The 284,436-nt window shown below is 42.6% G+C and overlaps 2 protein-coding genes across 3 annotated transcripts; both read right to left on the bottom strand.

Annotated features, from left to right (window-relative positions):
• Positions 1 to 45,276: 45,276 nt before the first annotated feature.
• Positions 45,277 to 162,327, bottom strand: ttc17 (tetratricopeptide repeat domain 17). 2 transcript variants are annotated; one of them, XM_041198127.1, is made up of 25 exons: positions 162,175 to 162,327; positions 144,968 to 145,057; positions 143,402 to 143,571; positions 141,578 to 141,689; positions 138,921 to 139,052; positions 136,447 to 136,556; positions 134,069 to 134,216; positions 130,537 to 130,676; positions 129,835 to 129,995; positions 129,188 to 129,300; positions 119,578 to 119,730; positions 118,391 to 118,497; positions 116,231 to 116,405; positions 114,373 to 114,441; positions 107,288 to 107,512; positions 105,214 to 105,400; positions 81,729 to 81,893; positions 70,605 to 70,876; positions 64,716 to 64,893; positions 63,507 to 63,627; positions 57,878 to 58,037; positions 55,586 to 55,669; positions 53,809 to 53,928; positions 48,291 to 48,434; positions 45,277 to 45,784 (listed from the first exon to the last, which is right to left on the bottom strand). In XM_041198127.1, the coding sequence occupies exons 1-25, from the start codon at positions 162,310 to 162,312 to the stop codon at positions 45,653 to 45,655; spliced, it is 3,606 nt and encodes a 1,201-aa protein (XP_041054061.1). In that variant the 5' UTR covers positions 162,313 to 162,327; the 3' UTR covers positions 45,277 to 45,652. The 2 variants fall into 2 exon arrangements, with proteins under 2 accessions (XP_041054061.1, XP_041054062.1); XM_041198128.1 differs by having other exon boundaries at positions 81,729 to 81,890; positions 162,175 to 162,318.
• Positions 162,328 to 201,769: 39,442 nt separating this feature from the next.
• Positions 201,770 to 231,189, bottom strand: api5 (apoptosis inhibitor 5). The gene is made up of 14 exons (XM_041197028.1): positions 231,042 to 231,189; positions 224,183 to 224,344; positions 223,762 to 223,855; positions 220,382 to 220,447; positions 219,477 to 219,628; positions 217,125 to 217,331; positions 215,606 to 215,710; positions 211,469 to 211,558; positions 210,302 to 210,483; positions 208,258 to 208,351; positions 208,009 to 208,065; positions 207,574 to 207,650; positions 205,206 to 205,339; positions 201,770 to 204,602 (listed from the first exon to the last, which is right to left on the bottom strand). Exons 1-14 carry the CDS (start codon positions 231,108 to 231,110, stop codon positions 204,523 to 204,525), a joined length of 1,569 nt encoding a protein of 522 aa, XP_041052962.1. The 5' UTR covers positions 231,111 to 231,189; the 3' UTR covers positions 201,770 to 204,522.
• Between the last annotated feature and the right edge of the window lie 53,247 nt (positions 231,190 to 284,436).

The following is a 284,436-nucleotide window of genomic DNA, read 5'->3' as shown; positions in this document are numbered from 1 at the left end:
ATTCAAGGCATGCATCTCGAAATAAAATACAAATTGCAAAATAGTTGTGACCACGTGATCAAGTTTGCCTCGTGGATTTGATCCGACTGGTGTTTCTCACACGTTGGTGCAGACTCGATGGGCCGAAGGGCCTCTTCTGCATTGTGTGATTCTGTGACTGGTACATATCTTCTGCCACATCATGACAGTGTTCCCATGTGTCTGCTGCCCTTGTCCTTCTAGATGGTAGTTGTTGTGGGTTTGGAAGGTGCTGTCTAAGGAGCCTTGATGAGTTCTTGCAATGCATCTTGTAGATGATAGACACTGCTACTACTATGCGTCAATGGTGGAGGGAATGAATGTTTGTGAATGGGGTGCCAATCAAGCGGGTTGCTTTGTCCTGGATGGTGTCTACCTTTTTGAGAGTTGGTGGAGATACACTCATATCTAGGCAAGTGGGGAGTATTCTATCACACTCCTGACCTGTGCCTTGTAGATGGTGGACAGGCTTTGGGGAGTCAAGAGGTGAGTTACTTACTGCAAGATTCCTAGCCTCTGACCTGCTCTTGTAGCCACAGTTTTTATGTGGCGAGTCCAGTTCAGTTTCTGGTCAATGGTAACCCCCCAGGATGTTGATAGTGGGGGATTCAATGATGGTAATGTCATTGAACATCAAGGGGAGATGGTTAGATTCTCTCTTGTTAGAGATGGTAATCGCCTGGCACTTGTGTGGCGTGAAGTTACTTGCCACTTCTCAGCCCAAGCCTGGATATTGTTCAGGTCTTGCTGCATTTGGACATGGACTGCTTCAGTATCTGAGGAGTCGCAGATGGCGCTGAACATTGTGCAATCATCAGCGAACATCCCCACTTCTGACTTTATGATGGAAGGAAGGTCATTGATGAAGCAGCTGAAGAGGCCTAGGACACTGCCTAGCTAGCGAGGATGATTGTCTTCTATGAGTTCAAAGCTAGCTGATGAGGTTGATTTGGGATCCACAGACTTTATGGAACCTAGGACATTTATTGTCATGTGGGATGTCTGGTCGTGTGTTATTAATTCTGGTCACAGCGTGTCCTTTTCGCCACTCTCATTTTTCCTCTTCATTTTGTCGTTATTGGGTCTCAAGAAGCTGGGATCCTTCCCACAGACTCTGCTGCATCTGGTTCAGTCCACGGTGATGATCTCCCAGGAGTTGATGTCATTGTTGCATTTCTTTATATTGGCTTTCAGCACATCCTTCAAATGTTTCTTCTATCCTCCTCTGGTGCCTCTGTCCTGACTGAACTTGGAAAAGAAGAACTGCTATGGGGGCCTGGTATCTGACTTTCAAACCATGTAACCAACCCAATGAAGCTGATGGGGTTGATCATAGCCTCAATGCTTGTGGCGCCTGCTTGTGAGAGGACACTGATGTTAGTGTGTCTGTCCTCACACTTAATGTGTAAGATTTTCTGCAGGCAGGATTGATATTATGACTCCAGTGCCTTGAGTTGCCTCCTGTATGTTGTCCGTGTTCCAGGCCCATACAATAAGGAAGGGATCATGCCCGCATGGTAGACTAAGACCTTGGTTTCAGCTTTGATGTCACAATCTTCAAACACTCGCTTCCTCAGGTGGTCAAAGTCTGGCCCCGGCAGATTTCAGGCGATGCTGGATTTCTTCATCAATGTCAGCCTTCTGTGAGAGACAAATTCCAAGGTACATGGACGTGTTCCACATTTTCCAGGCACACCTCATGAATCCTAATCAATGGGGCCGGGGCGTGTGCGTTTGGAGCCTGCTGCTGAAGGACTTTGGCTTTCTGAAGGTTGAGTGTAAATCCCGCCTTCTGGCATGCCTCAGTAAATATGTCAACGTTTCTCTGGAGATTAGTTTCCAACACAGCACTTACTGCGGCATCATCATTGTCTTGGAGCTCAATGACTGAGGTCTGGATGGTCTTAGTTTTTGACTGGAGTCGTCTGAGATTAAATAGTTTCTCATCCATTTGATAAATAAGCCGTACTCCAGCAGGGAGCTTGTCTCTAACCAGACCGAGCAGGGCAGCAAGGAAAATCAAAATGAGTTGGAGTGATGACACAACGTTGTTTGACTCATGTCTTAACCTCAAAAGGGTCTATAAGGGATCTGTTGTTGAGGATCACCGCTTGCATATCATGATGAAGCAGGCAAAGAATGGTAACAAATTTTGGGTGGCATCCATACTTCAGCAGAATCTTCCAGAGTGCCTCACGATTTATAAAGTTAAAGGCATTTGTCATGTCAAAGAACATTATGTAGAGAGGCTAATGTTGTTCACAACATTTTTCTTGTCGTTGGCAGGCTGTAAAAATCATGTTGGCCGTGCCTCTTATTGGCCTAAACCAACATTGAGATTCAAAGAGTATCTCTTCTGCAAGTGTACTAAGTCGGTTCAGAAGGGTTCTTGTAATGAGCTTTCCTGCTGTGGAAAGCAGGGAGATGCCTCTGTAATTTCCACAGTTGGATTTATCCCCTTTCTTGAACATTGTCACAATTAAGGCGACCTTGAGATCAATTGGGACTTGCTCTTCTTTCCAGATCTGTAGGGTAAGGGCATGGAGCTGTCATGTTAGTTCCTCTTCTCTGTGCTTAAATATTTCAGCGAGGATTCCATCACCTCCTGCTGCTTTGTTGTCCTTCATTTGTGTGATGGTTTTCATTATTTCCATCAGCATTGGGGCAGAGTTCCGAGCTCACCTTTAACTGACTGTTGCGAGATTGAGTGGAAAATACTCTTGTCAACAATGGATTGTAGATTGCAAAGGTAATCAAAATACTCCCTTCAATGGGCATTGACAGCTTTCTTTTTTTTGGTCAGGTCTCCCCTGTCCTTAGGCCTCAGGGGAGCGGCTCCTTGATACTTGGGCCACAAATGGTTTTTGTGGCAGTGAAGAAGCCACGGATGTCAATCATGCCAATGAGATGTTGAATTTTCTTTGCTTTGTCTGCCCACCATATGTTCCACATGTCATGGATGGACTTTTGTACCTCGGCCTTTACTTGTTGGCAAGCCACTTTCTTTTGCTTTGAATTTGGGTCATTCCACCAGGTGCAGAAAGTCTTGCGCTTACAATCAGTTTGTTGATATTTTGATCATTTTCATCAAACCAATCTAATGTTTCCTGCCAGAAAATCCAAGGGTCTCTTTTCAGGCATGGATGATATTGGCCTTAAGGACATCCCAAGAACTGTGGACACTCTCCTGTTCTTGACTGAAGTTTGAAAGATTTTCGCTGAGGCATTGTTGGAATCAGAGCTTCAGTGTTGGTCTTTCGTGGACATCTCTTTTGTTGCACTCATCGTATGGGAACCAATTTGATTGACATAATTGAACAAATAAGTCAGTGATCGGTCCAGCAATCATCAGCTCCCGTCATTTCTCTGGTGCTGTAGACATCTTTACAATTACGGGCATGGACAATAATGTAATTGACCAAGAGCCAGCACTTGGACTGTGGGTGTTGCCATGACATTTTGCATTTGTTCTTCAGGGTATTGGTGATGATAAGCCCATGTTCTGTGCATTTGCTAAGGAGAAGAATGTCATTGGAGTTGACATTCCCAACTCCTTCCCTGCCAATAGTCCCATTCCAGAGATTGGAATCGCTTCCAATGCTGGTATTGAAGTCTCTGAGAAGAATAAGCCTGTCCTCCTTTGGAACCCCACAGAGAGCCTGGTCAAGTTTGGCATAGAAATCTTCCTTGGTTTCGTCATCAGTGTCCAGAGTTGGGGCGTAGGCACTGATCACGGTGGTGAATTGGCTCCTTGCCAGTTTGAGATGACGAGCCATGAGACACTCATTTCTTCCAAGAGGGAGCTCATGAAGCTGGTTCACGGGTTCATTCTTCATTTCAAATCCAACTCCGTGTGGTCCCCATTCTTTTGATTTCCCTTTCCCGATGAAAAGGTAGCCACCTCGGAGTTCCTTGAGCTGCCCCTCTCCAGCTGGCTGGGTCTCACTCAGAGCGGCAATGTTGATATTATTTCACTGGGGTTCTCAGGTGACAAACACAGGGCGATGCTCTGGGAGTTCACTCGCGAGTGTGTCCATGAGGGTCCTGATTTTCCAGATTCCAAACTTTACTACTCGTGTCTTTTGTGTGTTTCTGTTTCAGAAAGTGATCCGCCCGGACGCAGCTATCCATTCGGGAAAGGTGAGGCGGACTACATTTGGGGCCCCTTTTCTAACTCCCTCTCCAATAAGGGATGAGCAGAGTGGATCCTAAAGAGAGATGTTCAGTCGCAGTTACAGCTGCTGAAAGGCACCCACCTCATCCGAGTGCTAGATGACCATTTTGTAATTGCCGCCTCCACGCCAGGTCATGACTAGAAGCTTCCAGACAACACAGTCCTGCTCACATCACCATTTCCTGGTCCCTGAAGGGCTTGGGAGATGTCCTCAGAAAGAAAGAGGCCTGTGTGAGTGACAGCTTTTAACATGGAGAAACTGTTGCACATCAACCTCCACATGTGTCTTGTCAAAATGAAACCTTGATCCAATAGCAAGGAAACCAAGACAATTGGAGGTCTTGTTCTGTAGCCGTCCGCCAGAACAGCCATTGAGATATTCCAGATGGCAGCTCTTCCTCAGCATTGAGGACTTGTTTTCCAGAGCCCCCCACTTGCTGAGCATTTATAGGGCCTCTAACAGGCCTTCACAGTAACCGGAGCGGCCCAGGGCATAAGGAATCCCACCTAACTTCACCCTGTTTTGATCAGCTCTTTCTTAGTCATTGCCCAGGTTCTGTGGCGAGGACAAGGGATTGGAATTTGGAACCCTAATCTATCCATGTATCTCTTTGCAGACACTCTACTTCCTCCTGACTATTTACTTTTCAACCACGGTGTCATCGGCAAATTCAGCTACCGTACATTCAGTCCGCTCATCCAAGTCATTGATATGGATTGTAAATAGTTGAGATCCCGGCACTGATCCCTGTGGAACTCCACGAGTAACTTGGCAACCCAATAAAGGGTGGCGTATCCCTACTCGCTGCTTCCTGCATATTAACCAATCCTTTATCTATGCGAATATGTTACCTCCTACACCATGTGCTCTTATCTTGTGAGGTAATCTTTGATGTGGCACCTTATCAAATCCAAGGGTTACACTAAGTGTGGGAGTGGGCAGGAAAAAAGTCAATTTACTCGCTGGCCGCTATAGCGGGTTTTTGTGCTGTATCGCCCCCTTCCCCCCTCATTCACTCATGGGGAGCATGCCATTTACCTGGTGGGCAGCCTCCAATTTGCCCGCCACACCATCACCTCCCCACTTCCTCATACCAGGCATCATGTTTAAAGTGCAGCCGCGCGTGCACCTCTCAGCGCTCCCAGCCCAGGACCGCTGCATGGAAGACATGGCCCTGAAAGGCAAGAAGACTGCAGCCCCCCCCCGATTCAGTGACGCATCCACGAAATGCTTTTTGGACACCCACTGTGTTGTCCTCTGCCCCCTCTCTGGCCACAGGAGAGGCAGCAACCTCACCAATCCGGCTTGGGAGGTGAGGACAGCAGTGGTCAATGCCAACACAGCCCACAAGAGGTTGGCCATCCGGTGCAGAAAGAGGATGAATGATCTCATCCACGCCGCCAGATAAAGTCAACCATCTCATCACTCTAAACTCACATGCTCATGAGCCACCACACATTCACTGGCATCTCACTTATTGCCAACTCAAGGGACATCACCACTCACTCTTTCACACACACCCTCACATCTCCATCTGGCTTCATCTCCTCCGGAGACTGCCTCATCTGGACAGGCACGCGTCTTCTCACACTCTCTATTTGTCATTATGCCGGACAAGATCACACATAGTAAAAGGGAGAAGCCTCAGACTGGGGGTGGAGTGCCCGACGTCAAGGTCCTCATTTCCTTCGAAGGCTGAGAGTTAGAGCTGGCCGGAGAGTACATGGACCATCCCCGCGGTGATGGCGAGGTTGGCGTCAAGCATCCAAGTGAGGATCATGTACCAGACCATCCTTCTGGCAACTCAACTGCGAGCTCACTGTTCTGTGTACTGTGGAGGCCATGCATCGATAAACTCCACTTTCTCCCCCTAGGCACATTTGCCACACTGGCCTCAACCCCGGTCGGGACTACAGCACTGAGAGCACCTCAGATGAGAACCCTGAGGACTGCACCCTTGAAGACCTGTCACAGCGCTCGCCCACACCCTCCACCAGCGCAGAGACATGCACCTCGGTGGGACCGACATGTACAGCACAACACATAATCCGTCCCACAGCAGGTGGAAGGCAGGGACAACCAAGGTCACCAGCACTGCTGGAGGCAAGAGATCTGCTGAGTCCGAGTCAGATGATAAGCCTCTAGACTCGGTCCTCAATCAGTTGCTGGAACTGCAGTGACAATCACGGGAACAGCAGGAAGGGGACGTCCGCTTCACTCCTCAGATTGTAAGGCAAGATGGAGGAGTCCGTCCACCTTCACTCTGAGGTGATAGCGCCGGCATGCCAACACACTGAGGTCAACATTGGTAGGATGGCAGCCACCATGCAGACCTTGGTCCAGGATGTTGCTCCTGCATTCCTGCAAGGGCTGAACTCCACCGCCGTTGCCATAGTTGGCCTCCAACAGTATGCACTCGAAAGGGGTGCAGGGCAACTCAATCTCACTCCAGCTACTCCTTCTCTTCAAGTATTCAGCCAGGAGCTGTCGGTGACCCGTAGGGAGGAGGACCAGCAGCTTGACATCCACCCAGGTGACTCCGGGAATGTCCGGGCTGATCAAACATTCCTCTTCCTGCGACCCCGTCAGCTCCAGCTCCACAGGCCGAGGAGGGTGCCACTGCCACACAGTAGGACCCTGAAAGCAGGCCGGGGGCCCTCCAGGTCTTGGCCCTCCAGAGGACGCCCGCCAAGGTCATCACAGACAGGGCGTAGCAGTCAGCAGGCTGCCTCCACCTCCGCTGTAGATGTCGGGCAGATGTAGTGGCAGGGTTAGGAAGGTTAAGAAAATGTAGTTCCACCGTGTGGGCGGGCTCCTGCATTGCTGCACAGGCTGAACTCCATCGCTGTTGCCATAGTTGGCCTCCAACAGTATGTACTCGAAAGGGTTGCAGGGCAACTCAATCTCATTCAATCTCAATCTCAATCTCACATTTGTATTTGTATCACTTGTACGTAATGTTGACGATTGTAAATAAACTCCCAAAAACGCCTCCTTGTCTATGACTCCTTGTTCTGTTGAGCAGTGTTCATGTCAGTCTGAAGTGAAACCTTGGTTCCTGCACAAGATAAAGGCAGGTGTCTCAGTCCAGGGCCTCCTCCTTGTGCTTAGTGCAGCCTTCCCAGCACACTGATGGTGCGCCTCACAGTCACTGGTCACATCAGTCATGCCTGCACCTCAATGGGGCTTATCATTGCTGCCAGAATGTCCTGGGCCGGTGACACAGAGTTCCGTCATTCTCTCTGTGTGCTCCCAGCAGCTTTGAGGTGCGGCTGGCTCCCCATCCCATCAGTATCTGCGTCCGGTGACAGTGTGGTCCAGTGTGAAGGATTCAGCTCACAAAGGATGCCATAGGATTAGGAGAAGTTAAGGTTTCCCTGTTCCATTTCCATGATATGACCTTGTTTGCAGTGCACAAGCGAGGTGCCATCAGCCAGACAGGAGTCAGACATTCACATAAGCTATGAGGGGATCTATGGAGCGTCCCCACTGAATGTCATCATCATCCTCCTTAAATGTAGGGGCTATGGGCATCCACTGTGTCTCCACGACAGGAGCCTTATCCACACTGTCATCAGCCAGACAGAAGTCAAATGTTCACAGGTGCAATGTGAGGATCTATGGAGAGCCCTCACAGCATTCGTCATCATCCTCCATGAATCTATGAGGATCTCCTGAGCGTATTTGCCTCACCTGGACAACGCAATGGCCTCATCACCGTCATCCTCAGCTTCAAGGGTCTCCTCACCCTCACCCTGTCGATATCCTCCTCATCGGAGGAGGCGTGCAACTCCTCCATGTCCTCCTCAGCCAGCTCCTCTCCCCATTACAGCGCCAGGTTGTGAAGGGTGCAGTAGGTGACAATGGTGTGTGACACCCTCTGTGGACCGTATTGCAGGGCTCCGCCAGGCCGGTCCAGGGACTGGAACCTCATTTTCAGCGTCCCAATGGTTCACTCCACCAAAGTGCGAGGTGCAGCATGAGGCTTGTTTGCCTTCACTCTGCTGCAGTCTGAGGCCGCCACATGGGTGTCATCAGCCACGTCTTCTGCGGGTGGCCCTTGTCCCCGAGGAGCCAACCCTGCAGCCTCTGTGGAACCTGGATGATGTCAGGGATCTGAGGCCGGCTGAGAATGTAGGAGTCGTGGACACTCCCTGGGAATCGTGCGCAGACCTGCAGGATGCGTTTGTGGCAGTCGTACACCAGCTGCACATTCAGCGAGTGGATGCCCTTGTGATACTGCTTGTTGCCATGGAGATCTAAGCCCCATATGAGTGCACTTGGCGGCACCCTGCTCGAAAATCAGAGACCTTCCCAAATCCCAGCACTCTTGCTTCCTGGCTTTACTGATCCCAGGCGAAATGCATAAAGTTGTTTCCCTTTGTGAATATGGCGTCGGTGAAGTCCTGGATACACTTGTGTGTAAAGGCTTGCGGGATCCTGCAGAGGTCACCTGTGGAACCCTGGAAGGAGCTGCTGGCGTAAAAATTGAGCGCCACAGTCATTTTCACGGCCACTGGCAGTGGATGCCCTCCAATTGGCGGTGGCGCCAAATCCTGCAGCAGGTGACATACGCGACTGATACACACATGCACAGTCTTCAGCGACACTGGTTCTTGGTCGTCTGCAGGAATGACAAGCACCATCTAAATGCTCTATGTCTAGCTTGGGGCTGATCTGCAATGGCTCACTGCAGCTCTTCACTGGCAGCCCCAGCCGCCCCTTCTTCTTGAGAGTGTTGGTCCTCTCTCTGCCCAACCAGGTGCCTCCATCGCTCTCTTCTCCTTTGTCTCCGCTCCCTGTAAGCCATGAGACATACAGTTAGGTCATCAGGCTCCATGCTCCTGATGTACTCCTCCTGCAGGATGAAAGAGAGAGATGGTCTCCTAAGGACCTCTCATGGTTACATGTGCATCTCTGGCTCTGTCTCAAGGCTCTTTAACGCATCTCGGAGAGTGCTGGCCACCACTTCGATGGCCAGAGTTTAGTGCGCTGTATGGCTGCCCGAAACCCCACCCACCTCCACCTGACCAATTGGAGGCAGCTTTGCCCATTAGACTGCAGGCTGTGCTCTCAGCTCAGGCACAGGCATAGGCATTCTCCTAACCCACACTGCAAGGCTGCACTGTTAGCTTGAACCATGGGGGAGACTGGTCCAAACCAGGATGATGACATTGCAAGGGGCTGTGAGCATCTCCACCAGTGACTGCTCCGTCACCAACTTTAGCGAGGATGTTGTACAACTTGCCTGGTCATCCAACTGTTTTGCAGGCCCCTAAAATGCTCCTTAATTTGCAGTCTGTGCCCAAGGGATGAAAAATTCGGGAGCATTTGGTGACGCTTTAGAGCCTCTGTGTTGCCTGATGGGCAGGTAAGCGAGAGGCCAACTCCAAGCACTGTCTCAGCTGCGGAAGAATGTTCACTTTATGAAAGGTTTCCCTAATGTGTGGCCTTACGTGCAACCCCCCCGCCCCCAACCACCCCTCCATTGCCCCAGCTGCAGTGCAGCCCTTGCCCCAGCACCACATTGCCAGCCGGCTGGGAAAAAGCAATTTGCCTTTGCCCTCGTCTGAGTACTTGGAGCCTCTTCCTTGAAGTCGAATGGGAACCATCGCAAGCGCTGTGCAACGCTGGTGTTCACTCACCTCCGAGTTCCCCTTGAAGGTCAGCTCGCCAGGTGCACACCTTTTGAACGCTTGGTTGTGAATCACATCGTTCTGAAGTTGCGCTGACGTGGGAGGTAAATTCGACGCGGGGGGATGATTCTGGTGGCCAGACAAGGTGATGAGAAGCAAGTGCGTTGAAATTACGTTCCCGATGTTGGATGGCGGGAAAGGGGCCCTGCCATCGATGGTCAGGGTGGACGATGGCTAACTGGAAGACGTGAAATTGATTTTTGGCCTTCCCGCCACATTGCTCCCCCCCCGCCCGCCATGATGCCCGCCGCCAATGGGGACGGACAATTCCACCCCACATCTATCAGTTCCCCTTTATCCGACTTGTTTTTTACTTCCTCAAAAAACTCTAATAAATTAGTTAAACATGATTTCCTTTCACAAATTCACGTTGACTCTGCCTGATCCCATTAAGATTTTCTAAGTATCCTGCTATAACCTCCTTAATAATAGATTCTAGTGATTTTCCTATGACAGATGTTAGGTTAACTGGCCTATAATTTCCTGTTTTCTGTTTCTCTCCTTTCTTGAATTAAGGTATTATATTTGCCATTTTCCAATCTGCCAGGACCCTTCCAGATTCTAAGGAATTTTGGAAGACTAAGAACATAAGAACATACAAGGAACATAAAAGTGGATTGTAAAAGCTCCTATAAGTAAGTAAAAAGAAAAAGATTAGTGAAGACAAATGTAGGTCCCTTACAGTCTGAAACAGGAGAATTTACATAGAGAACAAGGAAATGGCAGAGCAATTAAACAATTACTAGCTCTGTCTTCATGCAGGAAGACACAATTAACTTCCCTGAAATGCCAGAGAACCAAGGATCAGGTCTGAAGGAGGAATTGAAGGAAATTAGTATCACTAAAACAATAGCGCTGGAGAAATTAATGGGACTGAAAGCCAATAAATCCCCCGGGCCCAATAATTTACATCCCAGGGTATCAAAGGAGGTGACCATTGAAATAGTTAGCCTAACATCAGTAGTAGGAAAAATGCTAGAGTGTATTATAAAGGATATGATAACAGGATACTTAGAAAATATCAATGGGATTAGACAAAGTCAACATGGATTTTTGAAAGGGGAAATCATGTTTGACAAACCTACTGGAGTTTTTGAGGATGTAACTAGCAGAATAGATAAGGGAGAACCAACAGATGCGGTGTATTTAGATTTTCAGAAAGCTTTTGATAAAGTCGCACATAAGAAGTTAGTGTGTAAAATTAAAGCAAACGGGATTGAGAGTAATATATTGGCATGGATTGAGAATTGGTTAGCAGACAAGAAACAGAGAGTAGGAATAAATGTGTCTTTTTTGGAGTGGCAGGCGGTGACCAGTGGGATACCGCAGGGACCAGTGCTTAGGCCCCAGCCATTCACAATATATATCAATGATTTAGATAGGTGAACCAAATGTAATATTTACAAGTTTGCTGACGACACAAAACTTGGTGGGAATGTGAGCAGTGAGGGGGGGTGTTAAGAACCTTCAAGGCGATTTAGACAGGTTGAGTGAGTGGGCAAATACATGGCAGATCCTGTGTAACATGGATAAGTGTGAATTTATTCACTTCAGTAGGGGAACCAGAATGGCAGAGTATTATTTAAATGGTGATAGATTGGGAAATGTTGATGTGCAAAGGGACCACCAATCACTAAAAGCAAGCATGCAAGTGAAGCAAGCAGTTAAGAAGGTAAATGATATGTTGGCCTTCATTGCGAGAGGACTTGAGTACCGGAGCGAGGAAGTCTTACTGCAGTTGTACAGGGCCTTGGTGAGAGCACACCTGGAATATTGTGTGCAGTTTTGGTCTCCTTACCTAAGAAAGAATATACTTGCCATAGAGGGATTACAGTGAAGGTTCACCAGACTAATTCCTGGGATGACAGGATTGTCGTATGCAGAGAGATTGGGCTGATTAGCCCGTGTTCACTGGGGTTTAGAAGAAAGAGAGGAGATCTCATTGAAACATATAAAGTTCTGGCAGGGATGGACAGACTGGATGCAGGGAGGATGTTTCCTCTGGCCGGGGTGGGGGGGTCTAGAACAAGGGGTCACAGTCTCAGGACATGGGGTAGACCATTTAGGACTGAAATGAGGGGAAGCTTCTTCGCTCAGAGGGTGGTGAACCTATGGAATTCTCTACCACAGAAGGCTGTGGAGACCAAGTCACTGAATATATTTAAGAAGGAAATAGATAGATTTCTGGACTCTAAAGGCATTAAGGGGTATGAGGAGAGTGCGGGAGTATGGTGTTGAGATAGAGGATCAGCCATGATGATGTTGAATGGTGGAGTAGGCTCGAAGGGCTGAATGACCTACTCCTGCTCCTATTTTCTATGTTTCTATACGAAGTAGGAGCAGGAGTAGACCACACAGCCCATCGAGCCTGCTCCACCATTCAAAATGATCATGGCTGATCTTGGCCTTCAAACCCATTTTCCCACCTGCTCCCCATTCCCTGACAGACCAAAACGTGGATTATCCCAGCCTTAAATGTATTCAACAATGGAGCATCCACAACCCTCTGGGGTAGAGAATTCCAAAGCTTCGCAACCCTTTGAGTGAAGGAATTTCTCCTCATCTCAGTTGTAAATAATTGGCCTTTAACCTGAGACTGAGCCCCGTGTTTTAGATTCTCCAACCAGTGGAAACAATCCCCCAGCATCCACCCTATCAAGTCCCGTCAATTGCCTCACAATAAAGGCCAACATGCCATTTGCCTTCCTAATTACTTGCTGCACTTGCATACTAACTTTCTGCGTTCCTTGTATGAGCACACCCAAATCTCTTGAACATCAATATTTTTAAGTTTCTTACTTTCTCTGCTTTTTCATTCATACAATCAAAGTGAATAACTTCACATTTGCCTATTTTATACTCCATCTGCCACCTTGTTGTGCTCTTACCTAACCTGCCAAATCTCTTTGCAGCCTCTCTGTGACCTCCCCAAAGCTTACCTTTCCACCGAGCTTTGTATCATCAGCAAACATAGATACATTACCTTCTGTCTCTTCATCTAAGTCATTAATATCGATTGTAAATAGCTGAGGCCCCAGCACTGATCCTGAGCCACTCCACTATTCACTGCCTGACAACTTGAAAATGCCCCATTTATGCCCACTCCCTCTTTTCTATTTGTTAACCAATCCTCTATCCATGCTAATATATTACCCCCAACTTGATGGACCCTTACCTTGCCTATTAACCTTTTAAGTGGCACCTTATCAAATGCCTTTTGGAAATCCAGGTATACCATATCTACTGGTTCCCTTTTATCTTCCCTAATAGTTACACCCTCAAAAAACTCTAATAAATTTGTCAAACATGATTTCCCTTTAGTAAAATCATGTTGACTTGTTCTAATCATTCTATGGTTTCCTAAGTGTATCATCAAGACTACCCTAATAAAAGATCCCAGCATTTTCCCAACAATTGATGTTAGGCTAACTGGTCTGTAGTTCATTGTTTCCTCTCTCCCTCCTTTCTTGAAAAGTGGTGAAACATTTGCCAATTTCCAATCTGATGGGACCTTCTCGAATCTAAGGAATTTTGGAAGATCATAGCTAGCAGATCTACTTTCTCTATAGCTGTCTCTTTTAGAGTTCTGGGGTGCAGGCCATCAGGTCTCAAGGAAATTGTAGGATTTTTGTCCCTTAAGTTTCCCCAGTGCTTTATCTCTTCTGATACTAATTTCCTTAATTTCCTCAGTCTTTTTAGCCCCTAGGTTACCATCTATTTCTGTATGAAACTTGTGTCTTTTACTGTGAAGAGAGACACAAAATATTTGTCCAATGCCTCCGCCAGTTCCTCATTCCCCATGATACTTTCTCCTGTCTCTGCTTCTAAGGGACCAGCTTTTACTTTAGCTACTCTCTTCCTTTTTATGGACTTACAAAAGCACTTACAATCTGTTTTTATATTTCTGGCTAGTTTGCTCTCATATTGTTTCTTCCCTTTTTTTTATCATCTCTTTGGTGGCCCTTTGCTGGTTTCTAAAACACTCCCAATCCTCAGGCTTGCTACTGTTCTTTTGCAACATTGTAAGCCTCTTCTTTTGATCTAATATTATCCTTAACTTACTGAGTAAGCTATGGTGGGTCCTCCTCACTGTGTTTTTGTTTTTCAATGGTATGTTTTTTTTTTGTTGAACATTTTGAACGGTTTATTTAAATGTTTCCCAATGTTCATTTACCTCCATACCTTTTAGTCTGTTTACCCAATTAACCTTAGCCAGTTCCCCCATCATACCTATGTAATTGGCTTTGCTTAAATTTATGATTTTTATTTGAGATTGGAATATGTCACTTTCAAAATTAACATGGAATTGCATGGTATTATGATCACTATTTCCCAGTGGATCTTTTGCTATGACATTATGAATTAACCCTGTTTCATTCCACAATACTGGATCAAAGACAGCTTTATCCCTAACTGGTTACACTACATACTGATCCAAGAAACATTCTACAAACTCATCTTCTGGACCATTCTTGTCAATTTGATTGTCCCAGTTATATGAAAATTAAAAGCCCCACAATTACTACATTGCCTTTGTTACAAGCTATAATAATTTCTTGTTTAATGCTCTATCCAATGGTATAACTACTGTTACGGGGCCTATCCCACAAATGTTTTCTGACTCTTGCTATTGCTAATTTCCACCCATACCGCATTTACTTCATGATCTTCAGAGGCCAGATCCTTTCTCACTAATGTCCTTATGTCATCCTTTACTACCAGGGTTACCCCACCTCATTTGCCATTCTGCCTTTCTTTCCAAAATATCGTGTACCCTGGAATATTTATTTCCCAACCTTGATCACCTTGTAACCATGTTTCTTTAATGGAGATTAGATCAAAATCATTTACCTCTATTTGTTTTTGTCCAAGGAAAGGCACTTCAGTATCATGGATATCATCTACTTCATGGATCTGGCCACCTTTTGAAGGCTTCCCATTGTGTGTATTCCGTACAGGCTTCATGCTATGGCCTATTTTTCTACATAAATGGCATTCAGCCTCTTTGGCAGGGCAGTTTTCACACCTGTGTTTTTCCTGATACCCCAATTACAGCTATTTGGGACTGTTGATGGATGCTCTTACTGTCTCCCCTGCTCTTTTACAACAGTTCTTTCTTTTCTATATTTGACATTACTAAGTCAGCTGCTTTTGAAACAGGGCTCTCACTGTGACCTCAAATCACAGATTGATTCTGTTTCCTGACCTCAGCTTGTCCATTCAGTTGGATTGCCTTTGCTCAACCGCAAGTGGTCAGACAAGGCATCATCCAACACTCCCACAATGATTCTGTCTCTGATCAGTTCGCATTTCAAGCTGCCATTCATAGTCCTCTGCAAGTCTATACAGGTCATTTATGAATGCATCAACACCTTCCCCTTGATTTTGGGTACATTTGTTAAATTTAGCATGTTCAACAATGGTACTCTTTCTCAGATTGAAGTATGCATCAAGTGCTTTGATCAATTCATCGTAAGTGGCTTTCTCCTCATCGATACCCTGTGTATGAGGATATTATCCACACAGTCATCCATCGCATCTAACAGCATACTGACCTACTCACTGCTTGCCTCTGCAGTGAAGCCTGACCATGTTGCAGTAATTGGCAAATCTCTGATACCAGTTTAGCCATGTTTCTGCTTGGTTCAGGCCTGCCACCTTCTCAAAGCTTTCAGGCAATGCCAGAGATTTCTCCATAACTGTTCTTTCAAATTTTGCCACCATATAATATTCTTGGAATTGTTAGACTAGTACAAAATCCTTAATGAGTCTGTAGAGGTAAATGAAACAAGCTTTATTGGAACATATTTTACTGCTTTAGCTTACATCTTCCACAAGGCTGTGCGAGAGGCCAAATCATGTGAAGTTGCCTCACTTGCTGTGATAATGTACACAGTATATGATTAGCATATTGTAAGGAACATATAATTTTAATTTCTGTTGAACTATTGGAAAGAACATATCTTTTTATTTTACTACTACTGTGTAGTCTACTGCATTTACTACTGCAGTAGTCTACTGCATTCACTGCTCCCAATGTGGTCTCCTCTACATTGGAGAGACCAAATGCAGACTGGGTAACTGCTTTGCGGAACACCTTCGCTCAGTCAACAAGCATGACCCAGACCTCCCTGTCACTTGCCATTTCAACACTCCACCCTGCTCTCATGCCCACATGTCTGTCCTTGGCCTGCTGCATTGTTCCAGTGAAGCCCAACGCAAACTGGAGGAACAACACCTCATCTTCCGACTAGGCACTTTACAGCCTTCTGAACTGAATATTGAGTTCAACAATTTTAGATCATGAACTCTCTCCTCCTTCCCCACCCCCTTTTTTTCAATAATTTATACATATTTTTCTTTTCCCACCTATCTCCATTATTTTTAAATGTATTTCCATCCATTGTTTTATCTCTACCTTTTAGCCTATTTCGATTCCTCCCACCCCACCCTCACTAGGGCTATCTGTTCCTTGCTCATCCTGCTTTCCACCCTTAATGTCACCATTAGCCCATTTCTCAGCTAATATCACCACCGTCAACACCTCTTTATCCTTTTGTCTATGACATCTTTTGGCAATCTCCACCTATCACTGGCCCTCTATCCAGCTCTACCTGTCCCACGCCCCCCCCCCCCCCACAATGTTATATTTCACCTCTTTTCTATTTTTCCTTAGTTCTGATGAAGAGTCATTTGGACTCAAAACGTTAATTGTATTCCTATCTGCAGATGCTGTCAGACCTGCTGAGTTTTTCCAGGTATTTTTGTTTTTGTTCTAGATTTCCAGCATCCGCAGTATTTTGCTTTTATCTTTTTACTTTCTGTTGGACTGTGGAAAAATTACAATGGCTGCAGTTTGAAATACATGTCCAATGGAACAGGATGAGATATATATATATATATATATATATATATAATACACACACACGATGTTGCAATCCTGGAACAGTGTATGCCATGAAAGACAGGATGGTGCCAGAAAGGAGTCCTGGACCAAGAGAGTTGTCTGACAACAGCATTTTAATTGGCTCCTGACCAGGTGACCAAGGTTTTGTGTTGTAGCAGCACAGAGCAGAAAGCTCCTCGCCCTCAAAACGAAAACATCTAAAATCTCTCTTCCTCATACCTCTACAACCTGCTCTCACTCTCAGGAAACCCCTGTAAAAAGGAAAAGCAGAAAATCACTGTTAGAGACATTGAAAAGCAAATTCTCTGAAAGCGCTGGAAGACTGCCTCGTGTCATCAACAAGAACTGAAAGGAATTTCTAAGATATCGATCAAAGTCAACCTATCGAATCCTGTACTCCAGGTTGGTGCTATTGAATTGTTTTATCCCACCCTTAAAATCCACAGCTGGATTTTCAGCTGGAAAGAACAGATTTTGGCCAGAAAGAGCAATAAGAGTATCACTCAGCTCATTAACCAGGCAATGTGAGACACTTTATTTTCTTTGTGAGGTGTAATCTGATGCAACTAATACCCTATACATTCACTTTTTAAATATAAAGCAAAGTGGCAACCTGACTTATACCTTGCCTGTTTTGTGTATTTTATGTGTCTTGTGTGTGTGTGTGTGTGTGTGTGTATAGGGATTTAAGAACGAGGTAGAGCTTAAGTTATACTGTTAGAAGTTAGCAGTTCATATTTCATTCTTTTGCCACTAGTTAAAGACAATTTGCTCAATAAACAGTTAATTACTTATTAAGTTTATAACCCTGGTTCTCATAGTCTGTTAACCTAAATTAAACAGTTAGGTAGAATTGAGGCAATCTGGTGGTTTGGCCAAACTTCTCACACGTCGTGGCTCGGGAAACAATGGGGCTGGATATTACAGCGCACTATCTCCAGTGAGTCTTGACCCTATTAAACAGCTAGAATTAACCCATTAACAATCCAATTTCCAATATAACACATTACACTACAAGAAATATCAAGACTTTTTTTGCGTGCTTTTGCATTTCAGGATTGCCTTACAATGGAAGATGTTTGTTTAATGTAATGTGAATTAAAATTTGTTGCCAAGTTAGAATTATAGGATTGTCCATGCACATCAACGTCTCAAGGTATCTGCTGAGCTGGCTTTTGACAGCGATAGTTTGTTGAAGAAACACCCCAGCCAAAATTTACACTTTAAGGGCTAGAATGATGCATCCTCAGCTTTGCAAGAGCTGACTTCAGCAGGCACACATCCAGCTTTCTCAATTCTAATGACCAACGCCTGGACAGTGAAAGGGTGATGGACGGAGTTTTAAACTTCCTGCATATCAAGAGACCATGAGAAGGCCATAAACATGCATATGTTTGAGGTCAGTTAGGAACAGCTATTATGAAGAGCAAGTCAGGGTATCAGCTGAAAATTAAGAATAACTTTGGGCAGATTTCAGCTGGAAAGAACAGATTTTGGCCAGAAAGAGCAATAAGAGTATCACTCAGCTCATTAACCAGGCAATGTGAGACACTTTATTTTCTTTGTGAGGTGTAATCTGATGCAACTAATACCCTATACATTCACTTTTTAAATATAAAGCAAAGTGGCAACCTGACTTATACCTTGCCTGTTCTCAGCACAGTGCAAACCAATCAGTCTTTCAGAAGGCTGGAGAAGTGCACCTGCCGGCATATGCCAGGATCATAATATCCAGTTTATATAATGAGGAGGTCTCATTGTTACATGTCCAGACTATTCTTTATATGCCCAAATTTCCAGTTGTTATGGTAAACTCCAGAATATGAGGCTCCACGTATGACAGATACAAATGACATTAACTGGAGGGAATATCTAAAGCAGTAATTTGTAATAATTACTGGACGCTGCTTTAGATAGCAATTTATTCTGGCATGAAGACAAGGTAAAACATTTAAAATTTAAACAATGATACCGTTCAGTTCCTCATCCAAGTAGTCATGTGATCTATTACTTATGTGCAAGCCGGCAAGGTGATCTTTGGCAGGCTGGCTTTAGAAGACATTACAGCTGAGCCTTATCAGGTTCTCACCCAGTGTGCATATGTTGGCATTTCTGGCGACAACCACTGGCAAACGATCCAGGGAATCCTTGCTGATGCTTCCTTATCTTAACTAATTTCAAATGCTCCATGGTCATCCTGGCAGAAATCAAAATAGACTGAGGGTCAAATTTGGGACCTCCCTCATCTCTTTTTTCATTCAGTCATGGGACGTGGGTGTCGCTGGCTAGGCCAGCATTTATTGCCCATCCCTAATTGCCCTTGTTCAGGGGGCATTTAAAAGAGTCAACTGCATTGCCGTGGGTCTGGAGTCACATGTAGGCCAGACCGGGTAAGGACGGCAGATTTCCTTTCAGTTGGTGAACCAGATGCTGATGCGTTTTTACAACGATCAGAAATGGTTTTGTGGTCATTATCAAACTCTTAATTGCAGATTTTTATTGAATACAAATTTCACCATCTGCTGTGGTGGGATTCGAACCCAGCTCCCCAGAGCATTACCCCTGGGTCTCTGGAATACTAGTCCAGTGACAATGTCACCGTCTCCCCTCTATGACACGGAGGCAATAATCCTACTTCTGAGCTACTGAGGAGGAACGATTTCTGATATATTTTCCAAGTGTTGCCAACCACCCCCCAGCCCCACCCCAAACATAGCAACATACATGCTACGAATATAAGCTGAGAAAATTGTGGGCATAATGCTCACAATTTTTAACCATTGAAGTGAATGATGGAAAACCTCGGATCCTATGGCCAGGTACATGCCATGACTTGGAGAGTTTAAGAAAACAATTGTCAGAAAATACTGTAAGTACAGACGCACAGGAAAAACAGTTAACTTTAGATTTGGAAAATTAAAAGGCTGAGTTGCCATCAAAGCCAGCGACACCCTAGGCAGCCGTCTGCATCAAAGATGGTGCAGGTCTAGGGCAAATAATCCCTTTCTTTCAGGAGTGTGTGCTCATCTCTTGTAGCAGAAATGCACATGGTGTGTTTACATTTTGGACGGCAAAATATCACAAGTCTAGGTGGTTTTAACCAGTAGATATGTTTTGCGTCCAGGCAATGTTAAACCCAGTGCATGTGCTGAGGAAAATATTTTTACTGCACATCCTTTCTGGTTTGCAACACAGAGAGAGAGAGAGAGACAAAGGGAAAGGGCTTGTTTTCTGGATTGGAGAGTGAGGTGCTGAGTCCCCACTGGGAGCGACACAAAGTCCAATAGACAGCACTCGCAATGGGAGACTGGTAACATGGCAAGGCCTCAGGAGAGGGGCTAGCAAGGATGGGGGAGAGGGGCAGGTGGGGACTGGGGAAAGGAGGTGGCAAGGACGGGGGAAAAGGGGCCGGCGAGGATTGGGGAGAGGGGCAAGCCAAGGGTGGGGAGAGAGTCCAGCAAGGGCTGGGGAGAAGGGCTAGATGAGTACTTGGGGCAGCAGAGGGTACAGCCCAATGGTGGACCTCACATGCCAGAGAGCATGGCTGAGCAAGCAATGTCACACTCGGGCAGGCATAAACCAATACCAATACCGGCTGACGAACACACACTAATGACGTTAGTGGTGGGAGATCCCACCCATGTACCAGTGAACACAGTGTGAGCAAAGGGCATAATTGTTCTTGGTATCTGACCAATCACTGTCAGGAATGCCAGTGAAATTATAATTGATCATTGGGTAACTAAACAAAACAGCTTATGTTATCGCTTGATATCCATCCACTGAGAATTCGTTGGTATATTTTGTTAAGGTCCCAATCCATCCCATTTGTTTGGCTGGATGCTTGAACCCAAGTTCAAGACTTGTGTGGCTTGGAGGGGAACTTCCAGGAGGTGGTGTTCCCATGCATCTGCTGCCCTTGTCCTTCTAGGTGGTAGAGGTCACTGGTTAGGAAGGTGCTGTTGAAGGAGTTTTGGTGAGTTGCTGCTGTGCATCTTGTAGATGGTTCACATGCTGCCATTGTGCTTCAGTGGTGGAGGGAGTGAATGTTTAAGGTAGTGGATGGGGTGCCAGTCAATGGACTGCTTTGTCCTGGATGGTGTCACGCTTCTTGAGTGTTGTTGGGGCTGCACTAATCCAAGCTCCTGACTTGTGCCTTGTAGATGGTGGACAGGCTTCAGGGAGTCAGAGGGCAAGTTAATTTCTGCAGAATTCCCAGCTTCTGACCTGCTCTTGTAGCCACAGTATTTATATGACTGGCTCTGCCCTGTTCAGTTTCTGGTCAATGATAACCTCCAGAATATTGATAGTGGGGATTCAGCAATGATAATGCCATTGAATGTCAAAGGGAGATGGTTAGATTCTCTTTTGTTGGAGATAGTCTTTGCCTGACACTTGTATGGCATGAATGTTACTTGCTACTTATCAGCCCAAGCATGAATGTTGTCCAGGTCTGGCTGCATATGGACATGGGCTGCTTCAGTATCAATCCAATGATTAAATGGTATCTTACCTATCAGGTGCATGGTAACTCAAAGCACAAAGAGAACAATAATAGAAATACCTTAGCTGATGAGTACAGTAACTGGTGTCAATTATACTTTGGGTACTGTGTTACAAGAGTCTGTCACTGCCTGTGTTAATGGGCTGAGTAAATGAGGGAGGGATTAACTTGTGTACTTTTCTCATGAAAATCACTGGCCATCCAACAAGGGTGCTTAGCTATGGGGATATGGCAGGAGAAAGATCCGAAGAGGCAGCTGCATCTCTTGGTGTTTAAACATCATCCCACCCCACCACGTTCACCTAAAGATTGATGTAGGACTGAAGAGGGTACAGGCTCTGGTAGCAAATGTGACACTCAGTTAGCTCCAGCTGTTGCAGGAGGCAACTGATCCATAGTTTTGAGACCACAAAGTTGCAGAACCCAGCAGCAATTGCCACCACAGGAAGCTCCCCCTTTTTGGGAAGCAGTTTGACACAGACTCAGCGTATGGTCTTGGACAGGTACATATTGTGGGACAATTGAAAAAGGTAGAGCTTAATACACATCTTCATGTAAATAGCACAGAACAGACATTGGTCTGCTTTATTTTGCCTTAGCATGGGGAGTGTTGGTTATGTTGGGATGCGGAAATATTTGGAAGAGGGGCCGCTGTAAGATGGCAGTTCAGCTTCAGTAGAAGACAATGTAATGTGTCCTAAGGGAACAAAAGTGAGTTGTCATAAAGAAATCAAAGTTAGTGGCAGGATATGTCCATGACTGGAAATGGATCTTGACCATTGAGTTCTGTAGCAGTCTCCTTATCTTGTCATCGTCTCCCTCGATGGCATCTTCTTTTCATCACTGGTATTTTCACAGGCCCGTAGCCCCGCCATTGAGCTAAGTCCACTCTCTTCAACTGTATGGCATTGACGGGCTTGGAGGCCTTGGCTAACTGTAAAACAGCATCCATCTGGCTGGTCCAAACAATCAGGTATTTTTCTTTTCGCATCCCAGTGGCGTGCCCAACAGTAAACCATACGTGTGCTGTGTGGGAATTTCTAATTGGAGTAATGAACCATGGCTGTAAAGGATAACTAAAATCTCCCTGCAGCAATGCATTCATTCTCAGGACCTACAAAAAAATGCACTGTGGACTGCTGAATGTAACATGTGTTCCCTGCAAACATACAGCATAAGGTTTCTGCAGGAAGAAGGCAACTGAGCACTATTCCTTCTTGTTCATGTGTACATTAGAGTTTACATGTGAAAGTCTGATGATCACATGGGTTCCTATAGTGCTCGGCCATCAGAAGAATAAATTTCTGTGCTCTATACTGTTCCGGTCCCAGACCAGAAGATCATGGACAAGACCATCAAATTTCACTACTATCCAGGTAGGGACCAGTAACCTTTATTTTGTTAAAGTGGACAAAATTTGTAGTTCCAAATACTCAGTAAGAGAATAAAACCACAAAATTCCACAGTTTTATACAATTAGAAGAAATTTTGCTATATCAAACTGAGCAAAGCAAACAAGCAACATTATCTATCTTATTAAAGCAAAAAGCTGCGGATGCTGGAAATCCAAAACAAAAACACCTGGAAAAACTCAGCAGGTCTGGCAGCATCTGCAGAGAAGAGCACAGTTAATGTTTTGAGTCCGAATGACCCTTCAACAGAACTAAGTAAAAATAGAAGAGAGGTGAAATATAAGCTGGTTTAAGGGGGAGTGGGGGAGGGGTGGGTGGGTTAGAGCACTCTATCCAGCTCTACCACCACCACCCCCCTTAAACCAGCTTATATTTCACCTCTTTGCTATTTTTACTTAGTTCTGTTGAAAGGTCATTCGGACTCGAAACGTTAACTGTATTCCTCTCCGCAGATGCTGCCAGACCTGCTGAGTTTTTCCAGGTATTTTTGTTTTATCTATCTTATACTCCAACATTCAGAATTAATGTAAGGTTAACATGTATTAACAGACAAACTGTGGTTAGACACACCAAAAACTGCACATTAAATGGCAAATCCAACCAAGACAGATTCCCCCAAATTTTCTCAGCAGACCACACAAACGTCCCAGAGTCACAAAAATTCTTTAGATCTCTGTTGTCTTTGCTAGGAATTTTAGCTCCTCTCCTTCAAAGAGTTGATCGCCAGCTGGCAGCAGCTCTACTTTCCTTGAGTTCCACAGGTACAATCTTAACCCAAAAGAGCACGTTATTCCCGGTTTCTCTCAAATCTGCTCAGAGTTCCAGCTTTCTTGGTCTTCTATTCCAGCTGAGCTGACCACCTACTGAGACCACGTTCCCCACTGTGTTGGCCAGGCTACACTTCCGCACCTAAACACAGGTACGGTCCCAGCTCCTCAACCAACAACTACCTCTGGGCTTCTCTGAGCCTCAATTCTTAGCAACATGGGGCTAGCAAATGGTTCCTAGCACTTCTCTGAGCCCCAGCCCCCTCATCAGCACAGCTGAGGGTAGGACTTCAGCTGCATGGAGCTGACTCTCCTCTCCATCTGCTCCCTGTGGGCTGCTGTTCACTCTGCCCCTCAAATTCAGCTGCGTGACCTGTTAATATCTCCCAACAGGGTTCTGCGCCTGCTGCTAGGCAGAATGGAGTGTATCAACTCTTGGTACCTTCTGTACCATACCTTGGTATATTCTGTATTGACTGTATCCAGCCAACCAAGGGTCACTCCCCAAAGGTGCAAAATTACCATGGCTCCACCCCTAAAACAAACACACACAAAAATCCAAAAAATATAGATTTCATCACACTACAACTGTATTTTCAAGTGGGAATGTTGTTTCCTCTATAAAGCATGGTGGTCAGTTGCTTGGTGTATACAATAACACATTGTAGACTAGTTTACCGAACAGATAACCTACAGTAGTCTGGAAGGATGTTGTTGCGTGGAAGTTTAATGATCTTGTTTCCCTTGCAGCAATGGAATGAGTCATCCCAATCTTTGAAGCTGCTTATAATCAGCCTATGGAAGAAGTCAGCTCCGTCACTACCTGTGGAGTGAAGTGGAGGTAGTCAAGTCAGGTCTTTGATGTGCCCGGGTAGGGATATTATGGTCTGTGAATGTGTATTGACAGGAATGAACATACTGCCTGAACATGTCCCCACATCTGTGTGCCCTTAACAAATACACACAGCACAGTGTGATTAGCATCCTCCTTATATGCTACGACTTGCAGTGCAACAAAAGTACTGCAGGGAAGTATCGACGAGCAAACTGAGGGCTTGAGCATAAAGTCAGAAATGGCCAGGCCTGCGTATTTAATATTACATGATGCAGTGCAATTCAAAATACATGTTACCACTAATTCAAAGAACAAAAATCTTGCTTTACAGATCTGAGCTGTCACCTATTCTATGTTTTGTAAGATATGGAAGCTTTATGTCAGACAAACAATACATGGGACGAGATACCTGATCCATCCCAACATAATGGATGTGAAGTATTTTTGATTGCAAAAGTCAACCCAATAAGTATTAATTAGCAATCAGTGACAAAGCAAATACATGTTGCACAGTGGTGCTCCCCGTTGATCTTAAGGAAAGCTATTCTCAAAGATCTAGTGATCTCAGTGGTGTAGATTTCCCCTTTTCTGATGGCAATTTAAATCTGGCACCAAGTCAAAGGCATCTCCAGGTGACCAGCAGCTGTGATGTCAGTAAACAGGGTAAGCAGCCAATCACATGGAAATATTCTCACAGGCAGCAAACCAGGAAGTTGAAAGCACTGAATCCAGTCTTCTTTAATTTAAATTTTCAGGTAGTGAAATAAATGAGTATGATTGAGATAGAAGCTAAAATAAAGATGTTCAAACTTTAAATAAATGTCCTCTTAAAAATGTGGATTTTTTAATATCAGAATGAAAAATATTGATATTCCATAAATATATTAGCTTTCTGGGGCCAGAAAAGGTGTTTAGCAACAATTATGAACTTAGTACACAGTTAATAATCCAGTTACATCTCATTCGACAAGGTGTAACTTTTTCAAGAGTTTTTACAAGGAGTATAATAATGTAAAAGTGGAAGTTTTCATTAACTCACTGATTACTGAGGGATTGCACTCTTGGGGGCACCTCAACAGAACACCCTCTGGAGAAACAGTGTATCACCGACTACAACTTCTGCATATTTTCATAACTACGCATTCCTGAAGTTACTGTCAATTTCAGTGAAGCACTGACACTGAATACTGACAGTTTCACTGTATTACTACTCCAAAGTCTGGGCCACTATTTATAGGGAGTCAGTTTCAATGGTAGTTCATGATTATGTTGACCCCCTTTTATGTAAGTGTTTTTTTTTGCCAAACTTGTGTGAATACACGGCCTTAAAAACCCAACATTTCAATGCAACTCTTTTCCAAGCCCATTCTGTGGTAAAATTTCCAAAATTCCTGAAACACAACAGTCATGAAATTCAGCATAGAGCCTTATTTTAATTAATCAATTTAAATTAGGGTTCTACCTACCAGAAATGCGAATTCCTTTGGCCAATAAAAACCTGCCTCATAAAGATTGGTATGCTTTGAACTGGCCTGTGCGATCATTAAGATTGCCTATATCCACCTTTGAGCATTGCCCGACTCCACTCCTGGTTCAGCTCATCTGCAGGGTTTGACATTCTGTTATAGATAGAGAGATACCAGAAAGGGGGAGAAAGCAATGCTCAAGGTGGTGTTGAATGCAAATAGTGGGTTTGGGTGTAGCAGTGAATGGACCTCTACCTTACCATGTGAAGGTGGAAGGCCAAGTCATATGGAGACATGTGGATCATTTGAGGAAGATAGAAACTAATCACCAAGAAATGATCCCACCAGTGTTCACGACCAGATTGTTTCCTGTTGAGAGCCCTCAGCCTAGTACTGATGTGTCTGTTGTACCTGCAAGAGTTGAGGAAACAGATTTGCAGGTGCCCACCGAGGAACCTGATGTTCAGACAATTACAGAAAAGGAGGTTCCTAACAAAGCATCTAAAGTTGTAAAGCTGAGACGTTCTACACACATAAGGAAACCCCCAGAAAGACTGAATTTGTAAATTACTTGTGTGTGTAAATAATTTGCTATTTGAAAAAATTGTACTTGTAAATGTAAAATGTGTTTCCAAGTAAAGGAGGAGGGATGTGGTAATTATGGTTTTATGTAATGTGTAGTATCCCTTTAAGACAGATGTTATAAAGGATGATCACATGTTCTTGTGTAACCAATAGAGGATTAGTGCGGGCTCCCTCTGTAGTATAGAGATAAAGGGTTTGATGTGAAAGCTGCTGAGTACCTTTGTAAATAAACAGAATGTGTTCCACCTAAGAAGCGTTTGCTGATCAACTCTGTCTATTGTACCAACTTGGCCATCCCACAACAAGCGTGCTACTGGGATTCACAAGTCCCAACAAATGGCTTTTGAAACATCTTCATTAACTGTTAAAAATGATTTGTCACCCAGAAAATCAGGTGGGACCACCAATAACCTTAGCCCTTCTTAAGTCCACATCATCTCAGGCCACTGAAAGTTCACCCCATGGGTTCATGACCGGCAGAGTTATATAAATACCAGAACACCACCTACATATTGATTTTTTTTCAGAGTCCTGGTCCCAGGCCCTGACGTAGGAAGCCAATGTGAAACAGCTGCTTGATCTGCTGAGATAAAACAGCTCTAGGGAACAAACATCCTTTCCTCAAAAAGAGCACATAACGTGTACTTTGATGCGCGAGTACGGTCTATGGAATACGACTTTGGTCAATTGGTTATGGTCAAAACCGATGACCAAACTAACACAGGGGGCAAGGCCATCCTGTTTTGTTATGGATTTACCTTGGCTTCTGCCACCATGCTTTGATGGCTTTTGGTGCAGTAGTTGAGGTGTAGTGGTGTTTCACTAATACAATGTTTTCTTGGCTACCTTGATGAGTCTTTAATTCCCTTTGGGCAGACTTGAATTAGCCAATATGGTTTAACTTCAAACCTTTTAATAAGAACTATTTACAAAGACCTCAGCGTAAGCACATGAGTATCTGAGACAGACTGTTCTACTCCCAGCTCTCTTGCAGTCTTTTGGTCATCTTACTACTGATGCCACAGTTACATCACTAATACCATCATAGAAGAATTAACGTATTCATTATTCGATTACTCTACCTCTTCCCCCTCATTTTCCAACTTCTGTAAACCTTCTGTACTGTTGACAGTTTCCATCAAACTCCTACCTTGCCCCCCTCCAAGTCACTGTCACTAAGGGTTTCAATCTCCAACATTGTCCTCAGCTTGCTTGGAGGGTGTTGTGAACACACGTGGTCGCTTGTCATTTTCCTGGAAGACAAACACATCGGCGAGAGGGATAGCAGCATTCCACAACTGCTGATATCTCGGCTATGAACACTACAATAACTAGACTGTAAAGGTTGTGAAACCTTTACAATGGAAGGCTGATTTGAGAGAGAAGACTTGAGGACATGGACGATTGCACTCTCTTGAATAGGAAGAGGGCAAACTAACATTCTTTCTGGAAACTTCTGCTCCCTCTTAGTACACTGGAGAAAGGCCTGAGATGAAGCATCTTCAACCTCAATGAAGAATTTCACCAGCTGTATCGACAATGAAAAAGGTATTCAACATCTGTAATCTGAATAAATCTGGAAGACAAAAAGAATTACGAAAATCCTGTAGACATTGCAGGAGATGAAGAAAATATGGCTTCCCTAATAAGGATACCACATGCAGGTAGTGGTAACGTTGCTATGCTTGCTTCAGTGTGAGACTGCTCGTCTGTAGGCTATGGGATGACAGTGTCAAATAAGAAGGTAAGAATATACCATTGTTATGAAGCTACTGATGTATATAATATGATTGGAAAATATTTTTCTTTTAAAAGAGGTTTATTCCGTGGGTGTGTTTTAATTGAATTAAAGCCAGCTAGTCTGAGTACTTTGATGTGTACTAGTTTTGATATGCAAGAGAGATAGTGTTTTTTTGCATTTTTTGAATACAGCATTGAAGAAATGGGGTGAAAACTACCACCTAGCTAGTAGATATCAAGCAATATGTTTATATTAATAATAAAATTGGTACTATGAAAGGGGTTTTATTGTTAAAGAATGGAGTTCAAAGAGGTTGATGATATAATGAGAATTTACATTCAACGAACGGTGCTAGGTATAACTTCAGCAGTTTTGTGTGTGTAGAGCAGAGGCAATGTGAGATCAAAGTCAGCTCTAAGCCTCCAGCTGTCTCCACAGGAATCAAAGTGAAAAGAACCTCATTTTGAATTTGTAAGGTGAAAATGCTTTGCTTGTTGTCTGGTTAATTCTATGGGTTGCTATTGCCTTAATGGAGATTAGTTTGGGAATTTGTTAAAAGTTATGATAGTAGTAATTTGAAGCCATGTGTATGCATATTTTAACTATGTAAAATAATAAAAATGTTTCATTTAGTTTAATGTAAAACCTTGAGAACTGGTGGTCTGATTCCTGAATTTAGAGTTGCATCTCAAACATAACACTTAAAAATATAGGTTATGACAGTTTAAAGTTTCCCTCTGGGATTTTTAAATAACTCAGCTGTACCAACTGCATCAGTCATAACAACCATATTCAACAAAGGAATACATCTCCAGAACTGGATCTGGGTGAAATTCCTGGATAGGACTCTTCAGCCGGAGAAGCTCTGCCGTTTTGGCTTCTGTTTCCGCGCTGAAGGCCGACTTAAGTGTAAGGATGACTTGCTGATGAAATTGAAGTGTGGGCATCAAATTACTTTCACACAAACTATTAGGCTCTGCATTTTCTCTAGCAGATTGATCCAGCTTGGAATCAAGCATTTTGTTCTCCCTGGACAGCTCAGTATGGGTCAGCCAGAGATATCCAATGCATCTCATTGGTGTGTTCAGTGGTACAAATATACAAAATCAGCTCTTCGACAGCTGACTCCTCAAAAAAGACAACAGGAACTTCATATGCTTTGTCCAGGACCTCATCTTCCAATAGATCACCCATTGCTGCAACGGCATCTTTCTCATAACCTTCTTCAAGAAAAATCCACCCTAAGTCTAAAAGCTTCTCGAGCAAACGGTCACATCCTCTTTAGTGCCTTCTATTTCTGTGCCTTCTAGCCTATGAAAGGAACTGACAGATCTGCAACCTCCTCCTACTTCCAGGGGATGGTGCTCCGATAACAAAGAATGACCACTGCATAACGAATGAACTTCACCAGCAGCTGCTGCTGCTGCTTCGAAATCTGCTGGTCCTTCAGCCAAAATTTAATGGTACCTCACTGTCCCGTACCCAAGGCCTCATCAAGCTTCTTTATAAGACCAAGTCTTAGACTCGCTGACCTGGTGCACAGAGAAATTGGCTGATTCTATAAAATTTAGAGCATTTCATTAACTTCCTTTTCTTCATGACAAATGGTGTTTTTTTTTCATTCACGGGATGTGGGCTTCTTTGGCTGGGCCAGCACTTATTCCCCATCCTTAATTGCCCTTGAGAAGGTGGTGGTGAGCTGCCTTCTTGAACTGCTGCAGTCCATGTGGTGTAGGTACACACATAGTGCTGCTAGGGAAGGAGCTCCAGGATTTTGACCCTGCAACAGTGAAGGAACGGTGATATATTTCCAAGTTAGGATGGTGAGTGCTTGGAGGGGAACTTCCAGTTGGTGGTGTTCCCATCTGTCTGCTGCTCTTGTCCTTCTAGATGGTTGTGGTTGTGGGTTTGGAAGGTGCTGTCTAAGAAGCTTTGGTGAATTCCTACAGTGCATCTTGTAGATGGTACACACTGCTGCTACTGTGCGTCAGTGGTGGAGGGAGTGAATGTTTGTGGATCGGGTGCCAATCAAGTGGGCCGCTTTGTCCTGGGAAGAATCAAGCTTCTTGAGTGTTGTGGGAGCTGCACTCATCCAGGTAAGTGGGGAGTATTCCATCACACTCCTGACTTGTGCCTTGTAGATGGTGTACAGGCTTTGGGGAGCCAGGAGGTGAGTTACTCGTCACAGGATTCCTAGCCTTGGACCTGTTCTTGCAGCCACAGTATTTTTGTGGGGAGTCCAGTTCAGTTTCTGGTTAATGGTAACCCCCAGGATGTTGATTGTGGAGAATTCACCAAGGGTAATGCCATTTAATGTCAAGGGGTGATGGTTAGATTCTCTCTTTTTGGAGATGGTTATTGCCTGGCACTTATGTGGCACGAATGTTACTTGCCACTTGTCAAGTGATGCCTGGATATTGTCCAGGTCTTGCTGCATCTGGACATGGACTGTTTCAGAATTTGAGTCATGAATGGTGCTGGACATTGTGCGATCATCAGCGAACATCCCCACTTCTGACCTTATGGCGGAGGGAAGGTCATTGATGAGGCAGCTGAAGGTGGTTGGGCCAAGGACACTACCCTGGGGAACTCCTGCAGTGATGTCTGGTGCTGAGATGGCCTCCAACAACTATAACTGTCTTCCTTTGTGCTAGGTATGACTCCAACCAGTGGAGAGTTTTCCCCGATTCCCATTGACTCCAGTTTTGCTAGGGCTCCTTGATGCCACACTCGGTCAAATGCGGCCTTGAGGTCAAGAGCAGTCAATCTCACCTCACCCCAGGCGTTGAGCTCTTTTGTCCATGTTTGAATCAAGACTGTAATGAGGTCAGGAGCTGACTGGCCATGGCAGAGCCCAAACTGGGCGTCAGTGAGCAGGTTATTGCGAAGCAAGTACCATCTGATAGCACTGTTGATGACCCCTTCCATTACTTTCCTGATGATTGAGAGTGGACTGATGGGGCGGTAATTAACCGGGTTGGATTTGTCCTGCTTTTTGTGTACAGGACATACATGGGCAATTTTCCACATAGCCAGGTAGATGCCAGTATTGTAGCTGTACTGGAACTGTACTTGGCTAGGCGTGGAGCACAAGTCTTCAGTACTTTTGCCGTAATATTGTCAGGGCCCATAACCTTTGCACTATCCTGTGCCTTCAGCTATTTCTTGATATCACGTGGAATGAATCAAATTGACTGAAGGCTGGCATCTGTGATGCTCAAGACACTGGAGGAGGCTGAGATGGGTCATCGACCCAACACTTCTGGCTGAAGATTGTAGCAAACTTGGCCTTATATTTTGCATTGATGTGCTGGGCTCCCCCATCATTGAGGCTGGAGATATTTGTGGAGCCTCCTCCTCCAGTGAGTTGTTTAGTTGTCCACCAACATTCACAACTGGATTTGCCAGGAATGCAGAGCTTCAATCTGATCCGTAGGTTGTGGGATCATTTAGTTCTGTCTATCACTTGCTGCTTATGCTATTTGGCACTCAAGTAATCCTGTGTTATAGCTTCACCAGGTTGACATCTTAATTTTAGGTATGCCTGGTGCTGCTCCTGGCATGCCCTCCTGCACTCTTCACTGAACCAGGCTTGATGGTGATGGTAGAGAGGGGGATATGCCAGGCCATGAGGTTACAGATTGTGTTCGAGTACAATTCTGCTGCTCCAGCTGATGGCCCACAGCGCTTCATGCATGCAGTCTTGAGTTGCTAGATCTGTTCAAAATCTATCCCATTTAGCATGGTGGTAGTAGCCACACTGCACGACGTGAAGGTGGAACTTTGTCTCCAGAATGACTGCACGATGGTCACTCCTGCTGATACTGTAAAGGACAGATGAATCTACGGCAGACATGTTGGTGAGGATGAGGTCAGGTATGTTTTTCCCTCTTGTTGGTTCCCTCACCACCTGCCGCAGGCGCAGTCTAGCAGCTATGTCCTTTAGGACTCGGCCAACTTGGCCAGTAGTGGTGTTATGTTGATGTACCACACTCAAAGTACATTCTGCATCCATGCCACCAAATGCTTCCTCCAAATAGTCTCCAACGTGGAGGAGCGCCGATTCCTCAGCTGAGGGAGGGCGGTACGTGTAATCAGCAGGGTTTCCTTGCCCATGATGGACCTGATGCCATGAGACTTCATGGGGTCCAGAGTCGATGTTGAGGACAATTCCCTCCGAACTGTATACCACTGTGCTGCTGACCTCTGCTGGATCTGTCCTGCCCTGCTAGTGGGTGATGGTGATGGTGATGTCTGGGACATTACCTGTAAGATATATGATACGATATGATCTTGACTAGTCTGTGAGACAGCTCTCCCAATCTGGCACTAGTCCCCAGAGGACTAGTAATGAAGACCTAGCAGGGTCAACAGAGCTGAGTTTGCTGTTTTTGTTTCTGGTGCCTACATCAATGCCACGTGGTCCGTAATGGTTTGATACAACTGAGTGGCTTGCTAGGCCATTTCAGAGGGCATTGAAGAGTCAATCACATGTAGGCCAGGCCAGGCAAGGATGACAGGTTTCCTTCCCTAAAGGACATTACAACAATTTGCCGCAAAAGATCATCAGCAGATAAAAGTGTGATCTGGTGTTCCTGAGGTCTCCTCTGTAACCCCCTTTTTTACAACAATTGACAATGTTCATCATTAGACTTTTAATTCCAGATTCTTACTGGGTTCAAATTCCGCCATCTGCTGCGGCTGAATTTGAACCTGGGTCTCCCCGGAGCATTACCCTGGGTCGCTAGGTGATTAGCCCAGCAACAATACCACTACGCTATTGTCTCCCCACTGAACTGACCCTTCACTTGGAGGTTTATACCTCCAGTCCCTGTAGCTTTCAACCAAATGGTTGAATTTTGGCATCTTTAAACCTTTAAACTTGGAAGCCAGTCCAATCTGTCCGATAAGACAGGGACTCCGGCTGTGGTGTCGAATTTAAATCCCGTTCTGTAGCCTTGAGCTTCCATTTCCACAGACCAGAACTGTTTATCGGGTTTTTTGATCTCTCCCAGCAAATTATCTGGTTGGAAAGATATACCTCCTATTTCTTGGACTTCAGACTGGCAGGTAACACGTTCTAATTTTTTTCTCCTGAAAGTTGCTCTTAATTTACAAAAAACTGTTTAAAATGACCAGAGATAAAAACAAAAAACTGCGGATGCTGGAAATCCAAAAAAACAACAGAATTACCTGGAAAAACTCAGCGGGTCTGGCAGCATCGGTGGAGAAGAAAAGAGTTGACATTTCGACTCATGAGGACTCGAAACATCAACTCTTTTCTTCTCCGCCGATGCTGCCAGACCTGCTGAGTTTTTCCAGGTAATTCTGTTTTTGTTCTAAAATGACCAGTCCTGCCGCAGAGAAAGTGTTTAACCCCCACCCCCGCTGGGCAGTCTTCACAGCCGTGCTGTCTGTTTGTGCCACATCTCGAGCACTTGACTGTTGATGGAAGACTTCGCCCTGACCCCTCACTGGTTTTGGTGAGCTTTTTAGTGGGTGGAGCCCCTGGCCTTTGGCCCACAAACTAGGCTGACCCCTCCTGAGCCTTGACGTCGCCTTGAATTACACATCGCTTTTGGCATCTCAACTCGGCACACCTGACGATCTGCTTGGCCTTTTCTAAGGACAGAGTCTCTCTTGATTGTAACAAGTTGGACATTGCGTGGTCTCTATTCGATTTATGTTTTAAAGCTCCATAACCACAAGCAGTTGCTAACTGATAGAGATTGCTAATGGAGGAACTGATGGACTCCCCTGGCCTTTGGGTTCTCTGATTAAATTTTGCTTTTTCTATTAGAAAATTCTTTTTGGGGCTGAAGTATTTATCAAAAGCCTTCCTTCACCACCTCTGTTTGATGCTGAGTTTTCTTGAGTGCCTTGCCGCACAAGAACATCGTCAGCTATGGCTCCCACAACACATAAAAATGTACAGACCCAGGGTTTCTGAGGTCTCCCCTGTAACCCCAAGCTGTTCAGTACCTTTCAAACTGTCTCTTCCAGAGGTCCCATCTGTGTCCCTGCTGTGCACCCTTTTTGAGGTGGAAAGGCGGTGGAAGGGGTAGTGGCTGAAGATAGTGCGTGTCTTTCCCTGTCCCCTCACCACGGTACTTTTTGATTACTGTCTCTGCGAAGTTGATTTTCTTCCTCCACCAGTCATCTCCTGTGGGTCATTGATCTGTGACTACAGTTTGCTAGACTGTGGCCTTCAGCGCTGTCACCATGTTTTGTTATGCATTTACCTAGGCTTCTGCCAGCATGTTTTGATGGCTTTTGGTGATGTAGCTGAGCTTCAGTGAGCTTTCACTCATAGCATGCTTTCTTGGCTACCTTGATGAGTCTTTATTTCTCTTTGGACAGACTTGAGATAGCAGTGTGGTTTAACTTCAACCCTTTTATTAAGAACTATTTACAAAGACCTCAGAGTAAGCACATGGATATCAGAGACAGGCTGTTCTGCTCCCAGTTCTCTTGGAGCCTCTCGGTCATCTGATGACTGATGTCACAGTTACATCACTAATATCATCATGGTCTCATTAACATATTCATTAACCCATTACTTTACAATCTGGTCATAGACCTTTCTCTTTTTTCTTCCAGTATCCCATAGCCTGTTACATTTATATTTTCCTTCAGTTTTGAAGAAAGGTCCTTGACTTGGAATGTTAACTCTTATTTCTCTCTCCACAGATGTTGCCAGGTCTTGAGTATTTCCAGCACCTTGTTTTTATTCCAGACTTCCAGCAACTGCAGTATTTCGTTTTTGTCCTTTCAGAATATTATATGTTTCAACGAGGTCATCTCTCATTCTTCTGTTATGATCCAGTTAGGGACCAGTAACTTTTTGTTTAAAGTAGACAAAGTTTGAAATCCCAGTTACCCACTAGGGGAACCAGGAGATTCCACGGTTTTAAACAACCAAAATAAACTTTACTGTACAAACTCAGAAAAGTAAAACAATCTACAATATCTATCTTCTACTGTAACATTCAGAATTAACATGAGGTAAATATGAATTAACAGGCAAACTGTGGTCAAACACACCACATACCACATCAAATGGCAGATGCGACCAAGACAGATCCCATGGATTTCTCGGCAAACCATCCAGACATTAGTGATCATCGAGTCACAAAATTTGTTTAGACTTTTTTCCCTCACGAGGAATTTCAGCTCTTAATTTTTGAAAATCTATCTCTGAATTCCCTCAAATTCTGCTCCAACTCAGGCTGCCCGAATGATTGCTCACTTCCCAAAGGTTCAATCTATTCTCCTGAGACTGCATTCCACAGGGTTCACAAAGCTGCATTCCCACCTCTAATTACCAATACAATTCCAATACTTTTGCAAGCTAGCACTGCCCCTGGGTTTCTGTGAACACCAGTCTCCCAGCTGCACTGAGCTATAAATGGCTTACAGGGCTTCTGATTCCTAACCCTCTCCGGCACAGAACCAGTAACCTTTTGCCACCTTCTCAGCTCCTTAGGGCTTTGCTGAGCTCTAACCATCTGAAGCCTAACAGTTCCCAGGGCTTCTCAGTGAGCTGCAAACCACGAGGTCCAAACTGCAACTAACCCTCTCTCCCAGCAAACACAGAGATAAAATGAAACCAGAAAATTGTATTAAGCTCTACTCATCTCATGATGTAGCCTTTCAGGGTTCACTGAATGCTTATAAACTAATATAAACTAACGCCCAAAACAAAACATCTCTCCGGAGTGCACTTCTTTGCAAGCAATGTAGACATCAACCTCCAGCTCTTCAGCTAAGTAAGCCCACCTTCGAGCTGTTAACCCATTAAATCAATACTACCCTATCCTTTTAAGTGTAACAGCCTATAAGATAATTTAGTTGCATTTATCCTATTTTCTACAGTTAAACTTTAATCTTCCTAGAATTAAACATCATCTCTACAAAAGAACTAGATATTCAGCACACTGCTAAACTCCAGAAAGTATAAAGCCAATTTACTCAGCCCCTCATCATAGGATTAACCCCTTCATCCTCAGGACCAATTTAGTGCACCTCTCCAGTTCATGTATATCCTACCCTGAACATGGAGACCAAAACTGCACACAGTATTCCAGGTGTTCTCTCACCAAGGCTTATATAATTGTAGCAAGGATTCTTTATTCCTGTACTCCAATCCCCTAGCAATGAAGGCCGAAATGCCATTTGCCTTCCCAATCATTGGCTGCACCTGCATGCTAACTTCCGAGTTCCTTAAACGAGCACACCCAAGTTTCTTGAACATCACCATTTAGAAGTGCCATGCTCTTTAAAAAATCATTCTGCTTTTCTATTCTTACGACCAAAGTGATAACCTCACATTTCCTTTCATTATACTCTGCCATCTTGTTGCCCACTTACTTAAACTAAGTATATCTCTTTGCAGACTCTTTGTGTCCCCCTCATAGCTTGCATTTCCAACTATCTTTGTATCATCAGAGAACTTAGACAAAGATTCAGAATAATGTGTCTAAGTCATTAATATAGATTGTAAACAGCTGAGGCCCTACACTGATCCTTGCAGCACTCCGCTAGTCACAGCCGTCCAACTTGAAAATGTCCCATTTATGCCTACTCTTTGCTTCCTGTCTATTAACCAAACCTCTATCCATGCTAATATATTAGCCTCAACTCCACGAACCTGATCTCACCTTTTGCGTGGTATCTTATTGAATGCCTTTTGGAAATCCAGGTATAAAGTATCAACTGGTTCCCCTTTAACTAAACTACTAGTTATATCCTCAATAAAAACACTAATAAATTTGCCAAACAGGATTTTCCCTTTTGTAAAACCATATTGACTTTGTCTGATCATTTTATGATTTTCTAAGTGCACTGTTTAATACCTCGCTTTTCTCCTTTAAGGTGCTCCTTAAAATCTACCTCTTTGGCCAAATGTTGTCTTCTGGTCTATTGTTGGTGTTGTATTTTGTTTGATAACATTTGAAAAGCCCTTTGGGGCATTTTATAACATTAAAGGTGTTATATATATATTCAAGCTGTTATTACTTTTGATTCTGAGCGCAGTACAATCTAAAGTTTTGTCTTTGGCTACTGAATTTTGTAGTAATTGTAGTTAAGTTTTGTTAACCTGCAGTAAAAATTGGGATTTTGTAGCGAGCATTCATCTTTTTAAGAAATCTGAAAAGGGGAACTATTCTGTGTGTCTTTGGCAAGGTTTCTCACTCCACTTAGTAACTTGCTTAGGCCAAGTTTCACTGAGTTAACAAAAAAACCCTACAAAAACATATTTTATTTTTGGCACAGGGCATAAAAGAATTGAAGGAACATGAGAGAAAAGACAGACTTACATTTATATATTGATTTTCACAACTTTAGGATATTTCAAAGCACTTTACAACCAATGGAGTACTTTGGTGACATTTCACGGTGAGAATGTAAATAACATGGCAGCCAATTTGCACAGTAGAAGCTCCCACAAACTGCAATGAGAAAATGACCAAATCATTGGGTTTAGAGATGCTGTATTAGGAATAAGTATTTGCTAGGACACTGCGGAGACCTTCCGCAAATAGTACCCTGGGAATTTTTACGTCCACTTGAGGGGGCAGATAAGGACCATGTTTTAACTCAGAGGGTCAGTTCTACAAAGACTCTGAGAACCAGGCCGTGTCCTGGACTGAAAAGTAAGATCAGAGTTGATCGATTTTCTCACCTAGAGACTGACTGGAAAGGAACAAAAACTAAAAAGTCAACTTCCAGACGGCCACAGAATTATACGAGTGTTTTGTTTCACCTGAAGCATTACAAAAAGTTCAACAAGTCTGGAAGTACTACTCTATTCAGTCACATTTGTTCTGCAAAATAAAACAAGCTTCCTGATTTTATTTGAAACTCTTCTCCCTGGAATGTGCATTAGTTCAGTCTACTGGAAGGTTGGAAAAATGCACGCGACTGTGCTTATGAAATATTTAGTATTCCCCTTCGTGTGACAAGGGGACTCATTGTAAGATCCCTTGGGTTATGCTATCTTACACGCAATTATTGGTCAGTATGAGCCAACTCCACAGATGTGAGACACGGGAGTACCCAGTCCCAACAAATCCAAGAGAATTTCGATTGCAAACATGGACTGTAGGCCATGAGCTCAAGCTTACAAGGAAGGGAGGTGCACAAACACTTTAGATTTACAGGGCAAAAGATTCACATCAGAGATGATTGTCAGTTGGGGTGGGCGGGGGGGGTTTAACCCCACCCACTCCAGGAATCTTACCAGATCTTCTGATTGCTCAACCTACATCAGCTGACAGCAGACTTGGATTCCATTCTTAGCTGCATTTAGGCCCCAAAGTTAAAAGCAAACTGTGGTCTTGCATCATTGGAAAGTATTTCCATGTCAGCAAAAGTGCTTTCCAATTCTTGGCCTGACTGGAACAATGGAGCGCAATGAGATCATGCTACCTGTACAGAGTGGGTGTTAACCATTAGTTAAATGATCCAGTCCTTAGGATTTGAGACATAACAGCATGAAGATGGCATGTGCACATTCTATCCCACTGCACTTTCAATGACAACTGTTTACTAGAATATCTAGGCTGCTTTACACAGGTTGTGATTCTGTAAAATGAACTACCCAGGGGGGTAGTGGAGACAAATGGTGCAGGAAAATTTAAGGGAGTATTAGACAGATATTCAAGAGATGGATGACTGATAGAAATTAGTTTGAAACCAGTCAAATAGTCGCCGTACTTTTCTGGTCCTCTGTTTTCCATTGTTCCTACTAATGTCACTGAAGTAGGATCACTAGTTACCATGTGCTAGACTGAGGGATGTGTCACCTTGAACTGAGTAGCTTGCCACACCATTAAAGGGCGGTGAAGAGTCAACCACATTGCTGTGGATCTGATGTCACATGTACACCAGACCAGGTAAGGATGGCAGATTTCCTTCCCTAAAAGGACATTAATGAACCAGATGGGTTTTTACAACAACCTGCAATGGTCACCATTCCTGAGAGTAGCTTTTCAATTCCAGGTTATTACCTGGATTTTGCTCTTGAGGCAAAGGAACAGCACTCACGGTCCATCGCTGACAATTGCCTACAGAGTTTTTGCAGACTTTGTCAGCAGAGATATCCCCTGATTCGACTACCATGGTGTCCTCTACAGGTGATTTGTAGCATCCTTGAACAGAGGAAGCAACAATGAGACGCTTTAACCAATCAGACTGAAGAATTGTCACTGAGACATGCAGACATCAAACCTGGTTCATTCATCTCCTTTTAGAGACGGAAATTTGCTATCCTTACCAGGCCTGGCCTACATGTGACACCAGACCCACAGCAATGTGGTTGACTCATAACCACCTTCTAAAATGGTGTGGCAAGCTACTCAGTTAAAGGGCAATTAGGGATGGGCAACAAATGCTGGCCTTGCCAGCAGCATCCATATCCTATGAAAGAATAAAAAAAAAGATTCAACACTTTTAACGTTATTTTTTCAGGGCCAGAGAATTGTTCAATAAGTGATTATCACTTATGCCACTAAAAACAAACAAGCGCTAACTTCTCCAGTCATTTTTAACACAGAATTAGTGGGCAGGAAGATCAAGTTCTCAAGGTTGCAGTCATTTCAATGCCTAGTCTTGTCACCAAAGACTATAGCAGCACATGGCTTGAAGAGCATGGCATCTCTGACAGCAACTTGTGGAGTTTCATACTTAACTGCGCCAGAAGATGCTGTCAGATTTTCCTGGTAATTGAAGGCGAGCCTCACCCTTATTATTATTACAGAAAATTCTGGGTACCTCATGTTCTTATCCAAGTTTACTGCATCTTCGCCAGTTACAATATATTGGATTAGTGGGAACTGCTAAATTGAGCGTACCGACCTAATATTTTTCCAAAATAATTAATTTATAAGCAAATAATTAAAGAAGAAGGCTCATATCAAAACCCATGATTTCAGGCTGAAGACTTTCATCAGCAAAGCCTCTTCTGATTGGCTGCACTTGCTGCCAAGGCAGTGCACGCGCAGTTGTAAGGCTTCACTCCGTTGCAAGTGGTTGGGATTGGAACTCTACTCATTTCCCCAACCTCAGTGTGATACTAATTTGGCAGCTCACTCATCAATATCTGAAATATTTTGCTATTCCCTGCACTGTTTTTTTTTAAATATAAAGTCAAATACAATTTGCTCTTCACTCTTAAAACCTGTACAATACATAGCTTTGTTAAAAATAACCATGGAAATGTATGCCGTTACTTTCCAATGTTTTTAACCGGGCTACATTTGCTGCCGGTGTCCAGCCAATGGCGTCAATGGTTTTCTGTGGATGAGAGGGTAATTGCACATACGCAGATGGGTGTCGGTGAGCATCTTGCTTTGGCAGGAGGCCCAGTGCTTCTGGATTGGCAAGTCTGTGCAAACAGGAGGCTAGCCACCCAAAGCCTTGTGATCTGGGTTTTGGGATTTGTAATAATTAAGTGTTTATCGTTAATGAAAGCACAATGCTCCTTCAAGTATCAGTACAACAAGAGAATATTAGGTTAATACATCTTTATTTATGGCACCTTACGGCTTTAAATATATTAAGCAGCAGTTTATAGTAGAGACTTAAAATTAAGAACTAGACACCTGAATACAGAATCCTTTCTGAACGCTTTCCTCATTGCTTGACATGTCTGAGGACATGGTCCCCATATACTCTTCCGACAGTCTGTTTCCTTAAACCTGTATTTTGTGGGGAATCCTTATGCTCATCAAGCTAAGGTGTGTTTGGAAGAACAGTTTCCCATCTTGGGCACAATGACGGATTTTCCCCATCTCGCTTCAGGAAGGTGGCTTCGGCGTTGGGAATGCATCTTGGGTAACTGTGGGCCTTACCCCCACAATTCCCCACTCATTAGTATTGATAGATGATGCAATTTAATAGCTAGTGCGATTTTTGTCCCTCATTTTTGCACCAGGTTTTCTATGGTCTCTTTCACTATGCTAGCCAAAATTGTGGGCAATTTTATTCTATAGCCCGACATCCATTTGGAATTGAGCTTGCTTGGAGAAAAGACTTTCATCCCATAAATTTTGCCTGGATTTAAAACCAAAAGGTTAAGGGACTGTGATGGCAGCAGAGGGTCAAATGATTAAAGCAGCTTTGTTTTTGCAACTTAAGCTATAAATGAAGAATAAAAGTGGTGAGGGCTGAGTTTTTTTTTCTTTCAACAGAAAAAAAGGAATGCACCAGAGGACTGGCAAAGAGCAAAACGCAGTTCCTATTTTCAAAAAGGGATCTTGACCAAATCCAGGGAATTATCGAACTGTTGGCTTATCAAGAGGTAGAAAACATATTGGAATCTTTGGTAAAAGGTCAGAGCCTGGAGCTTCTGCTCAACATCACTGGTTTTTGACGTCACAATATCCCTGATAATGGCGTAAACTGATACAAAAGCTTACGGAATTTTAAGCACAAATCATATTCGGCATAACTTGAGTTTCAACGATCTTTTGTGCTAGTTTGGAAAAACACCGTGTTTGAAGCAGTCCCCGTCCGCTGTATGAATTAATCACCACTGGGAGTTTCCACTAATTGTGCTCATTTGCAGACCAACAGGGACGTTATAAAAATTAAGCTAGGACCACACTCATAGGAACATTTTTAACAGTTTTGATTTTTATAAAGCATACTTATGGAACTGACCAATGTCCCCCCAGTTTGACTATAAAAAAAATTAAAATATTTTTTAGTAATTTTCAGTTCATTTAAAATTGGGTTACTCACAGGTGGTGGATTGACATCGATTTAAAATGCTTATTTTTTCTGAGACTGATAAACCTATTTTTAGCTGTATTTATCAACCTTCCCGCTCAAAACAAAATGCAAATATTTTTAAAAATCACATTTTCCAGATATGCCAATCCCACTGGGGAGACTCTTAAAAATTAAGAGATTTTGAAAAAAAAATCATGAGTCACTTTTTCTCGAAATATAAACTAATATAGATTGAAGTTGGTTCATAAACCCCATTAGTGGCTCATTCATGCTCTACCAGGTCAGAGCTCTTTACAAAAATCTATCTTACTGCATCTGAAAATGCATTATGTAAAAAAAAATTAGAATCCTACCTGTTATCAGTTGCACATTCCTTCTCAACAGAGTCAAGCTTGCCAGCCGAGTAGCTGCGTTTGCGAATGAGACAGATTCCTGGGGGACATTTTATTTTGATTGAAAGTTCTGTAGTCAAAATAATTCCTCAAATTGGGAGTGACTAGTTACGTTAACTCATATAAAGTGGGCAGCTCAGTTTCTTTTCCTTCTCTTTGATCCCGTGTTTTTTTTTCTCTCTCGGCCCCTCAAGAGGGGTTATTTTGCAGCCCCCTAAAAAGTTTCTCCGAGCTAGAGGGGTCAGTGGACCCAATTTGCGAACCACTGCACTAGCACAGCAGTTCTCAATTTTTCTGATTGAAGAATCCCTTTTCAGATGGATTAATTGCTTACCCCTCATCTAAACTACACTAATTATGAATTTCAATCTATTCATATTGGATTTCTTAAATATTTAGTGGAAAAACATTTAAAACCTTGAATTACCACTTTATTCTTGACCTGCCGCAGAGTTAAAGGGTTCTGAAAAGTAACAGTGTTATATTACTATAAACTCTAATGCCTTCCCGTTACTAACCTAGAATTTACGAGAGCAGGACATCTCACAGCTTGCCCAATTAGTTAGATTATTTTCCCTCATTCTTCAGGTAAGGGCAAGTAAGATTGGAGAGAAAGAGAGAGAGAGAGAGAGAGAAAGGAAAATAAAGGTTTTTTTTTTAAATCTTAAAGAACAATTGTACTTCCTGCAGGAATGAGACTTCACAGTATTAGTTGCTCCCCTTCTGGGCTGGAAAGGTTGAGTGACATGGCAGAAACAGAACTAAAAGGAGTCACTACATCATTAAGTCCCAGCCCTAACTTTCTGCAGTGACTTTAATTTGTGTTAACAGCGTACGTAACTGCAACAACTTCTTGAAACTTACAGGGAGGCCGATGACAAGCTTCCATCTTTGAGGCGCCAATAGTGGACTGGCGCAAATCGCCCAGCAATTTGCAACTCTCGGTGTTCCTCTTCCTCACCACAATTGCTGAGTCACTTGTACATTACTAATGACATGCGCATTAAACTCACTGCTATTTCCACAGCAAATCCTGGGCCATTATATTTTAAAAGTCTAGATATCGTTGAATAATCTAGAAACCTAGGCAAAATAATGACAGAAGGAGGAGAATCACCAGCAGTCGAGAAAGTGGTACTGGAAGTCACTTTTCTTTCCTGCTAATCTCAATTCTCTGTGCAACATACAGCCACACGTGGGTTGGTCTGCATGTGTGTGAGAAGAGGCAGCAGCTGCTCTTTGCTGTTATTAAGGTATCAAGAACAAAGGGTATTTTGGAAAGGTTAAGAGCTTTGTTTGATTGTTCCCCTTTTCTGAGAAAGTAAGAGAGGGAATTTAGCATCCCTTAAATTATCACAGAATCACAAAATCGTTGAAGCACGGAAGGAGACCATTCGGCCCATTGTGTCTGTACTGGCTCTCAGTAGGACCAATTTACCTAGTGCCACTCCCACCCCTTGTTCCCGTAGCCCTGCACATTCTTTTTTTTCAGGCAGAAGTCTAATTCCCTCTTGAATGCCTCGATTGAACCTGCCAATTGAGCCCAATTTTGCCATCAATGCTCTGGGAAATAAGCTGAGAAAACACTATTTGACTAAGTACATTATGGCAAAGCAATCCCTTTTCTGTTGTTCATTATGTGGAATAAGAAAGCATCTTCTCCGGTGAGCACTGCCACAGCACATCAACTATGGAGTTGCCTATAAATATAAAAGATCTATGATAATTAAAATCTGACAGATCAACAGGTACATTGGAGAGGTGGAAGTCAACAAAAGAATGATATTGCTGAAAGAGCTGAAGCTTTTCATGTTGCACTCATCAGGATAAACCCAAGAATGTTCAATTTCAAATGATCAAAACAATTTATGCTGCAGGAGAACATGTTGCGATTGTTTGAAATTTGGCATTCTTGCATTTGTCCTAATGAATGCAAGATGAAAAGCTTGGGTAACGTGTTTCCCTTTTCAGCAACGGAGTAATTATCCAGTCTCTAGATGGGGCAGATTGTACGACCTGAACTGCTCTTCCTGTTCTGGATCTTATGTCTCAACCAGCTCCCTCTACCTGCAGTTAACAACATCACAGCCATGAAATACAGAAAATACTTCCATGTGTTCCTTCCTACATAACTACGTGGATATTAAGAAAAAAGTGATTTCATGCTAACTTGACAGATTTTTAAAAAAATTTTAAAGTTGCTTTATTGTAAAATCCAAGTGAATAGAAAAATATGTGAATTTGTTTATTCCTAAGTAAACCTTGATAAAATACCATGTAACCTTTAATAATAGATTAAGAGCATCACCTGCAGGAAAGACAATTTGGAGAGAAGTTAATAAAGAAAAATTAAACATTGCACTGCCAATTAAGTGTCATCAATAATAATATTTGTTAACTCAACTTAACAGGATTTACTCTTCAGGCAGCTACAGGAAGAAAAAAGGATTATGAACTAAAAATACTATTCAAAGTATATTATGCATGTAACTCAAATATATTGCGAGTACCTTCTGGTTAGATTGGTTCTATTCAATTAACGATTACCAGCTCACAAGTTGCTAAATAAAAAACCTCCACAAATACAGTGTAATGAAGAAATTGGGAACATTACTTGATTTTGAAACTAAGTTATTGTATGCTTTTGAGCAGATTATAGCATTTCAAAAGCAGCCAAGATATATTATATCTGATCAGTGAATTATCTATAGATATCTATTTGGGCTTTGTACGAAACACCAACAATTTACGCAGAAACCAATGACGCTTTCAATTTCGCATTTTCATTTTGTGTGCACCAACTCATTGTGAAAATTAAAGTGCTTATAAAATTGCTTGCAGTGAGACTGCAAAATCTATTTCTGAATTTTAAATGGGTTTTGAAGTGAATAATATAATTTGCCTTTTTTTCTACTGAATGGGGTCTATGTCCATTAAAAATATGAACCAGGTTTTTTTTGTGTCATGAGCAGCACCTACTGGATTTTACAAGTATTACACAACAGAGGTACATAAGAATACAAAATAAATAAAAACTTCAGTCATTAAGAAATTATTTATTGTTCCACCTTCACACAGGTCCCCATTATTGCCCACAAGGATTTAAAATTGCAGTTTCCTGACTTGATCTGCATACACAAAACATTCTGAAAACCATTTTAAAGTTTTGTACATCATTTGTAATACAAAATCAATACCACTGTAATTCGTTTTTAATGTAATTTATTTTTCTTTCCTGTAATTATATTAAGGTGATAGTTACAATACTCTTTTAAAGCTTTGTTCCATAGCTCATTTCATGTTCCATCTACTAAATTCTCACAAATGAAACCCCCCTCAATTAATCTAGGTGTGTGCCATTTTAAATGGTCTGAAGCAGGAATTGGATAATTGTGTCTGATGCTCAGGGCGTTACCCTTATGGAGAATGCCTCTCCTTTTTCATTAACAAGTGGCACTGGATTGTGCGAAGACGATCTTTAGCTGGTGCAAACTCCGGTTGTAGCTTCAAAGTAGACTCGTACCATCGCATTGCTTTCTCGTAATCTTCCTGTGAGGAAAATCAGACAATTTTTTTTAACACCTTGAGAACACAATCATCTATTCACACTATTAAGGCGACTATTTTTGAATGTGTCTGTGACTGTGCTGCTTTCTGATGATTCAGTTAATTCAGATTCTTTAGCCTTATCGTCTTTTTCACCATGGAAGCATAGTCTCTTTAATCTGCCATGCTTCACCAGGTCTGCTCCCAGGCCCTCTGTTAAATCCCTGAACACTGGCCCAATAATACAACGACAATTTGTATTTATATAGCACCTTTAATGTAATAAAGTATCCCAAGGCCCGTCACAGGTGCCTTATAAAACAAAATTTGACACTGAGCCACATAAGGCGACATTAGGTTAGATGATCGAAAGAGGTAGGCTTTAAGGAGCATCTTAAAAGAGAGGTAGAGAAGTGGACAACTTTAGGGAACTTGCAGCTGAAGTCATGGCCACCAATGAATTGCAAATATTACGGAGGATTGTGGGGCTGGAGCAGATTAGAGATAGGGAGGGCAGGTTAATGGAGGGATTTGAAAACAAGGATGAGAATTTTAAAATCAAGTCGTTGCTTAACCAGGGGCCAATGTATGTCAATGAGCACAGGGATGATAGATAAGTGGAATTTGTTGAGAGTGGGCAGCAGAGTTTACAGAGGATAGAAAGTGGGAGGTTGGCCAGAAGTGCATTGGAATAATCAAGCCTAGAGCTAACAAAGGCACAGATGAGCTGAAGTGGGGCAGAGTCAGGTGATGAGGTAGAAATAGGTGGTTTTAGTAATGGCATGTTTGGAAGGTCATCTCAATTAAGGCTGCCAACAGTCTGCTTCATCCTCAGTTACCAGAAAGAGGGCTAAAGTTTGTACCTCGGGAATGGAGTTTGTAGAGGGTCCTGAAGACAATGGCTTTGATCTTCCCAAAATTTAACTGGGAGAAAAAGTTTTACTCATCCAATGCTGGATGTTGGACAAGCTGTTTGATAATTTATAGGTTGTGGAGGAGTCAAGAGAAAGGCAGTGATGGGGTAGAGTCGAGTGTCATCAGCATACTTGTGAAAACCAATGCTTTTTTGAATGACATCATCGAAGAGCATGTAGACAAGAAATAGGATGGATCGTTGGGGGACACCAGAGGGAATGGTTCAGGAACTGGAAGAGAAGCCATCGAAGGTGATTCTCTGGCTTTGATTCCAAGCAAGTCTAGTCTCACCCAGCTGGATGACAGTGGAAAAGTGCTGGAAGTGGATGGTATGGTCAATCGTGTCATAAAGGCTGCAGGACGAGAAGATAAGGAGGGATAATTTACATTTGTTACAGTCACATGGAACCTCATTTTCCATTTCATAACCAATCTCAAGCGCATTCTTATGACATCATTTACTGTCTCAGCATGAGTGCCCCCTCTCTCACCAACCTGGGAAATGTAATTTACTATGCTCTGCTTTCAGCTTTCATTTATCTCTCAACTTTATACGGTCCCCTCCTCTGTCTATTCCCTTCCTGGATGCACTCTCCTTATTTCTGGCAACGGGCTTTCCAGACATCAGGCAACAACCTAAGTTATGTTTCTCACCATCCCATTTCCTTCAAGAGCTTCTTTTCTCCCAATTTCACCAACATACTGCTCTGTGACTCCACTTTCCTTCCCGTACAACCACCTGGATGTCAATGAGGAAATGTTATTCTCCCCAAAACTGCAAACATTTTTTTTTGTTTGAAACAGCAATTTATGCACATTTCCTATCTGCTGCTCACAGTATGGTCTCCTTCTATACTGGAGAGACAGAGTTGGTGACTGCTTTGTGAATATCACTGTTCTACGTATTACCTCATCCTTTCAATAGCTCAGTAGTCGTTCCCCACCCACCACCACCCCCCCCACACACACACACACACACACACACACACACACACCTCCTACATGGCCCCAACCAGGTTCAATGCAAGGTGCAGAAGCAGCATCCCATCTTAGACAGTCTCGTTTCCATGATAATGCTATTAACTTCAGACATTTACTATACTCTCCATTTACTTTGTGGGGCAAAGGCTGTCAGTTTCTGGCAGGAGGGGAATGGATTAGTATTTCATGCTGCAGTTTGCTTGGAAGTTATACATTGAGACACATCCTTCAAGGTTTTTGATATTATTTTTAAAAATCGGACTGCATTTACATTGATGACCTTAAACTAGAGCTATACTGTGGATTTCACTAAAGTGCAACATGAAAACCATGTTACATCAAAGCAGAAATTGCAGCATAATGGCACCATTATTAAATAAATCTCCAAGTTTCCCAATGCAAAATTTAAAACCATAGATATAATGGGGTAAATCAACTACATACAAAAAGATTCCCTTACATGCCAGTTCTTCAAACATTTGCATGCTTTGAAAGAGAGATTCCATTTCAACATATCACATTATAACTTGAAGCCCTTTTAAAACAACATAAATAGAAATTCAGCCAAATGAATTGGCCATGAAAGGTGCTTGAACCAATTGGGGTTACTTGCCATTGCTACGTAGACATTAGCCAGGGTAAAGTGATTGACGACAAAGTGTGGAGCGATTTCTACTGCCATAGTAGCAACGATGATTGCATCATCCCATAGTTTAGCGTTGTGAAAAATATTTGCCAAACTAATGAGAGGCACATCCTGCTCAAAAAAAAATACAAGTTAGTGAAGGGATTGATCAGAAGTTTGAGCTCAGTTTACTGCTTCTCAATGTTAGATTATCTCCTGGAAATGTGGCATCACCAAACAACCTGCAAATTTGTATATCAATGACACAGTCTTCAAAAATAAGGGAAAGACCAACACAAAAGCAAAATACTGCAGACGTTGGAAATCTGGAATAAAAACAGGAAATACTGGAAATACTCAGTGGGTCAGACAGAGAGAAACAGGTTTCAGGTTGAGGACCTTTCATTTGAACATACTATGAATATTGAAATAATTGTACCAAAAATCAAAAGTTATGTGCTTCAATTGAGTTCCTTACAATGTTGTGTCCAATATTTTCAGGTTTCTATCTTTTTAATTTGGTTTTTCCTACTTCTTAAAAGTCTGAACATCTGATGAATACTGTGCAGTCAGTTTGGTGACTGACAATAAGGTTGCATAGCTTCCGAAGTTCAACAGCAGTGTGATAGAGCCTGAAAAAGGAATGATGCCTAGCATGATGGTTGGGGCAGCAATTTTGCTGTTCCAAATGATGGCGAAACAAAGTCTTAAATCAAGAATATCCAGCCCCTTGGAGCTAGGAGTTGCATACCTTAATTAAAATCGCAAGTGAACAATACAAGCTCCATACACACAAAAGCAACGAACCTCCCAGTGCACAAAATAGCAAGATCCTCAAAAAGTGCAAGTATATGAAGCACCCATCATTCTTTCCCCTTGTTCCCACCATCTCCACACCCCCCCCTCCAAACCCATTTTCTCGATTCCTTTGCCCTCCACTCTTCTCTGTCTTTGCAATCCTTTTTCTAGCTTTGTCTCCCCGTTAGGTCTCCCTCTCGCCTTCCTTATTATTATTAGTCACCTCTTCTCCGGTAACTCTGCTTCCCTGTCCTCTTTCTTTAGGTCATGAAAAACTTTTTAGAAAGAGAGTCCACTGTTTCAAGCACACAACCTCAGTTACAAAAGATGCATCTGTGATAAACATGGGTGCCAGCAATGATCAAGTTGGGACCATGAAAAAGCACAAGGAGAGCAAGGGAATTCTTCAGGTCTTTAAATTTGCTTAGCTTGAAAGACGATTAAACATTTCTCCCCCCCTTATTGGTTAAAATGCACCAGCAAAAAAGTCTTTTGCAGCCCTCCCTGCTTAGGAATGCTAAATAGTTTGAAGATGAAGTTGGCTTTGCACATATTGCAAAGGAGAAGCTTACAGGAGTACTTTTTTTTTAAGATTGGATCAAATAAGCCTGTGCACAGCTTTTGGCTCTGGGCTGCATCTTGTTTAGCTGTTAAACTATGCAGCGTCAAAATATAGCGAAGTGCTAACCCTTTGTTGAAAAAAAATGTAGCAAAAACAAATTCAACATTCACGTTATCCCCTCGTTTCTGTAACTCCAAAGTCACCTTATGTTCTGGCTTGGAAGACATTTTAAAATTTGGGAACGTTGCTTTGAAATTAGTACAAATTTAAAAATTCACTTGCAAAAATCAGGCCAGCTGAAAAATTGGGGAGGCTAAATGCAGGCTGGGTGGCTGCTTTGTGGAAAACATCTGTTCGGTCTGCATGACCCTGAGCTTGCCATTTTAATTCTCCATCTTGCTCCCACTGTGATCTTTCTATCCTTGATCAACACAAGCGCAATCTTTAGATTTGGGACTTTATAGCTTCCTGGACTAAACAGAGAGTCCAACAGTTTTTGATTGCAACCTTTGCCCCCAACTGGTTGTGTGTGTATTTTTTGCTGGCTCGGTTTTTGTCTCGTTTCTTTCTTAATCCCTTTACTTTGCATTTAGACGGCCATTCACACCGCTTCTGGACACATCTTTTGTTTCTTTATCCTATCTGTTACCACTCACTTTGGTCTTCTATCATTTAATCTCTCCTTCCCTACAACATAAAGACCTCCCCTTTTATTGTTCACCTTCCCCTACTCCCCTTGCCCCCCTTCACTTGCTCAAAATCTATAAAATTTCTAAGTTTCCTCAGTTTTGATGAAAGGTCACAAGACTGAAAACTTAACTCTGTTTTTCTCTCCACAGATGCTGCCTAACCTGCTGAGTATTTCCACCATTTGCTCTTTTAATTTTCAAGCATATGAGAAAAATTGGGAATCCAGGTTTCTTCAGTCTTTGGAGCAAGTTCAACCTTCAAAAGGTGAAATCAACCAGGAACGCTATCCTTTGAAGAAATGTGCCCCTGCATCTTTTTGGACAGCTGATTATTTCTCATATCTTTCTTGTTAGCTGCAGCCTTGTCCATTGACTGTAGGAGACAGTAAAAAATCTTGAGCGAATAAGTCAACAATACAAGATAAAGTAGCATTGAATAGTAGCAGGCCAAGCGAGGTCAGAGATTCAGGTTGCAAGGAAGCCTTGCATATAAACGGTTGTGCACTTATCTATTGAAACGCCTATCACTGTTCTTTTACATACATTATAAATAGAAAAGCATATTGGCATTTTTCCTTTTATTCCACATCCTGAAAACTTTGGTAAAAAGCATGATAGAATGAAATAATCATGCAATTAAAAATGATTTCAGCTATGACAGTCAGGCCCTGTGCTAAATGGGTTGAAATAATTTAACCATATGAAATCAAGAAAATATTGGGAGTGAGGGAGAGAAGAGAACATTGTAACTCACTGCAACAGGTACACTCAATACGTTCACCTCACATTTATTATTTTACCAAATTTTTTGTCACCCTTGAAGGGAATATGCCAAACAAGGTACCATCTCATTTTGTCTTGTAACATTTATAAAAAGCTAATCCAGACATTTAGAGATACTGTTGCACAACCATTTGTTGATCTGACAAACTGTAAATTACTGTTACATGAACCTTTGCTAACAATTATTGGGAATATGTTTCAAAGAACATTATTTTTATATTGCCTGCGATATCGGATGTTACTTGTCTGCACGAAGGTTCATTGAATGGTAGGTGGGAATTAAGCTGCACGCTGGAAAATAAATCTAACATTTTAAGTTCATACAAGACCACCTTCAACAATTTTACAAATAGAAACAAGCTTGCAAACCTTATAAATTCATGAACCTATTGAGTATCAAAGTCAACCTCGGGCTTCTTTTGAGAAGCAGATGTTTCAAATTGACTTTCAAAGGAACGTTGGATAAAACACTGTACAACAGATTCCTTCACAAACTAAAATTAGTAGGTACCCAGGATAAAATGTGAATGTAGATTAGCAGTGGCTAAATCTATGTGCTCTGATTACCAGCTATCAAAACTCTTCATAATTTTGAACACCTCTATTAAATTTCCCCTTGACCTTCTCGACTCTAAGGAAAATAACCACAGCTTCTCTAATCTCTCCATGCAACTGAAGTCCTGTATCCCTGGTGCCATTTTAGTATATCTCTTCTGCATCTTTTAAAGTGTGGCGCCCAGAAGCTAAGGCATAACCAGTGATTTAGACAGCGTAACTTCCTCACCTTATAATGTATTCCTCTGCTCGTAAAACAAAGGATCCTGTATATTTTTTGTTTGAAACATCTTTCCCATGTTATCCTGCCACATTCAATATGATCGCAGCTGATCCTCTATCTTAACGCCACACTCCTGCTCTCTCCTCATATCCCTTGACACCTTTAGTGTCAAGAAATCTATTCCCTTCCTAAATATATTCAGTGGCTTGGCCTCCATGGCCTTCTGTGGCAGAGAATTCCACAGATTCACCAACCTCTGGGTGAAGTAGTTTCTCAGGGGACTCCTGCACTGCCTGCCTAGTGCTTTTACTCTGTCTGGTGGTCACCTATTCCCTTTCTGCCTGTGCACTCTTTATCTGTGGTGTGATCACTTCATTGTATGTGCTATCCATGAAGATCGCAAACTTGCGGATACTCCACAGTGACTCCAGCCGCAGCTCAGGCTCCGAAATGCAGCATTTGAGTAGATGCAGCTAGAGACACTTCCTGCATGTGGTTGTCCTGGACGTTGGGAATGGCCCCGACTTCCCGCATCACACAGGAGGAGCATTCGACTTGGCTGAGCTGCCCTGCCATGACTTACCCTTAAATTACTCCAGGGCCAGTGCAAAATGAATACCAACTGGATGTTGGAATTAACTGAAGGAATAAAAAGGAAAATTTGAGACACCAAGTTATCTTTAGTTTACTTGTTGGACACTATATTTAAAAAGTGTGAGGTGGTAATAAACAAAGCAAATTGTGTAAGAACACACATGAATGATGAACATTAAAACACCAGCTCATCAATCAAGCCTGCGCCACACAGTCACTATCCTGCCCCCACCTCCAACCCATCCCACAACCATTTATGCTGTTATCCTGTCAAATCAGTTGCATTTAAATCCCATAGATCATCTACAGTGTTCTAGTAAAGCTGCAGTTGCAATGTGGAACACATTCTGCTTGGAACAACAGAAGGGGTCAGGATCAAGAGGCAGTGCAGAGAACAGAGAAGAGGATGACTAATAATATCAGAGGAACCACGAGGAATGAGTCGATGAGGATAGGGCTTTTACATTTCAAGAGATAACTCAGAAGACAATTTTTTTTCAGATACATAGCATGTAACAGAAATTTTAAAATATACCATTTTCATATTTGTCAGGGCAGCAGGTTGAGATGATACAGGTTCAACATTACGAAAGGCAGATTTGGGACCGATGATGGATATTTCTTTGCATATAAAATGAACAAAGATATTAAGCAACATGGGGCAAAGGCACATTTATGGAGTTAGGTTACGGATCAGCCACGATTGCTCTGAAAAACTGAACAGGCTCAAGGGCTAAATGGCCTCATTTTGTTCTTATGTTCCTATGATCAATAATTGCAATGAGGTGTGGTGCAGATCAGAAATATGATTATGCGACAGTCATACTGCATCTGATACAAATTCCAAGTACCATGAAACTACTTACTTAACCTGTTTTTCTTTTGGTTTCAGTGAATCCAAAGTCAAAATCCCTAGTTATGAATAAGGCTGACCTGAGAGAATGGACTACATTTGCAACGAAGCCTTATCCCGATAGCTAATCACATTAAGGGAACTCAGTTGTATGTGGTGCTCAAATAAGTGACATGATTTTTATTTGCCAAGTCAGCATAAAGTAGAACAAAAGAGAAGTCAAATGCACATCTCCAAACCTACCTGCCAAAGAAAGGTATAAATCATATATTTTTCTAGCATCAGTGTAAAAGAGGAGTGGCTCTGAAATCTTACATATACTGAACTGTTGAATACAGGTTCACCAAAAAAGAATAGGAGATGCATTATCTACTCGACTGTCCAAGGTTATGCTCATTTCAAACTAAATGATGCTTGACAATGTTTCACTGAATCATGGCAGTTCTCACCTTCATGTGGTGAGGTGCATAGTGCAATGCTTGACGTAGACAGTCAATAGCTTTCTTTCCTTGACCTCTAACCCTCCAATACAGTGCAGCCATACTTGAAATCACCCAGGATGTTTGATTCTATTGAAATACAAATCATAAAAGTGAGCTGACCAAACAATTTGAAAGGTTTTTGAATTCAGATAAGATAAATACTCAAAAGCCTTTGTTTTCATTCTATAGCTCAAAAATTCAATTTTAGACATTTGTTTCTATAAATAGCTCTCTGAACACTGGAGACATTTGTTTCTATAAATAGCTCTCTGAACACTGGAGACATTTGTTTCTATAAATAGCTCGCTGAACACTAATGGATTTACACTGGTCTGTTGTGCTGTATTCAGACAAAAACATTATGCTACTGGCCTGTAAAGAAATATGAAAATAAGTATTCGAAGTTATTAAAAAGTACTCTAATCAAGAGAATGAGTGACTGCTGTTCTGTAATGAGCCACAAGGAAGAATGCAAGAATGGCCAAGATGGCTCGCTTTAAGTTCCACATAGCCTACAACTGGTACAATGCTCTGATCTCCCAGCAAAGATCAGAAATTGCCATGAAAAAACTGTAGATTCTGTATTATTCTGTAACATAATTATGCATTTTGGCAGAAGGGATGAGGAGTGGCAAAACAGGTTTAATGGCACAATTCTAAAATGTGCGCAAGAATGAAGGGATGTGGAGATGAAGGTGAACCGATCTTTGAAGGTGGCAGGACGCACAAAGAGTGGTTAGCAAAGCATATGAGACCCTGGGCTTCATAAATAGAGGCATTGAGCACAAAAGCAGGGAAGTTATGCTGAACCTTTATAAAACTCTGGCTAGGCCAAAACAAGAGTATTATTTCCAGTTCTGGTCAACACAAAGAAAGATGTGAAGGTCCTTGAGGGGGGTAAAAAGAGATTCACCAGAATGCTTCTAAGGATTGAGGGGGTGGTTGGGGGGAGGGTTTGTTATAAGGCTATGTTGGAAAGGCTGGGATTGTTTTCCTTAGAGCAAAGGAAGTTGAGGGGAGATTTGATAGAGGTGTATTGGCTTAGATAAGGTAGAGAAGGAAAAAATGCTCCCATTAGCTGATTGTACAATGACTACAGAACACAGATTTTAGATTTTGATCAGATCAAGACATGCAAGGGGAATGTGAGGAAGAATTTATTTTACGTAGTGAGTGGTAATGACCTGGAGCTTGCTGCCCTGGAGGGTGGTGGATGTAGAAACAATGATTTCAAAAGGAAAGGACGGGCACTTGAAGGGAATAAACTTACAGTGCTAATCTCTACCAGGGTTAGAGCAGGAAAGAGGCACTGACTGGATTGGTCCATAGGGAGCTGACATGGGCTCGATGGACCAAATGACGTTCTTCTGTGCCATAGATGAACCTGTGACTCTACATACGCTGACATTGAATCATTCTACCGCCTTGTAGCCAAAGGTCTGTGTGTCCAATTAGAAGGTATTTGTTTGGCAATAGTGGTGGGGTACTTTGCAACCTAACAGTGAACTGTTGTAACAGGGTCAAGAGAATACTGGCCAACAAGAGCTGATTTAAAAAAAAATCTTTGTGATAAGCTGAAGGGACACAGTCTGCATTTCCTGTACTTTACCTTTTGGATAGTAAATTGGTTCCACAATTTACTAGGTACCCAATAGAATTTATTTGGGTAAATGGTAACCGAAACTTGGATGACATAATTTGACTTAGAACTGCAATTCAAATTAAATCACTTTGAGTAACTTACTTTTTCTAACACTTTGGCTATTCGTGTTCCAACCTGCTCAAAAGACTGGGGTGGATACTTCTCTTTGCCTAGATTTTGTAAAACCTATGAGAAAACAAAGAGAGGCATTAATACAGTTTAAATTAGTGTAAGGTGTCACTTAATACTCTTCACCTTTTTGGGGTTCTTTTTGCCTCTGTGTCCTTTGGTTTTCGATATTCTCGTCAGTATAAACAAGTTTTCTTCATTTATTCGATCAAAACCATTCATAGTTTTGAACACCTATTAATCACCCTTTAACCTTCTCTGCTCTAAGGAGAACATTGCCAGCTACTCTCTCTCCACATAACTTAAGTTTTGCAAATTGAGCACCTAATGCCTGATGGGGAGGTAACAAACAAAATGACAACATACAATTCAGAGCTTAAAGTTTAGATAAACTTTCCAAATTTCATGTCAAATAGCTAACAACATTTACTGCTACATAGTTACATGAAAGTGCCTGGTTTACGGTACTTGATCAGAAAACTTTTACATAGGATAGGATTACCTACGACATACAGCACAGAAACAGGCCTTTGGCACGACCAGTCCATGCCAGTGTTTCTGCTCCACTCGAATCTCCACCCATCTTTTCTCATCTAAATCCATCATTGTAACCATCAATTCCCTTCTGCCTCATATGCTTGACTAGTTTCCCCTTAAATGCATCTGTACTATTCGCTTCAACCACTCCCTGTGGTAGTGAGTTCCACATTCTTACCACTCTTTGGGTGAAGACCTTTCTTCATTCATATTTGTTAATCTCATATCATTGGCCTCTCTCTACCCCTTCCTAAAGTTTCCAAACTATGAACGTTTCCACACAATACATCTGCAACACGGATTAAACTTAAATTTATGTTCTGCACACCCACATTTATTGAGATAATCAGTCCAATTTAAAATATAAGAAGTGCACAAAGATCAGGAAAGTATAAAACACTGTAAAACTTCTTCTGAATGCAAACTTTGAACATGGCTGAACATAAAAGTACCCTTCACTGTTGGAACATTTAAGCATTAATGATGTATGGTAATGAAGATAAATGAGAGCTATACTAAAATGACACACATACATAAGGGAGCATGCAACAATTTGTCACAGGTCAAAAATCTGTACAATGGACAATTAAATAATATTCTGATAAAAATATTTTATACTTTGGCCAAACAGTTTTGTCTATGACTAACTACTCCCAGAGCTCTATTTGCTGTTGTGGTGAAACAGTAAAGGCAAAAACGCAGCCCACTACATACCACAGGTTGGACATCCAAATTCCGGCTGCCCGAAAACCATTCATTTTTGAAAACGTTTCATTTGGTATTCAGTTAACTGTCAGCTTCGCTTACACCACACCAATCTACTTCCTGCGTTCCAAGGCCGGCCTCATTGAAATCTACAGATATGTGCTGCCCTCTGCAGCTGAGGTGGTAGTATTATATTTGTTGATGTTCCCCTTAACAACGTGACGATGGGTGTCTGTGCTTGAATGCTTCCTTCTCTGGTGTTACGCATCCGATTCACTCTGGAGATGGCTCGTTCGAAAGGGCGGAGCCTCCCGCGTATCATATTGGTGCGCCAACCCTGAATGAGCAGGGCTTTGCAAAACCCGGCTCTGAACATGACCCCAGGTACCCTTCAGTCATCTGACCATAAATGCAGGATGGAAGGTCAGATTCACTTCACTGTCAATTGCACATGAAAGCACTCGGCGAGCTGAAAAACCGGAAACCAACTTTCAGCTTATAATTCCGCTGTTCTGCCACCGTTGGGCATTAATCGGTTTTGAGGGGCGATGACAACACTTGAAGCAACTTGACTGGACTTCAGGGAGCCGTTCAGGGGAAGTCTAATTCGATCGTGTAGAATGTGCAAAGCCCGCTGGAAATGATGTCGCATTTTGCTGGTAAAAACGGTATCTTGCCTCGGTGATCGACTTCTCATTGTATTTGGCCAAGGATCGGCTAACTGATTTTATTGTCCAAAATCTGGGAAAATCCGAAATCGGTTAAGGCCTTGGTCCCGGGGGTGTTGGAGTTTGGACTTCCAAACTGTACAGCATCCCCCTCAATCAGTCATATAATTGGAACTAACTTGATTGCTTTGTTGCATAGTATATGGTCATAAGATGGCTTGGGATTTTGTATATTAATCACTTTGGTTGATCAATGTAGCACTTTTTAAGCATTAAGTTTGACTTCACACATTTAATAAATAAGAAAACATCAAGTTTCATGACAGAGGTGATTTCTTACTGCAGTTCGACTTACCTCCTTCAATTGGCTTTCTCCAGTATAATGTATACTGAGTCGGCTTGCCACACCATGCAAATGGTCTAAGGTGTGCATACTGGCAGGAAGGTTGGCATTACAAACAGGTTCTACTGCTGGTTCTTGGAGAGAGGTGGCAAAGTCAATATGTTCTGTAATACTAGAATAAAAATGCAAAATATATGATAGACTTCTAAAAATGGAGAATCATTGGAATTTAGCTTCAAAGGTGACTGGGGTGACACGGAGACCCATTTCCTTAATAGTAAATGCGATGAGATTCTGAGAGACACCTTTGACATATTAATTTTATATCCTTACACTTTTTGAATAGGCTTTTTTTGCTTCTGTTTTAATGTTGTGATTTATTGCATTTATAACTTTATCAATGGGTCCTGTTTTGAATACAGCCAAGTCCATTTATTTTGTGTAAAGGTAAATGAATATATTTTACAGCACCAGAGATGGCTGTTTAGTCTACTCTGTCTGTCCTGACTCTGAGCTATCCACTTAGTCCCATTTCCTCTGACATTTCTATGTTACCTGCTTGATTTTTTTCTTTTACAATTAATTATCCTTTTCTCTTTAAAAAGATAATATGGATTCCACATTAACCATTCTTTCTGGTAGGACATTCCATAATAATGAAAAATCAACTAACTTTTCATAGAATTATAGAATAGCACAGCATAGAAGTAAGCCATTTGGCCCATCGAGTCTGTGCTGGCTGTTTTTCGCTCTTCCTCATATCCCTGTAATGTTTTCTCTTTCAAGTGTTCACCCGATTTACTTTGAAAGGTTATTAGTGAATCTGCATCCACCACCCTACAATCAGAGCATTCCAAATCCTCACCACTTGTTGCCTAAAATAGTTATTTTTCTCCCCCTCATTTCATCTCTGGTTCTTTTTCCAATCACCCTAAATCTGTAAAGCCTTTGGTTATTAACACTTCAGCCACTGGAAACAGTTTCTCTTTATTTATTCCATCTAAGCCCTTCACTATTTTAAACACCTCTATTAAGTCTCCTCTTGGCATTCTCGGCTATAAGGAGAACAATTCCAGCTTTGCCAATCTATACAGGTAACTGTAGTCCATCAACCAGGGAACCATTCTAGAATATCTGCTCTGTTCTTTCTCCAATGCCTTTAAATCCTTCCTAAAGTGCTCAGATTTCATGTTTCGAATAACTTCCTGGCTTTTGTAGTCTATGCCTCTATAAAGCCCAGGATGCCATAAGCTTTATTAACCACTTTGTTAACCTGCCCTGCCACCTTCAATGATTTGTATATGAACGCTCCTTCTCTTCTTGCACCAATTCACGTGTTCTGCCCCTCCTCATTCTTCCCACCAAATTGTTCACCTCACATTTTCTACACTGCACTTTATCTGCCCATCTATATTCTTGTGAAGTATAACACCATCACTATTTACCACACTTCCAAATTTGGGTCATGTGCAAATTTTGAAATTGTGCCCTATACTCCCAAGTCTAAATCATTCAGAAACACCAAAAAAGCAGTGAATCTTCTGCTAACTCTTGGGGAACTCCACTGTATACCTCTCTCCAGTCCAAAAAACAGCTATACAGAAACTCTGTTTTCTATCCCATATTCAATTTTGCATCCAAATTCCATCTCTTTTATCCCATGGGCTTCAATTTTGCTGACAAACTTGATTTGTGATGCCTTAACAAATACCCTTTGAAAGTCCATATACATAACAACTGCACTGCCTTTATCCATCTTTGCTGTCAGCTTATTGAAAAACTCAGTTTAAACAATTTTCCAAACATTTGCTTCCGTTCTTTTGGCCTTTAGTTACTAATTCACCAGCAGTGAAAACTGTTTTTCCCTAATTCCTTGATAAAACCCTTCATAATTCTGAACATCTCCATCAGGTTTCTTAACCTCCTCTACTCCAATGAAAAAGCCCTTGTATATCAGGATCTCTTTACACCTAAAGCCTCTTATCCCTGGTGTTATCTTAGTTGAAACTCTTTTGCATCCTCTCTAAGGCCTTAATTTCCTTCTGAAGAGGTTGCTCAAAATAGGACACACTATTCTAACTGCAACCTAACCAATAAAGGGGAACCAATATATGATCTGTGCATCCCAACTGATGTTTCAACACTTCCAACATAAAAGATATCTAGTTGTGCAATGTGTCATAGATTTAGATTTGCATGGGATTAGAGGGAAGTCGAGGAGGAACCTATTCATTCAGAGGGTGGTGCGGATGTGGAACTCGGTCTGAAAAGCCGGTGGAGGCAGAAACTCTGATTGCATGTAAAAAGTACTTGGATATGCACATATTGCCCTCTCAGGCAAAATCCAGCCAGAAATGAGGAAAATCGAATAACTTTATTTGAAGTGAAAAAAATGTGGCTAAATAGAAAAAACACTGAAGGTATAAGACAATGAATGAGCTGGATAACTTCCATATTACACCATTCCACATTCATAACTTTAGAAGATGGTCAGGTCAGCATAGAAAAGTACTGAGGGTGCAATACAAATGGCATTGCAAAAATCTCTGATAAAGCAGAAACAAAAGCTAATAGTAAACAAAAAAAACATTTCCAAATACAAATAACTTGATTAGGGTCTGAATGACAAAGTGGGTTAAGCAAATTTCATATCTGAGCCCAGAGTCTTCAATATCCCTTTACCCCCCAAAAAATCAATTTTTTTTCCATCACAGGAAAAACTGAGTAGTTTATTATTTTGGGTGCTTGTTATTTATATCTAAATTGTCCAATTCACATTCATTGATTCATACAGTAACTACATGTCTTAAAATAAGATGGGGTTAAAAATGAGAATGACAGTCTGGCAACTGTACAGACAAATATTCTCCTTAACAAGTGATGCCTATTTGTATATAGTCAAATAGGTTCAAAAATTCATGAATTTCACGAGTTTTATTTTTGTAACTTCATCATTTTGGAAACCAGATAATGTTGCAGTTTAAACATTTTAACCTTGAACAGCAATTAATAGCGTCTGAAATCCTATCCTTAAGATTATAGGTACTTTAAAATTTAGTTAATTTTAAACTCTCCTTTCAAGATGAAATTTGTGATCATGTCCATTGAAACTCAAGTCTTTTTTAAAGCATATAGCTCAGGCAGAAACGGATTTGTAATCTGGGTAGGCTTTATACAGAATCATAGAATTTTAACGGCACAGGAGGAGGCCACAAGTCCCTTCCTGTCTGCACCAGATCCACAAATGAGCATTACAACCTAGTGCCATTGCCCTGTCTTTTCCCCGCACTTTGCACATTATTTCCAATCAAATCATCATCTAATGCCCTCTTGAATGCCTTGATTGAACTTGCCTCCACCACACTTCCAGGCAGTGCATTCCAAACCCGAACCACTCGCTGTGTGATAAAGTTTTTTCTCACGTCACATTTGCTTCTTTTGCAAATCACTTGAAATTTGTGCCTTCTCGTTCTTGATCCTTTTATAAGTGGGAACTTATTCTGTCCAGCTCCCTCATGATCTTGAACATTATCAAACCTCCTCTTAGCCTTCTTCTGTCTAAAGAGAACAGTCCCAAGCTCTCTAATCTATCCTCATAGCTGAATTTTCTCATCCCTGGAACAATTCTTGTAAATCTCTTCTGCACTCTCTCCAATGTGTTCACATCCTTCCTTTACTGTGGTGCCCAGAACTGTGCACAATACTCCAGCTGAGTTCTAACAAATGTCTTATATAAATGCACCATAACCTCCTGGCTCTTGTACTCTATGCCCCTATTAATAAAGCCCAGAATGCTATATGCTTTATTAACTGCTCTCTCCACCTGTCCTGCCACCTTCAACGCACACATACACCCAGGTCTTTCTGCTCCTGTACTCCCTTCAAAATTTCAGCCCTTATCTTATACTGTCTGTCCATGTTCTTCCTACCAAAATGCATCACCTCACACTTCTCCACATTGAACTTCATCTGCCACCTATCTGCCCACTCCACCAATTTGTCTATATCTTTTTGAAGTTCTACACTGTCCTCCTCGCAGTTCACAATACTCCCAAGCTTCATATTATCCGCAAAGTTTGAAACTGTTCCCTGCACACCAAGATCTGGTAGTGAATTGAAGAGCGTGCATAACGAGGTAGTCTATGCACATCCAACATTAAAGTAAATTATTTTATTTCAGCATTTAACTAGTAAAATTCCAATGCAGAGGACCAAAACTGCTTGAGGTGTCACTCTGTTATGGGGATCTGTGGATGCAATTTACAGAATCATACTACCCTACAAAAAGTTACATAACTTTTCACACCAATGTGGCAGGTCCATGACTTAACATTGATATCGGCATATTTGTTAGAGGTGTGCAAAATCAGGAGGGGGCTGGACAGAGTAGATAGGGAGAAACTGTTCCCATTGTAAAAAGATCGAGAATGAGAGGGCACAGATTTAAAGTGATTTGCAAAAGAAGTGAATGCGATGAGAGGAAAAGCTTTTTCGCACAGCAAGTGGTTCGGGTTTGGAATGCACTGCCTGGAGGTGCAGTGGAGACTGGTTCAAGAGGGCATGAGATGATTATTTAAAGAGAAACCATGTGCAAGGTTACGGGGAAAAGGCAGGAGAATGGCACTAGGTCATAATGCTCATTTGGAGAGCTGGTAAAGACACGATGGGCCAAATGGCCTCCTTCTGCACCATAACCATTTTGTGATATGTCGGCCTTTGAAACTTCGAAAAATCCCTCCAAAAGCAGGGGCTGACTTACATGCCAAGTGTAAAAGTGAAGTGCTGGAGCGGGTGTGGTGGTTGCTATCTGTTGTTGTTTGCCGCACACAGTCTGCTCTGCGTGGGCGTGTCTTAAACTCCCATTCATCTTCGCAACACAGCCATATTACCTGCTCGATCCATTATGCCCAGTTATAAGGTACCAGTATGTAAAACATTCATTTGTGAGGTGAAAAATTGAGACTGACTGCTAATATGAATTCAGCATGTCATGGGTAAAAAGGGGGTTTGACGTGTATGTTGGGTTTCTGCAAAAACATGATTTTTGGGACCGATAAAATGGGGTTGTCTTATATGCCAGATCGATTTATACAGAATCACAGGATTATTACAGTACAGAAGGAGGCCATTCAGTCAACCATGTCTGTGTTGGCTCGCTGAATGAGCAATTCACCTAGTGCGGGTGCCACCAGCTTTTCCCCATTACCCTGCACATTCTTCCTTTTCAGAGAGTAACACAATTCCCTCTTGAATGCCTCAATTTAATTGCCTCCACCACACTCGCAGGCAGCGCATTCTAGGTGTTGATCACTCGCTGCGTGAAAAAGTTTTTCCTCACGTCTCCATTGCTTCTTTTGCCAATTATCTTAAATCTGTGCACTCTTGTTCTCGATCCTCCCGCCAATGGGAACAGTTGCTCCCTACCTACTCTGTCCAGATCCTTCATGATTTTGAATACATCTATCAAATCTCCTCAGCAGAAAATAGTTCCAACTTCTCCAATCTATTCGCGTAACTGAAGTTCCTCTTGCTTGGAACTATTCTCGTGAATGTGCCGCAATCTATGGTATTTAAGGGTACATAATGCAACATTATAGGTCTGGGTTATCTGTGTCTGAGAAAAGAAAGGAATATAGCTTACTCTATATTTTTGGCTGAAACTGCTAGCCATGTGCTTGCAACGGTTGTAAGCTCCACTCTTCGGATCTTCAGACATTCATCAGGGCTGGGCCATCCAAGACTGATATAATCTCTCTTCTTTCCTGAAGGATATAGAAATTAAGCCAACTAAACCACAGCAGGACATCTTATAAATTTTCTGGCTCCTTGTAATGTACCATTCTTAAATTTTAGTATACCTGCACAATTCAAGGTACTAGCATGTGCTTACAATTTTCTAATAAACAAACAAGAGATAGGACGATGAAATACTACTTTTCAAATTTTATGGCTAATCTGTTTCCGACAACTGAATTGAGTTTCAGCATTGCTTCATTGAGCTGCTAGATGGAGCACTCTGCAATAGTGTAGCTTTTAATCTCAGGGACCGAACTTCTAGGATATAAGCTCCTCTCATGACTAGCTCCAACGTTCCATGGGCACAGACTTGCAAGCAATTTTGCAAAGATAAGGTCCCCAAACTATGCGTTAGCAAAAACGTGAAAGTTTATATCAAAGGCAACGGTGATACTATTATTTTCACTAATTCTCTGTGAAACATAAAATTAGGTTGGAGAAAACAATAACTGAAACCCGCCACATTAACGTTCCCAACAGCAAATGTAGAAGCAGCAGTATGGATTTCAGAGAGTTTTGATCACGCAATTTAACAGATATACAAAGCTTCATGAGTACGACTGAAATGCACATCCATCACAAAAAATAAACTGGCTTTCAAATGTTATGGCAATATACTAATCTTTTCATTTAGGTGATGAGGAGAAAATCTTTCCCTCAAAGGTTATGAATTTTTAGAATTTTCCACCCCAGAAGGTTCTAGATGCTCCTTCATTGAATCCATTTAAGGCTGAGAGAGACAGATTTTTGGTCTCTCAGGGGATCAAGGGGTATGGGAAGCAGGCAAGAAAATGGGGTTGTAGCCAAAGATCAGCGCCAATCGCATTGAATGGCGAGCAGGATCGACAGGCCACGTGGTCTAATCCTGCTCTTATCTCTTATGTTTTCACAATCCTACAATCAGTGGCCACTATTTTACTCTGCAGAAAAATTTTCAACTCTCCATTCTGATTACACCCACGTGAATAACACTGATCTAAAGGGAAAAAAAGGCTGAAGCAGGCACAAAACAAATGATGAACCAATTCCACACATACATTTTGTAACCATTTACCTTGTGGTCCTGGAGAGGGTACTTTAGGCCCAGTTATTTCAAACGCAGAGCGATAATGATCATCATCTTCCTCATTTATTAGATAATTGTCACTTTTCTCACCGCTTCGACCATCGTAGTCCTGGTTCTCTGCACTGTCTGTTTTTGACTTTTTTATACGTTTAACTTGAACAGTGATCTTTTGCAATAAAAGATGAAGAGTTGGAAGATTTAAAAACATAAGCAACAAGCATATTTATCTTAATTGCAAAGCAATCTTTGCCAGAGCAGCAAAAGCAGTCTTTGTCAGAGTTAATATGCATCTTGCCTATGACTGCACTTTCTGTCCACATGTGTTACTTGCTGTGAAAAATGCACGTAAACCGTTCTCAGCCATGGCTTTTTTTGCCTTTCAACTGTAACCTCAAGTTCAAAATAAAGTTTTAAACAAAAATCAAAAATTCAAATATTACATATTCCACAATGACATGACTAAATTTATGCAATTAAATGCCTTTCAATAGCTTCATTAAAGTTTTTACTTCAAGGTGTTAGCCTACCTCAATAGCCTGGGCTCTGACGGGAATTTATACCTCAACAACTGAATAGAATTCGAACCACATACGGTAACAGAGTTCACAATTTTCCAGCTTTCAGTTAATCAACTAATGCATAATGACATGCACATAAGAAATAGGAGCAGAAGTAGACCATTCAGTTTGCCAAGCGATGCGATCATAGCTGATGCTCGGCTTCAACTACACTCACTTGCCCCTCCCCATGTCCCTCAATTCCAAGGCACCAAAAGTCTATCTCAGCTTTAAACATCTTCAATAATGGAGCACTCAAAACCCACTGGGGTAGAGGGTTCCAAAGATTCACAACCCTTTACAACCTCTCGGTGTCTACCGTCAAATCCCTTCAGAGTCTTGCATGTTCCAACAGGCCATAAGACCATAAGATTCTAAGATGTAGGAGAAGTAGGCCATTCGGCCCATTGAGTCTGCTCAGCCATTCAATGAGATCATGACTGATCTGATAATCCTCAACTTAACTTTCCTGCCTTTTCCCCATAACCCTTGATTGACTTACTGATTAAAAATCTGTCTATCTCAGCCTTGAATATACTTAACAACCCAGCATCTACAGGCTGGTAAAGAATTCCACAGATTCACTACCCTCAGAGAAGAAATTCCTCATCTCTGTCTTAAATGAATTTAAATGAACCCCTTACTCTGAGATTATGCCCACTGGTCCTAGAGTCTCCCACAAGGGGAAACAACCTCTCAGCATCTACCCTGTCAAGTCCCCTAAGAATTTATATGTTTCAATAAGGTCACCTTTCATTCTTCTAAACTCCAACGTGTACGGGCCTAACCTACTGAACCTCTCCTCATAAGAAAATCCCTCCATACCCAATATCAACCCAGCGAACCTTCTCTGGACTGCCTCCAATGCCAGTATATCTTTCCTTAGATAAGGGGATCAAAACTGTTCTCCGTATTCTAGGTGTGGTCTAACTAATGCCTTGTATAGTTTTAGCAAGACTTCCCTATTTTTATACGCCATTCTCCTTGAAATAAAGGCCAACTTTCCATTTACCTTCCCCATTACCTGAACTTGTATGCACAAGGACCCCCAAACCCCTCTGTGCTGCAATTTTCTTCAGTCTTTCCCATTTAAATAATATTCAGCTCCTCTATTCTTCCTGCCAAGATGGATAACCTCACGTTTTCTCACAGTATATTCCATCTGCCAAGTTTTTGCCCACTCACTTAACTTGTCTATATCCCTCTGTACTCTGTGTCACCCTCACCACTTGCCTTCCCACCTATTTTTGTGTCATCCACAAACTTGGCGATAGATATTTACTTTTCTCATCTAAGTCATAAATATATATTGTAAATAATTGTGGCCCCAGCACTGATGCCTATGGCACTCCACTAGTTACAGGTTGCCATCCTGAAAATGACCTCTTATCCCAACTCTCTGTCTTCTATTAGTTAGTCAATCCTCTATCCATGCTAATAAACTACTCCCAACTTCATGGGCTCTTATCTTAAGTAGCTTTATGTCCAGTACCTTATTGAACATCTTTTGGAAATCCAAATATATTACATCTACTGGTTCCCCTTTATCTATCCTGCTTGTTACCTCCTCAAAGAATTCTAATACATTTGTCAGGCATGATTTCCCCATCATGATGCCTGCTGATTCTGCTTGATTATATTATGCACTTCTAAATGCTCTGCTATTACATCTTTTATAATAGGCTCTAACATTTTCCCAATGACGGATGTTAAGCTAACTGGGCTAAAGTTACCTGTTTTTTGTCTCCCTCCCTTTTTGAATAAAGATGTTACATTGGCAGTTTTCCAATCCTCTGGACTTTTTCAGAATCGAAGGGTTCTTGGAAGAGTACTACCAGTGCATCCATTATCTCTGTGGCTACTTCCTTTAATATCCTAGGATGCAACCCATCAAGTCCAGGGAACTTATTGATCTATAGCCTCATTAGCTTCCCTAGTACTTTTCCTCTAGTGATAGTTATTGCATTTATTCCTCCCCACCCCCACACATACTTTGCCCCTTGATTATTTAGTATTTATGGAATGCTACTAGTGTCTTCTACCGTGAAGACTGATGTAAAGTATTTATTCAACTCCTCTGCCATTTCCTGGTTCCCCATTATTATTTCCTCAGCCCCATTCTCTAAAAGGCCTATGTTCACTTGAGCATCTCTCTTCCTTTTTATATATTTAAATAAGCTCTTACTTTCCGCTTTTATATTACTTGCTCGTTTACCCTCAAAGCTTATTTTCTCCTTCATTATTATTTTTGGTTATCTTTTGTTGGGTTTTAACTTTCCCAGTCCTCTGGCTTACCACTAATCTTTGCTGCATTGTATGTTTTTTTCTTTCAACTTGATACTATCCTTAACTTCCTTGGTTAACCATGGTTGGTTTATCCCCTTCCTAGAATCCTTTGTCCTCACTGGGATATATCTTTGTTGTGAGCTATTTTCTTAAACGCCTGCTATTACACAAACTACTTTCCCAGTCCACTCCAGCCAACTCTGCCCATATTCCTTTGTAATTACCCCTATTTAAGTTTAGCACAGTTATTTCCAACCCAAGTTTCTCACTCTCAAACTGAATGTTAAATTTTACCACGTCGTGGTCACTGTTTCCTAAGAGATCATTTATTAAACCTGCCTCTTTACACATTACCAGATCCAAAATAGTCTGATCTCTGGCTGGATCCATAACACATTGTTCTAGGAAACTGTCCCGAGTATACTCTATGAATTCTTGTTGTGGCTACCTCTGCCAATTTAATTTTCCCAATCGACATGAAGATTAAAGTCACCCATGATTAATGTACTGCCTTTTTTTTTACATGCCCTCATTATCTCCTGATTTATTCTCTGTCCTACAGTATAGCTACTGTTAGGGGGCCTATAGAATACTCCCATCAGTGTCTTCCTCCCCTTGTTATTTCTTACCTCCACCCATATGGATTCTACATCTTCTGATCCAAGATAATTTCTTGCTTTCACCCTATTCCATCTTGTACTAACAAAGCTATCCCACCACCTTTTCCTTCCTGCCTGCCCTTTCGAGAAGTCAAATCCCCTGAATATTTAGTTCCCAGCTTTGATCTCCCTGTTAACTACATCTCTGTAATGGCTATAAGATCATACTCATTAACTTCTATTTGTGTTGTTAATTCATTCACTTTGTTCTGAATACCCAGTGCATTTAAGTAAAGAGCCATTAATTTTGCCTTTTTACCATTTTTTCCCCCTTTGACCCTATTTGTTGCTTTTTTTTTTACTGTTTGTACAGCCTGTCCCTTCCTGTCACATGCTGGCTATCATTACCTAAATAGCTGCCCTGCAATGCTGCCATATCCTTTTACTTTGTAAGCCTACGTATCCCCCTCTCCAGAACCCTCCTCCCATCTATTTATTCAGCCTCTCAGTAATTTATATTAAAAACCAGGGGGGGGGGTCTCAGTGGCTCTGCGATTGCATCCCATGGAGTGTTCTAGGTTTGATTCTCCGCCATTTGATCTCATCAGCACAAAAGGTCTCAGTGTCCCAATCTGAGGAAGGTTTTGGGGAGGGACAAAAAAACTAGCTACTGCCGGAATCTTGTCCTAAGCTTAACTCAATACTGATGTTTCAAGTTTAGTTAGTCATCTCCAAAGTTTGAAGAAGGAATCAGCTGATTTTGAACAAACATGGACAACGGGATTTATTCACTTATACGTATGACAGTCAGCTGTTTTCAAATCTAATTGACAATTCTTCAAATTCAGAAATTCTTGGTAAATGTTTCAAGGATATTTAAAGAGCTGTAAGCTTTAAAATTGGAGGTATCTGTTTGAAACTTCCAATAGATATAATTCATTTCTGCTGTGATCAGAAATACAAGAAATTATTCATCTATGTATAATGTGAGAAAACGTGAAATTGTCCATTTTGGCAGGAAAAATAAAAAAACATATTATCTAAATGGCAAGAGATTGCAGAGCTCTGAGATACACAGGGATATGGGTGTCCTATTGCATGAATCGCGAAAGATTAGCATGCCAGATACAGGCAAGTAATTAGGAAAGGTAATAGAATGTTATCCTTAATTATTAAGGAATTGAATACAAAAGTAGGGAGAGCTCAGCAGGTCTGACAGCATCTGTAGAGTTTCAAGTCCGAATGACTCTTCATCAGAAGTCTGATGAAAGTTCTGATGAAGTGTCATTCGCACTTGAAACGTTAACTGTATTCTTCTCTGCAGATGCTGTCAGACCTGCTGAGTTTTTCCAGGTATTTTTGTTTTTGTTCTAGATTTCCAGCATCTGCAGTATTTGGCTTTTACAAAAGTAGGGAGGTTATGTTTCAGTTATATAGGGCATTGATGAGACCTAATCTGGATACTGTATACAGTATTGGTTTCCTTATTTAAGGAAGGATGTAAATGCATTGGAAGCAGCTCAAAGAAGGTTTATTAGAATAATACCAGGTATGGCCAGGTTGTCTTCTGAGGAAAAGTTAGACAGGCTAGGCTTGTACCCGCTGGAGTTGGGAAGAGTAAGAGGTGACTTAATTGAAACGTATAAAATCCTGAGGGGTCTTGATTGGTGGATGTGGAGAGGATGTTTCCTCTTGTGGGAGAATCTAGAACCAGGGGTCACTGTTTAAAAATAAGGGGTCACCCATTTAAGACAGATGAGAGAATCTTTTTCTCCAAGGATCGTGAGTCTTTGGAACTCTTTCCCTCAGAAGATAGTGGAAGCAGATTCTTTGAATATTTTTTGAAGTACAGGCAGAAAGATTCTGTATAAGCAAGGGAGTGGAAGGTTATTGGCAGTGGGTGGGAGGTTACAATCAGATCAGCCATGATCTTATTGAATGGCAGAGCAGGCTCGAGGGGCCAAGTGGCCTACTCTTGCTACTAATTTGTTTGTTTGTGTGTATGCATGTATTTGAAAATAGCTCAATTTAAACAGCAACCCTTTGTTTACTTCAAGAATCTGGATAGTATGAATTTCAAAAAGAAAGACTTTCATTTATCTAGCGCTTTCCATGACTTCAGGGTGCCCCAAAGTGCTTTGCAGTCAATGAAGTACTTTTAAAGTGTAGTCACAAAAACAGGAAGTGAAGTAGGATTCTGGACAGAGGTACAAAACTCCTGCAAAAACTACAGTGACCAATGGACTGTATTAATCTATAAATATATATCAATAATCAATGGATCAGTCTATAGATAACAAAATATCTCATGGATATGGAAAATATGACCAAGTGACATCAACAGGCCTTCTCTGTCTATCCTACTAAACACATTAGCTGCACAAACAGCATAACGACAGAAAGAAAAGTCCCTTCATTATTGAACCAACACTTACCCATTCAGCATCATCATCATCATCACCCTCGCAATCTCCAAAACAAGATCCAGGCACTCCGTCCTGGATACCTTTCTTCAAAACCCGAATACCCTGTAGATCCACTCGATGTCCTTTAACCTCAAATGCACCTTCGAATGCTCCCAGAAGGTCTTTTTCTGAGGGCCAAGTATTTTCAAAAACTTCTGCTGTGGCAGATGGATTTTCATCAGGCTCCAAATTTTTGGGAATTTCCCTTTCATCAGTGCTGTTACTTTCTGCCACAATTACAGCTATAAGCAAACAGTGAGCATAGATTAGCAATAGAAAAGGAGCACAGAAAGGAGAGATAATGGTTGCTGCAGGATGCAAAAAAAAAGCAGCTGCATACCTTGAAAAGCTCATGAACTACATGATCTTGTATTGCCTGGAACTGAGACAACAGAACATATTTACTATTATATTGTAGATATTAAGCTGACTTAGATATCAGAGTGTTAGCAGTCTCTGTTCTGGTAAATACACGAAAATGTGTTAATGCCTTGTCCAGCCACAGATGGATTATCATAGTATTGTCTATCCAGGTGTGCATGAATTTGGTTTGTATTAGCAGTGATATTGCTGCAACATAAGACTAACTATGCTCGATTTCAAATGACTGCCCTGTTATGTGGACGATTTCCATAATCCATTTTACTGATATGTTCACTTGTATTAAGGATGTGTTCTTCAATTTGGAGGAATGCAGCTATTACAACTTTCAGCGGTGGGAAAGGCAGGAAACTTGTAGGATCTTTTATGATATTGTTTTCTTAAGCTCATCGGAAATACCTCACTTCCAAGCTGTGCAAAACTGTATCCCAGAAACAGAAGGCTTAAGTGGGATTCAAGGGAGATTTCTGAGATTAACTATTTCCAGAGGTTATGCTACACCACACAGACTGCAAATGTTCACAATGGCGGCTCACCATCACCTTCTCAAGGGCAACTGTCCACTAAAAGCAGAACAAATCCAACCCAGCCAATTACCATACCATCAGTCTACTCTCGATCATCAGCAATGTGATGGAAAGTGTCATCAAGTGACAATCAGCAATAACCTGTTCACTGACATTCTGTTTCGGTTCTGCCAGGGCCACTCAGCTCCTGACATCATTACAGCCTAGTCCAAATCTGGACAAAAGAGCTGAATTCAAGAGAGGAGGTGAGAGTGACTGCCCTTGACATCAAGGGAGCATTTGACTGGGCGTGGCATCAAGGAGCCCTAACAAAACTGAAGTGAATGGGGATCTGTGAAAAACTGTTCACTGGTTGGAGTCATACCTAGTGCAAAAGAAGATGGCTGTGACTGTTGGAAGTCAATCATTTCAGTCCCAGGATATGAGTGCAGGAGTTCCTCAGGGTAGTTGTCTTAAGCCCAACCATCTTTCATCAATGACCTTCCATCCATCAAAAAGTCAGAAGTGGGGATGCTCACTGATGATTGCTCAATGTTCAACACCATTCGCAACTCCTCAGTTACTGAAGCAGTCCATGTCTATATGCAGCAAGATCTGGATAATGTTCAGACTTGGGCTGTTAAGTGGCAAGTAACATTTGTGCCACACAAGTGCCAGGCAATGGCCATGTCCAAAAAGATAGAATCTAACAATATCCCCTTTAAATTCAATGGCATTACCATTGCTGAATCTTCCACTATCAGCATCCTGGTGGTTACCATTGACCAGAAACTAAATTGGACCAGCCATTTAAACACTGTGGCTACAAGAGCAGGTCAGAGGCTGGGAATTCTGTGCAGTGTAACTCATCTCCTGACTCCCCAGAGCCTGTCCACCATGGTTCAGGTCAGGAGTGTGATGGAATATTCTCCACTTGCCTGGATGAGTGCAGCTCCAACAATACAAGTAGCTAGACACCATCCAGGACAAAGCAGCCTGCCTGACTGGCACCCCATCCACCACCTTCAACATTCACTCCCAGCATCACCAACACACTGGCACAGTGTGTACCATCTACAAGATGTACTACAGGAACTCACCGAAGCTCCTTCGACAGCACCTTCCAAACTCATGATCTTTACCAACTAGAAGGACAAAGGAACACTACCACCTGCAAATTTCCTCCAAGTCACACAGCATCCTGACTTGGAACTATAATCATCGTTCCTTCACTGTCGCTAGGTCAAAATCCTGGAACTCACTTCCTAACAGCACTGTGGAGGTTCCTACAACACAGATTGTAGTTCACCACTACCGTCTCAAGGGCAATTAGGGCGGGGCAATAAATGCTGGCCAATCCAATGACACCCAAATCCCATAAGCAAATTTTTAAAAAGTCAAATGCCACCTTGATATCAAGCACAGTCACACTCCCATTTCATCTCTAGAATCCAGTTCTTTCATCCATGTTTGGACCACGGCTGTTCTGAGGTCTGGAGCTGAGTGCCCCTCTGGAACCCAAACTGAGCAGTCAGCAGGATATTCCTCTGTAAGAGTTACATGACAGCACTGTCGATGACATCTTCCATCACATTGCTGAAGATTGAGATTATGATAACGGGATGATAATTGGCTGGATTGGATTTTCCCTGCTTTTTGTGGACAGGACATAAAATGATAAATTTTCCACTTTGCCAGGAAGATGTCAATTTTGTACAAGAACAGCATGTACAGAGGTGCGGCTCATTCTGGAGCACAAAGCTTCAGCACTACAGCCCAGATTGTGTCAGGGCCCATATGTATCAAGTGTGCTTAATTGTTTCTTGATAGCATATGGATTGAATCAAACTGGTTTAAGACTGGCAGCTTTGATGGTAGGGACCTCAGGAAAAGGTCGAGATGGATCACCCACTCTGCAGCTGCAAACGCAACAGCCTTGTCTTTCCCATGCGCTGAGCACCATCATCATTATATTCATGAATCCTCCTCCTCCTGTTAGTTGTTTAATTCTCCACCACCATTCATGACTGGATGTGGCAGGACTGCAGAAGTTTGATCTGATCCATTGGTTGTGGAATCGCTCAACTCTGATAACAGCATGCTGCTTCCACTGTTTAGCATACACACATGTTGTAGCTTCACCAGGTTGGCATCTCATGTCTAGGTATGCCTGGTGTTGCTTCATCAATGACCTTCCCTCATTACAAGGTAAGAAGCGGAGATGTTCGCTGATGATTGCAGAGTGTTCAGTTTCAATTGCAACTTAGATGAAGCAGTCCAGGTCTGCATGCTGCTTTGGCCGATAAGTGGCAACTAACATTTCTGCCACAGAAGTGGCACAAGAGAGCGTCTAAGCACCTTCCCTTGACATTCAACAACATTACCCTCACTGCAAACCTTACCATCAACATTCTAGTGGTTACAATTGATTAGAAAATTAAATGGAGCAACCACATGAAAACTGTGACTGCAAGAGCAGGTTAGAGGGTCTCCTTACTCGCGAAGTCTTTCCACCATCAACAAGGCAGAAGTGAGAAGTGCAATGAAATATTATCGACTTTCCTGTCCGGGTTCAGCTTCAACAACCTACAAGAAGCTCAACACCATCCAAGACAAGTAGCCTGCTTATTTGGCACCCTAAGTACCACATTAAACATTCACTCCTTCCACCATTGGTGCACCATGGCTGCAGTGCATTGCAGCAACTCACCAAGGCTTCTTTGACAGCACTTTCAAAACCTTTGACTACTACTGCCCATCAAGGCAGCAGGCACATGGGAAAACCGCGATCTGCAAGTTCCCCTGCAAATTGCACACCATCCTGCCTTGGAAATATATCGCCATCCCTTCATTGTTGCTGGGTCAAAATTCTGAAACAAGACTGTGGATGTACTTACACCACAAGACAGCGATGGTTCAAGAATATGGCAATTAGAAATGGCAATGAGTGTTTGCAATGCCCACACTCCATGAATGAATAATTAAAATAAATCCTGGCTCAAATTCTAACTTCTCACTTATATTCATAACTGATAGACCGTATAGGAACTATGCACTGATCTTCTTTTGGGAAATAAGATGCTCAGATGTATTGGCTCAGTGAGTCACTGTTCGGTTAAGGCCATCTTGAAGATTCTAGGGCATCAAGTCATATTTAGAAACTTGGCCAAGGTAGCTTGGATCCCATTTCCTGTAGGAACTTATTTTAGGTTTGTCTAACCCCAAGGGAACTGTACTGGGATACACAAACTTGCAAAGCACGCCAGGTTTAAGTCCAACTGTGTCTTCTTTCATTTTCATTGAAAAGAGGAGCCACAAGCATCTTTTGGTATCTTCATTCTTGTTGGTGCAAACCAAGTTGTTATCAGGATTTGTGCATCTATGCTCTCAGAATCCATACCTTAATCTAGAACGATACTTGCAGTTACTTGGCAAATATTTTTAAAGCCAGGGATGAATTTAACTTATTTAGCAGCTGCTGAATATGAAAGCTGTTTTAATATTTAACTTACCCGCTGCCCTGAAATTCATTAAAATTTGTTGACAGTAGGGAACATGCTAGAAATACATTTGGCAAAGTCCTCCACATAAAGAAGTACGCCATCTGCAAATTTGTTCCTTGTGGCACCAATCAATATAATAATGAGAACTTTAAACCATGAATTTTTCTTCTATTACTTAGGAAGTAAAACAACTCTTTGCTGATTCTCACCACTAAAGTGTAAACTCTGATCATTCCAGACACATTACAAAATTTCCAGTTAATGTTACCGGTCAAAAGTAGGTAAATATGGTCTCATGCAGTTTCCTATTAGTGTCTGTGCAGTGTCCACATTTTGAGTATCACAATAAGTAGTGATTATCAGAAGATATTTGGGCAGTAGAAAGCATTTAGGGAATAAGTACAAAGGTTACTCTGGATTTGAAACAACTGAGCGACTGTGTAAGGCAGAGATTGACAGCGACACTGCATTAAGATATTTTAATTGAACAAATTAGTAAGAAAGGCTGGTATAACAAGTTTTGAAAGTAATTTAAAGAATCAAAGAAATTTATGGCACAGAAGGAAGCATTTGGTCCATTGTCTCTCTGACAGCTAAAAAAGAGCGATCTCGCCAAATCCCACTTTCTAGCTCTTGGTCTGTAGTCTTGTAGGTTGTGACATTTCAAGTGTATATCCAAGCACTTCTTAAATGCAATGAGGGTTTCTGCCTCTACCACCTTTCAGGCAGTAAGTTCCAGAACCTTGCCACTCTGGGTGAAAAAAATCTTCTCAACTCCCCTCTAATCCTTCTACTTTAAAATCTATCCCCCTTGGTTATTGACCTCTTTGCTAAGGGGAATACTGTAGCTCCTTCCTATGCACATTTCTAGGCTCCTCAAAATCTTATACATCTCAATTAAGTTGCTGTTTCAAAGAAAATAACTCCAGGCTATCCAATCTTTCCTCATAGCTGAAATTCTTCAGTCCTGGCAACATCATCATCAATCTTCTCCAAACCCTCTCTAATCACGTCCTACTAGTAAAGTGGCTGGAAATTTACATAATATTTTATCTGGCCTAAATAGTTCATTGTAAAGTTCTGACATAATCGCCTTGTTCTTATATTCTGTGCCTCAGAAATAAAGGAATGAATCCCATATGGCTTCTTAATCACCTTATCTACCTAACCTGCCACCTTCAGGGATCTCTGGACATCTAGTCCAAGATTCCCAAGGGAATCAAAAATGCAAATATCAGAAGATACATGGAGGAATTTAATGTCCTTCCCCTGGGTGGCGGGCTGTGGGCATTTAATTAGATGGGAGGTTGGCCAGTGGGAATCCCGCCGCCTTCCCATCATTACCCTGATTAAGTCCGAGGTGAGAAGGTCTGTGGACGGCCTTCTCTTCCACCGCCAATTGAGGCCCTTAAAGCGGCAATTAATTCCCAATTAGGGGCCTTAGCCCCAAGCAACAGACACAGGGCTTGCAGGACGGAGGGGGATCTCTCCAAGCGGGGAGCACAACAAGCAAACCCTGTTGGGGTTGCTTCCAGTCTCCCAGGGGGGGTTCAGTGTCTGATTGAAGGACCTGGCATCAGGAAGCAGATGGCCCACAGAGAATCACCCCACCTACTTTTTCAAATGACAAGAAGAAACCTGATATAACTTTTTTAAAAATTTGAAATAGGCACCCTTTATGGGAGGAAGAACTGACAGCAAATGTAAGCAGTTATCTAAAGTCCAATTTTTAGGATTTCTCTAGGCTATGATCAATCTCATGGTGAAACAGAGTACTATCTGAAAGTGGAATTACCTGGAAAAACTCAGCAGGTCTGGCAGCATCGGCGGAGAAGAAAAGAGTTGACGTTTCGAGTCCTCATGACCCTTCGACAGAACTTGAGTTCGAGTCCAGGAAAGAGCTGAAATATAAGCTGGTTTAAGGTGTGTGTGTGGGGGGCGGAGAGATAGAGAGACAGAGAGGTGGAGGGATAAAAACAAAAAAACTGCGGATGCTGGAAATCCAAAACAAAAACAGAATTACCTGGAAAAACTCAGCAGGTCTGGCAGCATCGGCGGAGAAGAAAAGAGTTGACGTTTCGAGTCCTCATGACCCTTCGACAGAACTTGAGTTCGAGTCCAGGAAAGAGCTGAAATATAAGCTGGTTTAAGGTGTGTGTGTGGGGGGCGGAGAGATAGAGAGACAGAGAGGTGGAGGGGGTTGGTGTGGTTGTAGCGACAAACAAGCAGTGATAGAAGCAGAATATCAAAAGATGTCAACAACAATAGTACAATAGAACACATAGGTGTTAAAGATAAAGTTGGTGATATTATCTAAACGAATGTGCTAATTAAGAATGGATGGTAGGGCACTCAAGGTATAGTTCTAGTGGGTTTTTTTTTTTTTTTATTTTATATAATGGAAATAGGTGGGAAAAGGAAAATCTTTATAATTTATTGGGAAAAAAAAAAAGAGAAGGGGGAAACAGAAAGGGGGTGAGGATGGGGGAGGGGACTCACGACCTAAAGTTGTTGAATTCAATATTCAGTCCGGAAGGCTGTAAAGTCCCTAGTCGGAAGATGAGGTGTTGTTCCTCCAGTTTGCGTTGGGCTTCACTGGAACAATGCAGCAAGCCAAGGACAGACATGTGGGCAAGAGAGCAGGGTGGAGTGTTAAAATGGCAAGCGACAGGGAGGTTTGGGTCATTCTTGCGGACAGACCGCAGGTGTTCTGCAAAGCGGTCGCCCAGTTTACGTTTGGTCTCTCCAATGTAGAGGAGACCACATTGGGAGCAACGAATGCAGTAGACTAAGTTGGGGGAAATGCAAGTGAAATGCTGCTTCACTTGAAAGGAGTGTTTGGGTCCTTGGACGGTGAGGAGAGAGGAAGTGAAGGGGCAGGTGTTGCATCTTTTGCGTGGGCAAGGGGTTGTGCCATAGGAGGGGGTTGAGGAGTAGGGGGTGATGGAGGAGTGGACCAGGGTGTCCCGGAGGGAGCGATCCCTACGGAATGCCGATAAGGGGGGTGAAGGGAAGATGTGTTTGGTAGTGGCATCATGCTGGAGTTGGCGGAAATGGCGGAGGATGATCCTTTGAATGCGGAGGCTGGTGGGGTGATAAGTGAGGACAAGGGGGACCCTATCATGTTTCTGGGAGGGAGGAGAAGGAGTGAGGGCGGATGCGCGGGAGATGGGCCGGACACGGTTGAGGGCCCTGTCAACGACCGTGGGTGGAAAACCTCGGTTAAGGAAGAAGGAGGACATGTCAGAGGAACTGTTTTTGAATGTAGCATCATCGGAACAGATGCGACGGAGGCGAAGGAACTGAGAGAATGGGATGGAGTCCTTACAGGAAGTGGGGTGTGAGGAGCTGTAGTCGAGATAGCTGTGGGTGTCGGTGGGTTTGTAATGGATATTGGTGGACAGTCTATCACCAGAGATTGAGACAGAGAGGTCAAGGAAGGGAAGGGAAGTGTCAGAGATGGACCACGTGAAAATGATGGAGGGGTGGAGATTGGAAGCAAAATTAATAAATTTTTCCAAGTCCTGACGAGAGCATGAAGCAGCACCGAAATAATCATCGATGTACCGGAGAAAGAGTTGCACAACTCTTTCTCCGGTACATCGATGATTATTTCGGTGCTGCTTCATGCTCTCGTCAGGACTTGGAAAAATTTATTAATTTTGCTTCCAATCTCCACCCCTCCATCATTTTCACGTGGTCCATCTCTGACACTTCCCTTCCCTTCCTTGACCTCTCTGTCTCAATCTCTGGTGATAGACTGTCCACCAATATCCATTACAAACCCACCGACACCCACAGCTATCTCGACTACAGCTCCTCACACCCCACTTCCTGTAAGGACTCCATCCCATTCTCTCAGTTCCTTCGCCTCCGTCGCATCTGTTCCGATGATGCTACATTCAAAAACAGTTCCTCTGACATGTCCTCCTTCTTCCTTAACCGAGGTTTTCCACCCACGGTCGTTGACAGGGCCCTCAACCGTGTCCGGCCCATCTCCCGCGCATCCGCCCTCACTCCTTCTCCTCCCTCCCAGAAACATGATAGGGTCCCCCTTGTCCTCACTTATCACCCCACCAGCCTCCGCATTCAAAGGATCATCCTCCGCCATTTCCGCCAACTCCAGCATGATGCCACTACCAAACACATCTTCCCTTCACCCCCCTTATCGGCATTCCGTAGGGATCGCTCCCTCCGGGACACCCTGGTCCACTCCTCCATCACCCCCTACTCCTCAACCCCCTCCTATGGCACAACCCCTTGCCCACGCAAAAGATGCAACACCTGCCCCTTCACTTCCTCTCTCCTCACCGTCCAAGGACCCAAACACTCCTTTCAAGTGAAGCAGCATTTCACTTGCATTTCCCCCAACTTAGTCTACTGCATTCGTTGCTCCCAATGTGGTCTCCTCTACATTGGAGAGACCAAACGTAAACTGGGCGACCGCTTTGCAGAACACCTGCGGTCTGTCCGCAAGAATGACCCAAACCTCCCTGTCGCTTGCCATTTTAACACTCCACCCTGCTCTCTTGCCCACATGTCTGTCCTTGGCTTGCTGCATTGTTCCAGTGAAGCCCAACGCAAACTGGAGGAACAACACCTCATCTTCCGACTAGGGACTTTACAGCCTTCCGGACTGAATATTGAATTCAACAACTTTAGGTCGTGAGTCCCCTCCCCCATCCTCACCCCCTTTCTGTTTCCCCCTTCTCTTTTTTTTTTTTCCCAATAAATTATAAAGATTTTCCTTTTCCCACCTATTTCCATTATATAAAATAAAAAAAAAAAAAAAAACCCACTAGAACTATACCTTGAGTGCCCTACCATCCATTCTTAATTAGCACATTCGTTTAGATAATATCACCAACTTTATCTTTAACACCTATGTGTTCTATTGTACTATTGTTGTTGACATCTTTTGATATTCTGCTTCTATCACTGCTTGTTTGTCGCTACAACCACACCAACCCCCTCCACCTCTCTGTCTCTCTATCTCTCCGCCCCCCACACACACACCTTAAACCAGCTTATATTTCAGCTCTTTCCTGGACTCGAACTCAAGTTCTGTCGAAGGGTCATGAGGACTCGAAACGTCAACTCTTTTCTTCTCCGCCGATGCTGCCAGACCTGCTGAGTTTTTCCAGGTAATTCTGTTTTTGTTTTGGATTTCCAGCATCCGCAGTTTTTTTGTTTTTATCCCTCCACCTCTCTGTCTCTCTATCTCTCCGCCCCCCACACACACACCTTAAACCAGCTTATATTTCAGCTCTTTCCTGGACTCGAACTCAAGTTCTGTCGAAGGGTCATGAGGACTCGAAACGTCAACTCTTTTCTTCTCCGCCGATGCTGCCAGACCTGCTGAGTTTTTCCAGGTAATTCTGTTTTTGTTTTGGATTTCCAGCATCCGCAGTTTTTTTGTTACTATCTGAAAGTCATGGGTCAGCCATGTAGTAACAATCTTTACTACAATGTAGGGATTACAATATGGATTTTATCACCAAGAGATGATAACATGGAAAGGAAAGGTTATTTGGCCCAATAAGCCTGCCTGATCAGCCATAATCTCAGTAAACAGTGACAGGCAGGCTCGAGCGATTAAATGGCCACCTCCTGTTCTTATTTTTCAGACCAACTAGTAAGCGAGAAACAAATACTGCCATCACTAATAAATGCATCCCAATCATCATTTTAACTCAGATAGGTGGAACTCTCTTCCTCAAAAGGTGGTGGAACAAGAGTCTTTAAATATTTTTAGGGCAGAGGCAGATAGATTCTTGATAAGCAAGGGGATGAAAGGTTATCAGGGGGTAGGCAGGATGTTACAATCACGTCAGCCATGATCTTATTGAATGGCAGAACAGTCTTAAGGGGGCGAGTGACCTACTCCTGCTCTTAATTTGTATGTTCAGTAGCTCCTTCTTTTATGATTGCTGCTGACAGTATTAAAGAAATAATAATCCTCTTCTCCCCAGTAGACACCAGTCTGCCATACAAAATTCCCTCAACTAGACATAGTACAATGAGTAAGGAAATTAAGTAGAAGTGAGAATTTTGTAGGCACAAATCTACACAGGCTTGGCAAGAGTCAAATGCAAAGTGGAGGAGGCCTGGTGTTGCCAATGGGTGTAAAATCAAAGACTCCTTATTGGCATAATCTGTAATTTCTGCATCTTTCACAACATTTTTTCACCTAATCTATTGATTGTTATTATAATTCTGTTGTTTTAATTATTTCAACTCTTGAAAAATACTGTTGGAAAATACTGTTTTCAGTCAATTTTTTTCTAGTCTATATTACAATTTTAATTACTACATAAATGTGTCTTTTGGGATCAATATGCCAACACAAATAGGCAGACAAGTGTTCAATATAAATATTGACAAGTTAATCAAGTTCATTACAAAGTCCTTTAGGTGGTGAAGGGGTAATGTCACTGGGCTGGTAATCCAGAAGACCAGGCTAATAATGATCTGGGGACATGGGTTCAAATCTGGAATATAAAGTTAGTTGTAGTAAGTGACCTCGAAACTGTTGATTGTTGCAAAAACCCATCTGGTTTACAAACGCCAACAGCAATGTGGTTGATTCTTAGCTGCCCTCTGAAATTGCTTGTTAAAAAGGGCCATTGGGGATGGGCAAATGCTGGCCTTGCTAGTGATGCCCACATCCCTTGAAAAAATAAAAAACTAAGAAAGGGACTGACTTTTAAGATCAGATGGTGAAGAATCCACTGTTGAATGTCTGGACGGTTGAGAGGGTTCTTCTATAATGGCTTCCTCTGAGGACTCAATTATCTTTTCTGGATCAGCAAAATACTTCTGGTGCTCATGAGCTGATAAATCCTTCTGACTGCTGTAACAATGATCTTCTAGGAATAAGAACAAGAAATGACATGTATGTTTTAGATATGTTGGATTTGCAAAACTTGCACAACATTTATATAAAAGATTGAAGAATAGTAAATAGTTTAACACCATTTATTTTAAAAAAGCCATAAGGTTGCTTGGTGAGAAATTTCATTTTCAATTTATAATAGGAACAAAAATGCTGGAGATACTTAGCAGTTCAGGCAGCATCTGAGAAGAGAGAAAGATTGTTAATGTTTCAGGTCAATGACCATTCCTTTCCAATTTTCCAGCCATGTTTAAATGCAAGTTGTAATGGTCATTTCAATATTTGCATTTAGAAAATTAGGGTAATGAGCATTACTACTGGTCACAGGCATGAAAGTTAAGATTTCCTCTGCCCATTATTTGTACTGAAATCATAAATACAGAAGTTAAATTGTGACTGAATTTACTACAAATAGCCCAATTATGCCAACAAGTTATATACAATTATGCTGTGAAGTCTGAACCTGTGTTTTGTTTTCCAAGTGAATGAGAAAAGAGAACTGTTTTGATTTGGAATAGTAGTTTCCTACACCATTGACGAATACCTCATATTCCATATACATTATTCCCTCTGCCTCCCATAAAGAGTAGCTTTTGGCAATTCTCCTAGTCAACCATTCCCTCAAACCCCAGTTAAAATACAATGGACAGGCGCGGGGACAAAACAGCAAGCCGACCAAATACACACAACCTTCTGTGGTGTGGCACACGGAGTCAAAGCCAAATGCAATCTTCAGGCTAAGCAAGGTTAGAGATGATAGGAGATAATTTGACCATGGCACTCAGGCATAATTAATTCCCCATTTTAAAATCGTTATTTTTATAGAATACTTTTTCCATATTATAGCTTACAGTCGATTCCCAATTACTTTTAAATTTAGCTAAAGAAGAGAAGTACAGTTAGTTGGAACCCTAGAAGTTTCCCTCCAAATACGGGTTTGCAAGCTGGGAGGTGTAAAACAGAGGTACCATAGCACCAGGCGATAGAGTTTGTAATTACAGCATGGCAGTTATAAGCAGTTTCCATTGTAGTCATGGAAGGGGAATTTATAACGCAATACACAAAAGGCTCAAATTTTTAATGCTCATTTTTAATTAAAAAGGCAACTAATAGTCACTGACATGATTCTGATGCTATCCTGTCCTCCCCTGCCTGAAAGCTTAACTCCCTGTGCCAATAAGTATGGGAGCAAAAATAAGTTAATTAGCATTTGCGTCACTTGACGCTCAAATACCAAGCAGGCTCTACTGGAAGTGAAGTGGCTAAGGTTGCTGAAACATCTGGGCTCAACAAAGGAATCAAGTAATATAATGGTTGTTCAAGCTGTCAGCCACGAAGTGGTTGTGCACAAAGAGGTATAAGTTTGTGTAATAATGGTGTCTGATCAAAGAGTTGCAGGGTCTACTCAGCCTTCTGCAGTGTGCAAACCTTGCTATATTGCAAAGTGTGGAGGGAGTGCCTACTATCTCTGGCAGCATAATATGAATGTTTAATCATATGATGAAAGAGTTAACTTCCATGGTACCTGGTAATAACATGTAAAACACCTCAAGTTGTTATCACTAACTATCAGCTCATTCATTATCATTTATGAGGTTCTCAACATTTGGAAATTGTTATTGAACAGTCTTGTTCCCAGAGTCCCGGCTGTTGATACACGGTCATCTGATTTAGATTGGGAAGCCATGTCAAGAAATGCATGGAGAGCATTCCAACATAAAAAAAAAGAACTAAGTCCTTCTCCAGGATTACTGCCAATTTCAACCTAACAGCCAGTTCCTGCTTGGATTCCCTTCCGATTCTGACATTTGAGAGAGACAGAGATTTTACAGCAGCATCTAATTAAGACGAATGAGTCACCTGAATTACAAAAGTCATAGACTTAAGTTAATTATTGATCATGGCGGATACTAAATTATAACATATACCTCATTGCCGTGTTACTGCTCCATCTTTAGTTGTCATAGCCCTAAGCTCTGGAATCCCTACCTAAAACTCTTCACCTCTCTTTTCTCCTTTAAGATTTTCCTTAATACCTAGCTTTTTGACCAAGCTTTCTACATCTCTCCTAATAACCCCCAATGTGGCTTGGTGTCAATTTTTTTTTGATAACGCACCTTGGGACATTTACTATATTAAAGGCGCTGCATAAATATAAGTTATTGTTGTAGTGTGATGCAGAATAAAGTAGTTATGGTGACCTACATTGTATGTAAGTGATATTTTAAGAGCCTCATCAAGCACTGACTGGTACGCAAAATGTGTCCCATTAAAAGAAAATAAAACTTCCCACAACCATTTCAATTTTGTGTCAAAAACAGCAATATTAGTTGAAAATAACATTAGGGAATATTTATTAGAGTTTACTGAAACATTTTAAATCATCTTTCTATTTTTTTTTCAGTTTCCTCTTCACTTCAGATTCTGCACAAAAAGATGAACCTTAAACCAGGCTCACTGCTTAAGACATTCCATCTGAAATTTAAACACTAAACACACAGTTTAAAACCATACAAATGAAAGACCAAATGTTGAAAACGAATTCTCTGAACTCATCTAATGCCTTACAAAGCCCTTCGGGTAACATGTTTTGCATTCATTCAGGATGACAATTTAGACTTCAGCAGATTTCAGAGCTAGCTCTTGGTCCAGCAGAAAATACAGTTAAAGTATAGCCCTACAGTACCTTCTAGTAATAATGCTCAATTGTCTGAAACACTAAGCAATCATTTGGCTTCTCATTACTCTTACAGTCCCAACCCATTTAACTTAATATGGTTCTCTGAAGGAAACTGATACGCACTGATATATTTGTGATGTGTCCTTGGGTCTGAAGAGTTTACCAATCAGATTCCTAGCTGTGATATGACTTGTATGATAGTCAACCAACATTAACTGCTGTGTTATAAAAACAGCAAGTGCTAGAAACACTCAGCATGTCTGGCAGCATCTGTGGAGACCGAAACAGTTAACGTTTCAGGTCACTGACCTCTCATCAGAAGATCCGACTTGGACTCAACCAACTTGGGATTCCGAGGGTTATCATCTTTGCCCTTCTATTCTTGCTCACATTAATGATCAACTCGAATCATATTTTTATCCATCGCTTCGTTCACTTCAAGCCATACATCCTCAGTGTACACAACCTCCAACCTCCTCTCAGTGTAATGGCTCAGATAAATCAGAAAATAGGTGTATAACATGTAGTTTGGATTTTTGATCGTGGGAGGATGGAAATCTAAGAAAAGCAAGAAATCTGACAGCATGAAAAGTCCTGGGGAAGAATGACTAGGAGATTTCAACACAGTGAAAAGGTAAGGACGAGGAACAATATGCAAGGTTGCTTTATTTGCAGTGTAAGGGAGAGAACTTTGGAGCAGCAATGTCTTAGTAAAACTGATTTGAAAAGAAAATAAAAATCCACAACAGACAGAGAGGCTGAAGGCAAGAGAAACACCACCTGTCAAGAAAGTTGTTTTTCTTGAATACTTCTCCAGAAATGAGTGAGAGAGATGTTAGAAGGACCTTGTCAAATATGGAAGCAGGTGAGCTTTATATGCGTTTGCAAGGTTTTTTTTCTGCTTGTGATAAAAGGCAATTATAAATATTTTGGAAGTAGTTAACACAATGGAGGGGATGTGGAGTTCCATTTGAATTCAGAGGAAATCAGAACAATAAAGAATGCCAATGTATGAAAATGCTAAAGGTGCAGCCAAATGTATATGGCGGAATTTGTGCCTGTCGTTGCGAGGGACATGAAAAAAACGACATGTTGGCAGAATGTGTTTTGAATGCCGCAAGATCATAAGCATTGACCAAGTCACCCCGGCATATATAATGCTACAATGATGGTGTGAGAGACTATGCTGAACCTTTTCTTTCCTGAGCAATCATGTTTGTTTTTACAGACCGGGTAACCTGTGGGTACTGGCAAAAAAGCAACTTTCTTGAATCACATCTGTGCAGCAAGGAGGTTTGCCTGCCAAGACGTGAGATCCAATGCATCAGACTTAACCTAGGAATTTCCAGAAGGCATTCAATAAAGTGCCATATCAAAGGTTATTGAGGAAAATAAAAGTTCAGTGGTACGGGGTGGGGGGGTGGGGGGGGGGGTAGAACCAGGACGGGACGGGACATATTGGAATGGATAGAAGATTGGCTGGCTAACAGGAAACAGAGAGTAGGCATAAAGGAGTCTTTTTCAGGTTGGAAAGATGTAACGAGCGGTGTGCCACAGGGATCAGTACTGGGACCTCAACTGTTTACAATCTATATAAATGACTTGGATGAAGGGATTGAAGGGATGGTTGCCAAATTTGCTGATAACACAAAGATAGGTTGTAAAGAGGAAATAAGGAGGCTACAGATATAGATAAGTTAAGTGAATGAGCAAAGGTCTGGCAGATAGAGTTTAATGTGGGAAAATGTGAAATTGTCAATTTTGGCAGGAAGAATAAAAGGGAAGCATATTATCTAAATGGTGAGAGATTGCAAAGCTCTGAGGTGCAGAGGGATCTGGGTGTCCTAGCAGATGAGTCAGAAAAATCTAGTGTGCAAGGCACAGCAGGTAATGAGGAAAGCTAATAGAATGGTATAATTTACTGAGGGGAATTGAATACAAAAGTAGGGAGGTTATGCTTCAGTTATGACACAGCAGTTGGTAAAGGCTGTTATTTAAAATCCCAGAGGAAAACTTTAAACAACAACTGTCATAACCTATATTTTCAAGTGGTATGTTTGAGGTGCAGCTCTAAATTCAGGAATAAGACCACCAGTTCACGAGAGGTTTTTATATCAAACTACATGAGCCATTTATTAATTTACACAAGTTAAACATATACACATGGCTACAAATTACTATCATAACTTTTTAATAAATTCTTAAACTAATTTCCACTTAAGGCAACAACAATCCATAGACTTTAAGCAGACACCAGGCAAAGCATTTTCATCTGACAAATTCAAAATGAGGTGCTTTTCATTTTGGTTCCTTTGCAGACAATTGTAGGCTTACAGCTGCTTTGATGTTACATGCCTCTACCCTGCACACACAAAACTTCTTTCCGTTATAGGCAGCAATTCTCTTTGAATGTAAATTCTCATTGTATCATCAGGCCCTTTGAACTCCACCTTGAACAAGTTTCATAGTACCCTTTCATAGTACCAATGTTATTAGTAATAGAAACATTGATTGGTGTCTCCTAGCTAGGTGCAAGATTTCACTCCCCTTGAATGCTTGACTCAACAAAATGCAAATGTACTCTTTACCTCTCTGTTTACATCTCAAAACTACTATACATCAAAGCAGCCAGACCAGCTGGCTTTAATCCAATTAAAACACACACCCACAGACTAAACTTCTTTCTAAAAAAATAATTTCCAATAATATTATATACATTAATAGCTCATGACAGTTGTACAGGGCATTGGAAGGCAACAACTGGAATACTGTGTACAGTATTGGTCACTTTATTTAAGGCAGGATGTAAACACATTGGAAGCAGCTCAGAGAAGGTTTACCAGACTAATACCAGGAATGGGTGATTGTCTTATGAGCAAAGGTTGGACAGACTAGGCTTGTATCCACTGCAGTTTAGAAGGGTAAGGGGTGACTTGATTGAAACATAAAAGATCCTGAGGGGTCTTGACAGGGTGGATGTGGAGAGGATGTTTTCTCTTGTAGAAGAATCTAGAACTAGAGGTCACTGTTTAAAAATAAGAAGTCGCCCATTTAAAATGGAGATGAAGCGAAAAATTTTCATTCGGAAGGGTCGTGGGTCTTTGGAACTTTCTTCGTGAAAGGTAGTGGAAGTAGAGTCTTTGAATATTTTTAAGGCAGAGGTCAATAAGATTCTTGGTAAGCAAGAGGGTGTTCATGGGATGTGGGCTTCACTGGCTGTGCATCTTGTAGATGGTACACATCGCTGCCACTGTGCGCTGGTCATTGAGCAAATGAATGTTTGTAATGTGGTGGTGCCAATCAAGCGGGTTGCTTTGTCCTAGATGGTGTCAAGCTTCTCGAGTGTTGAGGGAGTGCAATCCAGGCCAAGTGGGCAGTATTCCATCATACTCTTGACTTGTGCCTAGTAGATGGTGGACAGGCTTTAGGGAGGCAGGAGGTGGGTTACTCGTTGCAGGATTCCTAGCCTCTGATGACTTGCTCTTGTAGCCACAGTACTTATTTGGCTAGTCCAGTTCAGTTTCTGGTCAATGGTAACTACCATGAAGTTGCTAGTGGGGGATTCAGCGATGGTAATGCCATTGAACATCAAGAGGCGATGGTTGGATTCTCTCTTGTTGGAGATAGTCATTGCCTGACACTAGTGTAGTACGAATATTACTTGCCACTTGTCAGCCAAGCCTGGATATTGTCCAGATCTTGCTGCATTTAGACATAGACAGCTTCAGTGTCTGAGTTGTCGTGAATAGTGCTGAACATCATGCAATCATCAGCGAACCTCCCCACTTCTAACCTTATGATGGAAGGAAGGTCATTGATGAAGCAGCTGAAGATAGTTGGGCCAAAGACACTACCCTGAGGAACTCCTGCAGTGATGCCCTGGAGTTGAGATGACTGACCTCCAACAACCACAACCATCTTCCTTTGTGCTAGGTATGACTCCAACCAGCAGAGAGTTTTCCCCGATTCCCATTGACTCCAGTTTTGCTAGGGCTCCTTGATGCCACACCCGGTCAAATGTGGCTTTGATGTCAAGGGCAGTCACTCTTACCTCACCTCGGGAGTTCAGCTCCTTTGTCCACGTTTGAACCAAGGCTGTAACGGGGTCAGGAGCTGAGTGGCCCTGGCGGAACCCAAACTGGGCGTCAATGAGCAGGTTATTGCTAAGCAAGTGCCGCTTGATAACACTGTTGATGACCTCTTCCTTTACTTTACTGATGATGGAAAGTAGACTGATGGAGTGGTAATTGGCCGGGTTGGATTTGTCCTGCTTTTTGTGTACAGGGCAATACCTGGGCAATTTTCCACATAGCTGGGTAGATGCCAGTGTTGTAGCTGTACTGGAACAGCTTGGCTAGGAGCACAGCAAGTTCTAGAGCGCAAGTCTTCAGTACTATTGCTGGAATGTTGTCAGGGTCCATAGCCTTTGCAGTATCCAGTGCCTTCAGCCATTTCTTGATATTGCTTGGAATGAATTGAATTGGCTGAGGACTGCCATCTGTGATGCTGGGGACCTCTGGAGGAGGCCGAGATGGATCATCCACTCGGCACTTCTGGCTGAAGATTGTAGCAAATGCCTTATCTTTTGCACTATTGTGCTGGGCTTCTCCATCATTGAAGATGGGGATATTTGTGGAGCCACCTCCAGTGAGTTGTTTAATTGTCCACAATCATTCATGACTGGATGTGGCAGGACTGCGGAGCTTAGATCTGATCCATTGGTTGTGGGATCACTTAGCCCTATCACTTGCTGCTTATGGTGCTTGGCACGCAAGTAGTCCTCCTGCATTATAGCTTCATTAGATTGACACCTCATCATTAGATATGCCTGGTGCTGCTCCTAGCATGCCCTCCTGTACTCTTCATTGAACCAGAGTTGATCCCCTGGCTTGATGGCAATGGAAGAGTGGGGGATATGCCGGGCCATGAGGTTCCAGATTGTGTTCGTACAATTCTGCTGCTGCTGCTGATGGCCCACAGCGCCTCATGGATGTGCAGTATTGAGTTGCTAGATCTGTTCGAAATCTATCCTATTTAGCATGGTGGTCGTGCCACACAACACGATGGAGGGTTTCTTCAATGTGAAAGCTAGGACTTTGTCTCCACAATGACTGTGCGGTGGTCACTCCTACTGATACTGTCATGGACAGATGCATCTGCAGCAGGCAGGTTGGTGAGTATGAGACCAAGTATGTTTTTCCCTCTTGTTGGTTCCCTCACCATCTGCCGCAGACCCAGTCCAGCTGCTATGTCTTTTCGGGCTTGACCACCTCAGTCAGTATTGGTGTTACCGAGCCACTCTTGGTGGTGGACATTGAAGTCCCCCACCCAGAGCAAATTCTGTGCCCTTGCCGCCCTCAGTGCTTCCACCATGGAGGAGCACTGATTCATCAGCTGAGGGAGAGCGGTACATGCTAATCAGCAGGAGGTTTCCTTGCCCATGTTTTACCTGATGCCATGAGACTTCAGTGGTAGGTGGGATGCAGATTTTAGGTTATCAGATCAGCCATGATCTTATTAAATGGTGGAACAGGCGCTAGGGGCTGAATGGCCTACTCCTGCTCCTTGTTCGTATGCACCAATGATCAGAAACAACTAAAAAAGCATTGAGTTATAGGTTTGTCGTATTGCTATTTGACTGTATTCTTTCCCCAAAACTGTATCCAATGGATCCCTAGGGGGTACTTAATAATGGAGTGCGTGTAAAAGGGAAGTCTAATGAAGGAACTAGTGTTTCATATACTTAGCTACCAAGCAAAAAGCCATTTGACCAATTTTAGATTGGATTATTATTGTAGACCATAGGTTCCATTTAATTTTCCTTCCTTAGAAAAGCTGGCAACTCACAGGAAGCCACTCATGGTCTAATGAAAATACAGATTCACAATCATGAGTTACAAGAAAGTTTCACACAGACCTCCAGCTATCGTTATTGATGGGCAGACTTTAGAAGTCATTGAAAGCTTCCTAGATCTCAGCAGCTATCTTTCTCAAAATGTCAACACTGAAGAAGAGATCCAGCATAAAATAATGTGTGCCAGTGCAGCTTTCCAAAAACCGCACAATTAGATCATCAACAACACAGATCGCCATAAACAGATTAAGGAGTTAGTCTACAATGTTGTTTTGTTGTCTCCATCCTTCCATATATAAATGAGACTTGGATCACCTACCAAAGGCAACTTTGGGCACTGGTGTCTGTGCAGAGTATTCAAAGGCAAGCAGCAAGACAGGCGAATAAACTCCAGCATTCGCAACGAAGCCAATTTCTCCAGCGTCACAACCATGATCATACAAACTCAGTTCCACCTGTCTGGACACTGCATTCCCATTCCAAACACTCAGCTTCCGAAGCAGATCCTCTTTTTACAAATTAGGGATGGTACCCGCTTTCAAGGAGGACAGAGAAAATGTTTTAAGGACACTCTGACGGCCTCATTGAAAATGGAACAAAAGGGAGGAAATTGCCACACATCATAATATGTGGCAGTGTTTCTTCCAACAAGTCACAACAAAGTCAGAAACTGGTGCAGAGAAGCGACGAAAGTGGAAGGGGAGAGAGCAGAATCTGGACTGAGAGCCCCCTATCCTTAGGATAATTGCAATGGTTCAAGTAGGCAATTCACCACCACCTTCTCAAAGGCAAAAAGGGATGGGCATTAAATGCTGGCCTAGCCAGTGATGCCCACATCCCATGAATAGACAAAAAAAAACCTCAAAGGCCTGTTCTTCCAGGATTGGCTTACTGAGTCACTTGTGAGAGGACACCCAAATCATGAGGCCTGGCAGACGTTATCCTTGTTTCAAGGGACTGAGGGCAACGACATTAAGTCTAGTAAATTTTTGAAGCTGGGAATTTTTCAACAGAAAATAGATCTGCCAAAATACAAGTAAACGCAAAGCTCAAAATCAGCTTTAAAACCCACAAAACCAACAAGCTCAACAAAAGATACAGCACCCATCTCAGATACTATGTTCTCCACTTAACCATTGTGAGCTTTGACAGTCCTTTAAATGATCCTGTTCCAGTGCCACTCCGTTGTTCAGTTATGTGGAGCTGTCCTTCCTTAGCTCCGCTCTTACCCATCTAATCTAATCGTAATCAGAGCACTTCAAGCAAATATTACACAAGATATTTATCTCAGAGCTCTCTGTCAGATTTATGTTCTTGGGCGAATGAAGCGAGAGCGAAAAATTGCAGGGGCACTGGCCATAATTTTCCTGTCTTCCTTAGACTCGGGTGGTGCCAGAGGACTGAAGATCCTCAAATGTTATACGTTTGTTCAGAAAAGGATGTACTGATAAGTCCACAGTACACGGACATGCTACACAACAGATTTATGAGCAAAAGTTATAGCTCATGGAATAAAAGGGACTTGAATAAGAAATTGGCTGAGTAACGGGAAACAGAGTAGTGGTCAATGTTGCTTTTCAGATTGGAGGAAGATTTATAGTGGAGTTCTCCAGGGGTCACTGCTGGGACCCTTGCTCTTCCTGATATATAATAATGAATTAGACCTTGTTTAACAGGGCACAACTTCAAAATTTACAGATGATACAAAACTAGGAAGTAATGCGCACTGTGAGGGGGCTAGTAGAACTTCAAAAGGACAGTTTGGCGGAATGGACGGACAAGTGGCAGAACAAATTTATCATGGAGAAGCGTGAAGTGATTCATTTTGGTAGGAAGAATGTGGACAGACAATATAAAATAATGGGGTACAAATCTAAAGAGGGTGCAGGAGCAGAGGAACCTGGGCGCATATGGACATAAATTGTTGAAGGCGGCAGGACAGATCAAGTAAGTGGTTAATAAAGCGTATGGCATTCTGGGCTTTATCAATAGGGGCATAGAGTAAAAAAGCAAGGAAGTTATGTTAAACCTGCATAAAACAATGATTCAGCCTCAAATAGCATCTACTTCTGGGCACATTTTAGGAAGGGTGTGAAGCCATTAGAGAGGATGCAGAAAAGGTTCACAAAAATGTTCCAGGGATGAGGAACTTCAGTTACATAGATAGATTGGAAAATTTGGGACTATTTTCTTTGGAGAAGGTAAGGTTGAGGGGAGATTTGATAGAGGCATTCAAAATCATTAGGGGTCTGGACAGAGGAGATAGGGAGAAACTATTCCCATTGGTGGAAGGATCGAGAACAAGAGGGCACAGATTTAATGTAACTGATGAAAGAAGCAATGGCAACATGAGGAAAAGCATTTTTACACGAGTGCTTAGGATCTGGAATGCACTGTTTGAGCATGTGTTGGCAGGAGGTTCAATTGAGGCATTTGAGAGGGAATTGGATTGTCACCTAAAAAGGAAGAATGTGCAGGGTTTCGGGGAGAAGACGGGGAAATGACATTAGGTGAATTGCTCCTTTGAAATGCCAGCACAGACACGATGGGCCAAATGGTTTCCTTCCATGCTGTAACCTCTGATACCACGATTAAATAAAGCAGGAAGAAGGGGAACAACTGGCATGGGAAACAATAAAAAATGAACTCTCACCAGTAGCAAATTAAACAGATTGGATAATGGTACCGCGTTTGTGATGTAGCCTGATACTAACTATAGCTTTGAGTGAGCAGAACTAATACCCGGATTTTAATTATAGCCCCAAGGTGGCTTTTTCAAAGGTACAACAGGAGCACAATGTTCTTAGATAAAAGATACACAAAAACAGATCAGTTAAGCCCAGGGACATTTCCAGCACTGTAACTTGAAAACTGTGTCAAGTCCATCTTGTTATAATTCAACTAGTCAGCTATTATTTATCACTCAGAATTACAACAAAAAAAAATCCAATTTCCATGGCAGGTGCAGGTCTATATCTAATCTCCAATTTTTAATCTTGTTGATATGTTCATTTAGGAAAAAAACTAAATTTGAAACATTATTAAAATTCTAACAGATTTTGAATCGAATTTCGACTGAATGCTAGTGACACAAAATTGTAATAAAATAGTAGATTGTTTTGTGTGCGTTGATAAAGTTAGACAAGCACAGCAAAATGGAAAAGACAAAAATATCATGAAAATAGAATTCAGAAATATAAAACGTCAAAATACAGAAATCCTGTCCAAGTGAACTGTTCAAGGGCAAGATTTCAGAACTCAACATTTCTACATCATTGATGCAGTAATTTATCATCTCAGTTGTCAGCTTTGGCTCACCGGTAGTGCTCTCATCAGAGTCAGTAGATCATGGGGTCAAGTCGCGTTCCAGGTTAACACTTCTGTGCAGTACTGAGGTGCTGCTGCACAGTCACAGAGTTGCCATCTTTTGGATAAGGTATTTTTTTTATTCTTTCATGGGGTGAGTGCGTTGCTGGCCAGGCCTGCATTTATTGCCCATCCCAAATTGTCTTTGGTAAGGCGGTCATTCGCCACACTCTTCAACTGCTGTAGTAGTACCATGTACGGCTGGTGCACCCACAGTGCTGTTAGGAAAGGAGTTACAGGATTTTGACCCAGCGACAGAGAAGGAACGATGATATAGTTCCAATTCAGGATGGTATGACTCTTGGAGGGGAATTTGCAGGCTCTGGTGTTCCCATGTGTCTGTTTCCCTTGTTCTTCTAGGTTGTAAATGTTGTGGGTTTGGAAAGTGCTGTCGAAGGAGCCTTGGTGAATTGCTGCAGTGCATCTTATAGATGGTACACACTGCTGCCACTGTACGTCGGTTGTTGGAGGTAGCGAATGTTTAAGGTGGCGGATGGGGTGCCAATAAAGGCGATTGCTTTGCCCTGGATGATATCGAGCTTCAGAGTTGTTGGAGCTGCATTCATCCAGGCAAGTGGAAAGTATTCCACTGTACTCCCAGCTTGGGCCTTGTAGATGGTGAACAGGATTTGGGGAGTCAGGAAGTGAGTTACTTGTTGCAGAACTCCCAGCCTCTGACGTGCTCTTGTAACCACATTATTTATATGGCTGGTCCAGTTCAGTTTCTGGTCAATGCCAATCCCCAAGGATTTGGGGGGATTCAGCGATGGTAATGCCATTGAATGTCTCATTGGAAATTTTAATTGCCTGGCACTTGTGTGGTGCGAATGTTACTTTCACTTATCAGCCCAGGTCTTGCTGCATATGGACATGGACTGTTTCAGTATCTGAGTCATTGCAAATGGTGAACATTGTGCAATTATTAGTGAGCATCCTCATTCTGACCTTATGATGGAAGGAAGGTCATTGATGAAGCTGAAGACGATTGGGCCTAGGACACTACCCTGAGGAACTCCTGCAGTGATGTCCCGGGACTGAAATGATTGACATCCAACAACCAGACTGTCTTCCTTTATGTAAGATATGATTTCAACTAGTGAAGAGTTTTCCCCCCCAATTCCCACTGACGCCAGTTTTGCTAGGGCCCCTTGATGCTACATTCGGTCAAATGCGGCCTTGATGTCAAGGGCAGTTACTCTCACTCCACTTCTTGAGTTCAGCTCATTTGTCCATGTTTGGATCAAGGCTGTAATGGGGTCAGGAGCTGAGTGGCCCTGGCAGAACCCAAACTGAACATCAGTGAGCAGGTCAAAAACAGAATTACCTGGAAAAACTCAGCAGGTCTGGCAGCATCGGCGGAGAAGAAAAGAGTTGACGTTTCGAGTCCTCATGACCCTTCGACAGAACCCGTCGAAGGGTCATGAGGACTCGAAACGTCAACTCTTTTCTTCTCCGCCGATGCTGCCAGACCTGCTGAGTTTTTCCAGGTAATTCTGTTTTTGTTTTGGATTTCCAGCATCCGCAGTTTTTTTGTTTTTATCAGTGAGCAGGTTATTGCTATCCACGTGCTGCTTGATAACATTGTCAACAACAATTCCGTCTCACTGCCGATGAGTGAGAATTTGGGGCGGTAATTGGCCAGACTGGATTTGACCTACTTTTTGCAGACAGGACATACCTGGGCAATATGCCACGTTGCCTGTGGTGTAACTGTATTGGAACAGCTAGGTTAGGGATGCAACTATTTCTGGAGCAAAAGTCTTTAGTACTGTTGCTGGAATATTGTCACAACCCACAACCTTTCCATTATCTGGTTATTAAACTGAATATTAAACTCTAGCCTCTCAGGTGGCTGCAAAACAATCCCAAGGTACTTTACAAGTACAGCATGGTATTTCTCCTGATGTCCCAAACCAAAACATAATCTGACCATTTAGGAATAGAAGTAGACGATTAAACCCCTACAAGCCTATTCCTCCACTTAATTAGATCATGGATAATTTGCACCTCCACTCCATATAATGTCTTTACTCAGGACCCTTCATTAACAAAAAGTCTACCTCAACCTTTCAAATTTTAATTAACCCAATATCTACAGTTATTTGGAGTTCCAAATTTTCACTGCCCTTGTCTAGTGTATGCATGTTTTGTTCAAGAGACTTCCTAATTTCACTCCTAAATTCTTTGTTTACTATTTATATCTGTGCACTACCTTTTAACTGTACTTGGACATCTAAATTTCTTTGCTCCGCCACAGCTTCTCACCATTAAGAAAATATTCCAATTTATCTTTTTTCAGATCCAAAGTGCATGACATGTACTTACATTGAACTCCATATATCCTAGCTCTGCCCATTCACTTAGTCTATACACCTTTGAAACTTATTGCTCCCATCAACATACCTTACAAGTCTGTAATTACCTGGTTTCTCCCTCCTCACCCTAAATAACAGACTGCCCATTTGCAATTTTCCAATCTAAAGGCCTAATTCCTGAATTTTGCTGTGTGGAACAGTGTTGTTTGCAGTTTGGCTGCCCTATTGGTCTATATTGCCAAAGCTTCCCTGACGAATTCACGTTTATCTTTGGGTCACTTCGCATATACATTTGGTCAAAGTTTCTAAGGGATTAATTTGGACAAAGACATAAGTTACCAACTGACAAATATAATTCACAGGGCTACCGATTTAAGTTTAATTAAGTTTTATACTAGGTGTAGAAGAATAAATTGAGACTTGAGATCATAGATATAAGATAAGGCCATTTAGCCCCAAGATTCTGTTCCACCATTCAATCAGATCATTGACGGCCCATCTTTGTCCTATATCCCTTAACGTCTTTGATTAACAAATACCTATCCATCAAAGATTTAAAATTAATTGATCTAGCACCAATTGCCATTTGTGGAAGAGAGTTCAAAATTTCTACAACCTGTTGAATAAAGAATTGTTTCCTAATTTCATTCCTGTAAGGTCTGGCTCTAATTCTTGCCCCCTAGGCCAAGCTCTCCAATTAGAAGAAATAGTTCATCACTATCTAAAAGCTCTATCTACCATTCGTTTCTAGTTAATATCTTGATGGCCCAAAACTGCTCATAGTCTTCCAGGTGTGGTCAAACCAGGGCTTTGTATAGCTGCACCATAACTTGTATGCCCTTGAATTCTAGTCCTCTAAAAATAAAGGCCAGTGTTCCTCTCATTTTTTTTTTAATTTCCTGCACCCCTTCATAACATTTTAAAAATCTATGAAAATGCCCCAAAATTTCTTTGGAACTTCACTGTTTCTAGTTTTTCACCATTCAGACAGTATGCTGTTCCATCCTTTCCAAGTCCATGACATATGATAGGGATAGGGAACAAATCATTTTGAACCCACGGGTCCCAAGACTTTTCAGCATGCCATGGCTGGGTTTGTTGTAGATTCATTGTTAGAGATCGGTTGCTACAATTATTCAACAGCTCCATTATCATTATGTTGTGTCAGGCCTTGTTAATACTGCGACTTTCTAAAATCGCCTAGCAATTCTAATGTTATGAATTTAAACTATTGTTTTGGGAATCATGTTCATGACATGAAAATGATCAGGCTACTGGTTTAAAATCAACTGCATCAACCAAATTCTGTTTTATACGTAGGAATGCAGGATAAAGACTCGAGTTTTGAGTGTTCGAACAACACAACTAAACCGATCATTGGGCATACATTTATAGATTCATGCATGGCATTTAAAACTGAAAACCTGAAACCAAAAATAAGGCAAAAAGAAACAACTTTTATGACAAGCCCAGCTGCATGTACAAAAGGGACAAGAACTAAGCATTCCAAATGTTTTATTAAAGAAATGAACTTTCAATTATTAATAAGCTGCATTACTGAAACAAATTTTCAAGCTGGAATTGGTAGGGGGGGGGGGGGGTAAATAAACAGGCTACAGTGAATTTTGTACATTGGTCCAACAAGCATGTCACACAATGTGCTTCCAGCATGTTTGAGAAAAAGGGCCCACACCAAGAGTAAGAAATCTAAAATTACCTTTCCCCATTAGGAGATAAAATAGACTAGATAAGAATCAATGCCTCTCATTCAGATGACTGCTAATTATACTACACTAGGGCGATGGCTAAACTGAGCCCGAATCTTAATTACCAATTACCTCAAAACAGTTTTTCCATCATGGAGTCAAAGGCTTGGCAAAATTGTACCATGTTCTGTGTGCCTCACATTTGAAATAAGATACATAAAGGATATATAACATCTGCTCATTTGGAAATATATAAAAAAGATATTTTAAATCACAGTTTCATTCGGCAGAAATCCAGCATCAGCAATTGAATTTACTACTTGAGAGAAATGAAAATTTCAAAAGTAGCGTTCATTGTATTATAGCTCACAGCATCACCCTATACCTTGTGGAATAAATATCAAAAGCAATACATCTAGAAAATTAAATATTCTAAAATAAATAAAATAAAATCTAAAATAATTGTACTTCAGCAAAACAAAAGCATCATTTCCGTGACATCTATTAGCAATGTGGAATAAGTCTGTCACTGCAGCCCTGTTGGAATTTCCACGGTAAAATTATATTTCTGATATTATTTCAATGGGAGGTTGAAGAACTGTTAGAAGTTCCTACCACTCCTCATCAATCTTTCTTCCTCCCCCCCTTTACTCGAGCACAGTACACCAAGGGTGCCACCAAGTGGACATTATTCACAAGTGGGTTTCAACAGTGAGTGCTGAGTGTTAATAGCGTCACAAAACTATAATAATTTTCATAATATTATTGTGGGTGATCGTAATGTAGGTTTATAGGGATGAGTATGGATGGTTCTGTCTGTGTGAGATTTAATGAATTGGAGTCAGCTAGACTGCAAGCTTGAAATTATCAAAAGGAGTTAGATGTAGAAGGGTAATTGAAATGTTAAGCAGTAAACGTGGATGAGGTCTTAGCGTATAAGGTGTGAAGGAAATTTGCATTTTTAGATAAATGAAGGAATTGTTTGGATTTCAAAGGGATGATAGGATGTTTAAAACTAGTAAGATAAGCAAGGTCAAGCAGTGTATTTATTTTTACCAAAAGAGGTCACATTGGCAACATGAAATAATTTTACAGCATGGAAAAAGAGCATTCCCAAAAACATATGGAACAATGGAATTTACAGATTAAAGGTAGAGAAACATATCTAAAGAAGGGTGAAAGACCATGTCGGGGGGGTGGGCATGTAAGATCTAACAGGAGTGTGTGAAACAGCCTTGAAGAAACCTCCAGCCATTTTTGCAAAAGTCTGCTGTGTCCAGTAGCTAAAGCTGGAGAAGAGCCTTTGGAATTCCACTGTCGAGTGTGTGCTGTGGTAACTTGTTGGCTTGTTTTTTAAATTTTAAATCTATTTTGGATTGTCACCTTAAAGTGGGTGTGTAGTTGGGAGTTAGGTTAATAAAGAATTTTAGGATTTGTTATAGTATTAAGTAACTGTAATCTTATGCATCTATAACTGTCTTAGTGGACTCATTACTTCGGAATTCAATGCACACAACTTCTTGTAATAAATACAAATTGTAAAACCGTTGTGATAGCTTGGTCAAGTTTCCCTCGTGGATTTGGTCTGCCTGGCATACATCACCTGCCATGTCATAACAATAGGCTTTTTAACTTTTTGTTTTGGGGAGAGAGGGGAAGAGATAGGTAAGAGAGAGAGGAAGATAACCCTGTTTCTAGCTAACAGTGAACACTTCCCAAAAGAATCTCTAATCACGTGTCAGAATCTGGTCTGCCTTTCCCTGCTGCTTAATTTGCTGCAATCAATTAGTACAGACCAAAGATAAAATCTTCAACATTTCTGATTACTGTATCTTATTTACAGGTTGAACAAAATTGCTGAGAAATCAGGGAGCAATTTTATTGGGCAGGAATCTAAAGCAGTCAATAACTTTCAAAGCTCAACCTCCACAATATTCTCACCATGGGTAGGTTTGGTTTCAATGACAAGTGCCTCAGTCAGTAAAAATCTCCCTAAATTATGCCCCGAATCATTCCAAGAACTAAATGCGTGGTTCTCACATCTCTCAGCATGACTATTTCACTGGCTAAAGTTCTTCCTTACCTCATTGGCAGTATAACTCCCAATGTCAAATTGTAAAAATAATTTAAGTATTAACAATATGAATCATTCAACCCAATATGCATTTTTTGCAAATTATTGCAAAAGTCCTATTGCAAATAAATTGTTGACACATACTTCAAAAATAGAATAAAAAAAATTGAGGTAACTTAATCCCAGTAATATAGACACTTCCCGTATCATTGTGTGTACATTTGAGCTAATATTGTAATTCTACTATTAATGGCCTACATGCAGAAACTCAGTATAAATCAAACTGGCAGATGATGCTAACTTTTTTGCATTCATTCAAGAGATTAGGGCATTGCAGGCTAGACCAACACTTATTGCCCATCCCTAATTGTTCTTGATAAAGAAGATGGTGGTGAGCTACCTTCTTGAACTGCTGCAATCCATACACACACACACACACACACACACACACAACACACAACACACAACACACAACACACAACACACAACACACAACACACAACACACAACACACAACACACAACACACAACACACAACACACAACACACAACACACAACACACAACACACAACACACACACAGTGCTGTTAGGGAGTTCCAGGATTTTGGCCCAGTGACAATGAAGGAACAGTGATATAGTTCCAAGTCAGGATGGTATGTGGCTTCAAAGGGAGCTTGAAGGTGGTGGTGTTCTCATGCATCTGCTGTCCTTATGGTAGAAGTCACAGGTTTCGATGGTGCTGTTGAAGGGACCCTGAGTTGCTGCAGTGCATCTTGTAGATGGTACACACTCTGCCACTGTGCGTCAGTGGCAGAGGTAGTGAATGTTTAAGGTGGTTTATGGGGTGCCAGTCAAGTGGCCTGCTTTATCCTGGATGGTGTCGAGCTTCTTGTATGTTGTTGGCACTCATCCAGGCAAGTGGAAAGTATTCCATCACACTCTTGACTTGTGCCTTGTAGATGCTTAACAAACTTTGGGGAGTCAGGATGTGAGATATTCGCCACAGAATTCCCAGCTCTGACCTGTTCTTGAAAACACAGTATTTATATGGCCGGTCCAGTTCAGTTTCTGGTCAATGGTAACCCCCGGGATGTTGATAGTGGAGGATTCAGCGATGGTAATGCCATTGAATGTCAAGGGGAGATGGCTTCATTCTCTCTTGCTGGAGATGGTCATTGCCTGGCACTGGCACCTATGTGGCGTAAATGTTGCTTGCCACTTATCAGCCCAAGCCTGACCTTGCTGCATATGGACACGGGCTACTTCAGTATCTGAGTCGTCGCGAATGGTGCTGAACATTGTGCAATCATTTGCAAACATTCCCACTTCTGACCTTATGATGGAAGGAAGGTCATTGATGAAGCAGCTGGTTGGGCATAGGACATTACCCTGAGGAACTGCTGCATCAATGCCCTGGAACTGAGATGACTGACCTCCAATATCTACAACCATCTTCCATGGCGCTAGGTATGACTCCAACCAGTGGAGCGTTTTCCCCCGGTTCCCATTGATTTCAGTTTTGCTCGGGCTCCTTGATGCCACACTTGGTCAAATGCTGCCTTGATGTCAAGGGCAGTCACTCTCACCTCACCTCGGAAGTTCAGCTCATTTGTTCATATTTGAACCAAGGCTGTGATGAGGTCAAGAGCAGAGTGGTCCTAGCGGAACCCAAACTGAGCGTCAGTGAGCCGGTTATTTCTGACTAAGTGCTGCTTGATAGCACTGTCGACAACACCTTCCATCACTTTGCTGATGATCGAGGGTAGACTGATGGGGCGGTAAATGGCTGGGTTGGATTTGTCCTGCTTTTTGTGTACAAGACACACCTGGGCAATTTTCCACATAGCCAGGTAGGTCCAGTGTTGCAGCTGTAATGAACAGCTTGGCTAGGGGCATGGCTAGTTCTGGAGCACAAATGTTCAGTACTATTGCCGGAATGTTGTTAGGGTCTACGGCCTTCTGTATCCAGTTCCTTCAGCCATTTCTTGATATCATTTGGGAGCGAATCGAATTAGTTGAAGATTGGCATCTGTGATGCTGGGGACTTCAGGAAGAGGCAGAGATGGATCATCCCCTCGGCACTTCTGACTGAAGATTGTAGCAAGTGCTTCAGCCTGGTCTTTTGCACTGACATGCTGGGCTCCCCATCATTAAGGATGGGGATATTTGTGGTGCCTCCACCTCCAGTTAGCTGTTTTAGTAGGCTTGACACCAAACATGCCCAATCAATGCAAGGTGTAAGCTACAAAATTAACAGAATGTACAACTTTGCAACCAAAAATTAGGAAGTTAGAGGATGACATGATCAAACTAGGCTGCAGTTCAAGTGCTATGACATTTGCTGGTCACAGAGAAACATTCAGACACTGGAAACAGTGCAAAGAGCCATAAAGTTGAAACCCAGACTCAAAAGTCTGGGGAATTATGCCAATCATGGTGACACCAATGTGGCAAACAAAAACAAAAAATACAAAACTGTTTATGAGAAACAGGTAGGGGAAATATCTATTCTGAGTTACTGCTGGAGTGAGGGATGCTGACCCCTGAGGGAATTGGGAGTTGCAAAGAACTGAAGTTGCTATCAACTGAACAGCCATCTGGGTATAAATTGAATGGGAAAATTGCACCAGTAGTAGTATGATGAGTAAAGCATGCAGGAACTAAAATACTTACAAAAGTGCAAACAATGTGCAAAAACTTAAACATAATTATACGAGACAAAAATGAAAGTTTTGCCTGTGTTAGCTTATCCAATTTTAAAAATTAACTTTAACTTTTAACACAGGCTGAATTTTGGTTTCTGTATACTGTTCAATGCAAATTCTGATTGGCAGGATGAAAAGCCAATAATGTATAGAGGTGCTTTTGAAATTTCTTTCCTAATCATTCAGATTGGTTGTATGTAGGTAATAATTAGCATTTTTGCCCCATAATCTTTCAAAGCAAATTTCTTTTATTTTGATAATGTTCCAATAGCTTCTGCAGCCACCCAGAAGTATACATTACAGAAAGTAAGCGGTCTATGAATCTGTGCCCGTGACTTTTAAATAGCCCTCAGGGGAAAATATGGCTTTCGTGGAGCCCTTATAGTTAGCTATTTCGGCATTTGGATATCTTATTATTGTACCACGTGGAGTTAAGTGCACTCATCTTTTCTAACCTTTATCAACAGGTCTCCAAGGAAAGGGCTGCTGCAGTGATGCTTGGTGTTCACAGTTCAGAAATACACTAACGTTTTAGAGGTGGTTTATAATCATCTGATGGTCACATAATGCTTAGAGATGAGTTAACAAGTCACATAACGTTACACCTTCAAAAATCTGCAACCACACATTTCTCTCAAATTTCTTGCTGAAAAGAGTGTGTTATTTTCCTTTATTCTTTCTTGGGATGTGGGCATCACTGGCAAGGCCAGTATTTATTGCCCATCCCTAATTGCTCTTGAACTAAGTGACTTGCCAGGCCATTTCAGAGGGTAGTTAAGAGTCAACTACATTGTTGTGGGGTCTGCAGTCATATGTAGGCTGGATCAGGTAAGGATGGCAGATTTCCTTCCCTAAAGGAATTTAGTGAACCAGATGGGTTTTACAATAATCAATGATAATAATCAATAAACATGGTCACCAATACTGATTTATTAACTGAATTTAAATTCCACCAGTTGCCAAAGTGGGATTTGAACCTAATCCCCAGAGCTTCAGCTTGAGCCTCTGGGTTACTAGTTCAGTGACATTAGCATTTATGCCACTGTCTCCCAAAGCTTTTCAGCTTGTATACATCAGGACAAATGCAAGAATGTCAAATTTCAAAAGATCATAACAATTCATACCACAGGGGAAAAGCATGCCGATTGATTGGCAAGACAACTCTGATTGGTTGAGATGTTGTCATGGACAAAGCAACATGGAACTATAGGCCCTACAAGCTCCCGGGCAATCCAAAAACGGTGGAAAGCTTGAACATATTTCTTTTGTTTGTAGGGATTGGGTCCCTACATATGAATGTATGCAGCTTCTAGCCAAGTGTAAATGAATGATGTTACGAACTCAACTAAATATTTTATATTGGCTGTCAGTGTAGCTGTTCGTGCACTATGGATTGTTCAGAAAGTGCTGTCCAATTGTGGAATCACATCTAACAGTAGATGTTTTGTTTTGGATTTTGCAAGTGCAAGGTGGTTGCGTGCTGTACTCTAACTATTATGAACAACCAAAGGAACATGTTGTTTGATTTGATCAGCCATTCCTTGGGATGTACTTTGTGATCATTTGAAATTTGGCATTTTTGCGGTTGTCCCGATGAGTACAAACAGGAAGAGCTTTGGGCACATGTCTCTTGTTTCAGTAATATTCAAGTTCTGTACTACCAAGCAACTATTTGTAAACAGATTTTTAACATGGTTTCCAATGTCACAACAGTGACTCCACTTCAAAAGTACTCCATTAGCTGTGAAGCACTGTAGGATCTCCAAAAAGTTGCGTAGGCACTACATAACTGCAAACTGTTCCTTTCTTTCCACCTATGTACATCAATGTTTGACATGTGATCTTTCCATAGAGTATTATGGATAAAAATGTGGGCAGAGCTGTAATTTGTTAAATAATTAAACTGCAAGAGGAAATTCATCTGAAGTTCTGAGACAATGCTGCTGGTAAATACACATGTATATTTAAGGTTCCGGCTACATTAAGCCTTTCCAGATATTTGCTTTCAAAGTGATGAAAGGATCTTACGATATTGTCAAGAGGAAGAAGAGAATGCATTGATGTAAGGTTTCATATCATTCTAGTTATTGTATTTGTGACTCCCTCATATAGTATATTTATATAACATGTGGATCAAATATAATAAATAGACATCAAACTATCTAAAGGTGCATTGGCCTTGTGATTTTTTCCTCCCTGCATATCAAGAATTTTCCCAACAGTATATGTATGAAAAATAATTGTGGTTTTAAGTATAATGCAGAGGTACCTTTAAATTTAAAAATATACCTTGCCTTACACTCAACAACTTTTCTACACCTGTACTTAAGACACCGTTTTCCCTAAGTGCAGTGTATACAATTTGAAACCATGTACAATTAATGAAAATTAAATTTCCATACGATATAATAGAATTTTAAAATGTTCCAAATGGCAACATTTTCTCACTTGCTCTCATATGGAATTTGAGTCCAGACTTGTATGTGAGAGCATACACCTGGAAACTAATCTTTCAATAAAAGTCCATTTGAAAGTTATAATGGTTTTGCGGTTTTTCTTCTTGCTTCCTTCGAGGTCTATTCCCTTGCTTACCTGCACATTTGGAAGATGTAAGGTTGTATAAAAAAGGGTAGAACTGTAGACAGCGGATTAATTTCAGGTTGCTGTCACATTCAGGACATCTAGTTGTTCTGTCCAACGCTGTTCTGAAGACTTGAAGAGCGGCGCTAACATTCCTCAAAGCCAGATAGGCATTTCCTAAGCTGAGAAGTGTCAGTGGCTGGAAGAAGAAATACTTTGTGGTTAATTCAGTACTGAGACAAACTAAAAAGATGCAAATTTTGTCAGTTATTGCGGTTTAGAAATAAAGCAGAACAACTTTGGGATGTTTGTCACCTTTTGGCTACATTAAGTTTGCATCTGAAGTATTTAAACTTCAAAAGGGAAAACTTAAACCGTGTTCACCTCAAATGGAAATATCAGTACAGGCTTGAATAAATAAATTAACAGAGATACATCATCATACTGCAATGTGAGTAAATTAAGAAAAATTGAATGACATTACAACAGCCAATGCTTCCGATTTGTCTGCTTCCATTTTCAGATACTTCACAATTGTGGCACTCAACTGGGGTGAATTGGGGTGGCTCATTGTTTAGAACCAAAGAGATGAAGATGAATAACAATGGCCCAAGTGCAACCAATGGAAAATGGCAACATTTTCTCACTCCCTCTCATATGGAGTTTGCGTTCACAGACTTGCATTAACTCTAGGGTCCGCAGGTGAAAATTACCTCTCATTATTTCTTGGTCACTATAGGCTTTTTAACATGCATCGTATTATACATACCAGGACTTAGCTTTGATTTTTAGTCTGTGTTGAGTCAATTAATCTTCACCAGAGTTCCAGTTTAAAAAGTAAAACTATGCATTAGTGCCTTAGGCAATTTTTGGTGGGGGGTGGCTGGTATATATGTGTGTGTATGTGTGTCTGTGTGTGTGTGCTTGTGCGCAGGCGTGTGCATTTTAAAATTCTTTTTCAGATGTGGACATTGCTGGCAAGACTGGTATTTGTTTTAATCCCTATTTCTTCCTGTAGGTTGTGGTATGCCATCTGCTTGAACTGCTGTAGTCTATCTACTGAAGGTGCTCCCACAACATCTGTGGCTACTTGCTACAAGAGCCCGAGTCTTCTAAGGGAGCTGACCCTGGACCCTTAGACCCTGTAGTGGGGATATCCGCCCCTTTTGAACCGCAGCCGTGTCTATTCCCTCTGTTCTGTGCAGCTGCATGTGGCTGTGGAAAAGGCAGGTTGCTGGAGTTGCTGCCCCTGATAATGTGGCTGCCTCCTAAGAACAGCAAACAAGTGCAAAATTTGTAGCACGTCCCAGATTGCAGGGAAGTCTTACAGGTGAGATAAGGAAGCCACAGCACTTGATAATAGCTGGATAAAGTTGTTGAACACAAACAAATCAGTGAATTCAGGCTGAATGAACTTCTTTGGTCAGTGCTAGTCCTTCACTGTGCTAACCATAGGCTTGCTGATTTCAGCCTTTATACAGTTGCTATTAGGTCAGTTTCACTCACCAATGAGTTCTCTCTGGGCACTTACCTTTTCCAACCTGGCAAGGTGCATTGATAGCATGGAACCTGTGCACTGGGTGAATCCAGGGTTGAAAAGACTTAATTGCCCTTTTAACATGGACTGCAGTGGTTCAAGAAGGCAGCTCACCACCACCTTCTCAAGGGCAATGAGGGATGGGCATTAAACGCTGGCCCAGCCAGCGATACCCTTATCCCATGAATGAATAAAAAAATTGGCTCAATTACATTCCTGCCAGACTCAAACTTCCCAACATGCACTGAAACCCATCTCCAGTTAGCTGGAAAAATTCCCCTGCTCCTCATATTTGTAAAATTTCAAACCCAAGAAAGCCAACTGCATAGTACTATCATAGTTTAAGTTACTTCAGATGTAGTGTGCAAAGTTAACTTGTACTGTAGAATATAGGTTAGATGATGTAACTTAAGGTTAACCTTTTATAGAGCAACCATTTCCTGATCACTTTTTGAAGTACAAGCAGGTCCTCTGCAATAACAATGTATTTAAATTTTGGCTGTTTATTGGTTTGATGCATGCCAATAATGTATTTCCTGGTTAACTTACCTCTGTGCTGTTAATAGCAAGAGCTTTCTGTAAAAGAGCTGCAGCATCCTGATGTAGCCCAATGTGAATTAGTAGGTTAGCCAGATTGACTAGTGGAATGTCCATATAATCTTCTGGAACCAGATTCAGTGCTTGTCTCAAACAGTCAAGAGCAGAGGTTGTGTTCCCAATAGCTCTCCAGTACAAACCTGCTTCATTCAATAGTAACCACATTGGAGCAGTTTGCTGGAAAAGAAACAAATCCGCTGCTTTTTCAAATGAAAACAGTGCACTTCACCATCAAAATCAATGAGTACATCAAGGAAGAAATAACATTAACTAAGGCACAGTTAACAGTTACATGAATTCAAAACATTTCCCTCCAGTCATGTACACATTACAAACTTCTGTTGAAAGATAGTTATAGTGAGAATAATGTGTTCTGTCTTGTATGAGAATGATGAGCGAGGTAGGAGTATGATGAGTCAGAATAACTTGTTTTGTCTTGTAAGAGAATACTATGGGTATAACGAAGCTCAATATCAACAGGACTTATTGCACAACCATTGAAAATATTTACATCTCTTTCACAATTGGTGTATGACTATAATAAACAAATGATCATAAACTACATTGTGTAGTTAATCTTCAGGTTAGCCAATGAATAATGGCATTTGGGCAGTAATTCAGAACTTTACATATTGCTAGGAAGACTAAGGAGAGGCAATATGAACTAACTGGTACAATTTTGAAGGTGTGCAGGAACAGAGAAGCCTGGGATGTAAGGATGCAAATCTTTGAAAGTGGCAGGACAAATTTCAGAATGCTGTTAAAGCACAAGAGGTCCTTGGCTTTATTAATGGAAGAATAGAATACAAAGGTAAGTTATGCTAAGCCCTTATAAATCACTGGTTAGGCCTCGATTGGAGCAGTGCGTTTAAATATGGACACCACATTTGAGAAAAGGTTGCTAAGGTCTTGAGAGGGTGTGAAAGGGGTTAACTAGAATGAACAAAGTTACAAGGATAAGTAGGAAAGCAAATTGTGAGCAGGATACAGAGTCTGCAAAGGGACTTAGATAGGTAAGTGAGTGGGCAAATATTTAGCAGATGAAGTGTAATCTGAGAACCTATGAGGTTGTCCACCTTGGCAAGAAGAATAGAAAAGCAGAGTATTTTTTAAAAGGGACGAGACTGCAGAATTCTGGAGTACAGAGGGATCTGAACACAAGAAATAAGAGTAGACTACACGGCCCATCGAGTCTGCTCTGCCATTCAATACGATTGTGGCAGATCTTGGGTTTCAACTCCATTTCTCACCCGCTCCCCGATCCCTTAATTCCTTGACAGACCTGGTACATGAATCACAAAAGTTAGCATGCAAGTACAGCAAGTAATTAGAAAGGCAAAATCAATGTTGGCCTTTATTGAAAGGGGAATGGAGTATAAAAGTAGGGGAGTCTTGCTACAACCACACAGGATATTAGTGAGACCGCACTTGGAGTACTGTGTACCGTTTTTGTCTCCTTACTTAAGTAGGGATATACTTGCATTGGAAATAGTTCAGAGAAGGTTTACTGGGCTCATTCCTGGAATGAAGGGGTTGTCTTATAAGGAAAGGTCGAGCCTATACGCATTGGAGTTTAGAAGAATCGGAGGTGATCTTGTTGAAACATGCAAGATTTGGGACAATCTGGAACTAGGGGGCACAGTTTCAAAATAAGGGGCCTCAATTTAAGACAGAGATGAGGAGAAATTTTTTCTCTCAGAGGGCCACAATCAGATCAGCCATCATCTTATTGAACATCGGTGCAGACTTGAAGGGTTGAATGGCCTACTCTTGTTCCTATTTACTATGATTTTATTGCTTCCATTATGTGGAGAGACTGGAGAAATGGGGCCTTATTCTTAGAGCAGAATAGGTTAAGAGGAGATTTAATAGGCGTTCGAAATTATGAAAGGTTTTGGTAGAGTATATACGGAGAAACTGTTTGCAGTGGCAGAACAGTTGGTAACCAGAGATGACAGATTTACCGTAATTGGGAGAAACCAAAGGTGGCACGAGGAAACATTTTTATATCATTGTGATCTGGAATACACTGCCGAAAGGCTGGTAGATTGAATAGCAACATCCAAAACAGAAATTGTATAAATACTGGAAGGAAAAAAACCACAAGGCTAAGGGAAGGAGTAGCTGTATGAGGCTAATTGGACATCTAAGATCTGGTGCAGGCATGATGAGCCGAATGGCTTCCGTCTATGCTGTATTATTTTAAGGTTAGGCTTCCAAGAGTTAGCAGTAACAATCCGACAGAATAAATGGCAAAAAAAACATAACATTTCAATCTTAATTGGCTCTATTTAAATGAGGTAGCATAAATCAGCTGCAGTACTGACTAATCAGAGATTTTGCTTCTCTGGATTAAATGGAAATTGTTGATCTGTTTGTGGGTAGGGGGCACAAATGTGACAGGTTAATATTAAATACAGGATAACACATTTTGTAAGAGAAGTTATTCCCTAAGTGTTAAAAATTCATCATTCACACACTGCTAATCAGCTATAAAAGTATGGGATAGACAGAATGAAATAGTGAAGCAAATGCTTAGCAATTCAGAATTAGATAGGAATATAATTGTTTCAACAATCGAGCAACAGGATTGTTATTGGATAGAGACTACTCGGCAGGTCAGTTAGCAGTGGAAATCAGAAGTTAGCCAATGTTACTAGCCTTCCATGGGACTAAGAGTCATTGGATATGGACCGAATTTAAAAAGGAACACAACAGGGAGTATAAGGGAAAAAAAGGGGCACTGGAAAACATGGGAAAATATAAATATATGAAATAGCTAAGAGTAGAACAAGATATAAAATGGTGGCAGTGATATTACCAGGCAGAGTGGTGTCTATTCCAAGAACCAACCCTGTTCCATCCCATACTCCACCCTCCAAAACATCATGACCTCATTCTACATTTCCAGCACAAAATGCCAGAGGAAAAAGGTCCAAAGTCAGGGTCACAAAGTGCTTAGTAAAAAGATGAGGTCCTCTGACTTCTGGCATGTACAGCAGGTCATGATTTTCTTGGACTCGAACTCAAGTTCTGTTGAAGGGTCATGAGGACTCGAAACGTCAACTCTTTTCTTCTCCGCCGATGCTGCCAGACCTGCTGAGTTTTTCCAGGTAATTCTGTTTTTGTTTTGGATTTCCAGTATCCGCAGTTTTTTTGTTTTTATCTCTGTGTTTAATTGACTGCCACTGCTCTTCAAGAAATGCCTACCTCCTTGAAGAAGTTCTGTTCTTTTCTGCGACAAGATTTCCGTTCCTCTCTTTTGCCTTGCTCACCTTCATTGCTTTCCATTTCCCTCCTGGTGTTTGACAAGGTGTTTACTAAAACCCGCTTTCACAGCCATATCTCCTTTCTCAGTGACTGTCTCCGTCTCCGACTTACCCCATGTGGATTTCAACTGAAATTCCACCCCTCATGTTTTGAATCCACCCAGGATTACTGGTATCTCCGGGACATAAAACATTTCTCGGACTGCTGTTCCCGTCACATTCTGAAATCCACACTCAGTGCCATGCGCCGCCATATGAACACACTCGACCTCTCCCTCCAGCAGCACCGCCGCACCCTTTTTCAAAGCTGCGCGTGCCCCCAGTTTCATTTTATTCTTCGGCTCATCCGACGCCTCAACAAGAAACTTTATCTCTTTCTCTCAAGTGCTAAGGAACGCAAGCTCCAACAACTCATCGACACCAACACCCATCTAGGACCCTCCACCCCTGCCCGTCCCTCCGTCCCCACCCCATCTTCCAATCCCAACCCCAGCCGTGTATTCACTATACCCCCTGACCTTCCCCTCTCCGATGCTGAACATTCAGTGCTCAGCAAAGGACTTAGTTTCATACCCTTACGCCCTCACCTCAATGAATTTCGGGCTCGGCATGATGCTGAACTCTTCTTCCGCCGTCTTCGTCTCCGGGCTCACTTCTTTGGGCAGGAGGCCTCTCCCAGTTCAACGGATCCTTTTACCCATCTCCAATATTCTCCCTCCACCTGGACCCCTCCCTCTGGATTCTTACCTTCTCTTGATCTTTTCACTGAGAACTGTTGGTGCGACGTTAGTCGTCTCAATTTCTCTGCTCCTCTCACCCATTCTAACCTGTCTCTCTCTGAACTTACTGCACTCCATTTTCTCAGGTCCAACCCTGACATTGTCATCAAACCTGCTGACAAGGTGCTGTTATTGTCTGGCGCACTGACCTCTACCTCGCGGAGGCTGAGCGTCAACTCACAGACACTTCCTCCTACCTCTCCCTGGACCATGACCCCACCACTGAACATCAAGCCATTGTTTCCAGGACTGTCACTGACCTCATCTCCTCTGGGGATCTTCCTCCCACAGCTTCCAACCTGATAGTCGCCCAACCTCGGACGGCCCACTTCTATCTCCTACCCAAAATCCACAAACAGAACTGCCCCGGTAGTCCGATCGTCTCAGCTTGCTCCTGCCCCACAGAACTCATTTCTCGTTATCTTGACTCCCTCCTCTCTCCCCTTGTCCAGTCCCTTCCCACCTACATCCGTGATTCCTCTGACATCTTACGTCACATCAACAATTTCCAGTTCCCTGGCCCCAACCGCTTCCTCTTCATCATGGACGTCCAATCCCTCTACACCTCCATCCCCCACCAGGATGGTCTGAGGACCCTTAGCTTCTTCCTCGAACAGAGGCCCGAACAATCCCCATCCACCACTACTCTCCTCCGTCTGGCTGAACTTGATCTCACTCTGAACAATTTCTCCTTCAACTCCTGTCACCTCCTCCAAATAAAAGGTGTAGCTATGGGTACCCTCATAGGCCCCAGCTATGCCTGTCTCTTTATGGGGTATGTGGAACATTCCTTGTTCCAGTCCTACTCCGGCCCCCTTCCACAACTCTTTCTCCGGTACATCGATGATTACTTCGGTGCCGCTTCACGCTCTCGTCGGGACTTGGAAAAATTTATTAATTTTGCTTCCAATCTCCACCCCTCCATCATTTTCACGTGGTCCATCTCTGACACTTCCCTTCCCTTCCTTGACCTCTCTGTCTCAATCTCTGGTGATAGACTGTCCACCAATATCCATTACAAACCCACCGACTCCCACAGCTACCTCGACTACAGCTCCTCACACCCCGCTTCCTGTAAGGACTCCATCCCATTCTCTCAGTTCCTTCGCCTCCGTCGCATCTGTTCTGATGATGCCACCTTCAAAAACAGTTCCTCTGACATGTCCTCCTTCTTCCTTAACCGAGGTTTTCCACCCACGGTCGTTGACAGGGCCCTCAACCGTGTCCGGCCCATCTCCCGCGCATCCGCCCTCACGCCTTCTCCTCCCTCCCAGAAACATGATAGGGTCCCCCTTGTCCTCACTTATCACCCCACCAGCCTCCGCATTCAAAGGATCATCCTCCGCCATTTCCGCCAACTCCAGCATGGTGCCACCACCAAACACATCTTCCCTTCACCCCCCTATTGGCATTCCGTAGGGATTGCTCCCTCCGGGACACCCTGGTCCACTCCTCCATCACCCCCTACTCCTCAACCCCCTCCTATGGCACCACCCCATGCCCACGCAAAAGATGCAACACCTGCCCCTTCACTTCCTCTCTCCTCACCGTCCAAGGGCCCAAACACTCCTTTCAAGTGAAGCAGCATTTCACTTGCATTTCCCCCAACTTAGTCTACTGCATTCGTTGCTCCCAATGTGGTCTCCTCTACATTGGAGAGACCAAACGTAAACTGGGTGACCGCTTTGCAGAACACCTGCGGTCTGTCCGCAAGAATGACCCAAACCTCCCTGTCGCTTGCCATCTTAACACTCCACCCTGCTCTCTTGCCCACATGTCTGTCCTTGGCTTGCTGCATTGTTCCAGTGAAGCCCAACGCAAACTGGAGGAACAACACCTCATCTTCCGACTAGGCACTTTACAACCTTCCGGACTGAATATTGAATTCAACAACTTTAGGTCGTGAGCTCCCTCCCCCGTCCCCACCCCCTTTCTGTTTCCCCCTTCCTTTTTTTTCCAATAAGTTATATAGATTTTTCTTTTCCCACCTATTTCCATTATTTTTAAATATCTTAAAATCTTTTATGCTCTCCCCACCCCCACTAGAGCTATACCTTGAGTGCCCTACCATCCATTCTTAATTAGCACATTCGTTTAGATAATATCACCAACTTTAACACCTATGTGTTCTTTTGTTCTATTGTTGTTGACATCTTTTGATGATCTGCTTCTATCACTGCTTGTTTGTCCCAACAACCACACCCCCCCCTCCACTTCTCTCTCTCTCTCCGCAACCCCCCACACACCTTAAACCAGCTTATATTTCAACTCTTTCTTGGACTCGAACTCAAGTTCTGTCGAAGGGTCATGAGGACTCGAAACGTCAACTCTTTTCTTCTCCGCCGATGCTGCCAGACCTGCTGAGTTTTTCCAGGTAATTCTATTTTTGTTCATGATTATATCATGCTTGGTTCACAGCAGCTTATGGGAAAGAAGATTCTAGGAAAACTCGTCACCCATTATGTAGAGTAAAACACATCAGTGTTTTAAATGGCTTTTCAGCCATGCATCTAGTAGGGGCTGCCCAGCAGGGTGGATTCAGTATGGTTAGGAAAATTTTCCATAGGGAGTCAAACAAAATTTTGGTGACTACTATTTTCTTCCACATAAAGAGAGCACTTTTATCAAAAACTACTTTCCAAAAACTTCCCTTCTCCTTCAAATTCAGTGATAACTAATATAAAAGAACACAAAGAACAATAATTGTTGAAAAAAAACTTGCAAGGAAGACATGTAGACTGGTTAGAATATGAAGAATATAAAATATGCAGAATATAGGATAATGTTAAGTAGGTATTCTGATATTTGCAAATGTATTTTTGGGAAGCAACGAACAGTTTTTGAAGGAAGCTGATGCAGTTCATATCAATGACCATGCCATACACATTTATTATATGTACAAAAATAGAGTCATAAGGAAGAGGCCTAAAGTGCTGGAGCCTCAACTTTATATCACCTCTAGTCTGACATACAAAAATTATTTGCTCACCTTTTCAATAGCTTGTGAGATGACCTCTCCAACTTGTTCCTCAATAATACTCAAGTGAGAAAACAGAGCCTATTCAAAAACAAGCAAATTATAGTTGTAATTCGGAGATACAAAGAGCATCCTGCACGGTGTATTGCATGTCCTCTTTGCAGTGCAGGTCTCTTGGTAGCAAACAAGCAAAAAATAAATTGTAGTCATCTCCAATGCATAGGCAAAACAGTCACAACACTTCAGAGTACTTCCCTATAATTCACTTGCTTTCAAATATTTGAAATAGATATACAAACTGGTGTGTTTATTTCAATAGTTGGAAGCACATTTGATCAATGTGAACCCATTTGTTTTATATTTAATAAAATGGGAAATATGGAATATTTTGCAACTTAAAGTGTTTCCACTATATCAGTACAGTTCATCCAGCCAATAAGCTGCAAAATTACTTGAATGCACTGGCTTAACATGGTGAGGCATGTACTAACCTTTGCACTCCTGTTTTAATTGAAATCATAAGTGCCCTTTGTGGTATTTTCACCACTTGTAAATCAGTTTCTAATCATTGTGCTGTACAAGTAGAAAATGCTATTTCCTCAACCATACCTCTGGGGCTGGGAATGGCGTTTTATTAATTTGGAAACAGAGGGTGTAAACAAATGACTTGTCAACGGGTGAGATAATAACGTAATTTCCTAAGAAACTGGACAGTTTTAGGGTAAAAAGTAATGATAAAATAACATAAGAATTAGGAGCAAGAGTAGGCAATTCAGCCCCTTGAGCCTGCCCTGCCATTCATTACGATCATGGCTGATCTCATTTCGGTCTCAGCTCCAATTTCCTGCCCTCTCCCTATAACCTTTCAACCAAAACGTTGGGCTCTATCATGTGTTTGGAACCAGATGAGAAGATATGCAAGGAACACAGAGACAACAATTCTAAAATGTGAAAACTAGATAGGGGAAAGCAGGGTAGCGACTGTAAATTAAGACTAACAATAAAAGGGATGATACCCAACAAACTTGAATGAATTTACCAATTTAGGAAGAAATACTGGATCTAGTTTTCAGCAAGTTAGGCACCAAAGGCCTTCATTGCAAGGAGGCTGGAGTACAAGTACAATAAAGCCTTGCAACAATTGTACGGCTTTTGGTGAGACCACATCTGAAGTATTGCGAGCAGTTTTGGTTCCCATATTTAAGGAAGGATATACTTGCCTAGGAGGCTGTATAGCAAAGATTCACTAGATTAGTTCCTGGGATGACAGGTTTATCCAATAATGAAAGGATGAGTGAACTGGGCCTATGCTCTCTGGAGTTTAGAAGAATGAGAGGTGATCTCACTAAAACATGTAAGATTCTGAAGGGGCTTAACAGGGTAGATGCTGAGAGGTTGTTTCCACTGGCTGGGGAATCTAGAACATGGGCACAGCCTCAGGATAAGGGATTGATTATTTAGAACTGAGATGAAGATAATTTCTTCACTCAAAGGGTTATGAATCTTTGGAATTCTCTACAAAAAAAGAGTTGCGGATGTTCCATTGTTCAGCACACTTAAGGCTGAGAAAGACAGCTTTTTGGCATCAGGGAAGCGAGGGATAGAAGGAGTGGGCTGAAAAGTGGAGTTGAGGCAGAAAATCAGCTATGATTGTTTTCAATAGCAGAAGAAGCTCGAGGGGCCTTATGGTCTACTCTTGCTCTCCTATTTCTTCTGTTCTGGCTCACGGGCTTGTAACTCTTTTGCAGGCTCTATCACCAGTTTCTCTTTTATCGAACCATGCTCAACCATGCCTAGATACTGCACTGCCAGTGGTTTAGGATTCAACAAGACCTGTACAACGTGGCTTTCAGTCAAGAAAAATAATTACCTGCTTGGCATAGTAGTCTGGCATTCCAGATTTCAAATCCGGCCTGTTTTCCAGTTCTTTCACTAGGTGGTACAGCTTTTCATTATTGCGGAAATCTAACATGGAAGAACAGTCAGGAAGGCGGCCAGCCACATCTCTATCTTGCTTTTCTGAAGATGTCAGGAGTGATCGGACACTGGCAAAAAGAAAAAAAAATCTCAATTGTTTACTGATTTGCAAAATTAACAGAACTGATAAAATTTACCCAAAATTGAAAGCAAATACTTTTCATACAGGTTATATATTGATGATAAAGTATTAAATTGCAGAATCTGATTAATGTGTTTAATCTTCATAGTTTTCCTAGGTTGTTAAATATAAGCTGATAGTAGTACATGACACACAGTGGCAAAGGGACATCTGTCATAGGAAAAATGTTAGAAGCTATTACTAAAGATGTTATAGCAGGGCACTTAGAAAAATTCAAGGCAATCAGGTGAGCCAACATGTTTTTGTAAAAGGGAAATCATGTTGAACCAATTTATTATAGCTCTTTGAAGGAGTCACATGTGCTGTGGATAAAGGGGAACTGGTGGATGTACTATACTTAGATTTCCAGAAGGCATTTGATAAAGTGCCATGTCAAAGGTTATTGCAGAAAATAAAAGTTCATGGTGTAGGGGGTAACATATTAGCATAGATAGAAGATTGGCTAGCTAAACGGAAGCAGAGAGTTGGCATAAATGGGTCTTTTTCTGTTTGGCAGGATGCGACGAGTGGTGTGTTCCACTCGGATCAGTGCTGGAACCACAACTTTTTACAATTCATATAAATGACTTGGATGAAGGGGCCAAAGGAACAGTGGCTAAATTTGCTGATGACACAAAGATAGGTAGGAAAGTAAATTGTGAAGAGGACGTAAGGAGGCTGCAAAGTGACATAGACAGGTTAAGCGAGTGGGCAAAGACCTGGCAAATGGAACATAATGTGGGCAAATGTGAAACTGTTCATTTCGGCAAGAAGATCATTTGAATGGTGAGAGATTGCAGAGCTCAGATTCAGAGGGATCTGGGTGTCCTCGTGCATGAATCACAAAAGATTAGTAGGTACTGCAGATAATTAGGAACACTAATAGAATGTTATAATTTGTGAGGAAAATTGATTACAAAAATAGGGAGGTTATGCTTCAGTTATACAGGGCACTGGTGAGACCACATCTGGTGTATTGTGTACAGTATTGGTCTCCTTATTTAAAGATGTTAATATGCTAGCAGATCAGAGAAGGTTTACGAGACTTAAACCAGGAATGGGTGGGTTGTCTTATGAGGAAAGGCTGGACAGGTTAGGCTTGTATTCACTGGAATTTATAAGAGTAAGAGGCGACTTAACTGAAACCTTTAAGATCCAGAGGGGTCTCGACAGGGGGGATGTAGAGAGGATGTTTTTCTCTTGTGGGAGAATCTAGAACTAGGGGTAACTATTTAAAAATAAGGGGTTGCTCATTTAAGACAGAGATGAGGAGAAATTTTTTCTCTGAGGGTCATGAGTCTTTGGAACTCTCTTCTTCAAAAGGCAGTGGAAGCAGAATCTTTGAATAGTTTTAAGGATAAGCTAGATAGATTATTGATCAACAAGGGGGCGGGTGGTGAAAGGTTATCAGGGTTGGCAGAAGTGTGGGGTTGAGGTGACATTCAGATCAGCCATGATCTTATTGAATGATGGGGCAGGCTCGAGGGGCCGAATGGCCTACTCCTGCTCCTAATTCGTATGTTCATTAAGTGTCATTATTTGAGATATATGGCTGATATCACATTGCTCCATTTTGGACAGCCAAGAACACATTTCCTCCAACAGTGAGTATTTCTTTACAAGAACATAGACAGGTCATGGTAAACACATTTCCGGATTGAAATAACTGACAACTATCCAAGTTTCATTATTGCTGTTATTTATTAATTCTGAACCATTTCTACTTCTAGCTTTATAACATAGTCCAACCATACACATTTCCTGGAAACAACAGAAGTTTGATTGCAGAAAAAAAATCTTTAAGCATTATTGTTCTGTGGCTATGGTATTACTACAGCTTAGGAAAACACTTTCTTGTACTTGGTTGCCAACATGTCATCCCAGTACCATATAAAATACCTCAATTTTCAACAGCAATATCCAAATTCTTACCCAAAACCTTTGTACTCTGGAGGTAGAAAGTATGTTGGAAGATCAGATGCAGTGGGGAGAGTGGGATAGGTGTGCATACAGTCCAACCTTTTGGGCCATAATATATCCTGACAACATAAAAAGCACACAAATAAATATTACATATCTTAGTACTGCACTTGTAATCCCAACTAAATATATTTTTCTTGAACACTTACCAATTTTTTTCCAGTAAATTTCTAAGGAATCAAAGTAGAAGACAAATACCTGAACTTGTGGTAATTTACGAAGAAAATAATACTCCAAACTACCTTATATAAAATAAGTATTTTTTGTCACTTCTCCCAATTCCTAGAGAACAAGGTTAGGTAGGCAACCTGCTATCGCAAGCCTGACTACTCCACTTTGCAACTGGTTGCATTGATTTATGCCAGTGCAAGTTGGGGTGACCCTCCTTCGAATTTTTCTTTCTTACTTCCCTGTTTACGGCTAGGGGAATAGAAAGGCATAACCTTCTGCACAACTGGCTAATCAGAGATGCCGTACCACTCTGGGGAGCAGTGCGCATGATTGCCAGTGCTCTGCCTCGGAGTTCATAAGAGCCCTGTGTCATTAGTGCAGAATATTATATCAAAGCAGAGTGGCCCAGTAAAAACATCCCAAAATGTCTTTTAGCACAGCATTTATAACAAAGTCAGACAGACTTACTGCCAGTGTATGTCGATCCTACACGAACATGGAGCTGAAACAATTGATAAAACTACAATTTAAAGCAATCTGTCATTGTCACAAAGGACAGCTTCAACAACTTGTTCAAACAATGCAAAATAAAAAAATTACATTAGATCAAAAAAATCAATTAAGATGTCATTAGGAAGTAATGACAAGTAAAAACGGAAAGTGCATGAATAGATTCAAACTAAAACCAAAGCCTTGATTGGATTATCATTGAGTGATACCTTGAAGGAAACAAACTGTACTGCAAATGTTATATATATTGTTGGCTTGCAGGAATAACGTCCTGGTTCAAGAATTTTGCTCCTATAAGGATTCAGAATATATTTATTAAATTCCCCATTAAAACAAATAACTGAAGTGGGATGAGGGAAGTGGGGGGGGGGGGGGGGGGGGGGGGGGTGTTGGGGTGGTGGAGAAAGAAGTAAAACAAGACCCTAAATATATCTCATCTTTCCTTCCCTATGGCTTACATTGTAGCTTGAGAAATCCTTTCCCCATATATTCAACACAGATCGACCTGCTGGTGATGATGGAAATTGCTGTTGTATGTTGCTCCAAGTCATATTCATCACCAACTTCATCTCAACGGGCATCATACTGGAGGTAGAACTGTCCTCGCCAAACTGAAAGAGAAAATGTGCACTTGCATGTCTTTAACCGTTCCTTTTGAAAACAATGAAATATCAGCCACATGCACTATTCCAATAATGTAAGATATACTGAGTACCCACAGAGTGATCCAATTAAGCTCCTTCCATGATAACCCAGTTAAGCCTTCTGGAGCAAGTACCAAGTCTTACAGATTTCCAAAAATGGAAGAATAAGGGGAAGCTTGATGGAGGTTCAATTTATAGCAATCTGAAGGAGGACTAAAAAACATAGGAAAACAATTGGAATGAGTGACCTATCTGGCTTGACTGGAGAATACAAAAGCTTCAAGTGACAAAAGCAGGAGGAACTATCTTACAAACTCTTTTTTAAAAAGCCTAGGGTATTCTGAAAATGTCATTGCTTGCATGAAGTGCTGGCCAATTCTGCATGAAATGAGAGATTTGAAAACAAATCAATTACTACAGATTTTAAAGAATGTTTTTCAAGTATTTAAAGTCATAATTGATATTGACGTCCATAAACCGTAAACCAAATTTAAAAGGAAAGATTTCCAGGAAAAAACGGCTCAGATTTTGCAGTTGCAACAAGAGTGAAACTGCCAGCATTCACCTTTATTACTCCATGGAACTGACAACTTCCGGTGCCCGGAAATGTACAGTTAAATGTAGAAATTGCTGTCAGTGATTCCCTCAACAGTGCGCGGTGTTCAAGTCCCCGCAGATGGTAATGTTTAAAAAATAATGGAACTGATAAGAAATTCCACGATTATGCAATAACATTCTTGTTAAATACTCCCCAAGTTCTTCATGGCGAACCAAGTCAGAACTACAGCTAAGCAACTTCTCTGTGCTTGGAGTATTAACTTCACATTCATGTAATGGCAATATTTTTCCATTATGATAAAAATTACAGCTTAATTTTTTTTTAAGGTTTGTGATATTTCAGCTTCTAAACATGTACACACCAATCTTTGTTTCGTTCCCTGTAAAATTTGTAAAACATGAGGATAATGAGTGTACTTTATTTCCTGGATTGTTGTCTGAGAATACTTCAATGTAATTGGTTACTTCTCCTGCTTGATTACATCATTATTGCTGAATTGCCAGATATCCCCTTGACTTGGTGCTCATTCAGATTACTGATGGGAAAGGCAAACTCCATGTCAGAGATCGCTAGATCTTTGGGGGGCAGTTTTCTTTGAGGTCAGGAGCGAGTGCTATAATGCAAAATTTGGGCAATATCTTAAAGAAATTATACAATCTTTAAATTCCATCGAGCAATGCCTCTGCTTTCTGGAAAGGTAACCTTTACACGACTATACCTGCCAAAAAATTTTGTCATTCATATGTTAGGCACTTATTTCAATCCGCAGTCAATTTTCTTAAGACAAGTTTAACGTAAATAGTGGAGTTGAAATAGTACTTCTGTGGGCCAAATCCAGTGTAGCTTCGGTGAACCAAATCTCAACCACAAATGTCATCACAATCTCAAGCAGCAACTATTGAAATTATGTATTTTTGAAGGCATGGCCTTTTGTCAAAGTTCATTACTAACAACTTGTAGATCTCTTGTAGCATTGCCTAGGGGTAGCCCAGGATCTGGCCTCGCCTATGACATTTACACAGTCCTGCTACAACTTAAAAGCAACAACATTTAGACCATAAGACATAGGAGCAGAAATTAGGCCGTTCGGCCCATTGAGTCTGCTCCGCCATTCAATCATGGCTGATAAGTTTATCAACCCCATTCTCCCCGTAACCTTTGATCCCCTTACCAATCAAGAACAAATCTATAAAAACAAAAAACTGCGAATGCTGAAAATCCAAAACAAAAACAGAATTACCTGGAAAAACTCAGCAGGTCTGGCAGCATCGGCGGAGAAGAAAAGAGTTGACGTTTCGAGTCCTCATGACCCTTCAACAGAACTGCTGTTGAAGGGTCATGAGGACGCAAAATGTCAACTCTTCAAGAACAAATCTATCTCGGTCTTAAAGACACTCAATGACCTGGCCTCCACAGCCTTCTGTGGCAATGAATTCCATAGATTCACCACTCTCTGGCTGAAGAAGTTTCTCCTCATCTTTGTTCTAAAAGGTTCTTCCCTTTACTCTGAGGCTGTGCCCTCGGGTCCTAGTCTCTCCTACTAATGGAAACATCTTCCCCACGTCCACTCTATCCAGGCCTTTCAGTATTCTGTAAGTTGCAATCAGATCCCCCCTCATCCTTCTAAACTCCATCGAGTATAGACCCAGAGCCCCCAAACATTCCTCATATGTTAAGCCTTTCATTCCTGGGGTCATTCTCGTGAACCTCCTCTGGACCCTCTCCAGGGCCAGCACATCCTTCCTGAGATACAGGGCCCAAAATTGCTCACAATATTCTAAATGTGGTCTGATCAGAGCCTTATAAAGCCTCAGCAGCACATCCCTGCTTTTATATTCTAGTCCTCTCGAAATAAATGCCAACATTGCATTTGCCTTCCTAACTACTGACTCAACCTACAAATTAACCTTAAGAGAATCCTGGACTAGGACTCCCAAGTCCCTTTGCACTCCAGATTTTTGAATTCTCTCCCCATTTAGAAAATAGTCTATGCCTCTATTCTTCCTACCAAAGTGCACGACCTCACACTTCCCCACATTGTATTCCATCTGCCGCTTCTTTGCTCATTCTCCTAACCTGTCTAAATCCTTCTGCAGCCTCCCCGCCTCCTCAATACTACCTGTCCCTCCACCTATCTTTGTATCATCTGCAAACTTAGCCAGGATGCTCTCAGTTCCTTCATCTAAATCATTAATGTATAAAGTGAAAAGTTGTGGTCCCAACACTGACCCTTGCGGAACTCCACTAGCCACCGGCCGTCATCCTGAGAAGGACCCCCTTATCCCCACTCTCTGCCTCCTGCCAGCTATTACTGAAGAAATTAACATTAATGACTCAAGAAAAAATAATGCAATCCTGGTGTTAAAAGATAATGGTTACAAATTTTTGTAATACCATATCTAGGGGAGAAAATTGATTAAAACAGGGAATACAAAGGCTGGTGAGGGATAGAGACACATGGCAAGGGGTCACTAGCAGTGTGCCAAATGAATCAGTGCTGGTGACATTACTGTTGTGGCTATATATAAATAATTTGGAAATTGGAACAGAAATAAAGCTATACAAGTTTGCAGGTGACAACAAACTATGTTGGGGGAGGCGGGGGGAAGGTGGTTAAATAACAGGCAACAGAAGGATCAAGACAGAACTAAAAGCTGACTAGACCCCAGGCCCTGATGGACTTCATCGTAGAGTCTTAAAAGAATTGGCTGCTGAGATAGTAAATGCATTTGTTTTAATTTTTCAAAATCCCCTAGATTCTGGAAAGGTTCCATCAGATTGAAAAATAGCGACTGTGACACCTCTACTCAAGAAAGAAGGGAGAGAGAAAGCAGGAAACAACAGGCCAGTTAGCTTAAAGCAAAGAACTCCGGATGCTAGAAATCCAAAACAAAAACAGAAACACCAGAAATACCCGGAAAAACTCAGCAGGTCTGGCAGCATCAGTGGAGAAGAGCACAGTTGACGTTTCAAGTCCTCATGACCCTTCAACAGAACTAAGTAAAAATAGGAAAGGGGTGAAATATAAGCTGGTTTGGGGTGGTGGGGTTGGGACAAGAAGTCAGTAATAGATGGAGATAACCAAAAGATGGCACAAACCAAAGGACAAAGAAGTATTGAAGGTGGTGATATTATCTAAAGGGATGTGCTAATTAAGGATAGCAAGCAGGACAAACAAGGTACAGATAGCTCTAGTGGGGGTGGGGTGGGGTGAAGGAATACTAAAAAGGCTAAAAGGTAGAGATAAAACAATGGGTGGAAATACATTTAAAAATAATGGAAATAGGTGGGAAAAGAAAAATCTATATAAATTATTGGAAAAAACAAAAAGGAGGGGGAAGAAACGGAAAGGGGGTAGGGATGGAGGAGAGAGTTCATGATCTAAAATTGTTGAACTCAATATTCAGTCCGGAAGGCTGTAAAGTGCCTAGTCGGAAAATGAGGTGCTGTTTCTCCAGTTTGCGTTGAGCTTCACTGGAGCAGACATGTGGGCATAAGAGCAGGGTGCAGTGTTGAAATGGCAAGCGTCAAGAAGGTTTGGGTAATGCTTGCGGACAGACCGAAGGTGTTCTGCAAAGCGGTCACCCAGTCTGCGTTTGGTCTCTCCAATGTAGAGGAAACCGCATTGGGAGCAACGAGGGAAGTGCAAGTGAAATGCTGCTTCACTTGAAAGGAATGTTTGGGCCCTTGGACGGTGAGGAGAGAGGAAGTGAAGGGGCAGGTGTTGCATCTTCTGCGGTTGCATGAGAAGGTGCCGTGGGAGGGGGTTGAGGAGTAGGGGGTGATGGAGGAGTGGACCAGGTTGTCACGGAGGGAACGATCCCTATGGAATGCCGCCGGGGGGTGAAGGCAAGATGTGTTTGGTGGTGGCATCATGCTGGAGTTGGAGGAAATGGCAGAGGATGATCCTTTGAATGCAGAGGCTGATAAGTGAGGACAAGGGGGACCCTATCATGTTTCTGGGAGGGAGGGAGAAGGCGTGAGGGCGGATGCGCAGGAGATGGGCCGGACACGGTTGAGGGCCCTGTCAACCACCGTGGGTGGAAAACCTCGGTTAAGGAAGGAGGAGGACATGTCAGAGGAACTGTTTTTGAAAGTGGCATCATCAGAACAGATGCGACGGAGGCGAAGGAACTGAGAGAATGGAATGGAGTCCTTACAGGAAGCGGGATGTGAGGAGCTGTAGTCAAGGTAGCTGTGGGAGTCGGGAGGCCAGTTAGCTTAACATCTGTCAAAGGGAAATGCTGAATCTTTTATTAAAGAAGTCATGGCGGGGTACTTAGAAAATCTCAAAGCAATCAGGCCGAATCAACATGGTTTTGTGAAAGGGAATTTCATAGAATGGAGGCTTTGCTGGCTGGGCCAGCATTTATTGCCCATCCCCAGTTGCTCTTGAGGTGGTGTTGGTGGGCTGCTTTCTTGAACCTCTGCACTCCATGTGGTGTAGGTACGCCCACAGTGCTGTTAGGGAGGGAGTCCCAGCGTTTTGACCCAGTGACAGTAAAGGAACTATATTTATAAATATATTTCCAAGTCATGATGGTGAGTGGCTTGGAGGGAACTTGCAGGTGGTGATGTTCCCACCATTGGCTAATTTATTGGAGGTCTTTGAAGAAGTAACAAGCAACATGGATAGAGGGGAACCTGTAGATGTGCTGTACTTAGATTTCCAGAAGGCATTTGACAAGATGCCACATCAAAGGTTGCTATGCAAGATAAGTGCTCATGGTGTAGAGAGTAACATATTGGCATGGACTGAGGATTGGTTATCTAACAGGAAGCACAGAGTACGTATAAATAGCTCATTTTTGGGTTGGCAAGATGTGGTGAGTGGAGTGCCACAGGAATTAGTGCTGGGGCCTCAACTATTTACAATTTATATCAATGACTTCGATGAAGGAACCGAATGAAATGCTAAACTTGATGATACAAAGATACTTAGGAAAGTAGGCTGTGAAGGTGACATAAGGAATCTGCAAAGGTATATAGATAGGTTAGGTAAGTCGGCAAAATTTGACAGATGGAGAATAATGTGGGAAAATGTCCAATTTGGCAGGAAAAATAGAAAAGCAGCATATTATTTAAATGGAGAGAAGTTGCAGAACTTTAGGGTACAGAGGGATCTGGGTGTCCTGGTACATGAATCAGGAAAGGTTAGTATACAGGTACAGCAAGTGATTAGGAAGGCAAATGAAATGCTGGCATTTATTGCAAGGGGAATGGAATATGGGAATGAAATATAAAAGTAGACAAGTTTTGCTACATTTATACAGGGTGTTGGTGAGACCACATCTGCAGTATTGTGTAGAGTTTTGGTCTCCTTATTTAAGAAAGGATATAAATGTGTTAGAAGCAGTTCAGAGGAGGCTCATTCAACTGATACATGGAATGTGGGTGTTATCTTATGAGGAAAGGTTGGAAATGCTGGGCACGTATCCGTTGGAATTTAGAAGAATGAGAGGTGATCTTATTGAAACATATAAGATCCTGAGGAGACTTGACAGGGTGGATGCTGAAATGATGTTTCCCTTTGTGAGAGAGGCTAGGGACAGAGTTAAAATTAAGGGTTCTCCCATTTAAAATGGAGATGAGTGGACATTTTATCTCTCAGAGGATCTTGTGTTTTTGGAAATGTCCTCCCCAGAGAGCAGTGGAGACAGGGACATTGAATATTTTTAGGGTAGAGGCACCCTGCAGATAGATTCATGACTAACAAGGGAGCCAAAGGTTATCAGGGATAAGCAGGAATATGTAATTGGGGCCACAGTCAAATCAGCCATGATCTTGTTGAATGGCTTCAACCAATGGAGAGTTTTCCCCCTGATGCCCACTGACTCCAGTTTTGCTAAGCTCCCTGGTGCCACACTCGCTTAAATGCAGCCTTGATGTCAAGGGCATCTCTCACCTCACCTCGAGTGTTCAGCTCTTTTGTCCATGTTTGAACCAAGGTTATAATGAGGTCAGGAGCTGAGTGGCCCTGGCGGAACCCAAACTGAGCGTCAGTGAGCAGGTTATTGCTAAGCAAGTGCCACTTGATACCACTGCTGATGACTCCTTCCATTACTTTACCCATGATTGAGAGTAGGCCGATGGGGTGGTAAGTGGCCAGGTTGGATTTGTCCTGCCCACAGTACATACCTCGGCAATTTTCCACATAGCTAGGTAGATGCCAGTCTTGTAGCTGTAATGGAACAGCTTGGCTAGGGGCGCGGCAAGTTCTGGAGCACAAGTCTTCAATGCTATTGCCGGAATGTTATCAGCGCCCGTAGCCTTTGCAGTATCCAGTGCCTTCAGCCGTTTCTTGATATCACGTGGTGTAAATTGAATTGGCTGAAGACTGGCATCTGTGATCTGGGGACCTCCAGAGGAGGTGGAGATGGATCATCCACTTGGCACTTCTGGCTGAAGATTGTAGCAACTACTTCAGCCTTATCTTTTCCACTGACGTGCTGGGTTCCCCCATCATTGAGGATGGGATATTTGTGGAGCCGCCTCCTCCAGTGAGTTGCTTAACTGTCCACCACCGTTCACGACTGGATGTAGCAGGACTGCAGAGCTTAGATCTGATCCGTCGGTTGTGGGATCGCTTAGCTCTGTCTGTCACTTGCTGCTTTTGCTGCTTGGCATGTAAGTAGTCCTGTGATACAGCTTCAACAGGTTGACACCTCATTTTGCCTGCTGCTGCTCCTGGCATGCCCTTCTGCAATCTTCATTGAACCAGGGTTGATCCCCTGGCTTGATGGTAATGGTAGAGTGGGGGATATGCCAGGCTACGATGTTACAGACTGCGTTAGAGTACAATTCTGCTGCTGCTATTGGCCCACAACGCCTCATAGATGCCCAGTCTTGAGTTGTTAGATCTGTTCGAAATCTATCCCATTTAGCACAGTGGTAGTGCCACACAACATGATAGAGGGCATCCTCAATGTGAAGGCAGGACTTTGTCTCCACAACGACTGTACGGTGGTCACTCCTACCGATACTGTCATGGACAGGTTGCGGCAGGCAGGTTGGTGAGGATGAAGTACATTTTTCCCTCTTGTTGGTTCCCTCACCATCTGCCGCAGACCCTGTCTAGCAGCTATGTCCTTTAGGACTTGGCAAACTTGGTCAGTAGTGGTGCTATCAAGCCACTCTTGGTGAGGGACATTGAAGTTCCCTGCCTAGAGTACAATCTGTGCCCTTGCCACCCTCAGTGTTTCTTCCAAGTGGTGCTCAACATGGAGAAGCATTGATTCATCAGCTGAAGGGACGCAGTACGTGGTAATCAGCAGGAGGTTTCCTTGCCCATATTTTACCTGAAGCAGTCCATGTCCAAATGCAGCAAAACCTGAACAATATCCAGTCTTGGGCTGACAAGTAGCAAGTAACATTCGCACCACACAAGTGCCCGGCAACAGCCATCTTCAACAAGAGAGAATCTAACCATTTCCCCTTGACATCAAATGGTATTATCATCACTGAATCCCCACTATCAAAGGATTATTATTGACCAGAAACTGAACTGGACTAGTCATATAAATACTGTGGCTACGAAAGGAGGTCAGGGGCTAGGAATCCTACAGCATGTAACTCACCTCCTGACTCCCCAAAGCCTGTCCACCAACTACAAGGCACAAGTCAGGAGTGTGATGGAATACTCCCCACTTGCCTGCACAAATGCAGTTTCCACAACATTTAAGGAGTTTGACACCATCCAGGATAAAGCAGCCTGCTTGACTAGCACCACATCCACAAACATTCATTCCCTCCACCACCGACGCACAACAGCAGTTTGCACCATCTACAAAATGCACTACAGGATTTCACTAAGGCTTCTTAGATAGCACCTTCCAAACCCATGACCACTACCATCTAGAAGGACAAGGGCAGCAGGTACATGGGAACACCACCACCTGCAAGTTCCCCTCCAAGTCACTCACAATCCTGACTTGGAAATATATCGCTGTTCCTTCACTGTCGCTGAGTTAAAATCCTGGAACTTCCTTCCTAACAGCACTGTGGGTGTGCCCACACAACACGGACTGCAACAGTTCGAGAAGGCAGCTCACCACCACCTTCTCAAGAGCAACTAGGGACAGGCAATAAATGCTGGCCCAGCCAGCAAAGTCCTCATCCCCGAACGCATTAAAAAAAAGCAGGCTCAAGGGCCAAAAGGCCCCACTCCTGCTCCTAATTCCAAGGTACGTATTAATATTTGTAGGTTAAGGAGTTGGGCTGATAATTTGTTCACATTAGCCACCATCCTGGAACTCCCTCCCTAACAGCACTGTTGGTGTATCTCCACCACGTGGCTGCAGCGGCAGATCACCACCACCACCTTCTCAAGGGCAATTATGGACGGGCGATAATTGCTGGCCTAGCCAGCGACGCCCCACAACCCATAAAACGAATTTTAAAAAAGCCAGTGAAAGGGTTAGAGACTAGGGAAGAGAAATAAACAGCAGGAATACAGATTAAATGGTTCTAACCTACGGGATATAGCACAACTAAATGAACGGCGAGCACTGATGGTTAGCTCACCATGGTAGCATAATGGTTGTTACCAGAAGAGTCATCCACAGGTCTGGATTAATAATCTGGGGACATGAGTTCAAACTTCACATGGCAGCTAGGGAGGTTAAAGATAATTAATTAAATAAACCGGAAATGAAAAAGCTTGTAGCTTTTTAATGGTGACCATAACTACTGGATTGTTGTAAAGAGAGCCCTAGGACCCTGGAATTTTCTAGTCTTACAATGGGCTGCAGTGGGAGTGAACTGAAAATGAACTTATACATCAAAGCATTCTAAGATGTGCCAAAATTGCCTTCATCTTGTACCAAACATGAATTGTTTAAATTGCGAGTTTTCTTTATTTTATACCTGTACATGCTCTACTGTATCAAATAGGTCTCCTCTGGTATAGCGCACAGGACGATCCCACTGGCAGTGTAAAATTTGCTGTTTGTTAACCCAGCGACAAAGCTGGTGGTTTCCTAAAAACAAAACACAAATTTAACCTAAATATCCGTTTTTTGTACTATTGAGTAATTGCTAACCAATTGCAATTTTGAAGTATCACAGGTTAAAGACTGTTTTGCACATTTTGTGACCTACACTGCTCATCTGGCCATTTCTAGAAAGGAGTGCTATGAACAATAAGTTACTTACATTAAAAGTTGGATAATTTGTTGGCTAATATGACAAGGAAATAGAACAATTACATGCAGAACTGTTCTCAATAAGGATTTACAGATTAAATATGTTGGCTCATAGATTATAGTACTTCATAAAATAATCATCTTTGCTATCAATGACCTTGAACAAAACTGACAATATTGAAGTTAGTCAAAAAGGCGATGTAAGAATTCAAAATTATTGTAAAAAAATTGTTTTAAACTGACTACTTCTCTTATGCCTACATGTTTACCCGCAAAATAACCATGTAACTACAGGCAGTGGCTAAAACGGTCAGCTGAGTACAATGAAGTTTCCAACATTGCTGTTTTACATCTTGCATCAAAATTTACCTAGCTGAGTCTCTTTAGCCATTTGTGTTTCATGGATTATATTTCTCAGCAGCTGCTCATCTTGCATAACTTTGTGCTTCTCCAGCAATTCTTGCTGCCTCAGGTAATTATCATGCTGCTTCTGGTACTCCTTCAGCTCATTTAACGTTCGCTGCAGAGATCTAAATACATGAAACATCACAATAGGTCCCAATAATGCAAAGGTTAAAAAAAAATTTAAAATGGGATGAAGTTAGGAGTCAAACATGTAAATTTAGTTCCACTGCAACTCAACATTATCCCTGAGTTGTATCTGTAAAATAACTTTGCATAAGACTATTTTAGTAAATCTGAAATGACTCACTAATAATGCTTCAGCACTACATTTTTCACATAACTGTCCTTGGGATACATTTTTTAGTTAAAATGTAAAGGAAGGTTATTATTCAACTAGAGTTACTTGCATGGATTATGAAAAGCAGCATTAAATTTTATAGTGTTAAGCAGGTTTAATTGTTGACTTCAAAAGAAAATTGGATAAATACTTGAAGGAGAAAAAAACTGCAGGAATATGTGGAAAAAGGAGCAAGTGGAACTAACTGGATTGCTCTTTGTGAGGTTTGGCACAGACTCTGGGCCCACCGGCCTCCTTCTGGCCTACTAATCTATGGTTCCATGTTAAAAACAAAACTATAACTGTGTTTCTCCTACATCCAATCATACCTGTGCTGTGCCTCCAGTTTTTGCTCCAGTTTCTGCTGGCACAGGACAGCATGCTTCCGTCTCATTGCATGTTCAAAACCTGGCCTTATAAGCAATGCCTGATCATAGCATAGTACTGAATGGTTATACTCCCCCAACATCTGGAAAAGAAAGGTACAAATTGCAAATTTCTATCTAAAATTAAGATAGCTTTTAATTTGAGAAACCATCCAATGCTGTGTGTCGTACTTGGGCACGTGGCGCTTGACGCTGCTGATGGTACCAGATAACGCAAAAAATCCTCCACTTTTGGGCACTGATTCCCTACTTAATAAGATGGTTGTTGGAATCATTTGGAATTTTTTTTTTAAAAACAATTCTGTTATGTCACCTGCTGGTTCTACGCTGGTAGATTTGCTAGATTTGCTATCTACGCAGTTGTATTGCAGACAAGTAACATTGTTCAAATAATAATGTCTGGTGGTTTTACTTATGACATCCAAATCAGGATTTCTTGGCCCTTTGGCATTCTCTCCGCATGACAGATACTTCACCAGTGTGATGGAGCGCAACACTGAATGCTAATTGTGTTTGAGAGACACATGGCTTTGAATTACACTGATACAGCATGAGGCGTAATGTAATTTATAAATATACATGCTGTATGACAATTATTCCACTCAGCTGTAAATAATTTAGATCTTTGAAAAGTATTCCGCATTACTGAGATTTTTTTCAGTACTTTCTAAAATCTAACTTGCCACAACAGATCAATTTCTTTTCTGGTTTTAAAACAAATAAAGCACCTTAACCAAGCTTAAATGCAGCAGATAACATTTTCTCCAGTCTACGGTCAGGATTTTCCATGCCCGCCGGTGCAGGGTATTTTGGGTGGCGCAAACGGACAATATGGCGAGAAGGCCAAAAATCAGCTTCACAACGTTGTGAAACCACTTTGTGATTGTCCAATCCACCCACCGATGGCAGGCTGTGTTCCCTGCCATCAGCTGTCAGGAACCTCATTGTAATACGTCAGCAAATCATTTTAAGGCCAGTCCATCGGACTATTCCCCCCAGCTCAACTGTCCGCCCACATTGGTGGGAAAACACGTCATGTTTCACAACAGCATATATAAGGTGTGCATTTGGCAGGCTGCACTTCACTTGGGACTTCAAGATTTGTTTGCCGACCTTGCTTCGGGCAGCACTCGCAGTCATCAGCGCCAGGCTTCACAGACAGCACCACATCACTTTTAGCCATATGTGAGGGGCTTTTCAACGGCTGCAAGGCAAGGGATTGCTTGGGAAAGGGGGAGAGGTGGCCACAGGCAAGGGAAGAGGTTGCAGGTCTAGGGCTGTGCTGGGGAAGGAGGGGTGTGTGTGGGGGCACATGTCAATCCATGCAAGCGGCCTCAAGATGGTGAGGGCTGAGGAGGCAGTCTTCAGAGGAGGTGAAGCCAGATAGGCATGTGAGGATGTGAGAGAGAGAATGGGTGGTGATGTCTCTTGAGCTGACAGTGAGTAAGATGCCAGTGAATGTGTGATGGGCTTGAGTGTGAGAGTTTAGAGTGATGAGATGGTTGCCTTACCCTGGCTGCATGGATGAGATCATTCATCCTCTATCTGCATTGGATGGCCAACCTCTTCTGTGCAATATTGGCACTGATCACCACTGCCATCGCCTCCCAAGGCAGAGCGGTAATGTAGCTGCTCCTCCTGCAGCCAGAGCGGGGGGTCCAAAAGGCACTCAAGGGCTGCAGTCCATAGCCTTCTGGGGGTATGGCTTCTTTGCTGCAGTCCTGGGCTGGAAGCACTGAGCGTGGCTTTACTTTAAATGCGATGCCTGGCGTGATGAAGCGGCGAGGTGATGGCGTCGCAAGCAAATTGGAGCCTGCTCGCCATCGAAATGGCGTGTATCCTGGGATGCATAATTAACGCAACGGATTTGGGACAATCTGGCCATTGCGGCCGGTGGGTAAAGCATCGTTTTACCCGCCCACTACCGCACTTAGTGCGAATCTGGGACAATTTCACCCTATATGTAAAAACCAACAAAGGTTGATCTGGTAGCACTGCAAACAATTAGATGGCCAGAATCTGAATCCTAGTTTTGGGGAGGGTGGGGAGAGAGACAGGTGCGATGGGAAGAAACAAAAGTTCCAAACATTTTCAAATGTTTAGTCACAGGAACCAAAGAGCCATTAAAAAGTGAAGGTGACCCAGTGGGATAAAGGGGAGAAGAGGGAGGGAAGAACCTGACAAGTTAAGTTCCCATTCTCAGATGCCTAAAATGCAAAATGTGAAGGGCAATACATCAGATGTCATGAAGTTCATACTTGAAATTTTTACTTTTATCTGGACAAGCAGAATCACCCTGTCCATTTCCACAAGCATGCTGGGAAATTTAGAAAAATACAACCCTGGTTAGATCATAATGCTCGAGTTGCATTATCTCTCCCTGCTCCCTCAAATCGTGCATCTTAACCAACACCCAGCCAGATCTCTGCATATAGATCAATAAATCCCTCTTTTTATTTGGCCTTATGCATTTTCTTTTAATCAACCTTTCTTCAACTTTTATCTCTGCCATCTGTAGTAGAAGACAATCCCCTTGAAGGTATACACATTATTTAACATGGTTAAGTTTGCACTGTTTGACACATTCCAAATTCTTACTGCAGCTGAAAAATGTCATGGTTCATACAATGACTACACCAACACCAAGAAAGCGATTAGGATTTCTAATGATGGAGCAAAAAAAAAGTACAGATATTCCTGTAGCAACTCTGTAAATAATCTAAAAATTCACCAGTTACCAGTTATTAACAAGATTTTTGAATTGTGTACGCAAGATAGGAAATGTTCAAAACACATTTACACAATCCATTCAAAATACAAACGACAAACCTATGTCACAAATGTACATCGGAACATACATAAGAACATAAGACTTGAGAGTAAGCCGTTTGGCCTGCTCCGCTATTTAATGAGATCATGGCTGATCTTGTTGTGGTCTCAACTCAATTTTCCTGTCTGCCCTCCATAACCTTTGACCCCTGGTTTATCAAAAATCTGTCTAACTCAGCCTTGAATAAATTCAATGACCCAGCCTCCACTGCTTTCTGGGGAAGAGAATTCCACAGACGAATGACCCTCAGAAAATAAATTCTCTTCACCTCCCTCTTAAAAGGAAGATCTCTTGTTCTTAAACTGTGTCCTCTCGTTTCAGTCTCCCCCCACAAGAGCAAACATCCTCCCTATTAGCTCTAATATGACTGTTGCTTGGTATTACAGAAGTTGAATATTGCTGAAAAGAGAGACATAAAGATCAAGCTTTTCAGTTTGCACTCATCAGGACAATCACAAGAAATTTTGTTTGTCCTGATGATTAAGACACGAAAAGCTTTAGTGGCATGCCTCTCTTTTCAGCAATATTCCAATATGACTGTTACATATACAGAAATGTTAGACAATAATGTAAAGAAAAAAAATGTTGCACACACTAACAAGAATGGAAACAAAATTGACCAGAGAAAAGATTCAGCATACTTACTGCATAAATGTTTCCAAGAGTATAATGACTGGTGAGGAAGTCAGTGGATACATCCAGTGCTGCATGAACCAATATGGCTGCATCTGCTGAGAAATGGGCTCGGTGCAAGACATTGGCCAAATTCATCAATGCTATATCTTTATGTTGCCTGTTTAAAAAAATACACACACACTGTAATATAAGGGTTTTCAACTTTGCTGTTTCTGGGAACCCCTTCCCTGCATCATAAAAATTTCCTGGAACAAGTTGTTTTTCAGTATAAAAATTATACAATTAAACATATATTTACTATTATTTCTGTTTTGCTGGCTTAATACAAAATTAGTTGCTGGTACAGAGTGGCTTCTATTTTGTGCTAAAAATCAGCACACCAAGAGAAACTCAGATGGATCACCAGGTACAACATGCATTTACGCTCCAGATTCACTTCCCAATCCAAAATGGTGTATTTTTTTTTTAAGTACAAAAAAGATCAACTTTCATGATTATTGCACCTTGCATGAGTGATACACCTGGGACTAGACCTTGAGCTCCTGTTGGTTGCAGGTGACTGTTCCATATTTGCTGATGACACAAAACTAGGTGGGAATGTAAGTTGTGAGGAGGATCTTGCATCCTCAAGCGGACGTACAGGCTAAGCGAATGAGCAAGAACATGAAAGATGGGATATAATGTAAGTGTTAAGTTATCCACTTTGGGAGGAAAAAACAGAAAATCTCTCAAATGGTGAGAGGTTGGGAAGCGTTGTGTTCAAAAGGGCCTTGTTCATGAGTCACCAAAAGCTAGCATTGCAACAATCAATAAAGAAGGCAAATGGTATGTTGGCCTTCATGGCAAAGGGATTTGAGTACAGAAGTAAAGTTGTCTTACTGCATTGTATAGAGCCTTGGTGAGGCCATACCTGGAGTCCTGTGTGCAGTTTTGGTCTCATCTAAGGAAGGACATACTTCACAGGAGTGCAATGAATGTTCACCTGACTAACCCCTTTGATGGCGAGATTGTCTTATGAGGAACGATTGAGGAAACTGGGCTTATAGTCTCTAGGGTTTCGAAGATTGAGTGGTGATCTCAATGAGACTTACAAAATTCTTACAGGGTGTGACAGGGTGGCTATAGATAGGATGTTTCCCCTGAGTGGTGAGTCTAGAATCAGGGGACATAATCTCAGAATAAGGGGTCGGCCATTTAAGACTGAGATGAGAAGTAATTTCTTCACTCAGAGGGTGGTGAATCTTTGGAATTCTCTATCCCAGATGGCTGTGGAAGCTTAATCATTGAGCATGTTCATGACAGAAATTGATAGATTCCTGGAGACTAATGACATTAAGGGATATGAAGATAGCATTGGAAAGTGGTGTTAAGATAGATGATCAGCCATGACCTAAATGAATGGCAGAGCAGGCCCAATGGCCTAATCCTGTTCCGATTTCCTAGTTTCATCAGCCACTGGGTCATGTTCAACTCTATAAACAGGTGCCACAGATAAGCAGCGATGAGCCACAAAGAGCGGGAGGTGAAGTCTGTCAAACATTCAACACTTTTTGGTTAATTGCTGACCCATTACTCCAAAAAAAAACATCGAATCTCAACAATTTGTTGTTCTGCTTATCTAATTTAAACATGACAGACAGGAGAGTATATACCCTCCCAGGAAATGAACCCACTGCCAACTGTCACAAATAGATCTGGGGGGGGGAGAAGGGTTTCCCACTGCTCGAATACAGTGGTAGCAGTTCCAACACATTTCTTTTTACTTTTCTGTCATCCTATGCTTCTCCCTATGCAGGGAGCGTGCAGATTTGACAAACGTACTCCTTATGCATGCTTAGGAATGGTGCAGCAGAATTTTTACTGCACAATGGGACTTTTTTTTAAAAAAAGATTCTTGAAAGTTGCTGATTTGACTCTTAAAATCTTCTCACAGATCCCTAAAAGGCTGCAGACCTCCAGTTGAGAACTTCTGATGCAATTAATTTTTACAAGAAATGTCACAAGCACTTGCGATCATTTACCAAGTTTATACCGTCAGTAAAGAAACAGAAACTTGTATAATTAAGTTGTTTGCCTGCGTTCTCCCAAACTATTAACAGGTTTTATTCAACAATGAACGAATGGATACAAAATTAATGACTTTGCTGCTGCTTCCAATACTCTTGATTGAATATCTTTCTAAAATGTAAAAGTTCTAGGTTATGCTTTATGTATTGATATTACATGCAAGCAGGCTTTATTGGGCAGCCTTCTTACAAAAGACAAATCAGACAAAAAACAAAACTTTGATTGAGAGTGAAATATTGGCCAGGATGCCAAGAGAAACACTGTAGATGCTAGGTTTCTCGTATCACAAATGCTTTCTCACTTGGTTCCTGAGAGCTTACCGTGGAGAAAAATGCAGTGCTCGAATGACACATTCTACCACCTGGTATGGCTCATTCTTCATCCTCCAGTAAAAGGAAGCCATGTTATACAGCACCCACGATGATGTATTCTAAAATCAATGAAAATTTGTAATAATATAAGTAATAGATTAACAGTGGTTGATAGGACTTCTGCTTTGTATAGATGTGGACACCTGAAAGCTGCCATTTTAACCCATTAACGATTTTATGCTCACTGAAACCTTCAGAGGATGGCATTAAAATCCTATTGACTGGTGTGAACCTTGCAATTACTGCACTTAACTATTAATGGCTGAACAATTCAGTTCCATTATTCATGCAAAGATACACTGGTCTAATAATTCTTACTTAGGTTTGCGAACAATATAAATTTAAAAGGAATATTGATCAAATTCTTTGAGATCAATAAAATGCCTACATGTTTTACAGACCTCAAACCCAAGTAGAAATAATTGGAGCTTTATTTGGATAGCAGATTTAGAACTGATGTGACAATTTGGTGATGTAAGCACATAGCAGATTTCAAAATGTTTTTAAGGCACAAAGTTACATTCTATTCAATACAATTTATATGCACGTAAACAAGGCAAATTAATTTGTTTTTCCATGGAAGCTTAAATTTTCTTTTCAATATAATTTTGCACAACTTATTATGTGACTGAAGAGAAACTGTTGATTAAATTGATATTCAACTTACAAATACAGTTAGTGAAAACGGGTTTCGAAAACTCCATTAAAATTACAGAGACTAATTTAAAAATCACAAATATTCATTGCACTTTTCCTTCAAGAATGCCATCAAAAATATCAATTAATTATTTTGCTTCACATATTACTTCAAGCAAAACCTCTCCTTTGAGTTTAGCTACTGAAAATGATCAGCACTGGAAGTTGCTAAGACCAAAGCTTTTTTTCAACTCTCCCTCTTAGAACAGGTGAATGGAGGGATAACAACATACAATTAGGTATGAAGTAATACGATCAAAATGACTGCAGTTGTGCATGCGATCCCAATTCACAATTGGATCTCATTCCAATGAACGTTTTGGATATACTATATAACCAAGTACTTTAGTGCGTCCCCAATTCATAAATGGATAGCAACTAACTGGTACCAGATATTTTATTTCTGATACACTGCAATGGCTTTGTCACATCTTACCCAAAGGCACCTGCTTGAGGTTCAATGTGGTAGAAAAATAATCTACACACACTGCACAAGACATTGCAATTTAAAGATTTATTCATTTTATAAGGTACCAAGAAGGCATATTGTTAATTGTCACATTTATGTAGTAATAAATAACTTGATTGAGTTATTTGATGAAGTAACAAAGTGGGCTATAAAAGCATATGGGATCCTTGGCTTTAAAAATAGAAGCAATGAGTACAAAATTAAGCAAATTACCTAATTCCCTTTAAAAATTAGCATTGAATCTGCTTCTCCACCACCTTTTTAGGCAGCACATTCCAGATCATGTATCACATTTAAAAAAGTGATTACCCCCCCCCCCAGTGGTTCTTTTACTTCATGAATCATTAGGTTGGCATCAGCTGGATGAATGTGCCCAATTCTGGGCACCACACTTTAGAGAGAATGTCAAAACCTCAGGGAGGGTACTGAGGAGGTCCACTAGAACGATAGCAGGGATACGGCTCTAACGTGGAGAAACTAGAGGAGCTTAAGTTGTTCTCCTTAGCACAGAGAAGGTTCAGGGGAGATATAACAGAGATGTCTAAAATCATGCAGGGTTTTATTAGATAAATAATGAGAAACTACTTCCAGTAGCCGAAGGATCAGTAGCCAGATGACACATGTTTAAAGTGACTGTCAAAAGAACCGTCGGGGAGATGGTTACAAGTTATAACCTGCAATGCACTGCCTGAAAGAGTAGTGGAAGCTGATTCAATGCTAACTTTCAAAAGGAATTAGATAAAAACCTTGACTGGGGAAAAATTTGCAATATAGATACAGTGTCTCAAAACTGGCAGCCATGGAACCAAGTATAGGCCGGGTTTCAGATCCTGCCAGTTTTCAGGTCGGGTGGTCTGTGCCAAGGATCACTCGGAGTGCAGGAAAAGACAGGCACACAAAGTCAATAAATAGTTGGCGCCACACTACAGCACCTCACCAAACAAGCTGGTAAATGATTTTATTCATCTAATAATAGTGAAAATTTGTGAATGGCAGCTTTAAAAAAAATGAAAGTTTTATGACATTGTCAGTTTTCAGATAGCGAGATTTGAGATATTGTACCTGTACTATGGGGAAAATGCAGGAGAATAGGAATAACTGGATAGCCCTTTCAAAGAGCTGGCAAGATAGGCCAAACTGCTTTGTCATAACAGGTGCATTGCAAGGAACACATGTAAACCTTACAGTAACTGTGTTTACACACTTACAGCCAATAAAAAGCAGGTAGCTAAATAAGAATAAAAAATGTAAACTGTACCTTCAACAAGGCCGCATTAATTCTATGCCCTATTTCTTCAATACTTCGACCTAATCTTCTTGATAAGCTGATAAAGATAGGATCCTCTTTTGATAATACTGGTGCTGTAAGATTAATTCGTTCTTGGATACCCTAGAAACAAAGTTTAATTTATTGTTAGTCATTTCAATTTTCAAATCCCAAAACTTTGAAGCATAAAAAGTGTAAATTGCACATTTTCTACTAAAACCAATTTGTTCTGTTGTGATATTTTGAAGTCTAAATTGGTTTGCACCATGTACAGTAAGCGATAGGACATTAATGGCTTTCCTTGTTCATTTGTGCAGTGTACAATGCTCTAGATTGGTAATTGTTGGTTTAAGACTACCTATTAACATAGAAACTAGGAGCAGGAGTAGGCCATTCGGCCTTTCGATCCTGCTCCGCCATTCATTATGATCATGGCTGATCATCCAAATCAATAGCCTGCTCCCACTTTCTCCCCATACCCTTTGATCCCTTTCACCCCAAGAGCTATATCTAACTCCTTCTTGAAAACATACAATGTTTTGGTCTCAACTACTTTCTGTGATAACAAAGTCCACAGGCTCACCACTCTCTGGGTGAAGAAATTTCTTCTCATCTCAGTCCTAAATGGTCTACCCCGTATCCTCAGACTGTGACCCCTGGTTCTGGACTCCCCCAGCTTCGGGAACAACCTTCCTGCATCTACCCTGTCTAGTCTTGTTAGAATTTTATAGGTTTCTATGAGATTCCACCCCCACCCCCATCATTCTTCTGAACTCCAGTGAATATCCATCCAAATTGACTCAATCTCTCTTCATATGTCAGTCCCACCATCCCAGGAATCAGTCGGGTAAACCTTTGCTGCACATCCTTCCTCAGATAAGGTGACCAAAACTGCACACAATAATCCAGGTGTGGTCTCACCAAGGCCCTGTACAACTGCAGCAAGACATCCCTGTTCCTGTACTCAAATCCTCTGGCTATGAAGGCCAACATACCATTTGCCTTCTTTACCACCTGCTGCACCTGCATGCTTACCTTCAGCGACTAGTGTACAAGGACACCCAGGTCTCGTTACACATTCCCCTCTCTCAATTTATAGCCATTCAGATAATAATCTGCCTTCCATTTTGGCAGCAAAAACAGGATAACCTCATATTTATCCACATTATACTGCATCTGTCATCTCACTCAGCTTGTCCAAATCACACTGAAGCATTTCTGCATCCTCCTCACAGCTCACCCTCCCATCCAGCTTTGTGTCATCTGCAAATTTGGAGATATCACAACTAATTCCCTCATCTAAATCATTAATATATACTGTGAGTAAATGGGGTCCCAGCACCGATTCCTGCAGCACCCCACTAGTCACTGCCTGCCATTTGGAAAAAGACCCGTTTGTTCCTTCTCTTTGTTTCCTGTCACCCAACCAGTTTTCTGTCCATCTCAGTACACTACCCCCAATCCCATGCGCTTTAATTTTACACACCAATTTCTTATGTGGAACTTTGTCGAAAGCCTTCTGAAAGTCCAAATAAACCACATCCACTGGCTCCCCCTCATCAACTCTACTAGCTACATCCTTGAAAAATTCCAGTAGATTTGTCAAGCATGATTTCCCCCTCATAAATCCATGTTGACGCTGTCCGATTCTGCCACTGTTTTCCACGTGCTCAGCTATTAAATCTTTTATAACAGACTCATATCGGCAACGAACCCTGATACATAAAGTTGATTGCTTTTTAATTAGATTAAAATGAAATGTTAACATTGTTTCACTCTGATTATTAGCATCCAGAACTCCCATACAAGATGCAGGTTTAAACTCTCACTACTTTGTCAACAGTTTAACACTAAACAATTCAGAACACAGTGAATTTACATTTTGCTTATTGTCACTCAGAGTGAAATCGGTAACAAGTATAAAACATTAACTGTAAATATGGGGCTGCTTAAACTTAATTTATTCAGAACCCTTGTAACAAGCACAAGATAATTTTTAAGCTCCTCAGATGGGGCTGGATTTGAATGCAAATCGAAAGAGTTAAAGGAATGCCATACAGAGTACTCTTGCACATAAATTTTTGATCAGAGGCAGAAAGACATTTTAAAATGTCCTCAGTAAAATGACATCAAAACTGATGTTGTTTCACATTTACTGGTACATTCCAGAAATAAAATTAAATTGCCAGTTAGAGGTATGCACCTCCTTCATAGGAACTCCAGGGCTGCCATTGTGCATACAATTAATTATAGCTTGAAAGGCAGAATTTTGAGGTAGCTATGGATCAGCAGAACTTTGATCCAGTACAGTTCTAGGCTTAGCTTCAAAGTGTCACTTTGTCCTGCTACATCCTTTCATACTTTACTAAAACACTTCTCAACTGTTCTCTTCATCCTTTCCATAAACTCCTTACTGCCTGCTCAGTTTCTATTTCCCTCGTGCAAATAAATTAGTTTTTTTTTTCATGAACCGTACTAAATAAATGTAAATTACTGTTGCCTTTTATTTACTTTGGAACAATTAAAATTTTAAAAAGGCCACCTCCAAAGTAACCTATCAGAAGTTAGGGCTTTAACCAATTAAGAAAGAGTGTTATTTTAAGTACAATTCCTATCCTGATCAAATGAATCTTCAACAAAGCATTTACCCTCAAGTGCTGAAAGGCATGAATACTAAATGGAAGCTCCATCGTTTTTGTACAGTCTGGTGTTTCTAGGTCTGGAGGTAATGGGGCTTTTGCATCAATGTATTCTTCAGGACTACAAAAAAGAACAATGTGTCAATCTCTGCAATTTACAATAAGCTGTAGCAATGATTAAAAAAAACTACTGGAAGGTAAATTGGTTTGAAAATACAGATACCCATAATATACACACATATATACCCACAGACAAATTATGCATACATGTGTGGGGGCAAAAAGACGAGAAACATTTGTTTAAAAATCAAGTTGCAAGCTTATAAATTAATATCCACAAAGAATTAGAGCCCTCACATAAATTAGTCATTTCTTTTCGTGAAGTATTGATTTCACAATTCAGTGAGTGCAGATTTAAGTTCAAAGTCTGCAGTACCTATCAATCCCTGTCATATATAATTCAGTCAACTCTTGGGGTGTGCCTTTACAGTCCCAAAGTAGTGGAATTCCACCTCAAAAGAGGAATAATTACTTTTTTATGTTCTAGAGTACCTACTGGATAATCAAAAACAAAAACAGAATTACCTGGAAGAACTCAGCAGGTCTGGCAGCATCGGCGGAGAAGGAAAGAGTTGACGTTTCGAGTCCTCATGACCCTTCGACAGAACTGTCAGTTCTGTTGAAGGGTCATGAGGACTCGAAACTTCAACTCTTTTCTTCTCCGCCGATGCTGCCAGACCTGCTGAGTTTTTCCAGGTAATTCTGTTTTTGTTTTGGATTTCCAGCATCCGCAGTTTTTTTGTTTTTATCTACTGGATAATCAAGTTGATTGGTTAACAACTGTAAATAGGTTCTGGCTTTTACTCACATTTAATGCTAATTGAAGAACAGTATTTTCATAAATTAATGCCAACTGCATAGGACCAGGAAAAAAATGGTGGGATTTACTGTAACTTGCATTACCAGTTCACCTCTGATGCAAGGCATAACTATTCAGATGTTCTTCTGCATCAAGCGACAACTCTAATGTCATCATGAACACAATAGGTTTTAATTGTGTGTTAATTATGCTGTTAAGATACAAAGGTAAAGGCCACTGTTTAATTAAATACCTAGAGCACTTATAAAGATAATCTTGCCCCTTTAAGAGGCTATCAATATGTTTAATTGGTTTATTTGATTAATCAGTATTTTATTTTATTGTTACTCAGAAGAGGATAAAGAGAAACTGCTGGGTCACTGGGTTAGGAGGTGGGAGAGGCAGAGGCAGATATGTTATGCTGCAAGCTGTGAATAAATATCAAGAAAAGCATTCATGTCTTGCTTCATTCTTCACCAACTGGCTTGGGATTGGTTTAACAAAAGGGATCATTTCCCTAAGAAATGCTAGAAAATCAAAGCCAAGGATGGAGCTGGATACCAGTTAGGAAATGATAGTCCTAGCTGAATGGCACTATGCAAACTATTTCCTTCTGCAAGTGCCTCCCACATATCATTAATGCATGACCCAGATATTGATCTTCAGAGCTCCCTTTGGAGTTACTCCTGTACTCATATTCATGATGGACATGGACATCACTACATCTCTGGTGTGATGAGAGCAGAAATGGCAAATACAGGGCACTAGTCAGTGCAAACTATTCTCTGAACTGTTTGTGATGGTCAGTACCTTGGAGGTGGATTGCTACCTTGAACTTCACCACCAAGTGAATTAAAGCAGGTATTAAAGAACTACACCTTGCCACGGACAGCACTATTCCTTGGCTCTGACTATGCAGACGCTAAATAAAAAATAATCTGGTGAATGGTACACAACATAGCAAGGGAGATAACCTGATATCCTTGCTCTCGAGAGAAATGTATGTTCCATCATATAGATCGAGGTCCCCGAGGGGCACTTTGGCTTTAATGCAGTCAGAGTCCTCTTTGTAGTGTCTCTGTTCCAAACCTGTGTCTCGATCTTCATTTTCTTCTATATGAATTTTCTGAGCTACTAAATGTTTCTGCGTACAGAGAAGATGAATTAATATTTTTAGTGGTCAAAGATAAGGCTTTAAGACTACTTTTTCTATCTGAACATGACATTACCGAGGATAAATTGTTCCACAATAAAGACACACTACCTCAATAAATGTCATTGTTTTAAGATAGAACAAGTTGTATCATAATTCCTAAATAACGCATAACTGGAATCAATAAGACTTGATAATAATCTTTGGCTGCAACTTAAATAGTAGCCAAGTTTAAGTTTTTCTGGAACCTGCATTGTTCTTTTACTAATCAAATGAGTGCAAACACTCATGTTCCCCAAACAGCTTTTGTCACAATTTGCTTAGTGAGTGTTTTGCCAACTTGGTGTCAAAAATGGAAGGTTGCAATTAATAAAGAATTAAACAAAAATGATGAAGATACTTCTGTTAGATTATTTTTCCTTTTGATTTAGTAGCAATCTTCCTCTTCCTTTTCATTCAAATACTCTGTTCACATACGTCAATTCAGCAAGTCTTAAAGGAAGATGAAATGAACTGATATTCTGCTCCCAACATTACACACTGAAACTGGTTTGCTGGGAAGGAGTGTGTATAATCACACAACCAGGGCTGCTCAATGGACCTTTTCTTCTATTTGCGAGACATGTCATCCCACTTTCAACCTTGGTTACAATCATTTTACCCATGTTAACATATCACCAGGTTCCATCCTGATGATTTTAATAGCCAGTGGCTTCACCAAAAATGTCTCAATCTCCTGTGAAGTGATGCATTTGACAACTGATGCACCAAATTTGGCATTCCTTCATGTCACACAGTGGGATCTCAAATTTGTTACCTGGACGGATTTGATATGCTCAAGATTATAATTTGATATAGATTTTCCTCCTTTTCATGAGATCTCCACAGCAATTTTGTTCAGGTTATATATCTCCTACCCCTGAATTCTCATGAAGCTCAGTCTGTCTGGATTTGGATTCAGTCCACAAAAATCCAAATCTCCAGAACAAATAAATCTAAAGGTTGAGTACTTAATAATAAATCTTTTGCCTGTTGTATTAGTCAAATTGAAAATTTTCAGTGATTCAAAATCCAAATGGAAAGAAGTAAAAATTCAGTAACAAGTTTTTGATAAAAAACGTGAGATGTCAGAAGAACAATAACTTCCATAACGATTCTTAAGTAAACTGAAATGGGAAGTTTACAAGAAAGAATAATCAGCTTGGTAGTCAGATTGTCTTTCAAGTTACTACCAGTATTCTTTAGTCTATATTACAAAACAAAATGTTATATTAACCTTTTCTAATAATGATCTCATAACATCTGAAAGATTCCAGCTGTTTCATTAAAATTCCTCCTTCCTCAAGTTTTATGCAACTTAGTCAAATAAAAGGATTTCTCAACCTACTTCCAACTCTTTGAGGTAGTTGACTGTCGCTTCCTGTCTCATGAACACCACCAAATCATGGGGATGTTTCAAATTAAGAGGGGAATCCACCTGCCAAAAACAGAAACATGATAGTATTTCCTTCCAGTCATCTCAAATTACATTTTTACAGCTGCACAGCCACATTGTCACAACTTGCACACATTTTAAGATAGCATTTTAGATAGTATTTCACCATTTCTCTCAAACATCTCAACGCATTCGGCATACAACTAATCAAGAGATGTGCTTGATGAAGTCAATGAGGCTAGCTGTACTCAGATATTCCAAGTCTCATTTTCCCTAAAGCCTGGAAATACCAATCAGCCTTTACTCGTTCTAGGAGCTTTAAAGGCTGAAGTCAAATGCTGTTGAAAGCAGAAAGGAAAAAAAAGGACCTGACAACAGCTTCATGAGTAGGATCAACAAATCTTCTAAGCCACATAATAGACATGTGTCAGAGTAGGGGGTGTTCTTAATTTGGAGTGAGAAGGCACTGTTGGAGCAAAGTTCAGAAAGCTTCACTTTGCATCTTGACCACACATGCAACTCTCCATTTCCCAGCACAAATATTTTTCATTTTGATAAGCACTAGGATTCAAGATTTTGCAGTAGGGAGGTCACCTTCAGAAGTGTATGTTTGCATGCTTGGGCTGCTGACCTCTATCCTGTATCTGTGGATTTTGGTTTGACGGTTAGAATCCAAACGTGATGTGAAGCTCTGTGTAGTATGTACACAAACAAGATGTTGTTCAAAGTGATCTCAGTTAGAAATATTTGGCAACTAGCTGACCAGGCCAACAGAAAAACACATGTACATTTACAGGGCACTTGCAGCTGTCAAAACTCAGTCCAAGCTCCACGGCCGACATTGCTGGCTCGGAGCTCACAACCCCAAAATCTCATCCTGCGGCCTCACTGGGGTTTGAGGCCCACAGTTTGGTAACCCCTGCACTAGAGCAGAGGTGGAGGTGAAGATGTGGTTGAACAAATGAAGGACTGCAGAAATGTAACGGCAAATGAAAGGACAAGCACCCAACAGTTGGGAACAATCTGAAATTATCCTGTGTCAGTCAGGTGGAACCACCTGATATGTGGGAATGTGTCATATTTTTTGTTATGCATTATAAATTAAAGTGAGTGCACTCAAAAAATAAAGTAGCTCATCAATTCATATGAAGCCTTTTCTCATCAAGTGTTTGTTCAGTTTGCATTTAGAATTCCACCATTATGAATACTGTGGCTACAAGAGCAGGTCAGAGGCTAGGATTCCTGTGGCAAGTCACTCAGCTGACTTGATTGGCATCCCTTCCACAAACATTCACTCCCTCCACCACCGACGCGCAGTGGCAGCAGTATGTACCATCCACAGGGTGCACTGCAGGAACTCACCAAGCCTCCTTAGACAGCACCTTTCAAACTCACGACCACTACCATCTAGAAGGACAAGGGCAGCAGACACATGGGAATGCCACCACCTGGAAGTTCCCCTCCAAGCCACTCACCTTCCTGACTTGGAAATATACTGCCATCCCTTCACTGTCGCTGGGTCAAAATCCTGAAACTCCCTCCCTAACATAACAATGGGTGTGTCTATGCCACATGGACTGCAGCAGTTCAGGAAGGCAACTCACCACCACCTTCTCCAGGGCAATTAGGGATGGGCAATAAATGCTGGCCTGGCAGCAAAGCCCACATCCCATGAATGAATAAAAAAAGTGAAACAGTCAGTGCAAAAGGAACAAATTCCTATCTTGCATCACAAGGTGAGGCTTGTCACATTCCTGGGTATGCTATTGAACATGCAGATGTACAGCAGCAACAGTCAACTGCATTTAAGAGCAACTGACACCACTGAACCCAAGATACCTACGGCAGACCAAAATTCATAACGCCCCCTCAAATCTGTCTGCGTCTACTACCTGCAACTTTAGAAACTTACTCTAAAACATATTTCTGTAGCCAAACTTTCAGAAAGTCCTCTTAATTGCTCTCTCCCTCCTTGGTTCAGCAACCATTTCTTTACACCTAACAGTGAAGTAATATCTAAAGACAGATAATCACTGCCCTCATGAACTCAGATTCATTTGAATGGCTAATTTAGTGTACTGGAGCCCGAAAATACTTGAGCATTAAAAAATACTGTGGATAATGGAAGCCTAAAATATAAACTGATACTCAGCAAGTCAAGTAGCATTTCTTCTATTCATTCATGGGATGTGGGCATTACTGGCTGGTCAACATTACCCAAGCCTAAAAGATGTTGTTGCGCCAGCTTCTTGAACCACTGCAATACAGGTGGTGTAGGTACACTCACAGTGCTATTAGGACGAAGTTCCAGATTTTTGACCCAGCGACAATGAAGGAGAGAGAGGCTGTGTTCCACGGGATTCACAAAACTGCACTCCCACCTCTAATTATCAGCACAATTCCAGGTTGTTTGCAGACTGGTAGCTTCACTAAACTCGCAATGCCTCTGGGTTTCTCTGAACTCCACCCTGCTGCACTGAGCTATAAATGGCTCCTGGGGCTTCTCCAAGCCCTAACAGCCTAGCATGGAACCAATTATCTTGCACCACATTCTCAGCTCCCCAGGACATCTCTGAGTCCGAACTGCCTGGAGCCTGTGAACAGCAGTACCCTTTTGGTTTTTCCACTTCCCCAGCTGTCGAATACTCTGATAAATCAAAATCAGAGAATCTGAAGCTCCATCCATCTCCATGATGAATTAAACAAATTTAGTTCTGATTACCCAAAAAACTCTCTAGGCTACAGTGTAGAAACCATGTCTCCAGTTCTCCAGCTGAGTAAGCCCACTTGCTGTTTTAGGAACTTTCCTTTTGAGTTATTTACCTCTCAAGTCAACATGGCCTCAACCTTTTAAGTGTAATAGGCTCCAAGCTGCTTTCGTTCCATTAATCCCATTTTCTACAATTAAACATTATTCTTCCCAGAACTAAATATTACCTCTAAAATATTAACATCGACCATGAACTAGGTATTCATCATGGGTGATTGGACAAGCTGAGTGAGTGGGCAAATGCATGGCAGATGCAATATAATGTGGATAAATATGAGGTTATCCATTTTGGCAGCAAAAACTGGAAGGCAGATTATCTGAATGGCTATAAATTGAGAGAGGGGAATGTGTAACGAGACCTGGGTGTCTTCATGCACCAGTTGCTGAAGGTAAGCATGCAGGTGCAGCAGGCGGTAAAGAAGGCAAATGGTATTCATAACCAGACGATTCAAGTACAGGAACAGGGATGTCTTGCTGCAATTGTACAGGGCCTTGGTGAGAGCACACTTGGAATATTGTGTGCAGTTTTGGTCTCTTTATCTGAGGAAGGATGTTCTTGCTATAGAGGGAGTGCAGCAAAGGTTTATCAGACTGATTCCTGGGATGGCAGGACTGACATATGAGGAGAAATTGAGTCGGTTAGGATTATATTTGCTGGAGTTCAGAAGAATAAGGGGTATCTCATAGAAACCTATAAAGTTCTAACAGGGCTAGACAGGGTAGATGCAGGGAGGATGTTCCTGATGGTGGGGGAGTCCAGGACCAGGGGTCGCAGTCTGGGGATACCGGGTAGACTATTTAGGACTGAGATGAGGAGAAATTTCTTCACCCAGAGACTGGTGAGCCTGTGGACTTCATTACCACAGAAAGTAGTTGTGGCCAAAATATTTTATGCTTTCAAGAAGGAGTTAGATATAGCTCTTGGGGTGAAAGAGATCAAAGGATATGGGGAGAAAGCGGGAGCAGGCTATTGATTTGGATGATCAGCCATAATCATAATGAATGGTGGAGCCGGCTCGAAGGGCCGAATGGCCTACTCCTGCTCCTATTTTCTATATTTCTATCACAGATTACACAGAAAGGAATTTAAAAACTGAATGATTTTACAGTTCATTGGTCAGACAAACCTGCAGTGCTGTGTTTAGTTCTGCTAATATAAAAAATGATACACATGGATTGAAAAAAAAAGTAATGGGACTGTAATCAAATGTAAAAGGGATGAGTTACTAATCTTAACATAAAAACAAAATACTGCAAATGCTGAAGGCCTGAAGTGAAAAGAAAGTGCTGGAAAAACTCAGGTCTGGCAGCATATGCGGAGAGGGAAACAGAGTTAACAATGAGTTCAATATGACTCTTCTTCGGAACTGTTCCAAAGAGTATTGGACTCAAAACATTAACTCCGTCTCTCTCTACACAGATGCTGCCGGACCTAAGTGTTTCTACTGCTTTCTGTTTTTATATCAATCTTAACAGGCTGGAAAGATGGCAATTAAGTGAGGACTGCATTACAATGTGTCAAATATGAAATGGTATAGTTAAGGCAAACCTGGAATATTACCTCAAAGTAAATAGAACAAAACGTGGACAAAATCATCGGGGAAATTCAAATACAGTTGAAGTTTAACAGAATCAAAAGGTTGTGGTTTCAAACCCCACTCCAGAGACTTGAGCACAAAAATCTAGGCTCACGCTCCAGTGCAGCACTGAGAGAATGCTGTGTCAGTGGTGCTGTCTTTCAAATGAGGTGTTAAACCCGAGGCCCCATCTGCTCTTAGGTGTATGTAAAATATCCCATGACACTATTTTGAAGGGGAACAGGGAAGGTATTACTGGTCTGTTGGCCTATATTTATCCCTTAAAAACCAATATCACAAAAACAAACAGGTTACCTGGTCATTGCTATTTGTGAGAGCTCGCCGTGCGTGAATAGGCTGCTGCCTTTCCTACATTCCAACAGTAACAACACTTCAGAAGTGCTTCTTTGCTGTAAAGTGCTTTGGGCTATCCAGAGGCTGAGGTCAATGAAGGCACTATATAAATGCAAGTCTTTCTGTTTTCAGAGCTAAGTTGTGAATGTAGGAAGCTTCAATAAGTCAAGTCAAATAGCATTTTCTTCTCCTACCTTTTACGTTGCTGTATTTAGCTGCTAGGAGCTCTGCGTGAGTAATCATTGTCACTGATCCAACCATAGGGATGTGCAGATTTCCAGTGGGCAGCTTCCCAGAGCAGCATGTCCAAATTCAGTAGCTCACCCCATCAGGAAATGGCATAATACAAACTGTTAGGGTGCCTGAAAATAGCCCTCGAATAATAACTGTCCATTAAATTGGGATCCTTGTCAAATGTTCATGAACCTTTATAGTATATATAGTACCAAAATATTTGAGCGGGTTTTACTTAATTTTAAATGGCATTGCAAATCCAGATTAAGAAAAACTTGCACTCATATAGTGCCTTTCATGACTCAGGATGGCCCAAAGCATTGAGAAGCAATTACCACATAGATTCGTGCAAATGCTGAATTTGAGACCAATTCTTTAAGCCAAAAGTCGAGGGGTCAACTTTTACATGAAATTGCCTTCTACATGAATATATACAGTACTTTCATTTGAAGTGTAGTCACTGCTGTAATGTAGGGAAGCACAACCACCAATTAGTGTATAGCATGGTCCCACAAACAATGATTAGTTAAATGACAAGTGTTGTTTTTGATGTTGCAGGTTGAGAGGTAAGAAAAGACTTGGTCTTAAATAGCACCTTGCACGACTGCTGAACATCTCAAAGCGTTTTACAGCCAAAGTACTGTTCTAATGTAGGAAATGTGACAACCTATGATTACCAGTAAGGGGCACGCGAGGAGCCAGGCGACTATGCTAGAGTAAGACGGAGACTAAGTGAGTCGCAAATTAGGTTCACATGGTAAATTCTGGTAAGTCCTTTTCAGGTTTAACTATAGATTAAGAATCAAGATCTGACATAGCACTAACCTTCAAGTAAGTTAGGCTAGCTTGTTAAATTGAGAACTGCCTGGAGTGGCAATTATCTGTCAATCACCTGAAAATTGGTTCAAGTGGTTTTAATTACTGTAGCAGGAAGCTAAACTAGCTAGTGACTCATCAGAGGGTCTATAACAGAGACAGGCATTTCAAGCCGCACAGTTAGGGGCGCGCAAGGAAACTGGCAACTATGCCAAGTGAGACTGAGACCGAGTGAGTAGCGAATTAGGTTCATGTGGGAATTCGGTGCACAGGGAAAGAGATGTGGTATACATGGGAATTATTCTAAGTTAATTAAGAAGATAGTTAAATTAAGTTAACTAAATAACATAAGTAACAATGGCAGGACAGGTGTTATGCTGCAGCTGTGGAGCTTTAGGACACCAAGGCGATCCAAGACAAACACGTCCATCGAAAGTGCAAGCAGCTAGAGGAGTTCCAGATCAGGATTATTGATCTGGAGGCTGAACGGCAGATACTGTGCAACATAAAGGAGGGAGAGAAATGCATGGGCAATTTGTTCTAGAGGACAGTCACACCTCTTAGAATAGGGTGGTCTTCTTAGTCAGCGATGAGGGGCAGGAGGACGTGACCGTGAGTGAGGCAGGCAAAGTGGACAGCAGTGGAGAAATCTCAGATGTTGCAATTGTCAAACTGGTTTGAGGTGCTCACAAGCTGTGTGACGAAACCAAGATGAGCAGGCTGGCTATGGCACAGGAAACCATTCAAATGGGGTGGGGAGCAAACAGGGATGTAGTGGCAGTAGGGGTCTGCATACTGAGGTCGATTAACACTGTTCTCTGCAGCAAAGAGTGAGTGTCCAGGAGCTGTGTTGTCTGCCTGATGCCAGGGTTCAGGGGACATCTGCTCAGGGCTGGAAAGGAATTTGCAATGGAAGAGGGAAGATCTAGCGACATACATAGGATAAGGAAAGAGGTTCTGCATAGTCAGTATGAGAAGCGAGGTATCAAATTAAGAAGCAGAATCTCAAAGATAATGTCTTGATTATTACCTGAGCGATATGCAAATTGGCATAGCACATGTAAGATTGGAGAGATGAATTTGTGGCTCAAAGACTGGTTCATGGGGCACTGGCACCAGTACTTGGGAAAGTGAGGGCTGTACTCTTGGGACGGGCTATACCTGAACCGTGCTTGGACGAGTGTCCTTGCAAATCACATAACTAGGGAAGTAGGGAGGGCTTTAAACTAAACAAGGGCGGGCTGGGGGATCAAGCTTGGGTAGATGTGGCAAATCAAGGAGCAGATTCAATAGTAATGTAGGAAGTAAGGGTCATGGAATAGCAGGAAGGGATGGAGAGATAAAACTTGAGGATATGCCAAAAGACAAGACTAGTTGTTATCTGTGTAACAAAGGCAAAACTAAATGCTCTGTATCTGAATTTGCATAGCATTCATAACAAAGTAAATGAATTGATCTCGCACAGTGAAGTAAATAAATATGATCTGATAGTGATTACAGAGGCATGGCTGCAGGATGACAAGGATTGGGTCCTGAATATATGACATTCAAGAAGAATAAGAAGCTAGGTAAAGGTGGAGGGGTGGCACTGTTGATTAAGGATGGCATTGGTGTAATAGGTTGAGGTGATCTTGCTTCAGGAGATCAGGATGTAGAATCGGTTTGGGTGGAGATGAGGAATAGTAGGGAAAAAAAGTCACGAGTAGGAGTGGTCTTCAGGCCCCCTAATAGTAGCCATGATGTAGGACAAAGTATGCAAGAAGAAATATTGGGTGCGTGTGATAAAGGGACAACAATAACCATGGGTGATTTTAAAAAACAGATTGGCAGTAGTAGCCTGGAAGAGGAGTTCATAGAATGCTTAGAAGGTAGAGCAACATGTTCTGGAACCAACCAGAGAGCAGATTATATTAGACTTGGTATTGCGTAATGTGACAGGATTAGTTAATGAGTGTTGTGATATGGCAGGTGGTATTTGCCAGGCTGACCAAATCCACAAGGGAAACTTGGCCAGGCTATCACAACGATTTTGCAATTTATATTTAATACGAGAAGGTTTGTACACTGAAATCAGAAAAATGAATCCGCTATCACCATTAGAAATTTTAAAGATTAATTTAAAACATTTATTAAGAAAAAACTAAAATGCGCACACAAAATTACAATTACACAGTTGTAAAAGTTCCCAAAATTTCTACTAAACCAGGCTTCCAAAGGCTTTTAACAAAACTTTGATTACTGGAACAGCAAACTTCTGCAGGGTGGTTCGAGGCTTTTTCCCCACCAATCTGTTTCACAGTCAGCTTTCAAGATCTCACATTGTCACACCTCACAAAGCCCTCCATCCTTCTTTAGAGAAACTCCAGGTAATCAGGAAGAGTGGGCATGGTTTTGTGAAAGGGAAATCATGTTTAACCAATTTATTGGAGTTCTTTGAAGGAGTAACATGCACCATGGATAAAAGAAAGCCTAAAGAAGTGCTGTATTAGGATTTCCAGAAGGCATATGATAAGGTGCCATATCAAAGGTTACTGCAGAAAATAAAAGCACATGGTGTAGGGGGTAACATATTAGCATGTACAGCATATTGGCTGGCTGGCTGACAAAAAACAGTATGCATAAATGGGTCTTTTTCTGATTGACAGTATATGACGAGTGGAGTCCCACTGAGGCCTGTGCTGGGGGCCTCAACTTTTTTCAAATTATATCAATAACTTAGATGAGGGGAGCGAAAGCATGATAGCTAAATTTGCAGGCGGCACAAAGATAGGTAGCAAAGTATGGTGCGAAGAGGACATAAGGAGGCTGCAGACAGATATAGATAGGTTGAGTGAGCGGGCAAAAATCTTACAAATGGAGTTTAATGTGGGAAAATGTGAAGTTGTTCACTTTGGTAGGGAGAATAAAAAAGCAGAGTATTACTTAAACAGCGAACAGCTGCAGAATTCCAAACTGCAGGGGGATCTAAATGTTCTGGTGCATGAGACACAAAAAGTTAGTATGCAAGTACAGAAGGTAATTAAGGCGGCTAATGGAATGCTATCCTTTATCATGAGAGGAATTGGACAGTGAGGATGTTATGTTTCAGTTGTACAGGGCATTGGTGAGACCGCATCATGAGTAGTGTGTGCAGTTTTGGTCTTCTTATTTAAGGAAGGGCGTAAGTGCATTGGAGATGTTTCAGAGGAGGTTTACTAGATTGATATGTGAGATGAGCAAGTTGTCTTATGAGGGTAGGTTAGACAGATTAGGCTTGTTTCCACTGGAGTTTAGAAGATTGAGGGATAACTTGATTGAAGTATATGACAAGGTGGATGTGGAAAGGATATTTCCTCTTGCGGGTGAATCCAGAACAAAGGGGTACTCTTTTAATGTGATTTTTTTTTCTCTAAGGGTTGGGAGATTTTGGAACTCTCTGCCTCAGAAGGTAGTGGAGGTGGGGGTCACTGAATATTTTTAAGGCGGAGGTAGATTGATTCCCTTGCCTGACAAAAATCTAAAGTTATCGGAGGTAGATAGAAATTTGGAATTCTAAACAAACAGATCAGCCACGATTTTATTGAAATACGGAGCAGGCTTGAGGGGCTGAATGGCCTAGTTCTGCTCCTATTTCATATGTGTGCACAGCAAGCTCCAACAAACAGCAATGTAATAAGGGCCAGATAATCTGTTTTTTTTTGTGATGTTGGTTAGGGGATAAATATTGCCCAGGGCACTGGGGCTAACTTAGGTCCTTTTCTTTGAATGAGTGCCATGTAATCTTTTACAAACAGTTGTTTGGTAGTACAGAACTTAAATATTGCTGAAAAGAGAGGCATGTTGCTAAAGCTTTTTATCTTGCATTCATCAGGATAAACACAAGAATGCCAAATTTCAATCAATCAAAACAAATTAATTATACTACAGGAGAAAAGGGTGCGGTTGGGTTGGCAAATTGACTCTGATTGGCCGAGGCATTTTGTTTTTGGCTTTGCAAGCGTGGGCTAGTTGAGTATAGTCTGTACTCTGAATCCATTAGCAGGTTGCTCATAATGGCAATCAGCCAATCATTGGGATGTATGGTCTATGTACCTGGCATCACACTAGCACAAATTCAAATACCACATTGCTCAATTGTGGGGTAGGCAGAATGTCAAAACCAAGTGCAATGCTATTGGTTATTTGCGGCTATTGTGGTATCCGAAAGACTTAATCTTTGTGGAAGTTTAGATGTGTTAAGCACATTATTTTGCCTTTTCAAGTACTAGAATTTTATCTCACACATCCTTTACAACATGATTTCTTTAGAAAAATAACAATTGTCTGAATACTTTGGTAAAACGAAGTCTACATTACAAAAGGCTTTTCTTATATTAATTTTATAATGCAAAGTAAAATAATTACTTTGTAATGTTAAGAGTGCACTTCAATGTACTCTCCAGTTTGAGAGGACATTTGCTTCAGCCTACACTTTATAGAGTCATGGAGGTCTACAGCACAGAAAAAGGCCCTTCGGCTCCTCCCCTTAACAAACCTTTCTCAGCTATGACATAACAATCTCAGCTATTGAGTCAGAGGAATGTGATAATTTGAAGCCAGTTTGATCTGAAGCCCAACAGGTTTGGAAACAACACTCATAAGTCAAGTCATCTCAACATACTCTTATTACTAAGCAGCTGCCTGAACTGACACACTGACATAATCCCAATGGTGCACTGGACAAATAGAGAAGGAGACCTGATATATTCTCTCAAAAATAATTTTGACTCATGTGAAGATACTAAGCCAAATATATTCATATTCAATCATATCTTGGCTAACATCTTCCAGCATCCACTTCTGTTCTTATAGAATTAAGGATTTCAGTACAGGAAAGCCCTTGTGGCCATTTTTTTTACTTCAAAAGACACAGAATAACCTCAAACAGGGGGACTTGAACAGTACAAAGGACAATGGCTTGGAGTTTTGGATAGTAATAAAGGTGAGGCTGCCACCCTTGCTTTTGTTATTACATGATGCTGACAGCAACTTCAGATTTCCGCATTTCACTGTGCACGTGTGAATGCCAGAAGCTGCTGTCAGCAATCGCCTGTTCCTCCACAGGATGCGCTCTAACAGTTTTCACAGGTGGAATGTTTAGAAATCACTGGTTCATTGTGAACCTCAGATAATGACCCATTATTCTCACTGCAGAAACCAATAAAAATACTAAGGCTTGTTCAATTGACAATTTTTAAAACAGTAAAGTCATCATTGCTGAACAACCTCTATGGCCCTGTCAAACTTACATTTTACAAGCTGTACTCTCATTCCCTCAGAATGTGTAGAAATTAATTAAAATTTTTAAAATTAATGTTCTGCTATTTGTGTTTCTCTCATAATCCCATGTATGTTCACATATTTATTTTTCTTTCTGTAGAAGTTTTAAAAATCATTTACGGGATGTGGGCATCGCTGGCTGGGCCAGCATTTATTGCCCACCCCTAATTGCCCTTGAGAAGGTGGTGGTGAGCTGTCTTCTTGAACCGCTGCAGTGGTGTAAGTACATCCACAGTGCTGGTAGGTAGGGAGTTCCAGGATTTTGTTCCAGCAACATATTTCCAAGTCAGGATGGTGAGTGGCTTGGAAGGGAACTTGCAGGTGGTGGTGTTCCCATGTATCTGCTGCCCTTGTCCTTCTAGATGGTAGCGGTCATGGGTTTGGAAGGTGCTGCCTAAGGAGCCTTGGTGAGTTCCTGCGGTGCATCATGTGGATGGCACACACTGCAGCTACTGTGCCTCAGTAATGGAGGAAGTGAATGTTTGTGGAAAGGATGCCAACCAAGTGGGCTGCTTTACATTGGTTATATTGTTGTTCTTGCTCCAAATTGAGATGATCTTAATACTGGGTGCCCTAGAATATATTGAAGGAAGCAGTGTAATCACAGATGGCTTATATTGCCTGCATTTTACATCCTGCTTCGCTACTGGTGAGAATGATTCAAACTGCCTGTTTCCGGCTCTAGTTTCTAGATGTCATTGATCTACAGTAGAAGGTGCTAACTGGAAAAAATGAAACCTATGCTTTGAAGCCTGCTAAATCTCTATGGACAGCTTTACCCGACATCAGCAACCAACATCGTCCGTTCATTGCTGATTGCAAAATTGGGCCCATTACCCGTCATCGTGTTCTCTGCTCTAATGAGTAATACCGTACCTAATCCTCTGTTATCACACTGCTTCATTCAATATACTCTAGGGCTGCCAGTATTAAGATCATCTCAATTTGGCTTCCACTAAAAGCAGTGCAAGAACACCAACATAACCATGTTCTGCAAACAGATGACTTTTCAAATAAAATCTAGTGGTGTTTTCTCCTCTCTCCTGATTTGGATCCTCAATGGATGGTTACATGAAGGCTGCATCAATTTTTACTTTTCATGGTAGTAAAAATCCCAACAAATTCCATGAAACTGAAATCCTGCTTAAAGTTAAATTCAGTGCTAGTTGATATATTTCAAATTACCAATGCTTTATCAAAACTATTAAAAATCATAAATACTACTATAGTCTCTAAAAACAACTGATAGCGCTGCACTTAGATTTTCAAAGAACATTTCGCAAGGTGCCACTGTTTTCATTCTCTCCCATCAAAATTCTTAAGTGCAGTTTGGATACGGAAGAGTGGCATGGCAATATTGACAATATTCATAATTTGCCAGATTAAGGAATGAAGTTAGTCTGCTATGCTAAGAAAATCTAGGTAGTTCAGTCGGACAAACTAAAACATTCGCTTTACAAACTTTTAAAAAGGTATAAGCTAATCCGCTTTTGCCTTTCCTGTATACAGGCAGCGAGAAATTAAGTTATATGACATACTCTGACAGAAAGCGCATGCCACTGATCTTGCAGATAGATATTGTTTTAGCCACTTTCATGCACTTAATCATATTTATTTCAGATTTCACAGTGATTTAAAAAAATCAACAGTCATTACATTGAAATCAGGACAGGATTCTTGAGAAGCCCATTTAATAGGATGGGATCTGGAGACTGCAGATGCCATCAGAGGCTATAACATTTAATGCACAACTCTGTCACAAAGCTTTATTTTTATCTCACTTGATCCTTATATCTTTTCTGACTCAAGGATACACTTTTAAAAAATGTAGCTCATACACTTCTGAACTATTAAATTAATATAAATCAGCTGTTTATCAGGACTGCGCAGTGCCATGCCTGAACTTTAAACAATCATGCTTTTTGCGGGGGGGGGGGGGTTGGGAAGGAGGAGGACGAAATGGTGGCAGAGTGGTATTGTCACTGGGTTAGTAATCCAGAGGCCCAGGATAATGCTCTGGGGACATGGGTTCAAATCCCACCACGGCAGCTGGTGGAATTTAAGTTCAATTAATAAATCTGGAATTGAGAGCTAGTATCAGCAAAGAGACCATCTCGATCATCATCAGTTGTTGTAAAAACCCATCTGGTTCACTGTCCTTACCTGGTCTAGTCTACATCTAACTCCAGACCCACAGTAATGTGGTTGACTTTTAACTGCCTTCTGAAATGGCCAAACAAGCACCTCAGCTCAAAAGGCAATTAGGGATGGGCAACAGATGGGTTTTGCCTGCGATGCCTACATCCCAAAGAACTTTTTAAAAAAATCACTGCCTGGATGCAAAACAGATACATCACCAATTTTTGAATCCACTTGATTTTGATTTCACTATGGAATGACAAGTAGGTGGATTCCACGACGCACAGTGATTCACCGTGTTGGGTTACCGCCCAAACAATCAAGGTGAAAATTACCCCTGTAGAGTTTAAGTTATACCTAAAGCGCCAAATTTCAAGTTTGTGAGGTCAATCACAGAACATGAAGCTACTAGCTTACAGACAATATTACAAAGGGGACCAACTACAAGATGCTCCCTTTCATGCCATCACTTCCAATAAAAGGAGAACCTATTAGATTTTTAATTGATGAAATTTTCTCATGACAATAACAGGCTTCATTTCTCAGCATGCAGAAATCTGGGAATTTATCACCAACCCTAGATATTTTTTACATGAACAGGGACAACAATGTCTGAAAATGCTCTATATCGATCAAAACGGAGTAGCTTTACATGTCCAAAATCACTATTCGTCAGCTGCAACTCAACAGTTTATAAAAATGCTTAAGAAATGTACTTTGTTCATTTAAGAAACTGACAATTGATATTGAAATGTGGAACAAAATCATGTTAATTTTATACTGCTCCTTGATCAGTACTGTACAAAAACAACCACCCAACTGAACCATTCTTTTGTTCTACATCACCTCTTCATAGAAAAGCATTGAGAAATAAACTGAAACTGTCCATCGCGCTTTTCTGCTATTGAATCTCTATTTATAACTCTGAGGTCAGCTCGTCACAGTAAACCCAAATACCACAGATTTAAAGCATCAAATGACTTGTTAAACATCTACACGTGACATATCAATAGCTCCTGGTGTTGCAATGTAATCACTACAAGCCCCAACACAAAAACAACTTGTGGGCACGTATCTGATTTACACACAAAAACAATCATTTTAACAAAACAACCATCGATCAGATTAAGATTAGTCCACAGCTTTAATGTTTTAGCGAGAATACATAAAATGTACAAGATGTAAATATTGAAATAAAAGTGGAATTTTACTTTGAGACACATTTATTCGGCGTATGGTGTAGATATTTGTAAAGTTAATTTAATATAGCATACTCTTCTGACTACCATATATTATGCATATTTAGGCCAGATAAATGCATGGATAAATCTCTAATCCAGATTTTATATTCACATACATTAGCTGATAAGTTTGGTAAACAAGCTACACACAAATGCAGCATTTTATTTTCTTTTTGAAAGAATTCTGCAGGAGATAAAAACAAAATACTGTGGATGCTGGAAATCTGAAATAAGAACAGAAAATGTGGAAAAATCCAGCAAATCTGGCAGCATCTGCGGAGAGAGAAACAGAGTTAACATTGCGAGTCTGTGTGACTTTTTCATACAGGCTCGAAACGTTAACTCTTTCTCTCTCCACAGATGATGCCAGACCTGCTGGTTTTTCCAGCAATTTCTGTTTTGAGTTTGGAGTACTGGCAATTGTTATATAGTGTATGAATAATGATAGTTGAGAGCTATAATTTCATCATGGCTTTCTGAAACCACAAGAGCCAACACAAACATTTCTGATCAGCAATATCCAAAGATTCAACCACTGTCTAGGAGGCAATTTTCTATGGTTTTAACTCAAATCAAAAAATTAGTGCTCTTTTCACCCATCCAGTACAGGCGTGAATTGCTGATTTTAATGTGAACCATTGAAAACTAAGAAAATGGGGATTGCAGCATTTCAAACAAATAGTCATTAGGTAGTTCAGACCTTGAGCTTCAAACAATTAAATTCCAAACTCCAATATAACAAGTCAATTTGACATAGAATACCCACAGTTATACCAGTTTGTTACGTTGCTCGCTTCAGTACTGCCCTAAAGAACGAGTGTGTGCACCGAAAAAGATTATTGGAGAGGTGAAACATGTTAGTCCTCACCAGTTATATCCACTTTTAAGACTTACCAAAACACAAAGACAAACCAACGGATCTGAAGCATATATAAATAAATCACTCAAAGCAAGGACAGTTTTTCAAATATAGCCAAACTCCCGCCAGAGGAACATGAAGTGTAATCTCTCAGTCTTGGACTGGGATAACCTTACAAAACCTGAAAAGAGTGGTCCAGCAGCGATAACACTCCTCCTGTCACAACCTTAAAACAGGAAGAGATAAGACACTTGTCTCCACATACCCCCTCCCCTTCTCCCACCACTCACACCTACTCCCCATCCCTAGCCCCCTCCCCTCTCCTTTTCTTCCCCACATTCTTCTTCCTTTTCTTCCCCCCTCCCTTCCTCTCTGCCTCCACACCCTGTTCTTTCCTCTTGCCCCCTCCCTCTCGTTCCTCTTCCTCCCTCCCCCTCTCCTCTCCCCTCCCCACTCCTCTCCCTCTTCCCTCCCTCCCCCTTTTCTCCCTCCTCCACACCCCCTCTTCCCTACCTCCCCCTCTCCTCCTCCTCATCCCTCCCCTCTCCTCTCCCTCTTCCCTCTCTCCCACCTCTCCTCACCCCCTCTTCCCTCCTCATCCCTCCCCTCTCCTCTCCCTCTTCCCTCTCTCCCACCTCTCCTCTCCCTCTTCCCTCTCTCCCACCTCTCCTCATCCCCTCTTCCCTCTCTCCCACCTCTCCTCATCCCCTCTTCCCTACCTCCCCCTCCACTCCCCTTCCCTCCCCCTCGTCCCTCCTCCTCCCCTCCGGTCCTCTTCCCTCCCCCTCTCCTCTCCCTCTTCCCTCCCCCTCTCTCCTCTCCTTCCCACCCTCCCCCACTCTCCTCTCCCTCTTCCCACCCTCCCCCTCTCTCCTCTCCCTCTTCCCACCCTCCCCCTCTCTCCTCTCCCTCTTCCCACCCTCCCCCTCTCTCCTCTCCCTCTTCCCACCCTCCCCCTCTCTCCTCTCCCTCTTCCCACCCTCCCCCTCTCTCCTCTCCCTCTTCCCACCCTCCCCCTCTCTCCTCTCCCTCTTCCCACCCTCCCCCTCTCTCCTCTCCCTCTTCCCACCCTCCCCCTCTCTCCTCTCCCTCTTCCCACCCTCCCCCTCTCTCCTCTCCCTCTTCCCGCCCTCCCCCTCTCTCCTCTTCCTCTTCCTGCCCTCCCCTCTCTCCTCTTCCTCTTCCCGCCCTCCCCTCTCTCCCTCTTCCCGCCCTCCCCTCTCTCCCTCTTCCCGCCCTCCCCCTCTTCCCTCCCCTTCCCTCCATCCCCCCTCCTTCCTCCTTCCCTCCATTCCTTCTCCTCTCCCTCCACTCTCCTCCCTCCTCACCCTCTTCCCTACTTCCCCCGCTCACCTCCCCCTCTCCCCGTCCCTCCCCCTCCCCGTTCCTCCCCTCCCCCTCCTCATCCCTCCCCCCTCCTCCTCGTCCCTCCATTCCCCCCCTCTCCTCGTCCCTCCATTCCCCCCTCTCTCCTGTTCTTCTCTCCATTCCCCCTTCTCCTCCTCTTCCCACCCCCCTCTCCTCTTCCCTCCCCACCCCCCTCTCCTCCTCTTCCCTCCCCACCCCCCTCTCCTCCTCTTCCCTCCCCACCCCCCTCTCCTCCTCTTCCCTCCCCACCCCCCTCTCCTCCTCTTCCCTCCCCACCCCCCTCTCCTCCTCTTCCCTCCCCACCCCCCTCTCCTCCTCTTCCCTCCCCACCCCCCTCTCCTCCTCTTCCCTCCCCACCCCCCTCTCCTCCTCTTCCCTCCCCACCCCCCTCTCCTCCTCTTCCCTCCCCCTCTCCTCCTCTTCCCTCCCCCTCTCCTCCTCTTCCCTCCCCCCTCCCCCCCGCCTCTCCCCTCCCTCACTCCTCACTGTTCCTCCGGTCCTACCTGCTGCTGAATCTTCCCGTCCTCGGTCACAATCCAGTGTGTCGTGCCCAGCGAGCTCCTCAGGGCGCTTAGGAGGACGGCCAGCAGGAGCCGGGAGTGACCCTGACCGGCAGCTTCGCCCTGGCTCCGCGCCGCCATCTTTAATCCCACCTCCCTGCCAACAGACCGGAAGCACGTGACTGCACCGGAAACGGCGCCATGATTGTGCGGGGCACACTCAATTTCCCGCTCCAAGCAGGCCACACGGAGTGGTCACTGTGACTCGCTGACCCTCCCAATCACGGTCACTGTGGTCACTGCCCCTCACAATCATGGTCACTACCGCCACTGACCATCACAATCACGGTCACTGGTCACTGACCATCACAATCACGGTCACTGCGACTCACTGACCATCACAATCACGGTCACTGCGACTCACTGACCCTCACAATCACGGTCACTGCGACTCACTGACCATCACAATCACGGTCACTGCGACTCACTGACCATCACAATCACGGTCACTGTGACTCTCTGACCATCACAATCACGGTCACTGTGACTCACTGACCCTCACAATCACGGTCACTGCGACTCACTGACCATCACAATCACGGTCACTGCGACTCACTGACCATCACAATCACGGTCACTGTGACTCACTGACCCTCACAATCACGGTCACTGTGACTCACTGACCCTCACAATCACGGTCACTGTGACTCTCTGACCATCACAATCACGGTCACTGTGACTCTCTGACCATCACAATCACGGTCACTGTGACTCTCTGACCCTCACAATCACAGTCACTGCAACTCACTGACCCTCACAATCACGGTCACTGTGACTCTCTGACCATCACAATCACGGTCACTGCGACTCACTGACCATCACAATCACGGTCACTGCGACTCACTGACCATCACAATCACGGTCACTGTGACTCTCTGACCATCACAATCACGGTCACTGCGACTCACTGACCATCACAATCACGGTCACTGCGACTCACTGACCATCACAATCACGGTCACTGCGACTCACTGACCATCACAATCACGGTCACTGCGACTCTCTGACCATCACAATCACGGTCACTGCGACTCACTGACCATCACAATCACGGTCACTGTGACTCTCTGACCATCACAATCACGGTCACTGCGACTCACTGACCCTCACAATCACGGTCACTGCGACTCACTGACCCTCACAATCACGGTCACTGCGACTCTCTGACCATCACAATCACGGTCACTGCGACTCACTGACCCTCACAATCACGGTCACTGCGACTCACTGACCCTCACAATCACGGTCACTGCGACTCACTGACCCTCACAATCACGGTCACTGTGACTCTCTGACCATCACAATCACGGTCACTGCGACTCACTGACCCTCACAATCACGGTCACTGCGACTCACTGACCCTCACAATCACGGTCACTGCGACTCACTGACCCTCACAATCACGGTCACTGCGACTCACTGACCCTCACAATCACGGTCACTGCGACTCACTGACCCTCACAATCACGGTCACTGTGACTCACTGACCCTCACAATCACGGTCACTGTGACTCTCTGACCATCACAATCACGGTCACTGTGACTCTCTGACCCTCACAATCACGGTCACTGCGACTCACTGACCCTCACAGTCACGGTCACTGTGACTCTCTGACCCTCACAATCACGGTCACTGCGACTCACTGACCCTCACAATCACGGTCACTGGTCACTGACCATCACAATCACGGTCACTGCGACTCACTGACCCTCACAATCACGGTCACTGTGACTCACTGACCCTCACAATCACGGTCACTGTGACTCTCTGACCATCACAATCACGGTCACTGTGACTCTCTGACCCTCACAATCACGGTCACTGCGACTCACTGACCCTCACAGTCACGGTCACTGCGACTCACTGACCCTCACAATCACGGTCACTGCGACTCACTGACCCTCACAATCACGGTCACTGCGACTCTCTGACCATCACAATCACGGTCACTGCGACTCACTGACCCTCACAATCACGGTCACTGCGACTCACTGACCCTCACAATCACGGTCACTGCGACTCACTGACCCTCACAATCACGGTCACTGCGACTCACTGACCCTCACAATCACGGTCACTGCGACTCACTGACCATCACAATCACGGTCACTGTGACTCACTGACCCTCACAATCACGGTCACTGTGACTCTCTGACCCTCACAATCACGGTCACTGTGACTCTCTGACCATCACAATCACGGTCACTGCGACTCACTGACCCTCACAATCACGGTCACTGCGACTCACTGACCCTCACAATCACGGTCACTGCGACTCACTGACCATCACAATCACGGTCACTGCGACTCACTGACCATCACAATCACGGTCACTGCGACTCACTGACCATCACAATCACGGTCACTGGTCACTGACCCTCACAATCACGGTCACTGCGACTCACTGACCATCACAATCACAGTCACTGCGACTCACTGACCATCACAATCACGGTCACTGCGACTCACTGACCATCACAATCACTGCGACTCACTGACCATCACAATCACGGTCACTGCGACTCACTGACCCTCACAATCACGGTCACTGTGACTCTCTGACCATCACAATCACAGTCACTGCGACTCTCTGACCATCACAATCACGGTCACTGCGACTCACTGACCATCACAATCACGGTCACTGTGACTCTCTGACCCTCACAATCACGGTCACTGTGACTCTCTGACCATCACAATCACGGTCACTGCGACTCACTGACCCTCACAATCACGGTCACTGTGACTCTCTGACCATCACAATCACGGTCACTGCGACTCACTGACCCTCACAATCACGGTCACTGCGACTCACTGACCCTCACAATCACGGTCACTGCGACTCACTGACCCTCACAATCACGGTCACTGCGACTCACTGACCCTCACAATCACGGTCACTGCGACTCACTGACCCTCACAATCACGGTCACTGTGACTCACTGACCCTCACAATCACGGTCACTGTGACTCTCTGACCATCACAATCACGGTCACTGTGACTCTCTGACCCTCACAATCACGGTCACTGCGACTCACTGACCCTCACAGTCACGGTCACTGTGACTCTCTGACCCTCACAATCACGGTCACTGCGACTCACTGACCCTCACAATCACGGTCACTGGTCACTGACCATCACAATCACGGTCACTGCGACTCACTGACCCTCACAATCACGGTCACTGTGACTCACTGACCCTCACAATCACGGTCACTGTGACTCTCTGACCATCACAATCACGGTCACTGTGACTCTCTGACCCTCACAATCACGGTCACTGCGACTCACTGACCCTCACAGTCACGGTCACTGCGACTCACTGACCCTCACAATCACGGTCACTGCGACTCACTGACCCTCACAATCACGGTCACTGCGACTCTCTGACCATCACAATCACGGTCACTGCGACTCACTGACCCTCACAATCACGGTCACTGCGACTCACTGACCCTCACAATCACGGTCACTGCGACTCACTGACCCTCACAATCACGGTCACTGCGACTCACTGACCCTCACAATCACGGTCACTGCGACTCACTGACCCTCACAATCACGGTCACTGTGACTCACTGACCCTCACAATCACGGTCACTGTGACTCTCTGACCCTCACAATCACGGTCACTGTGACTCTCTGACCATCACAATCACGGTCACTGCGACTCACTGACCCTCACAATCACGGTCACTGCGACTCACTGACCATCACAATCACGGTCACTGCGACTCACTGACCATCACAATCACGGTCACTGCGACTCACTGACCATCACAATCACGGTCACTGCGACTCACTGACCATCACAATCACGGTCACTGGTCACTGACCCTCACAATCACGGTCACTGCGACTCACTGACCATCACAATCACAGTCACTGCGACTCACTGACCATCACAATCACGGTCACTGCGACTCACTGACCATCACAATCACTGCGACTCACTGACCATCACAATCACGGTCACTGCGACTCACTGACCCTCACAATCACGGTCACTGTGACTCTCTGACCATCACAATCACGGTCACTGCGACTCACTGACCCTCACAATCACGGTCACTGGTCGCTGACCCTCACAATCACGGTCACTGTGACTCTCTGACCATCACAATCACGGTCACTGCGACTCACTGACCATCACAATCATGGTCACTACCGCCACTGACCATCACAATCATGGTCACTACAGCCACTGACCCTCACAATCACGGTCACTGCGACTCACTGACCATCACAATCATGGTCACTACCGCCACTGACCATCACAATCACGGTCACTGTGACTCTCTGACCCTCACAATCACGGTCACTGCGACTCACTGACCCTCACAATCATGGTCACTGCGACTCACTGACCCTCACAATCATGGTCACTGCGACTCATTGACCATCACAATCACGGTCACTGCGACTCACTGACCCTCACAATCAGGGTCACTGCGACTCACTGACCCTCACAATCACGGTCACTGCCATTAACTGACCATCACAATCACGGTCACTGTGTCTCACTGACCATCACAATCATGGTCACTGACCATCACAATCACGGTCACTGTGACTCACTGACCCTCACAATCACGGTCACTGCGATTCACTGACCCTCACAATCACGGTCACTGCGACTCACTGACCCTCACAATCACGGTCACTGTGACTCACTGACCATCACAATCACAGTCACTGTGACTCTCTGACCCTCACAATCACTGTCCCTGTGACTCTCTGACCCTCACAATCACGGTCACTGGTCACTGACCATCACAATCACAGTCACTGCGACTCACTGACCCTCACAATCACGGTCACTGCGACTCACTGACCCTCACAATCACGGTCACTGCGACTCACTGACCCTCACAATCACAGTCACTGCGACTCACTGATTGCAATCATTGTCACTCACTGACCCTCACAATCACGGTCACTGCGACTCACTGACCCTCACAATCACGGTCACTGCGACTCACTGATTGCAATCATTGTCACTCACTGACCCTCACGATCATGGTCACTGCGACTCACTGACTGCAATCATTGTTACTCACTGTCCCTCACAGTCACTCTGGCTCACTGACCCTCACAATCATGGTCACTGTGGCTCACTGACCATCACAATCATGGTCACTGTGGCTCACTGACCATCACAATCTAGATCACTCACTTCCCCTCACAACCACATTCACTGTGGTTCACTGCCCCTCACAATCATGGTCATTTTGGCCCAGTGACCATTACAATTATGGTCACTCATTGCCCCTCACAATCATGGTCATCGTGACTCAGTGAACCTCCCAGTCATGGTCACTTTGTCTCACTGCCCCTCACAGCCATGGCCACCGCCCCTCAGTTCCAGAGGAAAATTTGCCTATGGGCCACACCCCTTTTGTTTGCGTTCTAAAACAAGAAGATGACGCACCGATCTCAGCAAGGATTTTTAAAATTAAAAGTAAAAGTTTTATTAACAGGAATAAAAGAAAACTTAAGCACACAAGATTACAGTTGCACAATTAAACCAGTCTTACAAAACATTCCACCAAAAAGACACTCTACTTGGTCAGACCCACAAGTAAACACCTTCCAGGCAACACTTTCATAGATGTTTAACTATAAAACTCCAGGAATACTATTGGACGATGTCACCGTCTTCTGCTCGGATCCGCTGTCGGTGCGCAGACTGATCCACATCTGTGGCCAATTTGAACTGGTCTCGGGAGCCAAGGTAAACCGTGGGAAGAGTGAGGCCATTTTCTTTGGGAACTGGGCTGACCGATCCTTTGTCCCCTTCACTGTCAGGGCTGATGGCCTGAAGGTGCTGGGGATATGGTTCAGGAGGGACCGGGACATGCGTTAGAAACTGGAAGGAGCGAGTGTATATGATGCAAGGAAAACTTGGCATTTGGGAGCCTGTTCATCAGGTGTGAGGCACTCTCGCTGTTGCTGTACGTGGCGCAGGTCTGGCCCATTCCAGACTCCTGCGTGATGATGATCACCCGAGCCATCTTTCGCTTTATCTGGAGGTCGAAAATTGATCGTGTCCGCAGGGACGCGATGTACAAACCTCTAGATAAGGGGGGAATAAAGTGCCCAACATCGCCCTCATACTGATGGCCACCTTTGTGTGCGGCTGCATCAATCTGTGCATAGACCATCGGTAAGCAAACACCAAGTGTCACTACGTGCTGAGGTTCTACCTGTCCCCGGTGTTGCGAAGGATGGGTCTGGCCACGCTGCCATGGAACGCTCCAAGTAGTTAGACCGTGCCGTACCACCTGTCCCTCGTGGAAAAATTTATGCAGAGAAACACCTTTGACCACAAGTCCATCAGGCAGTGGTCGGCACGTAATGTCTTAGAAGCCCTGCAGGAAAAGGAGAGGGTGGATTCTGTCAGATGATTCCCCGAGTAGACTGTCAAAGTCATTTGGCAGAATGCCTCATCGCCAGAACTTTCCAACAAGCACCAAGATGTAGCTGGGCTGTTGGTGAGAAAGGCCCTCCTGGTCAGATCCTTCCAACGCATCAGGAGTCTCACCCCCTCTGCACGTTGCCCTCGAGGTGGCTGTGGTGGAGACGAGACCGTTGTTCACCTCCTTGTGGATTGTGCCTTTGCAAAGAAGGTCTGGAGAGAGATGCAGTAGTTTCTGTTGAGGTTCTTCCCGAGCAGTGGTGTGACACAGGACTCTATGCTCTATGGGCTGTTCCCAGGGACACACACCGAGACAAACATCAACTGCAGCTGGAGGATCATCAACTCGGTGAAGGACGCTCTTTGGTCTGCCCGATACTTGTTGGTCTTCCAGTGCAAAGAGTTGTCCCCGACCAAGTGTTGCAGACTGGCACATTCCAAGTTCCTGGACTACGTGCTGAGGGACGCACTAAAGCTTGGGGCAGCAACTGCAAAGGCGCAATGAGGAAAGGTCGCTGTCTAAGACCTTTCTGCCATAATGAACCGAGGGGCTGGGAATTGTATAGACCCCTCGGGCTGTATGGCTCACAATAAATGTATGCATTGAATACTAACTGTGTAAATAATTGTATTGAAGGACCTCAGAGTGCAAAATGATGTATGTTGATAACTGCAATATCATTGCACTGTCTGATTGCCTGTAATGACCATATTGAAATGACTGTAATATCCACTGATTGTATTGAAGCACCTTAGGATCCACGTGTAAAAGTTGAATCTGGATGCACTTTTTGTGATGGTGATTTAGAAATGTTTTGTAATGTTCTTTCAGATATTTTATGACTAAAGTATATTTTTCCAAAAAAAAATTATTGAATGCAAACTGTTGTAGCTTTAATAGAGGCAAACCACATGACCTCAACTCTCTCCCACACTGTTGTGGCATCCAAACTTCAGAATAAAATTGCTTGTTGCAGCCCAAGACTTTTCTGGCTTGACTGGATAGATGGTTCAAACTGTATCTCTTTCCAGCCCAGAGCAAACAGTTCCCAACTCAGCTCCAGCTGCTACCCCAACAGCTCAAACAGTTATATCCATAGCTCCCCTACGCTCCCCAAAGTAACTCTCGAATACTTTTTTGCCCCTTGTATGTCAGGTTCCATAGTTCTCACACCTCTTTGAAACTCAATCCCATCCAAATAGACAACATTCCACGTCTCTATCGTGTCTTTGCTTTCAGATCAATAAAATATAATATCCCCCTTCTATTTATCTATGGAACTCCTGCAAGATGCAAACATGTTTCTTGATATCTCTGACTCCCCTTTGATATTCAAACAAGCCCTAAACTTATTTCAAAATCCACATGTAAGATCCAACCAATTTACTTGTATTTCAAACCTAACACCTCTATCCTTTTCATATTTCAGCCTCCCCAGATGTGTCTCCTATTAATCTCTGCCCAGCTTAATTCGATTTCACACACACACACTTTTCCACAGAATAACACAATATTCCCCAAATTTCTTACACAATCAAAGCAACTGAGGTTCATTGACCATCACCATCGTGGTCACTCACTGCCCCTCACAAGCATAGTCACTGAGGCTCACTGACCCTCACAATCACAGTCACTGTGGCTGACTGACCCTGAATAATAGTCACTGGTCACTGCGGCTGATCAACCATTACAACAATGGTCACCAAGAGTGGCTTGGTAGCACCACGACAGACCGAGCTGGCTGAGTCCTAAAGGTCATAGCTGCTAGAGTGGGTCTGAGGCAAGTGGTGAGAGAACCAACAAGAGGGAAAAACATACATGACTTCATCCTCACGAGCCTGCCTGCTGCAGATGCACCTGTCCATGACAGTATCGGTAGGACTAAGCACCACACAGTCCTTATCAAGGCAGCATTTGACTGAAGGTGGCATCAAGGAGCCCTAGCAAAATTGGAGTCAATGGGAATCAGGGGGAAAATTCTCTGCGGGTTGGAGTCATACCTAGCACAAAGGAAGATGGTTGTGGTTGTTGGAGATCAGTCATCTCAGCTCCAGGACATCACTGCAGGAGTTCCTCAGGGTAGTGTCCTCAGCCCAACCAACTTCAGCTGCTTCATCAATGACCTTCCTTTCATCATAAGATCAGAAGTGGGGATATTCGCTGATGATTACACAATGTTCAGCACCGTTCACGATTCCTCAGATACTGAAGCAGTCCATGTCCAAATGCATCAAGACCTGGACAATATCCAGGCTTGGGCTGATAAGTGGCGAGTAACATTCACGTCACACAAGTGCCTGGCAATGACCATCTCCAGCAAGAGAGAATCTAACCATTGCCCCTTGACATTCAATGGCATTATCATTGCTGAATCCCCGCTACCAACATCCTGGGGGTTACCATTGACCGGAAACTGAACTGGACCAGCCATATAAATACTATGGCTGTAAAAGCAGGTCAGAGGCTAAGACCCTGCAGCAAGTAACTCACCTCCTGACTCCCTAAAGCCTGTCCACCATCTACAAGGCACAAGTCAGGAGTGTGATGGAATACTCTCCACTTGCCTGGATGAGTTCAGCTCCAACAACACTCAAGAAGCTTGACACCATCCAGGACAAAGCAGCCCGCTTGATTGGCAATCCATCCACAAACATTTACTCCCTTCACCACTGACGCACACTGGCAGTAGGGTGTACCATCTACAAGTCGCACTGCAGGAACTCATCAAGGCTCCTTAGGCAGCATCTTCCAAACACACAACCACTGCTATCTAGAAGGGCAAGGGCAGCAGACACATGGGAACACCCCTACAAGCCACTTGCCATCCTGAATTGGAAATATGTCACCTTTCTTTCACTGTCGCTGGATCAAAATCCTGGAACTCCCTCCCTATCATCACTGTGGGTGTACCTACACCACATGGACTGCATTGGCTCAAGATGGTAGCTCACCACCATCTTCTCAAGTACAATTAGGGGTGGACAATAAATGTTGGCCTAGCCAGCGACACCCACATCCCATGAATGGATAAAAAAAAGTCACTGTGGCTGACTGACCCTCACAGTAATATTCACCAGTCACTGTGGCTCACTGACCATCCGAATAATGGCAATCTGTGGCAATAGCTCATTGACCACAGTGCTAGTCATCGGTAGCTGTGGCGCACTGCTCCTCACAGGAAGTGGGTATGGCTGAGTGACCATCACAGTCACCAGCCAACAATAATCAGACGCTGGGGCAACTGTTACTATTGAGAGGGTGCAACTATCAGGAAAGATTGAGCTTTTTTGTGCACCCCTCCCCACTCTGTAAAAGAGAAGACCTGTGGGAAGGCTTAATAAAATTGCCCAAATGTTTTGATGGGTTGGCCAAACCCTATGGAATGGTCTGGAAACTGTTGCCAACCAGGGAAACTGCACAGGTCCAAAATCATGCAGACAAATGCAATAAGTTCCACAGGCTTACACCAATCCACCTCACATAGCAGTGGTCCAGTACCAGCTGCTGGTTTTGCCTCAACAAATGCCACAGAAAGCAATTCTTTTGGATACCTTGTGGCTTCCCTTGTATGAATACAATGTTAATACCTTCGCTGACAGCACAAAATGGAGGATCAGAAAAATTCACTATGAGAACGTGACAGCTTAATACAATGTGCAAACAACCTCAACCCCCACCTATGGCACCTCTCCATGCCCATGCAAAAGATGCAACACCTGCCCCTTCACTTCCTCTCTCCTCACCGTCCAAGGGCCCAAACACTCCTTTCAAGTGAAGCAGCATTTCACTTGCATTTCCCCCAACTTAGTCGACTGCATTCGTTGCTCCCAATGCGGTTTCCTCTACACTGGAGAGCCAAACGTAAACTGGGTGACCGCTTTGCAGAACACCTGCGGTCTGTCCGCAAGAATGACCCAAACCTTCCTGTCGCTTGCCATCTTAACACTCCACCCTGCTCTCTTGCCCACATGTCTGTCCTTAGCTTGCTGCATTGTTCCAGTGAAGCCCAACGCAAACTGAAGGAACAGCACCTCAACTTCCGACTAGGCACTTTACAGCCTTCCGGACTAAATATTGAGTTCAACAACTTTAGATCTTGACCTCCCTCCTTCATCCCCACCTCCTTTGTTTCTTCCCCCTTCCTTTTGTTTTTTCCAATAATTTATATAGATTTTTCTTTTCCCACATATTTCCATTATTTTTAAATCTTTTATGCCCCCCCACCCCCACTAGAGCTATACCTTGAGTGCCCTACCATCCATTCTTTATTAGCACATTCGTTTAGATAATATCACCAACTTCAACACCTCTGTGTTCTTTTGTCTGTGACATCTTTTGATGATCTGCTCCTATCACTGCTTGCTTGTCCCCACACAACCACACCACCCCCCTCCACTTCTCTCCCCCCCCCCCACAACACCCCCCCCTCTCTCTCTCCCCCCCCTCTCTCTCTCTCCCGTCCTCCCCCCCCCCCCCACCCCCCCACCTTAAACCAGCTTATATTTCACCCCTCTCCTTGGATTCACCCAGTTCTGCTGAAGGGTCATGAGGACTCGAAACGTCAACTCTTTTCTTCTCCGCCGATGCTGCCAGACCTGCTGAGTTTTTCCAGGTAATTCTGTTTTTGTTTTCAACTTCCTCAACACCCACCTAAATACTAAGGTTTACGTTATAAAATCAATGTTTTCATACTTTTAGTTGGTTTGTAATGAAATCGTTGAATTGCGCAATGTTTCTGTGCATAATACAGTACAGAAAATGCAACTAAATAACACAAGGTTATATATTTAAATCATAAAGGAATACATAGCTAATGGATGGTTTTGGCAGTGTTATTTTCTTGAGAGACTTGGCAGAAATCAGTAAGGCCTTGCAGGATCATCTGATCTCTTCATATTGAAATAGATATCAAGTTCAGCTAACCAGTTGACAGAAAAAGTTCCCAAGCAAAAGAAAGAAAGCACAGTTGAAATGATGGTTTCCTGTTTGGAATTAAATATAATAACTGGCTATTGTTGACCTGGCTGAGGGGGGTAATGACCTCACAATCAGCTATCACTGGTTCAAACCTTCAAGGATCTGCCCAGTGGAAATTGGCAATCTGCTTCAAAGATAAAAATACCTGGAAAAACTCAGCAGGTCTGGCAGCATCTGCGGAGAGGAACACAGTTAATGTTTTGAGTCCGTATGACTCTTCAATAGAACTGAGGAAAAATAGAAAAGCGGTGAAATATAAGCTGGTTTAGGGGGGTTGGTGGGGCGGGGGGGGGCGGGTGAGACAGGTAGAGCTGGATAGAGGGCCAGTGATAGGTGGAGATAGCCAAAAGATGTCATAGACAAAAGGACAAAGAGGTGTTGAAGGTGGTGATATTAAGTAAGGAATGTGCTAATTAAGGGTAGAAAGCAGGACAAGCAAGGTACAGGTAGCCCTAGTGGGGGAGGGGTGGGGTGAAGGGAAGGGATTGAAATAGGCTAAAAGATAGAGATAAAACAATGGATGGAAATACATTTGAAAATAATGGAAATACGTGGGAAAAGAAAAATCTATATAAATTATTGGAAAAAAAGGGGGGAACGGAAAGGGGGTGGGGATGGAGGAGAGAGTTCATGATCTAAAATTGTTGTACTCAATATTCAGTCCGGAAGGCTGTAAAGTGCCTAGTCGGAAGATGAGGTGCTGTTCCTCTAGTTTGCGTTGAGTTTCACTGGAACAATGCAGCAGGCCAAGGACGGACATGTGGGCAAGAGAGCAGGTTGGAGTGTTAAAATGGCAAGCGACAGGGAGGTCTGGGTAATGCTTGTGGACAGACCGAAGGTGTTCTGCAAAGTGGTCACCCAGTCTGAGTTTGGTCTCTCCAATGTAGAGGAAACCACATTGGGAGCAACGAATACAGTAGACTAAATTGAGGGAAGTGCAAGTGAAATGCTGCTTCACTTGAAAGGAGTGTTTGGGCCCTTGGACGGTGAGGAGGGGAGAAGTAAAGGGGCAGGTGTTGCACCTTCTGCGGTTGCAGGGGAAGGTGCCGTGGGAGGGGGTTGAGGTGTAGGGGGTGATGGAGGAGTGGACCAGGGTGTCCCGGAGGGAATGATCCCTACGGAATGCTGCCGGGGGGGTGAAGGGAAGATGTGTTTGGTGGTGGCATCATGCTGGAGTTGGCGGAAATGGTGGAGGATGATCCTTTGAATGCGGAGGCTGGTGGGGTGATAAGTGAGGACGGGGGACCCTATCATAGTTCTGGGAGGGAGAGGAATGTGTGAGGGCAGATGCACGGGAGATGGGCTGGACACGGTTGAGGGCCCGATCAACCATCGAGGAAAACCTCTGTTAAGGAAGAAGGAAGACATGTCAGAGGAACTGTTTTTGAAAGTGACATCATCAGTACAGATGTGACGGAGGCGAAGGAACTGAGAGAATGGGATGGAGTCCAACCCCTTTCCGATCCCCCCCCTTTTTTTTCAAATAATTTATATAGATTTTTCTTTTCCCACCTATTTCCATTATTTTTAAATGTATTTCCATCCATTGTTTTATCTCTACCTTTTAGCCTATTTTGATCCCTTCCCTTCACCTCACCCCACTAGGGCTATCTGTACCTTGCTCGTCCTGCTTTCTACCCTTAATTAGCACATTCCTTGGATAATATCACCACCCTCAACACCTTTTTGTCCTTTTGTCTCTGACATCTTTTGGCTATCTCCACCTATCACTGGCCCTCTATCCAGCTCTACTTGTCCCATCCCACCCCCCACCCCCCACTCCCCCTTAAACCAGCTTATATTTCACTTCTTTTCTATTTTTCCTTAGTTCTGTTGAAGAGTCATACGGACTCAAAACGTTAACTGTGTTCCGCTCCGCAGATGCTGTCAGACCTGCTGAGTTTTTCCAGGTATTTTTATTTTTGTTTTGGATTTCCAGCATCCGCAGTTTTTTGCTTTTATCTTGGCAATCTGCTTGTTAGGGTGGAGGAAAAGAACATGTTCTCACTTGTGGATGGTCCCAAGAACAAGGGGACATAAATGTTAGAAAGCCACTAGCAAACCAAATTAAGAATTTGAGGGTTCCCACCACCCACCCCCCCACCCCCCCTCCCCCCACCACTCCAGAGAGTGGTGACAATGTGGAGGAACTCACTGCAAAGTGTTGCTGCATCGAAAACTTGATGTGCAAGTGGGGACTTCGTGGCAGTATAGGGATAGGTAATTAGAGTGGGTGAAGGCTTATGTTTTAACACTAGTATAGGTCAGATGGGAGAAATCGCCTGTTTTTGTGCTGTAAGTGGTACGTAATCGCTGTCCACAGCTGCAAATCTAAAATAAGCTGCTTAACTTTCCTCGGGTGTGGAAAAATATGAACAAAATATGTAGGAAGGAGTGCAGCACAAGAAAAGATGGGATAAGAAAAGACTGTTTATTTCAGAGTGGATACTTGCCAAGGCCCATTGAGATCGACAAGTTGAATTTTATCTTTGATCACGGACAGTAATCCGGCCAAATTTTCATTCCATTCAAATATTCAACTCAACAAAAACAACTGGCATTCGTACAGCATCTTTAAGATGGGAACATTTTAGAGAGTCATAAACATATGTACATACATATGAACATACAAATTAAAAGCAGGAATAGGGCATTCAGCCCCTTGATCCTGTTCCACCATTCAATAAAATCATGGCTGATCTGATTGGAACCCCCATTACACATTCCCACCTACCCCCAATAGCCTTCGACTCCCTTGTTAGTCAAAAATCTATCTACCTCTGCCTTAAAAATATTCACTGACCCTGCCTCCACTGGTCTCTGGGCAAGGCAGTTCCAAAGGTCAATGGCCCTCAGAGAAAACAATTTCTCCTTGTCTCCATCTTAAAATGGGAGACTCCTTATTTTTAAATTTGACCTCCAGTTCTAGTTCCTCCCACAAGTAAAAACATCCTTTCATATCCACCCCGTCAGGACCTTTATATGTTTTTATATGATCACCTCTCAGTCTTCTAAACTCCAATAGATACTGGTGCAGCCTGTCTAATCTCTTCCTTAAAAGATAACCACCACCTTCCCAGGTATCGGTTGAGTGAAGCTTCTCTGAGCTGCTTCTAATGCAATTATATCCTTTCTTAAATAAGGAGACTGAGGCTGTATACATTACTGCAGATGTGATCTCACCAATTACCCTGTGCAACTGTAGCAAAACATCCCTACTTTTATATTCCATTCTCCTTGCAACAAACAACAACTTTCCATTTGCCTTCCTAATCACTTGCTGTACCTGATACTAACTTTTCCTGACTCATGTAGCAGGACAACCAGATCCCTCTGTACTGCAGAATTCCGTAATCTCTTCCCATTTAAAAAAAATGCTGCTTTTCTATTCTTCCTGCCAAAGTGGACATGTTCATATTTTTCCACATTATACATCATCTTCCAAATTTTTACTCACTCTCTTAACCTATCTATATCCCTTTGCAGACCCCTTATGTCATCTTCACAACTTACTTTCCTACCTATCTTTGTGACATCAGTAAATTTAGCAACTGTACATTCGGTCCCTTCATCCAAGTCATTGATATAAATTGTAAATAGTTGAGGCCAGCACTGATCCCAGTTGAACTTTACTCGTTACACATTGCCAAATTGAAAAGGACCCAGTTATCCTTACTCTCTTCTTCCTGTTAGCTCACCAATCCTCTATCCACACTAATATATTATCCTCTGCACCATGAGCTCTTATCTTGCAAAGTAACCTTTGATGTGGTATCTTATCAAATGCCTTCTGGAAACCTAGTACAGCACATCCACAGGTTCCCCTTTATCCAAGTTGCTTGTTGCTTCCTCAAAGAACTCCAATACATTAGTCAAAAGTGATTTCCCTTTCACAAAACCATGTTGATTCTGCCTTATTGCTTTGAGATTTTCTAAGTGTCCCGCCATAACTCAATAATAGATTCCAGCACTTTCCTTATGACAGATGTTAAGTTAACTGGCCTATAGTTTCCTACTTTCTGTCTCCTTCCTTGCTTGAATAGAGGGGTCACATTTGCTATTTTTCAGTCTGATGGGACTTTCCCAGAATCTGAGGAAGTTTGGAAATTTAAAACCAATCCTTCTACAATCTCAGCAGCCACTTCTTTTAAGGTCCAAGGATCAAGTGCATCAGGACCCCAGGACTTGTCAGCTTTTAGCTCAAATAATACTCTCAGTACCCTTTCCCTGGTGATTGTAATTGTTTTAATTTCCTCCCTCCTTTTCACCTCCTGATTCACAATTATTCCTGGGTGTTATTTGTATCCTCCACAGTGAAGACAGCTGCAAAATATAGGAAGGTAGGAACAGGAATAGGTCATTCAGCCCATCAAGCCTGCTCCACTATCAATTAGATCATGGCTGATCATCTACCTCAACCTCCTTCCCATTCTATCTCTATATCCCTTGATGCCATTAGTTTCCAGGATTCTATCAATTTCTGTTTTGAACATGCTCAATGATTGAGCTTCCACATCCCTTTGGGGTAGAGAATTCCAAAGATTCATCACCCTCTGAATGAAGAAATTAATCCTCATTTCTGTATCAAATGGCCTACCCCTTATTCTGAGATTGTGTCTCCTGGTTCTAGACTCACCAGGCAGGGGAAACATTCCATCTACACCTACTCTGTTATGTCCTGTAAAAATTTCCTAAGTTACAATGAGGTCACCTCTCATTCTTCAAAACGCTAGAAAATACAGGCCAGTTCCCTCAATCTCTCTTCATAGACAATCCCACCACTAATCCCAGGGATTAGTCTGGTGAACCCCTGTTGCACACTTTCCTTGGCTAGTACATTCTTCCTTAGATAAGGAGACCAAACTGTACACAATATCCCAGGTGTGGTCTCACCAAGGCTCCATACAATTGCAGCAAGACATCTTTATTCCTGCATCAAATCCCCTTGCAATGAAGGCAAACATACCATCTGCCTTCTTTATTGATTGTTGCACCAGCATGCTGGCTTTTAGTGACTCATGAACAAGGACACTCAGGTCCTTTTTGGCACCAACACTTCCCAACTTCTCTCCATTTAAGAAATATCCTGTGTTTCTATTTTCCCTATCAAAGTGGATAACTTCACTCTTATTCACATTATATTCCATCTGCCATGTTCTAGCCCATTCACAGCCTGTCCATATCCTCTTGAAGCCTCCTTACAATATACACTCTCACCTAGTTTTGTGTCTTTAGCAAATTTGGAAATATTATAATTTGCCCCCACATCCAAATTATTTATTTAGATTTTGAACAGCTGTGGACCTAGCACTGATCCTTGTGGTACCCCACTATTAACAGCCTGCCATCCTGAGAATGCTCTGTTTATTCCTACTCTCTGCTTTCTGTTCATTAACCAATTCTCAAACCATACTAGTATATTTCCCCTAATCCCATGCCCTCTAATATTGTTTACTAACCTCCTGTGTGGGACTTTATCAAAAGCTTTCTGAAAATTCAAATACACCACATCCACTGGTTCTCCTTTATCAATGCTACAAGTAGTATCTTCAAAAAACTCCAAGAGGTTTGTCAAACATAATTTCCCTTTCATAAATCCACATTAACTCAGCCCAATTTTACCATTCTTTTCGTAATGTCCACTTATCACATCCTTTGGAATATAGTCTAATATTTTCCCTACCATTGACATCAAACTAACAGGTCTGTAGGTCTCCATTATCTCTCTCCCTCCCTTCTTAAATAATGGGACTACATTTGCTACTTTCCAATCTGTAGGAACCTTTTCAGAATCTATAGAATTTTGAAAGATAACACCAATGCTATCTCTACTGTCACCTCTTTCAACACTGAGATGAAGCTCATCTGGTCCAGGGGATGTTACAGCCTTCAATCCAGTTAACTTTTCAAGTTCTATCTCTTTACTAATACTAATTTCTTTCAGTGCCTCAGCTTCAAAAGTCCATTGGTTGCTTAGTATTTCTGGGAGATTTTCTGTAACTTCTTCCGTGAAGATAGACATAACTCAATTGTTTAGTTCCTCTGCCATTTCCCTATTCTCCACTATAAATTCTCCTGTCCCGACCTGTAATGGACCCACATTTGTCCTAGTTAATCTTTTCCTTTTCACATACCTAAAGAAGCTTTTACAGTCCACCTTTATGTTCCTTGCTAGTTTGCATTCATATTCTCTTTTCCCTTTATTCATTAGCTTCTTGGTCCTCATTTACTGGATTCTAAATTGCTCCCAATCATCAGGTTTACCATTTTTTCTGGCAACCTTATAAGCCCACTTTCTTTGATCTAATGCAATCTTTAACTTTTTTGCTATCCATAGCTAATGCACCTTTCCTGTTGGGTTTTTGTGTCTTAGAGGAATGCATATTTGTTGTAGACTGTCATGGAGCTATTAATGTATATAAGGCTTCGTAAAATATTTTTCTTTTAGAATAGAGTCTGCGGGTATGTCTTAACTGGATTAAAGCCAGCTAGTCTGGATGCTTTGATATATACTAGCTTTGATATGTAAGAGAGATAGCGTGCATTTGCATTTTTTGAATAGAGAATTCAAGAAGGTGGGGGGGTGAAAACTTGATACCTTTCTAACAGCTGCCAAACAATATATTTATATTACTAATAAAATTGGTACAATGAAAGGGGTTTCATTGTTAAAAGGTTATGTTCAAAGAGACTGGTAAGACAATGAGAATTTGAATTCAATCAGTGGTGGTAGGTATAACTTCTGTAGTTTTTGGGTGTGCAGAGCAGAGACAATGTGAGATCCAAAGGCAGCTGCAAGCCTCCAACTGGCTCCACAGTGAAAAGAACCCTCATTGAATTGGTAAGCAAATGCTTTGCCTGGTGTCTTGGTTAAGTCTATGGGTTGCTGTTGCCTTAATGGAGATTAACTTGGGAATTTGTTAAAAGTTATGATAGTTGTAACATGTAGCCATGTGTACATATATTTTAACCTGTGTAAATTAATTAAAATGTTTCATTTAGTTTAATGTAAAACCTTGAGAACTAGTGGTCTGATTCCTGAGTTTAGAGTTGCATCTCAAACACAACACTTAAAATTATTGGTTATGACAGTTGTTTAAAATTTCCCTCTGGGATTCTTAAAGTAACTCCGCTTTATCAACTACGTCGGTCATAACATAAACCATGTAATACTTATTTAAATACTAGACAAATCCTGTCTGCCATCAAATCTTTTAATGTGTTTTCCCAACCCACCAGCGCCAACTTGCCCCTCATATACCTTTGTAGTTTTACTTGTTCAGATCTAAGACCCTAGTTTCAGAATGAACTATATTACATTCAAACATAATGTGAAATTCTATCATTTTATGGTCACTTTTACCCAAAGGCTCCTTTACAGCAAGGTTATTAATTAGCCCTTTCTCATTAAATAATACTAAATCTAAAATAGCCTGATCCCTAGTTGGTTCCTCAACTTACTGCTCCAGAAGTCCATCATATACACACTCCAGGAAGTGATCCTCCATAGCATTAGTGCTGATTAGGTTTACCCAGTCTATATGTGAATTGAAGTCGCCCATTACTGTATCACCTAAGTTACATGCATCTTTAACTTACCGATTTATACTGTGCCCAACATTATCACTACTGTTTGGTAGCCCATAAACAACTCTCACCAATGTTTGCCCTTGCTGTTTCTTAGCTCCACCCAAACTGATTGGTCATCTTGATCCTTTGATGCAAGATCCTGTCTCTCACTATTGTCCCTTATTAAGGCTGCTACTGCACTTCCTTTTCCTTTTTGCCTATCCTTTCTCAATGGCGAATATCCAGTTCCTAATCTTGGGCGTGCTCTAGCCACATCTCTGTAATCATACCCATTTACCTCTATTTGCGCCTTCAAATCATCAGTCTTGTTGTGAATGCTGTGTGCATTCAGATAAAAAGGTAGAATTAACATGATTAGACATTCTGATTCGACTTGATGTTTGCCTCTGCTTTGTCCATCATCTAATTTTGCTCGTCATTTCTCTACTTCCTCTTACCAGTTTTGCTTCCCTCAAATCTGAGTTCCCTCTGAGGTTCCCATCCCTATCCTCCTATTCCTACGCTCACTAGAACATAGCACTGGGAGTAACCAGATTACTACTTTTAAGGTCCTGCTTTTTCATCTCCTTCCTAGGTCCCTAAAATCTGCTTTCAGAACCTCATCTCTCTTCCTACCTATGTCGTTGGTATCAACATCACCTCTGCCTGTTCGCCCTCCCTCAGGAGAATGTCCTACAGCTGCTTTGTGACATCCTTGACCCTGTCACCAGGGAGGCAACATACCATCCTGGAGTCACTTTACAGCTGCAGAAATACCTGTCTGTTCCATTAACTAACCAATCCCCTATCACTACTTCTCTTCTACTCTTCTTCCTCCCAACATGTGAAGCTAAGCCATCTGTGACGCCACTGACTTGGCTCTGACTGCATTCCTCTGAGGAACCATTGCCTTCATCCGTATCCAAAATGGAAAACCGATTAGTGAGTGAGATTGCCTCAGGGAATACTTGCATTACCTGCCTGGCGGTCACCCATTCCCTAACTGCCTGCATGCTCCTAAACTGTGGTGTGGCCATCTCCCTAAACGTATCACAGAATTCTCTGCCTCAAGCATGTGCCACAGTGTCTCCAGCCACCACCTGAGTTCGGAAACTCAGAACTAAAGCTTGTGCAGCAGATGTGTTTGACTGGGACACGACTTCTCACATGCCACAGGCTGTACATCCCACTTGAGCTGCCCTGCCATAACTTAACTTTACAGACTGTTCGCTATAAGTAGAATAGCTTTACCAGTTACTAACTAACCAGCTACTTCCACTGCACCAAAGTAAGAAAAAGGTAGAAAAAAGGAGCATCTCCTCCCCCCTTCACCAATTCTCCACTCACCAAACTCATATCTGCTCACTCTGCTTGCAAGCTGCACCCAGACCTCTTTGAAGCTGAAACTACAGCAACTAGATTGGACTAGTTAGCTAATTAACTAATCAGTTGCTCTTCCAGCCTAAAGTTGGAAGAAACTTGCTTTATTAACTTACTTTACTTTATTATTATTTTATTCATTCACGGGATGTGGACTTTGTTGGCTGGGCCAGCATTTATTGCCCATCCTTAGTTGCCCTTGAGAAGGTGATGGTGAGCTGCCTTCTTGAAGCGCTGCAGCACAGCAAATACCAATTAAATGCGAACAGCAGACCAAATTTTTAGAAAGATAGTGACACTTAAAAATCACCACCAACCTCATATCTGTTCACTCTGCTTGCAAGCTGCACTTCATATCTGTTCGATTCATCTGCCATTTCCTTATTTTCCATTAATAATTCCCCATTCTCACTCTAGCGGAAGAACATTAATTTTACTTCCTCTTTCCCTTTTTAAATACCCGTAGAAACTCTTGCTCTGTTTTCACAATTTTAGATAACTTTCTCTCGTACTCTAATTTCTCCCTCCTTATTAATCTTTTATTCATTCTTTGCTGTTCTTTATGTATTCTGTCAAATATTCTAACCTGCCACTCTTTTTGGAATTATATGCTTTTTCTTTCAATTTGATATGATCTTTAGCTTCTTTAGTCAGCCACGGATGGCGTGTTCTTTCCTTGGAGTGTTTCTTTCTCACTGGAATGCATCTTTTCTGAGTGTTCTTAAATATCTCCTTAAATGTCTGCCACTGCACCTCCATGGGCTTATTCCCTAACTTTATTTCCCAGTTCACTTTAACCGGCTCTGTCTTCAAGCCCTTATAATTGCCCTCATTTAAGTTTAAAACACTGGTCTGAGATCCACTCCTTTCTCCCTCAAACTGAATGCGAAATTCAATCATCACATGATCACTCCTACCTAGAGGGCCACTTCATTATGAGATCCTTTATTAATCCTGCTTCATTGCACATTACCAGCTCTGGTATAGCTTGCTCTCTGGACAGTGCTAAAACATGCTGTTCTAAGAAACCGTCCCAAAAACACTTTGAACTCATCATCCAGGCTACCTTTGCCAATCTGATTTGTCTAATCTATATGTAGATTAAAATAACCCGCGCTGAATCATTGAGGTCTACGGCACAGAAAAAGGCCCTCCGGCCCATCGAATCTGCGCCAGTCAAACAAGTACCTAACTATTCTAATCCCATTTCCCAGCACTAGGCCCATAGCCTTGTATGCCCTGGCATCGCAAGTGCACATCCAAATACTTCTTAAATGTTATGAGGGTTTCTGCCTCTACCACCCTTTCAGGCAATGAGTTACAGATTCCCACCACCCTCTGGGTGAAAAAATTCTTCCTCACATCCCCTTTAAATCTCCTGCCCCTTACCTTAAATCCATGCCCCCTGGCTATTGATCCCTCCACCAAGGGGAAAAGTTCCTTCCTGTCTACCCTATCTATGCCCCTCATAATTTTCTACACCTCAATCATGTCCCCCCTCAATCTCCTCTGCTCCAGGGAAAATAACCCCTGTCTATCCAATCTCTCCTCATAACTAAAACTCTCCAGACCAGGCAACATCCTGGTAAATCTCCTCTGCACTCTCTCTAGTGCAATTACATCCTTCCTGTAATACGGACTCCAGAACTGCATGCAATATTCTAGCTGTGCCCTAACCAGCATTTTATACAGTTCTGGCAAAACCTCCCTGTTCTTATATTCTATGCCTCGGCTAATAAAGACAAGTATCCCATATGCCTTCTGAACCACCTTATCTACCTGTCTGGCTACCTTAAGGTACCGGTGGACATGCACACCAAGGTCCCTCTGATCCTCGCTACTTCCCAGGGTCCTACCACTCATCGTGTATTCCCATGTCTTGTTTGTCCTGCCCAAGTGCATCATCTCACACTTATCCGGATTAAATTTCATTCGTCACTGATCAGCCTATCTGACCAGCCTGTCTATATCCTCCTGTAATCTAAGGATATCCTCCTATTTGCAACCCCCCAGTTTTCGTGTCATCCGCGAACTTACTGATCAACCCTCCTATATTCAAGTCTAAATCATTTATATATACCACAAACAGCAAGGGACCCAACACCGATCCCTGTGGAACTCCACTGGGCACAGACATCCAGTCAAAAAAACACCCCTTGACCATCACCCTGTGCTTCCTGCCACTCAGCCAATTCTGGATCTAATTTGCCAAATTGCCTTGGACCCCATGGGCTCTTACCTTCATTATCAGGCTCCCAAGTGGGTCCTTATCAAAAGCCTTGTTGAAGTCCAAGTAGACCACGTCAAATGCATTGCCCTCATCTACATGCCTGGTCACCTCTTCGAAAAATTCAATCAAATTGTTCAGACATGACCTCCCCTTAACAAAACCATGCTGACTGTCCTTGATTATTCCCTGCCTCTCCAAGTGTAGATTAATTTTGTCTCTCAGAATTGCTTCCAATAGTTTCCCCACCATTGAGGTTAGACTGACTGGCCTGTAGTTCCCTGGTTTATCCCTTCCTCCCTTCTTGAATAATGGTACCACATTGGCTGTCCTCCAGTAGTCTGGCACCTGTCCTGTGGCCAGAGAGGTATTAAAAATTATTGCCAGCGCCCCTGCTATCTCCTCCCTTGCCTCACTCAACAGCCTGGGATACATTTCATCTGGGCCTGGAGACTTATCTACTATTAAACCTGCCAGACCACCGAAAACCTCCTCCCTTTCTATGTTAATTTCTTTAATTATATCACAGTCCTTCTGCCTGATTTCCGTATCCATGTCATCTCTCTCACTTGTGAACAGCGACACAAAGTATTCAGTTAGAACTCTACCTACGTCTTCTGGCTCCACACACAAATTACCACTATGGTCCTTAATGCGCCATACTCTTTCCCTAGTTATTTTCTTACTCTTAATGGTCTTGTAAAATAACTTTGGATTTTCCTCTATTTTACCTGCCAATGCTTTTTCATGCCTCATTTTTGCTCTCCTAATTTCCTTTTTAAGTTCCCTCCTATACATTTGATACTCCTCCAGGGCTTCCGCTGTTTTGGGCCCTCAGTATCCAACATAAGCCTCCCTTCTCCTCTTTATCCAATCCTGTATATCCCTTGACATCCAGGGTTCCCTGGATTTGTTGGTCCTACCTTTTGTTTTTACTGGAATATGTTGGCTCTGTACTTTCCCTATTTCCTTTTTGAATGAGTCCCATTGCTCTGATGCAGATTTACCTAAAAGTAACTGCTCCCAGTCCACTCTGACCAAATCATATCTCATCTTATTAAAATCGGCCTTCCCCCAATTTAGGACTCTGATTTCTGGCCCATCCTTGTCCTTTTCCATAAGGACCTTGAATTTAAGTTATGATCACTATCTGCAAAATGCTCCTCCACTGATACCTCTACCACTTGCAAAGCTTCATTCCCTAAAATTAAGTTCAGGGACGCCCACTTCTCTTGTAAGACCTTCTAGGTACTGGCTTAAAAAGCTCTCCTGGATGCATTTTAAGAATTCCGCTCCCTCTAAATCTATCACACTATGACTAACACAGTTAATGTTGGGGAAGTTGAAATCCTCTACTACAAGATTATTTTTACACTTCTCTGAAATTTGCCTACATATCTGCTGTTGTATTTCTGACTGTTTGGGGGCCTATAGTACACTCCTAGCAATGTTTTTTTGTTTTTCAGTTCTACCCATATGGCTTCATTTGAGGAGCCTTCTAGGATGTCATCCCTCCTTGCTGCTGTAATTGATTCCTTGATCAACGCTGCGATACCCCCTCCTCTTTTACCTCCTTTCCTGTCTCGCCTGAAAACCTACATCCTGGAATATTGAGATGCCAATCCTGCCCCTCTCTCAACTATGTCTCTGTGACAGCAATGACACCATACTTCCACGCGTTAATTTGTGCCCTCAGCTCATTTGCTTTATTTGTCAGACTCCTTGCATTAAAATAAATACCATCCAACCTTGCCAAACTCCCTTGTGCCTTAACTGGCCTATAATTTCTATGCCTTCCACTCTCAGTTGCTCTCTCTTCTAATTTTGGCCGTGAATCTCCCCCTGCTGAACCTCCTCTCAGGATCCCATCCCCCTGCCAAGTTAGTTTAAACCCTCCCCAACAGCACAAGCAAACCTCCCCGCAAAGATGTTGGTCCCATTCCAGTTCAGGTGCAACCCATCTGCCTTGTACAGGTCCCTCCGCCCCCAGAAACGGTCCCAATGTCCCAGAAATCTAAAACCCTCCCTCCAGCCACGCACTCATCTGGACTAACTTCCTATTTCTATACTCATTAGCACGTAGCACCCGAAGTAATCCAGGGATGATAGCCGTACCTTTCTCACAAACCTCCATTATTTTTCTCCAAGTGTTGTGCGATTTTGGACCTCTCTGCCTCAGAATGTGGTGGAAGCAGGGGCATTGAATATCTTTAAGGCGGACATAGATAGATTCTTGTTAGGCAAGGGAATCAAATGTTATTGGGAGTAGATGGGAATGTGGAATTAAAAATACAAACAGATCAGCCATGATCTTATTGAATGGCAGAGCAGACTCCTCATCTCTATTCTAAAAGGGCAACCCCTAATTTTAAATCATTGCCCCCTAGTTCTGGACTCACCCACAAGAGGAAACATAATTTCCACACCCATCTTGTCAAGACCATTCAGGATCTTATCTACTTCAGTCAAGTCACCCCTCACTCTTCTAAACTCCAGTAGAAAGAAGCCCAGCCTGTCCAACCTATCCTCATAAGACAACCTGCTCATTCCAGGTATCAATCTAGTAAGCCTCCTCTGAACCACCTCCAGTGCATTTCTATCCTTTCTTAAATAAGGAGACCAAAACTGCACACACTACTCAAGATGTAGTCTCACAAACACCTTGTATAACAGAAGCATAATATCCTTGTTTTTATGTTCAATTCCTCTTGTAATAAAGGATAGCATTCCATTAGCCTTCTTAATTACTTGTACCTGCCTATTTTTTTTTGAGATTCTGGAACACCTAGATTCCTTTGCACCTCAGAATTCTACAGTTGTTCTGTTTAAGTAATACTCTGCTTTTTTATTTGTGCCAAAGTGAACAACTTCACATTTTCCCACATTATGCTCCATCTACCAAACTTTCACCCACTCATTCAACCTATCTATATCCATCTGCAGCCTCGTTATGTCCTCTTCAAGCATATTTTCCTATCTATTTTTGTGTCACCTGCATAGTTAGCCATCAAGCCTTTGCTCCTCTCATCTAAGTCATTGATATAAGTTGTAACAGCACAGACCCCTGCGGGACTCCATTTGTCACATCCTGCCAATCAGAAAATGACCATTTATCTCTTTGCTTTCTGCTAGCCAGCCAATCTTCTATCCATGATATGTTACCCCTACATCATGAGCTTTTATTTTCTGCAATAAATTACAAGGGTTTGAAGATGAATAGTAAGATATTCACCAACCAATTACATAACTGTTTTCCTTTGACGTTACACTTGGATTTCGTTCAAGAGACACAGGCCAGACTGGATTGGATAGCTCTTCTAGGTGCTGCTGACTGTGTCCTCACACAGACACGATGGGCCAAATCAAAAACAGAAATACCTGGAAAAACTCAGCAGGTCTGGCAGCATCAGCGGAGAAGAGTACTGTTGACGTTTCAAGTCCTCATGGGGGGAGAAGGTTGGGGGGGGGGGGGGGTGGTGGGGGTGGTTGTAGGGACAAGCAAGCAGTGATAGGAGCAAATAACCAAAAGATGTCACAGACAAAAGAACAAAGAGGTGTTGAAGGTGGTGATATTATCTAAAAGAATGTGCTAATTAAGAATGGATAGCAGGACAAGCAAGGTGCAGATAGCTCTAGTGGGGGTGGGGTGAAATAAGACTGAAAGGCCATTAAAGGTATAGATTTAAAAATAATGGAAATAGGTGGAAAAAGAAAAATCTATATAAATTATTGGAAAAAACAAAAAGGAGGGGGAAGAAACAGAAAGGGGGTGGGGGTGGAGGAGGGAGTTCAAGATCTAAAGTTGTTGTACTCAATATTCAGTCCGGAAGGCTGTAAAGTGCCTAGTCGGAAGATGAGGTGCTGTTCTTCCAGTTTGCGTTGAGCTTCACTGGATCAATGCAGCAAGCCAAGGACAGACATGTGGGCAAGAGAGCAGGGTGGAGTGTTAAAATGGCAAGCGACAGGGAGGTTTGGGTCATTCTTGAGGACAGACCGAAGGTGTTCTGCAAAGTGGTCACCCAGTCTGCGTTTGGTCTCTCCAATGTAGAGGAAACCGCATTGGGAGCAGCGAATGCAGTAGACTAAGTTGGGGGAAGTGCAAGTGAAATGCTGCTTCACTTGAAAGGTGTGTTTGGGCCCTTGGACGGTGATGAGAGAGGAAGTGAAGCAGCAGGTGTTGCATATTCTGTGTTCGCATGGGGAGGTGCCGCAGGAGGGGGTTGAGGAGTAGGGGGTGATGGAGGAGTGGACCAGGGTGTCCTGGAGGGAACGATCCCTACGGAATGCCACCGGGGTGGGGGGGTGAAGGAAAGATGTGATTGGTGGTGGCATCATGCTGGAGTTGGCGGAAATGGCGGAGGATGATCCTTTGAATGCGGAGGCTGGTGGGGTGATAAGGGCCCATGATGGGCCAAATGGCCTTCCGTGCTGTAAACGTCTCTGAGTCTCTTTTCATCCCACTGGATGCCAACAAGGAAATATCGAGAGCTGTAACCAAAAGCTTGGTCAAGGGATTGGGTTTTAAATAACACCCTAGGAGGAGGATAGGAGGTCTCGTGGCTCCATGTCCCGCCTCTGAGGCAGAAGCTCCCTGTACAAATCTCACTTCAGGACTTGTTGGCCACAGAAAGAGTATTCATGACATGGATCACCAGGGTGATAACCAGCCTGCTCATCCTTCCAACACTTCCCCACTATATTCCCCAAAGGGGAATATAGTATGAGAAGACATGAAACAGACAAACGAGGAGGTAGAGACTTGAAGGTACAGAAAGAAGTGGAAAGATGAGGTGTGGGAATGGCAAAACCTCATTTTGCATCCAAGGCTAGAACACAGTTTTTATCACCTGCATTCCTTTTCTATTTTGCCCTACGTGTAAGATGTATTTCTTTAAAAAGGCTATTGTAATATTTATTAAAAGTTGCAGAAAACAAGTGAATAAACCTCATCTTTATTATTGATATAAGGAGTTATCCATTCAGCCCATTGAACCTGTTGCAGAATTTTGACAGCCATGGCCAATTTATCTTTTGAATCTCAATTTCCAGCCTTTTCTCCATATTCCTTACTTCCCGACTAAGTCATTCTTCTAGCACTTCAATTGAATTTCTGTATATGACTTTGACCAAGTGTTTCAAAGCCTGTCAATACTGCATGAAGATTATTTCAGATTTCCAGCATTCACAGTATTTTGCCTTGATCTGCATGAAGGTGTGCTTTGTAGATCCATTTTTTAAACATTTTAGCTCAAATATTAGTATCAAAGTATAGAGAAGCCATTTGACAAAACTAGATAATCCATCATAAAAACAATTTCCCCCACCCTTCCAGTCTTGTTATTTGATTGCATCTTAAATAATAAAACAATTAGTCTCAGTTATAGTTGACCCAAAACAGATTATTCCAGGGTTTAATAAACATCAAACTTGCTGTTTGCCCGTTTTAGGCTATTTTTTTTACTTACATTTCAGTTTTGTTTAACTTGAAATAGCATTTAAGATTAATTCTTGGTCTTCCACTTGGCACCTAATTATAGACCTACAATGTTCCCCCTCATTTTCCTCTTTAAGGTTGAAATTTTAACAACATTGTGCTTACAGGGGAATTGAAACTTGAGAAGATAGGAGCAGTGAAGTCCAGGAATCCAAGGGAGGGTGAAAGGTATCAGAATGCTATCAGTGCAGATGAGGGAAGTGGTCTGATGTGGAGAGATGAGCAGCATGCTGGATTGGGAGTAGCAGCAGTTGGAGGAGCTGGTCCAACCCAACCCAGTGAATAGTGATGGAGGAGTTCTGAAGGTTGAGTGGTGTAGAGATAACTCTGAAGCCACCAGAAGCCAGGTTTCAACATAGCGGAAATCATTCAGCACATATGACCGGAGAATCCAGAGCAGGACAGGAACCAGAAGTGGAATTTGGTTAACTGTGAAAAAGTTAGCAGAATGAATAAGTATCAGCACAGTAGAAAACTGAGCTTCTAAACCAAGCCAGATACTGCTAGGGGAAGCAAGATAATTACACAGGGAGAAAGGTATAGAACATTATGTTGATAGGGCTACTTGAAGTTGGGTGGGGTAAATTCATATGGAGCATAAACACAGGCAACAATCCACCAGGCTGAATTTCTTCTGCACTGTAAACTCTGTCATTGGAGCAGTCCAGAGAATAATTTCAGTTGAAAATGGTGGTGAATTTTCTTGATACAGTAAAGGCCAAGAGCCAGCGAAGAAATGGAACCCAGGAGCAAGTGGATTTCTGGGCCAGACCTAATAAGCAACAGAGTAAAGTCAAGGAGCCAACAGAAATACAGTCCTGAAGCTCAGCAGCTGACAGCAGGGGGAGGTGGTGGCGTAGTGTTCCAGCAACCCAGGGTAAAGCTCTGAGGACCCAGGTTCAAATCCCACCATGGCAGATGGTGAAAATAAAAATCTGAAATTTAAGGACTGATGATGACCACCAAGCCATTGCTGATTGTTGTAAACACCCATCTGGTTCACTAATGTCCTTCAGGGAAGGAAGTCTGCCATCCTTACCTGATCTGGCCTACATGTGACTACAGGCCCACAGCAATGTGGTTGACATACCCTCTGAACAAGGGTAATTAGGGATGGGCAATAAATGCTGGCCTAGCCACTGACGCCCACATCCCATGAACAAATTTTAAAAAAGCAGGTAGGTGAACTGAAACAGGTTACCTTAACTGTGAAGAGGATTAAGTGGCAGAGCAGAGTCCTAGCCGTGATCTAGCAGAACAGTGGGCTCCTAGGCTACGAACTTTGGCCCAGTAGCACCCTTGATGCCAACATTACAGAAGCCAAAAACTCAAAATGTTGGAACATTTCCTTCAGCTGGAACGCTTTGGTTGGCACATCCTGAGTGTAAGGGCACTAGTGCAGGTATGCTGTGCATGTGCCAAAAGGATGAAGATGGACAGATCAAGAGATCTAACAGCATCTATCACTGGCTTTGCGCACAGTCTTTCTCCTGTTAATTCCCTCTCTTAGGCCAGAACAACTTAAAATTACCACCATTTTCAGGTGAGGCGTATTTGAGTTTCTATTACACGCAGAGTTAGTGGAAATACTACGTTGAATGTTACTTGGGGAGTTGACAGAGGTATTTGCATTCACAATCCCAAGGGAGTAATGCTGGAATGCCAGTCAGGAGAAAAGTTGCTTTGATGAGGTCTTTAGTTTCAGTCCCCCTTGGACTGCAACATGACATGAGGTGAGATGAAGCACAGGTAGCAGAGAGAGGAATCCATAAACAGAGGGGTAGGGGGATATCTCTCAATAGAATGCCCTACCTGTCAAGGGTCTTCAGAGAGCACTTTGACCTCCATCCCAGCCAGGAGCAATGTCTGAAGCACCTGCAGTTCACCAGATCAGCCATGGTCCTATTGAATAGTGGTGCAGGCTCAAGGGGCTGAATGGCCTACTCCTGCTCCCGGGAATTCGAGGACTTATCTTCCTATGACTGACATATAACTGGACCTACAGCTCACAGCTGGGTGAGGACAGCAGTGAAGATAATCTTGCTTCTCAATTTCTACACCACTGTATCCTTCCAGGCAGGAGCAGTGACGTTTCCAAAACTTCACAGTTGCAGGACATTGCTGCATCAGGGAGTTAACAGAGGCCCTGAAGGAGAAGGAACTTTATGACTTTCTCTTTTTCAAAGGAGGAGGAGGAGCAAGCACATGGCTTTTCCAGATTGGCAGGACATCCAAAGGTATGCATGTATGTGGTTCCGCAGGCCCCACATATCAATGGAGCATTCAAACTCAACCACAGGGGCTACCACTCCATGAATGAGCTGCTGGTATACAACTATGCCCAGAAGATCCTGTCAGTGAATGCCCACAATCTTGGCAGCAATCATGATGGAGCTGTAAGCTGTGCCTGTCATCTTTGAGCTACCACAGTGAACCAGATGCTAGCTGCCGGGTGACAAGAGACACTTGATCAAAACTTGGTTCACTACTCCTCTCCACCACTCAACCATACATAGGCAGTTCTACTGCAATCAAACTATCGGTGTCCTGAAACTATTTCACTGCCTGGACCTCTCCAGGGTGGTAAACCTTCCAGTGCTTTCCAAGATTGTGGTAGTCTGCTATGTCCTTCACAACCTCACTCTCATAAGGCCGCCACCATTGCCACCAGGCCTCTGGAGGGCACCTTAGGAGGAAGGGAGGAGACATCCAGCACTCGTTCACTCCAGATGACACCCAGCACTCCTTCACTCCAGATGACACCCAGCACTCCTTCACTCCAGATGACACCCAGCACTCCTTCACTCCAGATGACACCCAGCACTCCTTCACTCCAGATGACACCCAGCACTCCTTCACTCCAGATGACACCCAGCACTCCTTCACTCCAGATGACACCCAGCACTCCTTCACTCCAGATGACACCCAGCACTCCTTCACTCCAGATGACACCCAGCACTCCTTCACTCCAGATGACACCCAGCACTCCTTCACTCCAGATGACACCCAGCACTCCTTCACTCCAGATGACACCCAGCACTCCTTCACTCCAGATGACACCCAGCACTCCTTCACTCCAGATGACACCCAGCACTCCTTCACTCCAGATGACACCCAGCACTCCTTCACTCCAGATGACACCCAGCACTCCTTCACTCCAGATGACACCCAGCACTCCTTCACTCCAGATGACACCCAGCACTCCTTCACTCCAGATGACACCCAGCACTCCTTCACTCCAGATGACACCCAGCACTCCTTCACTCCAGATGACACCCAGCACTCCTTCACTCCAGATGACACCCAGCACTCCTTCACTCCAGATGACACCCAGCACTCCTTCACTCCAGATGACACCCAGCACTCCTTCACTCCAGATGACACCCAGCACTCCTTCACTCCAGATGACACCCAGCACTCCTTCACTCCAGATGACACCCAGCACTCCTTCACTCCAGATGACACCCAGCACTCCTTCACTCCAGACGACACCCAGCACTCCTTCACTCCAGACGACACCCAGCACTCCTTCACTCCAGACGACACCCAGCACTCCTTCACTCCTGATGACACCCAGCACTCCTTCACTCCTGATGACACCCAGCACTCCTTCACTCCTGATGACACCCAGCACTCCTTCACTCCAGATAAGCTGTCCATGAGCGGACACTCAGATTCCAGTCTCCTCAATCATTTCATTCCCATATTATTGTCACGCCATAATTCCCCATGTTTCAATTAATTCGCTATGGACTTTTGCAGCATCCTATTGGCCCAAATTCTGAAATAAAAGCCACTGCCACAACTTTACCCAACACTTAGAATAATACACACAAAACTGCATCACTCAGACCCTTGTGAATTCCATGTCTTTGCCTGGTAAAGCGGTCTTATACAGTGCTAGCCCAGTGGCTGGAGCACGAATGGTGGAATATTGCTGACTTTCAGTGGCTGAGGGTGGGGAAGAGAGAGAGGGAGAGACTGCAGGTGGGCAGCTGAGGGCTGGGTTTTGGATTGCACCTCCTCAGCATGGGCCACAGCTGAGTCTAAGCTGGCGAAAAGGCATCAGCAAGGGCTGAACAAGTGGCAGTGCTGGGAGCATGAATATTACGATCCTGGGAGAGGACCACAGGTTCATGCACCATCAAGCACTGCCATTTCCCCAAGGTGGACCCCCTCCTCAGCAATCTTAGTGATCTCCTGGAGCACAGATCACTAGACTGCTCCAAATGCCTGCACGCTGCTTTGAGCACTGGCGTCCACACCTATGACGGCAATAGTCTCAGCCAGTCTAGAAACTCTCTCCACCAATAATTTCCATTATGAATTCCTCTGTCTATATTTATAATAGAAATTGCAGAACCTCTATCAGGAATCTTTATTTGCAGAATTATAAACTTCAGTATTGCTGAAAAAAAAACATGCTGCTGAAGCTTTTTGTCTTGAATTATAAACTTATATTGGCAGCTTCATGTGTAAACATAGATATGCGAAAAAAGGGAAAAAGCTGAGGCGCACACAAAACGTGCAGGACTGACAGGGAAGGAAGACCAGCTAGCTGCTGCATTAAATCTGACCCACACCCGGGATGCCAGGAATGACTAGATAACATACCTAAAAAGGAAAAAGCTCCAATAAAATAGGGTCAAAATCTAGAAAATTTCTCTTCAACTCCAAAGTTCAACAGGCGATTAAAATCAGTTGTCCATGTTAGTTAACTGGTAAATCGCTTACCTTTCGTCAGGTGGTTTCTTTGCAGCAGCTAATAACTGGTCTTATCCCTTTTGTTGGTGTGCCAAGAGTCAGTACATATCCTTCAAGAGTTAATTTATCCCAAAAGTCCACTAGTTTCTGGAGAAGGAACCAACATCTAGCCTATTCCTACTTGTGTAGGTTAAATACACAACTTCATGTCCTCTCTAATCTGCTAAACTGAAATAATTTCTCACTGGATACAAAACTTAGCCCTTTTATTATTTACTGGGTGATTCTTGGGATTTGTCAGCAGTTTCAGGAAGGTCCTATTGTATACCAACTATGACTGCACAGGTGCAGTTAGAAGAATTGCATGTGGTGGCAGGCTGTCAGCAGAGAAGGTCCCAGGTCTGGAGCACTCTCAAATAGCTGTACTGTCTGGAGATCAGAGTCTGGAAGCACCCGGGAGCATGGTTGCATGATTTAGGAGTTTTGGGGAGAAGTAGTGGAAGATATCATTGTCTACAAATGATAAGGAGAGGGGGTTTTGAGGTATGGTTGAACTAGGGAGGGAAAGGATCCCTGGATCTAGGAGAATTGAGGTTGGTACAACAGTATGGTAACATTACGACTAACGGAGATTTGGGAGAATGTAACTCAATCTGAAACCAAATATTTAAGTGCAAAATATGCAGTTTCTGCATTCAACTGCTACTAGCACACCAGATTCTAAGTTCTCTGTGTTTAAAATCAGTTTCCGATTGGTTCCAAGTGGATTGCCCAGGATTTAACGTTTATACCTGATGGTCTGAAACTGTGAATGTATGGGGGTGGAAAAAGGGACATGAGTAAGCAGAAGAGGGCTGGGATGGCAGGTTGGGGAAGGTTGACAGCTGGAAATGGATCACACAACACAGTCTCTGGGAACCTGTCTAAGGTTTGATAGAGGAATCAATGTCGGACTCGCTCTGTTACATTGTCAATCTTTCAAATTCACCCACAGGCCAGTCTACTCATATTTCTCTCAATTTCTCCTTCCTTTTCTGTTTTTCACATTCCCTGTTTTTTTTTCTGCTTTTCTCTCTCCCTTCCCCCTCCTTTGGCTCTCAGCTAGGGCTGCAGCACAGTATAGAGGAAATGCCTGCTGGCTACTTTTTGGATAGTTATCAAAATATCTAAGTACTTTTTTTTTTAAAAAAAGCAAACTGGACTGGGATATTGCTAGAAAGTTAGGAGAGCAGGTTGACTTCACTAAATTGAGTAGCCCCAGAGAGTAAAGTGCCACCTTCATTGGGCATACAAAGCGTGATGGAATTAAGTTCAGAAGTGTTACAGGGCAAGTATTGCACATGACATACTAAAGTTCTTGATATTAGCATGACATCAGTGCTGTACATTAAGCAACTTTGAGTGGCACCCAAAGTCTGGGAGAATTCAACAGTGCAAAAGGGCTTTTGCCCCTGATATGAAATCCCCAGCTGCTGTTTCACTTTTCATTCCAAACTGCAATGAGAATTATCTGGAATATAAATATATCCACAGTATCCTTGAAGAGCTGAAGTTATTTGGGCAGGAAATTTCAAGTGAATCACAAAACAACAGCATTTCATGAATTGCACAGCAATAATTAGCTACTTTGAATGTTATGAAACTTAGAAATTTCCAAGTTATACACCAACCTGATCAGAACAATACCTCAATAATCACTAGTCCATCACCTGTGCTGTTGCACAGAAATCAAAAACATGTTTAATCTTCAGCTGAAGTAGGGTACAATTGGACCATGTATTTACATATAATTCAGTTTCCAGTTTTAAAGTCCGGCACTCTATTCTTACTTTATATATTTTGATTTTTATACTTGGTTAAATAAAATGGACAGCAATTTAGAACAGATGCTTTTCTCTGCAGTAGCAGCTGTGATCCAAAATGTTGTACTATGTCAGCACAGCTATCAAGATGGTACAAGTTCAGTGGGTCATATTTGCATAGACAGTTTCTAATCTAAGGGTGGACCTGGGAAACTATAATAGCAAAAATTATGTGAAAAGTAGCATTTTGCAGACAGGAAGTGTGTGCAGACACATGGTTAATATATTAAAGATATATGGATAGTTTATTTTTGTACATCGATATTCAATCGCACATTGCATAGAAGATTAAACTCCACACAATATGAAACTCTGCGCAGTCATGGAAACAATGTTTTACGTTCTCCTTGTAATTCTGACAAAGTTTTCTTCCTACTGGCTTTAAAACTGCAGAAATTGAAAAACTTTTCATTCAAGAGAGCAAACTATAGATAATTTATTTGTTTGATATCCTATTCTCATTTGGCTCAATGGAATGAACTTCTGAAGTCTTAAAACTAAAAGCACTTTGTGCAAATTAATTTTTTTAAATAAACATACCTTCACTGATCTTCTGAGTGTACTTCAGGCAATTATTTTGCACTTGCTAGCTCTTTCTGAGCAACTGCTTATTTTGGGGAATAACATACTTTGGTGGGTTAATTGGGGTAGGCATTGACTTTGTATGGGTGCAAAACAGATGACACTGAGTTGGCAGCCTTTTACCTGCTGCCATCCATTTTATACTTGCAAATTCAAGATTCATCCCACTAAGTCGAGTACTAAACACATCCTCAAATATCCCCTCACTTTTATCTATCTACTCAAGGATGTTTTGTACTTTCCTCGCTAGTTATAATCTTCCTTTAAACTTTTTGATATTTTCACCTTCATTATGCCATGTTCTTTCAATTGTAAATATCTTATGGCAAACAAACCTTGTAGCTTCCATCTTAATTCTGAATCATTTGATTATTTCCTTAAATTTCATAGACAATTCCTTTCAGGCCCTTAAGTTTCACCTCTTTTTAATTATAATTCATTTCTGATTCCTTTCATTTTACTTCTTTCCGCTGTTTTCCATTGCTTCAGAATTTGTAAATGTAATGCATGATTGCTTGTGTGTCAGAAGTTATTCAATCTTGACCTGATGTATATAAATGACCCAAAGTACTAAAAATTGTCAGCATGGCATTGAATAGGTTTTGAAATTCAGAAATTCCACAGATAAGGGACCAGGTGTACAATCTTGAAAGGGCTAACTTTAGTTAAAAGGAAATTCATTGGGTGTGGTTGTTTCACAATCTTTAAGGAACAAGAACATGATAGAAGTAGATGACCATGGCCCATCAAGCCTGCTCCGCCATTCAATATGATCATGGCTAATCTTGGGCTTCAACACTATTTTCCCGCCTGTTCCCCATATCCCTTAATTCCCAGAGGCATCAAACATCTGTCTACCCCAGCCTTAAATGTCTTCAACGATGGAGCATCCACATCCCTCTGGGATAGGGAATTCTAAAGATTCACAGTGCTATGAGCGAAGTAATTTCTCTTCATCTCAGTCCCAAATGATTGGCCTCTTATGCTGAGACTGTGCCCCTGTGTTTTAGATTCCCCGACCAGTGGGAACAATCTCTCAGTGGCCACCCTATCAAGCTTCTTCAGAATTTTGTAAATCTCAATGACATCGCCTATGTGGGACAAATAGATGCCTAGAATCAACAAGCACAAAATAGACAAGCTTAAAATTAAATGGACCAATGAAGAGAAAATGAAAGAGGAAAAATGGCCACAAAACCTGCAAGGAGAAAATGAAAGGTGTTTACTGGGATTAATACATGAACATGCAGCAATACATGAAAAGGTGACCAGAAGGCAAAGGGAAGCCTAGAAAAGAAATAAAGCTGCAGGGGCAAAATGTAACTGCAAAAGATTATTTCAGAATGCCACCAACAAGCGTGTAAGCAGTGAAAATATTAGAGCCATAAGGTATGCTAACAGGCTGGAAAAGAATAAGCATAGGGTAATAAACAAACATTCTGAATGATCATTTTCTCCAATTATTCACTTTACCAATATTCTACACTGAAATACTCTCAGCAAAATTAATGATTCTGATATATAGGAAATGGAAGTACAGAACAAGCTAAAAGTGCGTCAACAGCAGTAAATCTCCAATCATAGCTCTCTAGGGTAAATGCCATCCAAGAGAAAACGGAGATTTTTGAGGTATTGCTAATTATCACGGATTCACTAGATGGTGAAAAGATGGCAGTAGATCGCAAACAGGCCAAATTCAAAAAAGGTGACAAGACAGACAAGGACAACCACAGGTACATTAGTCATACTTCAATTTCGTTAAACTGAAGACCAGCTTTGCAATAATAGAGTAAAACAGCAGTCAACATGTGCTCAGATTGAGTGTTTTGGCCTGATCCGTAATATCTTTGAGGAAGTGGCATTCCAAGAAAGACTTGAAATCACTAAAATGTGTCATACATAGACTTCTAAAAGGCATTTGATAAAATGTCTCATTTGAAAGGCTATTTGTCCAGCTCAAAACTGGGGATTCAGGGAAAATTGCATAAGGGTAGAAAACAATGTGAATATGTTGAGGTGGGGGAAATTAAGCAGAGTGCTTTTGACATTTGAGTTGGGCTGGGACCACTAGCTTTTCCAATTTACACAAATTTTGATTCAGGAGCTCAAAGTAAACTGGTGAAATTTGAGATGAAACCAAGCTTGTGGGGCTTTGAAATCAAGGAGGCAGCTTAGCATTTCATTCAATTCTGTAATTCTGATTGGGCAGAAAAATTATGTATGAAATTTAAAGCAGACAAGTGTAAGATGTGGTTTACAGGAAGGGCATTAATTCATGAATGGTGTTGAGAGAAACCAAGGATGATGCTGAAAGAGTTATTGGAGTCTTAATATTCAACACGTCCAACAAGTACAGAGTAATCAATAAAGCCAACAGAACATTGAACTAAATAGCCACAACATTAGAACTCGAGTCATAGAAAATCAAACTGTTGTTCCCTGGTCTGATTACAGCTTGAATACAATGTTCAGTTCTGGTTACCGAGAAACAAGGCGATATTCAAATATTTTCATTAGTCTTCTGAGTTACTGCCCTCTGCTGTTCCAGAAACAAGTCTGCTTTTTTCCCCACATGCACCAGGAACTCAACATTTAGAGAAATCACATGCACGAGCATATCCTAATCTTGTTTGGAACATGAGTTACATCATCAATGTGTGCCATTACTATCATGCTAGGATATTTAGATACTGCTTTCAATAGTAGACATGTAGTAGTCTGGTGACAGTTATAACTTACCCAAGTGACAAAGAACACGAATCTTTTCAGAAATCATGAAGATTCACTTACCAGCTCTGTCTACGTAAGAGAAAGATGTGTAGTTTCTGCTTCCACAGTAAAGGTGCAGCCAGTAGGCACTACTTTGTTCTACTAATCTATGATCCTCTTCTTTGCCACCTCTCTAATGATTATCAGGTACTGAGAGTACAGATCAAGGTTTAATACAAGGCAGTGTAGGAGTGTAATATGGATATGTAGCTGTGATTGGAATGAAGCTTTTAAAAGGAACACTTTCTACAAGCAATTCTGCTTCCATTAGACGTAGATTGCCATTCCATGATTAAAATTTTAACTTAACTAGTTTTGTGAATGACCAGATTTGACATCAAATTGCAGACAGGAAAAATGTATGCAGTATGCATCTAAACGAACTTGATATTTTAGTATTTTCAGGATGTTGCTGAAGCCACATTGAAGTACTACAGCAAGGCACTAGAGTTTCATGTAGCTTTAATGCTAAGAAAAAATGGAATAGTTTTTCAGATATGTTCAATTTCCTTCATACAATTACTGTACTTTTCGCATATTAAGATATTCTAATTAATTATTCATGGCCAAGGGGTGAGCTCATTGTCTTATACTATCAAAATGGCAATAATGTTGGATTTAATTTTGCAATTGCACAAATGAGATTAAGACTTCATAAACCTACTCTTAAATACCACAGATTTTGATACTTCACTCATGTAAATGTTGGAATGACTAAGCAGCTTAACAGACAATGCCCTTTATATGAGAATAGATGCCAGTCCACAAAAAGAACTACAGCAATTTTGCCTTGCACTTTTTAAAAAAGTGATTTACAGTAGATTTCTGGTCTACTTTGATATTTCCTCACATGGTTTCTTATATAATTTGCCAGATCAAGATATTTCCAAATAAGTGGAAGTAATTAAAGTAGAAGGGGGAAAAAACATTTAATGTAAGGCAACAAAACAAGTCAGAATGAGACACATACTAATTCCTGATGAGATTTACCATCAATATATTTTGGGACACTACAAAGGTAGCCATTTGCTCTTCAAATTTCTGATACAAGTCCAAATATGCATCACTGCCTTTTGACAACACACTTTGGCACACAGATCCTCATTACTGGAAATATTTGCCCACCCTACGTACAATGTACATAATTTGAAATCCTATATCTGGTAGGCAGATGAACATCTGATTTTCTTTATCTTTCACCTAATGTCAATGTCTAAATTTTGACTGAACATTTCAGTATTCAGCAACAATTTGTTGGGAAGCTGCATTAAATACTCAAATTTTCAAGATTTGCCAGATCACAAATTCTTGTCACTCATTGTCAAAGGTGACCTCAATATCCCTGCACAGTTAAAAATTGTTTTGAAAAACCATTTATCTATATAACCAGATCAAAAATAATAAGCCTATAAAAATACTTAAATCTTTTCAATAGTTATTGTTTAAGTTAAATTATTGAAAACCTGATAAGTTGACAATGTAGCTTCTATTGTTCATCACAGTTTACTAATTGATTATAGGTGCACAATACAAAAATACTCAGTATGCACCACTACTGTACAAAACGTTTTATTCCAAAAGGATGGGGCACGCTTACATTTCCTTCCACTGAAAGAAAATGAGGCGGCGAACAATTAACTTTGTTGCATTTCTAAACAGAAGCTGCAATGGCATTGATGAACTAGCAACCACCTGCAAAAAGCGTTCTCTAAATATGTAAGGACAGCCCTATAAAAAGGTCACATGCAATTACAGCTTTTCTAAATAAACAGCGTGCTTCACCTACAGCCTTAGAGATAGCATGTATTACTACTTCCAACTTTTGCATTTGCACTTATTTAATCCAAGTGTTGAAATAAATCTTTCTGCACAATAAGAAAGACAACTGGAACCTTTCACATGCTACTAAAAATGGTCTGGCACTGTTATATTGCAAACCAAAGACTAAATGAAGAAAAAGGTTCCATTGTGTAATTTACAAAAGGAAAAGGTATCTTTCCCCCAAATACCTTCTTTATAGGTATTGTATTAGGTAGCTTCCACACAAAGAAAAGCTGTACAATGACTGGATTTTAAAAAATGAATACGAAAATATTATTCATGCAGATATCCAAATAAAGTATTCATTCACCTCCAACAGCAAGTTTCCAAAATACAGCTTATAGTACGTCTGCACTATGGTAAATTAAAAATCTCGGTAGTTAAGCAACAATAATTAAATGGTTCGGCATTACTCATTCTGAAACATTTGTAACATTGGCAATTGGTATTGAAGAACCAACATACATATATGTGAACATGACTTCAGGGCCATTTTGTTTCCCCACTTAGATTTTTGTCCATCATTCAAATCTTGACACTTAACATTTTAACAATTCCACTGTGGCCTTCAACATCACAATGTGCACAATGAAGGCACTTTGCCAAATTTTCTTGCAGCTGTTTCACCAATTCACAAGAACGATTGCTTTGAATTGATGGTTGTTCCCCCAATTTAGATACAGAATGTTTAATGCTGGACTCACCAATAACACAAATGAAAGTTTGACAGGTTTTCTGCAAGACCATGATACAGTAACACATGACAACTTGCAGTTTATTCACTATCATACTGGTGTTTCTGGTATCCCTGTAACAATCACTGGAGCCATAATGTAATATCTTGCGTAAGTATACAGTAATTCCCACAGCCTAAACCTAATCCAGAACTGAAGTGAGATATCATTACTCAATGCATTTGAAGGCTACAGTGGAAATACATCAGGGTCAACCTACTGCTGGATGTAGCTTTGTTCACATGACTGCAAACAGCATATAATTTCTTTAGACAGATATAGTGTTTATCCCAACAGCGCAATGATCTTCATGCTCAATTTAAAATGTAGATAATGATCAACTAAAACATTAACATATGGATGTTGTTAGTTATTGGTTTCTTCGGGCAGAGGGATAAAAAACTGAGGAACTGAGGTAAAGCTTAGAAAACTTACCTCATGACTGTTGGCTTCTGACATCAAAATGAAGCCCATTGTAAAATGCAGAGGCAACATTACAATGAGGTAATATTTGATATCACAAGATTATTGGCCATGCAGATAGGCAATGAAGTGGGGATCAAAGCACAAATGCAGACAAAGCTTTGGAATTAAGCAAATCATTTTTTTAAGCTACAAGTACTCTTTGAATACAGTACTTCAGTACTATAGCACTCAACAGTTAATCTACATAGATCATAAAAATGCAACAGGTTACATAAATACTGCACAGCACTAAGAAATGTTATCACAGCATATAGCTTTATAATCATCAATAGGGATAGTGCCATCAGTTTGTTGAAGGACATATGTTGAATTGAGATTGGTTCGCATTTGCCTAGCTTCAGAAAGGAGGGACTTATGGCCCGAGTCACACACTGCACATTAATACACCACTACATAAGTGTATTTCTAGCCACAATTTCCACACAATTAAATCTACCAATCTCAATTGGGAAGCTGTGCACTCTTAGGAAAAGGCAAAATATTATCCAGTGAGGGAAATGGAGGAAAAAAGTTGAGGTCCCTGTCAGTTGTTAATCCAGATGCCATCCCTTGAAAGACATTGCTTATCTGCTATTCAATCTAGGAACCTATTGAAGGGAATTAAACGGTTACGCATTTCAATAAGGGAAGAATGAAACCCAAAATTTGGAAGTGTCAGCGCTGCAAGAATCCATCATGAACAGTGATGTTACTTCTTCTGGTGGCACATTTTCATTTGAAATGATGCACTGGCACTAGGGGGAACCCAGAGTGGCTTGAAACTTCCCATTCTGGCCGTAGATCCCAAAAAGACCAGTTTTAAATGTTGCCCTGAATGCAGGTTTTACTTCACATTTGTGGGAAACAGTCAATTGGAGAATGCGCAGGGACTGGGAGCTACTCTCAAACTTCTCTACCGTGTTCTAATTTTACCCTGGTGCTAAGATGGATTTTGGAATGTCAATTGTTGCTGTGCTTTTTGTTTTTGAAAATTTTTCCCAGCCTATAATTATTATAAAATGTTGGATCAGCAGTATAAAACAAAGAAAAGGAAATAAAAAGCACATTTTGGAACAGGTGTGTGGGTTTGGAAAACAGCTTCACATTCCCACATATAAACACAAGTTGAAATGTACAAAGGTATCTTCTAGAAATTAGGTTTGCTTAAATACAGAATTCTCCTTTGAAGGCTCCTAGCGGTTCTTGCAGATGCTCTGTAGCGATCTCAAGATTATAATACACAGTAACTACTGCACAATGGACAATGGTGAAGGAGCCTTTTAGGTTTAATAAAGGCGTCCCCTGCTACGATTTCCTCGTCCGCCCCAGCCTCGACCTCTGCCTCCACGGAAACCTCCTCGCTGTTCTGTAAAGAAAGAAAGTGATGCTTTGACGTGTTTTCTTACATACTTGTTATTTTAAGGGCATTGTTACGTTTCGGACATTGAAGATTATGCTGAATTATGTAGGCGTCCACTCGTAATGAGTGTGCAGTTTAAAATTCTACACTACAAAACTTGGCCGTGCAACCAAAAAATTCATCATAGATCCTATCAAGGTCTTCCTTTCCCAAATGACCTTGCCATGGTAGTCAAAATTCAAAATGACAGTGCGACTCCCTGCTTCTCCCTCCTCCCAGGGTATGGATTCTCTTCCCAAGTTACTTTCGCCCTTCAGCTGGTACATGAACCAAGTGAGGATATATGAGTGGGCACCAAACCCGATCATTGCCGCTTTGACCCAGTTACTAAGTAGCGGGTGAGCACAAGGCAGTGCTGTCTTTCCTTGCCACGCTGACGGAACACCGAATAGTCTTGTGGGTGGCATTTTCTCCACAGCAGCACTGCTGAGATGAGAAACTTAGTAGCTTACAGGCAAAACCATATTCCACCATTGTGCTGTTCAACCAGTTACATCACCGTAGAAAAATTAAATGACCATGATCTCCAAGTTGCTTTACATGGCTTACCATATGAGAAGTTACCAAGGTTACTGCTGTATTTGCCACTGGGTGGGTTGTAAATTTGCCTGGTGTCCCGTTTTTGTGCTGGAGATTGTTTCTTAGGAGGGGATGAAGTGTTTTCCTCAGCCATTCGTTTTTGCCTATTAACATCAACCAGATTAATTATCCTTCAAGTTTTCACTAAATAAAAATTACTCAATTACACAAAGAAATACTAAAGTAAGGCAGAAATGAAGAAGCGCCTTATGAGCACGGCCACAGGCCTTTTACTTTTGGGCAATAATCACAAACCTATTCAAAATTACTCAAAAGAGTTACTAAAGCACGCAACAAATTCTCTTGCTAAGGTCTGTCCTCTTTTTTGAGACTAGGCCTTGAATCCATGCCCTTTTTGCCATGTTTTGAGTGCAAGAACGGCAATAACTGAGGCAGGGGCTTTTTGGGGGATGAGAGAGAACGCAAGACTTGGCAGGAGGAGGCCATTCAGCCCTCTCAAGCCTGCTCCGCTATTCAGTTAGATCGTGGCTGATCTGATTGTGGCCTCAACGCCACTTTGCTGTCTGCCCCCCCCCCCCCACCCCTCCCCATTACTCAGCTCTCTGGGAAAGAGAATTCCACAGGCTAACAACCCTCAGAGAAAAAACAATATTACTCGCACCTTCAGCAAGCTGTAGCCATGTATCTGGTTGATTTATACCAGAAGTAGCTCTGTTAGCAGTCGGATGATATAAGCTCGGTAAAATTGCAATTTTAAGCATGAGCTGCAGTTCACTTAATAGCACTCTTGTCTCCAAGTCAGAAGGTTGTGGGTTCAAGTCTCACTCTGGGACTTGAGCACAAAGATCAAGGTTGACACTCTGATGCAGTACTGAAGGTATGCTGCACTGATGGAAGTGCCGGCTTTCAAATGAGACATTAAACCAAGGTTCCAACTGCCCTCCAGGTAGACATAAAGCATTCTATGGCACTGTTTAAAGGGGAGCAGGGGTGTTAGTTCTGGTGTGCCAGTCCAGATTTCTGACTCAGTCGACATCACAAAAACAGATTGTTTGGTCATTATTACATTGCTGTTTGCGGTAACTTGCTATGCATGTCATTGTTTCCTACATTACAATGGCGACTACACTGCGAAGGTACTTCAAAGTGCTGAAAAGCAGTTTGGGGCATCCTGAGGCCAAGGATATACAAATGCAAGATTTTCTTTTCATTTTGCAATGACGATGAAAGCCGTGTTCACATTTCGGATGTAGCAAGGCCTGGTCAGCATCACAGACTCCACATCAGTTCCAAGCTGCCCACAAGCCTTGCCAAAGGAGATAAAATTAAAGACCAATTTGGCTTGTGCAGTTCTTTCCTTCCCATGTGCTCTCTGCACTCATACCTTTAGTTTTCCTGCTAGTTAGGCTTCCCAGTTCTGAGTTAACCACATAAAACCACATCAAAACTGAAATTTTGAAGCCAGTGTTGGTGTCGAAAATAGATCAAATGACAAATTAAAAAAGATTCCAAAATATTTTAAAAGCCCCACCAGCTAGGCCATGGAAATCCTCCAAAGCTCCAACTCCCCAAGTCAACATACCCCATTTTTACTAGATTGGCTTTTTATTCAAAACGCTAAACATTAAAAGCTCTGAATGTTGAGCAATGAAATGACAGATGTCAGCAGGAAAAAACAGAATATATTTCACTACTCAAAATGTTATTCCCCATCCTTTGAATTTTTTGTAAACTTGTGTCTTCAACCAAGTTTGCAAACTAGAATCATAAAATTTGACAGAATCAGTGGCTGTACTTGGCTCATTGCATCTGGGTTGGTCTTCTCCATTTATTCTGCTTCTGATACCTTTTCCCTATGTCCTTTGAAGCTGTAGTTTTCCTACATAAATTGGAGCAGCTCCCTTGTTCTTTTGGTAATAACGTATGCCTTTAGTTACCAATTAGCCAACCAGTGGAAAGAAGCTTTTTTAAGTTTATAAAACCTTTTAATCCTGAATACCTGCATTATCTGCTCATATCCTCTACGTTCCAGAGAAAAAGTCCCAGGATCTCTACTCTTGTCCTCATAAACAAGTCTCTTCCCTTCCCTTGCACCCCTCTCCACGGTGTTCAAATCCTTTCCAGCAGGATGCCCTAAACTACTGAACCATTGATTTATCATTTATAGTCTAGATCCCATTTATAAAATCTAGGATCCCATATGTTTTCTTTTAAAATAGTAATAACTACAGTGCAGCATTCAAGTTATAAGGATCAGGACTTCAGCAGCAGTAAGATTTTTTAAAATTCTGGGTTATCGCCACAGTTTCTTAGCATTAGCTTATTCGGGAGAAATGAAAACAGTGTACAACATTAGAAGATACAAGAATAACTTTACCCTCCTTCAACCTTCTGTACAGGCTTCCAAGAAAGGGTGACTGTGCTTTTATAAGAGGGAGGATTGTGGAACAGATCCTAACAAAACAAAAAAAAATGTGCAGGTTATACAATGCTGTTTTCAGCCCAAGTTACAGCACCCAAGTCTCTGTCATCCAGATATCTAGGTCATAACCTATTTGGCTAACTGTACAAAGATATATATTTCAAGGTATTAAATAACAGTATTTAAAGAGCTCCATCTATACCAGACAGGTTTTGCACATGCCAGTGTAATACTGTAGCTTCTCTTTGCCAGATTTTTGTCACTTATGGGAATTGCATGATATGACAGCATTGTAAACAGTACCAAGCTTTGTAGGTAACTATTATAGCATATAGTTTTGGCTGCACAAAATCCCAAAATAACACGAACAGCACTAAAAAAAATGATTACCTTGATGAGAACATTAATGTTATTGGTTATCTTCAATGCAACAACTTTAATTTTGTTCTGTGGAAAAGAAAGAGCATCATGTGTAAAATATAAATTTTCATCTGACATATATTCCAAAATACTTGGTTAAAAGCTTCACAATTGTATCCCAAGAGACACTTTTAGTAATTATGCTGTATTAAATTATCTAACTTGTTCCCAGCTGTCTCATTATTTAAGTCTGAAAGGCCAATGGCCTAGAATACATACCTCTTCTGTTTTCAAAGCTTCACCTGTTTTTCCTTGTAGAGCAAGACGAAGCTGTCTGATGTAAACTTGCAAACCTCTTGCAAAATACTGCAATCTGAACATAAAATTACACAATTAATTTCGGAGGGCTGGGTAGCACAATATATTCCAGATGGTTCTTTTAGCTTTAAGACCAAAATTCAAACCCACTCCTTTTTCTGTGTAATGTTATGGTCAACACTTAAGAGGATTTCAACAATTACACGATGATATAAATAAACTTGCAAAATGGGCCTATGACCTTCAACAGAGATTAGTGCGAGGTCTTACATTTTGGTGAAAAAAGAAAGTCACACGTTATTTGGAAAGTAAGAATCTAAATGGGATCTGGAACTACAAATCATTACAAGTTGCTAGACAAAAGGCCACAACAGAAAACAAACCAAGCACCAGGGTTTACTTCTAGAGGGATGCAACTGAAAGTAGACAAGTTATGCTAAACCCGTATCGAACCTTGGTTAGGCTACACTCGGGACCATGTAGAATTCTGGTCGCCATATTAAAAAAAATACCAGAAATGCGAGGTTGTCCCTATCTGAGATGGATGAAGAGATTGAGACTGTTCTCTGGATGGCTGAGTGGTGACCTATTAGTGTCTTTAAAATTATGAAAGTCTTTGATAGACACCATCAATATAAAAAAAGTCACACAGAAAAAAATCAAATACGAAATTCAGCAGAAAATCTTTTCCCCAGAGGGTGATGAGGATGTGAAACTCGTTCCGTCATGTAGAGGTCGAGGTGAAATAGCATAGATACATTTAAAGGGAGGCTGGACAAACACATGCAGGAGACGAAAAGAGGGTTATGCTGATGCTGAAAGAGTTAGGTAAGGAAAGACAAGAGAAGGCTCAAGTGAAGCGTAAACGCTGGTACGGACTGGTTGGTTCGAATGGCCTGTTTCTGTGCTGTACATTCTATGTAATTAGCTGGAATAATCCACCTAGCTGATCGGTTGCCTTCAGAGATAGCGCATCAATGCCACAAACTCAAGCTGGAGCATAAACTGCCGTGAGTGATGTGCACATGTATACACAGTAAAAATTTCTGTAATCCAGCACTCTACCAACTGGAACTCTCGGGTCTGATCTGGTTTTGAATTGGAGATGTCAAACTGCCTGGTAGTTGTTATTGGCGGCTTGTCCTCACTCTGCTCTGCAGCACCATCGCCCCTCAGCGCCTCTCACTCGATTTGCGTGTTCCCGCAACTTTCACAAGACCTCGATGCCTGTGCAATCACCCTGGAGCTCATTGGATGAAAACGCAGAACTCGTCTTACAACTCAGTTAACTGGCATACCTGATTAACCGGCACCTCTCATTCCCAGAGCATGCCAGATAACAGAGATTTTATTGCATTAGAATCATAGAATAATACAGCATGGGAAGGCATTCAGCACCATGCATCTTTGCCAACTCTTTGGCAGAACCATCTAACTAGTCCTACTCACCCATTCTTTCTTGATAGCCCTGCAAGCTTTTCCTATTCAAGTATTTATCCAATCTCCTTTTGCAAGTTATTATTGAAACTGCCTCTAACACCCTGTTGGGCAGTGCACTCCAGATAACCAACTTCATGTGGAACAAAATATTTCCTCATGCCATCTCTGGTTCTTTCAGTAATTAACTTAAGTCTGTGTCATGTGGGCTACTGGTCCTTCTGCCAATTTTTCCTTATTAACTCCATCAAACCCTTCATAATTCTGAACTATCAAATCGCTTATGCTTGTCTACTCTAACTCCAGCTTCTCGTCTCTCCACATATACAAATGCAGTTATAATCACCTGTAATTACTTCTAGGCTTACTATTGGCTATCTAGAACTTGAACTACCCTTGCTCATTAGATCTTACTAGGAAAAGTAGAAATGGTTTATGCAAATAATTCCAGTCAAATCAAAAATTTTGAAGTGACTCGACACGAAGAGGAACACAAGTTTGTGTACTATTACAGATTAGAAGAGAAACAGTTTTTTGTAGAAGGTTGTAAACAAAACATTTGTTCCACCTGATTTTGAAGTCCTTCAGTCGATCTGCATTGAGTTTTGCTGTAAGGAAATCAGGAAGCTTCTTTCCAAGTTGATGGAAGCCAAATAACAGACATTCGACATAACTAAACTGTAGTTTGGGTTCCTCATTGCCGGCGTTTTCACCATTTTCTGCTTCTTCTGGGGGCAATGGCATATATTCCTAGGTTTATCAGAAATTCTAGGTTAATTACAAGACATACTTTTACATGTCTTTGCTGATCTTCATTTGTAAGAACTGCGCATTCCCAAAAATTTCTTCCATGGGATGCGGGTGTCGCTGGCAAGGCCAGCATTTGTTGACAATCCCTAATAGCCCTTGAATTGAGTGGCTTGCTAGGCCATTTCAGAGGGCAGTTAAGAGTCAACCACATTGTTGTGGGTCTGGAGTCACATGTAGGGCAGAACAGATAAAGATGGCAGGTTTCCTTCCCTAAAGGACATTAGTGAGCCAGATGGGTTATGACAATGTATGATAGCTTCATGGCCACCACTACGAAGACTAGCTTTTAATTCCAAATTTTATTAATTGAATTTAAATTAAAACCCATGTTCCCCAGAGCTTTAGCCTGGGCTTCTGGATTACTAGTCCAGTGACATTACCATTTTGCCACTATCTCCCACTGTACAACATTCCTGATGCTGTAATTCATATACAACAAATCTGACCCATGCTTACAAAGCTCTTAACCAGATAAATATGTCAGTAAATTTCTCATAATCTAATCCCACCTTCCAACATCTGGTCCGCAGTCTTCCAGGTTACAGCACTTCAGGTGCAGATCCAGGTGCCTTTTAAACCAGTTGGGGGTTTCTGCCTCCACCACCAAAGCAGGCAGTGAATTCCAAACATTTACTGTCCTCTGGGTGAAGAAGTTTTTCCTCATCTCCCCTCTAATCCTTCTAACAGTCAACTTAAATCTGTGCCCCCCGGTAATTGACCTCTCCACTAGGGTCTTTCCTGTCTACTCTCTCTAGGCCCCTCATAATTTTGAACACCTCAATTAAGTCACCCCTCAGCTTCCTCTGTTCTAAGTAAAACAACCCTAGCCTATCCAATCTTTCCTGTGTGTAAATATATGTGGCTTCTAGCATGCATAAGTGAGCCACACTGCGATTATATATTCCTGAGAAAGTTGCATGCTTACCAGTAACTTTTCGAATAACTGTTTCAAGTTACTTTCTAACTTTTCCATGTCACCACAGAAAGGTGTCATTTCTCCCAGTAACTTTAAAACCTGTAAAGGTAAAACATAGAACTTTCTCTCAAACATTATAACAAAAAAAAAATCAACACACTAACACTGAAGTACAGTTAAACAATCATACCTTTAAGTACAAATCTACAAGGAATTCTGTAGTGGTCCGAGCTTTGAAACTAATTTGTGAATTTATTTCATTTTGAGGAACTATCCAAAGATCTTCCTGGATGCACTTTAAAGCAGTGATAAATTATACAAGTCCACTTTTGCCCAGTAGTTCTCAAATCAGGGGTTTGTAGCAAGGATGACACCTTACTCATAAGAGTCAGATTCCTAAAAAGCCTTGCTATTTTTGCAGTGCACTGGTACAGTCACTGATATTTCCATTATTAAAATTATTAAAAAATTGCATTCTTATCTGAGTGATTACTCAAATTAAGGCAGCCAGTGTTTAAGGATTAAGGAATCAAGTGGTGTAATCAAAGAGCCATTACTTGTGCATCATGACGCAAACAGCAACGCAGCTGGAAGATCAGCCAGAGTTAAAAGCAATTGAACAAATACAGGAATTCCCCATTTTAAGTAGCAGATATTTTCATGGCAATTGCTACTTAAATTGAAGCTACTTATACTGAAGCAAGTTTTTCCATCTAAATGTATGTAATATCAGGAAATGTGTTCCCAACCCAAGGTTTCCAGCCCCAATACATAATTTAAAGATGACACAAACAAAACCCAATGGAAATAAACCTTCAACATTCCCAGTGAAGCGGTAAAGACTCAAGGAGAACAGGTTTTATTTTTGCTGGTTGCTCTGAACTAAAGGTACAAAATACATTCCCAAGATAACAGTGCTGAAGACTTGTACTCCAAAACTTGCCGCACCTCTAGCCAAGCTGTGCCAGTACAGCTACAACACTGGCATCTACCCGGCAATGTGGAAAATTGCTCAGGTATGTCCTGTAACAAAAAGCAGGGTAATTCCAACCCAGCCAATTACCGCCCCATCAGTCTACTCTCCATCATCGTAAAGTAACGAAAGGGGTCATCAACAGTGTTCTCAAGCAGCACTTGCTTAGCAATAACCTGCTCATTGATGCTCTGTTCGAGTTCCGCCAGTGGCACTCAGCTTCTGACCTCATTACAGCCTTGGTTCAAACGTGGGCAAAAGAGCTTAACTCCAGAGGTAAAGTTAGAGTGATTGCCCTTGATATCAAGGCAATGTTTGACTGAGTGTGGCATCAAGGAGCCCGAGCAAAACTGGAGTCAACAGGAATCATGGGGAAAACTCTCCTCGGGTTGGAGTCATGCCTGGCACAAAGGAAGCTGGTTGTGGTTGTTGGAGGTCAGTCATCTCAGGTCCAGGGCATCACTGCAGGAGCTTCTCAGGGTACTGTCCTGGGCCCAACCACCTTCATCAATTACCTTCTTTCCATCATAAGATCAGAAGTGGGGATGTTTGCTGATGATTGCACAATATTCGGCACCATTCGTGACTCCTCAGGTACTGAAGCAGTCCATGTCCAAATGCAGCAAGACCTGGACAATAACCAAGTGGCAAGTAACATTTGCATCACACAAGTGTCAGGCAAAGACCATCTCCAGCAAGAGAATCTAACCATAATTCCATTACATTCAAAGGTATTACCATCGCTGAATCCCCCACTGTCAACATTAAGAGCTACAAGAGCAGGTCAGGGGTTAGGAATCCTGTGGTGAGTAACTCGCCCCCTAACTCCCCCTACCGCAGAGTTTGTCCATCATCTACACGGCAGGAGTCAGGAGTGTGATGGAATGCTCTCCACTTGCTTGGATGAGTCCAGGTTCCACAACACTCAAGAAGTTTGACATCATCCAGGACAAAGCAGCCCGCTTGATTAGCACCCCATCCACAAACATTCACATCCGCCAGCACCAATGTACAGTAGCAGCAGTGCGTACCATCTACAAGATACACTGCAGGAACTCACCAAGGCTCCTTTGACAACACCTCTCAAACCCACGATTGGACAAGAGCAGTGGGTACGTGAGAACACCACCACCTGGAAGTTCCTCTCCAAGCCACTCACCATCCTGACTTGGAAATATATCACTGTTGCTGGGTCAAAATCCTGGAACTCCTTCCCTAACAGCACTGTAGATGTACCTGCCCCACATGACTGCAGCAGTTCATGAAGGCAGCTCATTACCACCTTCTCAAGGGCAATTAGGGATTGGCAATAAATGCTGGCCTAGCCAGCAACGCCCACATCCCATCAGTGAATTAAAAAAATATTTTCAGAGATTGATTTCCCCTATGCTCATGTATGTTAATTTGCTTGTTAAAATTACCTATATTCCCCCGGCAGTGGACAGGTGTCTCATTACCAGACAGCTTCTTGGCTTCAGCCCTCTTCTTCCTGTGTGGCGGGGCATTGGTAGGTGCCGTCTTCCTCTCAGTGCCTTCTTCGCCGTTGTGCTTGTGGTTGCCGGGAGGGGATCTGGGCATGGCGGTGGCGTTAGAGCTCAGAGTCGCCAGCCTCCTGGGGCAAGTGAAAGTGACTGTGGACCTCAGCTGCTGCTCTGGAACTAAAGGTCTCAGTGTGGATCCAGAAGAACATGTTTTGGCCATCAGTAGGAACAACATGTTCCAAGGTGTCTGTGTGTGTGCGTGTGTGTGTGGGGGGATGGGGGAGGAGTGGTGGTGTGGAAGACCAAAACCTGAGCTGTAATTTCTGGAGAATGGGGAAACTGCCCTTTCATTGATTCACCCAGCCGGTATCTATACAGACAGTTGCAAAAAACTTTTCACCCAATTCCTAACTGCTTTATAATGGACTAGGTAGCACTTGAAACAAATAAATGGGTAGTCATTTTTTTTTTACTCTACTTAGTAGTGAAACTACTCTCTTTGGGATTACTTAAAACAGGATATAGTTGTATTTAACAACAGATATTACATTAATAATGCAGTCAATTGTTTGCAAGAGCTTTCCCATGTCTATTGCCTCAGATGACATATATAGAGATAACTTAAAATAGTTTTATCCTTAATAAATATAACAAAATTTGACATGCAAACTTGTATTTTGTTGGAACAAGTCAAATTATCAAAGCTACTTTGTGGTGTACATAAATGATTTGGACTTAAATGTAGGGGTAAGATCAAGAAGTTCGCGAATGACACGAGAATTGGGAGAATAGCCGTAAACTGCAGGAGGATATCAATGGACTGGTCAGGAGGACAGAGCAGTGGCAAATGAAATTCAACTCGGAAAAGTGTGAGGTAATGCACTTGAGGAGGACTAACAAGGATAGGGATTACACTATGAATGGTAGGACCCTGGAAAGTACCGAAGATCAGAGGGACCTTGGTGTGCATATCCCTGAAGGCAGCAAGGCAGGTAGATAAGGTGGTTAAGAAGGCATATGGGATACTTGCCTCTATTAACCGAGGATAGAATACAAGAGCAGGGAGGTTATGCTAGAACCATATAAAACGCTGGTTAGGCCATAACTGGGGTACTGCATGCAGTTCTGGAATCAGCATTACAGGAAGGATGTGATTGCACTGGAGAGGGTGCAGAGGAGATTTAGCAGGATGCTGCCTGGGCTGGAGGGTCTGAGCTATGAGGAAAGATTGGATAGGCTGGGGTTGTTTTCCTTGGAGCAGTGAAGGTTGAGAGGGGACCTGATAGAGGTATATAAGATTATGAGGGGCATAGATAGGGTGGATAGGAAGGCACTTTTTCCATTAGTAGAGGGGCCAATAACCAGGGGGCACAGATTTAAGGTAAAAGGTAGAAGGCTAAGAGGGGAGTTGAGGAAAATTTTTTTTGCCCAGAGGGTGGTGGGAGTCTGGGACACTCTGCTTGAAAGGGTGATTGGGTCAGAGATTCTTGAAACATTTAAGAAGTATTTAGATATTCACTTGCGTTGCCATAGCCTCCAGGGCTATGGGTCAAGCGCTGGAAAATAGGATTAGTGTAGTCAGAACTTTATTGACTGGCGTGGGCACAATGGGCTGAATGGCCTCCTTATGTGCTGTAAACGTCTATGAGTCTATTTTGCAAAACCAATAAATCAAGCTGGTCCACCCCTTACCTCCAACTGAATGTCAAGTCCTTCCACTGGACTAGTAAGGGAGCTTAGGTTTGGCAGCACTTGCTCGCAAAAGTAGGTGACAAACCTGGTTGAATGCACATTTTTCTGAAAGATAAGCACAGATAAAACTGAATGTATAAGGCACAGGTTAAAAATGATCAGTTCTTTCTGAACTCATACTTCTTCAGGATTCTAATTTTCATCAGTCAAGAATCAATGCTTGTTTATGCATAATCCAAGACATTATTGGGAACACATTTTAATACTGTAAAAAAAAATTACCTCACAATCTAGTTAAGCAGCATCACATGCTTGCAGGGTTAAGGGAAAGGCTTTTAATATGCAACAGCTGCCACACAATGCAGCTTAACCAGATTGCAAGGTATATTCCAAAACTGGAAAATCTGTTCACTCTCAAAATATTTTCAAAGTTTAAACAAATGTACTATTGATGCCATTGTTTTCGTTATGGCAGTTCTACTGTTGTTCTTGTTGCCTGCATTATACTCAAACTCTCTTCTCAACATTCTGGCAAAACATTATATATATTTGATCAACTTCCACATGTGTATGGACAATACTCAGCTTTGCCTCTCTGCCACATCCTTAACTCTAAGTGCCACTGTCTGGACTTTTTGCCAACATTAAGGTGCTGATAGCTAGAACTTTCTCCAACTACACGCATGACCACATTCGTTCCGTTCATTTTGAGCGAGATTTGATACTATAGTCTGAAATCCATTACCCTTACTTGGCTACTGCTCAGGCTAAACTTAATGTTGCCCATCATTGTTGTTCTGTTAAGCCAAGATTCAAATGCCCCAATATCAAGTCCATCACCACCCCCATAATAGGTGCCTATCTCGTCCCCACTACAGCTCATCCACACCCCATTCAATGCTCCTTTCAGCAACCTGGGCTCTCCTTACACAAACATGCCTAGCTTATCAAATAACTCCTCAATAGTAATATGCTCTAAAGTAAATTTGACACTTCACAATCATTCTTGCCACACCTAACACCTAACTCTTCAGGAGCAGTATGAAATATTCAAATCGACATACTGAAGTCCAGTTGATGCACACAAAGAAATAATAATTGCTGAAGCATCAGGTCACATGAACCAATGTCAATCAAATTACTATGAGATTATTAATAGTCACATTAGCTATAATAGCCGCACTTTTTAAAAACAGAGTTTGTTGATATAAAGGGTGTTTTTGGATATTGCATCCAGAGAACCCAATTGCATATTTTCAAGACTCTGGATGAGGTTGATAGATGAACAGAACAAAGGATCTGCCCATCTCCAAACAGCACAAATTGCTATTTGCAACAATAGATTCAAAGGAGCAAAGACATTACATTTTATTGCAGACATTAGTGTGGAAGTCCAACTGTAAAATCACAGGCTTCTTCCAACTGCCTGGCTAAGGAAATAGTTATACTGCAGAGGGCAAGCCTGAAATTAACTCGGGCTAGCAATTCTGAAATACACTGAAATCAAATTTAGCCTTACCGAGAAAAGTGGAACTGCTTGTCTTGTGCACTGTAGTAGTCTGTCAACGGAATCTGGATCTGCAGGATTAAACACCTGCTCTAAATCTGCTTGTTCAGCCACCAACTCAACCAGCTGTTGTCGACCACTTACTGTCTGAAGGTTCTTCAGGCTAGACAGAATCTTCATGAATAAAACAAACTCCTCTCCTGTCACATCATCCAGTACCTAAAATAAAAATAAACGCACATGCATATGGAATAAATGCTGCTCTTTGTGAACTATATTCTCTTACTAAAAGCCTTAGGAGATGGGGAAGACTTGTTAATGATTGTATATTTGAAATTTTGATTTCCTAGATTTGATTGAGCCCTTCCTGAGTTCTTTACTGTCCAAAAGAAAAATTAAAAAACCCAACAAGCTAAATAAAGTGTTTTGGCTTTGTTTCTGAAATAGTGAATCAACAAGCATGCTTTGGTTTGATTTTCTCTGAGGTTTGGGTTTTAAAATCTAACTTACAGTAATTTGTAAGTAGTACATAGTCAACACCACAAGTTTTTATTACTCAACTACTTGGGCATCTTTGGATCGAGCTAAGCGAATGCCTTGGCGCTGCAAGTTCACACAGTGCACATCAGGAAATGGGCTTGATGGAACTAATGATCTTCTACTACTCCTTTCGTGCCAACAAAAACCAGAATGCTGTGATCCTGTTCCAAGTAGAGCTCTGTGGATGTGCACTTATGTATTCTTGCTGATTTATTCTCAGTGGAATTTGCTAAATATTTCCAGTCCCAATTTTATGTTTTACTTTCAGATTTCCAGTACCTTATGTATTTTGTATTTTTATTTCCACAACTAGAGGTCTGGTCTAGGAAATTCTCAAGAGTAGTTCCTATTCCACTGTCACACTGTTGCCAGATGTACCCTGTTTACATGCATAAATGGAGTTTAGGTTACAGCTAGGCAGCAAAATGAGACCAGATCTGCAGAATTTCCCAACGTTTGTGATCTGATCTTAGTGCAATTCTGACTCAACAGTGCAATTCTGACTCAACCAGTACAATAGCTAATTTTTAGACAGCATTTTCCCTAAAAACATCAGTTGGAAGAGCAAGAGGCAGCTGGACTTGAATGCACAAAATGGCATTACCATTGTCAAATCCTCCACTATCAGCATTGAGGGTCACTACTGACTAGAAACATAAACACCATGGCTACAAGAGCAGGTCAGAGGCTGGGTATTCTGTATTGAGCAACATACCTCCTGACTCCGAGAAGCCATTCTACCATCAACAAGGCACAAGTAATGGAATACTCGCCACTATGCTGAATGAGTGCAGCAGCTCCAACAACACTCAAGAGGCTCAACACCATCCAGGATGAGAAGCCCGCTTTTGTGGTGTGCCATCAACAACCTCAAATATTCAGTCCCTCCAACAGTGGCACAAGGAGGCCAAAGTTGTGTACCATCTATAAGATGCAAAGCACAATTTACCAAGATTCCTTCAACAGCACCTTCCAAACCAGCAACCTCTACCAGCTAAAAAGATAAGGACTTATGGATGCATTGGAAAAGACATAGCTCCCTAACTTGGAAATATATTGCCACTCTTTTGCTGTTGCTGAGTGAAAATTCCGGAACTCCCTACCTAACAGCACTGCGGGTGTACCTACAGCCATAGAGACGGCAGCGCTTCAAGAACGTAACTCACTACCATTACTTTCTTAAAGGAAACTAGTGGTTGCAATAGCATTCTTTAAAAAAATAATTTGGTAGCACCATAGAAAAAGCAACTTCCACAAAATTAAAACAAATGCCAACCAGTGGTTGAAGGTTGTAAAGCAAATCCATTCGATGATATTGTTTCATATTCAGCTCTCAATGTCCTGTGCCATCTTGTCTCTTCACAACAGTAGCTGTGCCTGGATCCATTAAATTCCAATTATACTGTGCTTTCTATTGGAGCACGCAAGTGACTGACTTTAAGTGTTGACTCTCTAAAGATGGAATATTGTGATTTCGAATACCAGATAATCCAGCTCACAACAACTCAGCCTTGAACAGCCTTGCAAATGCAGTGAGGGTATTTTCTTCAATCCAGAAGCAGAAGTACAGTGGCTTCAACACACATCATTTCAGGGAGTCTGTTCTGTTGTAAAGTCGACAGCTGCATTATCCAAATAACTTTTACTTAAATGAGAACCGTAAAATCATTCACAAAAATATTGCACCCGTCTCACTCTGATTTTCTTTGAAGAGTGCCATGGGATCTTTCACATCCACCAGAGATGAATTACATAAGTCTTTTAAAAGCAAAAAAAGGGGTTAGAATTTTCCCAATAGCAATTAATAAATGATACTTGATTTACCTTTTTAGACTCCACAAAGATGTATTCTTCTACCTCTTTGGTCATTACTTCCTCTGGTAATACCTTCAGTTTTGTGGAAAGGAACTTAATGGCGCGCTCTCGCACAATGTCCTCCCCTTGTATTATCTGTGTGAAAAGGCCACCTAAGGTTCCTTTTGGTAAAGACAGAAATGAAGAATGAAATTATTTTAAATTTAGGGGGCACATGTGGTATCAAGGTTTGCAGAAAAGGCGTAATGTTGGTCCATCATAACTATGTAATTCAAAAGCACACACACCTGGCATTTCAAAATGCATTTTCTATACTGGTCCATCAGGTCTTTGATAATGCATCAAACGACCTAAATTTACACATGCCAACACTACACTTACAAGTCAACTAATGTCAACAGTCACAACTTGTTTATTGCCTAAGTAAAGAGACTTTTCTTTTAAACTATTGTTGGGTTTGGCTTATTCTCCTCTGCCATGCCAATTTCTTGAGATTTTCTAAACATTTCCATTTTTTCTGTGTCCTGTATTCCTCTCATCTCTCATTCTACTTATTGCAAATTTATAATTTACCGATCATTGCAATAATTGCTACTGGTCAACATTTCACTGTGACAAATACAAGCTAGATGAGATAAAATATACATATACATTCCTCTAAATTTAGTCATTTTGACAACCTTAAATAAAGCACTAACGCACAAAGTATTTCAGTATGGCTTGCCTTCGCAAAACAAACTGCATATGCAGCAGTGTTTCAAATGAACAGTAATACAAAATTAAAATGAAGTAGTTTATTTTTTATAAATGATCTGCCACCCTCTTTCACTCTATATATCATAACATATTTATCCAAATAACATACCAACTCTTGACAAAATAGTCACAATAATTAGGAAGAAAATAGCAGTTACCTTTGGCATCACTCTTGAATATACATATTAATGCATTGTTAACCAAGTTGAACTCTGCACTATCATCTGGAAAAAAGTGGGAATTTTTGTAGTTACTTTCAGCACTGAATTATAAGATTTATCAGCTATTTAGCTTTAATATGTTCTGGTAATAGTACATTGCAGCAAGCTGAGCTTAATCTAACAACCCTCAATTGCTGCAGATTTTTAAATCCTAGATTAGAAATTGAATTTATGGAGCCAAATAATTAATCATGCTTTTCAAAATACTTAAGCAGTCAGACCACGAAGGCTCTTAAAAGGTTTGTGTACATAAAGTTACCTGGACACTGCACTGACTAGGGAAAAGAATGAGGCTGAGAGTGGAGCAGTAGAAATGGACTACCTGCAAGTGGCATAGCACAAAATGGAGTCACAGCACAAGGAAGGGTGGTGGGGGTAAACTGCAGGTAAATATTTGGCAACTCCGGACCACCACAACTGCAGAAAGTGCCTGCACCCTAAGGAAATTCAGCTACTGAGTTGTTGAGCTGGATTTCAAGATCTTAGGGAGGGGGAGGCAAAGAAACACGTCCAGGTATTATGTCCTTTTTTGAATTAAACAAAATGATGGGGGACAATAGCTCCCTGGTGTGCATTCTCCATGGTAACACCTCAACCAATCAGAGTAGACTTGACAACCAATCAGCACCCTTTTCTCATACAGTATAAAATGTTGCTCCCTTTGAAATTTGGCATTCTTGCATTTGCCCCGATGAGTGCAAGACGAAAAGCTTTGACTCTGTGTCCCTTTTTTCAGCAAAAGACATGATGTTTAAAGAAATAAATTGTAACTCACAACAAATACTCATTTAAGGAATAAAAAAAAAATGGGAAAAGTGGTCCACAGGTGGTCATCAAGTTAAAGAGAGCAATGTACCAAAAGAGGAGATTTCTAACGTTGTCAAAAGAGAGTAGCAAGTCTGAGAATTGGGAGGATTTTAGAATTTAGGAAAGGGGGATATTGATAAAGAAAAAGAAAACAAAATGAATGTAAACTAACAAGAGATATAAAAATAACTGTAAAAGCTTTGATTGGAACACGAAAAGTAAGAGATTAGAGAAAATGAACGTGAATTCCTCAGAGGGAGGAGGAATTATAATGGGGAACAAGGGAATAGCAGAGATATTAAAGAGATATTTATGTAAGGGAAATTGTGCTTGACAAACGTATTAAAAGTTTTTTGAGGTTGTAATTGACAGGATAGATGAGGGATATTACAGTGGATGTAATATATTTGGATTTTCAAAAAACATTCAATAAGATACCACACAAGAGGTTACGACCCAAAATTAGGAATCTTGGAATTGGGGGCAATGAATTGAGGATTAATTAGCGAACAGAGAATAAGAATGAAAGGTAATTTTCCTGTTGGCAGGTTGTAGCTAGCAGGATTAAAGGTCAGTGCTTGGGGTCTCAGTGATTTACAATCGATATCAACGATGCAGGCGAGGGGACCGGATGTAATATACTTAAGCTTGGTGGCGATGTACAAAGTTAGGTGGAAAAGGAAGCTGCAAAGAGGACACAAAGAGGCAGTGTAGGGACAGACTTGCAAAGTAAGTGGAGAAGAAAATGGCAGATGGAATATAACACAGAGAAATGTGAAGTTAACTATTCTGATATGCAAAAAAGAAAAAGCAAAATGCTTATTAAAAGGTGAGACTGGGAAACGTTAAGTTTTTGGCAGGACTTGGGAGTTAATGTACAGGAATTATAGGAAGTTTAACATGCAGGTACCCAGCAAGCAATTAGGAAAGCAAATGGTATGTTAGCATCTATAACAAAGGAATTGAAATATGTAAGTAAGTAACTTTTACTACTATTAAAAAGAAATAGAGTTAATGTTTCGAGTCTGTATGACTCTTCTTCTGGAGAAGTCATACAGGCTCGAAACGTTAACTCTGTTTCTCGCTCCACAGATGCTGTCAGACCTCTGAGTTTTTCCAGCATTTTCTGTTCTTATTCCAGATTTCCAGCATCTGCAGTATTTTGCTTTTATCTCACTGAAACTGATGCCACCTAGCTACAGGGATACAATGATTGAAATTGACTCATTGAACAGGGATGATCAGAGTTAACAATCTCTGAATGCTGAACTAACAAAATGTATCTTTTGCAATTAAATAAAGCTTTCAACCACCCACAGGATTAAAACTGGGAGTGTCCGTTACAACAGAATAACACCTCCTGGTATGTCAACAACTACAACTAATTAACTCTGTCTCTTTTTCCCCATTTTACTGTGACTAACACCTGCACTGACTGCAGCCTTTTGACCTATCAGGTAATAAAAGGTTTCACTTTACCTGCTGGGCCTTAATCTTGCGTATCCTCAATGTAATTATGGGCATCAGAAAATAAAATAATCCATAGTTGGGTATGATGGTGCAGTGGTTATAATATTGGACTATTGTGGCTTTGCCACAATTCCCCACAGCCCAAGATTAAATAAAGATCCACAACAGTGGGAATCCAAGTAGAGACCATTTAACCATCCCAATTAGCCTAGTTATATACCGTCAAAAGTAATCAAACTGATTACCAATGTCTCAAATAGATTCCAAAAACCACTAGATATTAAACCAAGACTTTATACAATTTTACATATACAAATTTCCCTCCCTGTCGCACATGGACAATCAATTTTTGTTGCTTATTCAAAATATTACTGCATGCCATATTGCATTAATCAGTGTTAAGTAAGCCTCAGTTACTACTGTTTATTGATCTGCTAAGAGTTCCAAGATGTGTGGTCTACTCACCATATAACCAGAAATCACATCTGGGAAATAATCTGATTTCATGCTTATTCAACTAGTGGTATATTGTTATTCATATGTAGCAACACGCGTTGACACCCTCTAAATGTTCACTTTACACTAGTACAGCTTTCAATTAGTTAAACATATAAACAAAATATTTACCACTTGGCTGTAAGGTCTTTTTAATCAACCATTTGCTCGCTTCCTATACTTCAATGACCAATTGATGTTCTTTACCTTTTTCTTCCACTGTTTTATCTAGCATGTTTAGATTATTCAGATTCGTACTGACATGGATTCAATGAAAGATTTTCTCCCCAAAGAAATAACAGTCACCAGTTACCCATCTTCCACCCACTTTGCTCAACTTACCAGGCTGAAAGTGAAGTTTAGAAAAGTAATTTCATATAATATAAAGAAAATTTGCATGTTATTGCTCTTGTGGGAAATAACGCAGTAAATAAAATTTACTTAAAGATCCATTTCAACAAAAGGAGCCTTTAGTCACTAAAATGGGAAATTTGCACAATAGGATGGGACAAATTAAAGTTCTATATTACAAAAGAAACACATACCAGTTTGTAAAAGCTGTGTTAAGATATCTGCAACTCTTGGTAGGTTTTCACCTGTTGCAAACTGAGGGAGCTCTTTAATAGCCTGACGGCGAATCTGAAATAAAAAACATTTCAGCACCTGAAATTTTACATGTTGTTTGCAATGATGTCAAAAAGTCTATTTAATCCCATGATGCAGGCGTTCTTACATACTCTTCTGAAATTCCCAAAAGGTCTCAGCATTAATTGCTCTGAGCGAGTACATAAAAACTGCTTTTTATAAACTATTAAAACAAATGGAATAAAACTAAACTTGTGCCAACCAGGACTACTGAAGGTTGGGGAGAAGAGAATATGGTCATCTCCTCCTTTCTTTCTCCCTATGCCCCCCACTCTATCAATAGAAGTTCAGATTATAACAGAAACTGAAGATAACCCTTACAGAAAGATCTTCATCCTCACAGAGATCCAATTGAGCATTGATAGCACTATCTGCCAACTCTGGAAAATGTTTGAAGAACTTTGGGATAAACTGCGCTGCCAATCTTTTCTCCTTGGCTCCGCTCTTCACACCATCCAAAATGGCCTGATACGCATCTTTGTACTGCAAAAAAAAACATGATGTCAGAATTTGATCTAAAACCCTTACAAGATATTCAGATCATTCAGTTTTGTAAAGATCAATTTTGTTTCAAAGCTTAGATGCTCCCCAAGTGGATCCATAAACTTTCAAAAGCCTTTGAAATTGGGAACTGGAGGAGTAAACACAAAGTCTAAATATAACTAGCGCCAACACAAAGATGTCTGACCGATCCTGTACAGGAAAACTAACCGTCAAAACTGCATGGTCCAAAATTCAGAGACGTAACTACAACATATTTCTGTACAGTTGAAAATGGATAGACACTATTTTCCAAAGAAATATACTGGAATATACTATATGTTGGACTGAGTTCAAATTAAAAAATCACCTCAACACAGTCATTTTACAAAACATCTGCAATGCAAATCATTTACTAATTCAAAAAAATCAATCTGAACAGTTTGAGTGATAATATGAAGATGCAAATGATAATATTTACTGCTCTGAATGCTCACAAAATTTAGGCCAATTTCAGCTGACTACCGTACATATTAATGTAAACAAGAAAATGTTTTTCAAACTGGTCCCAAATTATTTTCTCAAAGCAAGCACGTTAATACTTCAAATAGCTTATCTGCATCATCACAAAAATGTATTCAATTCAGGTGGTACATAATAAATGACTGTGCACATTTAAACATCTCCTGAAGAATAGCCCTATCTTGTGATACATTATACAACCACCACCATACATATATCACACTATTAGAAGAGAAAACAGGGCGGTTTAACTACAACCATCTGTCATATTACTCACTGATTAATTGGTCATTATAGAAAAGAATCCTCTCCCAAATCAACTTGGCTGAGTTAAGACGATTTTCTACTTTTTGCCTCCTACAGCAAGCTGAAAGTAAATGCTGTACAGGACTACAACTGGAATTCATGCTTTGCAGTCTGAATTCCAGTAACTACATTACCTAACAATTCTATTATTTGAAAAGTCAGAAGCTCTGAAAAGGAATTTTGAGAAATTGAATGTAACATTATATGGTGCCCAAAGAGATCTGCACACTTCTTGCACAACAGTACCTACCCAACTCCTAATTAACATCTTAAAATTGGCTATCTCTGAATTGCAAAGAGCTTATGTGACTAAACCCCAAAGTCTCTTCATGTCTATATACTGTGCTGCATCAAATCACAAGTCAGGCAGCTATAAGATCTTCCGTATAAATTATCAGTATTTTAACTCGTCTACATGTATGCATTGATCAGTGTAGTCAAATTTCATTAAATAAAAATCAATGTTGAAGTTAGTAACAATGTCCTCATTCTAAGAGTTCCTTTCTCCAAGAGATTGCTTTTGAAATTACTTGTTCCCAATCTATCAGAAATAAACAGCTCCAATATATTTTTCTTCTACCTGATCAGTTTAGATTTTTAAATGACTGAAAGCCCCCAGTATGTGGGCATGGAAAACAAAGGTGGTTTGTTTACATAATGCCTCTCCCAACACTGAAATCAGTGACAATTTCACACCTCCATGTTCTTATGTACATGAGAAGGGGCGGGTACAGCAGGATAGTTTGTGGATAAGTAAATTAGCATACTACACCAAACACTCCATCATATGAGATGATTATATATTAATCACATCTTGTTGCAAAATTAAGTTAAATTTGAATTTAATGCAAACATGCTACACTGTTGAAATGTCACATACTGGGGTTCGCGATTCAGTTTGCATAATTTTATTATTGGCCTGGCAGAGAAATGTAAAGATTAGGACAATCTTGAAAGAAGTTTATAATATTAGTATTGTGAAAAGCATGACTCATCATCTTTAAAGCTCAACCCCACTGCAGCATGAGAACGTGTCTAGTTTTTACTGCAATTATATTCGGTTTGAACGTTTCCCATTGCTTGTCCAATATCCCACCTGTCAATTATTTAATCTATTTCATCTGGGTTTGCTCCTTATCTGTCTTTTTCTTTTGTAAGTATGGGAGTAGAGAGGATGCAAGGGTAGGGAGGGGGCACTTGGGGATGGAGAACAGTTAGGAGGTTGCAGAGCTGTTATTTTGGCCATGGGAGTCGTCCAAAAGAAGTTTCCTTATCCACCAGCTGGTATTGGTATAGCCAGCACAATTGTTCTGAATTTGAATGTTTCTATTTATCAATGAACAGGTAGTGGCACTGAATGCACGTGTTCACAACAGCTGTGAGAATAACATGACTAATAGGTGCACTAGCCCAAACTTAATTTAAACCTCTGCAGCTCTTGGGTTAGCTGCCTCAGTACTAAAAAATAAACCACAGGTACTATTAAACATTCACTGAAAAGGTCATTCAGCAATTTGTTTTTAAATCACATACAAAAATATTTTATGACATGGGGAAGATAGATCCTTTCACTTGTGGGCCAGGCTGCTACTTTCACTATAGGACAGTGCTCAGGCTGTACCATTACATTCAAATTAAGTGATTGAGGGGAGGCTTGAGAGAAACTGCATCCTTCACAGAAGAATGTGAGATGAAGCTACAGAAATACACAAAAGGCAGCTTTATAGCTAAGTTTAATCATGCTGCTTTGAAACTTATGATTTTTTAAAAAAAGTAACAATTTATTGCCAGCCAAATTCACTAACGAGTTCAAAACAATGCATGGTTCTCCCCACTCAGCCTCACATTCAACTCAAAAATGTTCTCAGCTTTTGATTGGTTCATCCATGTTCTTCTATTGGTTGATGTTCCAGAAGATTTAACATCATAAAAAGGACATGTGAAGCAAGCTTTTATTGCTGGTTCAGGACCCAAGTTTTCTGAGCATTTCTCAGTTATTTTTAGCATCAGAAATGGGAGAAATCAAGGGAAAAATTTGAGCCCACGAAGATCTGTAAACATAAGAAATAGGAGTAGCAGCCCATTCAGTCCCTCGAGCCTGCTCAGTCATTATCATGGTTGATCGCATTGTGGTCTTTACACTTTCCTGCCTGCCCTCCATAACCTATGATTCCCTTGTTGATCAAACCCTGAGAGAACGAACACAAAACTAACAAACCAACAACGACTACACAACACAACACTTTTTATGACCTCAATGGCAGCTTCATTATCAATAAAACATATTTCAATAGTCATTAAATATCATAAGCTACTTCACACATCTGAAGTGCTAGAATGAAAAATACAAATACACACAATAGTGGATCTCCCATGGTATTGCTCACGGTAAACCAGGTGATAATGTCTTTGGTAATGATTGAAATATAGCAGAAAATACAGACTCTATTAATCTGATGGAGCTGTGCTTAAGCTAACCTGCTTCTGTAAAGTCAGAAAATATAACTGCTGTAAATAAACAGTTTATGATCACTCAGAACTGATTGTTTGGGCGGAGAACTTTGTAGATGGATAATGCTAATCAGTTTTAAGGTGCAACTCAGAAGCAGCAAGGTCTTTTTAAAAGATTATTTTGTAACTGCAAATGCGATGCCTGAAATGGGCAGATGCACAAATGTTCATATATTTCTAATGGAACCCTGTTTTAAAAGGACGGAATTATTACATCTAATGTAAAATGTTTTATTCTATTAAATGGAGCTGTGACAGTTTAAGACACTGAGGCTCAGGGCAAGGAGCTTTTGTAAAGTACTGGTCAAGTTAAGCATCAGATCAAAGCACCCAGCATAAAAACACTGCCTCTTGCCACATCCTCGTTCACGAGAAGGTTTTGTTTCTCTGAACCAAGTGAAATGTCTGCTCATGTCTATGGACAATCTTCAATTTTTTGTTCACAGTAAATTATACTGCTGTTTTCTAAGGAAAGGAACACTACACCTCTGAAGTACATGACATTATTCTGCTGTTAAACTATAGTATGTATGTCACTGAATCTACAAGGTTTTTAAAAAAATTAATGGCTGGGTCACAGATTAGATTGGATTTATTAAAAAAAACTAAATAAAGCCACAGAGTCAAATTGTTAAATAAAGATGCTGAACTAGGCATGTTGAATATTGGAAAGCACAGGCAAGAAATGCCAGCATTATTTCTCTAGCTTTCTCTCTCTGTCTCCATTTTTAGAGATATTGATGTACAAAGTTTGACATCCAGTTTTTATTATATGTATGGTCTGGATTTCACAGTCATTGGAAAAGTGATGTGTTAACCTCAAAGATCAAATGACAAAGGGGTCTCCAGGCGTCCAGCACCAATGATGTAGTCAAGCAGTGTTAAGTAGCCAACTACACTGAAGTATTCTCATAGGTAGCAAATGAGGAAGTAAAATGGACTGATTATCCTTCACTTTCTTATTAAAATTTAGTGAAAGTGAAATTAATGATGGGGCATACACATGGGATGGAGGTTGAAAGTGAAATATTATAAACAAACTTTAAAAAAAAAGACTTTACCACACAGGAAAAAATTGACATGCCGCAAATATAAAATTAATTTATCTGGATCAGAGAGATTTTCCAGCAGCAATCATGAACTTAGTACACTATTTAAACCCCAGTTAGACTTCATTCAACAAGATGTAACTTTTTCAAGGGTTTTTAATGGCGAGGTTAACAGAATAAAAGGGTTAAGTCTCATCTATTGAGAGATTTCTCTATGATTGCCGCCTGTGCAGACTTCAACAACGCATCCTAAGAAGTTTAGAATTACTGACAGCATCTTATATATTGCTGCATTTGGACATGCAGATTCCAGAAATATGTCAGTTTCAAAGGAGTGATATGGTGAACGCTGACAATTCTGCTGTCGTTACTACTGCAAAATCCAAGGCAATATATTCAATCTTAAATTGAATGTGACTTCTGTCTACAAAATCATATTTCATTGTGACATTTTGTCACCGTTTTCCTATTACAAATTTGCATATCCACATTTAATAAAACTTGTTAAAGCGCTTTGTTCATATATTGGGATCCAAGCAATAGGATGGATGCTGAGGCTTTAAAGACACAAAACAGATTTATTGCCTGGCATGGGGTAACAAAAAATACAAAATAAAAGACTAAATATTATAATGCTTTTTGTTAGAACATCACAACTTACAGGAGATATTATAGCAAAATTTAAAATTGTGAAAGGACAGGGCAAGGTAGTTGGAGCAGAATGTTTCTAGTATATGAGGTGCCCAAGAACAAGGGTCTATAGAGACAAAATAAATGCAAGGTTAAAATGACAGAATTACTTTAGAATTGCAAAATGTGAAATTTAATCCTATTATTGGCAGCTGAGGAAGAAACTATGGTAATAATCAGATTAGATTGATAGATGGATAAATAAAACTCGTTGAGGTGATATGTGAATAGGATGGGCAGCTGTGACTAGAATTTTTTTACATAAAGTGGAGGGTAAAATGTCAACACGGACTGGTTGGCCTGTATCCAAGTTGTGACCTTGATGTATTTACAACGGAAATCACCTACCGTAGATGTCAGTGTGTAAAGCCTTCAAAACATCCTCCAAAAATGGGGGTCCTCCAAAAATGGGGGTCAACTTACACACCAAATATAAAAGTGACCCACTGGCATGGCTTAAGGTAGTCACCAGCTTTGTTCTTTGCCGTGTGGGGTCTGCGTTATGTAGGCATGTCTTAAACTCCCCTACATCTTTGCAACACAGCCCACATCACCTACTTGATCCCTTGTGCCCGGTTCTCAACTACCAGTAAGTGAAACATCTGTTTGTGGGGCGAAAAATTGAGGCTGACTGCTAATGCAAATTATAGCATGGCATGGTTGAAAAGGGAGGGGTGGGGGTGGACTTAAACACTAAGTATAAGCAAGAACATAACGTTTGGGGGTCAAACAATTGGGGTCATCTTATACACTGGGTCGACTTTCATGCCACGATCTGCGGCATGTAAAACACTTGGTTGCCAGAACAGCCAAAAGTTTGATGGATGGATTGCAATATTGCACACGCACTGATCACTGCTGTCCCTGGGTGCTAATCATATTCAGGTCAAAGGGCCTCCCTTAGTCCCAGCCAACACGTTTGATCAGTTAAGTCATACATTTGCAAGTATCTTAACATAAAATAAGGGCAGGCAGCTTTCCTGAAACTTTTTGTTAGTGCAAGGTGACTGTGGGCTTTTGGGGTGCAAGTTGTTTGCTTGTCCTCGTTCCCAGGGGCTGGCTGCACAACGAACAATCTTTCTCCACTGATTTCTGTCCTTTGCCAGTCCACGTTCTGATATTATCCCATCCCTCCCCCCTCCACCCTCCTTCCCTCCTCCCTCCCTCCAGGTGCTGCCTGGCCTGGCCCTGCTCTTCCCCCACACCCCCTCCCCCCCCCCCCCCCCCCCCATTTTATTTTATTGGCATTCTGTCCCAGTCAAAGAAACGACCTGGAGATTTGGGAAATTGCTAAGTCTCACTTTCCCGAAAGAATTGCGCAACTCGCAATGAACTTCAAACTTTATAATAACACCTAAACCGGTTTTTTTTGGTTGAGGTGCTGCGGTCTCAGTGAGATGGGAACAGTCGGAGCCAGGCCCCAGGTCCCGGGCTCAGGGGGATGGGGGGAAAGCTGGGCCTGGAGGGAAACTGAAAGCCTGAGCCCGAGGAGCTGCCATAGGCCTCAGCTCCCCCACCCCCCCCCAGGCCCGGCTCTCAGGCTCCTGAGGCCCAGCCGCCCGGCCCGGCCTGAACTGTGCGCAATGACCGCCCCATTTCCGCCGCCGGACCCGCGCACCCACCTGGCCCACGTTGTCCGTGGCGTCCGCCAAGATGCCGTAGTTACGGTACAGCTCCTCCACCGTGGTCATGGTTCACCCTCCGCCACCCCGCCCGCCGCCGCTGCTGTTGCTCTGCTCTCTCTCCCGCCGCCGATTCTTTCCCTCTCCCCCCCCGCCCCCCCCCCCCCCCTGGACAATCAAGCGGCAAACCTCGCGACGACCGGGAAACCTCCCGCCCTCCACTCGCAGCGCCACCTCCCGCCCGGAGTCCGGGGAAACCTCCCGCCCCCTCCAGCCGCAGCGCCACCTCCCGCCCGGAGTCCAGTAAATCTCCACCCGCAGCGCCACCTCCCGTCCGGAGTCCGGTAAATCTCCACCCGCAGCGCCACCTCCCGCCCGGAGTCAGGGGAAATCTCCACCCGCAGCGCCACCTCCCGCCCGGAATGCGGGAAAACCTCCCGTCCCCTCCACCCGCAGCGCCACCTCCCGCCCGGAGTCCGGGGAAACCTCCCGCCCCCTCTACCCGCAGCGCCACCTCCCGCCCGGAGTCCGGGGAAACCTCCCGCTCGTCCACCCGCAGCGCCACCTCCCGCTCGGAGTCCGGTAAATCACCACCCACAGCGCCACCTCCCGCCCGGAGTCCGGTAAATCTGCACCACAGCGCCACCTTCCGCCTAGAGTCAGGTAAAACCCCACCCCACCCCACCCCCTCCAGGGCTATCTGTCACTTGCTCATCCTGCTTTCTACCCTTAATGTCACCATTAGCACATCCTTTAGCCAATATCACCACCATCAACACCCCTTTGTCTTTTTGTTTATGACATCTTTGGCAATCTCTTCTTTGCCTCCACCTATCACTGGCCCTCTATCCAGCTCCACCTGTCCCACCCCCCCCCCCCCTTAAACAGCTTATATTTCACCACATTGCTATTCCTCTTTAGTTCTGATGAAGAGTCATACAGACTCGAAACGTTAACTCTGGCTTCCTCTCCACAGATGCTGTCAGACCTTCTGAGTTTTGCCAGCAATTTTTGTTTTTGTTTCAGCGTTTTGTACAGTTCCAACATAACCTTCCTGCTCTTATATTCTGTGCCTCGACTAATAAAGGCAAGTATCCCATATGCCTTGTTAAACACCTTATCTTCCTGTCTCACTACCTTAAGGAACTGGTGGACCTGCACACCAAGGTCCCTCTGATCCTCGGTACTTCCCAGGGTCCTACCACTCATCGTGTATTCCTGTACCTCCCACCCGGAGTCCAGTAAATCTCTACCGACAGCGCCACCTCCCTCCTGGAATCCGGGAAATCTGTACCAACAGCGCCATCTCCCGCCTGGAATCTAGGAAATGGCCTGCTCCTCCACCAACACCGCCACCTCCTGATCGGAGTTCCGAAAATCTCCACCGACAGCACCACCCGCAGGCCCCGAGTCCATGAAGTCCTTTGACACCTACTTTAACCTAAGAAGCAATAAAATTTTGGAGTGAGCAAAAGTTAACAAGAGAGTCTAAAAGGCCAGGGAGCCCATAAGCCCTTTCCTAAATGAGTTATGCAGATTGGTTGAAGGTTGTGACAATGGTGACCTTAAATCGGAGCTGAGAACAGACAAAATTGTAGTGGGAGGGGCTGATGATACTCTTTCAGGTGTGCTCCAATCTAACGAAGATCTGATTTTGGAAAAAAACATCCAAAGTGTCAGACAATCGGAAGTCCACCAGCAAAACTGATCTATTTTGCGTGGTGGATTTAAACCATGGTACAGAGTAACCCCAACAGTCCAGCTTGTAAAGCAACAGAAGGGCAAGGAGACTCCAGGGCAAGGAAAACAATACCCAAGCCAAACACAAGGTGGTGTCAGACCACGTCAGTGCTGTGGAGCCAAAAGGTGTCTCAAACACAAGTTGTGTCCAGCAATCCGTGTGCCGTGCTTTCACTGCAACTGCCTGGGACACTTTGGAAAGATGTAAGTCCAAAACCTCAAAATGTGTGGATGATCACAGACCAGTGCATGAGATAAATGAGCCATACCAATAAGAAGTCCAACAATGCTTCTTGGGAGAGATTAAGGATCTCAGACTCGCATTTTGGGATGCAGACATATCTGTAAATGGTCAGCCCACAAATTCCAAGTTAGACAGAGGAGCCAGTGTGACCATCCTGTCAGATCAGGAACCCTGCCTAGTGAACAAAGGTCAAAGCCACTTACAGCACAGTTATAAGGACCAGGAGGCATCAAGCTCCAGGTCAAAGGTACATTGCAAGCAACGCTCCAATATAAAAACAAACAAATATCTGCTCCAAAGCCAAGAATTTTCTTTCCTGAGCAGGAAATCCTGCACTGACTTCAACCTTTTCCAAAAGATCGACAAGATTAATCAGTTTCAATTTTAAAAAGGATTTCCCAAAGCTTTTCACTGGGCTGGGGCGACTGAAGATGGCACAGAGCGTAACGCTGAGAAACGATGCCAACTCGTATGCTCGTTAACACCATTTACGAAGCGAGTGCGACAGCAGCTGACCAAGGTGGGTGGGGGGGGGGTCATCTCCCCCATCACTGGGCTGACAGAATGGTGTTCTGGGATGGTCCCGGTTCTGAAACCAAACGGGTCCATTAGCATCTATGTCAACCTGACAAACCTCAACAAGGCAGCGATGAGGAAAATCCACCCGATGCCCTCGGTGGACGGCAGGTTGACTAAACTCTTCAAGAGCCCACCGAAAACCGGTGCCAACAGTGACTTCTGGCAGGCTCCGTTAGATGAGATATCTACGTTGCTGACAACTTTTCTCACCCTTTTTGGCAAATTCTGCTTCAATCGTCTGTCCTTCGGCATTACCTCGGCACCCGACACATCACGTCAGCCATCTTGCAAGACCTGAAAGGAGTCACCTGTCACGTGGATGATGTCCTTGTCCAGGGTACGACTGTTGAAGAATATGACAGTAGACTCACGGCTGTCTTGAAACGCTTGCAGGAAGTAGGATTGATGCTGAATGATAAGCGCGAGTTCTCTAAGACATCAATTTGGTTCTTCGGTTATACTCTGAGTAGCAAAGGTGTCATGGAAGATCAGCACTAACTGAAGGCAATCAGTGAGTTTCTAACCCCATCACCCATTCCAGACCTCCAAAGCTTCCTGGGCATGGTGAAAGAGTTGGCAAAATTTCTGCCCAATCTGGTGCGGGGCACAGAGCATCTGTGACACCTTATCAGGAAGACCCATGTGTGGTGTTGAGACGCACACCAAGAGCAAGCGTTCTGTCAGATCTAAGACATGCTGCTCTCACCAGATATCCTGGCTCACCACAACCCATCCCTGCCAACTACAATCACAGTGGGTGCCTCGTCAATAGGACTAGCGGCAGTTCTGTTTCAGGAGCAGCTGGATGGATGCTGCCGACCAGTATATTACATGTCCAGGGGGCTGTCAGACATAGAGATGTGGCATGAGAACAAAAAATGCTGGAAAAGCTCAGCAGGTCTGACAGCATCTGTGGAGAGAGAGAGAGATGGAGATAACGTTTTGAGTCCGTATGACTCTTCTACAGGTCTAAAGGGAGGTAGAAATGTGGTGAAATTTGGTGGATCTGGTGAATTTGGTGGAAATGTGGTGAATGTGGTGAAATGTGGTGGCACTTTTTGTTTTTGTTTCAGATTTCCAGCATCCGCAGTATTTTGCCTTTATTACGGAGATGTGGTACACAGTTATTGAAAAAGAGCCCCTTGCAGTAAGGTGGGCTTGTGAGATTCACCCATCACAGCTGCTGATGGGCAGAAAACCTCACACTCAACTTCCCAAGCTGCCAAAGAAATTAATCTTAGGGATGGCAGTCAGGGACTGTCAGAAGGTTCAGGACTGAGAAGAGTCCTACAGACAGCATCAGGCTTCCACTTACAATAGGAGGTACCATATGAGAAACCTGTCCAGACTGAACATGGGTGACAAGGTTTGGATCAGGGACCTTGACAGAGAAGGCATCATTGTCCGAGGGACGAAGATCAATGACGGCCTTACTTGATAGATGGACAGATCAAGAGATCTAACAGTGTCTATCACTGGCTTCCCCCAGGAGCTAATTGCAACTGGGCAACCTCGAAGTGCCTTAGGACTGGTGTAGGTCATTCAAAAGTATCACCAAGCAACCAGCCCGACAACTTGGGAATGTGAAACTGAGCCACAGACTATGCAACATCTCCTGCAATGCCTATCACTAGAGGAACCCTGCACTGTTGTGGATCTTGCTGAATTCAACAACAAGGCACAAAAATGTGTCCAGTCCTGGCTGGGCCACGTATAGACTGTCCGTGGACACGATACGGAGATCTCCCTGAGGCAGCCCAGCACGCCTTCCCCCTCTCCCCCTCCCCCGCCCACCCGCACAGGCAACGCTGAGCGCTGCTGCTCGCGTTTCTCGCTGGTCCGCCAGCGTGACATTGCCTTCTGGGCCAGACCACGGGCGGGAGTCGGGCCCCCTCGACCACCCCTGACCACCCTTGCCCGGTCCTGCCGAGCGTGCACGCCAAGGGCAAAATTCTGCCCGTCCTTCAACATCACTTCAAAGCCAGAAGAAGAAAGGCATCACCTGTGCTTGCGGCACCTGGGGAATCGTAGGAGCTTGAGGGATAAGCAACTTCCATGTTGTCTTTATTGATTTTGTTAAGCACCATGTCAAATTTTTGCTGAATAAATTCCACTTGCTTCATGGATATTAGTTATTCGTGCCTTGTTGGGTCAGGCTCAACTGAGGACCCCATTGTTCGAAATTATGAATCTGGAACTGACTTATTTTATGGGATACTTCAAAACCCCTAAACTTAAACTGAGCATTATTATAGGACTTTGGAAGTGGAAACATGGAAGATACAGTATTTGGGTAGGTGAAACATTTTTTATTAGAGTGTTATAATATTTTCTCTCCGTTTTATGTTTCAGGAATATATTGATATCTACGGTGTTTTCCGGTTTACACATGTTTAGGCATTCTAAAGTCATTCTATAACCTGGACAATTCCAAAATCCAAAAATGACTCAGCCCCAAGCCTTCTGTGTTAATTTTGCAAATGCTGTGACAATTGAGCGCATGCTCTTGCTGTGATTAAGAGCAGCAGATGCTAATTGGGGAAAAGTTAGGGCATGTGTATAAGAACTAGTTTCCACCCTGTGTGGGGAAGAAACTGTGTGGAAGAGAAAAGTGGTCTGCACTTGTTACGCTGAGTTTTGTGAACAAGCCCATGTGAAGATAAAAAACAAAAACAGAATTACCTGGAAAAACTCAGCAGGTCTGGCAGCATCGGCGGAGAAGAAAAGAGTTGACGTTTCCGCCGATGCTGCCAGACCTGCTGAGTTTTTCCAGGTAATTCTGTTTTTGTTTTGGATTTCCAGCATCCGCAGTTTTTTTGTTTTTATCCATGTGAAGATAGACTGGCTCCAGCTTCTTCCTTTGTCAGATGCTCGTTCACCGGATTAACATTCTGAATTGGAGGGGTTGCAATGTGTGTAGACGTTTTGTTCCCGATGGCCAATTCCACATCATAGAACTCCACTGTTGATCACATTGCAGGAAACAAACTGTCCCCAAAGTCAATAAAAACAGAATACTGTGGACGCTGGAATTCTGAAATAAAAACAGAAAGGGCTGGAAAAGTTCAGCAGGCCTGACAGCATCTGTGGCGAGAGAAACACCCAGGGTCGCCTGTTGCTCTACAGGCTTCAGGGGCACAGGGGGGGCCTGGGTGAAGTGCGTCCGAGCCTGGAGATGACTGTAGTCAGGGGAGGGGGGTGGTGTCCAGGGGCAACTGCTGCCCTGGCGTTGGATCCCTTGCACAAGCAATCGAGGTGGGGGGCAGGATGGGCGAGGGAAGTGGACGCGCAGTAGGGACACCTGTATAAACTGACCATTCCTCTGCAACAGAGACAGTTATGGTGCAGCCGCAGTGATGTGATTGAGGTCAGTCTCCTAGCCTGCCTGCCCACGCAGGCAATGCAGAGGCACCAATGTTCCACCAAGCCCTCCAGACCTTACCCCCCCCACCACCCTGGCACAGACTGTGAGTCTGCAACTACTTTACTGGACCGTGGAGCAGATGGACTGCACACGTTGTACAAACTCCTTGCCAACATTGGCCATGTAGCAGTCACTGCTGGGGGCGCTCACAGTCCCTTGTAATCTCAACATCACAGTTTGGACCAGCATCCTCCATGTCGCAGGTTGACATGGCAACCATGTCAAACACTCATCTGTGGTCATCCGAGGGGTGACCAGCACTCTCCGGGAAGCATTAAGGAGCAGTCACACAGGACCAGGAAAGGTGCTGAGTACAGCCATGATAACCTCTCTCTCTCTCTCTTTCATGCTGCAGGGGAACCACATCAGGATCATGGCAGGAGCAGCAACCTCATGAAGAAGGAGTAGCAGAGGCTCCCACACACACATTGCCCAGGAGTCACACCGTGGGTCTATAGACACCACCTGTCATTCCTGTTGACGACCGAGAACCAGTGTCGCCGATGACTGCACATGTCTAGGGACCTGGTCGCTCACATCTGTCACTTACTGCAGGGGTTGGTGCCAAGGGGACATGGAGGGCATCCAGTGCCAGTAGCTGTGAAAGTGACTGCGGCGCTCAATTTCTATGCCAGTGACTCCTTTCAGAGTCCCATAGGTGACCTCTGTGGGATTTCACAATTCGCCAACCACAAATGCATCCATGAGGTCACGGATACCATCTCCATGGCAACAACTTTGTGCATTTTGTCTGGGACCGGGACAGCCAGGATGCCAGGGCCATTGGATTCGCCCTGATCTCAGGGTTCCCACAGGTGCAGGGTGCAATCGACTGCATCCATATGGCACTCAGGTCTCCATTGCTGCACACGGTGGACTACATCAACCGCAAGGGATTCCACTCACTGAATGTGCAGCTGGTGTGTGACCACCAGAAACACATCCTACAGGTGTGCGCATGGTTTCCAGGGAGTGTGCACGACTCCTACAACCTCAGTCACTCACAGATTCCTGCAGTCTTCCAGGCTCCACAGATGCTGCAGTGATGGCTCCTCGGTAACAAGGGCTACCCACCGAGACCGTGGCTGATGACACCCGTGTGGTGGCCTCAGACTGCAGCAGAGAGACGGTATAATGAGGCTCATGCTGCAATTCACAACTTGGTGGAGCAAACCATTGGGATGCTGAAAATGCAGTTCTGGTGCTTGGACTGGTCTGGGGGAGCCCTGCAATACAGCCCACAGAGGGTGTCACACATTGTCATCGTCTGCTGTGCCCTTTACAACCTGGCGCTGCAATGGGGAGAGGAGCTGGCTGGGGAGAAGATGGAGGAGCTGGAGGTCTCCTTGAATGAGGAGGACAGCAGCGGGGAGGAGGGTCAGGGGGTCCTCGGTGGTGACAATGACGGGGATGAGGCTCTCGTACTGGCCAGACAAGGCAGGCACGCTTGGGAGGCCCTCTTAGCTGCCAGATTTGTGGAGGATGATGACGACATGCAGTGAGTGTCCCCATAGATACTCACATCACAGTTGTGAACGTTTGACTCCAGCCTGGCTCATCATAACGCCAATATCCTCTGTGAGAATGCTCCTGTCATGGAGACACAGTGGAGGTCGTAATAGTCGCTTGATCATAGAAGGATGATGATGACATTCAGTGAGGACACTCCATGAATCTTCACATGGCCTCTGAGAATGTCTGACTCCTGTCTGTCTGAGGGCAGCTCACTTGCGCTCCATGATCAGAGCCATCTCAGAGACGCAGCCATGAAATTTAAGACACATCTGATGCAGTGTCCGCCTTCAGCACCTCAGCCCTTCAGGAGCTGGTGCACAGCATCACTGGTCACAGATGCTGATGTGATGGGGGGCCAGCCCCACGTTAAAGATGCTGTGAGCACACAGAGAGAATGAGGGAACTCTGTGACACCTGCCCACTACATTCTGGCAGCAATGACCAGCACCGTCGAGGTGCAGGCATCAGTAATGTGTCCAGGGAGTAAGAGGCTGGACCATCACTTTGGTCTGAAGGCTGCACAGACACAGGGAAGAGGCCCTGGACTGAGACACCTGCCTTTATCTTGTGCAGAAAGGTTTCACATCTGAGTGACATGAACACTGCTCATCAGAACAAGGAGCCAGAGGCAGGGAGACATTCTTGGGAGTTTATTGACAATAGTGAACAGCATGTAAAAGGGACCAATACCCATGGCCAGGCTGTGCAACCAATTCTCCTTAACTGCACTAACCCTGCCGCAACGTCTTGGTGCTCCCCGGACATCCACAGCGGAGGTGGGGACAGCTGGCTGACTTCTACACCCTGTCTCTGATGACTTTGGCGGGCATCCTCTGGAGGGCTGAGACTTGCAGGACCCTGGCCTGCTTTTGGAGTCCTGCTGTGCGGCAGTGGCACCCTCCTCGGCCTGTGAAGCTGCAGCTGCGGAGGTCAGAGGAAGAGGGGACTCGGATGGGCCGGTCACCCCCAGAGTCACCTGGGTGGATGACTGCAGAGTGTGCACATACCGATCCTCCTCCCTATGGATGACCGAGGGCCCCTGGCTGACTCCATGAGGGGAAGGGATAGCTGGAGTGAGATTGAGCTGCTCGGCACCCCTGTCGCATATACGCTGTTAGAGGCTAACTGTGGCATCAACGATGGAGTTAAGCCTGTGCAGCAGTGCCGGAGCAGCATCCTGGAACAAGGCCATCCTGCCAGTGTTGACCTCGGTCCATTGCAATACCAAAAGCTATCACCTCAGCCTAATGACGGACGGACTCCTCCATCGTGCCTTGCAATCTGAGGACTGCAGTGGACATCCCTTCCTGATGTTCCCTAGCTTGCCTTTGCAGCTCCAGCAACCGTGACATGACCAAGTCCAGAGGCTTTGTATTTGTATTTCTGTATCTATGTGTTAGAAAAGGTCAAATTGAATTTTAGTTCCACTTTCAAAGGCACTTACATTTCTAATGAGAGTTTTATGACTGTTGCAGCTAAGTTAAACAAACAAGAGTAGAGAAATTGGGCTGTTGCCTAGCAATAGGGGTCCAGAAAGGCAGGTCCCTCCCACAGACACACACACAGAAGAAACTAGAAACTGTAGTTTGATTTGGAACCTGTCTGAGTTCAGTTGGTTTTGAAGACAGCTGTCAGGAGAGACTGGAGCACAGGGGAAATGAAAGGAAATGAAAAGATCCCAAAATCCAGGGGAGTTGAACAGGAGAAAGTCCCAAGAAGGCCTTCTAGTCAAAGGGAAGGTCAGGAACCTTGAAAAAGCCCTGTTAAGTGAAGTTAAGAGGCAGGTGCAGAGAGAAAGGCTTCAAGCTTCAGTTTTAAAGAGACTCAAGCTGCAGAAAACAGATTTAAAGTGAGGACAGCTTGCAAGAGGCCAGAAGGTCCAGAGACAACTGAAGGTTTGTAACTCTTTGCTATAGGCATGTGAAGCAGTGGTACTGTTGACAGCTGAGTTGGTGAGACAGAGGACTGAATTTTCTCCCTGTTGGGGGGGAGTTTGAATGGTGGGCACTCACAGGCGTGCTTCCGATTGATGCCCCTGATTGGGGGCGCGCTGGCATTTTACGTGGGCGGGTCAATTAAGGGCACGAAAGAGTGCACTCATCTCCCTGAGGCTAAGTGCAGCCTCAGGGAGATCGGCCGTAAATGTCAAAAACCTTAAAATAGAAAAATAACTTTTCAATAAAATAAAGTGACAACATCACATGAGTTGGGAGATGCCCGTAATTTTCAAAAAAAAGCTTTATTAAAATTTTAAAAAGCTACTTGAAGCCTCACCCCGCCGGTGGGCGAGGTTCCATGAGTTTTCCAGTTCCCGCCGGGGCTCCTAGCCCGCCCGCCAACCTTAAAGTTGGACGGGGCAGGTCCTTTAATTACATAATTGACTCTGTCAGTGGCCTCAATGGCTGATTTTGCTGCGCCCCTGCCTTCCTGAAAATTTAATTGGGGTGCGGTGACATCAGGAGTTCCGCCCGATGTCACCGTGTGTCATTTTACGTGTCGGTGAGTAGGCCCCACCCCTGCTCGCCGATGCAAAAAACCCTGCCCAGAGAGTCCATGAAAGAAAGCTTGAATGCATGTGGTGACCCAGGGGAGAGAAACGTTAGAAGGAGAGTTTGAAAGCCTGGAGCTGAACCCTTGTGGAAGGTGCCTGAGAGAAAGCGTCGGTTCAGGAGAAGATTCCAAAGCAAGTCCTTGGAGAGTGGAGATTGGAAACCCTCATGTGAAAGGTGAAGTTCAGTGAGACTGGTTCTCTCTCAGTGTAACAAGCGTCTGGGGGAGAATTGAGGGGAGACCCATAGCATCTGTGTGAGGTGGCATCTATCGCTTGATTTCAGAGTGTGATGTGTCTGACCACAGGTCACAATTGGTTTACATGGATTGTGTACTTACTGTGAACACTAGAGTATAAGACAGATTTGCAACTTGTGTTATCCTTTCAAATCTGTATATATCTGTAAAAGTATAGTTTTGGGTGAAGGAGTGTTATAATATAGTTCATCTTTTCTTGTTTTATAAATGTTTTATGTTTTTGTTAAAAGTTCATTAGCTGACTCCAGTGACTCTGTTCAGTAGCCCCTCTCCACGTATCTAAACAAACAAATTAAAGGTTAGGATCTATCAAGCTGGGTTCCACTCTGGGATTAGGCTTGTCCAATGGTAACCTCAGCTGGGATCATAACAACTTCTGAGACAAAGCTGCAGAGGACCACATTCTGTGATCTGCAGATTGGAACTCAAACTATTACTTGCTAGCTTTCACAGTATCACAGCATCACAGAATCTTTACAGTGCAGAAGGAGGCCATTTGGTCCATCTCCACCTTTACAGTGCAGAAGGAGGCCATTCGGTCCATCTCCACCTTTGGGAAGAGCAGTCAGAGAGGCAGACCTGCTAGAGATACACGGAGAGAGGAGAGAATAAATACATCCCGGGTAGCACGGCCAACATCACTCACCTTCAGGAAGAGCAGACCGAGGAGCGGAACTGTGGGAAGAGCAGTTGGAGAGGCGGATCTGTCAGCTGCTTGGAACCGGACCTCATTTAGTTTGAAAGGAAGGTGAGAAAAACCAAATTGTGACATCACAGGAAAGAAGCACTTTGACTGATTGGAGAAGAAGCTAGCTTATACTCTAGTGTTCACAGTAAGTACGCAATCCATGTAAACCAATTGTGACCTGTGGTCAGACACATCACACTCTGAAATCAAGCGATAGATGACACCTCACACAGATGCTACGGTCAGCATCTGGTCAGTGTTTGAAATTTATTCTATTCATAACGTTTAGAATAAAGTAGGAACTGTACTTTTTGGTAAGGTTTATTAAGCAGGGCCAACTAAAATAATTTTCTACTTGGATAAAACATCGAGAGTTCAGAAGATACAACATGGAGAGTTCAGAGCATAAAACTGTGACAGTGTAGGAAATAAAAGAGCAGGAGTTCAGGGGATAAAACAGCGAGAGTTCGGGAGATAAAACAGCGAGAAGTCTGGAGATAAAACAGAGTTCAGGAGATAAAACTTCAAGAGTTCAGGGGATAAAACAGTGAGAGTTCAGGGAATAAAACAGCAAGAAGTCTGGAGATAAAACAGAAAGTTCAGGAGATAAAACAGTGAGAGTTCAGGAGATAAAACTGTGAGACTTTAGGAGATTAAACGGTGAGAAGCCTGGAGGTAAAACAGTGAGAGTTCAGGAGATGAAACAGCAAGAGTACAGGAGATGAAACAGCGACAGATCAGGTGAAAACATCAAAATTCAGGATAGAAAACATTGAGAGTTTGGGAGATAAAACAGCAAAAGTTCAGGAGATAAAACAGCGAGAGTTCCGGGGATAACACAGCGAGAGTTCAGGGGATAAAACAGCGAGAGTTCAGGGGATAAATCAGTGAGAATCAGGATAGAAAACATTGAGAGTTTGGGAAATAAAACAGAGGAGAGAGAGATCAGGAAATAAAGCAGCGAGAGTTCAGAGGATAAAACAGTGAGAATTCAGGAGATAAAACAGCGAGAGTTCAGGAGATAAAACAACGAGAGTTCAGAAGATAAAACAGCAAGAATTCAGAACAGAAAACATTGAGAGTTTGGGAAATAAAACAGCAAGAGCTCGGGAGATAAAACAGCGAGAGTTCAGGGGATAAAACAGCAAGTGATCAGAGGATAAAACAGTGAGAGTTCAGCAGATAAAACAGCGAGAGTTCATTAGATAAAACAGCATGAGTTCAGGAGATAAGACAGCGTGAGTGGAGAGACAGTTGGGAGATTGAAAACAGCGCTAGTATAGAAACATACGTTTTTAAACATGCACAAGGTAAGTAAGAGTTTATAGGCACAGGAGAAGGAGCTGATTTGTGAGTAAGGGTGAAGAATTTCTAATTTCTACTAATCTCCAGTTAATAGTTTATTGTAGCAGAGTAAGGTTAAAGTAAGTTAAAGTAAGTAAACGTAACTAAAGTTCAATTAAAAAAGTGATTTAAATATTTAAGGTTAAGGCATGGTAGGACAGCTCAGCCAAGTGGAATGCCCATCCTGTGGCATGTGGGGAGTTGTGGGATAAAACAGTGAGAATTTCTCGTGACCCAGGCAAGCCCATGTGCAGGAAGTGTCACCGGCTGCACAAGCTTGAGCTCCACGTTTCAGAGCTTGAGCAGCGGCTGGAGTCACTGAGGTGCATCTGTGAGGCAGAGAGCTACATGGATAGCACGTTCAGAGAGGTGGTCACACTGCAAGTTAGGGGCAAGCAGGCAGATAGGGAATGGGTGACCACCAGGCACTCCAAGAGAAACAGGCAGGTAGCGCAGGAGTCCCCAGAGGTCCCGCTCGCTAACCAGTTTTCCATTCTGGATATCGGTGAGGTCCATGTATCCTTGGAGGAGTGCAGCAAGAGCCAAACCCATGGCACCATGGGTACCCAGCTGTACAGAAGGGGAGGAAGAAGAGTGGAAGGGCAGCACTGATAGGGGATTCTTCAGTTAGGGGAGCAGAAAGGCATTTCTACGGTCATCAATGTGACTCCAGGATAGTTTGTTGTCTCCCTGGTGCTAGGGCAGGGTGTCACAGAAAGGCTGCAGGACATTCTTGTGGGGGAGGGTGAACAACCAGAGGTCCTGGTGAACATAGGTAGGAAGGGGGATCTGAATTTAGGGACCTAGGTAGAAAATAGCAAGCAGGACGTCTAATGTAGAAATCTCTGAATTACTCCCAGTGTCACATGCGAGTGAGTACAGATATAAGACAGATGAATGCGTGGCTGGAAAGATGGTGCAGGAGGGAGGGCTTTAGATTCCTGGGATACTGGGACTAGCTCTGGGGAAATGGCACCTGTACAAGCCAGATGGGTTGTACCTGAACGGAGCTGGGACAGACTTCCTTGAGGGTCGTTTTGCTCGTGCTGTTGGGGAGGGTTTAATCTAACTCAGCAGGGGTGTGGGAACCAGGAGAGAATATTAGAAAGTAATACCAAGGTGTATGGAATTCTGGGAGAGGCAGATAGCACTAAAATAGAGAATAGTAAGTTAATAGATGCAGTCAGAGTAAGGGAGCAAATAATGAAGTCCAGATCAGGGTTACACTGCATGTATGTGAATGCAAGGAGTATAGTTAATAAAATTGGGGAGTTACAGGCACAGATTGCCTCATGGGATTATGGCAATTTTGGAGACCTGGCTTAAGGAAGGGCAGATCCGGGTGTTAAATATTCCTGGTTACAAGGTGTTCAGAAAAGATTGGAAAGCGAAAAAAGGAGGAGGGGTGGCATTTTTGGTTAAGGAGAGTATTGCATTACTGGAGAAGGAGGATGTGTTAGAGAATTCAAGGACAGAATCGATTTGGCAAGAGCTAAGGGATAAGAAGGCTGCAATTGCATTGCCCGGTGTAATATATAGACCACCAGCTAGTGGGAAGGACATAGAGGAACAAATCTTCAAGGAAATTACAGAAAGATGTAAACTTCATAGAGTAGTTAAAATGAGGGACTTTAATTACCTGTATATAGACTGGGATAGTGGTAGTGTAAGGGGCAGTGAGGGACAAGCGTTCCTAGATTGTGTTCAGGAGAATTTCCTACACCAGTTTGTGTCCAGTCCAACAAGAAAGGAGACACTGCTAGACCTGGTTCTTGGGAATGTGGTGGGCCAAGTTGATCAAGTGACAGTGAGGGAACATTTAGGGGACAGTGATCATTGTATCATAAGGTTTAGGATGATGGTGGAAAATGACAATGGTCAATCCAGAGTAAGAATAATCAACTGGCGCAAGCGGACGTCAATGGGGCAAGAACGGAGCTGGGCCAGATAGACTGGAACCAAAGGCTGGCGGGAAAAACAGTGGCTGAACAATGGACTACCTTCAAAGAGGAAAAGAGGAGATGGTTTGGGCACAGTCAAAGTATGTTTTCTCAAAAGGAAAGGTAGGGCAAACAAATCCAGAGCTCCATAGATAACAAAGGAGATGGAAATTAAGATAAAGAAGGAAAGTGTGCTTACGACAGGTGTCAGGTAGCAAATACAATTGTGAACCAAGCTGAGTACAGAAGGTTCAGAAGGGATGTGAAAAAGCAAATACAAGAAGCAAAGAGGGATTATGAAAAAAGACAAGCAGCTAACATAAAAGGAAATCCCAAAGTATTCTATAAGCACATCAATATTAAAATGGCAAAAGGATGAGTAGGGCTGATTTGGGACCAAAAAGGGGATTTACACATAGAGGCAAAAGGCATGGTGAGGTGTTAAATGAATACTTTGCATCTGCCTTTATCTATGAGGAAGATTCTGCCCAGGCCATGGTGACAGAAGAGGAAACTCAGTCACTAGAAGGGTTTAAAATTGATAAGGAGGAGGTATTGGATAAGCTGTCAGTACTTAAAGTTGATAAGGCACTGGGAGCAGATGAGATGCATCCAAGGATATTGAAGGAAGTGAGAGTGGGAATTGCAGAGGCACTGACAATGATCTTTCAATGTCCCCTGGATTCCAGGGAGGTGTTGGAGGACTGGAGAATTGCAAACATTACACCCTTGTTCAAAAAATGTTGTAAGGATCTGTCCTGCAATTATAGACCAATCAGTTTAACTTCGGTGGTGGGGAAATTTCTGGAAACAATTATTCAAGATAGAATTAATAGCCATGTGGAAAAATGTGGATTGATTCGGAAGAGTCAGCATGGATTTGTTAAAAGAAAATCATGTCTAACTAACTTGCTGGAGTTTTTTGAAGAGGTAACAGAGATGATTGATGAGGGCAAGGCTGTTGATGTGGTGTATATGGACTTCCAAAAGGTGTTCGATACAGTGCCACGCAACAGGCTTTTGAGGAAAGTTATAGAACCATAGAAAACTTACAGCACAGAAGGCGGCCATTCGGCCCATCTTGTCCATGCCAGCCTGAGGACACCCAGGTGCCCTTTCTAATCCCACCTTCCTGCACCCGGCCCATAGCCCTGCAGCTTACAGCACTTAAGGTGCAGACCCAGGTACTTTTTAAAAGAGTTTAGAGTTTCTGCCTCTACCACCAACTTGGCAGCGAATTCCAGACACCCACTACCCTCTGTGTAAAAAAATTCTTCCTCATGTCCCCCCTACACCTTCTGCCACTTATCTTGAATCTATGTCCCCTGGTTCTAGAATTCTCTACCAAGGGAAACAATTTTATCCTGTCCACACTATCTATCCCTCTCATTATTTTGGACACCTCAATCAAGTCACCTCTCATTCTTCTTTGTTCTAAGGAAAATAACCCCAACCTATCCAATCTCTCCTCGTAGTTACACGTTTCTAACCCTGGCAACATTCTCGTAAACTTCCTCTGTACTCTCTCCACAGCTATTACCTCCTTCCTGTAATATGGTGACCAGAACTGCACACAATACTCCAGTTGTGGCCTCATCAGTGTATTATACAATTCCAACATTATATCCTTACTTTTATATTTTATATCTCTGCCAATGGAGGAGAGCATTCCATATGCCTTCTTTACAACCTTGTCTACTTGAACTGCTGCCTTCAGGGACCTTTGTACTTGTACACCAAGATCTCTCACTTCATCTACCCCTCTTAGTATATTCCCATTTATTTTGTAATCCCTGTAACTGTCTGACCTCCCTAAATGTTTGACCTCACACTTCTCTATGTTAAAATCCATCTGCCATTCATTCAAAACCCTTCCCACAGCCTCTGCATCTACACACAAGTTTCCATCTTCATCCCTGATAGATCATGGAATAAAAGGGACAGTAGCAATGCCTGTACAAAATTAGCTGAGGGCTAGGAAACAGGGAATAATGGTTAATGGGCTGGAAGAAGGCTTGTAGCGGAGTCCACCAGGTGTCAGTATTGGGACTCTTGCTTTGTCTGATGTGTATAAATGATGTAAATCCTGCTGTGTAGGGGCAATTTCAAAGTTTGCGGATGACACAAAACTTTGGAGAATTGTAAACTGTGAGGAGGACAGTGTAGAACTTCAAAAGGACATTGACACATTGATGGAGTGGGCAGATAGGTGGCAGATGAAGTTCAATGTGGAGAAGTGTGAGATAATAAACTTTAGTACAAAGAACACGGACAGTAAAAAAATAAAGGATACTATTCTAAAGGATGTGCAGGAACAGAGAGACATGAGTTGTATATGTACGTAAGTCATTAAAGATGTCAGGACAGGTAGAGAGAGCTGTTTCTAAGACATACAGTATTCTAGGCTTCATTAATAGGGGCATAGAGTACAAGAGTAGGGAGGTTATGATGAACTTGTATTAGGCACCAGTTGGACCTCAACTGGAGTATTATGTACAGTTCTGGGCGCTACACTTTAGGAAGGATGTGAATGCATTGGAGACAATGCAGAAAAGGTTTACGACAATGATCCCAAGGATGAGACACTTCAGTTATGAGGAATGATTGAAAAAGGTGGGACTGTTTTCCTTGGAGAGGAGAAGGCTGAGGGGAGACTTGATAGAAGTTTTCAAAATCATGAGGGGTCTGGACTAAGTAGATAGGAAGAAACTGTTCCTGCTTGTAAACTGATTGAGAACCAAAGGCTGGAGTTTTAAAATGTTTTGCAAAAGAAGCAAATGCGAGGTGAGAAAATACTTTTTCACACAGCGAATAGTTAGTGTTAGGAATGCACTGCCTGGAAGTGTGGTGGAGGCAGGTTCAAGAGGGTATTGGATGATTATTTAGATCGAAACAATGTGCAGGGTTACGGGGAAAAGGCAAGAGATGGCAATAAGTGAATGCTCAGAGAGCCAGTGCAGACACGATGGGTTGAATGGCCTCCTTCTATACCGTAACAGTTCTGTGATTCTGTGTGTCTGCACTGGCTCTCTGAAAGAGTGTTCCATCGAGCCCCACTCCTCTGCCTTATCCCCCTTGCACATTCTCTCTTTTCAGGTAGCAATCCAATTCCTTTTTGAACACCTCGATCGAACCTGCCTCCACCACCCTTCCAGGAAGTTCATTCGAGACTCCAATCACCCACTGGGTGAAAAAAAATTTCCTCACATCACATTTACTCCTTTTGCCAATTATTTTGAATGTGTGCCCTCTAGTCCTTGATGTTTTCTTGGGTGGGAACAGTTTCTCACTATTGATCCTGTTCATACCCCTCAGGACCATGAATATCTCTATCAAGTCTCCTCTCAGCCTTCTTTTCTCCAAGGAAAACAGTCCAAACCTCTCTAATCTATCATCCTAGCTACAGTTCTTCATACCTGGAATCAATCTTGTGAATTTCCTCTGTGCTCTCTCCAATTCCTTTACATCCTTTCTCAGGTATGGTGCCCAGAACTGGATACAGTACTCCAGATGAGGCCTAACTAGTGTCTTATACAGGCTCAACATGACCTCCTTACTCTTTTACTCAATGCCCCTATTAATAAAACCTAAGATACCATGTGCTTTATTAATTGCTCTTTCAACGTGCCCTGCCATCTTCAATGACCTATGTACATATACACCAAGGCCTCCTTTAAAGGCACTCCCTTTACTTTATACTCTCTCACCATGACTTTCCTGCCAAAACAAATCATCTCACACTTCTCTGCACTGAACTTCATCTGCCCCAATCCACTAACATGTCTATGTCCTTTTGAAGTTCAAGACTATCTCCAATACAGTTGACGTTACTAATCTTTGTTTTACCTGAAAATTTTGAAATCATGCCCTGCATACCACAGCCTAGGTCATAATATATCATAAAGAGCAAGGGTCCCAATACTGACCCCCAGGGTACTCCACTACAGACCTCCCTCCAATCTGAAAAACACCCATTTATCACTACTCTGTTTCCTGTCACTCAGCCAATTTCTCATCCAAGTGCCTACTTTCCCTTTTATTCAATGAGCCAGAATTTTGCTCACAAGTCTGTTGTGTGGCATTGTATCAAATGCCTTTTGAAAATCCATATACACCACATCAACAGCATTTCCTTTATCAACCTTCTCTGTTATCTCCTCAAAGAACTCCAGCAAGTAAGTTAAACATGATTCTGCCTGGATGAATCCATGCTCACTTTTCTTAATGATCCTGCACTTGTCCAAGTGATTGTTGATTTTATTTAATTTCTGTTCCTGGAATCCAAAATAATCTGACATTGTCATTGCTTATACACTGGCCTTAGCACTGCAGCAAAATAGGAATTGCTTCACTGTAACCCTAAGTATGGTAGTAATTGTACCTTTACTGTTCCTACATCTGTGTTAATATCAATTAGCTTAATCTGTAACCATACAGGGTAGGTACAAGAAGAGAAATAACTAACAGGCACAAAGCAAGCTGGACCCGGTTTGCTTATTTTGGAACAGTCATTACTTGTCAGATGGGACACAGTAACATCTGATATGCTTGTTACTGTCCCTTGTCACATTTGTACCTATCAGAGAAAACCTCCCCCAGCTGAGGGCATCATAACGTCATTGTTGGACAGCTGCTCCTCAAATACACTTCTCAAGTCGAGATTAAATAATTTCTGTATGTGCACAGTAGGCGGAGGAAGTGCTGGGCATGGAATTGGTTAACCCAGCTTCCTCACCATGAACCCTGACAGATACTGAGGCACCAGGTCACAAGAACTGTGCAGACGAGAGCCAGCTCATACAACTCCTAAATGATGAGTTACCGATCAGAGTATTAATGTTATGTTAATTGTATTATTGAGGTTGAGGGCAAACAAGTGGAGGGCATCGATTGGTTACGTATTTTGTGCACATTTAAAAAGGGACTGGCCATTTGGGCACAGTGTCATGCCATCTGGGGGAGGCGGGTCCCTGCCCAGTGGGAGGGTCCCTACGTGGGAATCCTTCTTTTTTCCCATCAGGGATTCGGCGTGAAGGGTGTTGCCAGCTGCAGTCCTGTGTAACCATAGATTAAGTCGGTTCTCGGACTCCTAGGCCACCCCCAATGTGGTGTGGGTGGGGGTGGGGTGGGGTGGTGTTGGGGGTGGAGTGGTCAGATCGGAGGACCACTTTGTTAGCCTGCTCCTGGGCCTGGCCAAGGTGGCCATAAACAGGTCCAGGCAGCGGGCGGGTTGAGGGGATCGTTTGACCCGAATGTCTGCTTCTCTTCTGTGGTTATGTCCGTGCGTGGTTGGTCCTTTGGAGAGGAGGCACGTGGTGTTCACTGGCATGCTGAGGGCTTCTGTAACTGGCAGACTCTGCAGGAGATGGCATGTATTATCAGCCCCCAAAATGGCATTTTAATTTAATTGTGAGAAGCTTCCTTTCGAGTTTTGTTTTTGTTACAGTTCCCTTTCAGGATTTGGTCATTTGATTATTTGTCCATTTGTTTAATTGTTTTACTCAAAAGAGTATAAAAAGGGACTGCTGGGACACTGTGGTTGGTAGCTAAGAGGCAGACATACAGAATGCTGCATTCTGTGAATAAACATACTATCTAGGAAAGGATCTGCATCCAGTTTCACGCTGCACCATCTGGCTGGGGTCCATTTAGCACAGAGTTGGGCTTGTCAAGGGTGCAAGAGAGGAAACTGGAAGAAGATTCAATTTAGAAGATTCTCTTCCTTTCCTAACTCCCCCCCAATTGCTAACGATGCGTCAAAAATTGGGGGAGAGGAAAACGATTATACAGCTCGGAAAATAAATATCAGCTATGATATTAGTAACAGCAAAAGAAAGCTCACCGTGCAAAATATAAATGCAGAAAAATATGCATGTTAACGACATCATTAACTTCAATAATACCCAGTTGGGGTGTAATTTTGCAGATGCTAGAAATCAGAAAATGAAGAGAAAACATGATGGTTTGAATGTTCATGGGGGCGGAGAGGGTCAAAATGGCACCAGAGCCCCAATGCTGGAAGTCCTGCCCCCGAACCCGGCACTACCATTTTTGTCCAGGGGGGCCGGAATTGGGGGGTGGGGGGAGCAGGGATGGGTTGTACTTTGCACACCTGTGGTTGACAGAGGCAGCTGCAATTCTAGCAGTCCTGAAAAGTGATATCCAAAACACGACTTGTGGGGTATTATACTTTTCAGGAGAATATCTGAACTTACAAGGATGCTTTGGAGAGGTCAGGTACACTTTTGGATAGGTCCCAGGGATGCCTTTGGGAGATGTAAAGCATCCCTTGAGAGAGGCCAAGTGCCCCTTGGGATTGTTAAAATTAGACATGAATGTGTGCAAAAAGTGGATAAGCTCCATTGTCAAGCTGTCAAGACATTTAAATGTCCTTGGAACTGTCAAGTTGTCAAATTATTTAAATCTCCTGTCCTTTAAATAAAAAAGTTTGCAGTTAAAAAAAACAGTGCTTGCTATATCATTCTATCTGTTGATATAAGCCTGAGGATTGTCATTATGACATTTACACTGCATAACTGATGCACAACCTATCGTTATCACAGTGGGATGCCTGTCAGTTCACAGTTTGAGTGACAGCTCCAGGAAGTTATAAAATCTTTCCTGTGCAACTATGAATATAAATGCTTGTTTTTATGAGGAATTAAGTAGTTGAAGGAATTTAAATGTCATGAATGGGATTTTATCAGTTTTTTAAAATTAGTGAAGTAATCAAAATACACTTAGAACTTTATTTTATCTTAGCATGGGTCCTAAGGTCTGCCCATGGTGGATACTGGGTGAGCTGGCATGGAGGATATAAGGGCAAAAGGTGGTGGGTTGGAGTTTGCATGAAATGGCACTAAGTTGACATGGGGCTATAAAGGGCATGGGGGGTGGATGGGTGCATGAGGTGACATGGGATGGCATAGATGGGGCATGGTGAGTCCCCACCTGGCACCCTCCCACCCGATTAAATGACCCCACCCACCTCCAAAATTACCTGACGTCTGTAAAAGGATGTTGCAGGTGATATGAATGGGCAAGAAATTGGCAGATAAAGCATAACATGGAGAGATATGAGGAATTCCTACATTGGTAGGAAGAACAGAAAAAACAGAATATTTTTTAAATGGTGGGGAACTATTAAGCTTTTCAGATGATTTTAGGTGTCCTTGTACATGAAATATGGGAAGCTAACATAAAGGTTTAGCAAGCAATTAGGAAGCCAAATAGTTTGTTAGCATTTATTGCGAGGCAGGATTAAAGTACAAGAGTAAGGAAGTCTTGTTGCAATTGTCCATGTCAATATTATTGGCAATTACACTGTAAAGGTTTAATAGCAATTAAATTGTTAAGGTTTAATGGCAATTACATTGTTAAGCAGTTGATGGGTACATCTATAAATAGGGATGGGAGAGGTGGTGGCATAGTGGTATTGTCACTGGACTAGTATTCCAGAGATCCAGGGTAATGCTTTGGAGACCTGGGTTCAAATCCCACCCTGGCAGATGGTGAAATCTGAATTCAATACAAATCTGGAATTAAAAATCTGATGATGGTCATGAAGCCATCACCAATTGTTATAAAAACCCACCTCCTTTAGAGAAAGAAATCTCCTGGTCTTGCGTACATTTGACTCCAGACCCAAAGCAATGTAGCTGTGGCTAAGTTAGCACTCTCATCTCTGAGTTAGAAGGTGTTCAAGCCCCATTCTAGGGCTTGAGCACAAATATCCAAGTTGGTACTCCAGTGCCATAGTGAGCACTGCTGCCTTTTTTAAAAAATGGGGATAGCTGGGACACTGGTGGGATAGAGGAGTGCTGACCCTGTATTAAGTCAATAAGCCCTTTCTCTGCAAGGAAATCTCTCTGTCTTAGTCTTCGCCAGCTGGCTTGGAGGAGTGGAATGGTACAGGGCTATGATGAGACCACACCTGCAGTACTATGCATTGTTTTAGGTTCAGTACCCAAGGAGGGATAGAAAGGATGCAATGAAGTTTCACGAGATTGAATCCTGGGATGAGAGGGTTGTCCTCATGAGGAAAGAGGACCAGCACCGGGCTAGCTTAGTCAGGAAAGGTGAGTGACCAGGCTGTGGGCTAGATCGATAGTGAGCTAGGGAGAGCCAAACAAAAAAAAAAAGTCGAGAATATTGTGATTAAAATGGGTGGCTTTGGGAATTGCTGAATAATAAATTGAATAAAAAGCAAAGATGTCTTTATTCCCTGGTGCATTCCCACCAAAACTCGTTTTCGCGGGTGGAGCTTCAGAAATGCATGTGAAAGCAGCTACAGAGATGTTCATCCCAGGTACTACAGAAGATGGAAGGTCAAAGGGCTGTTGTCAAATGCCCAGAAAGTTCCCCAGTTTGAATTGGGATGTAGCTGATCTACTACCTGAATTCAAAATGTTTGAATAGGATACAGAGCTACAATTTCTTGATTCTGTTGTGTCTGAACCAGACCAGCAAGCCATAGAATTCATCTAGCAATTGTGAATGAAGGGCTACAAAGGCTGAACACATCAGAATTAACAGAAGAAGAGTTCAAGCCCTGCCGAAAGATACGGACTACATTGGAAAACCAATTTGGAATCAGGTTAAACTTCCACATTCATCGACTAGAGTTCATGTCATTTCGACAACAGCCGACAGAATCCTCAAACCACTTCGTCAGCAGATGCAGAGAAAAGGGTACGCACTGTGATTTTTTTAAACACAGAGCTAGCAGACAGAATTATTGAGTTGGTGATCGCATCCACTGCTGGAACTGTTCCAGGAAGATCTGCTGGACAAGTCCAAAAGGTATAGCATCAAAGAGCTGGTCAAGGATGGTCATAAGTACAAAGATCCTTGCAGGTCGACAAAACTTAAAGGTCCTAAGCACAAACCCAATTGTTGACGCACTCACTAGAACACCCAAACTCAGTGAGACATGTGCCTTCTGCATGCACTGAGGAAATTCCCAGTTCTCCGCTAATTCTGTAAGGCATGTGTCAGAAAGGGCCATTGGCAGTGATTGTGCACTATAGCAAAGGCTGATGCAGCTACAAAGAGCCATGCACTGATCCAAACAGACTGTACACAATGGGTACCTTCAAGCAATAAGAATGACCATCCAGTATCCTGTCAGAATCACATACATGAAGTGACCGACAAACCTGAAAATGACGAAGATGAAGAGCGGTGAGCACATGTTTCACGCTGTCAATCTCGTGGAAAACATCAATGCTGTCACACCGTCTGAAGTTTTGCCAAGATTCAAATCATCTGTCCTAAGAAAGGTGGTAATTAATCATTATTGGCATTGATAGATACAGGGGCAAGTGCCAACCTACTCTCCCTGAGAATTCTAAAAGACATGTATCCACAGACACGGAAGACCTTGGTGAAAACTACTACAGTGAAATCTTCTGCAAACAATGGTTCACTAATTCCATGTGAGATCCATAATCCTGGAATGCAAATACAATCAATCTTCCTGTGTATCAGAAATGTTTTACATCATGGAATGTAAAGGCCCAGCAATTGCAGGTTTACTGACATGTCATGACCTCACACTAGTAACAATCCATGGAATCGGTCAATCATCACAAGGCAGGTCAACCTTAGAAACTATTCCTATCACCCTCAGCTCATGACTCGACATCAACATACCTAGAATGTTTCAACAAAATTGTCAGTTTTAAGGGAGCAGCAACGTTACAGTTGCAAGAGAATGTAAGTCTGTCAATTGATCTACCATGTAAGTACACCGTCCACATACAAGATAGATTGAAGGTTGCACTAGGCAAAATGGAGAAAAGTGGCATCGTTACAGGAGCACGGAGATTGGTGTAGGTGAATCACATGTCTCATTAAATAGGATGGATTATTCAGGGTGTGCCTTGATTCGTGATGTTTAAACGTAGCTTTTAAACATTGTCCTTACAAAATACCCACATTAGAAGAGTTAAATCCAAGATTTGTAGGTGCAAAAATTCTTCCTGAAGCTCTACTGGTCAGTACATCTAGTGGAGAAGTCCCAATAGCTTACTATATTTAAAACCCAATTCGGACAGTACCGTTTTCAGTAACTTCCTTTTGGCTATATGTTAGTCAGGATCTCTTTCAAGCTCACCTAGATAGCATTCCAAGCACTGTACCAGGATGGATCTGTATCATAGATGCCATTGCTGTTGTGGGAAGAACAAAGCAAGAACATGATCAAAATCTGCACTTATTGATACAAGCAGTACATGATGAAGAATTGGTGTTCAACAGTCCGAAATGCAACATCACTGAGCAGCAGATCAGTTTCTTCAGTTCTATTTATTGCAGTGCTGGCATATGTCCCAAGTAAAATAAAGGATAGTAAAGCCATCTCCAACTCTGCAAGATAAGAATGATCTTCGAAGATGTCTTGGTCTCTTTAATTTCTTGTCTCCATACATTCCCAATTTCACTCAAAAATCTTCATCACTCAGGGAATTGTTGAGAAAGGATGTGCCTTTCCTGTAGCATGAAGACCACCAATACCACCTCGAAGCACTGAAACACTCATCATCAGAAGCATTGACATTGCAATTTTACATTCCTAGGGAGACAACTCCCATGGCGATAGATGCCTCATGGAAAGTTCTGGGAGCATGCTTACTACAAAAAAGGCAAACCGGCTGCCTTTGTTTCATAATCTTTGTCTATAATGCTATTCAACCACTCCAACATCGAGCAGGAAACATTAGCTTTATGTTGGAAATCACGCATTTTCATGCTTATCGATTTGGCAAAAGATTTGTGGTAGAGACCGACAGCAAGCCGCTGGAGGTGATTTGGTGAAAAGCATTGACTGCGCTGCCAAAATTACAATGTCTCTTGTTAACGATTCAAGGTTATGACTGTACGATTAGGTACAAGCCAAGCAACTTAATGGTTACATCGGATACAGAATGCCTAACCCAGTGAAGACAGAAGATATATCCTCCAATCTACAAGTTGACTTCATGGACATCAAACTTGAAGATGTTCTCCAAACTGACCTGGTACATTTCGCACAATGCAAATGCAGCAGCTACAAGAAGAAACAATGAAATATTCTACACTACAGAAACTGTGGAAAACTGTCATCAAAGGATGGCCTTATTCAATTCAGCATGTCCATATATATGTGAGACCATTTTGACCTTATCAGGACAAGCTAGGCATCTCCCGGGGAGTCACTTTTAAACACGGGCAGGCCATCATAACACAATCCTTGTGACCTAATATTCTTCAACAACTTCATCACTCACACTGATCAGGCGAGAAGACTCACAAGAGGGACAGTCTATTGGTTGGGTATGAACAATTACACTGAAGTCGTCGTCAGGACCTGTGAGGCATGTCCAGAGCATAAGCCAAATCAGCGCAAAGCACCACTGATTCCACATGAAGTTCCTACCCATCCCTGGTCCAAAGTCGCATCCAACCTCTTTCATGTCCATGGCACAGATCCCATCATCATAGTCAAATACTTCACCAAGTACCCCATTATTCAACAATTGCACAATACATCAAGCACAACTGTTGCACACACTCTAAGTGCTATTTTCAGTTTATTTGGTGTGATTGGGGAGATCAACATGCTTAACAGTCTGCAATTTATTGGTAAGTCATTTGAGGATATGTTGAGAAGTGGAATATTGAACACATTCTTCTCCTCATTCCCTTAGATCTAACAGCCGAGCTGACTGAATGATTCACACGGTGAAATCCCTAATTCTCAAATGTAGACGGACCAAGCAAGATCTATCCATTGCAATGTTACATCTGAGAGTGACATCTTTCAGTGCAACTATTCCAGCACTGGCAAAGCTAATTTTGGCAGACCAGTCCACACCAATATACCTACTCTTACCCATTCTACTCTCTCAGAAACTAGACAGCAACTTTTAAAACTACGAGAGAAAATGACCAATGTGCACGATAAAAATGCAGGTACAGAATTGCCAAGTTTACAGCTGGAATAACAAGTTCACATCCAGGATCCCACAGAAGGTACGTGGCAACCAGCTGAGGTGACAAGGTTTTATTCAGAACCAAGTACCTATGAAGTTATTACACACAAAGGTGCATAACCAAGGACAAATCAGATCCACTCCAGCTTATCAACCACACCACAGTCCAATTGCATCTTGGACAAGGTCCCAAATACATCCAGGAACAACATCCGAGAACAACAATCCCACACTGTGCGCTATTAAAAAAACCTCCAGACAAAGTTGCCATCACAAGATCTGACCATAAGAGCAGGTTACCTTTACACTTTAGAGACTCATAGATTCATCAGTTCTATGCACTTATGTAATGGTAATTAAACATGAACATGGAAGTGTAAAAAGTTATACTTTAGAAGAAGGGAAAGAATCTTTAAAAAGAAAGGGGGATGTTGTAATGCACCTTTAAGGGATAGCGGCATGACATTACTAGAAGGGAAATGTGCCACATGACCTGGCCTCAGTTTCACATTTGCTTTGAGCACACACACACAGCTCTGATGCCTTCAAGCTTTATACTCATGTATAACTGTTCTCGCATGCCTAGCCTTAATAAATGAACCCGAAACGTGTTTACCCAATCCCTTATGAATGCCTGGTGCCTTGTGTCTTGTACAGTAAATAAGCGCAAGGTATTATATAATTATACTGACACAACATGACTAAGAGCATCCTAGTTATTTTTCAGTGCTGCTCTTGTGCTAATCCCACATGGAAGTGGAATATGGGTGCTAATTTTGACTTTGGGTGATAGCGTGAGACAGGTAATATCGATCAATAACCCCGATCCCCACACCATTATATATTTCTCCTGATTTTCGCTTTGTGAGAGGTGTACAAAGGGTGCTTGATTCGATATTGCCTACTTTACAATTTAACCCCAAGTCAAGATGAGCCCCCACTCACTGAAATTCTCTGCCTCCTTCACAGAGAGTCAATTATTGCTGCATGACAGCTTCTCCCACATGGCCAGCTAAGATCAGGGTCAGTTATGGCGCAGGCATGAGGCAGAACTTAAGTCCTGCCGCACTATGAGCAATACATTACACCACATTGTTTAACTTTTCACAGCATCCATCTTTGTTTCACTGCAAACCTCAGCGATTAGTTATAAGTGCTTCCATTTTAGGTTTAACAATGATAATTTCTCTATTTCATTTTACTGCCAAAGAAGCACAACCTTTCCCAGAAACACTGAACTTCCAGCATTCACTAACGTGCTTCTGTACTACAACCTTTGGATGAGATGCTTCCTGAGGCTCTGCCTCCTCCCTCACATGGATGTAAAAGATCCCAGGGCAATATTTTGGAGAAGAGCAGGGCAATTATCCCTGGTGCCCTGACCAATACTTATCCCCTCGATCAAAACCTAAAAAGCATATTATCTGGTCATCATCGCATTGTTGTTTGCGGGAGCTTGCTGTGCGCAGATTGGCTGTTGTGTTTTCCTGTATTGCAACAGCGACAGTGCTTCAAATGCATTTCATTAGCTGTAAAGCACTTTGGGATGCCTTGTGATCGCACAAGGTGCTGAATAATTTCTTCGACCTTTTTCAGGCTGGATCTGCAGAATAATCTGCTGCAAAGGATCATTCTGTACACCAGGTGGCAGTAGAAAACAGTATAACTCACAACGGCCAATTTCAAAACGGGAAGAAAATTGAGCTTTAACAAATTGAAAAGTGCAGCTTCCCCTGCGCCAGTTAAAATGGACTCAGACCACAAAAATGTTGAAAGAGAAAAGGCATAAAATGCTTCAGTTTGCTTCAATGGATATTCTGATAGATAGATGGATAGATAGATAGATAATTGGTTGATTGAAAAATCGTCATGGCAGCATGTTCTGGATTGTGATGATGACGATATGTGTTAAACAAGTAATCATCATTCATAACGTGTGATTCTAGACCCACAGCCATGTGGTCGACTCATTAAAAAAAACGCCCCCTGAACGAGGGCAATTAGGGCCATAAACGCTGGCCTGGCCAGTGACACCCACACCCCATGAACGATTAAAAGAACATTTGAGTGTCCAAATAATTATATGTTGCAAAATGCAAGTCTCTTTAACTCCTTAATTGACAGAATAAAAAGGAATAGTCTGCTGCACTCTGCATTTTGCTCATGAATTATATGTTGCTATGATATATAAAGATATATGTGGCTGACTAACTGATATAACACCATTTTCAGAATGGGTTTTGGGATTAAAAGCTGGTACAGGAGAGGGGAAAAAAATGACACTCAAGTAGAGAATTTATTGAGGAAGGTTGAGACAACCTCGGAAATTTGTTTAAGTTTGATGGAGGATTAGCAGGAAGGGACATGACTGACAGAAGAGGGTGCGGTAACCAACAAAATACACCTGCATACAGTGTCGCAGAAGGAAACGGGGAGGTAGTGATGTAGTAATAAGGTCACTAGTGAGGACTAGTCACTTTGAGGCTCAGACCAATGCTTTGGGGGGTTGGGGGGGGGTGCGGGGGGCACATAGATTCAAATCCCGCCACGGCAGCTGGTGGAGTTTAAAATCAATTAATAAAAAAAACCTGGAATTGAAAGCTAATCTCAGTAATGGTGACCATGAAACTATCATCGATTGTCTTAAAAACCCATCTGGTGTGCTAATATCCTTCAGGGAAGGAAACCTGTCATCCTTACCTGGCCTGATGGCCATGTGACTCTGGCTTGACGGGTGACTCTTAACTGCCCCTCTGAAGTGGCCTGGCAAGGCGCTCAGTTCGAGGGCAATTTGGGATGGGCAACAAATGCTGGCCTCGCCAGCGACGCCCACATCCCATGAGAGGATAAATGAAAAACAATTGGAACTAGGTATGAGTAATAGGCAGGCATCAAATTAAAAAAAAACACAAATTTCTGATAGGTAACAAGTGAATGCTAGAAGCATTATTAGGAAGACGCTTAAAACTGAGGTGGTTGCAGCAGCAGGGAAGCACAGATCTAATAAGGATAGCAGAACATCCTTCAGATTGTAATGAAAACAAGATACAAGGGTACAAAGTGTTGAGAAAAGTTCAGATAGGAAAGAAATTAGCATAGATGTATATGTCAGAGGCATGTGGGAGGTGAAAAAAAACATTGATCCTATGGGAGGGAGAACACATAAACTATTCTGGTAAGATATTTTTAACATGAAAAAACAAAGCAAACACCAGGGGTCTGTTACAGACTGTCAAGAGTAAGAAAGATAATAGCTTGCTGTGTGAAGAGAGAAGAAAGTTGTGTGACAAAAGGGAAGGTTATTTAAATCAAAACGTCAATCAGCTAAGTGTAAGCAAGGAATAGCTGAGTGGTTTAGAGTCGGAGTGAGTAAACAGAATGTTAGGAAATTACTGCTTCATCACCCAATACATCAGGGGAGTCACAAGAGGCAATGCACATCCATATGACTGACTCACCAACAGACAAAATAGTCTGTCTCAATGCACTGTCAAAAGGTTGCATAACATTAAAACCCCCTAATAAATCTCATGTATACTTCCCTTCTTCATTGGAAACATAACAATAATAATAACCTGCTGGCTACCATACAAAAATAGGTAGAAAATCAAGTTGTGATGAGGATACAATGAGTCTACAAAGGGAGGTAGACAGGTTAAGTGATTGGGCAAATGGAGTATAATGTGGGAAAATGTGAGCTTGTGTGAATTGGCGGGAAGAATAGAAGACAGAATATTATTTAAACGGAAAGAAACTGCAGAATGCTGCAGTACAGAGGGATCTGGGTGTCCTTGTACATGAAGCACAAAATGTTCACATGCAGGTACAGCAATTAATTGGGAAGGCTGAAAGAAGAATGTTGGCTTCCATTGCAAGGGAGATGGAGTATAAAAGTTGGGAAGTCTTGCTACAGCTGGACAGTACATTTGTGAGACCACACCCAGTGCACTATGTGCAGTTTTAGGCCCCTTATGTAAGGAGGGATATCATTACATTGGAAACAGTTCAGAGAAGTTTTGCTGAACTACTTCCTGGGATGAAAGTGTTCTCATATCGGGGAAGGTCGAGCAGGTTGGGCCCGCTCTCATTGGAGTTAAGAAGAACGAGATGTGATCTTATTGAAATGCATAAGATTCTGATGGAACTTGACAGGGTAGGTGCTGAGAGAATGTTTCCCCTTGTGGGGGGAAACCTAGAACAAGGGGGTACAGTTTAAAAATAAGGGGTTTAAGATAGAGACGAGGAAGAGTTTCTTCTCTCAGAGAGTCAATAGTCTTTGGAATTCTCTTCCCCAGATTACAGTGGAGGCTGGGTCATTGACTATATTCAAGGCTGAGTTAGACAGATTTTTGATTGACAAGGGAGTCAGGGATCAGACAGGGAAGTGGAGTTGAGGCCACAATCAGATCAGCCATGATCGTATTGAATGGTGGAGCCGGCTCAATGGGCTGAATGGCCTACTCTTGTTTCTATTCCTTATGACTTTTGCCCCAAACTGGAACATTTAATCAACTTTGCTTCCATTTTCCACCCTTTCATCACCTTCACGTAATCCACCTCCTTTTCTTCTACTTCTCTATTTTCATTTCTGGGGATAGACTGTTAACTGAAATCTATCGTAAGGCCTCTGATTCCATGGATACACTTCCTCCCACTCCTCTACCTGTACGGACTCTACTCGATTTTTCTGGTTACTGCATCTTCATCACATCTGTTCTGAAGATGGCGGCCTCTATACAAGTGCTTCTTATATGTCTTCCTTCCTCAACCTAGGATTTCCCTCCACTCTGGATGAGGGGGACACTTTGGCTGTGTCTCTCCCATTTCTCACACTTCTGCTCTCACCCCTTTCCCTCCTGTCATAGGGCTTCCCTTGTCCTCTCCTCCCAGCCCCGCATTCAGCTGATCACTCTCCGCCATTTCCACCACCTCCAGCCTGATGCCACAACCCGACACACCTTTCCTTCCTCTCCACTCTCCGAATTCCAAAGCATCGTTCCCTCTGTTCAGCAGATGCAACTACATGTCCTTTCGCCTCCTCCCTTACCACCATCCAGAGCCTCGAGCACTCCTTCCAGTGATTTACCGGACTTCTTTCAATTTGGTGCGCTGTATTCGCCGCTCACAGTGCAATCCCCTCTGCACTGGGGAGGCCAGGAGTAAACTTGGTGATCGATTTGCAAAACACCTCTGTCCAGTCAGCAAGTGTGACCCTGAGCCATTTTAAGTCTCTGCCCCGCCCCCACTCTGACTCCTCGGCCCCCTTCGAAGATGCTCATTGGAAGGTTGGGAGCAGCGCCTCAACTTTCGATTAGTCACTTCACAGTCTTCAGGGCTCACCATTCAACTCAATAATTCCAGATTGTAATCACTGCTCCTATTCTTTGGGATGGCAGCAGTTGGTAATGATTCTATTATTGCCATCTGCCACCTCCTCCCCACCCAACTCTTGCTTCTCTACTTGTCCCCTTCCCACCCCCCACCCCCCCCCACCCTCTTTTGCCTTGCACCCTTTCATTATCTAACCCCTCCTGCCTTCAGCCTCTACCCTGCCCCTTTCCCTGCCCCTGGACTTGCTGGAAACCCATTATGCCTCGAACTTCTGTCCAATTCTAACGAAAGGCCATTGACCTGAAACATTGGCCAGCACATTTCACTCGTCGGGTGCACGTGATCGGTGGGCCCGGGAGCGGATGGGAAACGGCTCCACCACCTGCAATCCGGCTCCCGACCCCGATTTCACGCTGGCTGGCCAATCAGCGGCCGGCCAGCGAGAAAGGTGCCCAGAGAGAGGCTCAGCGCCGCCAGGGTGGGAAGGGGGCGGGCACCGATGTCACGCCGGTGCTGGTGAGCGCTCCCACCGAGCTCCTCGAAGGCAGACACGGCTGCCCCCTGGGGAGCCGCAGACCTCCAGCTCATGAAAGAAAGCGCAAAACGCTGCAAAAAAAGCCCATGCATCACAGTCAAGCGCCCGGAAGCAGACCTCATAAAAATGCTGTCCCCCAGGTATTTGCTTTTACCCTGAATCCTAATGGAGATTTCATCCCGCCCTCGGACCAGGTTTCATCAAAAACGTAGAGCCGGCCTAGCCGATGGGCCCGTCCGCCGACGGTAAGGTCGCTCGGGCTGCGAAAAGTCACAGACAATTGCGCGGTTAGTGGGCTTAATTGCCCCCCTTAATTGGCGACAGTCGCCCTTCTGACTGCCGCACGCCCCAGCTGAGTGAAATATCGCGCGAGCCCGTGATGGTGCTGGGATGCTCGCCCGACACCCTCGATGTTCTGCCCATTCAGATCGGGCACAATGCCCGCCCGTGGAACGTAAACTTCTGCCCGTTAATTTTGTTCCTCTCCCCATAGAATGCTTCCAGAGCTGTTGGGTCTTTCCAACGTCTTCTGTTTTTCATTGTTTGCATAATATATACTGAGAGCTAAAGTGGTGAGTCATTTTTACCCTTCCTCTAATCTGAGCTGCACCCATTCACCTAAACTCTTTTTCTCCTGTCCACTGACAAACTTCCTACCAATGTTGCTACATTTTCTTTAACACCATACATCTGAACTTTTACACTTTAAGCATCTTCCGAGACACCTTATTCAACAGCCCCTAGCTTTTTACAGCACAACCCTTGCTGTTATTTCTTTTATCAATCCAAGTAGCCGCATCGCAATGTCTGACTCTAAACCCTTACCCAAGTCAAGGAGGCCGTGTTTAGCAGCAACATGTCATGGATCGAATTTATGTGTTCTCCTGCTGCCCATAATCAGTATGTTTTGTATGGAAAGAGGTGTGTCTTTTCTCACCCTTGCAGTGTGCATTCCAATTAAATAATTCAGCAGCAAGCCTTTGTGAGCTTAAAAATGATGAAGTGTAAGGGGAGTGTATCGTTGCACAATGTCTTTTGCAGCTATTTGCTAGTAACAGTTTTGCTGAATTTCAGTTTATTGTTTAACTGTTTGATCAGATTGAGAAGCGTGCTTGTTACAGATGTAAACTGAGAATTTGGTGATTTCGTGTGTAGAGTTTGCAAAAGGTGGTGGGGGAGGCTGACAGATCTAAGACACCGCTTAGCACAATGGGAAAATGGACATTATTGTGAAATTGCAGAGTGAACTGGTTTTGCCAAAGTTTAATGGGTGACCTTTGACTCCTCAACATTCTGGCACAAGGACTGTAGAAGCTATAAACTGATTATTGAACAGTTCAGCAAAGCGTGATAAGAAAGGGTTCCGTGACTGGAGAAGGTGAAGATGATTAACTTTAATTGATTCAAACAGTTGAAGTCAAGGAGAATGATGGCCAGGAGTTTGGCCTTTGGCCCGAAACATGTTTTTGCCCACAATTATGTCAGGATAAAGGTGCGGAGGAGCCGCAAATCTAAACCCAAACACTATGCGCTTACGATAATGGTCTGTTGGAGTGCATTGGTAATGAAATGGTCAGCATGTAACCGCTTTTTTAACCACTCACTCATTCTGTTCCTGTCAGGCAGTCATGGTTAGAATAAGGCCTATGCTGTCAGTGTGGTTACAGCTATTGTACCCGACTGCAGTGCAGTTTGAACCTGACAGTAAACCTTCAATCTTTATAGTTAAAAATAAACAGAAGTAGTGTTGCTGCTAGTGGGTAGATGGGAGTGGTAGCATTGCCCATAGCAACTGCTTGCCTTTCCTCTTTCCACCTTCCCAACTCAGTGACACATTGATCTAGGTATTTTATAGTTTTGTTTTATTGGTGACATTAACCTATTCAAAATAAATAGTTTAAGGCTAAAAAATATTCTCAGCTATTTTCTTTAAAAGATACTTCAGCATTTTTTGTAACGATAGGGCCTCAGTTTGGTTTTACCCTACAAACACGCTAACAATAGGATAAAGATTGAAATTTACTGCACACAATATTTATCCAGTTGGAATTAGATTAGGCATATTAATTGGTTCATGCAGGGGTCTAGTGGTTTCGTAGTTAATAATCCAAAACCCTGGATGATCAATTAAGAAATGTAAATTCAAATCCCAACATGACAGCCAAGGAATTTGAATTTAGTTAACTAAATAAATCTGGAATAAAAAGCTAGTATGAAGCTACTGGATTATTATAAAAACCTATCTGGTTCACGAGTCCCTTTTAGCCAGATTTCCATGGAGCTCCTGCTGGACATCCAGCATTTTCCGCCTGACGACTGACTCCAGAGTCTCACCGTCTGCCGGGGTCTCAGCCTCTTCCCGGTCTACCCCACACCTCCTGAGCGTCGGAGTCCTGGGCATTTGCTGCTCTGACAGCTGTTCTGGCGATTGTGCAGCGCTATTGCCAAGTTTGTGCCACAGTTTGGATGGACTAATGCTACCCCACCGAGGTGCCAGTGTCTAAGGTGGCGTAAGGTGCAGGATGAGGATGTGACGATGCTTCCTTTGAGGGCCACTGGTCATTCTCAGGGGTCAACTGAGGACTATCTGGACCTTGGGCCGGCCTGGAAGATGAGTCACCTAATGTATGAAAAATAGTGGTGAGTGTACATGACCATTAAAGAGGCAGACTAACTAGCTGCTGCAGCATCCTACGCGTGGGCATGGTGCACATCAAGAATAGAATGGCCAAAGAGATCAACAGGATGCTTATGCAGCCATCTCTGCCCCTGAGCCCATCAGATCTCTTGCACCTCCCCCTGCCCCTTTGAAAGGTGAAAGTGTATCCCCTTCAATCACACCCTTCTCATAAGAAAACCACTGTCTCTCTTCAACCAACGCACCTCATCCCCTGCTCGCGTGCCATCTCCAGGGTGTCCTCCATCATTGGCATGAGCACAGCACGCACTGAACACCACCTGTTAGGCTGTGTTCCTGGACATTTGGCGTTTTATTCTGTGAAGACAAAAACACATTAACGGGTCGCAATTCTCTGTGGCTCAGATGCGCATGCTCCTCCCCAACATCTCTGGTCCACCTTGTGGCACTTTTCCCCTACTAAGCATGTCTTCCGCCTGACCTACCCAGTCCCAAACAGCCTTGTTGGGCACAGAGCTCCGTTGGCGCAAGTGCCGTTGGTGTACCATGGTTAGACACACCTGGGCAGACAGCCCCTAGCCCCACCATGTAGGTGGCTACCCATATACCTTCACTCCAAATGCCAAGTCACTTCCTTACTCACCTTTGCAAGGGCAAGGAAGCTCATTGACCCTCTTCCAGCACTGCCTGCTTGGCCACATGACCCCACAGCTGCTGACTGGCTCTGCCACCCCCCGCCCAGGCTTTCTTTGTTAGACGTGGAGGTTTCCTCTTCTTGCCTCTTGGAAGAAGTTTGTCCTGTTGCTCACCCACAGCCTGGAGGGGCCAGCTGTGAACTGTGGGGCTGTGCGTCTAGTCTCATCGGCATTCACACCAGCTTGGCCGCGCACTCCGTTTGCCACGCCTCGCTTCAGTGAGTGATTCGTTCCTGGCTGAGTTGCTGAGGGCAGGATTGAGGAATTGGCTGTTCCTGCAGTCAATGAGCTGTTTGCAGCCCCCTTCTCAGCACTGTTGAACACTGCCAGTGGTGTCTCCAATGCTGCCACCTCCTGACCCGCTCCGAGGCTGCCCTTCAATGCACTTCCCGCTGTCCGGATGCACTTCCTGCTGTCCGAATGCACTTCCCGCTGTCCGGATGCACTTCCCACTGTCCGGATGCACTTCCCGCTGTCCGGATGCACTTCCCACTGTCCGGATGCACTTCCTGCTGTCCAGATGCACTTCCTGCTGTCCGAATGCACTTCCTGCTGTCCGGATGCACTTCCTGCTGTCCAGATGCACTTCCTGCTGTCCGAATGCACTTCCTGCTGTCCAGATGCACTTCCCGCTGTCTGGATGCACTTCCCACTGTCCGGATGCACTTCCCACTGTCCGGATGCACTTTCCGGTATTCGGATGCGCTTCCCTCTGTCCGACCCTTAGCTGGCCAGTTAGTATGTAATTGTAGCATGGCAGCCAGTGGTGGGCAGGCGTGGACCCACTCACCAACTGTGAAATCCTGCCCCATGTCTTGGTTAAATGCTGCAGGATACAGTGTAATTAACTTTCGTATTAAAACATCAGGAAGCTAATTTTGTAATGAGAAAACCTGCCTGATTTATAAATATGAATGCACAGTACTTTAAACCAAATATTGAATTGCTGCCTTAAAACAAACTAGTAGCTGTCTGTGATATCTTAACTTATGCAGTTCAATTTGTTATTACACATAATCACTGACCTACCATGTAAAGGATCTGAATTAACAATCAAAGTTTAAATGAGAGGATTGTTGAAGTACCCTGGGTTAATGGCTATACATCTCGTCATGTTAACTTAGTTTCATCAAGCTGTCAGTCTCCATGCTAATGTGTAAAATGGTAGCTTCTTACATTTTTTCAAGAGTTTATATTCAAGTGCACTTTTTGTGTGTTATCCTGCATTTTAACTATACAGTGCTGGGTGAGGAGCATGTTTATATACAAAGATTTTAAGTCACGATTGTGGTTGGGCTGGGAGCCATGAGGGTTTAAGGGTTGATGTTGGTTATTTGTTCTTGGTCCCTGAGCTTAGTTTGGTGGGGCACACGGGTATCCTGTCGACCAGTGGTCTTTTTGCTTTCTGTCCATCGCTGTTTATAGAAGGATTATTGTGACTGATCTGGTTCTCCTCCTGTACTGTCCTGTTTCTCCTCCAGCCCCACCACCTAAGCACCCCTTCCAGGAGGAGTGGAAGAGAAATGAGAGGGGAAATTGTGTTGTGTGATTCTCCAAGTTCAGGGCCTGGACTTGGTAGCTTTTCAGATGTGGGTGGAGGATAGACAGCAGTCTCTGTGCTTCACCCATATCCCTGTTGCAGGAAGGACTGCAGGCAACCATGGCGGGGAGATGCCCATCCTTGCAACTAAGAATGAGAGCTGAGCTACGTTTGTGTCATCAGAATCACTTCAACGCTGTTGAGGTGATGAGACATGCGCTAAAGGAAATGTGACAAGATGGATGGGGAGTTGGTTAACGGAATGGGTCAGCTGAGGCAGTTGGTGACGACGTGCTCCAGTGCATAACCGATGTTTGCTGAGGGCACCTTGTTCCAGGAAAAGTACATCTAGCCACAAGTGGGCAAGCATTGGGTAGCTTTATGCATGTGAGGGAAACTGTGTCTTTGCACTGCTTCCAACCATATGTACTTCATGAATGATGGACACATGGAGGTCAGAGTCCAGTATTGAGTAGTTGGAGAAGCGGACCAGTAAACCAGCAAGGGCCGCTGCGAGTGACCAGGGGTACACTATGATATTTACCCCTTTCCCATGTGTATGTCCTAATCTTTATTTCATTCTCTGTAACATGATTAAAGAGTGAATGATAATCAGTGTTTTTTTCACTCCCTGGTTTGCTGCCTGTGAGAATTTTCCAATCTGACTGGCTGCTCAACCTGCTTGATGACTTCAATGATCCTGGAAGTCAGGGATCCCTACAGCTTGCGCCACAATTAAATGAGTGTTGTAATGGGGGAAGTTGACACGCCAGAGCTCGCTAGGTTTTTGTGGGCAGTTTCCTTCGAGGTCACCTGCGAGCCCTGACCCTTTGCCAACGACTACAAAATCCAAGTCTTTAAATACCATTAGATAACGAACAAAGCTTTAAATCAGACTCATCTCCTTCTGTAACAATAATCAAAACGGAGATTTCATGAATTTACCATCCTTGCCCTTGTTATTGAACATGATGAGGTAGGAGTGAGTCTGGACTGTTTTCCGCATGTCATAAGGGACAGGCTCAAGGATCGATAAAATTTGGGGTTCTGGCATCACCTATATATTCAGAGCGAGTTGTTAACACTTATCACACTTCTACAGGTATATGGCTACATGGGGGAAACAAATCTTGGCTCAGTTAAGCACCAGAGGTAGTCAAAAGTGATGGGGAGGGGTGGGTGGGGCTTACCATGGAGAGGGGCAATAGCGATTTCTGTGGGAGTAGAGGACTGTTGGCCTAATTTGCATTTTCAAGGGGCCTAAAGCTAGTCTAGAAATTTGACTAGGAAATCCCACATTTAGTAGTGGGATCAATGCCTGTGCAGATTGAGCACATTTTGGTATCCTTTGTGTCTCTTTTATGCCCACAAACTCCATATTAATTTCTACATCTAATCAGTTTGTTGCTATAGTCCATTTATAGGCTCTCTGGGAGATTTGCTTTGTGCACCAGGTGATGTGAAATTTGCACTGAGGAAATATTCAACCATTACATCCTGGTCTTAACATTTGATGGTTTCACGTCTCAAACTTTGAACGAGAATTCTGCACCCTTTATCAACCTAATAAAAAGAGGATGATTGTGGAGGATTGAAGGTTAAAATGTTCATCAAAATCCACCGTGGAGCGTAGAGATCTCCTTACGCTAATTAAAGATTGAGATTTCTGGCGAAAATCTCTATTTAAAAATAAATGACTAATTTTCTTTATTATGCATTTCCTTCTGTTTATAACCACAGTCTAAACACATGCAATTCAAGCTTTCATTTTCTAAACATTTAGGCATTTGACTAATTCCCATGTGAAGATGACAGTGACAGTGATCTTTGTATTTCCTGTTTAACTGTACAAAGAATGGAGTGGTGATTATTATGCATTTGTACAATTAATGGGAATAAGACAACCTAATTGTTTCATCACTTGACTTTCATAGAATTTTATTTATTTGAACTTATGCACTATAATTCAAGGAAAAGCTATTTTTAAAAACACTGGGGTGTTTAATTTGCTCTGTAAGTAAGAGATAGTGCATGCACTAATTGTGTTTCAAGGGGTTGTAATTTTATGGCACGATATGATTGTATAGAAACTTCTGCCAATGCTTCTGAACATACCCTTGGGAGTAAACACTTTTAACACTCATTAATGCACATACTGATGCGTAAATGCTTTTATTTTGAGTTATTAAGCAGTTGTTGTTCATTCTTCGAGGCGATGATGTCCACATTCATCCTCTGGAGTGTTTGGTAGGTTCCAATGTGAAAGTAGGTGGCTGTAAAGGCTGACTTGTGCCTGGAAAGCTCAGCTGCACATAGGACAGGATACTGCAGACGATGGAGTTTTGGATGAGTTGCTGGGCTTGGGATTTTGTCTCCTTACGTTTTCTCTCTGCTTCTGTTATGCACTTGCTTTCGATGGAGGCTGCACTGTTTCTTATTTGGTTGCGCCAGATGCAACCACCCTGGGAGAGCTTCTCCCAGGACTCGGGGTTGATATCAAAACTCTTAAGCAATGGCTTCGGAGTGTTCTATTAACAGGATTTGATGTAGAAAGGGGAAGTTAACTTGGATTTACTTCATGTCTTTCCAATTTTTCATTTATTCCATTTAGAGGTGGGCTATTGGTATTGTAATTGGACTGGTAATCCAATGACCTGGGGTAATGCTGTAGGGACCGGGGTTCAAATCCCACCGTGGCAGATGGTGGAATTTTAATTCACTAAAAATCTGTAAGTAAAAGTCCAGTGATGACCATGAAACCATTGTTGATTGTTGGAAAACCCCATCTAGTTCACTAATGTCCTTTAGGGAAGGAAATCTGCTGTCCTTAACTGGTCTGGCCTACATGTGACTGCAGACCCACAGCATTGTGGTTGACTCTTAACTGCCCTCTGAAATGGCCTAGCAAGTGAGTCTGTTATATCAAACTGCTAAAAACCCTAAAAGGAATGAAAACAAATGGACCACCCGGCATCGACTTAGGCAGCGGAAATGACAACAGCAAACTCAGCCCTGTCGACAGTGCAAGTTCCTCCTTAATAACATCTGGGGGGCTAGTGCCAAAACCAGGAGAGTTGTCTGACTGACGTAGTCATCCTCATCCTCATAGAATCATACCTTACAGATAATGTCCCAGACACCACCATCACCATCCCTGGGTATGTCCTGTCCCACCGGCAGGCCAGACCCAGCAGAGATGGTGGCACAGTGGTATACAGTTGGGGGAGAGTTGCCCGGGGAGTCCTCAACATCGACTCCGGACCCCACAAAGTCTCATAGCATCAGGTCATGATTACCACTGCTGATTACCACGTACTGCAACCACCCCACCCACCCTCAGCTGATGAATCAGTGCTCCTCCATGTTGAACACCACTTGAAGAAAGCACTGAGGGTGGCAAGGGTGCAGAATGTACTCTGGGTAAGGGGCTTCAGGTCCAACACCAATAGTGGCCTGGTAGCACCACTACTGGCCGAGCTGGCTGAGTCCTAAAGGACATAGCTGTTAGACTGGGTCTGCAGCAGGTGGTGAGGGAACCAACAAGAGGGAAAAACATACTTGACCTCATCCTCACCAATCTGCCTGCCGCAGATGCATCTGTCCAGGAGTGACCACTGCACAGTCGTTGTGGAGATGAAGCCCAGTCTTCACATTGAGGATACCCTCCATTGTGTTGTGTGGCACTACCACCGTGCTAAATGGGATAGATTTCAAATGGATCTAGCAACTCAAGACTGGGCGCCTATGAAGTGCTGTGGGCCATCAGCAGCAGCAGAATTTTATACAACCAGAATTTGTAACCTCAAGGCCCGGCATATCCCCCACTCTACCATTACCATCAAGCCAGGGGATCAACCCTGGTTCAATGAAGAGTGCAGAAAGGTATGCCAGGAGCAGTACCAGGCATATCCAAAAACGAGGTGTCAACCTGGTGAAGCCACAACACAGGACTACTTGTGTGCCAAACGGCGTAAGCAGTAAGTGATAGACAGAGCTAAGCGATCCCGCAATCAACGGATCAGATCTAAGCTCTGCAGGCCTGCCATATCCAGTCGTGGATAGTGGTGGACAATTAAACAACTCACTGGTTGAGGAAGCTCCACAAATATCCCCATCCTGAATGATGGGGGAGCCCAGCACATCAATGCAAAAGATAAGACTGAAGCATTTGCAACAATCTTCAGCCAGAAGTGTCGAGTGGATGATCCACATTGGCCTTCTCTGAAGGTCCCCACCATCACAGTTATCTTCATGCAATTCGATTCACTCCATGTGATATCAAGAAATGGCTGAAGGCACTGCACATTGCAAGGGCTATGGGCTCTGACAATATTCTGGCAATAGTACTGAAGACTTGTGATCCAAGAATTGCAGATACTGAAGCAGTCAATGTCCAAATGCAGCAAGACCTGGACAATATCCAGGCTTGGGATGATAAATGGCAAGTAACATTTGTGCCACACGTGCAGGCAATGACCATCTCCAACAAGAGAGAATCCAACCATCGCCCCTTGACATTCAATGGCATTGCCTTCACTGAAACCCCCAATATCAACATCCTGGGGATTACCATTGACCAGAAATTGAACTGGACTAGCCATATAATTACTGTGGCTACAAGAGCAGGCCAGGGGCTAGGAATTGTGTGACGAGTAACTCACCTCGTGACTCCCCAAAACCTGTCCACCATTTACAAGGCACAAGTCAGGAGTGTGCTGGAATACTCCCCACTTGCCTGGATGAGTGCAGCTCCTACAACACTGAAGAAGCTTGACACCATCCAGGAACCAAAGCAGTCTGCTTGATTGGCACCACATCCACAAACATTCACTCCCTCCACCACAAACATTCACTCCCTCCACCACTGACGCACAGTAGCAGCAGTGTGTGTACCATCTACAAGATGCACTGCAGTAACTCACCAAGGCTTGTTGAGCAGCACCTTCCAAATTCACAACCACCACCATCTAGAGAGACAAGGGCAGCAGACAGTGAAAAGGTCACCAGGCTTGAAGTTCCCTTCCAAGCCATTCACCACCCTGACTTGGAAATATATCGCCGTTCCTTCACTGTCGCTGGGTCAAAATCCTGGAACTCCCTCCCCAACAGCGCCGTGGGTGTACCTACACCACATGGACTACAGTGGTTTAGGAAGGCAGCTCACCACCAGCTTCTCAAGGGCAATTAGTGATGGGCAATAAATGCTGGCCCAGCCAGCGATGCCCACATCCCAAAACGAATAAAAATAGTAAATAAAATAATGGAGAGAGTGGCAGTGTAGCAACGTTGAGCAGGGCAGCAAATATTACCTACCGTCGTCCTTTTACTCTTATTCTTTCATGGGATCTGAGCATCACTGACAAGGCCAGCATTTGTTGCCCATCCTTAATCGCCCTTGAACTGAGTGCCTTGCTGGGCTATTTCAGAGGGCAGTTAAGAGTCAGCCACATTGCTGCAGGTCTGGAGTCATCTGTAGGCCAGACCGGGTAAGGATGGCGCATTTGCCCTAAAGGGCATTAATGAACCCGATGGGTTTTTATAAAAGAAATGAATTGTAGTTATCATGCTCATTATCACTGAGGCTGGGGCTGGGATTTCCTGGGCCTGCTGGAAATGGGGCGGGCCAACCAAAAATCCATTGACTTTTGGCGGGACAGGAAGATCCGGACGGTAGGTGGGGCTGGAGAATCCCGGTCTAGCTTTCAATTCCAGATTAATTAATTAAATTTAAATTCCACCACTCATCATGGTGGGGTTTGGACTTACATCTCCAGGGCATTTGCCTGGGTCTATGGATTATTAGTCCAGTGATATTACCACCGCACCACCTATGTCTACACCAGGTACTTTGCAGAAAGAAGAGAGGCAAAAGGAACAGCAGAACCACGGGCCCTGGAAATTTGAGGCCAGAGAACTTCCACTGCCCAATGTGGTGTGAATATTGCTCACATGCTACCTGACCAGATTCACAGAGGCGTATTAATTCAGGAGGTTGAGTATCAATAGAAGTGTGATCTCACACCTGCTCCAGCTACTTGAGCCACTGCTGCAGGCACACAGTGAGGTAGGCAGACTGTGGAAGTGTTAGTGATTCCAAGCCGCATCACTAATTCTCTCTCCCATCGCAAGCCAGACCAAGTTCAACAGCAGCACATGGCACCAGATGGAGAGGCAGAGCCAATTTTCTTTACGAGCGTCATTTGTTGAACCTTTGACATCACTCAGATCACCATGCATGCACCTGTGGGCTTTGTATCAGCTTTCTTTTTCTTTGGTGGTATATGACCAACAAAAATTATGCAAGTTGTTATGACCATGTGAGAAGGGGTGAACTGGCTCCCCTGAATTCAGCCTCCCCGATTGGTCACAACAAAGGTTTAAGTTTCTTTTTCACGAGGAACTGTCTTTTCCAAATCAGAGTGTATTTAACTATTTAAGCTGTGAGCAATAAGAAGCCAATCAAACAAGGTTTTCTTGAGCTAAAGAAAGAGCAAATTAATTGACAACTAAACTTGAGGGAAAAAATAACAAAAACTCAACATCACACACCAGGTATCAGAAATAAAGGGAATTAGAGTCCAATAAAAATGTTAAAGGAATATACGGTTAAGTGTCCTTTGATCGTCCTTGAGATGTATATTTTTAACATTGCGGCTGACTTTGGTTAGCTGACTTCGTGGATGTGATCAGATTAGAAGATGTTGCAATTATTATGAGATCTCAGTTTGCTGGTAGATTTCTAGTAATACACTTGTTCCAAAAGAGAGAGAGAGACAGACAGAGAGCCAAAGTATTTGGCCTGCTTCCTCCATGAAAACATTATTGCAATCTGTCTGCAGTGGCTGCAGCCTGGCCTGTTATACTTTACCCATTGTGTATCTTCAAGGGGCTTTGGGTGGGTCTGCCTGTGGCAGCCATGGTTTCAACTCTTCATTTTAATGTCTGTTCCTTGGACAGTGACGAGTTTCGATGGGTTATAGAATTATAGGAAATGTCTCTCTCTTCACACACCCATGAGGGTGATTTATTTGCTTTTCACCTTCATCTTGGAAGGTGGCCTTGCATTTTTACGTAGTTTGTTCTGTCTCTTTTCAAATTGCAAAATTTCTACTCAGTTGAAAGTTGAAAAACCATATTTTCAAAACTAAAGGGCCATAGCCTTGTGACAAAGTTGATGTTTGTTTTCAGGGAAGTGGGCAGAATATGCACATTCTGAGAGAAGCAAGGGTTCCATGACGACATGAGGTGGGCAGGCTCTGTGAATCAGCAGAGAGGAATCAAACTCAGCAGCAAAGACTATTCTATATATTGCTCAAAAGAGAGACATGTTACAGAAGCATTTTGTCTTGCATTCATCAGGACAAACACAAGAATGCCAAATTTCAAATGAACACAACAATTTATAATACATGAGAAATGAATGTTTATTGGTTGGTAAATCAACTCTAATTGGCCAAGGCATTGTCATGGAGAAAGCAGTGGGGAAAACGAAAGGCACTCCAAGCTCCTTGGTAATTCAAAAAGGTTGCAAGGCTTGAACATATTCTTTTGTTTGCAGAGAATGGGTTCCTGCATATGAATCTATGTCACTTCTAGTAAGCATAAATGAGTGATATTACAAGCATGGCTAATTATTTTAAATTGGTTGTTAGTGTAGCCAGCAAGTGCTGCCCAATCATGAAATCACAACTAACAGTAGATGGTTTGTTTTGGGATTTGAAGGCATGGGCTGGTTGAATATAGTCTGTATGTTGCCTATTATGAATAATCAAAGGAACACGCTGTTTGATTCATTCAGCCAATCACTGGGACTTACGGCCTATGTACCTGGAATCGCTCCGGCATTGAAAGTGACAGGTACATGGACTGTACATCCCAATGATTGTCCTGATGAGTGTAAGATGAAAAGCTTCAGCAACGTGGCTCTCTTTCCAGCAATATTCAAGTTGTGTACTACCAAGCAACTGTTTCTAATCAATAGAAATGAATCAATGTAAATAACATTGCCCTGACCTGTGCCAGTGTCTGAACACCAGGTCTGGCAGCCGTGGAATAAAATTTGGAAGATATTCTCAGTGGATGTGGAGGTGAGCACTAAAATACACTTCAACACCGTTGGCTTTGGCTTACAAGGGAAACAATGGGCAACTCAACACTTTAGAACAGAAGTTCCCATAGGGGCGAATTCCTGAAAATATTGTCACACTCTCTGACTTACTGTGGTGACTTTCAAAAAACAATTCCAGCTGCCCAAAAGAAAACAGTGATATTCGAACATACGTATGAACATATGAATTAGGAGCAGGAGTTGACCACTCGGCCCCTCGAGCCTGCTCTGCCATTCAATAAGATCATGGCTGATCTGATTGCAACCTCAACCCCCCATTCCTGTTAATCAAGAACCTACCTAGCTCTGCCTTAAAAATATTCAAAGATTCTGCTTCCACTGCCTTTTGAGGAAGAGCTCCAAAGGCTCTTGACCCTCTGAGAGAAAGCATTTCTCCTCTTCCCTGTCTTAATTGGGGGTGACCTCTTACTTTTAAACATGACCTCTAGTTCTAGATTCATCCACAAGAGGAAACATCTTTTCCACATCCACCCTGTCAAGACCCTTTAGGATCTTTAATGTTTCAATCAAGTCGCCTCTTACTCTTCTAAGTTCCAGCAGATACAAGCCTACCCTGTCCAACCTTCTCTCAAAAGACAACCCCCCCATTATGGTATTAGTCCAGTAAACCTTCTCTGAACTGCTCCCAGAACATTTACATCCTTCCTTAAATCAGGAGACCAATTCTTTGCATAGCAATTCAAATATGGTCTCACTAATGCCCGGTATAACTAAAGCATAACCTCCCTATTTTTGCATTCAATTGCCCTCACAATAAGTGCAAACATCCTATTAGGTTTTCTACTTACTTGCTGTACCTGCCTGCTAACCTTTTGCGATTCATGTACAAGGACACCCAGATCCTCTGCACCTCAGAGCTCTGCAATATCTCACCATTTAGACAATATGTTTCTTTTTTATTCTTCCTGTCAAAATGGACAATTTCACATTTTCACACATCATACTCCATTTTCCAGATCTTTGCCTACTCAGTTAATCTTTTGATATCCCTTTGTAGCCTCCATATGTTCTCTTCACAACTTACTTTCCTATCTATCTTTGCATCGTCAGCGAATTTAGCTACCATATCTTCGGTCCCTTCATCCAAGTCATTTATATAAATTGTAAAATATTGAGGCCCCAGCACTGATCCATGTGGCACACCACTCGCTACAGCTTGCCAATCAGAAAATTAGCCATTTATGCCTACTCTCTGTTTGCTGTTAGCTAGCCAACCTTCTATTCTTGCCAATATATTACTCCACACACCACGAGCTTTTATTTTCTGAAATATCCTTTGATGTGCCACTCTATCAAATGCCTTCTGGAAATATAAGTACAGTTACATCCACCTTTATCCGCAGCACATGAGACTTCTTCAAAGAACGCCAAAAAATTGGTTATACATGATTCCCCTTTCACAAAATCATGGCCAGAATATTGCGCTTGTCAGGTGAGCGCTTGCCTGACCCGAATGAATGTAAAATGACGTGCGATGATGTTGGGCAAGCGTCCCGACCTCATTGTGCACTTGCACGATATTTTGGTTAGCGGGTGCGCGTGGGAGTTGCCTGCTGACAATTAAGAGGCCTATTAAGGCCATTAAAGAACTAATTGAATTAAATTTTTCGCTGCCCATCCAACCTTACAGTTGGTGGGCAGGCAAAAAAGCCTAGTGGCCTTTGGATTTTTTGTGAAACCTCATCCACGGGCGGGATGATGTTTCAATCCATCATCATAAAAAAACACAATAAAAAATTTTCTTTGCTTTTTATTTTCATATATCTCCATCTCCCTGAGGTAGCTCGGTGCCTCAGGGAGCTTTTCCTGCGCACACCTGCAAGCATGCACAAAGTTCCGCGCTCACCCTCCTTTCCCTCCCCCCTGAGCGCTGCAGCATGGGTTTCACCCTTGGGCGGGCCTTAATTGGCCTACCAGTGTGACATCACGATTGCCTCTTTGTGGGTGGGGTTCGGCTTCCCAATCGCCTCTGCCGAGCCTGCCCGACCAGGCCGACGTCATTAGAGGGAATGAATCATAAGAGGGAATGCATTTCTTCTTCAGTGACTTTTCTTAGGTCTTTGGGTTGTCCCTGGGATAGCTGCAGATGTCCCATCACCAGGCACCGTCACCTCTGTGTGATAAATGAAAGCGAGGAGAGCAACATTGGGGGAGCGGAAGCCTCAGGGAATGCTGGAGCAGTGCACAGGGACTAAGGTTGGTATCAGCTGTCTCTCAGTTAGTGGCATTCTTGCTACTGAGCTAGAAGATTGTGGGTTCAAGTCCCACTCCGGAGATTTGAACGCAAATATCTAAGCTGACCCTCGAGTGCAGTACTGAATGAGTGCTGTAATGTCAGAGTGTCTTTCGGATGAGATGTAAGACTGAGGCCTTGCCTGCTCTTTCAGCTAGTTGTAAAAGATTCCATTGGACTGTTTTGAAGAGGAGTAGGGGAGTTCTGCTTGGTACCATGAGCAATACTTATCCCTCAATCAACATCACAAAAACAGATGATCTGGTCAAAAGCATCCTGCTGTTTGTGGGAGTTTGCTGTGTAGCATTGGCTGCTATGTTTCCTACATCACAATAGTGACAACACTTCACAGTTCTTCCAAAGGCTGAGACAGTCACCTTAGCTGGGTGTAAGGAGTGAGTAATAAAAACAGACAATACTGGAAATAGTCAGCAGGTCTGACAGCATCTGCGGAGTGAGAAGTACAATTAACATTTCCAGTCGAAGATGGACCATGAAGGCAAGAGGAGGGTGGAAATTGGAAGCAAAGTTAATGGAATTTTCCAGTTTGGTCTGAAAGCAAGAAATATCACTGATACAGTCATCAATGTAGCAGGAGAAGAGGTGGGAGAGTGGACCTGAGCAGGATTGGAACAAAGAACGATCCACATAACTCACAAAAAGGCTGACCTAGCTAGGACTTCCCAGAACAGCACGATTATTTCAGGAAGTGAGTGGAGAAGTTGTACAATGCTCAGCCAGAGAGAGGGGCGTGGTGGTTGATGGGTACAGGATTGGATTCTTCCCATCTCCATCCATGACACTCCCAAAGACCTCGGCCAGTTTAGCAGTTTCCAGTCTCCTGACCTGGATATAGCACCCCTTTACACTTCCATCCCTCAGCAAGAGAGCCCGGACAAGGTACAACTAGAGTCAAGTAGGATAGCATGATGGGTCTACAAGGACAGACCTGATTGTGAATATTGGAAAGGAGGTAGAAGCGGGCTGTTTGAGGCTGGGGGTCTATGGGGTTGGAGGTTGTGGAGGGAAGATCTCCAGAGGAGATGAGGTCAGTGACTATTGGGAAATGATGGCTTGATGTTTGGTGGTGGGGTCACGGTTATGGGGAGGGAGTAGGAGGTCAGAGATTCAGCATTTAGCCTCCATTAAATGGCAGTTGGTTCATGAAACAACAGCACTACCCTTGTCAGTAGATTTAATGACAATATTAGCGTTTAAGATTGAGAAAATGGTGTGTTGCAAGTTCAGAGGGAGATAGGTTCATGTAAGTGAATGAAGAAAAATTGAGAAGGCCGATATCACACTGGCAGTTCCTAATGAGAAGATCCAGAGAGAAGGAGCCACAGGGAAGGGTCTAGATGGGATTTGCTGGAGGAGGATTCATAGCCAAATTAGTGGGAGCGAAGGTCGTGCTGAGCTTACAAATCATTGAGGTGGGGGCCTCAAGGGGATGTAACTGAGGCCTTTGCTGAGGACTGAATTTTTAGGGTCAGAGAGGGGAAGGTCAAAGGGGATTGTGAAAACTAGGCAAAAGGTGAGATTGGAGGGAGTGATGGGGTCAAAGAAAAATAAAGGTGAAGAATCCTTTGTGGTCTACTTTCCAAAATATAGGAGAATGCACATGGTAGCACGTGTGAGAACACAGCATGCAGTACCCACAGTACATCTTACTGTTATGGCCTCCAAGTCATGTTACAGTTTAACTAGATACACAACAGTTAAGATTCTTCCTCGTCCATAGGGGAAACATTTTTTGCTTTCCACAGTGACCTATGATGTTGAATCTGAATGAATGATTATAATAGAATTTATGATAATCAGAGTCTGGGAAAGGACAAGGTATCTTGTACCGTCCCTAGCGATTTTATGGCAATATAAAGGATTTATTATTCACCTCGTGCATGCTACATTATCAGAACACTTTGCATAAAAGGTCACATTTTGGTTCAAAGCCGTAAAGGTTATTTAGCATAAAAACAGGTTTTCTTTGCAGGGTACAAGTAAAACTAGTTGCTGAAAGTGGGAATCATTATACACACACACACACACACACACACACACACATACACACTCACATATATACAATATATATATAATATAATAGATATATATAAAATATATATAATACATATTTATCCAGCTTTTTATTGTCAGAAAGTGATTGATTATTGATAGATATTGGTCTGTTTATATCTGTTGAGATCTTAAATTGTCATTATTTCCTCAAATCACCATGCTGGTGATTGTATAAAAATGTCATCATGTATATCTATTTCCCATTTCCCTTATGTGCATCAGTGTGGACTGCATTAATATAGTCTAAATTTGAGGAGAAAGATGTCTCCTGCAGAGTTGAGATAACACTGTAAAAATAATTTGCAGCATTGCTGGTATGGTTTGCAACCAGGCAATATTTCTGCATGAATGTAATAAGATAATCTCCAAAGCTTTCCTTTTATTTGACTATATTTTCAAACAGTTTTCAAAATGAAATCAGTAAAATGAAGCACATTTTTGAACCAGGATTACATCACGAGCTACTGAATGGAGACATTCATCAACTAAAATGCAAAGTATTGGTAGATAGAAAGAAGTTGCATTTATATAGCACCTATGTCTATCAGGAATACACTAAAGTTGTTTGCTTGGCACAAATTACATTGCACAATTACAATTGCTACATGGGTAAACGTGATGGCCATTCTGAACACAGCAATAAGATCCCACCAAACAGCAAGGAGATGATGTTTTATAGGGACAGTTTCTAACTCAAACTTTTTATGGTATTGTTTTGTAACCAAATGATATACAGACTGTTCCTTTTGAGTGCAAATTCTGCTTAAGCTTAAGTTTCGTTATGATCAGTCCTGTAATGGAAAAGAAAGCGCGCTAGCTTGGTTGCCAAGGAATCACCAGTTAGCTTTTTCACGCCTGCCTTGGATGTTTGAACCACCCTTTTGGCCAGTCTTTTTGGGGAAGGGTGGTATGGTGCAGGTTTCACATGAGTGATTCTGTTGAGGCAGATAAGCCATTGAATCTCAGTGCTCGTAAATGCTGCGCTGTAATCAGAAATGATTACTTCCAGTAGCCCGTGAATGGCAAAACTCTGATGTAGTTTCTCAATAGTAGTGGCCGACGTTGGTGACTTCACCTCATAAACGTCCAACCATTTTGAATGGGCATTGACAATGAGCAGAAGCATTGTTCCCAGGAAAGGTCCAATGTAGTCAATATGTAACTGCACCCAGGGTCTACCTGGCCACTCCCAAGCATGTAATGGAGCTGTCACTGACAACTTTTGCAGTTGCTGACATAGAACACAGTGCTTTACTAAACTCTCTATTTCACCATCCATCCCTGGCCACCATAGATAGCTGCGTGCTATGGTCTTCATTCGGGAAATTACTGGACGGGCTCTGTATAGTTCAATTAAAAGTGGGTCCCTTCTCTTTGGAAGAATTATCACTCGTGCTCCCCACAACAGGATGCCATCCTGGCTGATTATTTCATGTCTTCTGTTGAAGTACAGTTTCATTTCATCAGATATGGGCTCCTGAGACCAGCCATGTAACATTTGTTCTCGTACTTGAGATTGGACTGGGTCCCAACTTGTCCAGTCTCTGATCTGTTGAGTACATACTGGTGAGGAATCTAAGACATTTAACAGTGAAACAAGTTCCTGTGGAACTGGGACGTGCTCATCATTTTCTTGTAAAGGTAAACGACTCAGGGCGTTGATGTTTGCAATTTGATTGCCAGGCCTATGTATGAAAGTGTATTGGTATGCTGCCAGAATTAAAGCCCTATTAGTATTTCTGTCTCTTCTTTCTAGCGCAGACTTTAATCTCGACCTTCTTTCTGACCTCACTGTTGGCCAGAATTCTCTCAGATGCAAGTTCAGCTTATCTGAGCTCAGTAGCTGAGTCGCCCAAAATTTCATTATCTGTCGGTTTCTTGGAAAATTCTGCAACTTTTGCTTCCAAAGCCTCTGGCTTCATTTAACTGATTCTTCAGCTCTTCCGTCTCTCTTTTGTATTTGTTTGCTGCCTCCTGGAAAATTGAACATTGTTGTGTCTTCTCTGCCAACTCGTTCTTCAGTTTGTTCAGAGAGGTGCTGAATTCTTTCTGTTTCTCATCAGTCTTTTCCAGAAGTACAAACTTTGACCTGAGGGAACCTTATAGTGTGTGAAGGTCTTTCAACAGGTTTCCTTTTTATCTGCAAAGGTTGCTCACTTCGGCTTCAGCTCTGTCATCAAGTAAGGTCTCTTCGAGTTCTTGCTGCTGTTCTTCCAGGTTTTGGATTAAGACAGCCCACATTTCTTCAGGTTGTGGAGTCCTTACACACCCCTTTTTCAGAACAGGAACACTTCTAGCTTCCTTTTGGAATCTCAGTGGTCAATCAAGGTTGATTTTTCTTATCCAATTTCATCCTAGAAGGCTTGGTCCTCTGCCTCTCAATACTAACACTTGTAGCTTTGCCAATTGGCTTCCATAATTAAAGCAGTTACTCTGCATATGCCTTTTACTTGAATATCTTCGCCTGCCTAAGTTTTTAACTTGGCTGCAGTTCGTTCCAAGCTTAATTGATGTTCACCATTATCCAGATTTCTAACAGTATGTTCCCCAATTACTGTAGTGGAAGATCCCGTGTCTACTTCCATTTTAGCAGGTTTACCATTTACTTTCACTGACACAAATATTGGTTTTATCTTTCCAACTTTCAGATTAAACAACGAGTAAATGTCACAATTTGTTATCACAGGCTCTTCTACATTGTAGATTTCATTGGGCTTCTTTTGTTTACAAGCCTGCTTGAATCTTTTCTTGCACGGCCTCATCATATATCCATTTCTATGACAATAGTAGCATTCGATTTTTTTAAACTGCCAATTGCTATAAGACTGATTGTTTCCACCTCTATCAAAATCATTCTTCAATTTCGCAGCTAGGTTATTTTTCTTTATTCTTTGGCTAGCGGGGGCTGTTTCCTGCTTCTTGGCAGAGTCTTGCTTTTTCGCAACTCTTTTTGCTGAGGTTTTCTGCCCAATGTGGAGGACAGTGTCATTTTGTGCACCCTGTATTGCTTTTGAATCTCTTACTCTGCTTTCCATGGCTCAGTACTATTTCTAGCTGCGTCTTGAAATCCAGATTTGCTTCAGTCAATAATCTTTTCTGTATAGTGTTCCCTTTCACACCACACACTAAGCGACCTCTGAGCATGTCGTTAAGAGTCGTACTGAATTCACGATGTTCCGTTAGCTGCTTCAGATTTGTCATGTAATATGCTATTGTCTCACCCGGGGCTCTATTTCGCGAATTAAACCTGAACCTCTGCATCGTGACTTAGGGCTTGTGTTGAAAATGACTCTTCACGAGGTCCACTAATTCATCAGATTTCTTTGAATCTTAGGCACTGGGTGCTGTCAAACTTCGAATTAGACTGTAGGTTTTGCTCTCACAAGTACTCAAGAGGATTGCTTGCTTCTCCTCTTCCTCCATAATCTCATTTGCTTGAAAAAAGAACGTAAAGCATTCTATGTGTTGAGACCAATCATCTGTAGCTGGTTCAAATGAATCAGTTCTCCCAAACTGTGGTATTTTGAGAAGGGATAACTTCTTCAATTCTAACGGAAATTGGTACTTACAATTGCAGGGCAAGGTATAGTGCCAATTACTTTTTAACTTGATTTCTTCTGTTCAATCCTGTTTTAACCTCATTGCCAGTTTGTTGTAGTGTGACCGAGTTATGCTATTAATGATAGGGTTGATCCGCAGACACTTCTTGAGTGGAAACTTTAAGTTTATTTACAATATACTCAGCAGCAACTACATGTGTGCTTTCACCTCCAACTCTAACTCTACACTGACTGTCTGAGGTAGCCTGCGCAACTCTCCTATTGTTTACTACAGATCATGTGATCTTCCCTACCAAGTATTATTCTTACAGGTACATTACACACTAAATAGAACCATAATTACTGCACTCTTGATTCCCATATTGTCCAAAAATCTACTAATCTCAATCTGGTTTACATTCTCTG

This window comes from Carcharodon carcharias, chromosome 10 (genome assembly GCF_017639515.1).
Source record: "Carcharodon carcharias isolate sCarCar2 chromosome 10, sCarCar2.pri, whole genome shotgun sequence".
NCBI lineage: Eukaryota > Metazoa > Chordata > Chondrichthyes > Lamniformes > Lamnidae > Carcharodon > Carcharodon carcharias.
This window is presented reverse-complemented; position numbering and strand designations above follow the sequence as displayed.

What these genes read in the sequence shown, in the direction of transcription:
- ttc17 (XM_041198127.1), bottom strand. Translation starts at nt 162,312, where the DNA reads ATGGCGGCGCGGAGCCAGGGCGAAGCTGCCGGTCAGGGTCACTCCCGG. An exon ending in AAACTGGAGGCACAGCACAG is followed by an intron (nt 129,996 to 130,536) that starts GTATGATTGGAT and finishes TCATGTATTTAG; the next exon opens with ATCTCTGCAGCGAACGTTAA. An exon ending in TCTCACAAGCTATTGAAAAG is followed by an intron (nt 107,513 to 114,372) that starts GTGAGCAAATAA and finishes TTTCTTTTCCAG; the next exon opens with CAAACTGCTCCAATGTGGTT.
- api5 (XM_041197028.1), bottom strand. Translation starts at nt 231,110, where the DNA reads ATGACCACGGTGGAGGAGCTGTACCGTAACTACGGCATCTTGGCGGAC. An exon ending in AAGCAGTTCCACTTTTCTCG is followed by an intron (nt 215,711 to 217,124) that starts GTAAGGCTAAAT and finishes CTTATCTTTCAG; the next exon opens with AAAAATGTGCATTCAACCAG. An exon ending in GACTTGACATTCAGTTGGAG is followed by an intron (nt 211,559 to 215,605) that starts GTAAGGGGTGGA and finishes TTACCTTTACAG; the next exon opens with GTTTTAAAGTTACTGGGAGA.